Source organism: Podarcis pityusensis (genome assembly GCF_964106645.2).
Source record: "Podarcis pityusensis genome assembly, chromosome: 16".
NCBI classification, from domain to species: domain Eukaryota; kingdom Metazoa; phylum Chordata; class Lepidosauria; order Squamata; family Lacertidae; genus Podarcis; species Podarcis pityusensis.
This window is the reverse complement of record NC_138041.1, coordinates 41,736,881-42,018,785: the sequence shown is the minus strand read 5'-3', so window position 1 is coordinate 42,018,785 and position 281,905 is coordinate 41,736,881. Positions and strand designations below refer to the sequence as shown.

Genomic DNA, 281,905 nt, shown 5'->3' with positions numbered 1-281,905 from the left:
AAAGGAGGGAGAAAGAACAGGGTGAGAGACTGTTTGATCACCCTCCGAACAAAAGAGGAGAGAGACAAAATCCTGAGCCTGCATTTCCAGAAGACCTTGGAAATACATCAGTCAAAAGTGGAGATATTTAAGGATATTCCGAAACATCTTTTGGACCTTAGGTCCAATTATAAAGATTTGGTTACCCTGTTGAGAAGCAACGAAATCATTTTTAGGTGGGAATTTCCCCAAGGCCTATCCTTTAGCTATAAAGGGAAGAAGATAAAAATAAGATCAGAAGACGTCAAAGATAAATTTTGGAGAGACCACGGAGAAGACCTGCAGAAGAAAGTTACAGGAGAGCTAAGAGCACTTGTAAGAGAAACTTTAGACACACCAGATTTACCTCCGGAACTAAAAGACCGCCTGAAGAAGGTGATACCACCGACAGAACAGGAACAGGCACTGGGTGCTGTTGGAGGAGAAGTAAAGTAGTTACATCATGGCTCTGCAACTACTAAGTTAGAATTGTAATGGCTTGAACTCCCCTCAGAAAAGGAGATCTGTGTTTCATTTATTAAAAAAGGAACAATTGGACTTGATTTGTCTACAAGAAACACATATAACAAGGTTACACAGGAAACTATTGATTAATAAAAGACTTGGTCAGGAGTTTATTTCATCGGACAAGGTTAAAAAAAGAGGGGTAGTGATTTATGCAAAGGACAGATTATTACCGAAATTTATCTTTAAAGATGACCAAGGAAGATTTGTGGCAATTGAAATTCAAACACAAGGAGAAAAATTTTTGATAGTAGGAATTTATGCACCAAATGAGGGGAATTCCGATTTTTTTAAGAAGTTGCATGAGACCCTGATGGACTATTTGGATTATAACATGATTTTGATGGGAGACATGAATGGAGTGGTATCTACACATATGGACAAGGCACAAAGACAGGTAGTCACTAAGGATGGTAGACTACCGAAAACTTTTTTTGAGATGACAGACAACTTGGACTTAGTCGATATTTGGAGAACAAGGAACCCCATGGCTAAAGAAGGAACCTTCTTTTCTGAAGCCAATATGACATGGACAAGAATTGACCAAATATGGGTAACTAGAGGAATGGCACCAAAGACAAGAAAAGTGGAAATCTGCCCAAAAACCTGCTCCGACCATAATGCTGTTAAGATGGAAATGAAACTAACACCAACTGGCTCCTTTAGATGGAGGATGAATGACACCTTATTTAGAGATTCTTAAGAAGGCCCAAAAAACCTTGAGAGACTATTTTGAGATAAATATGAGCACCAATGTGGAAAAAAGAGTAATCTGGGACGCAAGTAAAGCGGTTATGAGAGTGTTCTTGATACAACAGAATGCATTAAAGAAGAGAATCCAAAATGCAGAGGATACTGCTCACCTTTGCTTCTAAAAAGCTTCCAACTTATATGATGTCCCTACGAAGCTACCTGACTAATTATAGAATTTTTATCACAAGAGTTTTTATCAACACTAAGATTTGCCCTCTTATTCCCTACTCTCCAGTTAAAAGGAAAGTTAAAAGGGACCAGTTGGTTAAAGGTATACAGGTCAGAGCCAAACAGTACAAATTGAGAGCATTTGCAGATGACTTAGTACTGACGTTACAGGAGCCAGAATCTAGTACCAAAAGGGTTTTAGAACTGATTCAAGAATTTGGTCAAGTTGCAGGGTTTAAATTGAATAAGTTAAAAACTAAGGTTTTAGAGAAAAATTTAACACCAATGGAGAGAGAGAGGTTTCAGAATAAGACAGGTTTAACAGTGGTTAAGAAAGTTAAATACCTGGGGATTAACATGACAGCAAAAAATGGGAACTTCTTTAAAGATAACTATGAAAAATGCTGGGCTGAAGTGAAAAAAGATTTAGAAATTTGGTCAAATTTGAAGTTTTCACTGCTGGGTCGTATTGCTGCGGTAAAAATGAATGTATTGCCTAGAATGTTGTTTTTGTTTCAAACATTGCAAATTGTGGACAAAATGGACTGTTTCAAGAGGTGGCAGAGAGATATTTCTAGATTTGTCTGGCAGGGCAAGAAGCCCAGAATAAAATTTAAAATACTAACAGATGCAAAGGAAAGAGGTGGATTTGCCCTGCCAGACCTCAAACTTTATTATGAATCAGCAGCTTTTTGCTGGTTGAAAGAATGGCTGCTTCTTGAAAACACTGACATTTTGGATCTAGAAGGCTTTAACAATGTATTTGGATGGCATGCATATCTGTGGTATGATAAGGTCAAAGCACATAAAGCATTTAAAAACCATATTGTCAGGAAAGCATTGTTTAATGTTTGGATAAGATATAAGGATTTATTGGAAAATAAAACCCCAAGGTGGCTGTCACCGATGGAAGCGAAAGCTCTGAAAAAGCTCAATATGGAAGCCAATGACCCATCTAGGCCAGTGTCATGGACACGACAGCCCAAAACCAAGAAGGGCAGCCTCAGCTAGAAAGCAGGCAGGCAGCAGCAGATCAGAGAGTATTGCAGAGTTCTCAGACAGCTGGAAATGGGGGGCTGACACCTCCTCCCCACTCTGAAGCTGGCAGAAATGCGGCTTATCAACATAGGGAAGGCGGGCTGGATGGGAGCCAGCTCTCTGAGGGGTTATAGTCCCTCACGGCACAAGGGAGGGAGGGAATTTCATCACTGGAAGAGGAAGTAGCTGACCCCATCAGTCCCAGAACTAGGTGAATGGAGAAAGTCCAAGACAGACGACGAACCCAGAAATGTAAGGCGAGGAGGTTCAGGATATTCTGCAATAGCCGGATGTGTTCTTCAGAATAGTCAACTTGATTGTGATAGATGGTCGCTCAGAGAGAGCAGTCAGAGGCTAATTGCTTGTCTGCAATAAATCTTCAGTAATTACCTCTTGAGTGCTGTTTTCTCAAGCCGGCCAGCTCCTGACAGCCAGCATCCTGTTCTCCCAGTGACCCATCATATGCCTCTTTTGGAAAGCCATCAAAAAGGACCAATCATAAGACCACCCCCTGCATCTACATAGTTTCCAGAAACTGGGATACAGAAGCATTGCTACTTAGAACCATGGAGGCAGAGCATAGCCAGCATGGCTGGTAGCCGTTGGTCACCCTCTCCTGCGCCACAAATTTGTCTAATCCTCTTTTAAAGCCATATAGGTTGGTAAACATCACTTCCTCCTGTGAGAGGGAGTTCCACAGCTTACCTCCCTGCTGCAGTCACACCTCAGGGCAGCAGGCTAGAGTGGGAACAGGGTGCTGGTTGGCCACCACAAAAACACTGGACCATGCGTCCCATTGGCCTGATTCAGCTGAAGGGTCTTCCCGTGTTTCCTTCCTGGCTGTGGGGTTCCAAAGGAGAGCAGCAGTGCTGCTGCTTCCCAGCACCTTCCAGAAGAGCACCAGCCAACGCCAGCCCACTCATGAGGTAAAGTGAGGCAGCTGCCTCTGGTGGCAGGATCCACAGGGGCAGCAGATGTGGCCTCCATGCAATGCATCACCTGCCGCAGCATGCTCCTTGGGAGCTGTCTCTGCCGTCTCCTCCGCAGCCCCTTCCCAATGCTGCTTCCACAGAGCTTCCTGGTGAATAGGAGGTGCCTGTTGATCTCCTCCCACCCTTGTTCCTGATGCAGATCTTCACTCACCCCTTCTTCTCTGGTGGGGACATACCTCAGGTGCATAAATGCCTTGGCCCGGCCCCAGCCATGCCTTCCTGCCAGAAAAAAAACATCTTGACAGGGTGCCCTGTGTTTTTTTGGCTTGTTGGAAGAAACTTGTGTAGGAAAAATGTCATGCTAAATTTTGAGAAGATGAGGAGGAACTGTGGGATCAGATCAACCGAGAGGAGACATGATAACCATCTTCAGATACCTGAAGGGGTTGTGAAATTGAAGATGGAGTAAGCTTGCTTTCTGCTGCTCCAGAGGATTCAAATGACAAAACAGAGATTCCAACTAAACATTAGGAATAACTTTTTGAGGGTAAGAGCTGTTTGACAGTAGAAGGGGGCTCCCTCCGAATAATAGAATCAGGAAGGTGGTGGATTATCCCTTCCTTGGAGGTTTTTAAGCAGAGGTTGATGGCCACCAGCCAGGGGTTGTTTAGCTGTGATTCCTGCATTTCTGGGGGTTGAACTAGATGGACTTTGCAATTTGTGTGAATCTGTGAAATCCCAAGCAAGGGAGGTAGGAGACTATAGACTGGGATCCTTGGGAAAGAACGGAGAAGGATCTCTTCATTGTCATCTTTCTTTGAGGATAAAGGCTGTCTGGGAAGATAAAGTACTGAGACATTCTCATACCCAGTGAGCTTCCCATCTACCCCTTGAGTGATGGATGATCAGCTCCGCTTGATTTCACTCTGCATATTATTTCTAATTTTATGCTGCCAAGAAAGACTCCCATGTCAAAATGCATTCAGCAACGGAGGGGGGTTTTTTTGGACAAGGCATGTTGGCAAAGAGAGAGGGATGCCGGCAGTTTTCTCTGGATGTGCTTGTAAAATGATGAATGTGCTGTTCATTACTACTGCTACACTAGAGCTGGGGGCTAACAATCCGAAGTTGTTTTTGTTTTATTAATATGAAGAAGTTTGCAACAGTTACGTTTGGTGGGTTTTAAAATTTTAAGGAGAATTTTAGACACGTTGTGGCTAGGAATGAACAGACTCCTCCACTGCTGTTTTGTACCCATATGACTGGGTATGACTAGGGAAGCTGTGGGCCTTCAGAGGATGCCTGAGCCCAGTCCAAGGGGAAATTGAGAGCATAAGGATCCAAACAGCAAATAATTGGGATGGAGCAGTTTCACACATGTTCGTAGAAGCCTGCCCTGTTTCTTTAGTAATCTGCAATCTACACAAAACTTTGAATATAAACATATGTTTAAGGTGTTTGCTCTCAAATTTCTTAAACATATTTTATCCTAAAGTGCATCTTTTTAACATGCACTTTGGTATTTATTTCTTGGGACAAGAACTGCACAGCAAAATTCAAATAAATCCCAGGTCAGTTCATCTTGGGATTTGTAAGGAATGGATTTGCTAAACACCACTAATTAATAGTCTTTTGTAGACACACCTCTCTACAGTCCTTTAAAAAAAAACTCTTGTGGCAGTGAGTTTCACATGCTAAAGGGGTTTTGGTCCACAAAGCATTTCAGCCACCATCTGTCCATTTCATTGGGCAACCCTCTAGGCCTAGGATTATAAGAGAGGCAGAAGACACCCCCCCCCCATGCTTTGTTCAGTCTTTTCACATGCTGATTATAATTTTAATGTAACAACTGTAATTAAAATTGATTTAAAGAACTGCTGTGAAAGAGGAATAGTTTCAGAGAAAAATCAGCTCTCCAAAGTTACCTGCAGCAGCAGTGATGAAGAGCGTCTCTTTGCTGCCACAGAGCATAAACCGTTCCAGTTCTGGAGGGGCCCAGCTGGGACCCCCCACAAGTCTTTCTAATTCACTGGCTTGTTACCTGCTGAGACACTTGGAAAGCAATGCTCCTCCTTCCTATCTCTCTGTAAGCCAGCTCTGCTGGAAATTGCAGACTGGTAAAACCTGGGCTGCTGAAGGGAGCAGGAAGTGTGCAAGCCAAGTGTGGGAGGGAGGGAGCTCTCCCTTGGAGAGAAAAAGGACATGCAGATGGATCAGGATGCTTAGTCTTACTTCCTTTCAAGAGCTCCCTTGTGACGAGAGTGATTATGGATACCAATAATAATAAAATGAAATACTGTATTGATTATGCCAAGCTAGCATTAAAGACCCACTGTGAGATGCTGCACAAGGACAAGATGCAACATTTTAAAAAAATGGACACCACAAACTTGCTATTTATAGGGAGTCAGTGGCATTTTGGATTGCAACACGGACTTGCAAATCTACTTCCATCTAAGTTGATTTACTGTGTCTGCTTGCTTTTCAGCCCCAACATATTATTCAGTTAGGCTGGAGGTTTTCAACCTTTTTGGGTCCACGGCTCCCTTGACCAACTGCATTCTTTCTGCGGCACCCCTGTGGGGCTCAGGATCCCAGTTAGGTCACCCCTTGTTTGCAGAGCTGGCAGCCCCTCACCCCTTTTTGAACACCCTCCCTTGTGGCGTGTTCCCTCAGTCCCTTCTCTGCTCTCCTCTTTTTGGGAGTCCTTTGGGCAGCTGCTGATGCCATCCGTGGTGTCTGAGCTGCCACCCCCTGCCTCAAAAGAGAGGGGCCTAGGAAGCACCCCCTAGCCAGCCCCAGAGGCACTATTTGCTTGGGGGGCTTGTAGCCAGAGCTGCTGCAAGAAACAGCCTGGCAACCCTTTGGGAGGCAGAGACGTGAAAGGGCATCAGAGGAGGAAGGGAAGAGGAACAGAGGCCAATGTTGCTCACGGCACCCCTGACCATCCTTCAAGGCACCCCAGGGTGCCATGACACACTGGTTGAAAACCATTGAGTTAGGCTTTCTCTGGGTAACACTGCATAGGATGGCAGCCTTGAGCTAAGAACTAATAGAATCCAAGGGAAATAGTTTCACAGGCTATTTGACCCCAGCATTATTTTTGCACATCACTTTTTGAAACATTTGAAACATTTAAAGTGAATCATCCCATTTAACTTTGCAAAAACCTGCAAAGTTGGCCCCTAAAAGACTGAAAAACTGAGAACTGAGGTGGAAGGTTTGAACTTGGGTCCATCAAACACAGTTCTCAGATGTCAGTTAAGATTGAGAGTCAAATTAGACATGACATGACTTAATTAGGGTTCCCTGAATATGTTGTGTTGCTTGTTAGGGTTCCCTGGGTCTGCTTTGAAGATGGGGAAGTGGCTTTCTGGAAAAGTGTGCAGAACCATTCCCCTTGTGAATTGTCCCCTCCCCTTGAAGATAATGTAGCATCACAGGGAGGGGAGGAGCAAGATAAAGATGCCACACCAGAATTCATGCCTAATAGGATCTTTATGGTTGAGGATCAGGCACATAGAGTAGCCAGGCTTCATGGTACAGATATAGGAATAAAGATAGCAAAGCAACTACTACATCCAGTTTTATGATGGGTTGGCCAATAATCTCTAATCTGATATGAAGATTGTGTTGGGTATTTATTTCTAATGCCTTTCTATAAAGCGAAATGAGGGATGTCTTGAGTAGAACTATAGCAGTCCTGTGAGCATGTCCAATCTGAGCAGCAAGGGACATGTCCTAGTCCTGTTGAGGAGAAAGTTATCTCCCATTTGTTCTGTGGTCATTTTACAAGGAAAAACTCATGTGCTTACATGAGTCGGCTGCTTTGAGGAGGGAGCCAAGTCAGGAAATGGAGCTGGATATTCTGGGACAGAAAAATATTAAATCTAATCAAACAATGACCTAGACGTGCCAGGCCTGATATTAATGATCATGAGCCAAAGGTCTCCTCGAAGATAACAAGGTGAAATAATTGGAATGGGGGGGCAAGGTTATATGGATTCATGCAGGGGAGGCTAAATGGAGCTAAGCAGTAGAGAGGAAAGGCAGCAGGAGAGATCACAAATGTTTGCTACAGCAAAGGTGGAGCAAGCTGCTGACATAAAGGCCTGTCATTATCCTTTCTAATATAATTAAGACCAGTTCCTGATTCATGCCCCTCCATTAGCAGGATTTAAGTCAAGAGTAATCTAAGGTAGGGATAACCAGGGGAGAGAGCAGGTGGACTTTATCCACAACACTAACCTCCATGTAATTCAGGTAACTTTGCTACCACAAGATGTTGTGATGGCAAGCTACTTGGATAATCTTAAAAGGGCTTAAGTGAAGTCAAGGAATATAAGGCTGTCAGTCACTGCTAGACATGATGGCTATGGGCTGTCTCCAAGATTAGCAGTGGCATGCCTTAGCATACTGGTTTCTGGCCTTCACAAACAAGAATCATAAAATAATAGAATTGTAGATGAAGAAGAGGCCCCAAGGGTCATCTAGTCCAAATCCCTGTCATGCAAGAATTACAGCTCAAGAATTCCTGACAGATGGCTAGCATATCAATATCCTCCTTAAACTGTGGTCCCAGAACAGGGCACAGGGCTCCAGGTGTGGTCTCATCAAGGTGGAATAGAGCGGATGACTTCCCTTGATCTGTACAACGCCTGGGTCTGCCCTCATAACCTGGTTCTGGGCTTCTTAGAGACAACTTGTTGGTCACTGTGTGAAACAGGATGCTGGACTGTGCCTGGCATCTCACCACTGGTTCAGCTGCTGCCATGGGGCCACCCAGGCTCTCGCTGTTCTATTTGCAGTTCTTAGAGCAGTGCACCTGCCATTTCCATTCCAAATGTCTTCATTCCCCTTCTAAAGGCCTATCGTTATCCTTTCTAATATAATTAAGACCAATTGAATTGAATAATAAAGAGGAGGTTGTGGAGGCAATCATCTCCCCCAGGGAAATACAGTGGGCTGCATTTATCAAAAGGAAGAATGTGAAGCGATCTTAATTGTTTTAACTTTCAGAAATTACTTTGCATGCCTCATAATGTTATCAGCTTCCGAAATCTTAATGAAGAGATTGAGAGAGAGAAAATATCTTTTTACATAAAACTCTTGCATGGGGCTCCCATTCAGAGCTTAAAGTTATCAGTTTCTGCCATGGGAAAGGTTGCAACTCAGAAATGCCTTGTAGTCTTTTCTTGGTGAAGAGCAATGTATATAAATAATTTAAAGTAAAATAAACAAATAAATGGGACAAACCTTTTCAGGAACCAACTTTGCTCTGTTTAGATTTCTCCCAATACATATTTTCCTAAGGATGTAGTCAGGCTGAAATTCACAAGGCCACTGACAAGTGGGGCTCAAAACTACAGTGTGATGACAAACTAAACTCTCAGAACTTCTGTGCCATTGAAGTGGCATTCAAAGAGGCATAGGAGGGAACTGGAACTTGGGGCAGACTGGCAGCTAAGGCTAATGAATGAATGGGTAGCTGAGGCTGGCAAGGAAGTGGGCAGGTGGCCCAGGCCAGTGAGTGAAGGTTTGCTGAGGTGTAAGAGGAGAGGAAGGGGTGGTTTTGGTGAGCTCTGAGGGGAAGGGGTGGCTTTGGTGATGGAGATGGAGATGGAGATGTAAAAGGAGGTAATGGCTTTGGTGAGGAATAAGGAGAGGAGGTGGCTTTTGTGAGCTAAAAAGGGAGGGAGTGGGTAGCTTTGGCAAGAAGTGAGGGAGACAGAAGGGAAGTACTTTGGAGAGTGTCTCACACCATTCTTTGCACAACTGCCTTCCAGAGTAGGCCAGTTACAGTACTGGTGCATCTTAACTATCTGATAACAGCTGCCACCACTTCCCTCTGAACTCACAGACCTCTCCCAGATGGGAAAAAGTCTGAGTTGCCCAAGGAAATGCTAAGCAGCCTGAGAACTTAGGAACAAGGCACGCTGCATCTTCCAGCAGTTTACACAGGGCATAAAGCCAGCTCACCCAGCCCAGACGCAAAAAGAACTGAAAGACTGAGCTGGACTAGGTGGGCCACTAGCCTGGCCCTGCAGGCCCTCACGCTCTTGTGCTCAGGCCCTGTTTGTGAGTTTCCCAAAGGCATCTGGTTGGCCTCTGTGAGCACAGGATGGGCCATGAGCCTGAACCAGCAGGCTCTTGTGTATCTCAGGGGGAAAGTGTGACCCACCAGCTCTTGCTTCATTCACTCAGGGAATTTGTTGTTGTTGTTTAGTCATTTAGTCGTGTCCGACTCTTCGTGGCCCCATGGACCAGAGCACGACAGGCACTTCTGTCCTCCACTGCCTCCCGCAGTTTGATCAAACTCATGCTGGAAGCTTCAAGAACACCATCCAACCATCTCATCTTCTGTCATCCCCTTCTCCTTGTGCCCTCCATCTTTCCCAACATCAGGGTCTTTTCCAGGGAGTCTTCTCTTCTCATGAGGTCGCCAAAGTATTGGAGACGTTTGATCTTCTTGCAGTCCATGGGACTCTCAAGAGTCTCCTCCAGCACCATAATTCAAAAGCATCAATTCTTCGGCGATCAGCCTTCTTTATGGTCCAGCTCTCACTTCCATACATCACTACTGGGAAAACCATAGCTTTTACTATACGGACCTTTGTTGGCAAGGTGAGGTCTCTACATTTTAAGATGCTGTCTAGGTTTGTCATTGCTTTTCTCTCAAGAAGCAGGCATCTTTTAATTTCGTGACTGCTGTCACCATCTGCAGTGATCATGGAGCCCAAGAAAGTAAAATCTCTTACTGCCTCCATTTCTTCCCCTTCTATTTGCCAGGAGGTGATGGGACCAGTGGCCATGATCTTCGTTTTTTTGATGTTGAGCTTCAGACCATATTTTGCGCTCTCCTCTCTCACCCTCATTAAGAGCTTCTTTAAGTCCTCCTCACTTTCTGCCATCATGATTGTGTCATCAGCATATCTGAGGTTGTTGATATTTCTTCCGGCAATCTTAATTCCGGCTTGGGATTCATCCAGCCCAGCCTTTCGCATGATGAATTCTGCATATAAGTTAAATAAGCAGGGAGACAATATCCAGCCTTATCGTACTCTTTTCCCAATTTTGAACCAATCAGTTGTTCCATATCCAGTTCTAACTGTAGCTTCTTGTCCCACATAGAGATTTCTCAGGAGACAGATGAGGTGATCAGGCACTCCCATTTCTTTAAGAACTTGCCATAGTTTGCTGTGGTCGACACAGTCAAAGGCTTTTGCATAGTCAATGAAGCAGAAGTAGATGTCTTTCTGGAACTCTCTAGCTTTCTCCATAATCCAGCGCATGTTTGCAATTTGGTCTCTGGTTCCTCTGCCTCTTCGAAATCCAGCTTGCACTTCTGGGAGTTCTCGGTCCACATACTGCTTGAGCCTTCCTCGTAGAATTTTAAGCATAACCTTGCTAGCGTGTGAAATGAGTGCAATTGTGCGGTAGTTGGAGCATTCTTTGGCACTGCCCTTCTTTGGGATTGGGATGTAGACTGATCTTCTCCAATCCTTTGACCACTGCTGAGTTTTCCAAACTTGCTGGCATATTGAGTGTAGCACCTTGACAGCATCATCTTTTAAAATTTTAAATAGTTCAGCTGGAATACCATCATTTCCACTGGCCTTGTTATTTGCAGTGCTTTCTAAGGCCCATTTGACTTCACTCTCCAGGAAGTCTGGCTCAAGGTCAGCAACCACACTATCTGGGGTGTACGAGCCATCCATATCTTTCTGGTATAATTCCTCTGTGTATTCTTGCCACCTCTTCTTGATGTCTTCTGCTTCTGTTAGGTCCTTACCACTTTTGTCCTTTATTATGGTAATCTTTGTACGAAATATTCCTTTCATATTTCTGATTTTCTTGAACAGATCTCTGGTTCTTCCCATTCTGTTGTTTTCCTCTATTTCTTTGCATTGCTCGTTTAAGAAGGCCTTCTTGTCTCTCCTTGCTATTCTTTGGAAATCTGCATTCAATTTCCTGTATCTTTCACTATCTCCCTCGCATTTTGCTTGCCTTCTCTCCCCCGCTATTTGTAAGGCCTTGTTGGACAGCCACTTTGCTTTCTTGCATTTCTTTTTCATTGGGATGGTTTTAGTTGCTGCCTCCTGTATAATGTTGCGAGCCTCCACCCATAGTTCTTCAGGCACTCTGTCCAGCAAATCTAAATCCTTAAACCTGTTCCTCACTTCCATTGTAGAATCATAAATCATAGAGTTGGAAGAGACCACAAGGGCCATCGAGTCCAACCCCCTGCCAAGCAGGAAACACCATCAGAGCACTCCTGACATATGGTTGTCAAGCCTCTGCTTAAAGACCTCCAAAGAAGGAGACTCCACCACACTCCTTGGCAGCAAATTCCACTGTCGAACAGCTCTTACTGTCAGGAAGTTCTTCCTAATGTTTAGGTGGAATCTTCTTTCTTGTAGTTTGGATCCATTGCTCCGTGTCTGCTTCACTGGAGCAGCAGAAAACAACCTTTCTCCCTCCTCTATGTGACATCCTTTTATATATTTGAACATGGCTATCATATCACCCCTTAACCTCCTCTTCTCCAGGCTAAACATGCCCAGCTCCCTTAGCCGTTCCTCATAAGGCATCGTTTCCAGGCCTTTGACCATTTTGGTTGCCCTCCTCTGGACACGTTCCAGTTTGTCAGTGTCCTTCTTGAACTGTGGTGCCCAGAACTGGACACAGTACTCCAGGTGAGGTCTGACCAGAGCAGAATACAGTGGCACTATTACTTCCCTTGATCTAGATGCTATACTCCTATTGATGCAGCCCAGAATTGCATTGGCTTTTTTAGCTGCCGCATCACACTGTTGGCTCATGTCAAGTTTGTGGTCAACCAAGACTCCTAGATCTTTTTCACATGTACTGCTCTCAAGCCAGGTGTCCCCCATCTTGTATTTGTGCCTCTCATTTTTTTTGCCCAAGTGCAATACTTTACATTTCTCCCTGTTAAAATTCATCTTGTTTTTTTGGCCCAGTTCTCTAATCTGTCAAGGTCATTTTGAAGTGTGATCCTGTCCTCTGGGGTGTTAGCCACCCCTCCCAGTTTGGTGTCATCTGCAAATTTGATCAGGATGCCCTTGAGTCCATCATCCAAGTCGTTGATAAAGATGTTGAATAAGACCGGGCCCAAGACAGAACCCTGTGGCACCCCACTAGTCACTCTTCTCCAGGATGAAGAGGAACCATTGATGACCACCCTTTGGGTTCGGTCAGTCAGCCAGTTACAAATCCACTGAGTGGTAGCATAGTCAAGACCGCATTTTACCAGCTTCTTTACAAGAATCTCATGGGGCACCTTGTCAAATGCCTTGCTGAAATCAAGGTAGGCTACATCCACTGCATTCCCTTCATCTACCAGGCTTGTAATTCTGTCAAAAAACGAGATCAGGTTAGTCTGGCATGACTTATTTTTCAGAAATCCATGCTGACTATTGGTGATCACAGCATTCCTTTCTTGCCAGTTGTTCCTTGTATATTCATAAGGGATTTGGTTTAGATTGTATCTTACCGGCCCAGTGGTTTTTCCTACTTTCTTCAGTTTAAGCTTGAATTTTGCTATAAGAAGCTGATGATCTGAGCCACAGTCAGCTCCAGGTCTTGTTTTTGCTGACTGTATAGAGCTTCTCCATCTTTGGCTGCAGAGAATATAATCAATCTGATTTCGATGCTGCCCATCTGGTTGTGTCCATGTGTAGAGTCATCTCTTGTGTTGTTGGAAAAGCGTGTTTGTGATGACCAGCTTGTTTTCTTGACAGAACTCTATTAGCCTTTGCCCTGCTTCGTTTTGATCTCCAAGGCCAAACTTGCCAGTTGTTCCTTTTATCTCTTGATTCCCTACTTTAGCATTCCAATCCCCTATAATGAGAAGAACATCCTTCTTTGGTGTCACTTCTATAAGGTGTTGTAAGTCTTCATAGAATTGCTCAATTTCAGTTTCTTCAGCACCAGTAGTTGGTGCATAAACTTGGATTACTGTGATGTTAAAAGGTCTGCCTTGGATTCGTATAGAGATCATTCTATCATTTTTGAGATTGCATCCCAGTACAGCTTTCACCACTCTTTTGTTGACTATGAGGGCCACTCCATTTCTTTTACGGGTTCCTTGCCCACAGTAGTAGATATGATAGTCATCCGAACTGAATTCGCCCATTCCTGTCCATTTTAGTTCACTGATGCCCAGGATGTCAATATTTATTCTTGCCATCTCATTTTTGACCACATCCAACTTACCAAGGTTCATGGTTCTTACATTCCAGGTTCCTATGCAATATTTTTCTTTACAGCATTGGACTTTCCTTTTGCTTCCATGCATATCCGCAACTGAGCGATCTTCCGGCTTTGGCCCAGCCGCTTCATCAGCTCTGGATCTACTTGTACTCTTCTCCGCTCAGGGAATAGTGCAGAACAAAGCACAACTGAGGATGGATCAGAGAATTGCCATCACTGTCCTCCAGTTGAGCAAAAATTAGCTCTTCCAGCTCTCTGAAAGGGCCACTGCCTAATCTGGCATCCAAAAAGCATGCCACTTTCCATAAGAAATCAGAGTGGAAGGCTTTGGACTTTCTGGCTATTTACCTCCTCAGCCTGGGTATTTGGAAACCCTGTAATTTGGCGGGAAGCAAACACATTTCCTTCCCTTGAATTTTCCTTGATGTGTTACTTTAAACCATGGGTCAGCAAACTAAGGCCCATGGGCCGGATCAGGCCCAATTGCCTTCTGGATCCAGCCCACAGACTGTCCGGGAATCGCCACATGGATCGGCGTAGATCTGATTCTGATCGTTCAGGCTGAGCCCCCTCCCTCACACACACCCCGGCAACACCTCCTCCCTCCCTCCCTGCTCCTGGCTTCACCCCGCCCTGGCTTTGATTGGTGCCAGCAGCATTGCTTCCCTCTCATTGGGGCCAGCAGCTTTCTTTCCTCCTCCCTCCCTCCTCCAACGCTGCTGCCGCACTCCCTTGCTCGCAAGCGCTGTCCCGCAAATAAAGTCTGGCGCATGCAGGCAGCTCCGAGCTGGTCCCTGAGGCAGAACGCTCATCTCGCCAGGGAGCCGTGCCTGGCCTGGGAGCCCTGGCAGCAGTGTGAGGCCAGAGGAGGCAGCGACGACCCAAGCTCTCCCATGTGCCTCTTGCCCGATCGGCCGCCAGCTTCCCCAGTGCCTGCTCCCCGTGCACCCAGGGCGCCGTTGGTTGCAACTGCTCTAGCTTGACGAGGTACAAAGGAGCCCCAGGAGCAGCGAGGCTGTTGTGGACTGAACCCCGAGGTTTTCTCTCACTTCATACTCCTTTCTTCCCACCGCCTCGCTAAGCAGCCTCTTTTCCCTGGTTCACTTGGCTCTTCCCGCCCTCCCCCCTTTGCTTCCTGGCAGTTTCAACCGAAAAGCTGCTCCTCTCGCTTCCCTTTCTTTCCCCGGTTTCCTTTCCTTCGTCTTCCTTGTGCAAAGGCAGTTTCTTACTCAACTATTCCCTCGACATTCATTTGGCTTCAAGCGCCACATTTTGCTTTTCATCCTCCGTTCCCCGTCATCTGTATACACTTCTACCCACCCAGCCCGCCTCCCTCCCTTTTGCTTCGCTTCATCCTTCACAACTTCAGATTTCTGGTAACTCGGATTCTTGGTAACTCCAAAGCGGCTTTAATGCTGCTGTCGGCTGCTGCTTGCAAGCGCTGGGTCCCTGGACCCTCAAACGGAGGACGTAAATTGTCTTTAAGGACTTTTGGGCAGGTGAGACTTTAAAGGGCTTTGGTCTGGGCCACCTGTGCATGTTGTTCATCCTTAAATCTCTCTTAGCTCCACGGGCAATTTTGGGCACTGTAGTTCCCCCCCCTCAAAAAAATATAGTCCAGCCCCCCACAAGGTCTGAGGGACAGTGGACCAGCCCCCTCCTGAAAAAGTTTGCCGACCCCTACCCTAGGCCAACCCCAACTTCTCTTACCACCAAAGGAACACAAGCGAATAGAAAAGAGAACCTGCACAAGCAGGTTCTAACACAAAACCCCACACATACATTAAGTCAGGGGTTGGTGGTGGGTGGGGGAGTAGGGGGGTTAGAATTAGATTTGGGTTAAAGAGTGGGGAGAGATTGTAGAAAGTATCTTATATGTAGTCATGTAGGTGTTCGTTTGGGGTATCTTGGGCCATCTGGCGTTTAGCTGGTTGGTCCTAGGTCTCAGCTGGTGTGGATGGCCTTGTTCAGGGACAGGCTTTCCTCTATGTCATTTGCGATAGGGGGTGTTCAGTGAGACAGTGTTAAGCGTCTTTGTGACGCCAATGTTGGGTATAGGGTTCATAAGTAATGTTGCCAAGGTTATTAGCAACATCATTGGTATGTTGGGGTGGGGATGTGGGTGTCAGATTTTAGCCTGTTTGTGGGTTGTTTTATTGAGGTTGGAGGAGTTATTTTACTTAGTATGGAGTAGGGGGATGCTGAAAGTGTGGGTTGTGGGTTGTTGGGTGATGGGGAATGTGATTTGAAATTGTCTGGACTGGTGCTGGGATGGGGATCTCTGTGGAGGTGTGGGGCTGGGGGGGATATTGGTGGTGTTAGCTATATTTATGGCCTAGCAGGAGAGAAAAGGGGGGGGGGTTCACCAGTCCATCAGTTTGAGGTCTTTTCCGGTTGCTTTGTTCAGTTGTGGTTGTTGTTACCGCGTTGTCCATCCATGATGTGTTGGATTGGTGGATCCTGTTGAGGACATAAGGACATCAAGGCACAAGTCTGGTGTCTTGTGGTATGTGTTCGGTGTGACTATTCTTTGTGTGGTGCTTGACTGTGCTGCTTTGCATTGTCAGGTAGCTTCTGTGATTTGTTTTTCCTCTTTACTGTTGTCCAGTCGCTTGTTGTTGTTTCTTCATGGTCATGGCTGTCGGTTGCCATTCCGGTGGAGGGTCGAGTTCGAGGTTCTTCAGTAGTTGCAGGGCTTCAGGTATGTTGGTAGCCATGTGTTGTGTTGTGTTGTGTTGTGTTGGTTGTTACAATGAGGCAGAAGGGGAAGCCCCATCGGTACTTGATCCCTGCTTGTTGGAGACGCTGGATGCATGGACATAGGCTTTTCCTCCAATTTAGGGGGTCCTGAGATAGATCCTGTAAGGCCAATATGGGGTTGTCTCCGTATCAAAGGCTGGTTGAGTTTTGGAGGTTGTTCCATACCTCTTCTTTCTTTTTGTAGCGAGTGAAGCACACGGTGATGTCTCTTGGGGGGGGTGCTGGGTTTCGGCATGGGTTTTAGGGCTCTATGAGCCCTCTCCAGGTTGTCTACCTTGAGTGTCAGGTTTGGGATTGTATTTTTCAGCCAGCGTACAATTAGGTCTGCTAGGCTTTTCTCCTCCACTTTTTCAGGAAAGTTGTGGAAACGAATGTTGCAGCATCTACTTCGATCTTCAAGGTCTGCTTGTTTGATTTTCCTTTCTGTTTTTTTCTGTTTCTATTCTTTCCAGGTGGCTTTCCAGTTCAGCCAATTTATTATTCACACATGTGTTTTCTTCTCGGTACTGCTCTATTATTTTTTCTTGTATTTGGTTCTTGTTCTTTAGAGTTTCCACTTTGGAGGTCAGGTCATTGTACGCTTTCAGTAGTTCTGTTGTATCGTTTTCATTTTATTATTGAATTCAGGTCACAGGTCACAGGCTCACCCTATTCATATCTTAACTGTGCCCTTGAGACAGGATTTGTGAGCAAAGAGAAAATGGAGAGGCTCCCCATTTCCTTTGACCTTGCAGAGAAATATTTGAGGTCAATTTGGAACAGACAAATGGTTTCAGGACTTTTTCTGTGGGTTTCAGACATGTGGTCTATACATTTATGTGTGTGTTTGCTTGGTACATTTATGAACATTTACTTTATATATATAAGACCTTAAAATTCTTATAACAGTGTGTATGTATGTGTTCTCTTTAAAGAGAATAAGAAAGGGGGGGAAAGGAGAGGGGGGAAGGAGAGAAGGAGGGGATGAAGAAAGAGAGAAGGGGGGAAAGGGGGGAGGAAGGGAAAGGTATCAATAGCAATAGCAATGATATGGAGAAATGTTTTGTTTTAAAGGTGGATGGTGATAGTAGTGGGATGGTGGGGGAGGGAGGAAGGATTGCCCTGACTGATCCAAGCTTTACCAACTGAAATTCATCCTGCACTCGGGGAGTTTATCATTGTAGTCTTGTCACGTAGAAGCTAAAGGGATATATATGTTTAAAAGTAATGTAGCTAAATATATTCTATTCCAGAAGCTAAAGGTCCAGTCTAGAGGGCTGCTCCAAAAGACCATTTAAGCAGTAAAATGTCCTGTCTGTCCCCGACTCCATTTGTCTCCAAAGATCCCGCCAAAATATTAAATTTCTTGCATCAAAGCACATGCTGAGATTTTTGATAGAGGCAGAGAAAAAAACAAGCCAGGAGCTCAGAACGAAAAGCCAGCTGAGCGGAAACACAGAGAACAGGGAGTTCTTGGAACTGCTAAGGCTGCTTTATGCAAGAGAAACTTCTGACACCCACAACATCACTCCTGTGCAGGAAACTGTGGGCACCCTGGGCCCCTGCACAAGTCATCCATACATGATGAGATACATTTAATTGCAAGATTCCCTGACCCCAAACACACCCTCTCAACTGCTTGTGATTTGAGGAACTGGCTCTGTTACAGGTGCCACATAATACTTGTTCCACATTGGTAAGAAATTAAACTATTAGTGTATAGAACCATGGATTCCTTAGGATACTTCTGCTGCCGCTTTGCCGTGAGTTTGTGGGGAGGACCGCTCCCCCTGGAAGCCCATTTTCCAGCTTGGGCCTGGGGGCGGGCCCATACTCCACCACAGCATATAAGGCTCCAAGGAGGCCTCGGGACATTGCTGCTGCTGCTTCGCCGTGAGTTTGTGGGGAGGGCTCTTCCCCGTGCAAGCCCACTTCACCAGGCCAGGGGGCGGGGCCCACACTCACCACCGCCACAACTTTAAGGACACTGGTGCTGCTGCAGCAAATGTTTAAAATGTTTTTATATATTTTTAAGTGTTTTAAAAGTGTTTTTACTTTTTACTTTGTTGTAGCACCATAAACGGTGGTTTTTATTCATGTATTTTTATTTTGTTTTGTTTTATTTTGGGTTGGGGTGGGATGGTTGTTGAGTGGGGTGGGAATTGGTTTTGTTTTGGTATAATTATTTTTTGTTTGTTTTGCTTTTATATTTTGTAAATGGAGGCTAGTATGAGGCTTGGGATTCCTACCGTGGGGGGGCGAGGGAGGGATGGCGGTGGGGGCAGATGTCATAGGCAAAGGTGATCGAGATACGGATATGCTCGTACCCCTTCCAATCTGCGCCCCATCCCGAGAGACGAGGGTAGGGTGAGCAAGGATTACTCACCTCCGTCACTGGTGTTGTGCAATGCCAGGTCTATAGGCAACAAAACCGCCACCCTGCGAGATTTCTTCACCTCACAGGGGGTTGACCTGGCTTGTGTGACGGAGACCTGGGTGAGCGAAGGGGAAACTGTTACCTTACGAGAGATGGCGCCCCCGGGTTTCTCCGTCCTCCACCAGTTGCGAACTGTGGGCCAGGGTGTAGGGGTGGCATTATTAATCCGGGAAGATTGTCCTTTCAGGGCTCTACCATCGCCATCGATCCCCGGCATTGAATGTGTTGGCCTAGTGTGGGGCTCCAAGGAGAGCTTGGCTGTCTGGCTGGTGTACCGGCCACCTAGCGCACCAGCAGCCACCCTGTCTGGCCTGCTGGAGCTGGTGGCTGGCTGGGCCTTGGAGTTCCCTAACCTATTGGTATTGGGGGACTTCAACATCCATGCTGATGCCACTCCCTCCTCACAGGCTCTGGATCTGGTGTCTTCCATGGCGACACTAGGGTTCTCCCAGTTTGTTCCGGGCCCCACACATCAAGCAGGCCACACGCTGGATTTGATCTTTGGCGTAGGTATAGATGTGATCATGTCTCCTTCGATGAAGGTGCCATGGTCTGATCACTACGCTCTGAAAGCCAGGATTGACGTTCCACCCCCACCCTGCTTAGGTGGTGAGCCGATTTGGGCTAGCTCGCAGAGGCTGATGGACCCTGATAGATTCCGTCGAGCCTTGCGGGACCTTTCTCCCCCTGGCGACTCATTGACTGAGCTTGTTGAGGGCTGGAATACCCAGCTCCTGGCAGCCATCGATGAGATCGCACCTAAGCGCCCTCTGCGACACCGCAGAAACCGGGCTCCCTGGTTTACCGAGGAGCTCCGGAAAATGAAGCGGGACCTCAGACGGCTAGAGCGAGTATGGCAGGGTGCCCGTGACGGAGCTTCAAGAACATCTTATAGGGTTTTTATGAAAACCTACGAGATGGCAGTGAAGGCCGCTAAGAGGTCCTACTTCTCGGCTTCCATTGCATCCGCTAGCTCTCGCCCGGCGCAATTATTTAGTATAATTCGGTCTTTAACGTCCCTCGAAGGACAGCCGAATTTAAATAACAATTTGACACACAGCTGTGAGGCATTTGCGAGCTTTTTTGCAGAGAAGGTCCTGTTGCTCCGCCATGACCTCCCTGCCAATTTGGATACAATAAAGGAACTGGAGGCCCCTTGACTGTCCTCGGTTCCAGTATTGGACCACTTTGACCAGATATCCCCAGCCGATGTGGACAGACTCCTCCAAGCTGGAAAGCCCACCACTTGTCCTCTCTCTTTTTTTTTTATAAGATATTTATAAAGATTTTTTAAAATATTACAATAAAAGTGGAAAAAATAACAAAAATACAAAATAAAAATGGTTAAAAACACCCAGATTTTCCATTACTTATTTTCCTTTAGCTTGTTTCCCAGACCTCCTCGTACCTCCCTTTTTTGTATTCCATTTCAATCTGTTGGTTCAGCAAATCCTTACCCTCTTTAATTATCCTAATCCTTGATCTTAAAAATAATAGCATTAGATTTTTACCTATTTATAACCCTTTTTTCATATTCCCTTAAAGCATTACAGCTGGAAACCACTTAATTTCTATCCAACATCATTCTAACATTCATTAATTTTACAATATTTCTGTAGATAATCTTTGAATTTCTTCCACTCTTCTTCCACCGACTCTTCTCCCTGGTCTCGGATTCTGCCAGTCATTTCTGCCAGTTCATGTAGTCAATCACCTTCATCTGCCATTCTTCCAGAGTGGGTAGATCTGCGAGATCACATTCATCCGGTGCTATACCAGCTGCACTGGCTCCTGGTGGAGTACAGGATCAGGTTTAAGGTGCTGGTTTTAACCTTCAAAGCCCTATACGGCCTAGGAACTTCATACCTACGGGACCGCCTCTCCTGGTATGCCCCACAGAAGAACTTATGGTCTTCAAATAAAAACATCTTGAAGGTCCCAGGCCACCGAGAGGTTAGGCTGACCTCAACTAGAGCCAGGGCTTTTTCGGCTGCGGCTCCAACCTGGTGGAACGCTCTGTCACAAGAGACTAGGGCCCTGCGGGATTTGACATCTTTCCGCAGGGCCTGCAAGACAGAGCTGTTCCACCAGGCCTTTGGTCAGGGCGCAGCCTGACTCCCTCCTTTGGCAATCTTTACAGAACTTTAGTTTATGGTTGCCATCAATTTTGATTTTAATTAATTTTTATAATGTTTTTAGAATGCTGCACTATTTTAGTGTTGTTAGCCGCCCTGAGCCCGGCTTCGGCTGGGGAGGGCGGGATATAAATAAAATTTATTATTATTATACCAGTTTCTGGACTTCATAAACAAGAATAATAAAATAATAGAATAGTAGAGTTGGAAGGGACCCAAGGGTCATCTGGTCCAACCCCTTCAATGCAGGAATCTCAGCTAAAACATCCATGACAGAGGCACATCCAGCATGTGCTTGAAAAACCATTGGTTTAGGTCCTCTTTTCCAGGCTGAACATACCCAGCTCCCTCAACCCTTCCTCATAAGACTTGGTTGCCCTCCTCTGCACACCTTCCAGCTTACATCCTTAATTTTTTCAAATGTTTAACATAGTTGTTTTTCATTGTTTGTATCAATAATATTATTTTATTCCTTTTTGTAAACTCCTTTGTGGTGTATAGATAATTTATACAGTGGTGTATAAATTTTATGAAATAAATAAGTATGTGAGGAGCTGATGTAATACAGCACAGGGCTTGAGCGAAGAAGGGATGTGTCTGAATCTTGCATAGCCATGGGGCTCCCTGGGCATCTTCAGATCAGTCACTGAAATGGCACCTGCCTACCTCACAGGGCTAAAGTTGAAGGGGTTCTGGGCTGCCCAGATGACAAGACTGCTTTGCTGATGTGGCCCAAGGGAAAGTAGAGCAATGTGTTGGGCACCAGCTTGGCTGCAGGAGTTGCGAGAAGGAAATGTACAAGGCGCCATCCAACTGTCTCAGGGACTCCACTCCGGCTCTGTGTAGGGTTTGTTCCTAAGCCTTTTCTTCCCCCAAAGATATCCCACAAGGCAGCAGAGGTTTAGAATCAGTTTCCCTTCTGCTTGATGGGCTCCTGCCAAGTGCGGGAGTTCCCCTCTCTCTTCTGGAAGCTCACCGATAAGAATTAATGAACATCTGGTAGATTTATAGTCTTTTTATTACAGTATCATGTTGCGAACACAGATTGGCATCTCTCTGCAAGGATAGACGTTGCTCACTCTGACTCCTCCCGCCCCCCACTTCCGAGCAAGAAGCGCACCAACAGGATGTCCCTCCTCCCCTGAATATCTTTTGTTCTCTGACACGCTCATACCTCCGAGTTTGGGGGAGGGAGGGGTTTCACCCAGCTGCTCCCTCCCTTCTGGCTGCTCAGCAACTATCTCAAAGCTGGGTAGCTCTGTGTCTGCCTGTCTCTCTGCTTCTGGAAACGCTGAAAGCAAGGGGGGTGAATAGCTCCCCTTCTCTTCTGTTAGAAGCTGATCTCCCTCCCTTTCCCAGTCCTCATCTTCAGAGTACAGTGGACGCTTGGGTTGTGAACGTGATCCATGCGGGATGCCTGTTCGCAACCCGCAGTGTTTGCAACCTGCAGCGGCGCATCTGCGCACACGCAGGTTGCAATTCGGTGCTTCTGCGCATGCGCAAAGCTCGATTTAGCACTTCTGCGCATGCGTGACTGCCGAATCCCAGAAGTAACCCGTTCCGGTACTTCCAGGGTTCGGCGGGTCCATAACCCAAAAAACCCGCAACCTGAAGCGTCTGTAAACCGAGGTATGACTGTATTCTCTGACAGCTCCCTTCCCACGTGGATGAGCCCCACCTGCCCCTCACTTCTCTTAAAAGCATGGACAGAAACCTCCTTCTAGACCAGGGGTAGGCAACTTAAGGCCCGGGGGCCGGATGTGGCCCAATCATCTTCTCTATCCGGCCCATGGATGGTCCGGGAATCAGTGTGTTTTTACATGAGTAGAATGTGTCCTTTTGTTTAAAATGCATCTCTGGGTTATTTGTGGGGCTTGCCTGGTGTTTTTACATGAGTAGAATGTGTGCTTTTATTTAAAATGCATCTTTGAGTTATTTGTGGGGCATAGGAATTCGTTCATTTCTCCCCACCACATAGTCCAGCCCACCACATGGTCTGAGGGATGGTGGACCGGCTCATTGATGAAAAAGGTTGCTGACCCCTGTTCTAGACTGTTGGACCCACTTTTGTCCCGTCCGCTCCATCCATCAGAGCCTGTCTTCATTTGCAGGGGAAGTCCCTCAATCACTGAGCAGAGGTATAGCTGGCGGGGGGGGGGGACACCGCGAAGAGTGGCATTTGCCAGGGGGCTGCAGCCCGCCCGAGCCACACTTTTCTCCTGGGACTCTTGAAATGGCAGTGTGGGGCTTGCATCTCTCCACCGCCTTCCCCTCAGCCGCCCTACTGCTGAAGGGGAGGCAGCAGGTGGACTCCATGGAGGCTCTGCGCAGCAGGCCCTGCCCTGGCTCGCTCTGCCCCCATGGGCAGCTCACCCTGCCCAAACGACTAGCTACGCTGCTGTCACTGAGGGTTTGAGACTCCCCTCCCCTGGTTTAGCCAGCCAGTCAAAGCCGTTCCCAGTGTTATAGGAAAAAATTGCTCCTATATCCCTTATGGGGTATAGAGTCCATTTAGAGTCCTTACATAGGTTCCCTATTGGTAGGAGAAAATAACAGAGGCCAACCAGAGAATATTGAGAAGCAAAGCAGCTAGTAAGCCTGATCTTTATTAAACTGTTGCAACAGGGTGCTCACTCACCACAAGCAGAAGGGAGGAGGAACCCAGAACAATGGTGCGTAAACCCTTATATAGATTTTTGAAACTGTCCACCCTGTAGCTCGTGACCACCCTCCAAAACGTCATACATACATCACAGAAGGAGGTGGGCTACAGCAGAAATACATCACAGGAGGGGGCAGTCTACAACAGAAATCCTGCCTGATGACTGATAATGGTCACTTGATTGCTTTACCTGGGGGCCTGGCCATTCCTTTTGAGATGCTAAATATTTAGTTCTCGAATCCAGTTCACAGGCTCACCCTATTCATGCACAAATACACCCTTAAGACAGAATTTGTGAGCAAAGAGACAATGGGGAGGCTTTTCCCATTTTCTTCCTCACTGCAGAGAATTATTTGAGGTCACTGGAAGAGTCAAAATGGCTTCAGGATTGCTCTCTTGTACTATTTAAGACATATGGTTTATATACTTATGTATGTATTTGCCTTGTAGATTTATGAACATATGATTTATATATATGTGAGATCTTAGAATTCCTAAAGCACCAGGATTGTGGCTGCTGTTGCATGCTGACAGCTTCTAGGAGCCACAGGTGGCAGCTAGAATCATAGAATAGAATCATAGAATCCTAGAGTTGGAAGAGACCACAAGGGCCATCGAGTCCAACCCCTGCCAAGCAGGAAACACCATCAGAGCACTCCTGACATATGGTTGTCAAGCCTCTGCTTAAAGACCTCCAAAGAAGGAGACTCCACCACACTCCTTGGCAGCAAATTCCACTGTCGAACAGCTCTTACTGTCAGGAAGTTCTTCCTAATGTTTAGGTGGAATCTTCTTTCTTGTAGTTTGGATCCATTGCTCCGTGTCCGCTTCTCTGGAGCAGCAGAAAACAACCTTTCTCCCTCCTCTATGTGACATCCTTTTATATATTTGAACATGGCTATCATATCACCCCTTAACCTCCTCTTCTCCAGGCTAAACATGCCCAGCTCCCTTAGCCGTTCCTCATAAGGCATCGTTTCCAGGCCTTTGACCATTTTGGTTGCCCTCCTCTGGACACGTTCCAGTTTGTCAGTGTCCTTCTTGAACCGTGGTGCCCAGAACTGGACACAGTACTCCAGGTGAGGTCTGACCAGAGCAGAATACAGTGGCACTATTACTTCCCTTGATCTAGATGCTATACTCCTATTGATGCAGCCCAGAATTGCATTGGCTTTTTTAGCTGCCGCGTCACACTGTTGGCTCATGTCAAGTTTGTGGTCAACCAAGACTCCTAGATCCTTTTCACATGTACTGCTCTCAAGCCAGGTGTCCCCCATCTTGTATTTGTGCCTCTCATTTTTTTTGCCCAAGTGCAATACTTTACATTTCTCCCTGTTAAAATTCATCTTGTTTGTTTTGGCCCAGTTCTCTAATCTGTCAAGGTCATTTTGAAGTGTGATCCTGTCCTCTGGGGTGTTAGCCACCCCTCCCAGTTTGGTGTCATCTGCAAATTTGATCAGGATGCCCTTGAGTCCATCATCCAAGTCGTTGATAAAGATGTTGAATAAGACCGGGCCCAAGACAGAACCCTGTGGCACCCCACTAGTCACTCTTCTCCAGGATGAAGAGGAACCATTGATGAGCACCCTTCGGGTTCGGTCAGTCAGCCAGTTACAAATCCACTGAGTGGTAGCATAGTCAAGACCGCATTTTACCAGCTTCTTTACAAGAATATCATGGGGCACCTTGTCAAATGCCTTGCTGAAATCAAGGTAGGCTACATCCACTGTGTTCCCTTCATCTACCAGGCTTGTAATTCTGTCAAAAAACGAGATCAGGTTAGTCTGGCATGACTTATTTTTCAGAAATCCATGCTGACTATTGGTGATCACAGCATTCCTTTCTAGGTGCTCACAGACTGTTTGCTTAATGATCTGCTCCAGAATCTTCCCTGGTATTGATGTCAGACTGACTGGGCGGTAATTATTTGGGTCCTCTCTTTCCCCCTTTTTGAAAATAGGGACAACATTTGCCCTCCTCCAGTCTGCCGGGACTTTGCCTGTTCTCCAGGAATTCTCAAAGATGACTGCCAGTGGTTCTGAGATCACATCTGCCTGTTCTTTTAATACTCTTGGATGCAGTTCATCTGGCCCTGGAGACTTGAATACATCTAAACTAGCCAAGTATTCTTGTACTATCTCCTTAGTTATTCTGGGCTGTGTTTCCTCTGCTGAATCATTTGCTCCAAATTCTTCAGGTCAGGCATTGTTTTCTTTATCGGAGAAGACTGAGGCAAAGAAGGCATTGAGGAGTTCAGCCCTTTCTGTGTCCCCTGTTTGCATTTCACCATCTTCTCCTCTGAGTGACCCCACTATTTCTTTGTTCTTCCTTTTGCTACGAACATACCCATAAAAGCCTTTTTTGTTGCTTTTAACCTCTCTAGCAAGCCTGAGTTCATTCTGTGCTTTAGCTTTTCTGACTTTGTGTCTACACGTGCTGGCTATTTGTTTGAATTCCTCTTTGGTGGTTTCCCCCCTTTTCCATTTTTTGTACACATCCTTTTTTAATCTTAACTCAGTTAAAAGTTCTTTAGATAGCCACCCTGGCTTCTTTAGGCACCTTCCATGTTTCCGTCTCATTGGTATTGCCTGACGTTGTGCTTTTAGTATCTCCCTCTTAACAAACTCCCAGCCATCATGAACTCCCTTTCCTTTTAGTATTACTGTCCATGGGATCTCACCCAGCACTTCCCTAAGTTTTATGAAGTCGGCTTTCTTAAAGTCAAGAAATTGAGTCCTGGTATGCTTGGCTGCTCCTTTCCGCTGTATAGTAAACTTCAGAAGAGCTGAGTGCAGAGTGGGGTGCAAAGGCGGGCAAACAATCCCAGAAGGAGTATGGCATGTCCCCCCTGTTATTTACTGAAGTTCTCACCCTGGGCCAGCAGGGGGATACTGTAGATAGTTTTCACTCAGGTCCACATATGCAAATAAGGGATTGAAAGTGATGAATCCGTGACCAGGGAGAAGAGGCGGTCGAGGAAGATTGGAAGAAATTCAAAGACTATCTTCAGAAACATTGTAAAATCAAAGAATGTTAGAGTGATGTTGGACTGAAAATAAGCGGTTTCCAGCTGTACAGGTTAAAGTTAATGATAGATTAAGATTAAGATTAGGATTAAAGATGTTTAAAGAAATGGAAATCTGACAATTAAGAGGGAAAATTTTAATGTTATATTATATTAAGATTAAAGATCAGGTTTAAAGAAATTGAAGACATATATTACAATATTATATTGAAGTTAAAGATTGGGATTAAAAAAGTTGAAAAGAAATTGCTGGACAAACAATTTGGATTGGAATACAAAAAAGGGAGGTATGAGGAAGTCCAGAAAATAAGCAAACTAAAAAAAACGGAAATGGAAAAGAGATATTGTTTTTAATTGTTATGTTTTTTGTCTTTTATTGTTGAATTGTGTTCTTTTTTGTGTGTTCTTGTTACTTTTTTTTTCTTTTTTTGAGATATGTATTGTGTATGTTTTTCTTTTCTTTTTTGTTGTTTAAAACTTAAATAAAAATTATTCAAAAAAAAAAATGAAAGTGATGTTCAGTGATTGGATAGTTACAGAAAGTGGTTACTGTTGTATTGTAGTGGAGCTCTATATAAGCAGGCTGGCTGAACCCTTCATTTCAGTTCTGTTCTGGCCTGTGAATAAACAAGAGCTGTTTGAAGAATCACTGTGTCGTCTGATATGTTCACCCACAACTTAACTCCCGCCCAAGTATTGCCTCTCCCCTAACGCCCTGAACACCGTATGTATGTCTGTATGTATGTATGTATGTATGTATACACAAAAAATAGTGTGTTATTTGAGTTTTTAAAAGTTGTTTTCATGTTGAATCACATATGGGGAGGACACCACCATCTTTTCAGTGCTTAGAACCTCTAAAGTTCTTAATTTATCCTTGGTTGCAGTTCAACCTCATCCTGGAGGGCACCAAGATGGGGAAGGCTGGGCAGGGGAAATGAGAGAGAGAGAGAGAGAGAGAGAGAGAGAGAGAGAAGAGCACTTTTCAGAAACTGTTAGTTTGTAAACAAAACAAAAATCCCCAGTCAATAAGATATCTTAAAGACTTCTTTGTTTTAAATTGAATGTCTGCTAATCTGCTCTGCTATTAATTTGGCTGCTGTTGTCTGCTTTCCTTGCTGCTTTTAGAATTACTGTTCATTGTTGTCCATCTAAGTCTTCATTCTGCATTTCAACTTCTGTGTGTTTGTTAAATAGACAATGTAAACAAGAAACCCAGGGAGAAAGCAGCAGATGCATTTTGAAGACTGTGAGCCCAGAGGATGATCTGATCTTAGCTGGGGTCTCATTAGTGCCTGGACGGGAGATAGATGTCCTCTTCAAGGCTCTGTCAACAGCTAAATGGAACATCCATGCTCAGAAGTAGTATATCTTCAAGTGACATCTGATGGGACAAAGCAGTAGCAGTGGGAGGGAGGTTCTCTCTCTTTCTTTCATATTTATTTTAAGAGGCATTTGACTGGCTCCAGTTGAAAACTCAGGGCTAGTGTAGGTATGATCCAACAAGGATAATACTCTACTATTAGATTCCTAATTGCAGGGCTGCGGGTTCAATCCACGTTGGGCTAAAAGATTCCTGCATTGCAGAGGGTTGGACTAGATGATCCCTTCCACCTCTACAATTCTATGATTTTAAGGCAGTTCTAGTTTTTGTTTATCCTTCCTTAACCTGGTCCTTCCCTCTTTCTCAATTTTATCCTCACCCTAACTAAGGTTGCCACATATTCTCTTTTTCATAGGTAGAGTCGTCCTAGTGATCCATAGTTAAAAGTAGTAGGGGACAGGCACTTTGGTTTCCACCTGGAAATGTCCACTTGCTTCCAACTACTTGCTTCCAGATGATCTCTGTGTTGTCTTTGAGTGCTAGAAACTTAGATTCCCAGGAAGTGAAATTCTATGCCCAGAATCCAAATGTAGAAATCCCAGAGACTGAGGTCAGTCTTCCCTGAATTTAATCTCCATGAAGACTTGTGCTTTAGTGGGTCCCTTGAAACCTATGAGGGGTACAAAGCCAAACTCTGCTGTGGTGCTTACAAACTGGTTTTTGCTCAGTCTGAATACAGTGGGAAGATAACATAGTTAAAAGATAACATATTTTCTGACCATGTCTTTCCTCTCGAGGCTTGGAGTCTGTCTCGCCAGCAGAGAAAGAAGCCTCCCTTGATTAATCTCCAAAAGATACAAGGCTGAAGCCATAGAGTTGCTTTCAAGAGATAACTGACAAGGTTAAAGCCAATATTCAATGTTGCTACAACCACAAGCAGGGTCCAGCATAATCATCTCAGTGCATGATAAATGTACAGTGTTTTGTCAGGGGAAACAGTGGAAGAAAACTGATCAGAGGCAGTAGCTAGAATTTGAGGGGTGTTTACAAGTTCTCAGCAGTAGCCCTGCAGCCAGTCCAAGACATTTTGCATCCTGAGAGGACAGCCTTTCCCCGCTCCATGGAAGGGACCCAGCTGTGTGGCTGCTGTGACCATATGAGGCAGGTGGGATGAAATAAATACATGGAGAAAATGTCTGCTGACCACTGCTGACCATTCAGTGGCTTTATCACTCTGAAGACCATTCACTGAAGAACACGAGGAAGAGATGGCCTCTGAAGGAAAGAAGAAACAGGGTCAGGTCTTCTGTTTTGCCCACCAAGGATGTTGGTGGTGGAGTTGATGAGTCTGGTGCTGATGTTTCTTTCTCCTTCCCCAGGAGCCATTTTATGCCAGCTCAGGTTGTTGGTGCTCAGTATAACCTATGGCAGTGGCTCTCCAGGTTCCCAGGCAGAGCAGGGCCTTTCCCAATCCTGCTTTCCAGTTTTCCTTTTTCACTTGGTGGCATTGTGGAGCAGGGGTGAAGCACCACGACTTATTTCATAGCGGGGCAACCCTGTTCTGCCAGGGTGCTCTTCGCCAGTCCTTGGCATGCCAGATGAAGAAGCTTTCCCTAGAGGGAAATGCCCCAAACAAGCCGAGAAGATTAAAGGTTCCACTGCCGGCTCAGGCCTGAGCTGCCACTTTTATTTTGGGGAAATGCCGAAATCTCTACCAGAAAGTCACGTGATGGGGAGCAAACATTTGAGTGCACCAGAATTCTTCATCTGGCTGGATGTTAAACATCTAGATTGAAGCTGAAGTCATATGTCTGTATTGGCCAAAAGTGCCTCCCTGCGGTGTAATCTTCAAAGGGGTGAGGCTACAGGGGGTTGTCATGGAGAGTGCCTGAACTTCAGAATTTTCCATACTGCTTTTCATTGGGGATGCAAAAAATGGAGCCCAGGAACATCTGCAGCAAAGCCTGAGCTCTGTGTGCCTGTTCCACATCCTAACAGGAAACAATGACATCTCAAGGCCCACCCTGCCACAGACACACAAATATTTATCCCAGATTTACACCAATGCAAAGTGCTCTCTTTCCTCCCGTCAGGAGATAAGTCAGGTAAGTCAGACAGCTGAATCAACAGTGCAACCTGCAGAGATAATCACACCCAGGGGCAAAATCTGAAGCTGGGGGAGATCTATCTGCAGTCCGCAACAGTCCCAACCTAGAGACAGCGCATTATGTGCGCTAATGACTGGGAAAGCAGGGTCACCTTGGGGAATCATTAGGTGCTTTAAAAATTACTCTGCGAGGCTGCTAAGAGACAGTGAGGAAGTTTTTCATCACAAAATGCCCTTGAGGAACCAAGGAGTCGAGCAGTTGCGATATTGGTGTCACTGTTAAAAGACAACAACAACACAAGCCCCAAATGAGTAAAGAAAGACAAAATAAGACTCTGGAAGATTTCGGGATGTTAATGCAAGAGCTGAACCACCTTAATGAGCATTTGCCACACTACCCTGCAGAATTAGCTCTCTGTAAAACATGAAAATATAATCTGCCTTATACCGAGTGAGACCATTGGTGCTATGTACACCAACTGGCAGTGACTTTCCTTTTTAAAAAATAATTAAACCTTTATTTGACATTCAACAATTACTATAACAATCAACAATAACTAACACAAAAATTCACCATTCACTACAGTTAACCATCCTTAACAATGCATAGTATTACAAAATGTTACATTGACTAGATCAACATTCCATTTTTTTTTAATCTGTATCTGGTTGCATAACAAAGAAAAGAAAAAAGAAAAATAAGAAGAAAGAAAGAAAATAGAAAAGAAGGGGGGGAATCGAGAGAAAAATAAATTTGACTTCCGATTAGACTCATTGTACTGTTGTTCCTATTATTGTTTTATGCACAGTTTCAAATTACCATGTTATTTTCTTTGTTCTTATCAAGAAAAGAGTTGTTATCTGTACTATTTATTTTACAAGAGTCATTTGAGTTCTGCCAGAAGATTTTTGTTGTTACAATAATTTTTCAAATACTCCTTAAAAAATTTCCATTCTTGATTTTGGACTTCCGGTTTTTACCGTGACCAGGACGGGCATGCTCCATGGGCTCTCCAGAGAAGGAGCGGTTGTTGAAGGGGGTTTGGGAGCGACACGGAGGCTACGCGACCCAAGATAAAGCTCAGGGGGTGACTCTGAGTTGAAGCAGTTCCAGCAGCGTCAAAGGGATTTCCCTTTCTCTGTCGTTAAGTGATGGGGGGGGGAGCCCAAACACAAGGAGAGGACCTCCCCCACAACAAGAGGCCTCAGACCCGAAATGGCACAGAGTGTGGTAAAAAATTCCAGACTCTACTTTACAACTGTAACTAATTGGCGATTGAAACACAGCCCAGAATAACTAAGGAGATAGTACAAGAATACTTGGCTAGTTTAGATGTATTCAAGTCTCCAGGGCCAGATGAACTGCATCCAAGAGTATTAAAAGAACAGGCAGATGTGATCTCAGAACCACTGGCAGTCATCTTTGAGAATTCCTGGAGAACAGGCGAAGTCCCGGCAGACTGGAGGAGGGCAAATGTTGTCCCTATTTTCAAAAAGGGGAAAAGAGAGGACCCAAATAATTACCGCCCAGTCAGTCTGACATCAATACCAGGGAAGATTCTGGAGCAGATCATTAAGCAAACAGTCTGTGAGCACCTAGAAAGGAATGCTGTGATCACCAATAGTCAGCATGGATTTCTGAAAAATAAGTCATGCCAGACTAACCTGATCTCGTTTTTTGACAGAATTACAAGCCTGGTAGATGAAGGGAACGCAGTGGATGTAGCCTACCTTGATTTCAGCAAGGCATTTGACAAGGTGCCCCATGATGTTCTTGTAAAGAAGCTGGTAAAATGCGGTCTTGACTATGCTACCACTCAGTGGATTTGTAACTGGCTGACTGACCGAACCCAAAGGGTGCTCATCAGTGGTTCCTCTTCATCCTGGAGAAGAGTGACTAGTGGGGTGCCACAGGGTTCTGTCTTGGGCCCGGTCTTATTCAACATCTTTATCAACGACTTGGATGATGGACTCAAGGGCATCCTGATCAAATTTGCAGATGACACCAAACTGGGAGGGGTGGCTAACACCCCAGAGGACAGGATCACACTTCAAAATGACCTTGACAGATTAGAGAACTGGGCCAAAACAAACAAGATGAATTTTAACAGGGAGAAATGTAAAGTATTGCACTTGGGCAAAAAAAATGAGAGGCACAAATACAAGATGGGGGACACCTGGCTTGAGAGCAGTACATGTGAAAAGGATCTAGGAGTCTTGGTTGACCACAAACTTGACATGAGCCAACAGTGTGACGCGGCAGCTAAAAAAGCCAATGCAATTCTGGGCTGCATCAATAGGAGTATAGCATCTAGATCAAGGGAAGTAATAGTGCCACTGTATTCTGCTCTGGTCAGACCTCACCTGGAGTACTGTGTCCAGTTCTGGGCACCACGGTTCAAGAAGGACACTGACAAACTGGAACGTGTCCAGAGGAGGGCAACCAAAATGGTCAAAGGCCTGGAAACGATGCCTTATGAGGAACGGCTAAGGGAGCTGGGCATGTTTAGCCTGGAGAAGAGGAGGTTAAGGGGTGATATGATAGCCATGTTCAAATATATAAAAGGATGTCACATAGAGGAGGGAGAAAGGTTGTTTTCTGCTGCTCCAGAGAAGCGGACACGGAGCAATGGATCCAAACTACAAGAAAGAAGATTCCACCTAAACATTAGGAAGAACTTCCTGACAGTAAGAGCTGTTTGACAGTGGAATTTGCTGCCAAGGAGTGTGGTGGAGTCTCCTTCTTTGGAGGTCTTTAAGCAGAGGCTTGACAACCATATGTCAGGAGTGCTCTGATGGTGTTTCCTGCTTGGCAGGGGGTTGGACTCGATGGCCCTTGTGGTCTCTTCCAACTCTATGCTTCTATGATTCTAACCCCCTGCAGTGCAGGAATCTCAGTTAAAGCATCCATTGTGCTTGCCCACTTTTGTCTCTTTGTCTGGTAAGCAGGCAGGTGGCAGCCATGAGGTGGAGGAGGAGATAATGGCAGAGAGCTGGTAGTAGGTTTGCCGGGTCACGACTATCCCAGACCCTGAGATTTCAGCATCCAAACCTGAGACAGAGTGGTAGGCCCCAGTGATTCTTCCTCTGTGCTCCCTCCCATCACTGAGCCCTGGAGATGGATGTTAATTGGGAGATGGGAGGAGGAAACAGAGGAGGGGGGAAGCCTCTCCAGTTGTACATGCAACAATTTGCAGCCAGCTCCTGCCAGGCTGAAGCCTGCAGCTGCACACAGTCATCTCCTCCTCCTCCTCCTCTTCTTAAAGGCACTCTCGCCCACCTAGAGATTCAAGCCCTTCCGCTGCCACCTGAAGGGGTCCAGGCAAACCTGGAGACTTCCAGTCAGGCCTGGAGGTCTGGCAACCCTAGCTGGTATGCCCTCATATAGGGGGTCTTGCCTTGGGCCTTCTCAAACCCCGAGGTGGCAAAACTAAAGCTTAGCCACATGCTTGCTGTTCTATAACTATATAACATGGTGAATAGGCTGTGGAATGAGGAATAGGGGAAGGGCAGAATTTGCAGCCCACAAATATTTGCACACTTCCATGGCCCCCCCACCTCCCGAGTCTATTTTTGTGCCTCACTTATCTATGTCCCTCCTGGGTGGGCTACAGTAGTCTTCCTGCTCCATTTCTTCCATTTCTTCATGGTGTATTTATTGACTAACTCCTTTACCTCACTCCCTGCCCATGGTTTGCCCTTCCTCTGTATGCACACATTCACTGAACTTCCTCTGCTTATAAATCTTGCCCCACCTCAGCTTAAGATCACCCCTTCACCTGAATTGCAGTCAGACACACGGCGAGAGAGGCTCCCAGCACATTAGAGAGGCAAGCCTTTTTGCCTCCTAATGTGGATCTCTGCAGGCAACTGTGCAAGTTGAATACAAATTGAGGTGGGGAAGGCTGAATTAAGAGGAAGAGAAACAAGTGTGTTGCTTGGGGACAGATAGAAGGAAGGAGTCGGAGGAGGATGCGCCAAATTTAGGCAGGGCAGCCTGATGGAGGAGCACTGCAAGCCCTGTGGCAGGACTGAAGAACAGCTGCGTCATTCTAATGTTGGAACATGTGGACATCCAAGGAAGCTGAAGGGCAGAGAAAAGAAAGCACTTTTTCAAGCAGCACATTTAAAAAACTAAAACTAATTTTTATTGGTTTTTAAACAAATACAAATACAAATACAAATATAAGAACCATTAAACACTTATCCAGCAGTACATCTAATGGTGTTTATTCTATCTATTGACTCTAGACATAAACTTACACATTCAGTGTTCAAACATATTACTTAATGTAACCTTTCCACAGAGAATATTGAATGGTTGGTTTAACAAGGTCATGATTTTTGTCATTAACATAGTTAACAAAAGGGGTCCACGTTTCCTGGAAGGTATCTCTATTTGTTACGCTTTTAATTGCCCTCCTGTGTCTGGTGTTTCCTACTTGGCAGGGGGTTGGACTCGATGGCCCTTGTGCTCTCTTCCAACTCTATGATTCTATGATTCTAAGATGCTCAGATATTGCTGTATCCCAGAAATTATTTTCCCATATGTTATGGGGTATTTCAGTCTGGTTCTTCCACTGTTGAGCTATTGCTAATTGTAGGGATGTGGTTGGCACTGTGATCTAAACCACTGAGCCTCTTGGGCTTGCTGATCAGATGATTGGCAGTTCAAATCCATGCAAGAGGGTGAGCACCCCTTGCTCTTTCCCAGCTCCTGCCAATCTAGCAGTTCGAAAGCATGCCAGTGCAAGTAGAGAAATAGGTACTGCTGTGGCAGGAAGGTAAATGGTGTTTCTGTGCACCCTGGTACTCAGATGTCCTGTGCGGCAGAAGCAGTTTAGTCATGCTGGCCAATGACCCGGAAAGCTGTCTGTGCACAAACCAGCTTGGAGCAGAAGGGCTTCCAGGTGCAGCATTCCACCTTCAGTTTGCCATTGTCCTCAGAAACCCTCTTCTCTCTGTAAACAGACTCACCAAAGGCTCCATGTTATGTGTGACCAGTGCATCTTCCTTTCCCTGGCAGATGAAGACACCGTCATGTCTGTGGGGCTCTACTATAGCCTTTCCCCCCTCTTTTGAAGCCCCCTCCTCCTTGGCCTCGGAAGCCTCCTGTCATGAATGAGCCAGCCCAGCCAGCTTCCAGTGAAGGAAGTAGTCAGGAAGAGATAGGATTAACTACCAGAAAAGAGGAGCCTAGCCCAGAGCCAACTTCTCCGCCGAGCAGGAAGAAGTTGGAGGGGATCCAATGAGCCCATGGAGTTGCCGCTGGGGGAGGGTGTATGATAGGAGGTGGAAGGGTGTATGATAGGAGAAAAGGCAGTCTACAACAGAAATTTGAATGTTGTTTTCCCTGTCTGTCAGGTTATCTGATTGCCTTTCCTGGTAGTCTGCCCATTCCTTTGAGATGGTGATTACCCAATTCCTGAGACAATGGGAAGGTTCCCTCACCCCCTCCCTCCTTGCAGAGAAACACTTGGTCAGCTTGGGAGTCAAAATGGTTTTAGGACGGTGTTCCTGTGCTGCTCCAGACATGTGGTCCACATATCTATGTTCTGCGTCTCAGTTGCTTTGTGTCTGCAGTGAGGTTAATACCTAAGTACTTAAATCTTCCATGTGCTATGGCACATGGAGAGTTAACTAGTAACCAGTCTCTTGTAGTGTCATCTAAATTGATAGGAAGAAGCACGGATTTAGAATAGCTGATTTGCAATCCTGCTACCCTGTGATACATTTCCAACTGCTGCTTAGGTGGCTCGAGGACTGTTATTGGATTTTGTAAAAATAAGAGGATGTCATCTGCAAACATATTCACTTTGTGTACCTCATCCCGCACGGTGACCCCTGCTTTAAAAAAAAAAAATCCTAATCCTAATCAGCTTCACACACTCATACTTTCCAACACCATCTTTCCAGACTAGCTGAAAAGATGTGATGTGTCTCTCAAAGCCTTCTACCTTGACACACATATTAAAATCTAACGAGTCCTTTGTGTGCCTCTGGTGTGTTTACAGAGCCTGTTGGATTTAACCTTGCAAGTTGTTTTCTTTATTTAAACGTTGTTTTAAAGGCCCTGTTCAGGGTATAGATCAGATAAGCTTGTTCTGAAGCAGCTCCAGATTACTGAAAAGGGTTCCTTACTGAAAATGAACTACCGACAGACTTGTGCTATTTCAGCCTCCCTCAAGCTTGGCAAGTACACAATGGAATTGGTTGCGGCATGCACCCCCTGGGTTCTTGTGCAATGAATACAACACAGGGACTCCCTTAGAAAAGTTTTGGGGTTTGCCACCTGTCCTGTATAATACAGGATTGTCCCATATTTCAATGTAAAATGCACCGTCCTGTACTCTAGATTCAGGTAGGTAGCCGTGTTGGTCTGACATAGTCAAAATAAATAAATAAAAATTGTCCAGTAGCACCTTAGAGACCAACTAAGTTTGTTCTGGGTATAAGCTTTCATGTGCATGCACATGAAAGCTTATACCCAGAACAAACTTAGTTGGTCTCTAAGGTGCTACTGGACAATTTTTTTTATTTATTCCGTCCTGTATGGATACATTTTTGTTCTCTAGTGAAGGAGAGTCCCCCACCTTCAGAGGGAGTCTGTTCCACTGCCCAATGACTGTTGCCCTCAGAAAATTCTTCCCAGGGTTTAGTCAGAATCACCTTTCTTGCCATTGGAATCCATTGATTTGGGTCCTACCCTCTGTAGCCAAATAATGTTGGAAAATTCAGGAGACAAAACGAAGGACTTTGACACATAGCACAAATTGTGGCATTCACTCCCATAAGACAACGGTGGTTGTTGTTGTTGTTGTTGTTGTTGTTGTTATTCACTCTTCACTGTAAGGTCCCAGGGCAGGTAACAACACAAAGCCCAATATTAAAAGCAGTTTGAAATAATCTCAGAAATAAGGTGGGTCTTGAAAACACACATCTTGAGAGGGTTGAGGGAAAGAGGTGCACTTTCAGCATTCCCTGTACAATGAGACTTCCAGATGTAACTTTCTAGGAAAGGATTTCCCAAGCTTGGGGGCCACCACAGAGAAGGCCCTCTTATTCCCTTGAGCCCCCAAGCTTCTGAGGGTGGTGGAACTACCAAGAAGGCCTCCTCTGCCAATCTCAGAAAGTTTGCCAGGAGGCAGGTGGTTTCTTAAAGGGATGTAGCAATTGTCACAGCAAATAAGGCTCCCAGCAGCTCCCTGCCACAAGTTCCTGTCCTGCTTGGGAGCTTCCCATCAGCTGCTGGGCTAGCTGTGCCTTGGACCCAGCAGGACTTCTTAAGGGTTACAGGGAGAGATTGAGGGCTGTCGCTTTCATGCCCTGCCGGTGGGCTTGTGGGGGGTCTCCGGCTGGGGAAGGCTAGCGAGGTAGGAGGCAACCAGCCTGGGGGAAGGGAATGCTAAGCAAGCTGGGCCTGTGGGCTGGGCTCGTGGCCTGGGGGGCCTAGGGAGATGGGGGAGTCCTTCTTGGCTGCCTCACCTCAGGCAGCAAAACGCCGAGGCCCCTGCTTGGATCCTCATGGAGTTGAGGTGGGGGGGTGGCAAATGGGGGAGCCACTCTTTCTGGCTTCAATATGAACCAACTTCATCCCGCAGAGTCAACCAACAAGAGTGTCTTTAGGAAATTAAGGAGTTTGAATGGATCTCATTATGGGCTCGTGGTGCTACATTTTTCATTTCATGCCTTGTTGAAGAGGCGGCTCATTCCAGTGCTTTCTAGCAAAGGATCTAATGAGAAATTAGTCATATTATTTTTAATGGCAACAACCATTTTAAATAACAATCTTGGGAAGCGTTTTTACCTCCACTGAGTGGGTAGGTGGGGGGAACACACTGCTTTTCAGAAATAAATTTTAATCCCCCTTCCTTTCTCATAAATTAGTTCATTAAAGGATTTTGAAAATGAATTTAATGCACATAGCAAACAAACCTCGCAGGCTGAGGTAAGCAAAGGGGGAGAAAAAGTTTCTTTCTTTATTGTGTTATTCTATCTCCTTCCAACACTTTGGTGCACTTCAGTGCTGCACAATTAGTGTTAATGCACTCAGAGTGAATGGCAGTAGGTACAGAAACAGTGGTTGTGTTGGGATGCAACTCGGTTTGCCCTGTAGCTTGATGTGTCTGCATGGATGGGTATAGCTAGAGAGAGGAACTGCTGCTGACCTCATTTCCTCGCCTTCCTCCTCCTTGCTCACCTTGGGAGAGAAGACATATTTGCCCCCCCCCCCAATGTTCGATCAATTTTATTTAAAAAATTCAGCATAAAATTTAATAAAAGCAAACCTAATCTAAATTTAAAAAGAGCAAAACTAAAAAGAAAAGAGAAAATAGAAAGGAAGAAAAGTGAAAGAAAATACAAAGCCCTCTATCAAAATTGTATCTTAACCCTTGTTCCACACAAAGGAGGGTGAACCCTCCCAGCCCTCCCCTGGGAACTTCCCCCTCTTCCCCCAACCTCCCACCCTAAGAGATCCAGGAGAGGAGATGCCTTTCTGTGTCTCTCCTGCTGAGAATAAAGAGCAGGCCTAGGCTCTACCGTGGCTGGACTGTAATAAGATCTTTCCTATCAAGCATGTACGGTATTTCCTTTAACAAACTTAGCTTTATTGTTTTCCAAGCTCAGAGTCTTGGTGTAATTACATCCTGGGTACAGTGTGCTCCTCCACCAGTGCCCTATTTATTTATTTCAATATTTTTACACCACTGTGTCTATATGGGGGAAAGGGGTTATAGCAATAAAAACATGACACCAGTTAACCATTGTGGAAGGATGTGCTCTTAATTTCCTGTGTAGGCCTGGGGGAATAGAAAGGTTTTCAGCAGACATTTAAAAGTTGGCATAGAAGGTGCACACTGAATCTCCAGTGGGAAAGAGTTCCACAGGATTGGGCCGATGACACTTCAGGCTCAGTTTCTGATAGTTATCGAGTGAGCCTCACCAACTCAGGGAACAACCAGCAATGCTCCTGCGGCTGATCTTAGTGATCAAGCTGGGATGCATGCAAGGGTTCAGGTGATCCCTGAGGTACCTGGGACCTAGGTTGTTCAGGGCTTTGTAAATTAATACCGGAACCCTGGACCTGGCTCATGAGTAACCTGACTTGGCTAAGCTTCCAAGTTGCATGTTAACTCCAAATATTGAGGTGATTATTTAATGCAGCCTTTGCAAACCTGGTGCCCTACAGATACTTTGGATAGCCCCAGCATGACCACGCTCACCTCAAAAGCAAGGCGTCCCTGCAGACTGTCAGACAGAAGATGGAGCAGACTTCTTGGTCACTCCAGAGAGCAGGACTAGGACAACTTGGCAGAAATGGCGGCAAAGCAATTCTGATGAAAGATTCAGAGAAACATCCTAAGGGTAAGGACTGTTTGGCTGCGGAACAGACTGCCTCAGGACCAGAGGGAGTGAAGGACTCCCCTCTGCTGGATTTGCTGGAGAAATGTAGTCTGGCTCTGTCCTTGCAAGATTCCTCCATGACAGACCCTGCACAGAGGTGGGAGATGGACACAGAATCAAGGTTTCTTTGCTCTCAGCACTGCACCTGCACTTCTGAGTTACTGTGGCGCATGATGTAAGGATGGCCCCCAACACAGATGGCTTTAAAATGTGATTAGGCCAATCTGAGGAGGAGGCTATCAGTTCCTATCAGTCATGATGACTCTGTATTGGGTGGTATCCAATGCTAATTTGACCCAGAGGCTGAGCCATTGAAATAAATGGACCAAAGGTGCCCATTCCTTTCAATGGGTCTGCTCTGAGGAAGACCAGGACTAGTGGCCTCAGCCTTTTGCTCGTGATGTTGGTGACAAGCTTTGCATCATTGGCTACTGTGAGAACAGAATTGTGGACTAGATAGGCCCCCTTTGGCCTGATCCAGCCATTGTACCCCAAGAGGAGGGAATCCGGTCCATCTGGAAAGTAGTAGGGAGGACTTTTTTGGCATGGGGTGAGGAGGTGGCTTCTCCCAACTCCCTCTAGCTTCCCCTCCTGCTAGACCCAGAGCTGCCATCTCCCATCATCAGTTTTGGTTGAATGCAGCAGGAGCTGCCTATTTCTTTGGCTGAGCCATTTACTGAAAGAAAACTAGTGAAAGGAGCCATTTATTTCCCTTAACAGCTTCTTGAATTCCTAGGAAATAGCTCAATTTCAGGGTAATGGGTTTCCAGAGCTCATTCCTCACAGTGCTCCTGAGTGGAGCAGAGCCATCTAGAAAATCCAAGAGGATCAACAGCAGCAAAAGACTGCCTCTCCATCCCTCGCTGTGATGGGCTCCTTACCCATTACCCAGTCATTAGGAATGACACACACACCAGTGGGCATTTCTCTGTTCTTGCCACTGAAATTCTGCCTATCAGGTTGGAAATTGCACGGGCACCATGTTCTACACCACCACAGCTGATCTCAGGAATGCCTCTGAATGCCAGCTGTTGGAAACCTCAGGAGGAAAGATGTCTCTTGTGCCCAGGTCCTGCTTGTGGGATTCCTACAAGCATCTGGGTGACCGCTGTGAAAACAGGATGAGCCATTGGCCTAATTCAGGCAATTTTTTTCAAAGAAGAAGAGTTCACATAAGCATCTGGACACATTTTGTGTATATAGACATTTCAGTTTTCCTTAATGTAATTCATTTCTGTGCATTATTTTCACCAGAACACTTTCCTCTTACACAGGCATATTTGTCTGCATCCTTTGGATCGACAAGGCATTTGGGCGGTTTGGAGACCCACAACAGAAACAGGCATTTCTGTTTACCTATTTATTCGGGAAGTACAAATTTGTCAAATGAATTTATCCCCCACCTCAAATTGTGGGTATGCTAGAATGAGCAGGATTAGCAATTGCAAAGCTCCTAGTCACTTCTGCTGGCCACAGAAATGTCTCCATTTTTGCAAATTTCAGAGAGATAATGTATCCCCCTTCCACCAGATTTTGGCAATTCTCTGCATGTTCGTTAATGCACCACAAATCCTTCAGCTTACTGCCTTGCAGGGAATCTGCCAATTCCATCAGCATTTCCTGCCTTCCTGATTATCACTCCCATCCTTGCCTGGTGTTTATGTAATTAATTGCAACAAGATTATGATTTAGTTCTTAAGACTAATGAGATAAAGCCACTTTTATCAAAGAAATGGCAACCTCTTCCTTCTGTTTCCAGCGGGGAGAGCTTGAGCACCTGCAGCTTTGGAAAAGGTCCAGACCACACAGGCGCTGAGGTTTTCATACTCAGCCAAGAAATGCGTCTACTGCCTGCCAGTGACACCAACACCCAGCAAGATCTGATGCTCGAGTCCCCTACATCCTGGGTACTCAACAATTCCTTGCTGCTTTCTCAGGGCAACACCAAATGTTCTCTGGCCATCAATTATTTTACAGTGAGAATAAATTCTATTCAAAACATCAAACAAAAAAGCACCAATCAATGAACTGACACAATGTATGGATTTCACAGGTTTCCAACGTGGGTTTCAATAACTTATTACATTCAGGAAACTTCCCAAATCCATTGATTGCTGGCCAAGGATGGCAAGGAGAAACCAAAGGTGGTTCTGGCACAGACACTCTACTTACTCCAGCCGGTGACCACCAGCCCAAATGGTCCTCGCCCTTGCCATAACACAGCTCTGAAGGCAAGTTAGAAGAGAAGGAGCAGCAGCATCTGCTTGGTTCTTGTTTGAGGGCCTGACAAGAGACTGACATTTATTTAATGTCATCTCCTTACCATAAAATCCATTTGGCCAAAGTGTATGTGTGTGGGGGGGGGGGGGACAGGACAGTGAAATTTCTCCACAAGCTCCAGAGGATGGGGTGTTTTACTGGGGGTGGGGGGGTGCCATGCCTCACCAAAACTGATCATCACTACCCAGCAAACCCTGCAATGTATGTTTTATCCTTTCTTAAAGTTTAATCACCAAGTCTGCAGCAATGAAAGTACATTTGCCTTTCAGTGTGCTGTCCTGAGTTTAGGCCTAGAGAGCATTAACTAATTTGATTAAACAATTCAACTGATTTACTTAAGAAATTAAGAGCCTGCAGCCCAATATCTGGTGGAGTTGATATTTTAAAAAAGAAATCGGGGGGGGGGGGTGGAGAAAGATGCTTGTTCCCACCAAACCGGAGCACAGACAGCTCAAAGCCACAAGGTGGGGAGTGTCATTTTGAAGGCAGCCTTTTGCTGCCTTGCATGCTCATTCATCTCCCCCCTGTTCTGCCTCCTTTCAAAGATAAAGGAACGTGATAAGGTGAAGGAGGCACAGGAGTCTGAAAGGGTTCAAAAGGAAAGTTTCTTTATTTGCGCACATTCAAGTTACCTTGTTTTTTCCATTTTAACCAGCTCAGAAATTATTTCATCAAGTGGGTTCCTGCAGTCGCTTTCCCTTGAGAGCATTGCTCGGTTAGGGGGATTCCACTTGGATGCACCCCCTGGCAACATTAGCGTGGGCTTTCTGACGTGGTGCGTAGGTTGGTGCAGGCACCCAGCATGGAGATTGCTCTTGGAACCCAGGAGCCCATTCAGAACTGCAAAAATGCCAGCAGCCCCATCACCCACGCACACTTCCCCGACCTTCCAGAGTTTCCTTAGCGCTGAAAGAGAGCTATGGCAGCAAGGCAGCAGAATGCCACTTTTCTCATCAGCCTGCCATTGTCACTGCTGCTCTTTATTATTGGCTTCCTCTCTGTACTGAGGGCAGGGCAGCTAAGAGGGGCACTGGGCTATCTTCCCACCCACTGTGCTCCACAGAGGTGACTTCTAAAGCCTCTTTTATGGAAAACAATTTGCCATAGCAGCTCAAGCAAAAGCATTAAAACTGTAGAGGAAGAGCACAAACAACCATTTAGCCATTCTGGTCTGATGGCACGAACATGGGAAGAGTGCTAAACCCACTCTGGCCAAATCTCACTCAATTTAAGATTTTCTGTGAAAGCAAGTGGGCTTCTTTGCTTTGGGTTGAGGTGAAACGAGAGGCTTGAAATGCAGGAGGGGATTTGTCGTATCTGTGGATTGGTGTGTGCATGTGGTGGTTCTGTATTTGCTTTTTGAAGGTGGCACTTCTCCTCAACCCCAAGTGAAACCACAGGTTAAGGGGCTTTTTTTAAGACAGCAAATAAATTACCCATTAGTATGCCAGACATGGAAAATCTCTGACTGAGCAAAGATGATGATTATTATTATTTTATTTATTCCCCAGACACTCTGGGTGGCTACCAACAGAGGACTAAAACAGAATAAAACTTCAAACATTAAAAACTTCCCTAAACAGGGCTGCCTTCAGATGTCTTTCCTGGGACCAGTTCCAAGCAGACAGCCATTGACTAAGAGGCAATGACACCTTGCGGCCATTTAGTCCTGTTTAGGATCATTGCATCACTACAGCAAGTCCTGCACGGCCAGTTTCCTGATCAGGTGCTGATGCTGGATGGCAAAGTTTTCCTGACCCAAGAGGATACTGCGCTTTCCTACCAAGCACATAAATTATTATTATTTTCACATTGAAATAAATGCCCACTATCTGTATACAGACAAAGAGCTTTTAAAGAGCTCTGGGTTTTGATGCAAGCACCTGAGATTTGACATAGCTTACTGGTAGTTTCCAAGTCAACTGTCTTGCTTAACTTGAGTAGGTTCAGCATGTGGGGCTACATTCAGATCTTGAGTGAAAGCCATTGCCCACCATCTTTTGGAGGCATTAGAGTAGCCTTTTCTCTCCGAATGTTTTGGCCTGCAGTTGCCACCAGCCCCAACCAACCCAGGCAGAGGATGTTAGGGCTGATGAGAGTTGTGCTCTTAAAACAGCTGCAGGGCCCAGGCTGGCAAAGCTACATTGAAGCTGGGAATGCTACAGATGCCAAGAGGTCTGGAAGCAGAGGCTTGACAACCATATGTCAGGAGTGCTCTGATGGTGTTTCCTGCTTGGCAGGGGGTTGGACTCGATGGCCCTTGTGGTCTCTTCCAACTCTATGATTCTATGATTCTATGGAAGAAAGCCACCTTTACCTGGGGAGGAAAGACTCTGTTATTCCTGCATTGCAGAGGGCTAGACTGGTTGACCCTTGGGGTCCCTTCCAACTCTACTAGTCTATGATCCTATGAGATGAGCAAAGTGTTCCTGGCCTCTGCCAAGACCCCAAGGGGCAACTAGTCCAACCCCCTTCAATGCAAATGTACCTAATGCATGCCAGAGCTTTTAAGTCTCTTTCTCTGGACCTTCTGTTACAGGCATAAACTCTGGATTGGAGAGGGACTCTTTGAAGGCATCCCCACACCACTCGGATGAGTTCACCAACAACACACTGCTAAGAGAGAACATGGAGTCAAGATACCCTACCCCTGAGAGTCTCATTCTGTCAACAGAGGACATCTTTACTTTCCCAGTGAATAAGATGGGTGAGTCCCCAAAACTGACAGCTCCCCCTTACACCAACACGAGACACATCCAACCTTCCAAGAAGAAGCCATCCTCTTCCAAGCAAGGAAACACAGCCAGGAAACATCAGAAACTCAGAACCACCATAGCTGCTGCCCAGCCCAGCCTGCCAACATCGAGGGCATCCCTTTCCAGAGACCACTTGCACACTTGGGGGGACAACAATGACATGATGGCTACAGTTCACAAGGAGAAGCCCACAACGCCAGAGCAGACCTCATGGGGCAGCAGGAAAGGAAGCCGTGAGGTGACCAGTCACTCCCTGTTTCAAATCTCACCATTTACAATGCAGCCGACAATCCCACAGACCTTCTCTCACGGCCCCAAAGCCACAGAGTCGCTTGTGGCTGCCTTTCCAGAGGGCGAAGCCCAGATTCCGGTCAAGAGCCCAGAGGATGAAACAAAGAGGGGGCCTTTTTCCAAGGAGGGCCGAGACACAACCACACCCACCATCATCACCCCCACTGTGATCACCACTGAGCAAACTCCAAGTAAGACATCTTACTTCTGCAATGATGTCATTGTGACAGAAATGCTGGGTTTGCACACAAGAAGTCAGCAGGGAGGGAAAGTGGTGTTAGCCAAAGTCATTCCAGGGGCTGCCTGTGCCCCCTGGGGACTTCCCCTCGTTACCAAATTCCTCTGCCTTCCCATACTCTGAGGCAGGGGTCGCCCACAGGGTTCCCTCCAGAGGATGCTGGACTCCAAATCCCATCAGTGAAGAAGGGTCAGAGATGATAGAACTTGGAGGCCAACAACCTCTAGTGGGCACCATGTTACCCGCTCCTCTTCTGAGAGTTGGGGTGGTCACAGCTGCTGCTTTATCACAAATTTGCAGGGCAGTGGGAGACAGCTGACTTGCCAGATGGTCAGTGCATTTGCTAAACGGCCGTTTGTCTTTGGGACAGCAGATGGGGAGGGCAAAGGCAAAAGGGTAGAGGCATGAAGAGAGGAACCATGTGCATTTGACAGAGGCCACAGAGCATCAGCAGAATAATTGCTTTGCTTGCAGAAAGCAAATGGGAGCAGCTTTGCATAGGTCTGGGAAAGACCCTCTGCCTGAGACCCTTGAGGGCCACTGCCAGTCAGCGTCAGCCAGGAATGGGGAATCTGTGGACCTTCAGATGTTGGTTTCTGTTCTGGCCTGGGCTGTAGTCTGTCCCACAACATGGAAGGGTCCCAAGCAAACCACTGCCTCTTTCTCCTTCTCAGCCCTGCCATCCCAAATGGACTCCTCCCCACCACTAAACACTCCTTTACTTTTGGCATTTAACTGTCCCAACCCACTCCCAGAACTGGGTAGAGTGGTATGGCTCTTAGATGGGAGGGGAATAACAAGGCCGCCAACCCATTTTTTCCCCAAAGCACATTATGCTTTTACTTAATTTTTTAGTAAGCATTGTAAAGTTTATATGGAGGGCATTAGCCCTGACAACAATTGACAACAAACAAATGAATCTTTTAAGGGGAATTAGTGCCTGGTTGGTTATAGCCTAGACTTTAGTGGACATTTGGTTATGGATTTTATGGGGTAGGTCAGTCTATGATTAACATGGAGTTTCCTTCCAGTTCTCTGCGGCGTGAATTTTTACGAGCCAGAAGGATACATAGACTCAACCGACTACCCACCTCTGCTGTGGAACCGTTTCCTGGAATGCACCTACAATGTGACTGTCTACACTGGATATGGGGTGGAACTGCAGGTAGGCATGCAAGAGGGAGGCAGCCCAGCCCTAGCCTACATCAGGGGGTGGGTGTGAGTGTGCGACCCCCCACCTGCCTAGGCTAACCTGGACCCAAATGTCAAAGCTGATCGGCGCTCAGTTTGAGCTGGAGCCCTCAAGTCTTGCTTTCTGTGTAAGCTCTGAACCATGCAAAGCAGCAATGCTTAAGCAGAGTGCCTCTGATCATGTGCAAAGTGCCTTTCCTTTATCACCACCATTGTTGAAATTAATTTTATTTGGAAAACTAACATGTAATATATATCTAAACAGTGTACATACGTCATAAAAAATATCCATTGTGCCTGGTTAGTAGGGGCAGTTGGAGCAGATGCACAGAAAAAATGCAGAGGGGAGGGAGGAATAGCCGAGTGGTACAGCACCTGCTTAGAGTGCAGAAGGTCCCAGATTCAATCCCCAGCATCTTCAGGTACAATTAGGGATGCAGTTCTGCCAGACTGAAACCCTGGAGAGCAGCTGCTAGTCAGTGTGGGCAATACTGAGCTACATGGAACGTAGGACGCTGCCATCTACTGAGTGTGACCCTCGGTGCATCTCGCTCTGTCTCGTCCTCGTGGACTGGCAGGGTCTCTCCAGGGTCAGGCAGAGAGTGTCTCCCAGTGTTCTCTGGAGATGCTGCTGCCATTGGGGATTGGACTTGTTTTATTTATTTCATTTTTATTTCATAAAAATTATACACTGCTGGATTGCTTAAAAAAGCAGTTTACTAAAAAGATAGTAATAAAATGATTCCTAAGAAGAATTAATAACAACAATGTAAGACTTTTGAAAAATTAAAATAACAATAAACTAAAACATATTAAAACAGAGAGCTAGTGTGGTGTAGTGGTTAAGAGCGGTAGATTCGTAATCTGGTGAACCGGGTTCGATTCCCCGCTCCTCCACATGCAGCTGCTGGGTGACCTTGGGCTAGTCACACTTCTCTGAAGTCTCTCAGCCCCACTCACCTCACAGAGTGTTTGTTGTGAGGGAGGAAGGGAAAGGAGAATGTTAGCCGCTTTGAGCCTCCTTTGGGTAGTGATAAAGCGGGATATCAAAACCAAACCCTTCTTGTGTCAGCGTTCTAAACATGTGGGTAGGCTTGTCTAAACAAACATGCTCTTAGCAGGCATTGAAAGAGTGCCGTGAATGATCAGACATGTCCAAAGGAAAGTTGTTGCCACACTAAAATATTAAATTCTTACAAATGTAAAACGGGGATTATGCAGCCACTTCTGCTGTTTGAAGCATTCAAACAGGCATCGTATATGGGGTGAGGTGATCTCGCAGGTAAACTGGTCCCAAGTTCTTAAGGGCATTGTACCGTATTTTTCGCTCTATAACACGCTCCCAACCATAACAAGTACATAGTTTTTAGAGGAGGAAAACAAGAAAAAAAATATTCTAAACGAAACAGTGGATGTATGATTTTTGTGGTTCATGCTGTGGCCACAGACATGTGATCTGACGGTGAGTTTGGGGTAGCCCAATGCAAAAATCCTGAGGATCTATGTGGATCCGTGCTTTGTAACCACGTTTTTGCACAACTGCGGCCCCAGGCAACAGTGGGTGCGTGATTTTTTTGGTGCAAGCTGTAGCCATGGACATGCTATGTGATCTGATGGTGAACTTGGGGTGACCCAGTGCAAAAAGGATCCATGTAGATCCATGCTTTGTAACCACGTGAATGAAGGAACTGTCAGTAATGTATGGTATCTCCAATACAGTGATGAAGGTCCTCACACTTGTCCTAGGCAAAGCAGCCAACTCCTATAGGCCTAGGTGCCTTCACCCCCCCCCCATTAAATATTTGAGGGAGTCATCCCCCACCCTCCATTATGGTATGTGAGTGGGGCTTACCTGGCTGTCCCCCCAATATTTTTTGAAGTTGGAAGAGGGAGGGAGGGAGGGAGGGAAGGAAGAGAGAGGGGGAACTCACATTTGTGCAGCTGCCTTGCCTCGAACCGGAGCAAAAAGAGGAGGAGGAGGAGACTCAGGGACACGAGCCTTGTAAGCCGCTTTGTTTGAATTTACCGGTGAGGTGCTGGGGGAGGGACGGAAGGGGATGCCCTCTTTGTCCCTCCTTCCAGCTCATTGTAAAGAAAGCAGAGTAAGAGCCGCTTACATTTGTGTAAGGGAGAGCCATAGAGCAGGCAGACACTGAGAAAGAGAGGCTGTCTCCCTTTCCCCACCTTGGCTTTTACACGCTGCGTGCAGCTCTTGCCGGCTTCCGAGCTGCCTCCCTTCTCCCACCTCGCCAAAAAGCCATAGAGCAGGCAGACAGGAGGAAGAGAGGCTGTCTCCCGACACTCAGCTGTTGCTCAGCTGTTGCCGGCTTCTCAGCAAGCCAAGCGGAGGAAGAGAGGCTGCCGAACAGCCAGCAAGAGTGGCTCCTCCTGCCTGCATTCGCTCCATAACGCGCAGACACATTTCCCTTTACCTTTTAGGGGGGGGGGGGGACTGAGTGTTATGGTGCGAAAAGTACGGTATATTAATGGCAGGGACGCGGGTGGCGCTGTGGGTTAAACCACAGAGCCTAGGGCTTGCCGATCAGAAGGTTGGAGGTTTGAATCCCCACGACGGGGTGAGCTCCTGTTGCTTGGTCCCTGCTCCTGCCAACCTAGCAGCTCGAAAGCACGTCAAAGTGCAGGTAGATAAATAGGTACCGCTCTGGCGGGAAGGTAAATGGCATTTCTGTGTGCTGCTCTGGTTCGCCAGAAGCGGCTTAGTCATGCTGGCCACATGACCCGGAAACTGTCTGTGGACAAACGCCAGCTCCCTCGGCCTATAGAGCGAGATGAGGGTGCAACCCCAGAGTTGGTCACGACTGGACCTAATGCTCAGGGGTCCCTTTACCTTTATATTAAGGGCAGACTCTCCAAGTGTCCCTGTTTTCCAGGGACAGTCCCAGATTTACAGAAGCCGTCCCAGTTTCTGATTTGATCCTGGAGGCATCTGAAGGCAGCCCTGTATAGTTTTATTATGTTTTTATATATATGTTATTATATATATATAATATAATTATATATATAATATAATTATATATATATATATATATATATATATATATATATATATATATAATTACAGACTAGGACAGCCCTATTTTCATCAGACAAATGTTGGAGGACATGTAATGGTAACACCCTGAACTTGGCCTGGCAGCAGATGGGCAACCAGCACAGATCTCTGAACACAGAGGTTCTGTGATTCCGTTACTCTACAAAGGGGGTCTGAAAATACGCCAGTCCTCTTTAGCCAAATAAAGACAGCAGAGTTCATATTTATTGCAGGCTGCAGCAAAAATAACCGATCCAGAGGAATTCTCCAAATTCTAGATCTTGAATTCAAATTTCAAGACACTTTTATAATATTTACATGTGTGATCACCTTGTGCACAATCCTTTTCAGCAATATGATTGGATAACAGAATGCATGGACAGCTTGTGGAGCCCTAAAACAAATTTCATTGGTCAGAACAGCCTGCCCCTAATTACTATGGCTACAGGTATCTTTAAGCAAAGTTTATACAAAATATTGCTTTTCTGCTATCTGCTATATGAATACTTGTCTGGGGGAGGAGAATCTACTGTTTCTCACCATTGAAGATTTCCCAGTATTTCTTCTCCTCAAGGTTAGCTTGCTCTTCTCTGCTTTGGAAGCTGAAAGGAAGGCCTACAATGGGTGCAATGCCAGCAAAATACAGATACCTTGTGGCTGTGGCTGTGGCTGTGGCTGTGAGAACGTGTTTATGCAGACTCAGCACTTAGCAGGCAGAGGTCAATCGTGTATCAGGAATGTACTCTGGGACAGAGGTGTGAACATTGGTGTGCATGTCGTAGGCCATGACATCCACCTGGGTCCCAGGTCATGACATCCACGTATCAATTCCACAAACTTCCAGCGTGCCCTCAGCACTGGCAGATGAGGGCATCTATGGAAGGCAGCTGGAAGGACTTCTGCAACAACCTCAGGGGTGGACTCTGTGTCAGCATTTGCTCTGGGAGAGGGACACCAGAGCTGGAGATGGAGACAGGAGCCCCAGCGAATGAGGCTGGGGTGGTGCAGTGGATTGCGCAGCCAGAGCAGAGCAACATCCGATGGAGTTTAGTGGTGAGAATTTCCCAGCGATTACAGGGGTCACCCTTATCGTATCCCTCCAGCTTAAAGGATAAAAAGAAAGGAAGGGAAGGGAAGCACTAAGCTGATCCTAGCAGAGGCGGGCAAGATAAATTTGCTTCCATGAGGTAGGCAGGTGGCCGCTATCAGAGGGAGGCAGGGCCGTGGCTCTCTCAAAAGGGCCCCCACCTGACCCCGACCCCACATCTCTCTTGCTTTGGCAGAAGCAAACACTCAAGGCAAGAGGCATCTGCAAAATGCAAACCGGGTTTCTTTGATTTCTTTCACACCGTTGTGAGTGACAGCATCACAAAGAGTATCCCTTGGGCTGAGCTAGACCGACCACTAGGAAAGGGATGGAAAATAAAATGCCAATAAAATCATGCCATTATACAAATCTATGGTGTGATTCTGGCTGCCAATCTCAAAAGGGATTTTGCAGAGTTGGAAAAGGCTCAGAAGAGAAAGGGGGACCAAAGCGATCCAGGGTGCTCAGTGACTGCCCTATGAGGAATGCTTGCGCTTTCCTTTTAGAGACGTTTAGGGACTTCCTTTTAGGGACTTTTAGAGAAAAGGGGAGATAGAGACATGAGAGATATTTATAAAATTGTGCATGGCACAGAGAAAGTGAATAGAGAAAATATTTTCTCTCTCTCTCCTGACACCAGAACTCATGGAAAGCCAGGGAAGTGGAATGTTGGAAGATTCAGGGGGAAGGACTTCCTCACACAGCACCCAGTTAAACTATGGAACCAGTAATGGTTCCCTAGGCAGTAATGGACACCAGTCCAAATGACTTCAGAAGATGACAAAGAGGAGTACTATTATGTTGGGAGGGGGGCAGGAAAATGCAGTCTGACTTATTTACTCTGATTCTTTGTAGTAAATCAGCAGCAGGTGGTTGGGGCTAGATGACCTTTGAGGTTCCATCTAAGTTTGTGACTTGTAGGATGTGAATAGTTTTGCAAGCCAGGTGGTGAAGCCAGAACTGGAGGAGGAAGTTGTGCAGGAGACCTTCCTGGTGGGTTGTGTCTGTCCCTCTTGGGTATTATTACTCAAACATTTTCAAGGCCCTGTGCTTTGCAGCCTCCTCTCCCAAATCCCCATGCTATCTCCAAATGGCCATGTTGCAAAACAATTTGAGCTGGGAAAGTATCAGCCGCACATTTTTGTAAGCCACTTCCATGCTTTAGAATAACTCTATTTCATTGGGAGATGAGTTTCCTGTCTGGAGCAGCCAATTATTGCAAGCAAAAAGGGATTTCAAGCAGGCTGGCTGACCCCTCCTCTCACTTCTCTATTACAAAAGGGAGGCTCCACCACCTCAGGGGAGTTAAAATTGCTGTACATTCTGCCTTTTATCTTCTTAGTTACAGAGTAACCCGAAACAGAATTTTCTTTAAACACTCTGAGCTTCAGAGAGACCCTTCAGAGGGATGAGGAGCTGGGCTCTCACCAGTATTAAACTGTGTGTGTTGATGGGGCAAGAAAGTGCCATCTCTCAGGGATGCCGGGGAGCTCACCTCCGTTACAATGCTCATAATGGATAGTTCAGCAAAGATGTCAGCCCAGTTGTGGAAAAGGGGGTTCCAGGCCAAGGGGCAGTTAGGAGAGCGACGGAGAGCAGAAGGAGACGATGCAAAGCTCCAGGGAAGCAGCATTTGAAGTATACTCACCTCGCCTCCAAAGGCATATTGGAGGAATCCACATTTTGCAACATTATGCTATGAGAGGGCAAAGTGGATTCAGAAATGGTTCAGAAAAAGGCCTCCCAAATTATTAAGGGGGTGGAGCAAGTTCCCTATGAGGAAGGGCTGGCCACTGCGAGGACAGGATGCTGGATGTGACGGGCCTTTGATCCAGAAGAGCTTTTCTTAGGTTCTCATGGGGAAACGCTCAGCCGACAGGCGGGAGGCAACTCTCATCCCCGGGTTTTAAAATATGTTAGTGTACTGACAGACCAGCAGGGTGGGTAACCCACCTCTCTGCTGGGAAGATTAAGGAATCCCAGAAACACCTACAACAATAAAATAGAGGTTGGCACACACACATAAACTTATCAGCCTGCAAGATTGCCATGCCTCATAAAAGCCTCTCGACTTCTCAGATAGGCGGAACTGGCATGGTTTTCAGGGGCCACATAGTACCTGGTCTGCAACTGCAAGAATCAATTATGAATGTGGCAACACCCATACTTGGGAACTCCCTGCCTCTTGAGACCAGGCAGGCTCCTTCACTGTGTTCTTTCCAGCACCTGCTATGAACATGTTTGTTTCAACAAGCCTACCCAGCTATCTAGGATGCTGGTGTGTGGATCCTTAGTATATAGCTGGTTTGAATTTTTTGAATGTTTCAGTCCTTCAGCAAACCTCTAGGCAACCTAAGGCTCGGGGCCCAGATGCAGCCCAATTGCCTTCTCAATCCAGCCCACGGATGGTCCAGGAATCAGCGTGTTTTTACATGAGTAGAATGTGTCCTTTTATTTAAAATGCACCTCTGGGTTATTTGTGGGGCATAGGAATTCGTTCATTCCCCCCCCCCCTCAAAATATAGTCCAGCCCACCACATGGTCTTAGGGACAGTGGACCAGCCCATGGCTGGAAAAGGTTGCTGACCTCTGCTCTAGGGGGCTTATTGACTCCAGTGCAATTCAGAGGCAGCTCAGTGCAGTTCCCCTTGGTCACCGAAGGGTTACTGCAAAGCTTCTTGTCCATCCCCAGTCCTGTTTCAATAGAGACCCTTCCCTGCTTTAGAAGTCAGCACAGGCAAGACATTTCAGCAGCTTCAAGCACAGGCAATGGTGGGAGGGGGGGTCTTGGATAGTGAGGGTTGGTGGGGAAATGGGAGTGTTCCAGTTGTAAAAGGAAGTCTCCGTTTTCTTTTCCCAAGAGCTGGAGGAGCCAGGCAATGTGTCACAAAGGACATTCTGCCTTCTTTTGCTCCAAACCAAACTGTCACTGTTTTGTTTTCTTTCTGTTCTGCTCCATCGCTGCCCCTTCCCTTTAAAAAAAAAAAAATCCCCTGCAGCTTCCAGGAGGCTTAAGAAGAGAGGTCCAAATTGAGCAACCTGCATTTCTGCAGGGCTGCTCAGCTGCTAACAAATGGCTCTGCTTTGACATCACCTCTCAAATTGTCTGGGGAAAGCTGTCAGTTTCTGTGAAATATACTCAGAGTCGCAAAGTGATTTCATGCTCTTTATTCAGCTCATAGTGGTGAGGAGGAATGAATGAAAGTCCCCTCAAAGTATCTGCTTTATATACATTATTTACACAATGGGCTGCACATGATTGGCTAATTCTGGAATTCTACTGTAAGCCAATCAGGTTGTGTATTCACTTATATCTGGAGCATGATTGGGTGGTTCCTGCCAGCCAATCATACTGCTGCATTGTTCTAGGACCAATCAGACTGCTGCATTCTGAATCCTATTGTTCTAGGACCAATCAGACTGCTGCAATTTGGATCCTATTGTTCTAGGACCAATCAGACTGCTGCAGTTTGGATCCTATTCAACTCAGTACATAACATTCTGGCTTGCTTCCTGGCAGAAGGATGGCTTTGAGCTGACTTCACAGTCGCCTTGGATTTGCTGCAGGCTGACATGGCAGCCTCTTCTCCTGGCCTTGCTCATGTCAAATCTCATCACCTGGCAACCAGGAGACACACACATGCACAAACACACTGGTGACAAGCTGGTGACAAAGCAGCATAAAGGATGTCCAATGCACGCCCAGTCCTGGTGGTTCTCTCCCCCTCTTTTCCTCTTTTCAGGTTTCTGTTGAACATCTCTTCCTAACATGATGCTTGGCTTGGTTCTTTCCTAGTGGGGAGTCCCCAGTACTGCTTGGGATTTTTTAGAAAACAACAAATAGGGTGACTTTTAATGGATAATGTAATTTGTGAGTTTAGTCCCATCACACCAAAAAGCAGGTGAAATCATGCCAAAGTCATGTTTCAACTTGCCATTTCAAATCAGAACGGTGCTCGGCATCCAAACATCCTGAACCCCATCCTGAGTTGGTTGAGGGTATCTTGAGAGATGAGCAAATCTCTGCCAAAAAAGGGCAAAGTCTTGTTTCAGTCTCGATTCAAAATGGCAATTGGCATCTAAACATCAGCAACAACTGCCACCCTCACCTCAGGAATCCTTGCGAGGCAGCTGAGCCTGTAGAGGACAGATGGAAAGACGCCCTTTCCAAAATATAGAGAAGGTTTTAGAAATTCCTATAAACTGCTCTTCATCCACAAATAGATTTTCAGGGTGGTATACAAATGAACTTCAAAATTCCAAAAACCAACTATACAATGAAATTAAAAGCAATTAGACACATTCAATAAGCTAAAACAATACCATAATTACAACTGCCCAGGCAAATAAAAAGGCGCCGTGTTGATGAAGGGGCTGGACTAATTGACCCTTTGCCAATGTCCCTTGGAGGGCATCCATCCCAAAGCTGGGAATGTCACTGCAAAAAAGATCCCCTCACTCTTTTGTACATAAAATCAGAGAGCTGGAAGGGACCCTGAGGATCATCTAGTCCAACCCCCTGCAATGCAGGAATATGGAGCTGCCCTTTACGGGAATTGAACCTGCAACCTCAGCATTCTCAGCACCACTCTCTAAACAACTGAACTATGCAGCTGATGTGCTTTTCCCCAAGGAGAAACACAAAGAAGGAGCCATGACTATTGTAGTGAACAGGCAGATTGATTCAGGAAGAGGGTGTTAATTCATGTATTTGGGCCCTGGGCTGTTACTTGTTTAGCACTTTAAAATGTAATCATCAGCACTTTGAACTGTGCTTGGAAGTGAACCAGGAGCCCCTGTAGCTCCTTAGAACGGAAGTCACATGGGACACTTTGGGGAATCCTACTAAAATTCTGGCAAATGGGTTTTGTAGCAGTTGAAGCTTCTGGACTGTTCTCAACAGCAGCTTCATACAGAATGCATCATAACCATGGTTCCCAAACTTTCTCAGAACACCACCCCCTTGGTTCCATGAACCCATCCCAGGGCCCTCCACCCTGCCCTATAAAAATACTATTCAGAACAAAAGTTTGCATGAGCCACTAAGAAAGGTCAGAACAAAATAACATTCAAAACAATTGAACATTTGTTCATAATCCAATTAAAACTATTTAGTTTAATTAATTCAATGAAAACAATGAACTTGTTCTGATGATACCAGCACACATGGGGAGGAGGAACTGGGGGTAAAAACATGTGCCTTAGTGAAACCTCATATTAAAGAAAATTGCTTTGTGTATACCTTGTGTATACAAATGTGTATACTAAAGGAAATGCACACACAAATACCTATGAATTGTCAGGTGGAGAAACTGAGAGGAACAAATTCATCCATCCCCGGTTATTAAGCTATTTGTTTGAAAGGTTTATAGCCTATTATTCAATGATACCGTTACTTAAAAGTGGATGTTGTAAAAACAGCTAAATCAATAAAAACAGACAGCAAACCCATCAAGATATAAACAGAGATGGCACGGAAGGCTTCAAAACAATTAAAACCATTTTTTAAATTACTTAAAAAGGTAAAGGTAAAGGACCCCTGACAGTTAAGTCCAGTTGCAAATGACTCTGGGGTTGCGGTGCTCATCTCGCTTTACTGGCCGAGGGAGCCGACGTTTGTCCACAGACAGTTTTTCCGGGTCATGTGGCCAGCATGACTAAGCAGTGCACGGAAACGCTGTTTACCTTCCCGCCAGAGCGCTACCTATTTATCTACTTGCACTTTGATGTGCTTTCAAACTGCTAGGTTGGCAGGAGTTGGGACCGAGCAACGGGAGCTCACCCTGTCATGGAGATTTGAACCACTGACCTTCCGATCAGCAAGCCCTAGGCTCAGTGGTTTAGACCACAGTGCCACCCGCGTCCCTACACAATTCAAATATGAAGGACAACTTTTCTAAAGTTTAGCATCCATTTAGTGAACCCATCATAGTAAAGGAATGAGATTGGCAGCTGTCGTCTCCTCATGGATTCCTTTGGGAAAACATTCTAAGAGAATATGTTTATGAAGGACAATTGTATGGAATTAAAAGTCATCAATGTTTTTTAATACTGTACTCCTGCTGCCTCCTCTCTCCTCATGTCTGTCTATTCCATTCCTTTCCCTTTCTTGCTTTGATCTCCTCCCTTTCTCTTTCTTATTTATTGTTGCTGCTTTTTGTGCATTAGAAAATTAAAATTAGAACAAAATTACAAAAAAATACATCAGTGCCCAATTGTCATTGGGTCTTGACTTGGTGCCATATGAGAGCAATGTCACTGCCTGTTGTGCGTGAGGGGGAGCATTCTGCAGGTTGGGAGATACCCAAGGGATGAACCTTCCCTTGATCCTGGGCATCTCATGGCGCTCTTTCTCCTTCCCTGGGACACAGGTGAAAAGCGTCAACCTCTCCGAGGGGGAAGTGCTGTCTATCCGAGGCATGGATGATGACCAGCTGATAGTCCTGGCCAATCAGACACTCCTGGTGGAGGGCCAAGTCATACGCAGCCCCACCAATACCATCTCAGTCTTCTTCCGCACCTTCCAAGACGACGTGATTGGGACTTTCCAGCTGCATTATCAAGGTACAGGGGCTTTTTGTTAGGGGCAGAACATCTTCCCTGTCCCAGGGGGGCTGCCAAGGTGAGGAGGAAGCCCTGGATTATGCAGCTACTGTGCATTTGGCGGGGGGGGGTCACCAACCTTTTTGAACTATTGGGGCACATTTCACATTTTGAGAGGATGCTGAGGGCACCAGTCACGAAAATCTGCCATGAGGGGGATGTTGCATAAAATCAGTCTGCTGATTTTCCTCCCTTGGCTTACAAGGGGAAGTCAGATCTCTCCTACTGATCCCGATTGTGGAGATGCAGTTGTCAAACACACAAGAAGAGCCATGTTTTCACCAATGCCAACCCTAAAGCAAATTGTGGGCTGCCACCCTGTGCCTCCCCTTCATGGATCACTGCCTTGCTGTGGCGAAGGGGCTTGAATAACTCAGAGAAGCTATGAGCTATGCCATGCAGGGCCACCCAAGATGGACAGGTCATAGTGGAGAGTTTTGACCAAATGTGATCCACCTGGAGCAGGAACCGGCAAGCCACTCCAGTATCCCTGCCAAGAAAACCCCATGGACAAAGACAACAGGCATATAAAAGTTATGACGCTGGAAGATGAGCCCCTCAGGTCGGAAGGCGTCCAACATGCTGTTGAGGAAGAGTGGAGGACAAGTACAAGTAGATTCAGAGCTGATGAAGCGTCTGGGCCAAAGCCGAAAGGACGCTCAGTTGCGGATATGCCTGGAAGCGAAAGGAAAGTCCAATGCTGTAAAGAGATATGAAAGGAACATTTCATACAAAGATTACGATAATAAAAAACAAAAGTGGAAAGGACCTAACAGAAGCAGAAGACATCAAGAAGAGGTGGCAAGGAGGAGTTATGCCTGAAAGATATGAATGTCTCTTATACCCCAGGTAGTGTGGCTGCTGACCTTGAGCCAGACATCATGGAGAGTGAAGTCAAATGTGCCTTAGAAAGCACTGCTAATAACAAGGCCTGTGGAAGTGATGATATTCCAGCTGAACTATTTAAAATTTTAAACGATGATGCTGTTAAGGTGCTACACTCAATATGCCAGCAAATTTGGAAAACTCAGCAGTGGCCAGAGGATTGGAGAAGATCAGTCTACATCCCAATCCCAAAGAAGGGCAGTGCCAAAGAATGCTCCAACTACCGCACAATTGCACTCCAACTACTGCACTCATTTCACACGCTTAAAATTCTACAAGGCAGGCTTAAGCAGTATGTGGACCGAGAACTCCCAGAAGTGCAAGCTGGATTTCGAAGGGGCAGGGAACCAGAGACCAAATTGCAAACATGCGCTGGATTATGGAGAAAGCTAGAGAGTTCCAGAAAGACATCTACTTCTGCTTCATTGACTATGCAAAAGCCTTTGACTGTGTCGACCACAGCAAACTATGGCAAATTTTTAAAGAATTGGGAGTGCCTGATCACCTCATCTGTCTCCTGAGAAATCTCTATGTGGGACAAGAAGCTACAGTTAGAACTGGATATGGAACAACTGATTGGTTCAAAATTGGGAAAGGAGTACGGCAAGGCTGGATATTGTCTCCCTGCTTATTTAACTTATATGCAGAATTCATCATGCGAAAGGCTGGGCTGGATGAATCCCAAGCCGGAATTAAGATTGCTGGAAGAAATATCAACAACCTCAGATATGCAGATGACACAACCCTGATGGCAGAAAGTGAGGACGAATTAAAGAACCTTTTCATGAGGGTGAAAGAGGAGAGCGCAAAATATGGTTTGAAGCTCAACATCAAAAAAACGAAGATCATGGCTACTGGTCCCATCACCTCCTGGCAAATAGAAGGGGAAGAAATGGAGGCAGTGAGAGATTTTACTTTCTTGGGCTCCATGATCACTGTAGATGGTGACAGCAGTCACGAAATTAAAAGACGCCTGCTTCTTGGGAGAAAGGCGATGGCAAGCCTAGACAGCATCTTAAAAAGTAGAGACATCACCTTGTCAACAAAGGTCTGTATAGTTAAAGCCATGGTTTTCCCAGTAGTGATGTATGGAAGTGAGAGCTGGACCATAAAGAAGGCTGATTGCCAAAGAATTGATGCTTTTGAATTATGGTGCTGGAGGAGACTCTTGAGAGTCCCATGGACTGCAAGAAGATCAAACGCATCCATTCTTAAGGAAATTAGCCCTGAGTGCTCACTGGAAGGACAGATCGTGAAGCTGAGGCTCCAATACTTTGGACACCTCATGAGAAGAGAAGACTCCCTGGAAAAGACCCTGATGTTGGGAAAGATTGAGGGCACAAGGAGAAGGGGACGACAGAGGACGAGATGGTTGGACAGTGTTCTCGAAGCTACAAACATGAGTCTGACCAAACTGCGGGAGGCAGTGGAAGACAGGCGTGCCTGGCGTGCTCTGGTCCATGGGGTCACGAAGAGTCGGACATGACTAAACGAATAAACAACAACAACACCCTGTGCCTACTTACCTGGGAATAAGCCCCGTTAAACACAAAGAGACTTCCTTCTGATATAGACAGATAATTATTATAATAATAAAAATTTTATTACAAGCAAGAAAAACAGCAAAAACAGGGAAGGTGCACTAAACAGAAACTCTTTGGGATCCCAGGGATTCATACAGCCTGATGACTTCATGGAAAACACTGCCAGGTTATAGCAGTCTGGCTGGCTCATTTCACAGAAAGTTGCCTGCACATTTTGTTTCATAACTTTTTTTCTATGGTGTCTAGAGAAACACTGGCATAGTGTGGAGGGCTGGGTGTGTGTGTTGCCCCAGGCCCATTTTTGGGAGGGGGTGCGACAAGGCACACCACAACAAGCCAAGCTCCTATCAGAGCCCGCCTCCAGTGTGCACCCAGCACCAGCACTGCTCCCAGGTCAGGTCTGACCCGGGGGTTGTGTGGGAATGTTCAGGGATGCAGGAGAGGGTATATTGTTTGATTATATCCTTTTCCAACTTGTGTTAACAAGTGCCACAATTTCAGCAAAGTAACATTCCCCTTTTTAAACTTGCAGCAGATGCGTTTGCTTAGGCTCGCTAAAGCCTCTATAATAACTGTTCTGGGATTTTCCCCTTATTCCCTCATAAAAGATAAGACACGACACAGTCTTCTATAAAAGTATAAAAAGGTTTACTCACACAACATTCTGTTCACAATAGGATCCCAGAAGGCAGACTTAGCTTAGAAAAGTAACATATACCTAGAAACTATCTCATAAGAAGACAGTCCCTTTGGGCATCATTGGCAAAGCAGATGTTGCTTCTTCGATGCATGTAGTAAAAAAAAGAGAGAGATGGCTGCCCTGCCCTGTGCTTTTGTCGTTACCTGCACAGGTGAGGCCACACCCACCTCTTAGTCACATGCAGAGGAAGTCTGTCCCAGCCCAGAAGGAAACAGGAAGCTTACCTGCTGGCTGGACAAACATTCCCCCCAAGTGCAAACATGTTCACTCTAGGAATGTTGTACTTGACTGCTCTTGTGTTTCACATCCCACAAGGCGGAGTGGAGGAGAGTTAGCAGCAGAGCTGCTACCCCTCTCCTTGGCTGCACTGCATGAGAGAGAGAGCTGCATTAGCAGCTCCTTTATTCCTGGCTGCAGCTCCACTCCCGGATCAGACCTGACCCAGAGGCAGAGTAGAGAGTCATGCAAGGACTAGGCAGCTTCCTCGCGCCCAGCTGCAGCTCTGTTCCCAGGTCAGGTTGGACCTGGGAGCAGATTGGAGGAGAGTCGGTGAGCAGCAGTGGGCTCCCTCCACCCCTGCCCCCCCCCGGGTGTGCCCGCCACTGTAGAGACATATTTTAAAAGCAGGTAGTGGAGAGAAAGAATGAAAGCTCAGAGTCCTGGGCACCTGCAGTTACTATGATGTAACCCATAATATGATGAGCAGCATAACTAATCTAATGGCTTTCTGAAAAGCGTGGTCTTCACCATCGGAGAGCTAGCCTGCTGGAATCCAACAGACCCTTCTCTGAATCAGTTCAACTCTTCTTCATCAGCCCCCAAAGCATCTCAGATTGAAGTAATCTTTAATTGATTTATTCTCCCACATTAATACCCTCCCCAATAACCCATATCAACCCCCAGTTTTCCCCAAATTCCCCCAGAAATATTTAGGGCATTCAGAAAAAGGGGGGCTTTTAATTAGGATTTTAATGCCTAACACCTGATAAGCAAGGAATCCCAGAAGTTCTTTATGGAGGAACCTAAGAAGATAGCTTACACCAGTCAGGCCAGTAGTTCCTCTAATTTGATCTCGTCCACTGAATAGCAGCAGCTCCAAAAATCTCTTTAAGGAGTGAATTTATTGCTGCTTCTGGCCCCTTAGAGCAGAGCTCCATCCACCTGCCTTTCTTATTTCCCTCCCTGGCTCAAGAAGCAGAGAGCAGCTTCTGGCTTTTAGAAACAGGAGAGAGACATGTGGAGGCCAAGCACTAATATTTGTGGGCCTGGGAGTTGAAACTGATCATATGCAACTTGCTCATAAAAGTGATCTAGGAAGGGCTGGACAATGGGCTCCATAGGATGGTGAATGCTTCTCTCTGTGAGGGAGCCTTCGCAGACCTGCTGAAAGAGGTGGTTATTAAAGCGCTTATTAGAAAAACCATCTTTGGACCTGGCCAATATGGCCAATTATTGCCCAGTCTCAAATCTTCCATTCTTGGGCAAGGTAATTGAGTGGGTGGTTGCTGAACAACTCCAAGCATGCCTGGAGGATACAGAACATTTGGATTCCTTCCAATTGGGGTGCTGGTCTGATCCAGAAGGCTCTGCTTATGTTCTTATGTTCTCTCTTGCCATTGACCAGATGATATTCATGAGACAGGATCTCAACAACCACGGTCTTGCAAAACCCAGCAGCCTAGATATGCTACATCCCTTAGGGACATGGTAGGTGCTCCTCCAGGGCCTGATTGTAATCCCATCTGTTCACTTCCATTGCAGTATTTATGCTGAGCTGCAGCTTCCCACGGAGACCAGATTCTGGGGAAGTCACCGTCATGGGCCTGCATCCTGGTGGCACAGCACACTTCCACTGTCACCTGGGCTATGAGCTGGAAGGTCCAGAAATTCTGACCTGCATTAATGCTTCCAAGCCGCACTGGAGCAGCCCAGAGCCCATCTGCTCAGGTATACAGAGCTGGGAGTGCAAGGATGTGGGCGCCTGGTGCAAGATGTCACTGTCTGATGATCACACACACACACACACCCGTCTCTCTCCCCCCCCCCCACCTGCATCTCTAGCACCCTGTGGAGGAACAGTGCACAACGCCATCATCGGACGCATCTTGGCCCCGACTCATTGGAGGAATCACACTGAGAGCATGCTGTGCACCTGGACCATCAGCACCCAGGGGGACCAGAAGCTTCACCTGCATTTTGAGAGGCTCCTGCTGGGAGACAAGCAAAGGTGAGGTCTCCTTACAGCTGCTGCTCCAGCTCAGTGAGTGCAGAGGTCTCTGAGTTGTGGCCCAGCTGGCATCTGCTGGGGAAGGAGGGGAAACTCCTAAGATGTGCAAATCCACTGGGCCCCAATCCAGATCTGTCTGCAAAATTCTGCCCCCTCCCAATAATTCTGATGGATGAGTTATTCAGGGAAATTACCTTAACTGTTTATTTATTGACAACAAAAAAGGTGCAAACATAGCAAAGAAAAGAAATCAAAGAATCAGCAATTGAACCACCAACCTTCTGGTTAACAGCCAGACATACTGAATGATTACGCCACAGGTCTGGGATGAGAAGAGAAAAGTAGGTTGGATTGTATTGGTGAAAATGTCTGACGAACAAACATGGCCTTCAAAATTGCCCCTGTGACAGAACGGAAGGGAAGGCCATTCACTCTCTTCCTTACATGACTGCCAGTCCTGGTAGCCTGGAAGCCGCATGTCCAGAGCGCAGTTCTCCTCCCAACCCCAGAACAATCCTGCTGGAACCCCCAAGCCTCAAGGAGCAGCACCAGTCGACAGAAGGCCTCCTGCAACACACAAGGCTGTTTAAGGAACTGACGCTTGTGTTTAAAGGAGCATTAGAAAATGCAGTCTGGTAATGGGCAATAAAGCAACTTTATGAGCTGTAGTGAAATCCAAGAGTAAAACATCTGTTTATGACTGCAGTAAACACATAGGTGGAGAGAGAGTTTCAGCTTGTATAATCCTTCTAAAATAATGGCTTCATGCAGGAGCAGGGGCAAGAGGAATGAGCAGGGTGGGACAATTCACCAAGAGGAAAATTATGGGATGGAGAGAGTCGCAAAAGGGCTCACAGAGAGTTGTTAATGGTAATCCCCTGCTCTTAGTTGTTGTTTTTTAAAAAAATGGAGGTGTGGAGGTGGGAGCTGAACCAAATGTGAACAGGAGAAACAGAGAGAGCATTGGACTGAACAGAGGAGGCTGTTGTATACCAAGCCTGTCTATCAGGCCCACAAGCCCAAAATTGTCAACAGTGGCAGGCAGCAGCACCCCAGGGTTTCGGGAAGGGCTCTCGCACAACCGCTCCTAGAGATGGCCAGGGATTGAGCTGGGGACCCTCTGCTTGCAAGGCAGACACTCTGCCACTGAGCTATGACGCTTCCCCACACACGACAAGAGTACACATTGCTGCTTACTCTGCAACCCCCAGACTCCCTCCATTGGCTTTTGAAGATATATACACACAAGGTTAACCACAATCCATATCTATCCTGTAGTTTCTTGAAAAATGCAGCTGTTTGATGGGTTTCCCTTCAAATGAGCTCCCATCCAAATGGAAAACTTCACAGTTCAACGAGGTGTTTCCATTTGAGACAGCTGTTGCACATGCTCAGATGATTGCTTCATTAATAGGAGGGGGTTGGGGGGTGCAGGGCCAGGGAAACCAAACAGGTAATGTGTACTGGTTGAAGACATCCCTGCCTCCTCTTTGATGTGTCTGTGCAGGGATGCTATAGCTCTGCTGGATCTCATTGCTTTCATGTCTGCTGTCCCAGCACTTTGATCTTTCCTTTCATCATAATGTTATTATTGAGGGCACATGGTGCTGGGGGGAGGGGAGATTTTTAAAGGCGAGTCTAGGAAATATTCTTAGAGTTGCACCTAGGAGACTCCTTCTTCCCAAAGGCAAAAGAGGGACAATTCCCAGAAAGCAAGCAATTGCCTTAGGCAAGCCGGGACAGGTGGCAGCAGAGGATTCTGGGAGGGAGCCCTTGGACCTTCCGCCTGGCCTTCCTGACCCTGTGCCTGTCCCGTTCCATCCCCCACACCCGCAGCATACTGGTCTACAACGGAGACAGCAACCAGTCGGCCGTGCTCTACAACTCCCACCAGAGCGACAGCGTCCCCTTTGAGGGGGTGATCAGCGAGGGCACCACCTTACGCATCGACTTTGCCTCGGAGGACCCCAGCGCCATCCCTACGTTCAACATCCGCTTCGAAGGTGATTCCCTCCCCACTTGCAGTTCTGATGATGATGGAAATGCAGCAGGGAGTCCCTTTGCAGTCCTGCTGATCACAATAGATTAAGGCAATTAATCCAGGCATTGATTGTAATGTCCCGGGCAAGAGCAGAGAGAGTTGGCCTCATTGGGCATCAGCAATTTTCACTGCAACACTTGCCAGGCGCCGGGGAAACTGCTGGTTCGCATGTCCAGTTATAAAGGGGACAAGGCTCAGTTGGTCTGCAAGTAAGGAAGGCCCTGCAGGGGTGAAGCCTGGGCCCCCACAAAATCTGGCTGAAACAACAACAGCCCACCACCCCAAAGCTGTCTTGTGGGCAGTTCCAGTGATCCTAGCTCAACAAGGATGCTATTGGGCTGGGTGGAAGAGGGCAACCAGCAGGACCAGAGGGCAGAGGCACTTTCCCTACCAGGAAAGAGGAGGAATGGACACCTGTGCTCTCCAGATGGGATTGGACGACAACTCCCTGCAGCCCGAACCAACATGGCCGGCAGGCACAAGCCGGAGGAGTTGGAGTCCAACCACATCTGGAAGGCCAGCTGTACTCCATGCCTGCACGAGAGCACTTGGGGTGGGAGGTGGTGGCAAGTGAAGGTATGTGTGTGTTGAAGGGGGAGGCACATAGTGATGCTCTAGAACTCGCTCCCCCAGGAGGCAGGGATGGCTTCCAGCTTGGATGGCTTTAAAAGAGAATTATACTGCTGAATGGAGACGGTGATCAGGGACTGCTAGCCAGGAGGGCTCTGCTCTGCCTCCACAGTCAGGCAGAAATGCTTCTGCATCGTGATTGCTGAAAACCACAGGAGGGGAGGGGCTCTTGTCCCTGGGTGCTGCTTTGGGGCATCCCATGGGTGACCAGGATGCTGGACTAGATGGGCCATTGGCCTGATCCAACAGGCTCTTCTTACATTCTTAGAGGCTAAGGCGGCTGTCTGTCAGGGAGAGCTGTAGTTGCGGATCCTACATTGAGCCAGAGAGGTGGGCTAGATAACCCCCAAAGTCCCACTTTTCTGTTGAAGTGTTGAGCATTTTGGACCATCAACCCTCTCGTTCCTGTAACATCAACCTGGAATGCATATGCAATATAAATACAGCTGGGTAGATGCAGGGGTGCAGAGACACAAGTTGGACATGGAAACCTCAGGAGATTGCCATGAAATGTGGTGTGAGTCAGGAAGAGGGGGGCATCATCCACTCTCGTAGTGGCAGCTCCTAATCTAGAATGTAGGGAACAACAGTTCTCTCTCCCCCCCCCCCAAGTATTCTGTGTGCAAAACTGAATGCAAAGAGTGGATCCCGTTGCAAGCTTGAAAAGCCAAATAAGATTATAAAAGACAAGTGCATTATCCAAAGCAGCTACATAGGCTGCTGTATCTCTTTGTCTCCAGTCACATTGGTGGTGTCAGGGATTATTTTGAAATGGCCCTCCAGGCAGAGAAATCTCCTTGATTCCAGCTCCTCACCAGGGAATGAAGAGCAGATGGAGATCTGGCTGCTGGATCAGCCCAAAGCCATGGTCCCGGCAGTGGCCAAACAGGTGCCCCCGGAGAAGCCCACAACAAGACCTGAGGCAGGGCGGTGTTTCTGGGCAATGTACAAGGAACTTTCGGGGGTGGGGAATCTGTGCTGGCTTTGCGTCAGGAGGGATTTTTTAAAGAAAAAAGACTCAGGGTTGCAGTCACGACTCTCTTTGCATCTTTGTCAGGCAATCCGCAGCCCGTGGCATGAAAATGTGTTCTTCTGCATTTGCGGATCTGTCTTGCTACACTCCACTGTCTTTGCACAATCTCCGTATCATCCCAGCTCAGTCCTTATTAATACACCACTTGCCAACACAGCGTGTGATGTTACCGCTTGTTCTCCAGCAGGTATTTTGCAACCTGGAGCTGAAATACTCAAGGCAGATCAAACACTGCTGGATGCAAATGCTTTAGAAGGGAGAAAATATTCTGGAGCTGCAAGGAAGGAGGCTTCGCTCAGAAACAGGGAACAAGTGAGATATAGAAACTGACCAGTAGAGCAGATTTAAGTCATCTTTTTTAAAAAAAAATCATTTGTTTTGGTAGAGGATGATGCTTTGTTCTTTGCTATCCTGTTCAGTTATGATTAAGATTGCATTTAGTCCTCTCATTATTCCTCCCTGCTCACACAAAAGGCATCCTGACAAAGCAAAGCCCTAAATCAATTAGAGTGACATGGATTCTCACATGCAAGCACCAGAAATGTGACATATCCCTCAAGTATGAAAGGACAAATATTGTTTTAAACCTTTAGTGACAGCCAAATTCCCTTGCTTCATGCCAATCAGAGATAGCTGACAGAAAGAAGAGTTCTCAGAAAGGTGGTCTACGTTCATCCTTTGTTATTTGAACAAGCTGGACCTGCACATGGGTGTAGCCAAAGGGGGAGGGGGCGGGCAGCTGCCCCCCCATCAAGTAAATAAATAAAAATACTTAACTGACCAATCATACTGCAGAAAGCTTGTTTCTGCTCCCCTAACAAAAGTCCTGTCCCCAAACAAAAATCCTGGTCATGCCCCTGGACCTGCAGTAAGTGCAGATGTTCAGGATTCTCCGCCGCCCCGCCCCCCCCCCGCCCCTGCTCTGGCTTTCTGCCCCTTCCCTGGATCAGCCTCCTGTGGACACTAATATGCACAGTCCTCACTGGGCTGTTTTGAAACCTTACCCTCCCCTGCCCCCACCAAACCTGCTGTCTTACTCTCAAATCTTTTTTTTTTTTACCTATGCAAACCTTGGGGCTGGTTCCAATTCCACTGATAGTTCCTTCTCATGTATGGATGGTGCAAAAAGTCATGGCGCTCTAAGACTGAAATTGGAAATACAGGGAATGGTGATAGCAAGCTACAAATCTAGGGACCAGGAAGTGACACCAGATTCCTCCAGTTTTTAACAGTCCAAAGCTGCCCCTCTTGCTAGGATGTGCCTTTCCAAGAAGGGGGGAATGCATGTGCTACTCTAAAACTAAATGTACACATTGGAGAATCTGTATGAGAGGGGAGACAGCAAAGCATCATGCCATACACAAGGACAGAGCACCCCAGGGAAGGCCTTTCAAGATTCTACATTGCGGCTGCTTGGGGGGAGGTCTGGGGCTTTAATTCTTGATCTTCCTAAGAAGGTGAGGAAGAAACAGGCTTCCTTCCTTAACTGGGGACCTAAATCCTTTGCACAGTTGCAGTTCAAACCCTTTCTTCTGTTTTCTGCATCAGTCCCACCCAGCTCCCTTGATGAAAGCAACAAGGGAGACGTAGCTCTGAGGGATGGATGCTGTCTGTGGTCCCAGCGCTCACTCTTGACCAGGCAGGCCTCTGGCTGAGCATCCCAGCTCTTCATTTTAATTAGGATGGAACAGAAAAAATAGCTCATTCCCCAGGGAAGTAAAGATGGATCAGCCTCTTTCTGGGGAGATTTAAAGGGGAAGCAGTTTTCTCCAGCCCCCTCCGCCGCCAACACTTGCAAGGACTTCTGCTCTTTCAATCTGGCATGTCAAAATGCAGCCTAGCTGCTCATTACATGATCTCAAAAGAGAAACAGAAAGAAAGAAACCAGAGGGGCAAGAAGGAGCAAAGAGGGCAAAACAGCAATGAAAAGCAGGTGGATGGGCAGTGGAGAAGACAGGCTCCAGAAACTTACCTCTTCTGGTAAACTGAGAACCACCTGCCAAGCCCCTCTCCTTCACCCTCAGGCACTGGCTCCATGTCACCCCCGCAAGAGGTGATAGGATAGAAGCCGATAAAATTATGCCTGGCCTGGAGAAGGTGGGCTGAGGAAAGTTTTTCTCCCTCTCAGATAACACTGGAACTCAGAGGATGCTTCTGAATGCCAGTTGATGGAAGTTTCATGAGGGAAGAGTGGCAGCTGTGCCCAGCTCCTGCTTTGGGGCTACCCATAAAGGGCATCTGGTTGGCCCCTGTGAGAACAGGATGCTGGACTAGGTGGGCCCTTGGGCTGATCCACCAGGCTCTTCTCATGTTCTTACAAGTTCCTAGTCCTTCTTTGTTGTGCTTCCTGCCTCTCTGCCTCTCATTATTCCTCTTTTCCTCTTTCTCTCTGTCTAGAATACAGAAGGGAAGGCCTGATACAATCAGAGGAGGGCCCAGTCTGGCAGAGGGAGGAGGTGGGGGGGTTGTGCATGCAAACAATGGCTGTCCTTCTGTTCCCCTTCAAGCTTTTGAGAAAGGTCACTGCTATGAGCCGTACATCCAGAATGGGAACTTCACCGCCTCTGATCCCACCTACAACCTTGGGACCATTGTGGAGTTCACCTGTGAACCTGGCCACTCTCTGGAGCAAGGACCAGCCATCATTGAGTGCATCAACATCAGGGAGCCCTACTGGAACGACACTGAGCCACTGTGCAGAGGTGAGAGGAAGGAGCGGGAAGACCTCTGTACCGCAGGGCTTCAACTCACCTGTTCTTGGGGGATGTTTTTTCACAAACGCATGCGCACACACAAGTCCTCTTTCTTTCTTTCTTTCTTTCTTTCTTTCTTTCTTTCTTTCTTTCTTTCTTTCTTTCTTTCTTTCTGTTGTTTTGTACCAGGATGAAAATGGGCATAACAGTGGTTGCAGGGGGCCATTCACACAGGGGGTCCTTGCCTTTGTCATTTCTGCATGTTTGCTAGGCATATTTATAGCCTAGTCTTCATCACAGTAGATCTCAGGGTAGGGTACAATAATGCACATGTGATAAACTAAAAATGGCATAAAGTCAACTGAACAGCCAACATGGGTCAGCTAGCCGCCACTCTTGGGCCCCTTTCCCACCCACCAGAGCAGAAGGACCAACCACCAGGGTGGGCAGCTGCTGTGCAATATGTGTGTCATGTATAGATTCACCCTTCTCCTTACAATTTGCATAATAATAATAATGTACAAAACTACAGGGATTGGAGAGTTGGTGATATTATTTGTACCCTAGCCAATGTATCCATGGTTTTCCTTCTTCCCATTTTATCCTCATAACAACTCTATGAGGTAGGTAAGGCTGAGACTGGCTGAGAGGGCACTAGTACTCTGGTCTCCCAGGTCTCAGTCCAGCACCACCTCTGCTTCTTGCGCTGCTCTCAGATGGCCTTTCTGTCCTTTGCCCAGAGCAAGCCACCCTCTGCTTCACTCACCTCACAGCAGCCTCCTGCCAAGGCCTGCCACTACCTTTTGGTTCCCCAGGAGCAGATCTCATCCTCAGCAGAGGCTGAGCAGACTCCATGTGCAACTCCTTAGCAAACGACAGCAGAGGCGGCTCAGATCTGGCCTTCCCAAGTGGCTCTGAGCTGCATCCTGGCCATTTAACGCTGGCCTCTCTTGATGTTACAGCAATGTGCGGAGGGGAGCTCTCCACCGGGGCAGGGGTGATCCTTTCCCCCAACTGGCCGGAGCCCTATGCCGAGGGCGAGGACTGTGTCTGGAGGGTGCACGTCGGAGAGGAGAAGCGCATTTTCCTGGACATCCAGTTGTGAGTAGTTTTCCTACTTGTTGGACTGAGTGCCTCTCTCAGCTGTGTGCATTGCTCCATTGAGGGGACTCATCATACAGGCTGACACACACACACAATATTTTGAAAAGTTGCTTGTTCACTATGCATTTGAACACTTCTTAAGAGATCATGACCAGATTTTGCTTGGTGGCTCTCAAGATCAAGGAGCAGGTTTGCATGTCTGTTTGGATATAACTGGATATAATTTTGAGTCAAAATGGCAGCATGGACCTTTCAAAGCTGTACTGATTTTAACCACTGCCCTTATCTTTTGAATATTTTTAAATACTTGCTTTTGACATGTTGATATTTTATATTATATTTTTGTAAACCACTTAGAGGCTTTTCCTACAGTTGAGCAATATATAAATATTGTTTAGTAAATAATAAAGTAAATTATCTCTAGCCAGTTCCTTGGTGAAAGTGCAGTTGGACTAGATAACCCCCGGGATCCCTTCTGACTTACAGTTCTATATGATAAAGGCAAGCAGGCAAGGAAAGGAAAGGGATAAAGACTTTTTAATAACTAAGCAGACATTCTCTGTGATGCAGCAAAACCTGCTGCTCAGACCCTATAGAGCATCCTCCACACAATGGATGGGGATGCTCAGGCCCAGGCTACCTGACAGATGGCTTTGCCATATGCTGAGATCCTCAGGTGAGCACCTTCTCTCTCTGGTCCCATTCAAACCAGAGGCACAGCTGGGAATGACCCAGGGGAGCCCTTTCAGTGGCTGCTCCTGAATTGTGGATGGCCAGAGTCCAATTGTCAGTCAAGCAGGACATTCATTTAGGTGTTGCAAGGCCAGTGTAACACAACCTCAGCCAGCAAGGAGTTGAGATGTGGCAACACAAATATAGCAAAGGCACAAACATGTATACACTTACAAGCAAAGGGAAGCAAAGCGGCAGTTCTATGGCAGGACTTCCATCTTCCAGCTTATACTGGTTTAATCACAAGACATCACAACTTTCTTATCTTTCCCTCCTTCCTTTGCCCTCAACAGTCATAGCAACAGCTCCTGCATGTGTCTCAGTCTGTCCTTCTCAGAAGCTTCTCCCACAATCACAATCTTCACTTTCCAACCTTCACTTGTTCAGCCTTTCTAACACACATTTCAAATTTTAATTCTATTTTTTCTATAATTTCTATGACACTAAAAACATTTAAAACCAGCTGAAAACATTTCAAAGCATCTCAAGCATCTAAGCACATTTAATGTTGAATGCTCACATGCTGTACATGCCACTGTCAGGATGCTGTCAACGATAAAGACAAGGAAAAGTTCCTTGCAGTCCTTTTTTATTTTAATCTTTACACAGAGAGGCTATGGACCCCAGCCTCTTGGATAATGGCGTTGTCCCAAGTGAATCTCCACCCCTCCTTCTTTCCCACTTCCTCATTGGTCATCGTCTCCTCTACAGGTGCTGCTATGTGCCCTCTGTCTCTGAGCTCTTTGCTCTCCTACTTTTAAGGCTCACAGGGTTCTTGGTGATGGAGGGTCTGGAGTGCTTTCTAATGACAGCGTGTCAGAAGGATGTGCATGCTCAGAGAGCCAGTGTGGTGTAGTGGTTAAGAGCGGTAGACTCGTAATGTGGTGAACTGGGTTTGCGTCTCCGCTCCTCCACATGCAGCTGCTGGGTGACCTTGGGCTAATCACACTTCTTTGAAGTCTCTCAGCCCCACTCACCTCACAGAGTGTTTGTTGTGGGGGAGGAAGGGAAAGGAGAATGTTAGCCGCTTTGAGACTCCTTAGGGTAGTGATAAAGCGGGATATCAAATCCAAACTCTTCTTCTTCTTCTCTGTCTCTCCCGTGATTTCCCAGTTTTTCCCCTCATCTGCCTCTGAGCTTCTACCTCCTTCAAACCCCTGTTGTAAATCTACACTGTCCTCCTCTTCCTCTCCCCTGAAAGAGTCAGGATGGGGAGGCGGCCTCCACCACTCCTCCTCTGCCCAGTCCCTGACACAAACTGGCTCTCTATTAAATAAGATCAGCTGATGGGCAGGAGACCAGCCTGCAGGCTCAAGCCGAGATGTCTGGGACAGAGCTGTTGTCTCCCCTGCCCCCTCTTGCCAGGACCCCACTAATGAGTGAGTCCCCTAAGGCATCTGATTCTTCCCCTCCACATATGAAAGCCTCCCTCCACACGTTGAGGGTGGAGAGACAGGGAGATGTCTGGCAATGGAGGATAAAGCAAGGGAGCAAGTCAGGGGAACAGAGAGATGGTTGTGATTAGCCAGTGAAGATCCAGGTGTAGATATCCTCTCAAGCCAGGAAACTGGGAGGCCTTGAGCAAATCTCTGGCTCTCAGTATAGACTTCCCTACAGATGATGATTAAAAAAGGAATTATATGCATGCTGCCGTGATCTTTTGTGGGGGGTGGCATAGGGGGAAGGGAGGGACAGGAAGATGAGGCAGCGGACAGCTTTGTTATACACTAGAAACTGATGGAGAAAACAAATGTCTCTGAGCATGCACAAAATGCTGCCGAGTAGCTACAGCAGGCAAATCACATCTGATAATAGGGCAGACAGCATAGATTCCTACGGAGCAGCTCCTTTAGCATCAGTCGCCCTCCTCCCTCTGACTTGCTTGAAGGGATCAGAGAGAAATTCCCTTGGCAAAAGCCGCTTTGCGGTTTAGGCAAGAGCTAGTTCCACAACTTTATTTACCACTTGAGCTCACTGAAGGCTTTGTAAATGCCCGCCTTCCATTTATTTAAGCCTGATGGGTCTTTGTCTTGCAATAAATCCACATGCCTCCCATCTAACACCAAGCTGAGATTTCTGACTGCAGCATGGAGGCAAACAGACGGCCTCTGCACCAGGGCGGGGCTGGCAGACCAATGCTGGCACAGCTGCCTCCCTGGCCCAGAAGCAGACTCAGGGCATGGCGGGCAGCTCCCCCCCCCCAGGGCACTGAGCAGAAGAGGAGCATCATCATCCCTATATTGATACGAGTATCTACTGAGAAGATCCATAAAAAGCAACTGCACCAAAAGGAATTATTGTGAAAATAAGAAATATTTAGTGGGTGGTGCCCAACGTTGTCCTTGCTCAGGGTCAGTGGCGTAGCGTGGGGGGTGCAGGGGGGGCCGACCGCACCGGGCGCAACATCTGGGGGGGGCGCGCTCGCACTCACAGCTCTCTGCCCCTACCTGGCTCACTCACTCTCTCTCACTGCAGTGCTGGCTGTGCGAATCCGATCTGAGCCGCTGGGTCGCCGCCCACTGTGGAGGGGGTGGGTGCCAGGCGTGCGGTGCGGAGAGAGAGCGAGGGACTATTGGGGGAGGGACAGTGCAGCGGCCGCCCAGCGCAGCGCTGAGCGCGGGAGAGAACCACACCAGACCAGACCAGGCAGCAGCAAGAAGAAGCTGGCAGCGGCGGCAGGTTAGGGGTTAGGGGGCGCAAATTACTTGCCTTGCCCCGGGTGCTGACAACCCACGCTACGCTGCTGCTCAGGGTACCATATTACCAGAGTCTGGCCCTGCCTGGCCAGTCATTCCTCTTCCTCTGTCTAGGTACAGAGACAGACAAGCAGATATTTTCCAATGCCCTCCTAACATTCAACAGAGAGGTAAATGGGTGAGGAAAGGCCCCAACCCCAGCCATGAAGCTCAACCCCTCTCTCTTGGTCTGGCCTACACTGCAGGCTTATTGGGAGGAAGAAATGGGGAAACAATTATGGACACTGCCCTGAAATTCATAGAGGAAGGATGGGATCTAACTATGAGTCGAATGTTAAGAAATTAAACATGTAGCAGGAGACCTAATTTATTTGTGTATTTCTGAGCGAAGCTGCCAATTGGGAATATTCATTGGACGACTGCCTTTTATCCTTGGGAATTAGTTGCCAGGGGCCAAAGAGCAGCTGAAGATGAAGGCACCCCAGAGTTGGGAGGACTCCAGATGGGGGCTTAGCATCACAAACAGGTCACATAGATAATTGCAAAAGAGCTGCCAGCAACTGCATGGGTTGTCTGTCTGTCTGTCTGTCTGTCTGTCTGTTTGTTTGTTTGTTTGTTTGTTTGTTTGTTTGTTTGTTTGTTTGTTTTAAATTATGCATTGGATTTGTCATGGATAGGGAAAATCTGGATTAAGGGATTGGGGGTAGGGAATACAGGCTATCCTTTTTATACCAGTGATGTCATGTGGACACTGCGGAAAAGTTGCAAGTGTGAGCTGCAGGCTTTCCACCTCTGGAAGCAGCACCTGAAGATTTCAAGGGGACCAAAGGGGCTTCCCAGTTCAAGACTGCAGAGCTTATGCTTATTTAACATGCAATATAGGGCCCATCCTCTGAACCAGCTGCTGCTTCTGAAGAGTCTGCAACTGCTACAACAGCCTGGCAACCACATCTAAATGGTGGCTGCCAGCTCCAGTCAGAGGACAGCAGGTCCCCTCGCCCCACCCCTGCAAGGGTGCCCTCTTGCGTTGCACTTCGGGCCAATGACATGCCAGTTGCTGGCTTTGGGGTTTTGGATTTCACAGCTCTGCAGGTCACAAACAGTAGTGGTTGGCAGGTGTGTGGGTAGCAGTAGCACGACCCTTTCTGGCTGACCTGTGATTTGAGAATAAGAAGAGGGCAATTTACATCCACCCTTGAAGGAAGCTTGAAGGAAGATCCCACCCACCCTTCCCTCTCCAAATCTTTGGTCAGCCTTCTAATCCAGGGTAGGTCCTTTTCCAGTCTGCAGTGTCTGTTCGTCGTATTTGGAGCAGTCCTCAGAATCAGAAGGTTTTTGCTCTCTGTGTGAACCCATTAAAGTTGTGCTCTCCTCAGCTCTTAGGAGAAAAGAAGGGACTGTGTGTTACCAGGCATAAATGTCACCAGGAAAACAGTCTTTTGACAGGAAGCCACAATTTACTATAAAATGTCAGCTTTCCAGTGGGATTATCCAAGTGGCTTCCAAGAAGAACTTTAATCAAATTCCCAGCTAAGCTGGCGCACAGCCAAGGATGAGGAGGGAGCCTCAGCAGCTGTATGGGCTGAGGCAAGGAGTGGGGGCAGATCTGAGCAAGGCAGAATTCCATGCAAGCGAGACAGAATCATAGACTTGTAGAGTTGGAAGGTACCCCAAATGTCATCTAGTTCAGCCCCCTGAAATTCAGGAATCACAGCTAAAGAGTCTCTGACAGATGCCCACCCAATGAGGAAGCTTCCAAGGGAGCCTGTTCCACAGTCGAGCACCTCTTACCACCAGAATGTTATTCCTAATGTTGCATCAGAACCTCCTTTCTTATCATATGAATCCATTGGTTCCAGTTTTCCCTTCTGGAACAGCAGAAAACAGGCTTGCTCCATCTTCCATGTGGCAGCCCTTGGGATATTTTGAGATCTTCACAACAGGTGACTTCCAAGTGCTCTCTCTCCTGTTGTGGACCAGCACGGTTTGGTGCAATTTACATCTTAGACCAAGGGTAGCCAACATGGTGCTCTCCAAATGTTCTTGGGATTCCTATTCTTATCAGCCCAGTGGCACCAGGGATTATGGGAGTTGTAATCCAGCAACATCTGGAGGGCACCCCTTTGCCTACCCATGTCTTAGATGGTGCTCTGCTAGCCCTTCCCATTGCTCCCTCCAGGGGACTTTTTATTGCAGCTTCTGCATCTCTCCTTCACCCATCTCCTGCCACCAGCATCAGGACCTTAAAATTATTAAACAGAACTGAGAACCCCGTGGTGTTCTGGAAGTCACAATTTAGTGTGCAGACATTAGCAGATGGTGATAACTGTGAATGCTTTGGGCTGCTGCTGATTCCTACTGATAAAGACACAAGAACATGGCGGAGCTCTTTTCTGGCTGGCTGGCAGACTGGTGTTTCTCCTTGAAACTCTGAGTTGAAGGGGAAAGTTTGAATTTACTGAAGAGCAGCACCCTCTGCTGGCCAATAGAAGCTCTGCTACTGTGTTGAATTTAGAAGTGAGACCAGTGAGGAGTTACCAGTTTCTGATATTGTCCCCTGTCTGCTTGCCATGCAGAGATTCACTGATCTTCATGCCATGAGCTTTGACTGCCGCTCCTGTTCTTTCTTCTTCTTTTTTGCTGTTCTTTTTTATTGGTTTCTTTAGACATACGTTCATCATACGTTTCCTGGTGTTTCCTGCTTGGCAGGGGGTTGGACTCGATGGCCCTTGTGGTCTCTTCCAGCTCTATGATTCTATGATTCATACCACATTGTAACAACTTGATTTTCCTGTAAATTAAATATATGTTTTTAAAACATTTGTTGTTTAGTCGTTTAGTCATGTCCAACTCTTCGTGACCCCATGGACCAGAGCACACCAGGCACTTCTGTCTTCCACTGCCTTCCGCAGTTTAGTCAAACTCATGCTGATAGCTTCGAGAACACCATCCAACCATCTCGTCCTCTGTTGTCCCCTTCTCCTCGTGCCCTCAATCTTTCCCAACATCAGGGTCTTTTCCAGGGAGTCTTCTCATCTCATGAGGTGGCCAAAGTATTGGAGCCTCAGCTTCATGATCTGTCCTTCCAGTGAGCACTCAGGGCTGATTTCCTTAAGAATGGATACGTTTGATCTTCTTGCAGTCCATGGGACTCTCAAGAGTCTCCTCCAGCACCATAATTCAAAAGCATCAATTCGTCAACGATCAGCCTTCTTTATGGTCCAGCTCTCACTTCCATACATCACTACTGGGAAAACCATAGCTTTTGCTATACGGACCTTTGTTGGCAAGGTGATGTCTCTACTTTTTAAGATGCTGTCTAGGTTTGTCATTGCTTTTCTCCCCAGAAGCAGGCGTCTTTTCATTTCGTGGCTGCTGTCACCATCTGCAGTGATCATGGAGCCCAAGAAAGTAAAATCTCTCACTGCCTCCATTTCTTCCCCTTCTGTTTGCCAGGAGGTGATGGGACCAGTGGCCATGATCTTCGTTTTTTTTATGTTGAGCTTCAGACCATATTTTGCGCTCTCCTCTCTCACCCTCATTAAGAGCTTCTTTAAGTCCTCCTCACTTTCTGCCATCATGATTGTGTCATCAGCATATCTGAGGTTGTTGATATTTCTTCCGGCAATCTTAATTCCAGCTTGGGATTCATCCAGCCCAGCCTTTCGCATGATGAATTCTGCATATAAGTTAAATAAGCAGGGAGACAATATCCAGCCTTATCGTACTCTTTTCCCAATTTTGAACCAATCAGTTGTTCCATATCCAGTTCTAACTGTAGCTTCTTGTCCCACATAGAGATTTCTCAGGAGACAGATGAGGTGATCAGGCACTCCCATTTCTTTAAGAACTTGCCATAGTTTGCTGTGGTCGACACAGTCAAAGGCTTTTGCATAGTCAATGAAGCAGAAGTAGATGTCTTTCTGGAACTCTCTAGCTTTCTCCATAATCCAGCGCATGTTTGCAATTTGGTCTCTGGTTCCTCTGCCTCTTCTAAATCCAGCTTGCACTTCTGGGAATTCTCGGTCCACATACTGCTTGAGCCTTCCTTCTAGAATTTTAAGCATAACCTTGCTAGCGTGTAAAATGAGTGCAATTGTGCGGTAGTTGGAGCATTCTTTGGCAGTGCCCTTCTTTGGGATTGGGATGTAGACTGATCTTCTCCAATCCTCTGGCCACTGCTGAGTTTTCCAAACTTGTTGGCATATTGAGTGTAGCACCTTAACAACCTCATCTTTTAAAATTTTAAATAGTTCATCTGGAATACCATCACTTCCACTGGCCTTGTTATTTGCAGTGTTTTCTAAGGCCCATTTGACTTCACTCTCCAGGATGTCTGGCTCAAGGTCAGCAACCACACTACCTGGGGTGTACGAGCCATCCATATCTTTCTGGTATAATTCCTCTGTGTATTCTTGCCACCTCTTCTTGATGTCTTCTGCTTCTGTTAGGTCCTTTCCACTTTTGTCTTTTATTATGGTAATCTTTGTACGAAATGTTCCTTTCATATTTCTGATTTTCTTGAACAGATCTCTGGTTCTTCCCATTCTGTTGTTTTCCTCTATTTCTTTGCATTGCTCGTTTAAGAAGGCCTTCTTGTCTCTCCTTGCTATTCTTTGGAAATCTGCATTCAATTTCCTGTATCTTTCACTATCTCCCTCGCATTTTGCTTGCCTTCTCTCCCCCGCTATTTGTAAGGCCTCGTTGGACAGCCACTTTGCTTTCTTGCATTTCCTTTTCATTGGGATGGTTTTCGTTGCTGCCTCCTGTATAATATTGCGAGCCTCCATCCATAGTTCTTCAGGCACTCTGTCCAGCAAATCTAAATCCTTGAACCTGTTCCTCACTTCCACTATGTATTCATAAGGGATTTGATTTAGATTGTATCTTACCTGCCCAGTGGTTTTTCCTACTTTCTTCAGTTTAAGCTTGAATTTTGCTATAAGAAGCTGATGATCTGAGCCACAGTCAGCTCCAGGTCTTGTTTTTGCTGACTGTATAGAGCTTCTCCATCTTTGGCTGCAGAGAATATAATCAATCTGATTTCGATGCTGCCCATCTGGTGATGTCCATGTGTAGAGTCATCTCTTGTGTTGTTGGAAAAGCGTGTTTGTGATGACCAGCTTGTTCTCTTGACAGAACTCTATTAGCCTTTGCCCTGCTTCATTTTGATCTCCAAGGCCAAACTTGCCAGTTGTTCCTTTTATCTCTTGGTTCCCTACTTTAGCATTCCAATCCCCTATAATGAGAAGAACATCCTTCTTTGGTGTCACTTCTATAAGGTGTTGTAAGTCTTCATAGAATTGCTCAATTTCAGTTTCTTCAGCACCAGTAGTTGGTGCATAAACTTGGATTACTGTGACGTTAAAAGGTCTGCCTTGGATTCATATCAAGATCATTCTATCATTTTTGAGATTGCATCCCAGTACAGTTTTCGCCACTCTTTTGTTGACTATGAAGGCCACTCCATTTCTTTTATGGGTTCCTTGCCCACAGTAGTAGATATGATGGTCATCCGAACTGAATTCGCCCATTCCCGTCCATTTTAGTTCACTGATGCCCAGGATGTCAATATTTATTCTTGCCATCTCATTTTTGACCACATCCAACTTACCAAGGTTCATGGTTCTTACATTCCGGGTTCCTATGCAATATTTTCCTTTACAGCATTGGACTTTCCTTTCGCTTCCAGGCATATCCGCAACTGAGCGTCCTTTCGTCTTTGGCCCAGACGCTTCATCAGCTCTGAATCTACTTGTACTTGTCCTCCACTCTTCCTCAGTAGCATGTTGGACGCCTTCTGACCTGAGGGGCTCATCTTCCAGCGTCATAACTTTTTGGTGCCTGTTGTCTTTGTCCATGGAGTTTTCTTGGCAGGGATACTGGAGTGGCTTGCTGGTTCCTCCTCCAGGTGGATCACGATTGGTCAAAACTCTCCACTATGACCTGTTCATCTTGGGTGCCCTGCTCGGCATAGTTCATAGCTACTCTGAGCTATTCAAGCCCCTTTGCCATGGCAAGGCAGTGATCCATGAAGGGGATGGATCCATGAAGTTTAAAACATAGTACAAGAATAAAACAACAGAATACATACTTATTTATTTGATATTTGTAATCCATTTGCATTTGACTTCTTTTAAAGGCACAGGAACATCCGAGTTTTATTTTCCCATGCCCTTGGGGAACGGTCTTGCTTTGCATTTTGGATTTCATCACTTTGCAAGTCATGCCTACTTGGCTTGGTTCTTCCCTGCTTGTCTACCACTAAGGCAAACTAGCTCAGGGGGCCAAGGCGGCTCGTAAAAGCAACTTCTCCTAGTGATCTGGATGTGCATCCCACTTCTGCCTCTGATCAAAACAGGTCTGGGCAAACTTTTGAGTTGTTCTGGGAAACTGCAGCACTTGATTTCCAGGCTTCATGTACAGCAGGGCTCAACCTTGACATCTGCTTTCCAGTGTCAACATACAAAGTACTGGCAGTTTCTAGCATTGCCCAGGAACTCTAAGAAAACCAAAATTTTAAAAACAGTGCAGTTTTAAAATATTCCGTCCACCACCTTGGTTGAGAATGGCATCCAGACACAAACAGCAGCCTGCTAAGAGCAGCAGAAGAGCCTGTTGGATCAGGCCGAGGGCCCATCTCGATCATCATCTTCCCAACCAGTTCCCCACAGGAATCCTGCAAGAAGGACCCCAGAGCAACAGCAGAGCTCCCCCCACCCCACGCTACTTGCACATTCAGAGGCACATTCTGAACCGTTAAGGCAGAACATAGCTATTGTGACTAGTAGCCATTGACAGCCTTAGGCACATTAATTTCTCTAATCCTCCTTTAAAGCCATCCAAGTTGGTGGCCTTCACTACTGCTTGTGGGACCCAGCTGCCCCAAGTCCACACTCAGGGCAATCCAAAAAGGAATTCCATAGTAAAAACAGAGGGGCAACTCAAGAAGCAAAGTCCAGAAACAGTCTAAGGTCAAGACAGAGAAAACCCCTGTTCTGACAAGTTTGTTTCACCATCCTGGGTCCAAATTTGATTACAGTATCTTAAGATGTCTAAATCATAGAACTGTAGAGTTGTAAGGGACCACAAGAGTCATCTCGTCGAACCCCCTGCAATGCAGGAATCTTTTTGCCCAGCTTGGGGCTTGAACCTGCATCCCTGGGATGGTGGTGGTGGTGGTTGTTTTTATTAATTTCTATTATTTATAAGCCACCCATCTGATAGGGTTGCCCCAGCCACTCTTGGCAGCTCCCAACAAAAAATAGTAAAAACACAGTTACAACATCAAACACTAAAAACTTTAAGAGTCTCATGCTCTACCAACCGAGCTACGCAGATCAAGCAAGCACACAGACAACAAGATTAGATTTCTTCTCCACCTCTCTATTTTGAGGTCCCTGAGTGGGTATCAACAACTCAAAAATACAATATTAAAACTAGTTAAGACCAATTATGATCAAAAGAATAGGGCATGTTCCAAAATATACCTCTAGATGAGCCTTTGGTCTGATCCAGAAGGGCTGAGTAACAGCAAAGGAGAGCTGCTTCCTTCATGCTCAGCCTGTGCACTTCCTGAAAGCATTGGACTGGCCTATGTGGGAAGCAGGATGCTGGGCCAGAGAGGCTTTGAGCCTGATCCTGCACGGCTCCTTTGGTGTTATTGCTGTTGCTGAGACACATCCACCGCAGGGACGTCTAGCAGCCACTCCTCCTGCTCCTTCCTATGGCAGCAGATCATGGAGTTTCCAAGTTCAGAGGCAATATACCATTGAATATTGGTTTATCAGAGGCAAATGCTTGATGTCCTGCTTTGTGGGTAGCCTGGAGGAAGCTTCTTGGCCACTGTGGGAAGGAGGTTGGAGCCCAGACCAGATGATCCAGAAGGACTCCTCTCACGGTGACCCTTTCTTTCTCTGCCTGCCCATTCCCCGTCCCCCGGCACAGTCTGAACCTGAGCAACAGCGATATCCTCACTGTCTATGATGGAGACGATGTCAGCACCCACATCTTGGGACACTACCTGGGCAGCAGTGGGCCTCAGAAACTCTACTCCTCCACGCCAGACTTGACCATCCAGTTCCACTCGGACCCGGCTGGGCTCATCTTTGGAAAAGGGCAGGGATTTATCATGAACTACATTGGTGGGTGCCTGGAAGGGTGCCCAGAGGCCTCGCCACCTCCTGGCCTGGAAAGGGCAAAGCTGGGGGAGGGGCTGACTGTGCAAGATGCAGAGGCTCACTGGAGATGGGTGAGGAGCCCATGACCCGCCAGGCTTTCTTGGAGTTAAACTCCCATCAGCCTTAGCAGCCAGAGAGGGAGCTGGGAGTTGCATTTCGGCAACATTGGTAGGGCGACAGCTCCCTGCTCCCCACTCTGTAACCTTTAAGAACCAGCAGTTTAACTTGTTCAAGCTCCAGCCAAGAGGGACTTGAAATGTGTTTGGGGGCAGCTCCCTCCATTTGTCCTTTAACTGGGGAGGAGAGAGAGAACCCCATCTGCATTTCCCACTTGGCAGCCTCAAGACGTTGACAGCATAGAGCCCTTTCTATCAGCAACAGCGCTGATTTCTTCCTCCTCTGACTTTGCCCCTCCCTCTCACCAGGGAGGGTGTTGCAAGCCACAGGAGCCAACTCCTAAGAGCCATTGTCCCTTTGGGGGGCCCCCTAAAATATTTGAGGGGGCCAGGGGCTGCCAGAGTTGATGGGCATTGCCATTCAAGTGGTGTGTGGGTGTGTGCCGCATCTTGTGATGGATTATGTGGGGTGGGGCCTACTTGCCCCCCCCCCATATTTTATTCAAGTTGGCATCCCTGCTGCAAGCTCTCTGTGATGTCACAGAATGCTCTAAGCAGGGCGCATCCCATCACCGGGGCAGCTCTTCTGGAGACGGGGCCATCCAAGCTGTGTGCACAAGCTCCTTAAAGGAGGCAAAATGTTCTGTTAGAGAAGCCCAGGTTGAGGCAGCCCAGATTTTGAGAGTTCCACCTCCAGCTTCTCTAGAACTTGATGTTTCCTGCAGCTGTCAAATAGCTGCCAAGAGGGTATTTGAGGGGCTTGAGGGGCAGGGTCCAACTGTGTACCCAGCTGCTTCTTAACTGCAAGTTCTCTTTCCGGGTACAGAAGTGTCGCGGAATGACTCCTGTTCAGACTTGCCTGAAATCCAGAACGGCTGGAAGACCACATCTCACACAGAACTTGTTCGTGAGTCCAAGATCACCTACCAGTGTGACCCAGGCTACGACATTGTCGGGAGTGACACCCTCACCTGCCAGTGGGACCTCAGCTGGAGCAGCGACCCGCCCTTCTGTGAGAAAAGTATGGGCTTCGCAATGTAGGCAAGGGTGGCATGACCTGTGCTGACTCCGCGTCTGCCCTGCTCCTGACTCTTAACACGTCTTTCCTCGTGGTTTGAGGAACCCTCCCTGCATCTGCCATGTAAGAGAGAGCCTTCCACCTTGCAGAGCAGAGCTGAGGGGGCTCCCCCAGTTTACACAGTACGATCTCATCTTACACAGAGGTATGCCCAAGTCCTTTGGAGCTGCCCAGCAAGTCGGGGGAGAGCTTAAAAGCTCTTTTTGCAGCAGGTAACTCAAGAGGAACCAGCACAAAGGGAGCTTTTAAGGCCTCTGCCTTGCTTGGAGGTTAAGGCCAGCGTGTCAGAATAGGACCTGGGAGGCCAGGGTTTGAATCCCCACTCAGCCATATGGAACTCGCTGGTTGACCTTGGGTGCTGGTCCCTGCCTCTCAGCCTAGCCTACCTTGCAGGGTTGCTGTGAGGATTAAATGAGGAGTGGGGAGAAGTGTGTGTGCCACCTGGAACTCCTTGGAGAGAAAATGTGGGGTGCAGTAAATAACTATCAAGGGCCTCTTAGCACACCAGGTCCAGAAGCCCAGTGATCTTCGCAGGAGATCTCACGGGAACTCCAACAGTCTCGTCTTGAGCTCTCCGCCTTGCTTGGATTCAACTTGTGCCATTTCAAGCAGCTGGTCTTCAGCCCCATGTAGCTGAGATCACACCAGTTCAATGTGCATAAAATGTGACCGCCCTGAGCAGCCTCTGCTGGGGATGCCCAGGACCCGCTTTGGATTGCTGTGCAGGTGCAAGAAGGGGTTGAGTGAACAAAGATGCCTTGCCATTTGGCAGCTAGAAGCCCCAGCTCAGCCAGCTGTGGTTTCTGCTATGCGTGTTATTATTGTCATTCTGATCTGCTTTCCTCAAAAAGTGACCCCCAGAAAAACATACAAAAACACTGTCTGAAACCAAGCATAGCAACCCAACCAATAAAAACCTGAAAATACAGCTCTACAGATAAATGGCAATTCTTACACATCCCAGTACATTAAATGAGGCACTCCTGGAAGAAGCGGACCATTTGGATCCCTTCCAGTTGGGATTCAGGCCTCATCATGGGACTGAAACTGCCTTGGTTGCACTGGTCAACGATCTCCGGCAGGCTAGGGACAAAGGTGAGAGCTGTTTCCTAGTTCTGCTGGATCTCTCAGCGGCCTTTGATACCATCGACCATAACATCCTTCTAGACCGTCTAGAGGAGCTGAGAGCTGGGGGCACTGTTACACAGTGGTTCCGCTCCTTCCTCCTGGGCTATGTTCTGAAAGTGGAGGGTGAGTGTTCAGACCCCTAGGCCCTCACTTGTGGGGTGCTTCAGGGTTCTGAGCTCTCCCCATGCTTTTTAACATCTACATGAAGCTGCTGGGAGAGATCACCAGGGTGTTTGGGCTGGGTGTCCATCAATATGCGGAAGATACCCAGCTCTATCTCTCTTTCAAATCAGAACCAGTGAAGGCGGTGAAGGTCCTGTGTGAGTGTCTGGAGGTGGTTGGAGGATGGATGGTGGCTAACAGATTGAGGTTGAATCCTGACAAAATAGAAGTACTGTTTTGGGGGACAGGAGGCGGGCAGGTGTGGAGGACTCCCTGGTCCTGAATGGGGTAACTGTGCCCCTGAAGGACCAGGTGCGCAGCCTGGAAATCATTTTGGACTCACAGTTATCCATGGAGGCGCAGGTCAATTCTGTGTCCAGAGCAGCTGTCTACCAGCTCCATCTGGTACGCAAGCTGAGACCCTACCTGCCCGCGGACTGTCTTGCCAGAGTGGTGCATGCTCTGGTTATCTCTCACTTGGACTACTGCAGTGCGCTCTACGTGGGGCTACCTTTGAAGGTGACCCGGAAACTACAACTAATCCAGAATGCAGCAGCTAGACTGGTGACTGGGAGTGGCCGCCAAGACCACAATAACACCAGTCTTGAAAGACCTACATTGGCTCCCAGTACGTTTCCGAGCACAATTCAAAGTGTTGGTGCTGACTTTTAAAGCCCTAAACAGCCTCGGTCCAGTATACCTGAAGGAGCATCTCCTACCCCACCATTCTAGACTGAGGTCCAGTGCCGAGGACCTTCTGGCGGTTCCCTCCCTGCAAGAAGTGAGGTTACAAAGAACCAGGCAGAGGGCCTTCTCGGTAGTGGCACCTGCCCTGTGGAACGCCCTCCCACCAGATGTTAAAGAGAATAACAACTACCAGACTTTTAGAACACATCTGAAGGCAGACCTATTTAGGGAAGCTTTTAATGTTTGATGAATTACTGTATTTTAATATTTTGTTGAAAGCCGCCCAGAGTGGCTGGGGAAGCCCAACCAGATGGGTGGGGTATAAATAAATTATTATAATTATAATTATATTGAAACCTTTCAAACTGAAGGGTGAAAAGGCATCAGATTACAAAGCTTTCATGGGGACTAGAAGCATTTCAAACCGGAAATCCTCCACATCCTACAATACTGCAAGCTAGAGAGACCAACTCTTGCCATGGATGCCCCCAGTTCTCATCTAACTCTGTTCCTTTCTCTCCTCTAGTTATGTACTGCACAGACCCTGGGGAGGTGGAGCACTCAGCCCGTTTGATTTCTGACCCCGTGCTCTTGGTCGGGACCACAATCCAGTACACCTGCAATCCGGGCTTCGTTCTTGAAGGAAGTTCTCTCCTGACTTGTTACAGCCGCGAGACAGGGACACCCATCTGGACCTCAAGGCTGCCCCACTGTGTTTGTACGTTGGGCTCTTTACCCCTCTGAATGCAAAACTCACACACTTCCTGGAAACGAGAAGCCACGGTTGAGTTGTGGGGGACTGCAACCCCTGTGGGTTGGCATTTGAATATAAATACAAGAATACCATATGAAGCTGCCTTCAACAGGTCCAGGTCCTTGATAGATTTGGGCTCAAAAAGATCTCTTTTAACCAGCAGGAGCTCCCTTCAAGGCCTCGGATGGAGAGGGCTCTTCCATATCATCTAGAATCGTAGAATTGAAGAGTTTGAGGTGACTGGGGGTCATCTAGTCCAACCCCCAGCAATGCAGGAATCTCAGCTAAAGCATCCCTGACAGATGGCCATATGACCTCTGCGTAAAAATTTCTGTTTTTGTCATTTGAATCCATTGGTTTTAGGCCCTACCCTCAAGCTTGCTCCGTCTTCTGTGTGACAGCCCTTCATATATTTGAAGATGGTGATCTGCAAATATGGTGCCAGAAATCTTTTTTCCCTGGATATGCCAGGAACTGAGCCAAATTATAGCATCAAATCAATATTTGTTGCCAGCAAGTGGTTGGATGAGCCCTCCAAAAGACAGGTGGAGAAGCACTTGGCTCACACCTGCAAACAGCTGCCAAAAGGTGCTCCAAGCCCACAGGTTAATTTGTGGCCTTTGCTGTGAGAAAACCCTTGTTCTTCACAGGGAAGGTTGCAAGGCAATGTTTCTAACACATTTGTGGGGCAGGAGAGGCAGAGCAGCACTGCTTATGTGGAGCCAGTCTTGCTTGAGCCGCTGGGAAAAAACACTCTCTGTCTCTTTTTTTTTTTTTTTTAATGATTTTTATTAAGGTTTCAATAAAAAGTTAGACAGAAAAACATAAAAAAGAAATACACAAATACACAATACATAATTCAAAAAAAGAAGAAAAACACAAAAAACAAAGAACAGAAAAAAGAAACAGAGCAATTAAAAACAATATCACTTTTTCATTTCCGTTTTTAAATTTACTTATTTTCTGGACTTCCTCATACCTCCCTCTTTTGTGTTCCAGTCCAAATTGTTTGTCCAGCAATTTCTTTTCCACTTTTTTAATCCCAATCTTTAATCTTAATGTAATATAACATCAAAATTTTACCTCTTAAGTACCAAATTTCCATTTCCTTAGACTTCTTTAATCCTAATCTTTAATCTTAATCTATCTATAACTTTATCCTGTACAGCTGGAAACCACTTATTTTCAATCCAACATCACTCTAACATTCATTAATTTTACAGTGTTTCTGTAGATAATCTTTGAATTTCTTCCAATCTTCCTCCACCGACTCTTCTCCCTGGTCACGGATTCTGCCAGTCATTTCCGCCAGTTCCATATAGTCCATCAGTTTCATCTGCCATTCCTCCAGCGTGGGAAGTTCTTGTGTCTTCCAATACTTTGCGATAAGTATTCTTGCTGCTGTTGTTGCATACATAAAGAAAGTTCTATCCTTTTTTAACACCATTTGGCCGACTATGCCCAGGAGAAAGGCCTCTGGTTTCTTAGGGAAGGTATATTTAAATACCTTTTTTAAATCATTATATATCATTTCCCAGAAAGCCTTAATCTTTGGGCACGTCCACCAAAGGTGAAAAAATGTACCTTCAGTTTCTTTACATTTCCAACATTTGTTATCGGGCAAATGATAGATTTTTGCAAGTTTGACTGGGGTTATGTACCACCTGTATATCATTTTCATAATATTCTTTCTTAAGGCATTACATGCCGTAAATTTCATACCTGTGGTCCACAACTGTTCCCAGTCAGCAAACATAATGTTATGTCCAACATCTTGTGCCCATTTAATCATAGCCGATTTTACCGTTTCATCCTGAGTGTTCCGTTTCAGCAGCAAGTTATACATTCTTGACAAATTCTTAGTTTTGGGTTCTAACAATTCAGTTTCTAATTTTGATCTTTCCACCTGGAAGCCAATTTTCTTGTCCAATTTAAATGCCTCCATTATCTGAAAATAATGAAGCCAGTCTCGCACTTTATTTTTTAATTTTTCAGAACTCTGCAATTTCAGTCTATCTCCATCTTGTTCCAAAATTTCCCAATATTTCGGCCATTTGACCTCCATATTGACCTTTTTCAAGGCTTTTGCTTCCATTGGTGACAGCCACCTTGGGGTTTTGTTTTCTAATAAGTCCTTATATCTTATCCAAACATTAAACAGCGCTTTCCTGACAATGTGGTTTTTGAATGCTTTATGTGCTTTGACCTTATCATACCATCCTTATGGTATGCCATCCTTATGGTATGGCATCCTTATGCATGCCATCCAAATACATTGTTAAAACCTTCTAAGTCCAAAATGTCAGTGTTTTCAAGAAGTAGCCATTCTTTCAACCAGCAAAAAGCTGCTGATTCATAGTAAAGTTTAAGGTCTGGCAGGGCAAATCCACCTCTTTCCTTTGCATCCGTTAGTATTTTAAATTTTATTCTGGGCTTCTTGCCCTGCCAGACAAATTTAGAAATATCTTTCTGCCACCTCTTGAAACAATCCATTTTGTCCACGATTTGCAAAGTTTGAAACAAAAACAACATTCTAGGCAATACATTCATTTTTATCGCAGCAATACGGCCCAGCAGTGAAAGCTTCAAATTTGACCAAATTTCTAAATCTTTTTTCACTTCAGACCAACATTTTTCATAGTTATCTTTAAATAAGTTCCCATTTTTTGCTGTCATGTTAATCCCCAGGTATTTAACTTTCTTAACCACTGTTAAACCTGTCTCATTCTGAAACCTCTCTCTTTCAATCGGTGTTAAATTTTTCTCTAAAACCTTGGTTTTTGACTTGTTCAATTTAAATCCTGCCACTTGACCAAATTCTTGAATCAGTTCTAAAACCCTTTTAGTACTAGATTCTGGCTCCTGTAACGTCAGTACTAAGTCATCTGTGAATGCTCTCAATTTGTACTGTTTAGTTCCGACCTGTATACCTTTAACCAACTGGTCCCTTCTAATCATATTCAGCAGAACCTCCAGGACTGAAATAAAAAGAAGTGGGGAAATTGGGCAACCTTGTCGTGTCCCTTTTTCAATTTTAAGTTCTTCCGTCACAACATTATTTACAATTAGTTTAGCCTTTTGTTCTGAATAAATTGCACTTATACCATTCTCAAAACCTTGGCCTACCCCCATACCCTGTAGATTCTTCTTCATAAAATTCCAAGAAATGTTGTCAAAGGCTTTCTCCGCGTCTACAAATATCAAAACTGCTTTAGTGTTTATGTTCACTTCTAATTTTTCCAAAATATCAATTATATTCCTCAAATTGTCAGACAAATGTCTTCCTGGGAGAAAGCCCGCTTGGTCTTTGTGAATCTCTTCCATCAACACTTTTTTAAATCTCTTAGCCAAAATATCTGCAAAAATTTTGTAATCCACATTAAGTAATGTTATAGGGCGGTAGTTCTTAAGCTGTGTCTTTTCAGTCTCTGTTTTCGGTACAAGTGTAATATATGCTTCTTTCCACAACTCTGGTGCTCTTTTCCCCTCCATTATTTCGTTGCAGACCTCTTTCAAAGGTTGAATTAACCATTCTTTTAAAGATCTGTAGTATCTAGAAGTCAAGCCGTCTGGTCCTGGAGATTTACCCAATTGCATATTCTGAATGGCACCTTCTATTTCCTGTTCAGTTATTTTATGATTCAAAATTAATTTATTTTCTTGAGATATTTTTTGTAATCTATTTGTTTTCAAAAATTGGTCTAAGTCTGTTTCTTTCAATGGCCCTTGAGTGTATAATCGTTTAAAATACCTCTGGAAACAACTTCTGATCTCTGCAGGGTTCTGCATGTTTCTTCCTTCCACTTCTAAGTTCGTAATTGTATTTAGTTTTTGTCTCTTTTTCATTTGCCATGCCAACAGTTTACCACATTTATTGGCTGACTCAAAAGTCTTTTGTCTCATTTGTTTAATTTTCCATTCTATTTCCTGATTCATCATTTTCATATATTGTACTTGATATAACTTTAACTCTCTCAGAATCTCTTGAGATTTTGGATTTACTCTCAGTCTTTTTTCACTTTCCTTTATTTTGTCCATTATCTTATCCTTCTTCTCATTTTGAATTCTTTTCTTTACTGCATTCTGTTGTATTAAGAACCCTCTCATAACCGCTTTACTTGCGTCCCAGATTACTCTTTTCTCCACGTTGGTACTGAGGTTTATCTCGAAATAATCTCTCAGGGGTTTTTGGGCCTTCTTAAGTACTTCTTTATCTCTAAATAAGGTGTCATTCATCTTCCATCTGAAGGAGCCAGTTGGTGTTAGTCTCATTTCCATCTTAACAGCATTATGGTCGGAGCAAGTTTCCACCTTTCTTGTCTTTGGTGCCATTCCTCTAGTTATCCAAATTTGGTCAATTCTTGTCCATGTCATTTTGGCTTCGGAAAAGAAAGTTCCCTCTTTAGCCATGGGGTTTCTTATTCTCCAAATGTCAACTAAATCCAAGTTGTCTGTCATGTCAAAAAAAGTTTTCGGTAGTCTACCATCCTTGGTGACTACCTGTCTTTGTGCCTTGTCCATGTATGTGGATACCACTCCATTCATATCTCCCATCAAAATCATGTTGTAATCCATATGGTCCATCAGGGTCTCATGCAACTTCTTAAAAAATTCAGATTTCCCGTCATTTGGTGCGTAGATTCCTACTATCAAAAAATTTTCTCCTTGTGTTTGAATTTCAATTGCCACAAATCTTCCTTGGTCATCTTTAAAAACAAATTTCGGTGATAATCTGTCCTTTGCATAAATCACAACCCCTCTTTTTTTAACTTTGTCCGATGAAATAAACTCCTGACCAAGTCTTTTATTTATCAACAATTTCCTGTGTAATCTTGTTATATGTGTTTCTTGTAAACAAATTAAGTCCAATTGTTCCTTTTTTAATATATGAAATACTGATTTCCTTTTCTGAGGGGAATTCAAACCATGACAGTTCCAAGTTAGTAGTTGCAGGGCCATGATGTTATTGTTTTAGTTCTCCTCCTACTGCACCTAGTGCCTGTTCCTCTTCCGTCGGTGGTATCGCTTTTTTCGAACGGTCTTTTGGTTCCGGAGATAGTCCTTTTTGTAGGTCTTCTCCGTGGTCTCTCCAGAATTTGTCTTTGTCGTCTTCCGATCTTATTTTCCTCTTCTTTCCTTTGTAGCTAAAAGATAGGCCTTGAGGAAATTCCCACCTAAAGTTAATACTGTTTCTTCTCAGCAAAATAACCAAATCTTTGTAGTTTGATCTGAGATCCAGAAGGTGTTTCGGAATGTCTTTAAATATCTCAACTCTTGTCTGATGTATTTCCAGTGTTTTCTGGAAATGCAAACCCAGGATCTTATCCCTCTCTTCTTTTGTTCGAAGAGTGATCAAACAGTCTCTCACCTTCTTCTCTCCTCTTTTTCCAAGTCTGAAAGCGTTTACTATTTTAAAGCTGTCTTTTACCAATTCTGGATTCCAAAAGTCAGAAAATTCCTGCATGAGAAATTCAGCTAGATTGTCCTTCTCCACTTCAGGTACCGATCTGACCCGTAAATTCACTTGTTTTTCCTTCAACTCAATCATAGACAGGGTCAATTTATGGTCTTCCAATTGTTTATGTAATGATGGTATTTTCTCTTGAACCTCTTTAACCTCTGTGACAGATGTTGTAGCAATTTCTTTGGCCTCCTCGGCAATCTGGCGTACTGAAGCCGATTCCTCTAGTAATTTCTGAATAGTCTCTGTATTAGTATTTACTTTCTGGCCCAAATTATTTAAACTTGCTGTATTCTGATTAATACTTATTGTATTTTGATCAATCTTATCAGATGCCTCTGCTACTTGTTGACTTATTCTATTCAGAGATTCATTAACTTTAGCCAAAACTTGAGCAAAGGTATCATCACTTGCCATACCTTTAACTCTAGGTTGTGCCGGTGGGGCTGCTGTTGGAATCCCAGAGGCGCCAGAGGTCGAAGGTCTCCTTTGTAGTCCACCTTCTGTTCGCAAAACTCTGCCTGACCTTGTTGCCTGTAACGCTTCTAGTTTCTCTTTTCCATCTGCCATACCCCTTTAGATAAAGCTCAAGGTCAGTCACACAATTAAATTCAAACTTGTTTTGAAGTGGAAAGTTCCAACAGAGCCGTGTGAGAAAATCCTCAGACCAGTTGAAATTATATATTTTAATATTTTATTAAACTAAAGATTGGGTTTAAAAAAGTGGAATAGAAACTGCTGGACAAATAATGTAGATTGGAATACAAAATAGGGAGGTATGAGGAAGTCCAGAAAATAAGTAATTTAAAATTGGGAATGGAAAAGAGAGTTGGTTTTTAATTGTTATGTTTTGTGTTTTTATTGTTAAATTTTGTTTTGTTTTTTCATGTGTGTTGTTTTTCTTTTTTCTTTGTTTAAAACTTTAATAAAAATTATTTAAAAAAAAAAAAAGAGAAAATCCTCAGACCAGCTACGGTTTCAATTGTAACTAATTGTAACAATTCCAAGTTCCACTAGGGGGACACTGTAACAGTCAGAAAAGTTCTTAAGTACTTTACTTCTTTTTTTAAATCCCCCCAGTTTGTCAGGAAGATAACAATCTATCTAAAACAGTTACTTTAAGACCAGGAGATGTTTATCCACAATATTGTATCAAAATTGTATTTCCTGTGCAGGACTAGCTGTCAAAATATATTTAAAGACAGTGCCTCTTCTCCATTTTTAGATTGCCTCTGGGAATCCGTTCCCAAGGAATTGAGCGATGGTTTTATCTCCTTTATTTTTCACTTCTTCATAAAGAAATAACATTCCAAAGTTCCCCCCCTTTTCCCTCAAATTAAGGGGGGAAAAGTCCAGGTTAGATGATTGGATTAAAGTCCGTTAATGCGTCTTTTTCTAAGCTTCCGCTTTCAAGTTCAATGCTTTGTTCTATCTACAATAGAGAGAGGCAGACTTCCTTTTTATACCTCTCCGCTTTCGGCCGAATTCTCAATTTGTACAGTTCCAGTTGCATTAAATCCTACTCACGGATCGTTGATTTTCAAGCCGAATTTCCAAGGAAAAAAGGCAGCGCTCTCCGGTCACAGCTCGCGGCTTCACTCCACAAAAGAAGCAGACAGCCCACAGCACAGCGCTCCTTCCCCCGCTCCGATTCCGAACCCGTTGCCGGGCTCTTTACCGGGTTGGGGGGCGCCAAATGTGCCCGCTGGGTCCCAAGTTCACAGGCTTCCCCCGCCTGTGATTTCCAGGGTCCCCCGCTGCGCCAAAGCGGGATCCGACCCTATTTTTCGCAGAGCGATTTCCTCCGATCGAGGAAATCCGCCATTAACCGCTGGCGCCACCTCCGGAAGTCTCTGTCTCATGCAGTGTGGCATGAGGACCTGGGAGACCAGAGTTCAAATCCCGGATTTGGCCGTGAGCCTTGGGCCAGCCATTGCCCCTCCCAGCCTAACCTGCCTCACAGGTGGGAGCTAAGTGCAAGAAATAAATCCATGCACCCTGAACCAAAGAAGCTTCATGCAGACCAGATTTGGAGGGGGAAAGAATGTTCAAAGGCTTCCTCCTCTGTGTGTTTCCTCCTAGCTGAAGAATCCCTCGCCTGTGAGAACCCAGGCCTACCAGAAAACGGATACCAGATCCTCTACAAGCGCCTTTACCTGCCTGGGGAGTCCCTGACATTCATGTGCTATGAGGGTTTTGAGCTCATCGGAGAAGTCACCATCAAGTGTATTCTGGGACAGCCCTCCCGCTGGAGTGGGCCACTCCCTGTCTGCAAAGGTACTGTCCCCTGGAAAGAGAGAGGGGCCAGGATGCAGCCGCTTGCTTGCTTGCTTGCTTGCTTGCTTGCCTGCCTGCCTCGTTTCCCTCATCTTCTCTGGGGCAGCCTCTGGATCCAGCAGCCCCAAGCTAACCTACCTGCCTTTCTCTTTCAGTGAATCAAGACAGCTTTGAGCATGCCTTAGAAGGTGAGCAGAATATTTTCATGGGCTCCCCGAGTTCCAGAGTCAACAGGACCCAGATTAGTTTTCCTTTGGAGTTTCTGTCATGTGTGCTTTATTGGCAAATCCATTAGGAAACAAAAAGTTTATTAAGATGCAAAAAAGAAAAAAGTAAGATCTTTTAAGAAAAAGATATTCCTAAGAAAAAATTACAGGAAATCAGCAAATTCCCCAACAGAGCAAGAGAGCAAAGATTAAATGCAGTCCTCTGCTCCTTCTTCTAAGCCCATTCCCCAAAGATTCCCACTTCCCTAAAGATGGCTCTCAATGGCTACCAGCCGCAGTGACTGTGCTCTGCCTCAACAGGTGGGGAGAGCGCTCTTGTGCTTGGAGCTGCATGTAGGCTTACCTCTGGCGGGCCACTGTAAGAACAGGGTACTGGACTAGATCAGCCACCTGTTCTTATAGCATCTCCTTGTCCATCAAATGCTCCCCGCAGAGGCCCCAGGAGCAAGGAATTAGGGAGCTTTCAATTTGCCTCTCCTCTGAGATATGCATGCCTTATATCCTGCCATGGATAGCAGTTGTGGATTCCAGACCCAGGGCAATTGCTAGGTTTCCCAAGTAACTATTTAATTCCCAATGAACAAACACAGAAAATATGCATTCCATGTAATATGCGTACAAGATCCCATTCCTTCACAGCCTGCCTACATTGGGATGGGTGACAGCTGACATTCTCCCAGCCACGGCCCAGTAAGCAGGAGTCAGGGAGATGGCAAGCAACCTGTGTGGGCAGGCAAAAAAGATCTTTGCTCTTGGAAATTACCACCAGGGTTTTCTCCGTCTTCCTGCCCGACAGAACTGTATCCTTGAGCTTGTGGATTCAGGAACTGGCTTGGAGTGCAGACCTACTTTGCTCTGGCTAAATGGAGGGCAAGAGAGCTGGGCTCTTCTCTGCAGGGGAAAGCTCTGTTGCTTTAACAGACAGTCAGTGTTTCCTCAGCGCGAGCTAATTGTGGGAAAGATTGTCTTCTGATATCTGAAGATCTGTCTTGAGTGTTAGCCATCCATCTCCCTAAGCCATGAAAGACCAGGGTGGGTGGACCTGCAGAAACTCTCACACTCGCTCAGGTGCCTATTTGGCAGCTGCCCTTTGCCCAGTCCTAGAAGGGCAGAGTTGGGAGGCAGCCTTTCCCCTCAACTTGCTTGCATTCCCCCCTGGGATGAGGCTGCTCCCAGAGGGCTCCCAGAGGGCTCCCAAAGGACACTTTGCACGGAACATGGACACCCATTTGTTTCCTGTGCCTGTTCAAAGCCTCTTAAGCACCTAGCGGTGCCCTTGGAGGGAAATCCATTTCAAGGCTAATCTCTAGTCTGCAGCTTCCATTAGGTGCTTTGGGGTGTCAGTCTTGGGTGCCCTGTAAGAGAGAATCCCATGGGGTGCTTACCTGTCCAGGATCTCACCCCGGCACTTCTCTCTTCAGTAGCTGAAGCTGCCGCAGAAACGTCCTTGGAAGGGGGGAACATGGCGCTGGCCATCTTCATCCCAGTGCTTGTGGTCTCTTTGCTGCTGGGGGGAGCATACGTCTACATCACCAGGTAGGAAGGCAGGGTGGTGGCAGGTGCCCTCTCTGGTTCGGGAGGCGTTTGGGGCGTTTGGAGGGAGGGCTCAGCTTCTGAGCCAGCTTGGCTGCTTCTGCCAGCCCACCTGTAGCTCTTGGCTTCTCAGGGACCTTTCCTCAGCACCCTTGCTCTGTCTTTGTGGCACTGTGCTCTGGGAGGTACATGTCAATCTGTGGCAAACTAATGGAGTGGGAGGAGGGGCCCTGGGGCAGCTGGCGTTCAGCCCCCTTCCAATGATCCCAAAGTCCTGGGCCATCAATGCATCATCTCCCTCAAAAGCACCCACCACAAGTGCTGCTGGAAGGGCTTGGAAAGTGTTGCTCAGTGGATCCCTTTGGACTCTGCTCTCTTGACTCTTCTCTCCGGTGTCTCTCTCTCCCCAACTCACAGGTGCCGCTACTACTCCAGCCTGCGCCTGCCCCTCATGTACTCTCACCCATATAGCCAGATCACAGTGGAGACAGAGTTTGACAACCCAATTTATGAGACAGGGGTGAGTTGACGGATTCCTGGATTGAAAGCAGCATCTTGATTTGGCTCCACGTGGAACACACAAGTCCCTGTGGAGGCAATTGTGAGGCAGACAGAGGCAGTAAATTGTCTCAGGACAGTCCTGAATGTTGCCCTCATTCAACTGCCTCGAAGAACCACAATGATGCTCCCTTGTCTTGCCCCATGTGCCATCACAGTAATTTCTGGGCCTCTCCATAGTGGCCACATGGTAAGCAGAGTCACTGGATGAAATGAGCTGCCCTTTCCAAGGTTACAGCTTGGGTTTATTTGCTCAAGAGACTTGCCGTTGGTAGTCTGAGAACAAGGCATGACATCCAGCCTCACTGCATGCTTCCAGTCTGTGGTCCTACTAGTGGCAGCAGCAGCAGTCCACAACCATCTTCCTCTCTTTCGGCCTTCAGTGAGGAGTCCCCATCCCTCATCCTGATTGCCAGCATTCTGTCAAAGATGACAGGCAGTTTTCTCTCAGTGCTTAGCATGTCTGTGAATGTACCGTGACATCAGAGCGGGCCAACCAATGGAGGAGCTGCCATACCCTAAAGGGGTTGCCTTTTATGGAGAGTGAAGCTGTGTGACTCCTTCCTCCTGCCCCAAACTTTTAAAAGTTAACATGAATTTAAATCCTCAAGAATGTAAAATCTCAACAACAACAAAACATTGGTTTTTAAAAACCCTGAGAAGTATTCAGAGTGCAGAGGCCTCCTGAAATAAAATAGTTCTGACCAGGTGTCTGAAGCTCTAAGCAATTTCCCCTGCTGAAAAGACATAGCTGGCACCCTTTTTGGAGCAAAGGCAGCCGTTGACCAGAGTCTGTTTTCTTTCCCCAGGAAACACGAGAATATGAAGTATCCATATAAAGTTGACCTCGTGGAACTCTCCAGACACAGCCTTGATTTCTTCTCCCAGAACTTCCTCAAGTGATAAATGTCCAGTGGAGTTTGGCTGAGAGCTTGACCATGTTGCTCCTTCTCCTTTTGCCACCTTCCTCTCCATCTTGAAGTCTTCTCCAGTTATGTTCCCAGTAGTATCACGGTTGGGTGCTGCACTCAAGATTTGCAGGCTCTGGAGCTAATCCCTGCTCACCAAGGCAACCTCCTGTATGACTGCATAAAAAATAACACTGTGGTGCATTCGTTGTGTATTGTGAGTTGGGGTTTTCCTTACTGTCGCTTAAAAAGGAAGCTGCTTCTGGTCCCTGAGTGAGCTGGGCAACGCCAGGTCCAGTGGGCAGAGGGATCTCTTCTCATGGCAGCCACTGCGCTCCCCCCCCCCCCCCCCCCGGAACTTGGTGCTGTGTTTTCCTCTGTTTGAGCTGCTGGAAGAGAAAGTGGGGCCAACTTGTAGAGGAGCTTGGAAAGCCACTGGTGACTACCTGAAGAGCAACAGTGACAAAATGATGAAAATCGTGTGTTGAAATCTCGTCCCATTTTTGTCTTGAATCATGGATGTAAAGCAGTGTAAAATGGCCAGCTAGGGGGTGGTTTGGCTAGGGAAGGCAGAGAAAAATGTCTCTGGAAGCTGGACAGCAGATTGGTGAATTACTCGCAGCTGGTCTTACCTGCCTTCAAAGAATTCTGTGGCTGCTGCTTAAGTCTGCTGTCTGCCAACTTTTACTGTACCTCAGGGCAAAAATGGTAGTTCCAGGCTCTTTGGTTCATGTTGTAGTGTTTCTGCTGCACACATTGGAGCCAGCAACATAAGAAAACAGTGGATCTTTGGCTCCCTGAAAGGCATGTGAAGGAATGGTGTGTGGGTGTGCATTGGATTAGTGGCTTCTGAACATGGAGGAGGGAAATGCTGCATCCAGTCTTTTTTGTCTGGAATATGACAGGAAGCAGGCAGGTGACCATACTGGCAACTGTTTGGTCCCCCATCTTCAGTTCCCAAAACAGGGTATAGCAAATGCCCCATCATTCACACAAGGTTCCTGTTCAATACATCATGTTTGTGCGTGAGAAACATTGGAATTCTGAATCATCGGGATTTTGCACTGTTGGACCTTTTTTTTTGAAAAAGCCACCTGGAACAACTGCTTTAGATGAGCTAGATCAGGAGAAAGGAGTGGTCTGCAAAACACCACTTGCCTTGGGGCATGGGACAAATGCACCCGATTCCCCTTCCCACCAACTCCCTGCCTGCTTTCACACCGGAAGGCCCTGCAGTGTGGACTGTCTTTGCTCCTGGACGATTGTGCAAAGAAAGCAAACTCAAACCTGCAGCCTTTCCATAGGAACATGAAGATGGGAAGAGCACTATTTGGACTGCAGAGAAACTCTGCCCCTTTTGCCGCCCCTTCCTGCCTCCATCCAGCCTGTCCCTCTCTCAAACCATCCCTATTATTAATGGGTAACTGGAGGGGCAGCTGATGCCCCTCTTGGCATTGGCATCTTTGTAAAAATGGTGAAATTGTAACCATGGCAATGTTTTTTAAACGTCTGTTTTAGTTTAGAAACCTGGTTTGTGCGTCTCTGCAGTTGTCAAGAGTAAGGCGTAGGGGCTATTTAGTAATTTACTTTTTCCTCCCCCCCCAAAAAAAAAATATTACAGGAAAAAAGAAGAATGTGTATTTGTAATTTGCAGTGGTAAGAGGAGGGAGGGGGAAAGTGCCAAAAAAGAAAATTGTACCCAGATTTCTGTTTCCGTTCTTACCGGTCTCTTTTTATAAAATTGTTGGGATTAAATATTTTTAAGCTAAAACTTCCATGGGAGGTGGCAGAACTTAGTGTAAGTTACCTTAATAGAAATTGCACTGCTCTGTTTTTTAATGGTGAAGGCAACAAGTTGTCGGAGTTTGGGAGTGTAGCCTTTCTAGGCCTTTTTCAAGGGTAGGAAGAGCATTGCGCGGGGGGGGGGAGGAAGGAGCCAATACAGACACCGAGGGATTAATTCAGAGAAAGAGCTTTATTCTGCCATCCGGGGTAGCAGAAGGAACCTGCGTGATAATTCACAGCAAACACACCTGAAACCATTTTTACAAGCAGTTTATATCCATCTTCCAGATCCCCCTTTCCCACTCCCAATCTTATGAGTTTGCACACAATGTTGGCAGAAACAATCTCTATTCATGATGAAAAAAATTGTTTCTCTCTCTGGCTCTCCTGGCGCTGTTCCCGGAAGAAAGTTGCAATTGGTAAGACAAGCTGGATGCGCTGCTGGCAAGGCCACTGAAGGCCTGGGAAACAAAAAGCATTGTTTTCTCAGCCTTTTTTGTTACAGCAAAGCTAATGCTAGCTAATGCTTTGTTAGCTACTGAATCCTCAGAGAAAGTAATTTGAAAGTCTTGAGGCCTGGTTGGGGGGGGGGTGACTACACAGGTTTTTGGGTAACCTAACCTGTCCCCTTCAGGAGCACAGAGGATGCTGCTGCCACATGGCCTGGGTGGCAGCGCCATGGGCTCCCGGATGGATTTCTGACTGGCAGATGCCAACGGCAGCCAAGGTCTCCCTACACACACCTGAGGCATAGTTAACCCAGCACTGTAGTTCCTTACTGCATGGGATCCAAATTGTGTGGACTTCTTTCTGTGTAGTTGGCTACCTGGCATTGGGAATATGACAAAATCTGCCTGCTCAGTTCATCCACACATCCAGACTGGATTTCTGCCCATTTTTTGACAAAGGCCCCGTTTCCATAGTCTCCAAGTGCCCTGAAAATGTCGAGACCATAAGGAAAACCCCCAAGGCATCATTAGGCTTCTCATTTTGTCATGCAGTCCTGGATTCCCATCTTTGTAGAGGTATGCTAACCGGAAATAGCTTCACGCTGGGGGAAGCGGGGGGGGGGGGTTTCAACCCAGGCTGCTTCCTTCTCCTCCTCCTCCTTTGCTTCGGCTCCTGGGAATCAGAGAAGGCAGGGTGGGGGGAAGAGGGAAGAGTGTTGTCCTGGGTCTGAGGGGGAGACCCAGGCAGGCAAGGCGGCTGGAGGAGCAGCAGCAGTAGTGGAGGGGGGGAGGCTGTGACTCTCCAGCCTGTTGGCCCCCAGCCATCCATCTAGCTGGAGGAAGTGATCCCCGGCCTGAAGAGATCATGAGAAAAAGTAATAAACATCTTCACATGAAGAAAAGCCCCTGTCCCCCTGGCAGTGATGCTGATGTAGAAGAGAACGTTCCTATTTTCATCTGAGGAAGGTTGAAGGGCAGGTAGTTCCTGTCCTCGCAGGAGGCTGCATTCCATCATTGCAGGGACTTATTAAAAGGCTATGCAATAATTTCTTGCTTGGCCTAGTGACTAATGAAGAATGGGACGATGCTCATAGCTGCTGTCTCCCCTCTCCCCTTTCCATGCAAGGCATTGTCTGGGGATCACAAGGACATAAGAACTGCCTTGCTGACTTAGCAGAAGGTTCACCCAGTTTTCAACAGCAGCCAAGCAAGCACAATTCACAAGCAGAGCCTCTCTGTCCTGTTTGTGTCCCCTGACACCTGAGTAGGCTCCCTCTAAAGAGGGAGGCTCCATTCTTAGCTGCCATGCATAATGGCTACACGTAGTCCAATCTTTCCTCTTTCTAAATGGGGTGAGGAGGTGGGCTGTCAATTTCCACAAGCAAGAGCCACAGGAGGCATTTAAGGCTTCTTCCCAAGCTGTTTATCTTGGGATGCCCTGTGCAACTTAAGTTGGAGAACCAGGGGCAAGTGGGAATGGGGCTGCAGACCAGGGGTCACAGACTTGCTGTATTTCAGGTCATTGGGCTCAAATCAGACTTCTGGATCCCTCTCAAGAGAGGATTCAAAACTATTTCATCTCTTTGACAAATTGTTTGTGTTTTCCCCAAAATGTGCCTATCCAATCCTCTGAAATCCTGCTAGACTTCTCTGAGCTTTGCCCATCCTGGCAGGGGAAGTTAGTTCATTTCACTGCAATCCACTTCAGTTTTCTTATGACTTGCCTCACACACTTTGTCTGCACCCAAAATGCCCCACAAACAGGATGGTTTTTCTTTTTCCGCTTGTGCACCCACAGTCACATCATAGCAACGGTAGTGCACTGTGCTAGGTGCTGCATGGTTTTTAATGGCAGTTTTACAGGTACACCACAGGCCACCTGAATAAAGCTTGCAGACCACTGGTGGTCAGCTTATGGCCAGAAGTGTAATAGTAAATTTGGAAGTGCAGGGTCTCATCATGGCACACACATCAACCACACCCCCAGAAGAGACTGAACACATGACTGCCTTCCTCCTGTGCACAGTGACCAGAGAGCTCCGTCAAACTCAGTGATGCTGACCTGACCTTTGGCTGCAGAAAAACACCCTGAGCTATTGCAAAAGGCAGCCTTCAGCCAACCAAAATGCAAAATTCAGCTTTTAAGTAAACAACCTAGCAAAATAAGTACTATTATTAATAAGAATAAACACTCTTTTCCACCTCTTTTATATGCCAGAACAAGGAGGAGCCATCAGCTGCCCTGGCTGGTGCTCTGGCAGAGGACATATTTGCTCCTGCTCTTAAAAAAAGAATCCCTGGAGCTGCAGTCTGCTGCCACTGCCCTTAGGGCAGAGGAGATACCTCTGGGAACTCCAGGGGCTGCTGAAACGTTGCAAGTCTTGCCATCTCTGTGGCAGCAGCTCCCTGCCCTTCAGTTGCTCTGTGCCGGAACATAGAATCATATGTCATCTTTTTCAGAATCCAAATTCTGTGTCTAGGAAAATAATAACAACCCCCGTTTACTCAAATAAACCACAGTTTTTCACTTAGTTAGACCTAATTAATTCAGAATTAATTCATTTGATCATGGACTTTCCTTCCCTGGTGATTTTTAAACTGAGGTTGGGTGGTCAGCTGCCATGGATGCCTTAGCTGAGATTCCTGCATTGCAGGAGGTTGGTCTAGATGACTCTTATAGTCCCTTCTAGCTCTACAATTCTGGGCTTCTATTATCTGTCACTTCCTGCAGGACTCTGCAGGGAGGATCACTGGCTGTGGTACTGAAATCTGTTTGACTCATCTTCTTTTTGGCCTGAAATCTGGGGGCTGCTGACCACCCCATTGCTTGGGCCATCACCTCCCTGCCATGGAGAGCAACCCCCATGGACCAGGGGTTGTGTACTGGAGCACGTCTCCACTGGTGCAGTTGTGCCTGATGTGCTGGGGAGGCGGGGGGGGCTAGATGCTGCCTTGCCATCAAACTCAGCCAAAGAGGCCATAAACCTCCAAGGCTGTACCACATTCACAGGCTAAAAGGCTCCTTTCTCAATTGCCACACATCCCTTTAGCCCAGCTAGCATGGAAGCAGAGGTTCTGTGTGGCTGTGTTACCTAGAGACATCCTTCCCCATGGCCAAGATCCTTCTATAATGTCTACGCACAAGTAAGTTCCATTCAACCAAGTTTCCTCCCTGGCAATTTCAAATAAATGTTTATGACTCCCCCCCCCCCCCCACTGATGCCACCAGGGGGATTTAGTGAGTATTCATCCTGTGAATACCCTCCCTCAATCATGAAAAGGTAAGGCAAGCTTGCAGGCTCAGGCCAGTGGCCCCGTGTGGTCCTGAATCCTCAGCCTGGCCAGCCAGATGCCTCCATGGGAAGCCTGCAAGCAGGATCAGGGCCTAAGAGCCTTCTCCCCGCCAGCGTTTTCCAGCAACTGCTATTCAGAGGCTGCTCCTATGATGGCAGGTATAATAATGATGTTGTTGTTGTTGTTGTTGTTGTTGTTGTTGTTGTTGTTGTTGTTGTTTTAAATATCAAATTATATTTCACTCCTTTACCCCCAAATCTAGATTGTAAGGGGTGAGATATTCTTGGTGGCTGCACCCCTCCACAGCCACCAGATGGCATCAGGCACTCGGTTTTGGAGCATGTCAATTGCAGCCTGAGGGGGGTCCCAATCCCCATGCTGTCACCGCAGCCCAGCACACCCCCACCCCCCGGAAGTGGACATAGTCAGAGCTCTTGCCCCAGTTGTGATAAACTAAGACAGCACAGGTTGCCAGCATGCCACAATTAATCCACTTGACCCTTTGAGTGTGAGTGGAGGACTCTTATCAGGAGCTGTGGAGAAAATTTAGAAGATCCCTTTTCTCTGGACACCAACTTGTCTCATCTTCAGCCAGGGCATCTTCTTGCTGGGTAGGGAATCCCGACTGGTGGAAGCTGTTGCTTCCCTTCTTTCCCTAGCATCAGACTCCTCTGATTTTGCTGGAGGGGGGAGAGAGATTTGCTACACCTAATGAATTTCTGCCTGTCGCACAGTTGCCAACAGTCAGGGCTGCCTGAATAGTAGAAGTACACCAACAGTCCCAGAGAGAGCTTCTCTTAGCATGTGCAGAAAGACCCTTCCCACCTACCACTGAATAACTATATACAACCTCTACAGACCTAGGAGCAGGAAATGTGGCAGATGACACCACTCCCCAGTGGGCTTCAGGCCCCACACCCATCTCCCCCACTAGAAGCTTCCCCACCTTGGGGAAGGCAAAGGCATCTGGAGGCTGTGTGGCTTTTTTGCCGGGATTCAATGTTGCCGGAGGGAAAGAAAAAGGCCTTCCCAAGGACTTCCGGGTTTGCGCCATCAGCGATGGCGGATTTCCTCTGAATCAGAGGAATCTGCTCCGTGGAAATTGAGTCTGGCCGCGGCGGCGAAGGCGGGGACCCTTCAAAAATCACAGGCGGGTGAAGCCTGTGAACGTGGGATTTGGCGGGCACCATCAGCGCCTCCCCTACTCGCGGGGAAACCCGTTTTCGGGGATCCGGAGCGAAGTGGGGTGAGTGGCGCGGTGCTTTGAATCGACTGCTACCTCCACGGAGTGAAGCCGCACAGCCATTGCCGGAGAGCGCTGACTTTTTCCTGTTGACAATTGGATCTAAAAGTAATTACCCGTGAGTAAAGCAAAGTATTGGAGTTTCAAAAGTCGAATTTGGCAACGAACGGGGGGAGGTTTAAAACAGGAAGTCCGCCTCCCTTCTTTGTAAATAGTCAGAAGCAAATAGGCTTAAGCTAAAGCCTTGGAAAGTTTACTTTAAACGTCTAAATTACCAGCACTAAAAATAGCAAACCCCCCTTTGGAAGCAGGAGAAGAGGGGGGGAGTTTTTGGACAATATTTGCCTGCTAAAAGAGAGGGAAAGAAGCTAAATTTCCATCGCTCAGAACCTGGGAACGGGATACCATTAAGACTGTTGTATTTTGGAGTTCTGCATAGACTGTGAATAGACTGCTCACTGACAGCCAGTGAAACAAGAGTGATACATTGTTTCAACTACCCTCTTCTGACTCAAAAGGGACTAAAAGGAGTAAAAGAAACTGAGTAATAATAGCTGAGATTTGATACTAAATATACTGGTGCAACTGTGGTCTGGAAAAAAAGTGACATTTTGGACTAACATAATATAAATAGTAACTATTTCCCTCTAGAGGAGGACTTTGAAATTGCTACAAGGTTTGGAATTTTCCAACTCCAAAGATAAGACTCTGGGACTGTGAAATTGACCTTGAAAGGCTTAAGTGTTATGGCAGATGGAAAGGAAAAAATAGACCCACCAATCCAAGACAAAACAACAAGGTCTGGGAAGATTTGGCGAAGAGCTTCTACATCCGGCCCTCCTGCTTCTTCTGTGGCCGTATTAACTAAACCAAAAGGAATGACTTCAGAAGAGGCCCTGGCACTTGCCTTGAGCAAAATAAATGAATCACTGGAACAAATGAACAAAAAATTGGATCAGAATACACAAAGTATAAATAGTTTGGGACAAAAAGTTAATTCAAATACAGAAGCTATTGAGAAACTGATCCAGGAGTCTAATTCAACTCGACAGATCGCAGAGGAAGTTAAGGAAAAGGTTGTTGCTGTGGAAGCGAAGGTAACCCAGCTGGAAACAGAGAGAGTCCCAGACCTTCAGAAACAACTTGAGGACCATAGGTTGGCGCTTTCTATGATTGAGCTTAAGGAAAAACAGACAAACCTGAGGATTAGAGCCGTACCTGAACTGGAAAAAGATTCTCTGATAGACTATCTTACGGAGGAATTTGCAGATCATTGGGACTTGGATTTGGAAAAAGAGGAATTTAGAATTGTGAGGGCCTTTAGACTGGGAAGAGGAGGGAAGAAGGAGAAGAACAGAATAAGAGATTGTTTGATTACCCTCCGATCTAAAGAAGAGAGAGATAAAATTTTGGGCTGGCATTACGAGAAGACTTTGGTAATACATCAAGCAAGAGTGGAAATTTTCAAAGATATCCGAAAACATCTTCTGGACCTTAGGTCCAACTTTGGAGATTTGGTTGCCCTGTTGAGAAGGAACAAAATCATTTTTAGGTGGGAATTTCCTCAAGGCCTATCCTTCAGTTTCAAAGGAAGGAAAATAAAAATAAGATCAGTAGAAGACAAAATAAAGTTTCTGTTTAAATATGAAGAAGACCTACAGAAGGGAACTGGAAAAGAGCCAGCAGCATTGGACAGAAGATCACCAGATAGAGGATCAGAGCAAAGAGCATTGGAGAAAAGATCACCAAACAGGGAAACATTGGACATAACGACATTATCTTTTGGATTGGACCCCCCAGCGAATGTGCCAACACTACCACCAACAGAAGAGGAGCAAGTTTTGGGGGCAGTCGGGGGGGTACCAAAGTAACCACATGATGGCGTTGCAGGTCTTGAGTTGGAATGTGAATGGACTGAACAGCCCTGAAAAAAGGCGGAGAGTATTTCATTTATTGAAAAAAGAGCATTTGGACTTGATTTGTCTACAAGAAACACATGTGACAAGGTTACACAGGAAGTTATTGAATAATAAAAGATTAGGCCAAGAATTTATCTCATCGGATAAAGAAAAAAAAAGAGGAGTGGTCCTCTATGCAAAGGAGAGTTTATCACCAAAATTTATATTTAAAGATGATCAAGGAAGATTTGTAGCAATTGAAATTCAAACGCAAGGAGAAAAATTCTTGATAATAGGTATTTATGCACCAAATGAAGGAAAATCGGAATTTTTTAAGAAGTTACATGAGACTCTGATGGACTATATGGATTACAATATGATTTTGATGGGAGATATGAATGGCGTTGTAGTAAAGTTAGTATCGTTTAGAAGCTGTTCCTTGGTCAAGCAATGAGAGTGAGGCCTTGTGGGTAACCAACAAGCCACAAGGACTATGGGAAATAAGTTTTGTCCCTTTAACCCCAGACTAACAGGCACCCAGGGTGTGAAAGTTTTATTATGGGAAAGGAAACCCCTGATTTAATGGAAGGCCTGACACCTGGGTCCAAGTTCTGTGCATTCCCTTAGTGATGTTATCTGGCCTTGATTGCCTGGGAATGTGCATTTGCAGAGGCTCCACGGAAGGGAGGAAAACCCTTTGATTTAGGCTCTGGGTTCCTAATTGGCCCAGCTGCCAGAAGTTAGATTGATTAGCCCGCAAGCCGGTCATTGGAGAATTTAAAAATAATCAAGAGTTATGATTGGTTTTGGGGGTTCCAACGCCACGTGTGAATCAGGGATAAAAGATCTGGGAAATGGCTGAGAAAGTGCGCTCTGCAATCCGCAAATCGCCCGGCTGCTGATGTTCCATCTAAGTAGCTGTCCTTACATCCTTTGTGATGGAGATCTGCGAAAGCCTCTGAATTGCGGAACTTGAAAGGACTCTAACTATCCTATTTGTGCTTTAGTTGTGAGTATGTAAGCCAGTTAGATTTCACAATGTTTTTATTTTTCTTGTCTGTATCTTACTAAAGAAGTGCCTGCTATTTTAGCATGTTTTCTTATGTTCTTTTAAAATAAATTTTAAATAAGAAACTGTTTTGGTTTGTGTGCCTTTCCGGGGGAAAAGCTAATTCCTAGCCTTACGCTTAGTTACGCTCTACCGTAGAATTTCTGTCTGCAAGTCTGTGGATTCAACTTGTAGAGTGGGGATAACCAGTAATAACAGGGCACAGCCTTCTCCCTGGGTTGTGACTCTGGGTTCCCCGGAACAGAGGGAGTGGTGGCAGCTTTACCGGTGTGATTTTGTCCTGTTTCTGTATAACGTAACTTTGCCTGCCAGCCCTGTTCAAGGAACCTGATCTGGCCGGAGAGCAAAGACAGGTGAGGGAGGAGCGAGCGGCTGGGGGCGAAGTTTACTACAAGCGTTGTTCTACAAATATGGACAAGGCACAAAGGCAGATAGTAACTAAGGATGGAAGACTACCAAAAACTTTCTTTGATATGACTGAAAATATGGACTTAGTTGATATCTGGAGAACGAAGAACCCTCTGGGAAGAGAGGGAACTTTCTTCTCCGAGGCTAAAATGACATGGACAAGAATTGACCAAATTTGGGTAATCAGAGGACTGGCCCTGAAGACTAGTAAAGCTGAAATTTGCCCCAAGACCTGCTCCCATCATAATGCTGTGAAGATGGAAATGAAATTGATGCCAGTTGGTTCCTTTAGATGGAGGATGAATGATACTTTGTTTAGGAATGAAGAATTTATTATGAAGGCCCAAAAAACTTTGAGAGATTATTTTGAGATAAATATGAGCAGTACTGTGGGAAAGAGTAATCTGGGACGCAAGTAAAGCTGTCATGAGAGGATTTTTGATACAACAGAATGCAATTAAGAAGAGAATGCAAAATGAGAAAAAAGACAAAATCTGGGAAAAAATAAAGGAAGGGGAGAAGAAATTGAGGGTGAAACCAAAGTCCCAGGAGATTTTGAAAGAGATAAAGTTATATCAAGTACAATACATGAAAATGATGAATCAGGAAATAGAATGGAAGATTAAACAGATGAGACAAAAGACATTTGAATCGGCAAATAAGTGTGGTAAATTGTTGGCTTGGCAAATGAAAAAAAGACAAAAACTTAATACCATTACGAACTTGGAAGTAGAAGGAAAGAACATACAGAATCCAGTGGAAATTAGAAAGTGCTTCCAGAGGTATTTTAAACAACTTTATACACAGGAGAAGCAGAAAGAAATGGATGTTGACAAATTTTTGAAAATGAATGGACTACAAAAAATTTCTCAAGAAAATAAATTAATGCTGAACTACAAAATAACGGAACAGGAAGTAGAAGGGGCCATTCAGAATATGCAACTAGGTAAATCTCCAGGACCGGACGGACTGACTTCAAGATATTACAGATCTTTGAAAGAATGGTTAATACAAGCTTTAAAGGAAGTTTGCAATGAAATACTGGAAGGAAAAAGGGCACCAGAGTCGTGGAAGGAAGCTTACATCACACTTATACCGAAAACAGAGACTGAAAAGACACAACTCAAGAACTACCGCCCCATATCATTGCTTAATGTGGATTATAAAAGTTTTGCAGATATTTTGGCTAAAAGATTAAAAAAGGTGCTAACAGAAGAAATTCATAAAGATCAAGCGGGCTTTCTCCCGGGCAGACACTTGTCTGACAATACGAGGAATATAATTAATATTTTAGAAAAATTACAAGTGAAGATTAATACCAAAGCAGTTTTGATATTTGTGGACGCGGAGAAAGCCTTTGACAATATTTCCTGGAGTTTTATGAAGAAGAATTTATTGGGGATGGGGGTGGGTCAAGGTTTTGGAAATGGTATAGGTGCAATTTATTCAGAACAGAAGGCCAAATTAATTGTGAACAATGTAGTGACAGAAGAATTCAAGATTGAGAAAGGAACACGACAAGGTTGCCCAATCTCTCCATTGCTTTTTATATCGGTCTTGGAGGTTTTGTTAAATATGATTAGAAGGGACCAATTGGTAAAAGGTATACAAGTGGGAGCCAAACAGTACAAATTGGAAGCATTTGCTGATGATTTAGTATTGACTTTACAGGAGCCAGAATCCAGCACTAAAAGAGTATTAGAACTAATTCAAGAATTTGGTCAGGTAGCAGGTTTTAAGTTGAATAAGACGAAAACTAAGGTATTAGAGAAGAATCTAACAGAGATTGAGAGAGATAAGTTTCAGAAGGAGACAGGACTGACACTGGCTAAGAAAGTGAATTTATTTAAGGATAACTATGAAAAATGTTGGACTGAAGTGAAAAAGGATTTAGAAATATGGTCAAATTTGAAGCTATCGTTGTTAGGCCGAATTGCTGTGATAAAAATGAATGTATTGCCAAGAATGCTGTTTTTGTTTCAAACACTGCAAATTTTGGACAAAATGGACTGTTTCAAGAAGTGGCAGAGAGATATCTCCAGATTTGTCTGGCAGGGCAAGAAGCCTCGTATAAAATTTAAGATATTAACTGATGCTAAAGAAAGAGGTGGATTTGCCCTGCCAGACTTAAAACTTTACTATGAATCAGCCGCTTTTTGTTGGCTGAGAGAATGGATGCTTCTTGAAAACACGGATGTTTTGGATTTGGAAGGTTTCAATAATGTATTTGGTTGGCATGCATATTTGTGGTATGATAAGGTTAAAGCACACAAAGCGTTCAAAAACCATATTGTAAGAAAAGCACTCGGTCCAGTATACCTGAAGGAGCGTCTCCACCTCCATCGTTCTACCCGGACACTGAGGTCCAGCACCGAGGGCCTTCTGGCGGTTCCCTCACTGCGAGAAGCCAAGTTACAGGGAACCAGGCAGAGGGCCTTCTCGGTAGTGGCGCCCTCCCTGTGGAACGCCCTCCCACCAGATGTCAAAGAGAACAACAACTACCAGACTTTTAGAAGACATCTGAAGGCAGCCCTGTTTAGGGAAGCTTTTAATGTTTGATGTATCATAGTATTTTAATATTCTTTTGGAAGCCGCCCAGAGTGGCTGGGGAAACCCAGCCAGATGGGCGGGGTATAAATAATAAATTATTATTATTATTATTATTATTTAATGTCTGGATAAGATATAAGGATTTGTTAGAAAATAAAACCCCAAGATGGTTGTCACCAATGGAAGCAAAGGCTCAGAAAAAACTCAATATGGAGGCCAAATGGCCAAAGCATTGGGAAATTTTGGAACAAGAGGGTGACAGATTAAAACTGCAGAGCTTTGAAAAATTAAAAAACAGAGTACGAGATTGGCTCCATTATTATCAAATAATGGAGGCATATAATTTGGATAAAAAACTAGGCTTCCAGGTGGAAAAATCAAAGTTGGAAACAGAATTGTTAGACCCTAAAGTTAAGAATTTGTCAAGAATGTATAACTTGCTGTTGAAATGGAATACTCAAGATGAAATGGTGAAATCTGCTATGATTAAATGGGCACAAGATGTTGGACATAATATTATGATTGCCGACTGGGAACAGTTATGGACCAGTGGTATGAAGTTTACGGCATGTAATGCCTTAAAAGAGAATTTAATGAAGATGATTTATAGGTGGTACATAACACCAGTCAAGCTTGCAAAAATCTATCATCTGCCCGATAACAAATGTTGGAAATGTAATGAAACTGAAGGTACATTCTTTCACCTTTGGTGGACATGCCCAAAGATTAAGGCATTCTGGGAGATGATCTATAACGAAATGAAAAAGGTATTTAAATATACCTTCCTGAAGAAACCAGAGGCCTTTCTCCTGGGCATGGTCGGCCAGTTGGTGCCAAAGAAGGATAGAACTTTCTTTATGTACGCTACAACAGCAGCAAGAATACTTATTGCAAAGCATTGGAAGACACAAGAGCTACCCACCAGGGAAGAATGGCAGATGAAGCTGATGGACTACATGGAACTGGCGGAAATGACTGGCAGAATCCGAGACCAGGAAGAAGATTGGAAAAAATTCAAATTATACTTACAGAAACATTGTAAAATTAATGAGTGTTAGAAGGATGCTGGAATGAAGTTATATGGTTATAGTAGAAATGCAACAAAGAATTAAGTAAAAGCTGATTGATAACGGGTTAAAATGAAAAAAATTAAGGTTAGATCGTTAAGATAAATTATAGGAAAAAAATTGAGAAAGATGGGAAGAATTTGCTGAAATAGTGACTTGAACTAGAATACAAAAAAAGGGAGGTGTGAGGTAGATGAAACAAGTAAAGGAAAGGTAAAGACATGGAATATTGGATGTGTGTTTTAGGTTTTTTTTCTTTGTTTCTTTTTGTTGTATTGTTGTATTGCTTTTCTATGTTTTTTTTCTTTTTTATTGTTATCTTTTTTCTTTTTTCTGTAATTTTTAAACTTTTAATAAATATCATTTTTTTTAAAAAAAGAAAAAGGCCTTTCCAAACAAGTCCCTTTTCTAATTACTCTTAATCCTCTTCCTACCTCCCAGGGGATAAGAGGAAATAAATTGCATTTTTCCTCTCTGTCTCTCTCTTTCCCTGCCCCCACCACCCAGAAGCATAGGGAGCTGTGCCTGGCAGGTTGAAATCTCTCTCTCTTGCTGTCTTGAGCGCATGCACACCCCCTCTGCTGCCCATGACGTGGGCATCCAAGGAAGCAGACTGCTGGAAGATTCGGACACGGAAAGCAAAGTCCCTCTTCATGCGGTGCAGAGTCAAATCAGGAAACGCGCTGAGGAGGCAGCGATGCCCACCAACTGGGATGGCTTTAAAAGAGGACTGGGGAAATCTATGATTGTAGGCTAAGGCTATCAATAGCTCTTGGCCACGAGGGCCATGCTCTGCCTCTGCAGTCAGAGGCAATGACGCTTCTGAATCCCAATTGCTGGAAAGCGCTGGGCGGGAGAAGGCTCTCGAATCCTGCTTGCAGGTTTCCCACAATGATCACCTGGTTGGCCACTGTGAGAGCAGGAGGCTGGACTAGATGGGCCACTCTTCTCATGTTCTTAATGACAAGTGTCTCAGAACTCAAGTGATTTAGGCTGAGGCTCCATTGGGTCCAGTCTTTCAAATCCCCCTACCAGGACACCAGAGGCAGCAGCCATTACCCGCTGTTTGTCCCACCCCTGCCCAGACCCACAAGAAATCTGGGGCTCAAAGGCATCTTGCCCCTGCATGTTGGGCCCAGCATTTTCTCTGTGGCTATTTCTCTGTGGCCTGTGGTCATACCCTGAATTCATCTGGTTATTGGATCTGCCTTCTGGGCCACAGAAAACGGCTCACAGTCCGCTGGACGCTGCTGTGAGGGGCTGGCAAGCAAAGCCCAAAGGCAGGTGGCTGGTGCAGTACTGTGTCTCCTACATCTAGAACCCGGTGTCCCAGCCTTCCCCCGCTGGGATGCGGGTCTGTGCTGGGTTGTAGTGCAAAAGATCTGGAGGCCACCTGGGTTGGGAGAGGGCTCTCATTTAGCTACAGCAAGATCTCTCAACTATGGATTTGTCTCCCCTCTTTCCAGAAGCCACCTGAGGGCATGAGACCTCAGCTTATAGGCCTCAACAGCTGGGGACCCAAAGACCTGAAGAAGGAGCATCTCTTGCTCCTTCAGGCATTCAGTAGAAGCTCCCATGCTCTGCTGGCAAGGAGGTGGAAGGGGACCCCTCTTTAGCTGTAACCACTGGACCCTTCCTGGGCATCTTCAGGGCACCAGGCATTTTAAACTGTTTGTGCTGGTCAGTTTACGTTCTGTGGCTTTGGCTGCCTCTTCGTTTCCTTTGATGATGGTTTTGTTTGATTGTGCTTGGTTGTGCTGTGATTTGCTGTGGCAGCCCCCAAACAGTTTCATTTTTCCTTATGGGTTATCCAAGAGCCCGTATAGAGTCCTTAAGTAGATTCCCTATCCGTAGGAGAAAATAACAGAGGCCAACAATAACAGAGGAGGGAGAAAGGTTGTTTTCTGCTGCTCCAGAGAAGCGGACACAGAGCAATGGATCCAAACTACAAGAAAGAAGATTCCACCTAAACATTAGGAAGAACTTCCTGACAGTAAGAGCTGTTCGACAGTGGAATTTGCTGCCAAGGAGTGTGGTGGAGTCTCCTTCTTTGGAGGTCTTTAAGCAGAGGCTTGACAACCATATGTCAGGAGTGCTCTGATGGTGTTTCCTGCTTGGCAGGGGGTTGGACTCGATGGCCCTTGTGGTCTCTTCCAACTCTATGATTCTATGATTCTAACTCTGTTGCAAAAGGGTCCCCCACTCCCCCCACACAGGGAGGGAGGAGAGAAACCCCGAACAATGGTGTGCAAGCCCTTATATAGAATTTTGAAATTGCCCACCCTGTAGCTCAAGACCACCTCCCAAAACATCATACATACATCACAGAAAGAGGTGGTCCCCCGCAGAAATCCTGTTTGTCAGGATACCTTATAATGGCCACTGATTGTTCTACCTGGGCAGCCTGGCCATTCTTTTGTGATGGTAAATACTCAGTTCCTGAGTCCAGGTCATAGATTCACCCTATTCATGCACAAATAACCCCTTAAGACAGGGTTTGTGAGCAAAGAGACAATGGGGAGGTTTCCCCCATTTGCCTCCCTTACTGCTGAGGAATAACTGAGGTCACTAGGGAAGTCAAAATGGCTTCAGGATTGTTCTCCTGTACTGTTTTAGACACATGGTTTATATACTTATGTATGTGTTTGCCTTGTACATTTATGAACATTTATTTTATATTTGGCACCTTAGAATTCTTATAACAGTTTCAGCAAAATACGTAAACAATGGCAGTGAATTTGATGGTGGCATCACAGGAGACCCTTGCTTTTCTTCCCTGGCACACACACAGGAACACATCCAGGCACATATGGCAACCCCGTGGTCCTGAAGTGAGGCTTCCACTGGGAAGTTCTCCTGGACTGGAGTTGGGGAAGAGCTGCAGCTCAGGGGAAGAGCATCCGCTTGGCCTGCAGAAGGTGCCAGTCCCTGGCAGCATCTCCGGGGAGGGCTGGGGGAGAGAGACTCCGGCCAGAAATCCCAAAGAGCCATTGCTACCAGTCATTGTAGGCAATACTGACAAATGCTGGTCTGACTAAGTCCTCAGGTATAAATGCCCAGCCCCTTTCCTACCCACTGCCCCCTTACCCAAGGCTTCCTCTGCTTTCAGCTCAGCACTTGCGGGGGGGGCAGTCTGAACAGGAGCTTGCAGTAGATAAGGCTGCTTCTCCAGTATTCCTGGGGCAGAAGGAAGGCTCCAGATTCTCTTCCTATCTTATCTTAGGAAAACTGTTCTTCCTTTAAGATCATTTCTCTAGGAACTTGCACTCTTTAGTCTAAGGAAGTAAACTCTCACTCAAACTAGCTTCAAGATCTGCTAAAAGGGTTCTGTATAAAGTTGCGTACTTTTATTTTCCTCTTCCTTAGTACATGATAGGAGCATTGATTGTGGTCTCTTCCCCAGTTGTGCCTGTGTACATAAGTATGTGTGTGTCTCTCTGGTAGTACAAATCTTGCTATGAACCCTGTATTTTAGGGTTGGACTAGATGACCCCAGGGTCCCTTTCAACTTTCCCAATTTGTGGCTGTGTGGAGGGCCATGTGTCTGCAAGCATGTGATGAGTTGAAATTCAACCCAGATTTGCTCTTTGTTTTTTTTAAAGGTGAGAGGTGAAAGCCGTGATGTTTTGAAGCAGAACTGGTGAGGTCAGGCATTTGAGTGATTACAGTGTTTATCATTTTGTATATTATTTACAAAAATCAGACTTAAAAGTCTACTCAAAGATCTTATGAATTATGACTCTGGCCATTTTTTCCCATATATAAGGGCGCGGCAGATTCCGCGAATGACCAGACTGATGTTAGCCCTTTCCTGTACATAAAGGAAGCACTCCCTTTGCTTGGGCTGCAATTGCTAGCTTTGGTGAATACTCGAATTGCTGAGGGTTTTTTTTGTTTTAAAATCTAACCCTATTTTTTAAATCTACTCCTTACCCTTCCCTTCCTTTATTCTAATTTAGCCAAAAGATTTAATATTTCAATGGTGTAAAAGGTTTGCTGAAATATGAACTCTGCACATGCACAGAGGTTAGGTCAGCTTAAAAAAGAAAAAGAATATAAAAAAAGAAGAAAGAGAGAGAGGAAGGAGGGGGGAGAGAGGAGGTTTGGAGAGCGTAAGCTGCAGGGAGAACTCATCCAAATTCCCTTATGTAAAACTTGGAACCATTGAGGGAAATCACCCTTAATTTTGTCCTTTGCTCCAGGGGCTACGTAAGACAAAAGGGTTAAGTACTGGACCATCTGTGAGCACCTAGAAAGGTGAGCACCTAGAAAGGAATGCTGTGATCACCAATAGTCAGCATGGATTTCTGAAAAATAAGTCATGTCAGACTAACCTGATCTCGTTTTTTGACAGAATTACAAGCCTGGTAGATGAAGGGAACGCAGTGGATGTAGCCTACCTTGACTTCAGCAAGGCATTTGACAAGGTGCCTCATGATATTCTTGTAAAGAAGCTGGTAAAATGCGGTCTGGACTATGCTACCACTCAGTGGATTTGTAACTGGCTGACTGACCGAACCCAAAGGGTGCTCATCAATGGTTCCTCTTCATCCTGGAGAAGAGTGACTAGTGGGGTGCCACAGGGTTCTGTCTTGGGCCCGGTCTTATTCAACATCTTTATCAACGACTTGGATGATGGACTCAAGGGCATCCTGATCAAATTTGCAGATGACACCAAACTGGGAGGGGTGGCTAACACCCCAGAGGACAGGATCACACTTCAAAACGACCTTGACAGATTAGAGAACTGGGCCAAAACAAACAAGATGAATTTTAACAGGGAGAAATGTAAAGTCTTGCACTTGGGCAAAAAAAAATGAGAGGCACAAAAACAAGATGGGTGACACCTGGCTTGAGAGCAGTACCTGTGAAAAGGATCTAGGAGTCTTGGTTGACCACAAACTTGACGTGAGCCAACAGTGTGACGCGGCAGCTAAAAAAGCCAATGCAATTCTGGGCTGCATCAATAGGAGTATAGCATCTAGATCAAGGGAAGTAATAGTGCCACTGTATTCTGCTCTGGTCAGACCTCACCTGGAGTACTGTGTCCAGTTCTGGGCACCACAGTTCAAGAAGGACACTGACAAACTGGAACGTGTCCAGAGGAGGGCAACCAAAATGGTCAAAGGCCTGGAAACGATGCCTTATGAGGAACGGCTAAGGGAGCTGGGCATGTTTAGCCTGGAGAAGAGGAGGTTAAGGGGTGATATGATAGCCATGTTCAAATATATAAAAGGATGTCACATAGAGGAGGGAGAAAGGTTGTTTTCTGCTGCTCCAGAGAAGCGGACACGGAGCAATGGATCCAAACTACAAGAAAGAAGATTCCACCTAAACATTAGGAAGAACTTCCTGACAGTAAGAGCTGTTCGACAGTGGAATTTGCTGCCAAGGAGTGTGGTGGAGTCTCCTTCTTTGGAGGTCTTTAAGCAGAGGCTTGACAACCATATGTCAGGAGTGCTCTGATGGTGTTTCCTGCTTGGCAGGGGGTTGGACTCGATGGCCCTTGTGGTCTCTTCCAACTCTATGATTCTATGATTCTATGATCTAAAGTCAAGAGGTTTCCAAGTTTCAAATCTTAACATGCCAAATTCTTTTCACAGGTAAATATTAAAGCACTCCCACTGTGAGTTCCTCTCTTGAGTAGTTTCCCCAATCTAACATGCAAAATTCTTTTCACAGTTTTCCCACTGAGTTTGTCTTTTATTTTTATTTTTTTTAATAATATTTATTACTTTTCCGACAATTCAAACACACAAAAAATAAGAAGAAAAAGGAACAACACAACACAATACAAAAACACTACACAACACACTAAACTAACAGAACAAAAACAATTTAAAAAAAAAATCGAACAATTTCCGTATCTTATCTTTCATTCACTTATTTCAGTGACCTCCTCACACCTCCCTTTTTGTATTCCACTTCTGTTAATTGTTTCAGCAATTCCTTTCCATCTTCCTCTGCTTTCTATCTTTTAATTATCTTAACAGGTTCTAACCTTATTTTTCCCTTTAATACTCTATTAATCTATTTATACTTAATTCCTTATAATATTTCTACTAAAGCCATATAACTTCATTCCAACATTTTCCTAACATTCATTAATTTTACAGTATTTCTGTAAGTAGTCTTTAAACTTTTTCCAGTCTTCTTCCACTGACTCTTCTCCCTGGTCCTGAGTTTGTCTTTTATCTGGTTTTGTTTTGTGAGTACTATATACCTATGCATTATAGGAACAGCATTCCTGACAGAGATTTTCACAGGAAATAAAAATTTCCCTTTCAAATAGGATACGTGAAGAGAATTCGGACCCACATAAGCAAAATGTTTAATAACTTGCCAATTGTGTTCAAATTAACAAAGGTTTTGTCCCTTCGTTTCTTCCACAGCCAAACTAAGTGAAGGAAATTAAATGTAAATGATTATAATATTTAAATAGATAAAAGGCTTAACTATGAGTTTGTATTTACAGCTTCCCAAGAAAGAAAATTTTAGAATATTCTCTCCCTTCTTGACTATTATCTTCCTCCTTAAAAAACTAAAAAACAAAAGAAAAAAACAACAACTAATTATGTCTTCAGATCCCAACCCCCCCCCCCCCTTGCAGGCCTATTTTCAAAGGATTTTTTGCAGGAGACCAAATATTAAGACCATCTCCTCACCAGCTAAGCAGCCTGCCAATGCCTCACAGTGGCCACAACAATTTCTTCCCATAAAAGACTTGAGAAACTGACTATTTGAATTTTGAAGGACATTTTATCTTTTGACTACAACCCAAGAAGGAAAGGACCTAGAAAGCTAAAACATTTCAGCGATGTTTGGAAGGGCTGCTAACTTCCTCCCATTGACTCAAAGGCAGGCAAGAAATGCCCTTGTGCCCAAGTTTGGAAATACATGTAAAAGCAGCAAGAATTGTCTCAAGATCACATTATTGCCTCAAGATATGGTGTAGAATTAATAATTTGTATGTTTTGTGTATTATGTGTTATTATGTAGGAATGCTGAAATGTGCCTGATAGTGTGTTACCACCACAAAGGGGGGACAAAATTTCTGTGTGTAATTGTTGCTGTATAATGTAGGGTGCATAACTATGAACAACAGAAGGATATGGCTTACACCCCAAGTTTTTTCATGGAGGATTCTCATATATTACATGCTTTCCGATAGATCAGGCTGTATTTAGATTAAGTCAACGGAGGATCATATTTACTTGTCCCACCTGGCACTCTGCAGTGTGCCAATCTCCTCTCCCCATTTATTTATTTATTTATTTATTTTTATTTTGTCACAAAAAATAATTTTATTATTCAGAAGAGCCAAATAGTGATTTGTTTTCCTATACACGAAGTTCCCAGAAAGAAATTACCTTTTACTATTTCTTTCTTTCTGTTCCAGAAAACTATTTTGAATCTCTTCTATGACTTCTCTGTATCTCTTGCAGATTCAGTACTGTCTTTAAGTAGCAATTGTTCTGTATTTATTTATTAATCTTGGTTTTCCCGTATAGCTGTGAAATTAATCTAACCACAACCAAGTATTATTCTTGGAACCATATTTTACCAGGTAGTTTTGAAGCAACACTTGATTATTATTTGAGATGTTTTGATTAGAATGCCAAATGAAAATGGGTGTAGATCATGTCCCAAATTTTATTTATTTATTTGAGGACACGAGTACCATACGTGGAATAAGGTTCCTTCACTTTCTTTACATCTCCAACATATTATTATTATTGATAACAGGAAAAGTGTATATGCCTTGATTTAGCAGGAATGATCCTTTATAGAGTTAAATTGACTTATTTGGACAAGTGCCCTTTTAAGAATGATTTTGTTTTAAGAGATTGGTTTGAAACGTTGAGAACCATGGGGCAAGATAAATTCAAATTGGACTCTGTTTGAATTGGGCAAGTGTATCCAGGCTGCAATTAGCTTTTGGTCCTTTAAGAGCAAGTGAGCAACTTTCCATGAGTGCAAGACCAGAGCCTACAATAATAAAACCCCATAGAAAGGACAAGGCAAAGATCTCTCTCATGATATGTCCAAACCTGTGCCAGCTATGGTGAGTGCCAGGCGACATGGTTAAATGAAAGCCCTGAGGGGATTCAACAGGATGTGTTGCTGTATCACTATGTCGCTGTGAGACCACAGAAGAGCTAGCTTCGCACTTGAGAACACAAAAACGGTGGAGCTAAAAAAAACAAAACCAAACTGCATTTTTTTCAGTCAGTAGTGGACCTTCCTGCTAAATGTAAAGCATAGACCACTATTGAACAAAATACAACAGGTGTTCTTTTATGTGATATCCTATATCCAGCTATCTGCACTACTATACTTGCAAATGACCTTAAGAGGCATGGCTTGCAAGTCCCCTTCAGGTTTACACAAACCCACACATCTGGTACGGTGGATACCAAGTTATTATTTAGGGCATATCTATATAACATACACGTACATTGTATTGGTCCGTGTTGCTCCCTCCTTTGCTGCCCTGCTCAACCCACCTCCTTTTCCATTAGGGCCTATTCCCACTCACAGGGCACCCCTACCTTCACCGAGATTTAGGGTGCGGAGAAAAGATTTGCAAGTTCTTACAGAACTTTAATGCAAATCTATCTCCGAATGGGGGACTGATACGGAGGGGGGGGCATGTCTTCTTCACCTTCTTCTTCTTCGCTACAATATATCCATTTATTTCCAATTGTCAATGTCAAAAGGGACTAAAATCTATAAAATTCATAGAAAACCAACGTGCCAATTTGCTCAATTTCTCTAGGACTCCATGACACCTCCCCTGTCCTCCATAATTCCTCAAGCAAGGTGTCAAGACCCTAATCCTGTCAAATCACTCTGCCAAGCCTTTCCTCCGGGCAATGCCAGGTGGCAGACTATGCATACATGGACCATTGTCTTCTCATCACCAGTACTCAGGATGTGCTTACCTGCGCATATCTCCAGCTCTGCATATTCCCCCCTCCCTCCTCCATATGTTAATCCTGTGTGACCCAACCTCTTCTTAATGTATTCATGATGTAATCTGTGTAACCCAACCTCTTCTTAATGTACTCATGATGTAACTGGGATATATTTTGCACTGTATTCTGGGACATGGAGAGAAGTTTCAAAAGTTCATGTCACCCCTTTCTCGCTGTTCAATCTCGCCTTGAACCTGTTGCGCAATAAACTTGGATCTTCTGCAGCTTGCTCCTGTCTTCGGCTGAGCTCATTTTCCTCCGCAGGGACCCGCGGACTTAGTCTGATGAGCTGGGTGGCAGGGCAGCCTCGCACCCAGATTTTACCGTAACAGTGACTTGCCCAACAAGGGAAGCCAGATCCAGACCCTTTGCTAAGGGAGAACCGCATCCTGCAAAGAGCCCAGCTCCAGAAACCCAGCAATTCACCAAAGCTTAGGTGATCAATGGCAATTCAGAGCTTAATGCCAACCCCAGGACAAACCCTGTAGAGCCTTACCAAAGGGGGGTTTCCTGACTCAGGAACCGCACAAAGTGGAGTCCCCCACTTCATTCATTCTGTTAGTCAGTCAGTCAGTCAGTCAGTAAGTACCCCACTTTTTCCCCTGATGGGACTCCAGACAGCTTACAGCTAAAAACACAGAAAGAACAATAATTAAAAAGCAATTAAACATTGATAAGATTAAAACAATATACACATATAAAATCTGTTAAAACCATACCAATATTTATAATAAAAACAGCCCAAAGCGATAGATTTCTACTATCTGAAGAGAAACCAGTTAAAAGATAACATACGAAACATAGTAAATATAATTGAATATTTAGAAACAAAAATAAATAAACAAGCTGTATTAATCTTTATAGACACGGAAAAGGCGTTTGATAAGGTGTCCTGATTTTTTATGAAAAATAATTTAGAAATGATGGGTCTGGGGACAAAGTTTTTAAGAAGTATAGATGTAATTTATAAAGACCAGAATGTGAAACTTATAATATATAATAATAATAATAATAATAATTTTTATTTATACCCCGTCCTCCCCAGCCAAGGCCGGGCTCAGGGCGGCTAACAAGCAATAATAAAAACAAGTTGAATGATTACAACTTAAAAACAAAATTAAAATACAACATTAAAATACTGAAACTTTAAAATATTAAAATGTAGCCTCATCGCAGGAGGAGAAAGGAAAAGAAAAAAGAAAGAGAGGGAGGGAATCAAATTGGCTCCAAGTCAAAGGCCAGGTGGAACAACTCTGTCTTACAGGCCCTGCGGAAAGAAATCAGATCCTGCAGGGCCCTGGTCTCATGAGGCAGAGCGTTCCACCAGGCTGGAGCCAGGGTTGAAAAGGCCCTGGCTCTGGTTGAGGCTAATCTAACTTCCTTAGGGCCCGGGACCACTAGGGTGTTGCTATTTATGGACCTTGAGGCTCTCCGTGGGGCAGACCGGGAGAGGCGGTCCTGTAGGTACGAGGGTCCCAGGCCGTGAAGGGCTTTAAAGGTCAAAAGCAGCACCTTAAATCTGACCCTGTACTTCACCGGGAACCAGTGCAGCTGGAAAAGCACTGGGTGAATATGCTCCCATGGCAGAGACCCCGTGAGGAGTCTCGCTGCAGCATTCTGTACCCGCTGGAGTTTCTGGGACAGCTTCAAGGGCAGCCCCGCGTAGAACGAATTACAGTGGTTAAACCACAGAGCCTAGGACTTGCCGATCAGAAGGTCGGCAGTTCGGATGCCCGCGACGGGGTGAGCTCCCGTTGCTCGGTCCCTGCTCCTGCCAACCTAGCAGTTCAAAAGCACGTCAAAAGTGCAAGTAGATAAATACCGTATTTTTCGCTCTATAAGACACACCAAACCATAAGACGCACCTAGTTTTTGGAGGAGGAAAACAAGAAAAAAAATATTCTGAATTCCAGAAGCCAGGACAGCAAGAGGGATCGCAGCTCAGCCATCCCGCTTGCTGTCCTAGCTTATGGGATAGCCGCATACAGCCTCTCCCTGGCAGCGGCATGAATTCTCCCCCTGCCCAGGAGAGACTGCGCACAGCTAAGGCTCCCCCAAGAGCCGCACTCCCTTTAAAGAGTGTGTGGAGCGTGTGTGCAGCTCTTGGGGCCCCCAAGAGCCACACACATGCTCCACACAGCTCTTTAAAGGGAGTGCTGAGCAGAGCCTGCATTCGCTCCATAAGATGCACGCACATTTCCCCTTACTTTTTAGGAGGGGAAAGGTGCGTCTTATAGAGCAAAAAATACGGTAGGTGCCGCTCTGGCAGGAAGGTAAACGGCGTTTCCATGCGCTGTTCTGGTTCCCCAGAAGCAGCTTAGTCATGCCGGCCACATGACCCGGAAGCTGTACGCCGGCTCCCTTGGCCAATAAAGTGAGATGAGCGTCGCAACCCCAGAGTCTGTCACGACTGGACCTAATGCTCAGGGGTCCCTTTACCTTTACCTATCCCAATTGTAACTGGACAAGGCCTATTCAACGAGTGGCAAAAAACGATTTTGAGGTTTGTATGGCAGAGCTAGATGCCTAGAATAAAATTCAAACTTTTGACGGATAAAAAGGAAAGAGGAGGCTTATCACTAACGGATCTTAAGATATATTATGAAGCTGCATGTATAACATGGTTAAAAGAATGGTTCAGCTTGGAAAATACGGATATATTAGATCTGGAAGGGTTCAGAAATAGATACGGGTGGCATGCATACCTTTGGTATGACAAGGTTGAAGTACATAAGGACTTTTAAAATCACGTCATAAAAAGACCACTTTATGTAGTTTGGATAAGATATAAAGAGTGGTTTGAAAGGAAGACTCCATGGCGGCTGTCACCCCAAGAGGCATTTTCAGATTATGGTAGACTCATAATCTGGGGAACCGGGTTCGCGTCTCTGCTCCTCCACATGCAGCTGCTGGGTGACCTTGGGCCAGTCACACTTCTCTGAAGTCTCTCAGCCCCACTCACCCCACAGAGTGTTTGTTGTGGGGGAGGAAGGGAAAGGAGAATGTTAGCCGCTTTGAGACTCCTGAAGGGGAGTGATAAAGCGGGATATCAAATGCAAAACTCTTCTCTCTTCTTCATTGAAAAGATTAAACATGAAAGGAAAATGGTTGTCTTACAGAAACATGTTGTCAGAAGAGAATAATGTAATTAATGTAATTATTTTATCAAGTTGGATGGAATACCATCAAATGAATGACATCTTTTCAAAGGATAAAAAAGTAAGAGGGTTTGAACAAACAAAATCAATAATAGAAACTGCAGTAGTACAAAATAACAAAAAATACTGTCCAATGCCTATGAGTGTTTACTAGAACGGCACACAAAAGTTGAAGAAATCAAAAGTGTCACGATTAAATGGGAAATTGAATATGAAAAGTGGATAAAATTATGGAACACTGAGCTAAAGTTCACAGCGTGTACATTGTTAAAAGAAAATTTGTTTAAAATGATGTGCAGATGGTACCTCACGCCAATTAAATTGTCAAAAATGTATAAAACAGGAAATAAGAATTGTTGGAAGTGTGGGGTGAAAGAAGGCAGTTTCTTTTGACGCGCAGCATAAATTAATAATGCACAGTTTTAAAGAGTAAAAGCTTTACTGAGTTAAAATAAACTTCTTCATAAACAACATGGTTCCAAACAGTTTGACTGAGATTACATACTGATTCTGTTCACAGCTGAGGCAGACTGACTCTCACTGACATCTTACAGAGAACACAAAAGAGAAACTGGCTACTAAGTCACATGTCAGAATGACTCAGCAGTTAGCAGTTAGGCCTGGATAACGTTAGTAGGCCCAAATGATTGTGCAGTCCCAGCACTTCCCAGCCTGCTTTGCTGCTTCTGCTCTCATGTGTCTTTGTCACATGACATCTTTCACACGTGGTGGACATGTGACAAAGTGAAAACGTATAACAATAATAATTTATTATTTATAACCCGCCCATCTGGCTGGGCTTCCCCAGCCACTCTGGGCGGCTTCCAAAAAAATATTAAAATACTATAATACATCAAACATTAAAAGCTTCTCTTAACTTATTGAGAAAACATGTATAATGAACTAAAGAAGATCTTTAGGTACCGTATTTTTCGCTCCATAGGACGCACTTTTTCCCCTCCAAAAATGAAGGGGAAATGTGTGTGCGTCCTATGGGGCGAATGCAGGCTTTCGCTGAAGCCTGGAGAGCGAGAGGCATCGGTGCGCACCGACCCCTCTCGCTCTCCAGGCTTCAGGAAGCTATCCGCAAGCCTTGCAAGCCCGGTGGGAGTTCCCGCGGGCTCACAAGGCAGCCTGCAGCCCCGGCGAGTGTCCGCAAGCCTTGCGTGCCCGGCAGGAGGTCCCGCCGAGCGCGAGAGGCTTGGGGCGGCAGCCTGTTGCCCGAAGCACGGGGAGCCCTCCGGAGGGCTCCCCGTGCTTCGGGCGAGTGTCTGCAAGCCTTGCGCGCCCGGCAGGAGGTCCCGCCGAGCGCGCGAGGCTTGGGGCGGCAGCCTGTGGCCTGAAGCACGGGGAGCCCTCCGGAGGGCTCCCCGTGCTTCGGGCGAGTGTCTGCAAGCCTTGCGCGCCCGGCAGGAGGTCCCACCGAGCACGCAAGGCTTGGGGCGGCAGCCTGTCGCCCGAAGCACGGGGAGCCCTCCGGAGGGCTCCCCGTGCTTTGGGCGAGTGTCTGCAAGCCTCGCGCGCCCGGTGGGAGGTCCGAGCGCACCTCCGGAGGGTGCCCCGTGCTTCTTGCAGGTGTGCACAAGGCTTGGGGCGGCAGCCGCGGCGGGGGGGGAAATAATTTTTTTTATTCATTTCCCCCCCAAAAGAACGAGGTGCGTCCTATGGGCCGGTGCGCCCTATAGAACGAAAAATACGGTATACGTTTTTGAAAAAAACAGTCATTCCTGTTGGGAATGGTGGGAAAGGATATTGATAAGAATAACCAGAAACTGTTTTTATACGCAACAACAGTGGTGAGGCTTTTGCTGGCCCAGGTGTGGAAACAGCAACAAATGCCAACAGTAGAAAAGTGGCATTATAAGTGAAGATCTGCAAAAGGGAGAGGGGGGGGCTTAGCTAGCCTAATAAGGTAATAAAGTGTATCTCTGCCTGTTGATTGGGGAGCAACTGGGGGCCAAGCTTGCAGCTTCAGTATAAGAATGCTCGGAAGACAATAGGGGTGCGGCCAGTCTTTGGAAGCTATTCCACTGGTTGACTCTGCGCAGATTTTGCAATAAACCTTTTTCTCTGTGAAACCCACCCTGGTGTTTGCTTGACTCCTTCATGCTAACGGCAAGGGCACGAGGTGACTGGATCCGGACCCCTTAGGTTCAGATATCCTAACATATCTGGTGCATTGGCCGGGAACCCACCTCTCCTGCTCGTTGAGCTTGAAGGCCAGGCTCGACTGGACGAACAGCTTGGATCGGCGTAGACGGCTCCAGCGCGCACCCGCCAGTTGCGGGAGGAACCAATCACTCCGTTCCTGAGTGGAGACGTCCGGTCGTGGGAGAAAAAGGATCGGCCGAGGGAGGACACAGGGTGTGTCTCAGGACATAGAGGTAAGCTCTTGGGGAAAGAGAAGAGCTTGAGATCTGATCAATCTCACCTGGGTGTGGCAATAACGTGACCCCAGGAAGGGTTGGCCGGGACAGTGGGGTCCTGCTGCCAGGGTGTGGAAAGGAAAAGGGTGGTGGGTGTGGAGGTGGACTGTGTGTGGTATGGCCAAATACTCCAGTGAAAGGATGAATGTGTGAGAGGTCGGGGCTTAGCGTCTCCGTGGCCAAGCGTGTCTAGGGCTGTGTGGTTCTTGGCAGCGCGAGCTCGTCCAAGCCACAGTCTGTAGCGTGTGAAGTGGGCAAGGTGCTGATTTTGGCTAGGAGCGGAGTATTCTGGTAAACATGGGTTCAGGAAGCAGTAAATGTACCCCTTTGGAATGCTTCCTGAACAACTGGAAATTGGCCATCAAGGATGATGATTGGGGGTTCAAGTTGAAGAAGCAGCGGCTTAGGACCCTTTGTGAAGTGGACTGGCCGACGCAGGGCACTGGCTGGCCGTCCCAGGGCAGTTTTGATGGACGGTTGATCAATCCCTTGTGGCAGAGAGTAATTGCAAACCATCCAGACCAAATTCCCCATATTTCCACGTGGAAAACCAATGTGGATAAAAACCCCCCTTGGCTGCAGGCTTGCCGAACTGCTCCATCACGGGCAAGGATCTGTGCCGTCCGGCAGCAGAAATTGCCTCTTGTTGTCCAAGACACAGAGGAAGATGAGTTAATTGTGAGGCCACCTCCTTATACCCCCCCAGCACCGGCCCCACTACCACCACAGAATGATCCACCCCCGCAGAATAATCCCCAGGATAACCCCCCGAACCCAGTTGGTGGCAGCCTTATCAACCCAACCCCTGAGGATAAAGACCCCACCAAATCAGAGACAGATAAGGAGGACGAAAGTGACGATGATGAGGGGGATGAGGAAACACTGTTAAAGATGTTGGAAGAGAAGGTACAGAAGGGGGAGAAGTGGAGTAAGAAGCAAGACAAATGGATAAAGGACTATGTAGACCCCTATAAAGACCAAGTGGATGTTAGTCCCCACCTTTTAGAAGTGGCACGTTGTGAGGATGGGCGCTGGAAGAAGAAACAAAAGAGGTGGCTGGAGGCAGCACGTAGAGCCACCACCCACCATGAGAGAGAGAGAGGGAAGAAAGATCAGGCTACAGCCTTGATGCCCCTCCGGGTAGTTTATGACCCCCCGGGACCGCCAGGGGAGAATGGGGCAGCAGCACCACGCACCTACACAATCCAACATGTGCCTTTTTCAACTGCTGATATTTGCAATTGGCGCAATCAAAACCCCTCCTTTGAGGAGAACCCAGCCAAAATCATCAAACTTTTTGAAGGGATCTTTAAAACTTATGACCCTACCTATGATGATGTTCAATATCTTTTGGACTCTCTGTTAACAACGGAAGAAGTCCGGAGGGTCCATAGTGAGGCAAGGGCGCATCTGAGGCAGTTACAATTAAATGATAACCAAATGAATGATGCCTACCCCCGAGCCACTCCTAATTGGGACTATCAGGATCAGAATGCTCGGACCGCCCTGGCAACATACAGGAACCATGTACTGGCGGGAATGAGGAGGGCGGCTAGGAAGCCCACTAATTTGGCTAAGGTGGCTGAAGTGGTCCAGAAATCATATGAGTCGCCAGGGGTTTATTTGGAGCGCCTGAAGGAAGCCTACCGGCAGTTTACCCCTCTGGACCCGGACGATCCTGCCAATGTTCCGGTCGTTAAGGGAGGCCTGGCCCACCAAGACTGAGCGGTCATCTGAGGTTGCTAGGTGTCTGCTCCGGGAAATCATTCCCCGCTATGGCTTGCCCCGCTCCATAGGGTCGGACAATGGTCCAGCTTTTGTGCACAAAGTATTGCAGGAGATAGCTAAGCTCTTGCAGATAAATTGGAAGTTACATAGTGCATACCGACCCCAGAGTTCTGGAAAAGTAGAGAGGATAAACAGGACTTTGAAAAATCAACTGTCCAAATTGACACAAGAGACAGGGTCCAATTGGGTAGCGATGTTGCCCCTCGCCCTGCTCCGGGTTCGAAGTCTCCCATCCAAGCGAACCCATCTCTCTCCCTTTGAACTGATGTTTGGGAGACCTGTTCCCTATGTACGCATGATTTCCCCCACCCCGGTCCAGGATGTTGAAACAGATCATTATGTGCAGTCACTCTCCCGCACTCTTCTTTCTCTCAACAGGTGGACCCAGGCTCGTACCCCGTGTGTGCTGGTCGAGCCCCTACACCGTTTCGAGCCAGGCATGATGTGTGGGTGAAAGACTGGGCCCAAACTCCGCTACAGCCTTGCTGGAAGGGACCCTATACTGTGCTTCTCTCTACACCCACTGCTGTCAAGGTTGCTGGCATCGCCCCTTGGGTCCACCATACTTGTGTGAAGGCGGCATCATCAGACTGGACTGTGTCTCCTAACCCGCAAGATCCTCTTCGGCTGACCATCTCCAGGCGCCCGACGGACGACTGCCCTGCTGCTGTCACTCCAGGAAGCTGATAGCTCTACGCACGGCTGAAGAGAGAGGATGGGAGGGGTACCCAACGCCAGTACCCCCAACGTTCCTGATAGCCAAGCCCTTCCCCACGCCCCTATCATGCCTGATATGTGGTGGGAGGAGCCCTGGACTCCCGGGGCTTGGTGGGCTTGGGTTCTGTGTATGCCCCTGATTTTCTTGATGCTTTTGTATTTCTGCTGGCACGAACGCCCCCGGGATGGATGGGGAGGATATTTACTATGGTTGCAGGCCCCTTGGTGCTTTTAGTGCTTCTTTGCTTCTGTATTCCCTGCTTGATGCAATGCATGCAGAATATGATGGAGAAAATGATGTCTCGCATGATGGGCCCCCGTGTGATAGCTTACCTGAGGGAGTATCGCCCTGTCCCTGTTGATGCACCTGACGGTGATCAAGAAGAAGAGGAGGGAGTGAAGGGAGAGGAGAGAAGAGGGGGGAGGTAAAACTCCATCGTGTTTTAGCTAGCTCCAGCTAACAATTGCTTTGAGCTATGCAGGTTCAGCTCTGCAGGCCGGTAGTGGTTTTCCTGTCTGACTTCTCACCTCAGCTGTGCAAAGATGCAAACATTTATAACGCGAAGCAAATAATATTTGCAAAGATCTGCAAAAGGGAGAGGGGGGGGGCTTAGCTAGCCTAATAAGGTAATAAAGTGTATCTCTGCCTGTTGATTGGGGAGCAACTGGGGGCCAAGCTTGCAGCTTCAGTATAAGAATGCTCGGAAGACAATAGGGGCGCGGCCAGTCTTTGGAAGCTATTCCACTGGCTGACTCTGCGCAGATTTTGCAATAAACCTTTTTCTCTGTGAAACCCACCCTGGTGTTTGCTTGACTCCTTCATGCTAACGGCAAGGGCACGAGGTGACTGGATCCGGACCCCTTAGGTTCAGATATCCTAACATAAGGAGTATGCAGAAATAGCCAAACTAACAGCAAAATTCAACATCAGGGTGATGAAACATATCAAAAAGAATGGGGGGAAATTATGTTATATATAGAGAAGATGATGTGAAATAGAACTGAAATAAACCTCATAATGGGAAAATACAAAGAAATTTATTGGACAATAATATCAAAATGAATTAAAAATGTATACTATGACCAAGGCTGAACAGTATTTGTAAATGAATATAGACCGACAACAAGAACTGTATATATAGAAAGATTTATTTGTTTATGGACATTTCATGGACAAAAATTGAAGAAGAAGAACTACCGTATATACAATGCAAGACAATGCAAAAAGACGACACAAAAAAGCCAGAAGAAGGAAGGAGGGAAGTCAGCTCTTGAGAGCAAGAATAAATGTAAAATGTAACATAATATGTATATGTATAGTATGTAATTATAAAAAAAAATAAAGATCAGCTTAAAAACCCAAAAAAAAACAGCATTGCCCCACCCCTTTCGTTCAAAGCGATCAGTTCCAAAAGCCTTGGAGCACTGAAGGAAGAAGCCAGTCCAGCTTCTCTCAGGAGGGAGTGCCAAAGCTGCCTGGCAGCCGCCACCACTGAAAAGGCCCTCTCCTTTGTCGTCCCCCCCAAGCCTGCCCGTGTCTCCCCCACAGATCTCAGAGCCCAGGCAGCTTTGTACGGGGGAACGCGGTCTTTCAGACGGCCTGGACCGAGGGCTTTATAAGTCATAACCAGCCCTCTGAATTGTGCCTGGAAGCAGACCAGCAGCCAAGGGAGTCATCTGCTCCTAAAACCACCCCAGTCCACAGTCTGGCCGCAGCTCTTTGGGCTAGATGGGGTTTCTAACCTGTTATGTACTGAAGTTCTCACCCTGGGCCAGCAGGGGGATACTGTAGATAGTTCAGGTCCACATATGCAAATAAGGGATCGAAAGTGACGTTCAGTGATTGGATAGTTACAGAAAGTTGTTACAGTTACATTGTACTGGAGCTCTATATAAGCAGGCTGGCTGAACCCTTCAGTTCAGTTCTGTTCTGGCCTCTGAATAAACAAGAGCTGTTTGAAGAATCGCTGTGTCGTCTGATATGTTCACCCACAACTTAACACAAGCACTTTTTGATATGCTTCGCAGAAGAGGGTGCTTCACAGCCATGCCAGTCATTCTATGGCTGGTTGCTTCCTCATAAGCCCCATTTCTCAATCCCCGGAGGTAGACCTGCTCCTCCAAAGGGCAGCTGCTGTTTCCTCTCCCTGATCTCCCACACATACATCTCTTCCCCCGCCGCTAAAACGATGCCAGGAAGCTGAATCATGCCACAAGATAACCCTCCTTCTAGAGCTATTGAAGGGCAACCGCTGCATGTGTCTCTTGATGATCATGTGCAATTGGTGCTCGCATAGACCTCGGTTCCAGTGCATTTCCCAGGAGCTGCAGTGGCCTCTTAAGACCTCATAACTTGGAGTTCATAGTTTATTCATTTTATTGCATTTCTATGCCACCTTTTTCCTCTGCAGGGTGCAGGAAGCTGCTTGACAGTGGAACAGTCTTCCTCGGAAGGTGTTAGACTCTCCTTTACCCTCCGGGTCCCTTCCAACTCTACAGTTCTCTGATTTTCTGGCCATAGTTAAACAACCATCCTATGCCTATCCAACTAACATTACTGAGATCTGGTCCAAAATCAGAACAAGCAGGTAAACGTGTGCCTCAGATGGAAACAAACCCAAGCAACTCTTTGTGTGCAGAAGGGTATTCCACATTCCCATCACTTACTTCCATGAATCTTGCACCTAGAGACAGTTGTTATATGACAGAAATACTCACTGTTTCATCTGCTAAAACTGAGAATCTCAGGAAATAGCAGGCCTTCACAACAATAGTCTCTCTCAAAATCATGCCACACAACTTTATTCCTCCGCGTTCTTGCATCCCCTGCAAAATGTCTATTCTGTTGCCTGTGGCCCTGGTCTTACCACAAAGAGCAAGGTCCTGTGACTCATAACACCCACTGTTACATATTGCAGCTTCTGTTCATTCATTCCATCATTTACTGGATTTCTATCCCACCTTCTTCTCCGAAGAGCTCAAGGTGGCGAACACGGTTCTTCCCCTCCCCACAATAACCCTGTGTTGAGAGGCAGTGACTGGCATTCAAGGTTCATGGCCGACTGGGGATTTGAACCCTGGTCTCCTGGGTCCTAGTCCAACACTGTAACCACTACACCACACTTTCCCCTAGTACCTCTTGCATATGACATTAAGCAGCATTTAGCAAGGCATGGTAGTCCTTTGCAGGGAAGGCAGGTAGCAGCTCAAAGCCAAAGTCCTTTTAATAAATATTAGGAAAGGGAGGTGGGGGCAGAGCTGATCTCACGCACACATTTGGGAGGAATCAGGTATCTTTGGGGAGGCCTGACTCAACTTGCAAGGAGGAGAGCTCACAACTAGCAGAGCTAACAGTAGCCAAGAAGGTTCTTATTCCTGCTGCATTTCAGCTGCCTGACCCACTTTGGCTGCAAATAAAACAAAAGCAGCAGGAAGTTTAATCTCCTAGAGGGCTTAACTCATTGCTCACCAGACTGGAGCCAAAAGCCTTTGGGATGCCAAGGTGGCTGACCCCAGAAGAGCAGGCAGCCCTGGAAACATGCAGAAGGAGGAGCCAGGCTTACAGTGGGGTTCCCCATTACAGGGCAAGCATGCCAGAAGCATGAAGTTGGCAGCTACTGTACCTTGGAAGCAGCTCAGAGCATCCCATGAAAGAGTAACTCCATCTTCATACTCTGTAGAGTCTTGGAAGAGACCGAAGGTGGCTCGTGCCAGTGGGGATGGAGTTCAGTCTGCTCTCCTGGAAATGTTTGTCCGCTTTGCCTGAGAATTGTAGAGTTGGAAGGGACCCAAGGGTCATCTGGTCCAACCCCAAGCAATGCAGAAACCACACCAGAAGAATCCATGAGAGGTGGCTATGTGAAATCTTGCTTAAAAATCTCCCGTAAGGAAGGGTCAATCACCTTCTGAGAGAGTCCATTCCACTGTCGAACAGTAGGCCTGTGATCCCCAGGACCTATTCTGAGCCCACTGACTTCAGTGATTAGTCCTGAGTGTGACTTGATTGTACGAAATTGTTCTAAGCAAATTAGAGTTGGCTCCTATGACCCGCTCACGCTGGCCGGACACTGAGGTCCACCTGGAGGGTCTTATGGTGGCTGTGTCCTGGGAGGAGTGAGGCTGCAGGGAACCAGGCACAGGGCCTTCTCCGTGATGGCCCCGCCCTGTGCAATGACTTTGCACAGGCTTCTGAAGAAGGCAGCCCTGTAGCGGGAAGCTTTTAAAGTTTAATCCTCTTTTTGTAGATGCTGGAAGCCGCGCAGAGCGGCTGGGGCAACCCATACAGATGGCTGGGGTACAAATCATAAAAGTAGGATGACATGATGGTGAAGATGATCCTTTCGCAAAGCAAAGGAAGCCGCCCCGCCTGCGGTGCTTTTAGCCGCGCCGCTCTCCGCCCGCAGCCCTCTGCACATGCCCCGGGCCCCGCGCGGCGGCGGCGGGCGGAGAGCGGCGCGGTCCTCCCGCCGGGGCGGGCGCTGGCTCGGCGGCCCCTCCCGCGCGGCGCCGACGTCGGGCTGCTGGGAGTTGTGGTCCGCGCTGCCGAGCCGCCGCCGCCGCCGCCGGAGAGCCTCGCCGTGCCGGGAGCGCCGAGGGCGGCCGGGAGCGTCGGCGGGAAGCGCGGGCAGCGGCAGCAGCAGGTAGGTGGGCCGCTGGGCAGGTGGGCGCCGGAGAGCAGGCGCGTCTCCCTCCGTGGCCGCCTCGGCCGCGCCGGAGCCGGGCGCTCGGTCCGGGCGGCGGGCGCAGCCAGCAAGTGCGTCGCCTGCCGCCTCCGCGAAGAGCGCGTGGCCCCGATCCCGCCCGCCGGGGGACGCGAGGGCGGCGCTCTGCACATGCTCGAAGGCGGGCCCTTTCGCGCCATCTCGGGCTGGCTGGGCCTCGGCAGGCGAGCGGCCGACCCGGCGGCTCTGCAAGCCAGAGAGCCCCGCGGAGCCAGTGCGGGGGGGACTCCCGGGCCGAGCCCTTGGCGCCCGAAGGAGCTGGGACGCCGGGTGCGCCGGGCAGGCTGCGGGGGCGTCTGGCTCGGCCGTGCGACTCACAGCCGAGCCCCTCCGGAGCACCTCTCCTTCAGGACTACACCGGCAGGGCAGGAAAGTACTCTGCACATGCTCCGGAGGCCCTTTTTAAACGTGTTCTGGGCTGGTCAGCCGTTGCAACTGAACCTGAACTTCCAGAGAATATGAACAGGGACTGGGGGAGGTCCTCGGAGTTGCTGCTCTCAAACCCCTCTGCTCATGCTCAGGAGTACTTCCTGGCATTCCAAGGCTCCACAGGACAAGAGAAGTGGGGAGGAGGACGGACCTCCAGGCGCCCCATCGCCTGCCCCCAAGTGCTCCAGGCAGCCCAGGCCCCCTGACTGGGATCCTCGGGCAATTGCTTTGGCTTGGGTGCTCCCCCAGGCGATGGCTTTGGCTGCTCTCCAATGCTCTAGGAACCATCTGCTTCACCCAGGCTTATCATCCTGGGAGGTTTCCCTCCTTGCCTGCCAGGAGATTCCTTGAGAGCAGGGGAGGGCTCTCCCCCACCCCCAATATTCTTGCTTCAGAACAGTGTTGGCACACACACACACACACACACACCCTTACACCTCCTGTGCGTGACACTTCCTGCTGCTTCTGCACCTCAGTCCTTACATAACAGCTTTTCCTGCCTAGGAGTTTCTCCACTTGCCACTTTGGAGTGTGCAGTACAAGTGCAGTTTGGAAATGGATCCTCTCCCCTCCTCTCTCCCCACCCTTTCCTGTTGCCCCCAATTCCAAAGTGACAAGGCTGTTCATGCAAACACGCTGGAAGCAGCCTGAGCAGGTCCTGGGCACGTCCAGACCGGAGGAAGGAAATCCAGGCGGTGTTTGCTTCCTGCATGGGAAATGCCATCATAAACTGCTTTGCTGCTGTGTCACAGTATTTGCTGCCTGCCCACCAATCCACTTCCATTTGCCATGTGGCAGTGCTGGCCCCTGGTTGGTGTCCACGTCTCCCAGAACCTTTCAGCACCAGTACCAGGCCTGGGCTCCAAGGTGGGCCAGCCGGAGGCAGGAAGGAAAGGGCTCTGGGTCTTGCCAGAGGACCCAACACTCAGGAGGCTGCAGAGATCTCAGCCTGAGCAGAAGGTGAGCCCAGCTCTGGCTCACTTTCCTTTGGGGCATCAGGGTTTGTTGTAGCATGGAGATGGAGACCAAGTTAATTAAATTTGGGGGGGGGGGTGTCTCCCAGCAACGAGGAAGCTTTTTATTGCCGGCTTGGTTGGATTGGGTGAGTTACCTTATTTCCTTGGGGTTCTTTTTGCAGCGCCCATGGGGTGCTGTGGGGCTCATTCTGGAACTTCACCAAGTGCCTGGAGCCTGGGTGTCCAGAACACAGTCAGGCAAGTAGTCTTTGGGGGTTCTCCCAAGTCTGAGGACCATCGTTTGGGGCTTGAGTTGAAGAAATGCTGTGGCGGTGGACTCTCACGTCCTGCATTTTGCTCTCATTGAGGCTGCTCCGAAAGCCCCCTGTTTAAATGGGGCAGTGGAAGGGTAGCAGCAGAACAAGGGCCGGGTCTCTCCATAAGGTGGTCTCTGCCAGCTGTGCCCTCTGCTCAGGACAGGGTCCTGAGTTGGGGGAGTCCTGGCCCAACTCCCTTTCTGGGGACTAAGGGACCACTGGACATTGCCTCTGGTCCTGGCTGGTTTGGAATTGAGAAGTTCTCTCCCAAAGTCTGTCTCTGCTTGTTTGCAGCACAAAACACTAGGGATCTTTCTGCCATCTCAGGTAAGCAGGAGCCGCCTTGCGAATCTGGTGGCCCTGAGCCTGAATGCTCTTTGAGGGGAGTCCAGCTTTGGGTAAGGAAAGCTCTGCTGCGCAAGGCAGCCCCTTTCTGCTGACGTTTCCCTGGCACCTGTACAGGCTGGATGGGTCCTCAGTTGGACCCAGCAAGGTAGTTCCACCAGGGGAGCAGGCCTTCCTTGCAGAGCAGAGTAAATGGAACCACTCTGGGAGGTGATGCTGTTTGCAGCAGCACTCCAGAAGGGGCACTACCTGCCAGCTGGCAGGCGGGTGACTCAGGTGCCAATTGCCACGTTTGTGGTGAGTGGGTGGGACGCATTGTCAAGGGTGATTGACATGTGCGTGCGTGGGGGGGAGTGGGGAAGGTGCCTCCTGCCCCTGCTGAGAGGGTGGGAGGGCTGAGTCTGGCGCTGCTGATTCAAATCTAGAGAGATGGAGCACAGGGCAGGCAAGCAAAGCTGGCAGGACTGCTGGACTCCAGAACCATCTCTGGGAGCTGCACAGAGGGAGGGAGGGAGGGAGGGAGGGAGGGAGGGAGAGGAAAGCCAGCCTGCAGGTCTGCCCTGTCCTGTTCCACCACCACCCCCGCCCCGTTCCTGGACCAGCTTGAGGCATCCAGTGATTGGGAGCAGTGCAGCTAGAGCACTCTGCTCACCTAGAGAGCCAGCGTGGTCTAGTGGTTAGAGTGTCAGGCTAGGGCCTGGGAGACCAGTGTTCAAATCCCCACTTGGCCAAGAAGCTCACTGGGTGACCTTGAGTCTCGCTCAGCCTAGCCCAGCCCACAGGGTAGTTGTGAGGAGGAGTAGAACCCTGTGCACCACCTGGAGCTCCGTGGAGAGAAAGGTGGGATGCAGTAAATTTTAAAAAATAAATATATCAGCGGTAGCCCAACCCTGGTGGCAAAATGACATGGGAGATGTGAGGGTGGGTTGTTGTTATTTTAACTGAGTGATGGGGAAGAGGGGTATTGCTGCTTCTGGCGCCACATGGGAGCTCATCTCAGCTTTGTCTACGTGCCAGAAGGTGATGGCAGATCAGAAGAAAGGTGTGTCCATGCAGTGCAGTTGGCCTCCCTTGAAGACTCTGGCCTGCGTCCCACTTGAGGGGGGGTCACAATTCTGCACAAGGGCCAAGGTGGGAAGCCTCCAGGGGCCATCCAGACATTCCTGCCCTCCAACAGCCATCTTCCCCCAGAGTCACTGGCCATGCCAGCTGCTGGAAGTTGGAGCCTCACAGGGTCTGCAGAGCCCCGGACAGCCATCCTCCCTGCTTTTGGGAGTCCTCTACAACCTCCACACAACAGGCTGGACAGGCAACGGGGCTCAGATGCAAGAGGGACCCGTTTTCTCAAGGCTCCTTCCTGTTTTCTTGCAGATCCTTCAATGGGAACAGAAACTGGGACCTGGACCGGGTGCTTGTGGAGGGAGCATGCGCCCCTTGTGCATCCGTTTAACCTGGGCAACAAATGAAGGAGGCCCCAGAGACCAGAGGACTCTGTTGCGGGTGACAGCAGCTTTGCAGGAGTGAAGTTGTTCCACAGATCCCGGATCTCATGGGGCTCCATGGCGCTCATTGGCTTGGAAGCGATGTGGGAGCATCTGTGGAAAGGCAGTGCCTGAGCTGAGCAGCTTCTCCACTGTGCCCCTGGCGGCTTGAATTCTGGAACCTGCCTTTCAGGATGGCTGCCCCTGAAGCTTTCCCAGGTCTACGGCCCTGACGCAGGAGCTGGCGAGCCGCCACAGATGCAGCCTGTCCCCCTCCGGGACCCCCTGGCACTGCTTGCCCATGACTGGCCTCTCCCCACTTGCCCCTGTCAGCCTGCGTGGTGCGGGTGCCTGTGGAGATCTTGAGAACTGACTCTCCCTTGCACGCGCTAGAACCCGGCGCCCGTTACGCAGCCCCAAGATGTCTCTGGAATGGCTGGCAGGATGGAGCGGGTCTCTGGACCGGCTGAGGGACTTGATCGCCGGTGGGATCCAGTCTGTGCGGGACTGCGACACCACCGCCCTGGGCACCGTGGCCTTCCTGCTGGCCATGTTTGTGTGGTACTGCTACCACGTTGGGCGGGAGCAGCCCCGGACGTACGCTCTGGGGAACTCTCTCCTGCAGGGGGTGGACACCAACGGCCTGCAGAATGGCTACACCCACTGCCACTCCCCGGAGTGCGTCCGCTGCGCCCACAACGACGGCCTGAACCAGAAACTCTACCACAACCTGCAGGAGTACGCCAAGCGCTACTCGTGGTCTGGGATGGGCCGCATCCGCAAGGGCATCCGCGAGCAGGGCCGCTACCTCAGCAGCCGCCCCTCCATCCAGAAGCCAGAGGTCTTCTTCCTGCCCGACCTGCCCACCATGCCCTACTTCCCCCGCGATGCCCAGAAGCACGACGTGGAGCTGCTGGAGCGCAACTTCCAGACCATCGCCTGCGAGTTTGAGGCCCTGTACAAGGCCTTCTCCAACTGCAGCTTGCCCCAGGGCTGGAAGGCCAACAGCACACCCAGTGGCGAGTGGCTGACCTTCTACCTGGTCAACCAGGGCACCTGCGTGCCCCGGAACTGCCGCAAGTGCCCCCGGACCTATCGCCTGCTGGGCAGCCTGCGCACCTGCATTGGCAACAACGTTTTTGGGAATGCCTGCATCTCCGTCCTGACGCCGGGTGCCGTTATCGCGGAGCACTACGGACCAACCAACATCCGCATCCGCTGCCACCTGGGTAGGCACCTTCGGTTTACCTTCAGTTCTGGCCTCCTCCCTTTCAGGAGAGCCTCCCTTGACTGTGCCCTTAGCAGTCAGGGGCTCTGGGCACAGACAGAGCAACCGTCCTGGACGGAAGCACAGCAGCTTGGAGGGCAGCTCAGCCCCCTTACCTGCTGGGTGGCAAAGCTTCTGGTGGGCAGCTCTGGGGAGCATCATGAAAGCGAGGCTGACCTGTGGCCCTCCATCTGTTGCTGGACTCCAGCTCCCAGCGGCCAGCCTGCCCAATGGTCAGGGAGGGCAGGAGTTGGGGTCTGCATCTGGAGAGGCCCCACAGCTACCCCATCCCTGCCTTGCTGTGGACTTTGCAGAAGTTGAGGCCTGAAAAGGAAGCTTTGCTACTTCTCCAGGGGAAATTTTCCCTTGAGGTTTGTGAGCCCTACACCTTACAGGTGCAAAGAGCACACACACCCCACTCCATACTTTGTAGGGTGGTGTGGTCCATGGATCTGTTCCTTAAAGGAGGGAGAAATTCTATAGGTCCTTTAAAACTGACGTGGGTTTCTTCCAGACGTCATGGCCCTCTGCAAATTGTTCAGGGTGCAGAGTTCCTTTTCAAGTCCTCTGTTTCCCAAGCAATTGATGGGCAGCCCCCTAAGAGTTAGAACAGCGGATTATGAAATGAGGAAACGCTGGGAATGCAAAGGGGGCCAAAAATCCACAGTAGTCTTGGGAATGGGCTCCCTCCGAAGGTGCTGGAGTCTCCTGCGCTGGAGATGGTGGCAAAGAGGTTGTGGGTGGCCATCTGCCAAGGAGTCTTTAGCTGCAATTCCTTCATTGGACCAGATGCCCCTTGGAGTCTACTACATCTCTACAATGTCAGGATTCTGTGCTTTCCTTTCCTTTTTTCCATGCAAAAGTCTGCACCCGACTGCATTTCCTGCCTTGCTTTCAAGTAGATAGCAAACGCAGCTCTCATTGTTTGCTGGGTGCAACTCGTGCTGCCAGGCTGGGCTGCTGCCATAGCAACCCCTGAGGCGGTCTTGCGTGCTTCCAGCCTGCCAGCCGGCCAATCTGAGACTGAAGCCTGGCGGATGCCTCCCTGCCTCCCATTAAAAGTGCCACAACGGCTGGTCTCGTTCAGCCAGGTAGGGCTGGCGTTAAGCGGGGTCAGTCTTGCAGGGAGCTTGGCCTGGCGACTGCAAAGTATTTGGGTCATGAGCTTTTTTGAAAAAAGGATTGGACATGTTTGTGAAGGACAGCTCTAGGGCTGTTGCCGTGCCAGCCTATTCAAAGCCTCCCTGTCCCGATGCCATCCCAGGTGCCAGAGAGGCAGAGCGGTGTAGTGGTTGGAGAGCTGGACTAGGTCCTGGGGGACACCAGGGTTTGAGACCCCCGTCAGCCACGAAACTCACTGGGTGACCTTAGGCCAGTCTAGCCTTCCTCACTGGGTTGTTGTGAGGATTAAATGAGCTGGAGAGCGCCATATAGGCCACATGAGCTCCTTGGAAGAAAAAAGGTGGCTAATAATAATAATAGCATAGGGGGATGATCATCTCCTTGGTGCCCCTCAAGACCTCTTCCTAGCGGAAAGAGTACGCTGGACCTGGTGAGCTCTGGATCCACCCTGGCAAAGCAGCCCCTCTGCAGCAAGCCCAGGACTGCAAAAGGTAGAGGGCAAGATTGTAAAATCCACCCGCCTTCAGGGAACAAGGAAACGCAGGTGCTTTGGCTGGCTGGTGTTGGGCTGCTCCCATTGCCGTTCCTCCTTGGCTCTGCCCATCATGCATCTTCTTTCTTCCTGCAGGACTGAAGACCCCCAGCAATTGTGAACTTGTTGTGGGAGGGGAGCCCCAGTGCTGGGCGGAAGGGCGCTGCCTGCTCTTTGACGACTCTTTCCTGCACACGGCATTCCACGGTGGTAAGTCTGAAGCCCTGACACACCCAGAGGCTGGAGTGTGCCCTGAGGTGTTTTCCCAAGGGGCTGATGGGGGAGGGGAGGGCTTTGCTGGAAACAGGTGTGTGTGTCCCCCTAGCTCCACGTGATTCCCAAGCGCTGAGAAGGAAGACCCTCTCTCTGCCTGACTCCTTGCAAAGCTGCCTCAGTATGTCCCATGCAACTTCTGACCCTTGCAGTCAGCTTCTGCAGGTCTAAATGACATTTCAGGTTGTTGGAAAAGGTACTTGTGTGCATGAGCATGGGAGAAATATGGAGGAGGGCAGGGAGAGACACTTTCAAGTGTTTCTTCCCACCGCCTTGAGGGCTAGCAGCTTGATTTTTTTAAAGAATAAAGATAACACCAGGCCTGAGTGCATGGTCCTGTGAAGCGCTCCCTAGTCCTGTTCCCTCTTGCATGCTGATTAACCATGGGATGCACAGAATACTGGGGACTCTTTTCAGCAGAGCACAAAGGGGGCGCATCCTAACAGTGTTCTGACCAGAGCTGGGGAGGGGCTTTATCCTGCAAGACACAGAAAACACATTATGGTTCCAGCCGGCCTTAGTGGGGCTGCTGCTCCTGCCCCTCCACTGAGATACAGAGGGAGCATTCAATCATACATTCACAGCCATAGGAGACCTCATTAAACTGATACGGCTGGGAACTGTAGTTTGTGAAGGGGCTGAGAGTTGTCAAGAGGCCCTGCCAGAACCGTTTATGGTGGCATCGTAGTACCCTAAAGGTATGGTAGTAAGAGAGATGGGACCTGGCGACCAAACTCACCCGCTGAACTGCTTGCCCTTCCTTTTCTTCCTCCAGGTGCCCCCGAGGAAGGACCCCGGGCCGTATTCATGGTGGACCTCTGGCACCCAAATGTCGCTGCTGCCGAGCGCCAAGCCCTTGACTTCATCTTTGCTCCCGGACGATGACGCAGCTTCCTTGGGCACAGCAGGCTGGAGGGCAGGCAGAGGGTGCCATGCGGGGTGGCCTTGAGCCTGGAGCCCCCTCCCCAGTTGGCCTGCCTGTGCGAGGGTCTCACACACACAAACAAACTCCATGTGTAGCTCCTTTGCACCAGGTTTTTGGTCGTGGAAACTTCCACCTTGCAGTTTTCTCTTTCCTATTCTTTGCTTTGGGGAGGGGTGGAGGAGAGGCTCCCCAAGTCCTCCTTCCCACTCCCCACCTGCCCCCCTTTCTACTCTGTGGTTGGGCACCATGCCACTGTAGTGTGTTAACGTTGCTGTGTTTTGCAATGTCCTGACTTTAGAAGCTAACAACCCTGATGTTATTGATGAATGTAGCCATGTCAGTGTCACCTTGTCATCTTTAAAGACAAAAGCACTCCCCATTGGTCTAACTCAGAGGTGGGGGGGGGGGAAAGGGGGCTCTTCCTGCTGTAGCTTTTCATGGGGGCTTGGATGGCCTGGGGTCCATTCTTCCCCCTACCTGTAAGAAAACAGACCCCCTCCAACATCTCTATGTGCAACAGGTGAGAGCAGAAGTAGGGGGGGCAAACTCTGTCCTCCCCCTAGCATAGAGCAGTGGTGTGGGACCCCCAGCCCCCCCTCTCTCAAGCTTTGCATCAGCTTGCTTTGTGCCTTCTCCTTCCTTTTGGCCCCTGCTGCTTTCTGTCCTGGCCTTGAGCACTTGCTGCACATTCCTGCAAGGAAGAGGCGGATGCAGAGGTTGAGGGGGGTGGGTTGACCTCCTGGTAACTCCCTCCCCCCCCCAGCTGCCAAGGGGAGGCTGAGCAGCCTGTCATGTATCTGGGAGGTGCAGAGTGGGGGCAGAAGAGGATTTATTTGATGCTCCCCTCCCAATCAGAGTGGCTGGAGGGAGACTTAAAGCACAGTGTGTTACAGCTGGGGATATTTGTGCCGGCAAAAACCACAAAGGCTATCCAATAAAAAGAAGTTTTGCTTAAAGATGCAGTTGGTTTGTGGGAGGAGGCTGTGGAGCCCCTCCTAGCTGGAGTGGGCACAGAGGGTAAGCTGCCTTACGGTCTCCACCTCTCTTGCCCTTGGGGGCTGGGCTGTGCCTGGCACGACTCTCTTTTGTAGTTGCAGGAACCCTGGGAAGGAGGGGATCTGAATGGCAGCAGCCTCAAACACCTCCAAAAAGTGGTTGGGGGCACACGTGTGCCCCTTCAGAGGGAGGCAGGGAGTAAACAGCCCCCCCCAAGCCCGTCTGTGCCCTTGGTCTGCCTTTGCCAGATGTGTTGGACTGCAGCTAATAGCTGGGTTCTTGCATTGCAGGCCCTTGGGATTCCTTCCAACGCTTTATCTCCATAAGAACTTACTGTCAGGAGGGAGGGCAGGACTGTGAATTCAGTCTCAGAAGTGGTGCATTTGAGCAAGTGTAGGGTGAACATGTGGGTCCAGGGTGGAGCATGACCCAAGGCTCCCTCTGCAAAGTGCTCCTTCCAGTCTCTCTCTCTCGGTGTGTGTGGGCAGCCTTCCCCACCCGCTGCCAGCATACGGCGCTCACAGATGGCAGCAAGTGGCCCTTCTCTGCAGGCAGCAGCGCAGAAGCTGTTTTGGTTCCCTGCCTTTGTTTCTCTTGCAAACACCCCTTCCTGGCGCAAGACCAAGCCACCCACAGCCCTGCTGCCTTCCCAGGGCCTGCGCTCTCGCGACTCGCCTTCTGGCAGGCGAGGGGGGCTGGGGTGCCAGTGGGGCAGGAACAAGAGGGGCTTTTCTGGGCGGCAACTTTATTGCTGTGCTGGGGGACTTACAGAGCAGAGGGTAGGAGCTCCAACCTTCTCAACACGCCCCCTCAAGGAAGGCAGCCAGTCACTTTTCCTTCGCAAACATCTGCGACACGATCCAGGCACTTGATGCAAAGTGGAACTGGCTGAGAGCTGTGCACCTGTTCCCACTTGCCCTGAAGCAGTACAAAGGTGCCACCACCTCAGAAGGCAGGGGGAGAGGAATGCATGGGCCCACCGGTCCCCATCAGCACCATGTCCCTGTCTCCTCAAGCCCTGTCAGCCGTGACGAGGGTGGGCCAGCATCACAAGGGGAGTGTGCGCTGCCATTGGCAGCAGGCCATCTTTGGCAGAGGAGTCGATGTGCCCGTGCGCAAGAGCCAGGCAGGCCCCAGGGAGGAGGCTGAAAGGCAGCCACTGAGCATCCGGCAGGTGGGGGGGTGCACATGGCAGGAGGCTATGTCTGGTCAGTTGCCGGGGGAGAAGCTCCAGGCCTCCCCCCACAGTTTCAGAGCTCATCTAAAGCATCAAACAGCATTCAATAGAAAGCAAAGACAGAAACATCTGGAGGGCATCAAATTTGGAGAGGGGACGGTGGCCTGGTTTAGAAAAAGCCCTCCAATAAAAAGGGTTTTGAAGCTACACCCCACTAAGCTCCACAGGAAAAATGAGCAGGGCAAGGAGCAAAAGATCTTTCTAGGGAAGCTAGCTCTCCAAAGGCAGGCAAAAGTCCATAGACGACGAGTGTCCAATGATGCGCTTTTGGGAGGGACGTGTTCCCTCAGAGGAGCTCTCCGGGGAAGCAGGGGAGCTATGATCTTGCCCCTTGGAGTGGGTAGCTGGGGGTGGGCATCCATGTGCTCTCCCAGCTGGAACTGAGCCGAGGGGGGGCTTCTTCCACCCATACGGTGGGGCTCTGAAGTCCTGACAGCCCTCAACCCATTTCATGGAACCTAAACAACAAAGACTCTGGTAACACTGTAAGAAGCCCCGGAGGATCGCAGGCCATGCAAGGAGGAGCCTCCTGTGTCTCAGAGAAGGTTCACTCCATGCTTGAGCAGCTTCTGCTTTGCCTTGCTGGCCAGGCCAAAGGCGCTGTCGTGAGGGTTGGGCATTCCTGAGTTGCGCAGAGGGGAGGCCACCTGCTGGAAGTAGGTCTCCTGGACGGCACTCCGACACGCGTACACAGCAGTAGAGGCGTTCCTGTGGGGTGAGAAAGCCATGTTTCACAGGTGTGACCAGAAGGCAGGAGAGACGCAAGCTTGACCCCGTGCCGGTGCTTCTGCTGCTGCGAACAGGGATCAAGTCTAGAGAAGAGCCTGCTGGATCAGGCCAATGCCCGCCCCCCAGCCCAGCATCCCCATAGCAGCCAGCCAGATGCCTCTTTCTTGCAACAAGGATTCAAGCCCAGAGCCCTCTTCCCCAGCAATTGGGAGGCAGAGCAGAGCCACAGTGGCGAGGAGCCATTGGCTGCCCTTTCCTCCACGAGAGAAACTTCTCTGTGAGGAAAGCCCAAATCTGCTGGGCCTTTTTAGTTTACAGGTGGTGGGAAGAGAGAGGAGATGTAGGTTCATGAGATCACATATGGTGTAGAGAAAGGGCAAGGAGGAAACTGGAAGCCAACAAGGTCATCTCTATTTTCTGGAACACACTTAAAGGACACTATTCAATTATAAGCAGATTTTCAGGGGAAACACAAAAGAGAACAGCTGTTTTTTGGTCAGCATTCTTTCAGGCAAGGAAGTTACACCTTGTCTGCTTCACTTGGGATCCCCACAGAAGCACTTTTATGCAGATTGTGTGAAGTAACTCTGCAGAGATAGACATGCGCCTGCATATGGAGACTGCTCAGTAAATGGCGGTTTTCTAGGGATCCCCCCGGCAAGGTGGAAGCTCAGTCCAAGGACAAGCAGCCGGCATCAGCCTTTCCCAACCTGGTGCTCTGCAGGGGATGCCAGCATGGCCAATGGTCAGGGGGAGCCCCACAACAGCCGGAAGGCAAAAGGCCTCTAAGTCTCATGAATTTCTCTGGCGATTTCCAAGAGAGCCTCAGCTGGCCTTCTTGAAAGCCAACGCAGGGTGTCGGGAGTGGCAGAGGCAAGCCTGGCCATGGCTTGGGCACATTAACAGCTGTGCTGAATGCAAGAGGAGGAGGGGCAGGGGGGTCCTCTTCAACAAGCAAATGAAAACCCCACTTTTTGCTGAAAATACACAAACATAATGAACTGGAGCCTCAAGGAGAACTGAAAAAAGCGAGCAACTTGCTTGGTCAACGCAAGTGACGAACAAGCAGGGATTGGGCTGGTTAATGGGCATGGCTAATCTTTCAAAGCTTGCAGTCTTTCCTTTCAGCATAAATGTATTTGTCCTAGTTAGACCAGGGTGTGGCTTTGGTGTGCTGTTATCATGCCTTCAGTTGAGAGGAAAGGGGGGGGTGAGCACATGTGCAGAGCAGCAGGTGATGAGGAATGGAAATAAGCGGCCAATGCAGCCTTGGCCCCTCGAGCCAGGAGGGAAGCTGCCTCGCTCTGCCTGCTGGAACGCCACCATCTGCTTGCCAGCATCACGGCTTGCTTCCGCCTGAGTGATCAGGGCCCAACAGCAAAACCTCCTTCCTCCCTGGCCAATTATAAGCCCTGCTGGCACTCAGCCAACCAGCGGCTCTCACAGCCCCTGAGCAGCCACCAGAGAAAGACGCTGCTTCTAAACCTTCCAAGAGCTGCTCCTTACTCTGAGGCCCAGATCCCATTCTGGCTCCAGAGACAACTGGCAGCTCCCTCTGCATGCCCACCTGCACCCCGGGCTTATTCCTGCCCTGCGTGCTTATGAGGCTTGCAGGCAGGAGGAAAAGCCAGGTGGGAGCTTTTTCAAAGGGAGCACTGTCTGTCATCTGCACGCGCACAGGGGCCTCCCCACCTTACCTGACCATTATTTCTGAAGCCGTGGGCAGCTGGTGGAAATTGGCATGGATCAGGCTGGCTGCCCTCAGGAAGGAACGGTCTGCGGGGCTATTAGCAGGCAGGAAGTTGGCTGCAACATGAAGGAAGGAGGAGCCAGGGGTTAGAATCTCAGGACGGCAGAGCTGGAAATCCAACCCTCGCCAATAATAATAATAATTTTTATTTATACCCCGCCCTCCCCGGCCAGAGCCGGGCTCAGGGCGGCTAACACCAGTAAAATTACAGTAAAAACATAATTCGGAATCAATTTAAAATACAGGTTAAAATGCAATTTAAAATGCAGCCGCGTTTTGAAAGTAGCCCATAGATAAAAACCATAAGGGGAGGGAAACATAAGGGTCAGACTTGAGTCCAAACCAAAGGCCAAGCGGAACAGCTCTGTCTTGCAGGCCCTGAGGAAAGATGTCAAGTCCCGCAGGGCCCTAGTTTCTTGTGACAGAGCGTTCCACCAAGTCAGGGCCAGTACTGAAAAGGCCGTGGGCCCTAGTTGAGACCATTTTTGGACCTCCAAAATGTTGTCATTTGTGGACCTTAAGGTCCTCCACGGGGCATACTAGGAGAGGCGGTCCCGTAGGTACGAGGGTCCTAGGCCGCATAGGGCTCGGTGGATCACGATGCAATGTAGACCAGAAATGGGCTGAATAACAGCTTCCAGCATTCAGAGGTCTGCTGCCCTTGTCCCTTCCATACTGCCACGATAGCTGGAAGCCAAGAAGGACCTAAGAGTCCCTAAGAGCAGTTCGACAGCTCCTGGCCGCTGACTCCCACAGAGCAGGCTCTCTCTGAGGCTCCCCTGCCCCCTCAGCACTTACTGGCCAGAACCTTCTGCACGGCGTCATAGTGCGCAAAGCCGTAGGTGACCTTGGCTGCAGAGAGGCTGTCCTTTGGGAGGGTCTCCTTCAGGTGGACCTCCAGGCCGTTCAGGGAGGCCAGGCTGCTGTGATACTGCAGGCCAAGGGAGAAAATTAGCTCACTGTGCCTGGAGAAGGCGCCTGCCCTGCGCACCACAGTGCCACACCAGGCCAGGGCCAGCTCACACGGGACAGCGCTTGCTGAGCCGTGGCAGGGCCACACGGTTCCCCAGCCACGTGCCCATTGGCCTCGTCTCCCCAAAACATCCTCCTGCACACCCTTGGGATCAAGGCACAGCTTGTGGCTGCCAGGACCCTGCAGAGCCCTCCTAAGAAGGCTGACCTGGGAATCCCAGAGCAGAGCGCACCCGACTGCACTTGGGCGTCTGGGGGCCAACGCTCAGTGACAGAAAGTCCCTGGGCTCCATCCCTTCTGGCCGCTCTACAGCATCGCAGGGGTAGTGAAAGCACCTCTTCTAACCACGCTCTTTCCATTTGAGCACAGCGATAAGAAAGCCATTTCAGGGGGAAGGGAAGCTCCTACTCTGGCTAAGGACTGCAGCTCAGAACATCCCCCGGCATGCAAAAGCTCCCAGGGTCAATCCCTGGCAGCACCTCTGGGGCACGGCTGGGAATGTCCTGGCCTGAAATCCTGGCAAGCAGCTGACAGAGCAGTTGATACTGAGCTAGATGGCCCAGTGGTCTGACTAGGTGCAAGGCAGGTCCCCCGTTTCCTCCCTCTCCAGCTCCACACTATCAGCCCTGATGGGCTCCTCCCATCAGCCCTGCCAGAGAGCCATGGAAAATGGGACTTGCAATCCCTTGGCTTCTCCACCTCTTCCTCCCCAGGGATCCTGCAAGAGACAAGGGACCCCTGCTGGCAGGAAGGCCATGGTGCAGGCTGCCACTCCCCAGAGGCCGAGCCACTTTGCTTGGTAGCAGCCAAGGCTCAAGGGGGGGACGGGGGTCCTTTGGCAGTAAGATGAACAAAGGAGTCTCTTACCACATCCTCAACAGAGGTTTTGGTGTGTGCAAAGTGCTCTTCAGCCAGGAGGGAGAGCACCAAGCCTCGAACATGGTGGACATACAAGACCATCCTTACCAAAGTGGTGCCACCTGACCCACCAGTTGCTCCAGCAGAAATCGGGCCATCTTTGCAGCTGCCTGGGCCTCCCTGGGACCTGAGAGAAAGAGAAAGAGGGAGACTTCTCTTTCTCTCCTGTAATTCTCTAACTAAGGATCCCCCAGTAAAAGTGGCTTGCAGAAGATTTGGGGACAGACCAAAGGAAGCCCTTCTTCACACATGGACAGGGAAAGCCCCCTTCTACTCCCTCTGCTCCTTCGCCAGATCCAAGGACTCCAGAGTGATTCCAGAGTCACCTACATGCTCCATTTGTAAAGGAATGGATGTGGAACAGCCCCACTCAGGGCTTCATCAGAGAGACAGGGTCTTCCTCCTCTGAATCTCTTTTCAATAGGGAAGCCCTCCAAGGGAGCTGAGGATGTGTGTGTTTGCTTTGTGCTATTTAGAGGTTTACTTACAATCAAGCAGTATAAACATTTTCTTAAATAAATAAGTTAGGACCTGCAGGGCAGCCCTAGTTTAGCAAGGAAAACTTAACTTGCAAAAAATACCCTGCCTTTACTCACAGCCCCAGTGATTGATACTGTTGGGGTTCAGGGGATTTGCAAAAAAAGATGGAAGTGTGTTAAACACCAATGCTTCCCTGTCGGCTTCCCTGTCTGACAGATCACACATAGCAGATCCAGGGTGCAAAGGAGGAACATATGCAGAGTCTGAAAGGAGGAACCAAAGCCAGGGCTGGCGAGAGGCCCTTGGCGGGGCTGCTGCTCCTGTCTTACCTGATCATCCACTCCACAGGGAAGTCCCGGAGGGCAGCTGCTTCATCATCCAAAAGGTAAACGGGGGTGATCCGGACCCCTGGAGGTAAAGGGGGCTCTGCAAAAGGGGTCAGAGCGCTTCTTAGGGAAAGGAAGAACGAGTCTTGGGTAGACTGTTTGGACCTATAAAGCGCAGCCCCAGTGCAAAGGGTACCTTCTGATAACCATGTGGTTGGAGCATCGAAGGGCTTGCACACAATTACATACTGAAAAAATGGATTCAATGGTGAAATCAGGCAGATTCTATGGTAAGGTGGGTCAAAAGAGAGGGCGGGTTTATGGGAAAGCAGTTCTAGGGAATTATATCCTTGAATGCAGGTTATACGACAATATTAGGGGCTATTATTTTGATCCTCTTTTAAAGAAAATGAAATTAGGGTGCTAAAAGGAAGCTGGGTTTCCTGCTCAGGCCACTGTTGTCTCCTTGGCAGGAAAGGCTGTTCTGCATAGCAGGAAGGCATGTAGCCGCCACTGCCGCAAACTGCCCTGGAGAGCGGAAAACATGAGAGACGCATATTAAAAGAGTAAAGTGTATTATGAGACAAATGTTTTTAATACATTTTATGCTTTACTATGAATCTGTTTCAAATTTATTACTCCTAATCACTAATTTTACTAATTACTAATTTTAAGTAGTGAGCACTATTTTCTTTCTTTTTCAATATAAGTTTATTTAAATTTTGTTTTCTGGCTTAAATTTTGTCACCTTCCTTTGTGCTGCTATGGTCCAAAGATTACTGCAATAAAAGTTATTCTGTTCTACAAAGTGATCATTTTGTCTGTCTCCAATATGAACCAGCCCAGACCCTGCACTCCTCTTCATCAGAGAAGCCTCGCCAGGCAAGTGAAGGGTGACCAGGGCCTTTTCAGTGGTGGCCCCATTTATGAAATGGTCTCTTCCCAGGGAAACCTGCTTGGCGCCATCATCACCATCAGGCTTTAGGTGCCAGGCTAAGATGAGACCATTTTTTTTACTCAGGCCTTCGGTAATTCAGTCGCCCCGTGAGGCACTGCTCATCTTTTAGCAGAGCTGGGTAGCTGGTAACCCAATTAATATGTTACTGGGTGCACATTTAATGCATTTTCGCATTTATTGTTTTAAATTTTCTGAATTTAATTGTTTTATGCATGGTATTTTATCTTGTTGAGTCACTTTATTAATATTTATTTATATACATATTTATAGACTATTTCATAAAATAACACTGTAAAAGCATACAAAAAGTTAAAAATGAACATCAAGTAGCCGTTGTGGAAATATGTGTTAATTGCTGGCATAAGCTTACCAGAATAGAAAAGTTTTCAGCAGGTGTTTAAAAGTGGCACCAAAGGTGCCTGCTGAAATTCTAGTGGCAGAGAGTCTGGGCCAATGGCACTAAAGGATCCGTTTCTGGTTGCGATCCAGTGAGCCTTGCCAACTGGGGGAACAATCAACAATGCTCCTGCAGATGAGATACTTTCTTTTTTAAGCAGATCCCACAAAGAGTAGCAAGCTGTTCTCTCAGGGGCTGGAGAGCAATGCTTCCTTGCTATTCCATAGGATCATTTACCCGCATAATGCAAAACAGCCTGCCAGGGAATGGAGTTGAGCTCACCTGAAATTCCTTTCTTGGGATCACTACCCTACGTTAAACAGCCTCCAGACTGTGTGAACAAGGCAGGGCCTTGTGAACCACAAACTCTGGGGAGAGGGGAGGGTGAGCAGCATGGAGGTCTAGGAGCCAGTCATGTGTCAAGACCTCCATGGAAGCGGAGGGGTGAGAATGCAAAGGTCTCCAGGACTGGGAAGAACTGGGATGAGGGAAGCTCTCTGAGTAGCGCCAAGGAATCTGCAAGATGGGAGGAGGCGCAATGCCTGCTGCCTAAAGATGCAGCCCTCTCCGACCGCCCCCCCCCACCTGAGCACCCTTTGGATGTAGGCCAGCCTCGGCAGGAGTCTGTTCTGCCTCTGAGCATATGCGGGGCCCATTTCCCCCTTGCTGTGTTGTACCTCCAGCTTCTACACTCCTACACAGGCGGCAGGGCAGAGGAAAGGGCATGAAGGCCCAGCACCCAGAGACGCAAGAGGGCTCCGTGCGGTCTCTCATGCAAGCAGTCCCTGGCAGACCCACCAAGGCAGTCTCCCCCTCTGCCAGCCCAGCACGCCTCTCCCCTCCCTCCCGACACTTACCCTGAGTCTGCAGCACAGCCCCATTTCCCGCCTCGCCCTGAAAGGGAAGGCAGAGAGTGGCACTGGGTGAGCTTGATAATAAAACAGCCAAGGCAGATGCCGGCAAGGGTTCCAGACTGGAGATAAGGACAGAAGAAAAGCCTGCTGGATCAGGCCAAAGGAGGCCCGTCTAGTTCTCAGAGTGGCCAGCCAGATGCCTGTGGCAAGCCACAAACCAGGAAGCAGGACCTGAGCACAAGAGCAACTCTACCCTCCTGCGGCTTCCAGCAAATGGAATTCACCTCCAACTGTGCAGGCTGAGCACTGTGGCTGGGAGCCATTGATAGCCCTTTCCTCCTCCTCCTCCTCCTCCATGAACTTGTCTGATTCTCTTTTAAAGCCATCCCAGTTGGTGGCCATTCCTGCCTCCTGATGGAGCAAATTCCACAGTCCTGTATCTTCCAACATTCAGCTTCACTGAACATCCACAAGTTCTAGTGCTATGAGAGAAAGAGGAGTTGACTTCATCCACTTTCTCCATACTAGGCATCATTTTATAAACTTCTGTCAGGTCACCTCTTCCTCGCCTTTTCTCTAAACGAAAAAGTCCCAAACGTGGCAACCTTTCCTCAGTGGGGGTTCCTTCACCACCCTTTTCTGAACCTCCTCCAACTCCACAATATTGTTTTTGAGGGGAGGCGATCAAAACTGCACAGTCCTTCAAATGTGGCTGCACCATAGATTGGGGTGATGGCATTACACTGGCAGTTTTATTCTCAATTCCTTTTGTAAGATTTTTACTTAGAAAGTGTCTTCTGCTTCTGGGAAGAGTTTGGAGCTGTGGTTGCCTCGAGAGAAAACCTGGACATTTGAGGCAGGTGGTGGGTAAGGAGTGGCCATGAGAGGTTAGAAAGATCTAGTGAAGCCTTTTAAGACTTTCTTCAGCAATCATGAGAACCAGAAACCTGACTTTTAACATTAGCTTTCAGATTCCACCCTTGTACAGTAAGGAACCCATGCAACATGTTTTTCTCAGGTGCTGCGCCAGCACCGAACTACCCTTCTCCCTCCCTTGGCTGAGCTGAAGCTCACCTCTGAGGCTACGTCCACCTCCTGCAGCAGAACTCGGGCAGTGAGGTCTGGCGGCAGCTGAGTGCTGACAACCCTGGGCGGGGATGGGGAAAGGAGAGATGGCAAGTATTAACACGAATGTCCCACTGGTTTCCTGAGGTTGGATCCTGTGTTCCCTCCTGGCTCTCAGCTGAGCACGGTGACCTAGGGAGAGCTGCAAATGCTGCTCAGAAACATTCAGACAGTCGTGGCTTGATTTACCCCGAGTGGGCTGTGTGGCCCAATCCTTCCCAGGGTCTAGCCACAAGACAGATCCCTGCATGCAGGGCAAGTCCTTTGGTCACCCTGTCAATCTCACCATCTGGGAGGCCCAAGGGGTGAGTCTGTAGAAGCAGACATAGGAAATAGTGGGTGAAAATGTGGATTATGGCCTCTGTGGACAAATGTGAGGACAGTGCAGAGCAAGTAGCAGGGCTGAACGACATGTGCACCAAACACACTTGCTCTGGAGTGCAGGAGGCTGCCTTAGACAAAGTCAGACTATTTGTGTTCACCTTCCTCAGTACTGTCTACACTGGCTGGCAGTGGCTCTCAAGGGTTCTAGGCAAGGGGGGTCTCTCTCTCAGCAGGTGCTATTGGGGATGCAGAGCAGCTGCTCCAGCACTGAGCTACAGTCCTTCTCTTAAAAGCCAAGCTTCCAGTCCTCAGCTTTCTGAAAGGGCTCATTTAACCTGGAACAAGTCAGGTCCGTAGTCCATTCAGCTGTGCACTGTCTTTTCCAGCCCACCTTGGAGATGCCAATAGGGACTGAACTGGGGACCTTCTACATGCAGAGCAGGTGCTCCAGCACTGAGCTACACCAGCCTTTCTCCAATGGGGAGAGTGCAGGAGAGTCCACACAACAAGTCATGATACTCACAGCCCCTGATAAGAAATGCATCCCGCCCGGACATGGAGGGTGCGCTGGCAGGTCTGCAGGATGAGAGCCGCTTTCAGCAGGAGCAAAGGCTCCACCTGGAGAGAGGAGCACAAAGGAGGCTGTCAGGGCTTCCTGACACCCTGTGGGGGGGGAAGGGGAGAAGCCCCAGAGAAGCAGCAAGGTCTGCAGGGAGTTACTTTGGTTTTGTCCAAGGCCCAGAGGGAGTTGAAGATCCGGTGTAGGTCAGTGGTGTTTTGCTGCAGGTGCTCCACGTAGCGATCCCATGCCTGGTCCAGCTCCTCCTGGGCACGTTCCTGGGAAAGGACACAAGAGGCCATGTCAGCGGAGAGTTTATCCCTGGTGGGCGAGTTACAGGCTGCTTGTGGGCTGCAGGAAACTGTCCAACAGAAGCCAGGGCAGCAAAACGGAAGAGAAGAGGTCCCTAAGATTCCAGAGGACTCGAGATTTCAGTCCGGGAAGCAGATCTGCACATCAGGACTCCGTTCTGGAGGACAAATAAAAGGAGCAGTCAAGGTGGAAATGTGCCCAGGCCCTTGCAAAGGGCTTTCCCCCCACGGCCATCCTCTGAGCATCTTGGATTTGGGGGGTAGGAAGGAGAGGTGGGTCTGGATTGCCTTGAGAGACCCACATAACTTTCAAGTCACACAAAAGCCTTTGCTTAGAGAAGCCCACCTGTGAGGGAGGGGGCAGCAGGCTGCAGAAGCCCCTCTGCAGGGCAAGGAGGCTGCAGAGAGCAGGCCAGCCTGAAGGTCAGCCAAGGCAAGACTGAGAGGTGTGGCTCAAGGCTGATGTGAGGGTCAGAACACAACAGGAAACAGGAGGGAAATGGCTGGGAGTCAAGGCAGCATCTGCTCAGCAAGGCCCTGCTGCCCCCTTGGACCAGCAATCACCATGTAAGCCTGGCGAACAGGCCCATTGTAGAAGCAGAAGAGTCCCATCAGCTGCTCCAGGAACCGCCTGCAGCTGATGTCAGGGAGGTCAGTAGTGCAGCCCAGCACCTGCAGCAGAGAGGAGGGAGGGAGACTCTTGGTGAGTCCCATGGAACCAAGCCAAGCCAGGCCTATCTAATCAGGGCACTCAGATCCCCCATGACAGCCAAGTACATCCCTCTGAGAAGCCCACAAGCAAGGTGGGAGGGCAATCGGTGGCCCTCAGGAGGAAGGCTGCCTCTGAACATGGGCCTTCCATTCAGCTATCAGAGCAAAGTTCTCCCAATGTTATATAGAGGAGCACAAGAACAGAGCTGGAGAATCACCTGGATGAACATGTTGCTTACATCCCAGAAGCTCCAAGAAGCCCAGAAGCACGGATGGCAGGCCAGTGCCCTCTCCCATGTCTGCTCCTGGCAACTGGCACTCCAGGCTAGGCTGCCTCTGTTCCATTCAGCTAGCATGGCTAGCAGCTTCTTCCCATATAAACGGTTGCCATCATGCAGCCTGCCTGCACACCCACCCACACCCATCTTTGAAGATTTCACCAACGCCAGCTTTATTCCTTCCTCGGGCTTTATTCCCGCGCCCAGAAGAGCAACAACAACCTGTGTCGCCTTGCACTGACTCACCCAGATGTAGCTTCCATCCACTTTCACAGAGAGCTTGAGCTTCCTCAACCGTATGAGGCCAGGTGGAGAGCCCGAAATCTCCTCCATGCAGCGAACCACGCCAGCTATCTGCCCACACAGAAGCTCTTGATGGTCCAGAGGAGTCTGAGAGATGTGGGGAATGAAGAGCCACAAAATGGTTATGCTATGGATTACCCTTGTCACATCCCAGGCTATGGAGATCTGCCGAGCTTGGAGCATGAACGGCCAAAACCACCACAGAGTGACAAAAGATTGCATCAGAACAGAGCTCTACCCCTGATATTACTAGGTCCCTGCCCCAAGGAGCAAATAGTACAATGTTTGCCAGCACAGAGGGATGGAGGAGAGGGCTACGGGGCCAACTGAGAACAAATAAAATTCTCCGCATGCAGATTTTGTGGGGAAATAAGCTAGCCCTACCTGACGGGGGTTGAAATAGCAGATCCCAGCCTGCGTAGGATCTCCTTCTTCCTTCACCTTTGAGCCGTCATAGAGGAAAAAGCAGTTCCACCTGGAAAACATCAGTGCCATGGTGTTCAGGATGCATCACCTCATGGGAGCAGTCAATATTCTCCAGAGGGCTAGTTTTTCCCCAGGCAAGGGGGATCCGTATATGGTGATGTGGGGAAGCTATACAGTGGTACCTTGGGCTAAGTACTTAATTTGTTCCGGAGGTCCGTTCTTAACCTGAAACTGTTCTTAACCTGAAGCACCACTTTAGCTAATGGGGCCTCCTGCTGCCGCCGTGCTGCCGGAGCACAATTTCTGTTCTCATCCTGACGCAAAGTTCTTAACCTGAAGCACTATTTCTGGGTTAGCGAAGTCTGTAACCTGAAGCGTAACAGAAGCGTATGTAACCCGAGGTACCACTGTACTCTGTAATTCTTGAAGGCATGTTTAGAAGGGAAGAGATTCAAAGTACAGCTACTGACTTTCCAGGTGACCTTGACGCTTCTTAAGAGAAAGGTTTCAAGTGTGTCAGAGACTCTTCACTTCCCTGCTCCTTGCATCTCAAAGGAACACACAGGGGCTGAAGAAGGCTAAAAGAAGCTGCCACAGAAACTAAGGAAGGGCACTGCCCCAGTACAAAGCAAATGAAACCAACCAGCCCACCCTTATTTAAATAAGAAGAACATAACCCAAGAGCCATGCAGTCCAGCATCCTGTTTCTTACAGTGGCTGGCCAAATGCCCCTGGGAAACCCACAAGAAGGACAGGAGAGCAGTAGAGTCATCTCCTGCTGCCATTCCCTGCCGACATGTATTCAGGGGTATGTTCCCTCTGCTGTCAGAGATAACAAAGAATCACTGCAGTAAGTAGCTGCAAATAGCCTTCTCCTCCATGAATTTGATATTGGAGGCCATCACATCTTGTGGTAGCACACTCCACAGTTTAAGGATGCACTGTGTAAAGAAACACAGGAATTGTGTCCTTCTTGAAACTCTCACTCTCATTTACTCAACGTTGGAGTTTCAATTGTTTATTTGTTTGTTTTTTAAAGAGAAAGATTGTAGGAAGCAGCCCCTAGGATGCTGTAATGGTACTTACCAGGCCCTGGAGGTTGGATCAGACTGCACACAGTCCGCCATTTAACTCAGATTCTCTTCACCACATCTCATTATCTTCACAAAGAGCTTCTCATCAGAAAAAGGTAGAAGAGGACTAGATTCATATTCCAGACAGTGGTTGATTGCTCCAAGAACCCATCACATACTTAGGTCCTGAGTGGGTTCTGAATAGGGATGGCCAAATCCCCCCAATGGGTGGCTGGGGGGGGCTTTCTTACAGATGCTGATGCCAACAGGTCCCCCTCAGCCTCATTTTCATGCCAAGCACATTCACCAAATATGGATGCTCAGTCAGACAGGACAAGAGAAACAACAGAGACCTTATTTAGCATCTCAGCAGCCATTTGGATGCCAGTTTGGGGACTGAAGAACGTTTTAGCTGAAGCTTCCAAACCAAGATTCTTTGAAGCTCTCTCTCTCTCTCTGTGTGTGTGATGTCTTGTGATTCCTGCTCCAGGCGTGGCTTCCTTCACTCTAAAATTAAGAACTGGATTAACGTATGAAGTCTGCTGCCCAAGTCATGTGACCCACAGCAGCTGATAAGTGCCCAGCATCCAATTTTAACAAGAGAGCCAGGATGGTGCAGTGCTGAAGGGGGTCAGAGTAGGACTTAGGCAAGGGTGGCTTAAAGATCCGACGAGGATAGCCTACCTCTCAGGTTTGTTGTGAGGTCCTGCCCCTTGAACACGGCACTGTGTCTTGAAGGAAGGGCAAGATTTTGAAAAGGAAACGAGAAGAAACCCAGCCAAGAAACTGCTTGCGTGTAGTGGCCGCGCCCCAATTCCACTGGTGAGCCCAGGGAGCCCAACTGCCTCTGCAGCCTGACCCGAGGTGGGGAAAAGGACAGGAACGAGGCTCCCCAGGCCGTGGGGGGGAGAGCGAGGCCCCTCTGCTCTCGGGCTCCCTCTCCGGGCCGACCCCTCGGGCTAAAGTCCGGCGAGGAGAGGGCGGCGTGTGAGGCGGCAGAACGCAGAAGCCCCCCCACCCCGCGGGGAAAGAGGCGCTCTGTCCATGCTCAGAGGCCAGGCCTGCCCACTTCCCGAACCTGAGAGACAGAGAGAAGCCGCCAAGGAGCCCCGGCCTCTTCCGGGTTCCACCGCCACGCGCTCAACGGTCACATGACCGGCCCGACCCGCACGTGACGCGCAGAGAAGGGGGCGGACCGAGGCCTAGGGCGAAATGCGCAATAAACACATCCGGTTTGCGATCGAACCGGATCGGAGGAGAAAGGGAATGAACGGGCCAAAGAGAAGCGCCGTCGGAGACACTCCAAGGGCTGCCTCTGCCCGGGCTCCAACTCTGAGCCCTCCCAGCCCCATATTGTGCACCGTTTGTTGCGGAGTCGCGGTCGTAGCGTCGCTACTGCCCCGCATATGGCGGCTGCCGAGTGGGTGAGGGTAACGGAAGTGGTGTGTCTGCCACGCGCCTTTCCTCTATGGTCTCTACGGGTGCCGCGGAGGGCCTCTCCTGGTGGAATCGCGCTCGCCCCTGGCTTTGCATGGAGCGCTGCCGAGCGGGCGAAGGCTGGGACGCCCCGGGAGGGAGCAGGAGGCGGCGGCGGCGCCAGCGGCGGAGAGAGGAGCGGGGCGGCGGAGAGGCCGAGAGCCGCGAGGACGCGGGAGAAAGGCAGAGGCGGCGGCTGCGGGAGGCGTGGTGAGGGGCCGTGGATCCTCCCGGGGCAGCTGCGGGGGGCAAATCCCGCGCGGGCCGCCGGGAGGCTTCCGGGGGAAACCCTTCTCGGGGGAGCAGGGGGGCGCGCTGCGTCGTGGGCGAGCTTTCGGGGGCCACATGCCAGGAGCGGGCGGGGCCAGTGGGCGTGACTTGGGACTTCCGAGACGGCACTCCAGCCAGAGTCGGAGAGCCCAGCAGGAGGGCAATGGGGGCATTTTCGCCCGCGGGGGAGGGGGCGGCCCCGGCTTGCCAAGAGGGCCCCATGCAGCTTCAGGGCGGGCCTGAGGTTCCCCCTGGGCAGGGCAGACTACCTCTGAATGCCCAGCTGCTGCAGGGCAAATCCCAAGGAAAATGGGCCGCATTCCTGCTCTGCTTCTAAGCTTCCCAAAGGCTCATTGCTGTGAAGGGGTCTCCTTGAAGTATCTGACTGGCTGCTGTTGGAAATGACGCCTTGGTCTGTCGGTCTTCGTGGAGCTGGTTCCCTCAGACGTTTTGGACTACAATTCACATTATCCTCAGCCAGCATTACTGTCTTTCCATCACCCGCAGCATCACAGCTGTGATAGCTGCAGCTGATGGGAACTGTAGTCCAAACTAGCTGCAGAACTGGTCTGTAAACGGTTCTAATTTGCAGTAGAAATATATATATATAAATAAAAATTTGTCCAGTAGCAACTTAACACTTCTAAGTTACGTGTGGGTTGGCAATTTGGCAGCAGTTGACCAACAGGGAACTCTGTTTATGCTCAAGGATGCTGCTCCCTTATTACTTCACATATCCACTTGCATTTAAATCAGGTTCTGGGATTAAATCCTGACAAGTCTCTGCTAGTATCCTCAAAACCATCATAAAGAGGTTTACTGGATCAGACCAAGGATCCAGCTAGTCCAGCCTGCTGATCCCACAAGATCCTTCCAGCCCTAAATCCCACCTTCTGTAACATAACTTCTTCCTCTTCTCCCTGCCTTTCTGTGACAGTTCAGAACTGCAGAGCTCAGAATTCTGGGATTCAAGCCTCGGTAAGTCTTGCATCTCAAGAGAGACCTTGGATTTTTATTTTGTAGCTACAGCCTTGGATTTGTGCCTGTTTGTAAGCAAATCTATCCAGGGGTGAAGGTGATGGGGAGGCAAGATGCAGTCATGGCTGAAGTGGCATTAGTCTATATTGCACCCTCTTTCATTGCTCAGGAACCATCTTAAAATCCCTCCCCAAACACCCAGCAGCAGGGAAGGGGGTAACCAGACCTTCCGTGGAGAAAGCCCTCTCTGCCTTTGAGAAGCTGCAGCTCACACCACCAGCTGAGTCAGTTCTTGAGCCCAGCTCCCAGCTGCAGGAGGAGCCCAGCCGCAGCAGAGCCCAGGACTTGCAGTGTGTGTGTTATGGCATTGGGAACTTCTCCTCTTGCATTCAAGCGCAATACCAGCTGGCCTTCCTCCTGCTGCTGCTTGAGGAGCTGAAGGTGAGGGTCACAGCTGTGGCGGACTTGGGAGCAAAGCTCGCCAGAAGCACACAGGCAACATTCCCTCTCTCCCCTTGCAGATCCCTGAAGATCTGTGTTACATATTTGACCCTGTCTTTTCCACGCTGGAAATCAAAGTCCTTGCCGATCTTGGGCTCACAGTGCTCCTGGAGAATGAGGTGAGCTCCAGGAAGAGAGGAGCACAAACTCAGGGAGAAACATGCCCAGGGATCAAAACACACAGCTGAGGACTGTGGCCTTTCTCAAAATGATTGATACCAAAAGTTCACAGCTGTTTAACTCCTTTAGCTCTTGTGGGGTGGGGGTTGGTTGCAGTTCTTGCAGGATAACACCCCTCTTCCTTGCATCCAGGAGGGAAAACGCTGCATCCACAATCCTACCATCTTCTACATGGTCCACTGCGGAAAAGCTCTCTATAACAACCTGCTCTGGAGCAACTGGTCTATAGAGGCACTTTCCAAAACGGTCATCATAGGGAACAGCTTCAAGGGCATTGAAGACAGGTAGGGAGCCCTTCTGCATCACCCAGCCCAAGAGCAGGCAGGGCTGGGCCTCTTGGCTGCTGCTGCTGCTGCCGCCGCCGCCACCCAGTGTCTATACAAGAACAAAATTGGCATTTTCCACTTGTCTTCCCACGAAAATCTGGGTTTTGAAAATTCAACTCCTTTTTGCAGTGATTTCCTAAGAATTTTTGCAAGTATGGTAGTCTCTGAAGGCATTTAATCACACACAGAATGGGGAAGGCTTTGCTCTGCCTCCGCAGTTGGAGGGAGGGCTGCTTCTCCCCACAAGAGGGAGAGCGCTCTTATGCTCAACTGGCTTGCAAGTTTCCCACAGACATGTGGCTGGTCCCTGTGGGAACAGGATGCTGGATTAGATGAGCTGTTGGCCAGACCCACAAACCCTTTGGATGTTCTTAGTTTAGCAGCACCCTCTGCTTAGTAGGCCGTGGTGTTGCCTTTGTTGCAACTGCCAATGATTTCTAATGCCCTTTGCTCCTAGGGTGCTGAGCAGGATATTCCAAAAGGACTACAGTTACATTGCAAAGGTACGGCTTTGTTGCTTGAATAACAGCGACTGTTCACCATCCAGCAGAAGCCCTTAATGCATCAGCTCCTAACGGGGGGATGGGATCCACGCTTACCAACTCTTCTCCCTTATTCCCGCTTGGCTGTGTTCTAAGCAGCTTTGCTTTTGCTGGGCTTATAAAAGTGTTCCAAGAGCTGAGCACCCAGCTTCAAAGGCAACTCTCTTTACAAGCTAACTCCCTCATAAAACAAGCTGACTGAGGCTGCCCTTCTATCAAGCCCCACTCAGTGGAAAACAGGCATCTGGTGGGTCAGGGCGCAGCCGAGCTCTTACACAAAGAGGGGAGCTGCTCTGCACCCAGCAGACACAGAACCTGCTGGATTGCCTTTGATGTGAGCTGGCTTTGGAATCTGCACATCCATTTTAGTCTTATTGGGCACTGTAAAACTTGAAAGCGTGCCACACAAATACTGAGATCAGTGGTTAAGATAGGTAATGGAAAAGCTAAGGACCTGTCACCCCTCAGACTGGATTTCCAATTTCCATCCTGGAGGGATATGTCAGGTGATTACAACAGAGGACCACAGGTTCCCCAGCCATAGGGGATGAATTCTGAGGAGTCAAAATATCTGCTGCAGGGGCTTTCATAAATGTGGCACGTGGCTAGCTGTGGATCTGAGCCTGTTGCTCTCCTCCTTTCTCAAGGGCCAGTTCAGCAGCCAAGTCGCCCCCATTAACTGCCTCTTTGCTGTGCTTGACCATTTCTAGGTTTTAATAGCAACAGATGAAGAAGCCCTTCCTTCTCACCCTCAATACTTGGACATATTTAACGACACCTCTGTCCACTGCTTTCCTCTGGAGAAACTGAGGGACCTTCCCCCAGAGATCTGGAAGCTTCAGGAGGAGCCAGTTTACCCAGATGAGGATCAGCCTGAGATCATCAGAAACAAGAAATGAATTTCAATTCCAGAGGCTATGGACTGGAGGTGCAGGGCTGGGCTTGGGTTTCCTTCTTTGGAGAGGGGCTTGAATTACTTCTGGTGTTGCAAAGAGTTCATGTTCATGTCACACACACACCCCACCCTAAAGCAGATGACTAGCCACACTGTCTGTTTGTGTGTTGCTCTATGGCATCTCCATGGGACAAATGAGGCATGCGCAGCATGCACAAGATGCCAAAGCTCTCCTTGTCTCTCTCTCGCTTGTTCACTGAGCGGCAGAGCTTGGGAGGATCAATGGGGCAAACCCAAGCATCACCACCATCTCTGTTCAACTCTGGTCTGGTACCTCCTATGAGAGTTCCCTCATGGGATGGGAAAAGGGGCAGAGATCTGGTGGTGCTAGGCAAGCTGCCCAGTAGGACTGGGCTCCCTCATTAAGGGGGAGAGCCATTCACACTCCCAGCTGCTGCTTCACAATTAAGGCAGCAACTTCTCAGAAAACCAAATTTCTCCACAAACCTTGTATTTCTAATAATGTTTTTAATTAAAAGCAACACACATTGAACTTTTGTGGTCATTTCTTATTGCCAGTTACCTCCTCCCCTGTTCAACATTGCGAGCAAGCCCTTACTCCTGCCAGGTCAAACTGCACCAACAGTGCTGTGATCTCACACTTGGAACTACTGTCTCACTCTAGCTGCTGCATCTCAAAACAGAGCTCAAAAAAAAAAAAAAAAAATTGACATTTTTATTCAGGGCGTCAGCATTTTCTAGATGCACTGATTGGAAGCTCAGGTGGACTAAGGCTGAGCAAAGGGTGGAGGTGCTTCCAATCAGATTTAGTGGTTATGGTACTTGGCCCCCAGCCCTAGATACAGGGGGCTAGACACCTCGCAACATTAGATGCACTTGGTTTGCACTGGCCTTTCTGCAGCCTGGCAGGAGAGTTTCAGCATAGCCCTCGACCCACACGCACTGGGGCAGCTCCCGCTCAGGGACTGCCTTCCTGCACCTCCCGGTCCCCAGTGAATGAGGCAAGGCAGCCTGCATGGCAGTGCTGTGCCCCCTGAGTCCCAGCACCTTGTCCTCACTTTGCCATGTCAATGAGGCTCTGCAGGGAGGTGGGGACCCAGGTCTTCTCCCCCTGCACAAAGACCACACCCCGGTCAATGTAGATGACGATGCGGCCAAAAGTGTAGAGCTGCTTCCCTTCATGCCGTTTTCCAATGACTGGCATGAAGACGATGTTGTGCTCCTCCGCCTTGGTCTGGATGAGGTCCTTGAAATTCATGGGCACAGAGCCTGCGGCCATGCCGATCCCGCGCTGCGCCATGTTCTCAGCCTCCCGGCGCTCCTGCATCGCCTCATACTGGAAGTCCTTCCGGCGCTCTGTGTGTGTGAGGTAGGCAATGTTCTCGCGGGCCCCAGGCTGCATGTAGCCACCTGGAAGAGGAGCAAAGGGAGAGAGATGAGATGGCAGCTGGCAAATTTTTGCAGCCTGTGCTCTGCACAGGCCCTCCTAGCACACAGCCAGAGCCCAAGGGAAGAGGACACAGGGGGTCACACAGCCTGCAAGGCTGCCCAATGAGCTGGAAAGGTGGAGCGAGGGGACAAAAAGCAGAAGAGGAGCCCTCAACTGGATCAGGCCCAAGTGGGCCCATCTGGTCCAGCATCCTGTGTTCTCGGTGGCCAACCAGATGCCCCAGCGGGAAACCCGCAAGCAGAACCCGTGCACAAGAGCCCTCTCCCTCCTGTGGCTTCTAGCAACTGGTATTCAGAAGCATCACTGACTCTGACAGGGGAAACTGAGCACAGACATCCTGGCTGGTAGCCTTTGATAGCCCTTTCCTCCTCCATGAACCTGCCTAATCCTCCTTGAAAGCCATCCAAGTTGGGGGCCTCCTGGGGGACCAAGTTCCATAGTTTAATAAACTATACGCTGTCAGTGCAGTCCCTGTTTCTTCTCCCACTGTGCTGATTTTGACGAGGTAAGGAATAGCAGACCTTCTGAAATTGGGGCAAAGAAGAAGAGGAGAACCAACTGCTCTGGAGAGCTGGAAAGGACTATAAGAAACATGGGAGCTCATAGTGCAATTCTGTGTGTGTCTCTTCAGAAGGATGACCCCTTGGATTCAGTGGGATTTACTCACGAGTAAGTGTGCAAAGCAAGGGTAGCCCAAATGGTGATCTCCAAATGTAGACTACCACCCTCCCCAATGGTCGCTTGAGGCTGGTGAAAATCGTGGCCCTTCTACAGGGCTCTGCAGCCTCAGTCTCTTCCATTTTCCTCCTCTATGAAAAGGGACACTATTGTTTTGAGCGACTGTTTCCAATGATGATCCTTGAATTACTTCACTGCCCAGCCAATGCAACGTGTGTTGGCAACCATCACTCACGCACCGACACTGGAAGAGACGGCTCTGTTCATGATGTCCAGAGCCTCGTTGAATTTTTCCTTGATGGAGGGGTGGGCCAGCACCTGGTCGGAGAACATCGACTTCCAGCCCAGGTACCACTTGGTGATCTCTTCGTAATTGGGGTTGTTGCTGAGCCAGGAGCACAACACCTGCAGGAGGAGGAGGGTCAGCAGCAGGGAGACCACAAGCAACCCACCCCACCCCCCAAGGCAGAGCTCACAGATCAGGGACTCAAGGCTTTACTTGGGCTGCGGACGGGACAGGCTCACGAGGAAGCAGCGTCTGATGCATTTCTGATCCAGGGACAAGTATTTCAAGGGAAAACCAGAAGCCACCCAACTTCCAAAGGAGAGGGCCAGCAAAGCCCCTTCTGAAGTCTGGCAGCTCACATGGAACTGTAAAGGGGGGCACTGGTCAAAAGGAAAAAAACAAGTTCCAGCAACACCAATCCACCCCTGCTAGCAGAGAAGCCAGAAAACCAATCAGGTCCAGAGAGATCAGATGAGCAGGAAGGGAAAGGGAGGAAAGATGGCACACAAGACGTTTCTTCTCAACTGTCCCTCGAAAGAGATAATTATGTGGTGATTAATGATAACTGAATTGTAAATCTTGGTTATCACATCTCTCTGGTCCTCTACTCTGGACTGTGTGTACACGAAGGTGATGGCTGGCTGGTGAAAGACCCTGTGTGAGAGGCAAGGAAAGGAAGAGCTCCCAGGGTGGGAGGCTGGGAGAGGAAAGGGAAGCTCCCAGGTGAGAGCTGAGGGGGCACCCCCTTCTGTATGAGACATGGGTGAAGATCTGCCTTTGAGAGAGGACTTTGCACTTTTGTTGTTGTTGTTGTTCTAAAAACAGTCATAATAAAAGTTTTGTGGCAAACAGATAAATCAGGTGAGCCTGCCAAGCTGCAGGGCTCCAGTCCATTTCAGCAGGGGTACCGGGGGCAGGGTGGGGATTCCTTACTGCCTCTTCCCTGGAGCCACCCTTAAGCAAAAGCTGAACTGAATGTGAGTTCACAAAACCCAACACTGCTGTTTGTGGCAACCTCAGATGTCCCTAAGGAAAAGTGTGGCTGAACCCAGCCGGACACTGCTGGAGTCACACACCTGCAACCACTTGGGGAAGAAGTGCTTCTCCAGGATCCCCACAAGGCTAGAGACAGAGATCATCCCTTCCCAGTCCATCACCCAGAAGAAGGAGTCCATGTGCTGCTGGTGGGGGTTGATCATCAGCTCGTTCAGACACAAGCCTGTGGAGGAATGTGGAGACGACAGCAAGCTTGAACCAGCTCAGCCTAGAGAGCAGAGGGACTTCTTTGCACGTGCACCCCCCCCCCAAATTGTTGGTGTTCTCCCCTCAGGGAAACCAGCAAAGCTGCAACCAAGATAAACTTTGTAGGGATGATCGCTGGGTCCGGAGCACACTCCCCACCCGCAGCCTCAGCCTGCCTGCACGCGTGACCTTGGGGTGCGGAGCACACTCCCCCTCACAGACAAAGCCACAGCTGTCTGAACATCATGCCCTCTGTCTAACCTTTTGTGATCTCAGTAGTCTGCGGTGTCCTGTCTGTGACCTTTGTCTCCTTCGTCATACACTGTGCAAGGGGAAAATGACGCGGTGGAAACAGGTGCCAAAATAACTTTGTACCACACCACGAGCTTGGGACTGGAAGAAGTATAAAGGTCACAGCCCAAAATGTATCTGCCTGGGTTTGCATATTTGTGTCAATAAAGGAGCCTCCACAGAGGTGGCCGGCAGCTTGCATGCAGCTCACCTGCGCGCACCTCACCTGCATTATCAACTCCTGCCTCAGGTCCTTCACTTCAGAAACAACTTTCTCTAGTGAGGATCCCAAAAGCTCTTTCAAGCTGTAAGAGAGCAACTGCTGAACTCCCTGTTCCTTCCTCACTTGGATACACTTCCCCCTGAGCTCTGCCATGGATCATCAGCTGGACCAGCCTTCACCAGCCAAGCACTTTCAATCTGCCCCACTAATGTACAATCGTAGTGACTGAGGACAATGGGAAGTGCCAGATTGGAGGTGGCTGCCCTAGATTCCTACACTGGAGAAAACATTGCGCTGACTCCAACCCCAAACATTTTCTGCCCCCAAGAGCAGCCCAAATAGGGAGAATGGGATGGAGTATAGCTGACAGCTGCAAAGCATCAACCCTGTACTTCCTACCCCATATCAGTTTCACGTAACTCAGCAATAGAAACAAATTTTAAAAATTCCTTCCAGTAGCACCTTAGAGACCAACTAAGTTTGTTATTGGTATGAGCTTTTGTGTGCATGCACGCTTCTTCAGATACACTGAAACAGAAGTCACCAGACCCTTATATATAGTGAGAGGGTGGGGAGGGGTATTACTCAGAAGGGTGGTGGGAATGGGTGAACCCTCCCCACCCTCTCACTATATATAAGGGTCTGGTGACTTCTGTTTCAGTGTATCTGAAGAAGTGTGCATGCACACGAAAGCTCATACCAATAACAAACTTAGTTGGTCTCTAAGGTGCTACTGGAAGGAATTTTTTTAATTTGTAACTCAGCAAGACAGCAAGCCAATAGGAAAAGTGTTCCAGAGCCAAAATCAGTTCCGGAGGCTGCTACCTGCCTGACCCCACTATCCACCCTGCCTCAAACCGACACCCTACCTACCTAGCAAACTAACAAACCCAAATCATTGGATCAGCAAGAATTAAAGGAGTTTAAGGCACGTGCAAATTCTGCATGCCCACGCTTTGGTCTCTGCTCCTCTTGCATGTGCTTCTGTGGGAAAGTCCTGCTTCCTTAACCCCAGAAGGGTTTCTTGAGAGGCAGGGCACCCATTCTGCATGCAAGAAGGTCCAGGTTCAACCCGTGTCACTGTCTCCATGCAGGACAGGGAACGTGCCTTGCCAGAAATCCCGGAGAGCCAGTCACTGTGTGTGTAGGCAATGCGGAGCTAAATGGGACCTGTGGTCTGTTTTAGAAGAAGGCTGCTTCCCGCAAGGCCTCCAACCCGTCGCCCGCCTCCTGGTCTGCTGCAAAGGCAGCCCTGGGGGGACTGACTCACCCAGCTTGGGCACAATGTTCTTGATCATGAAGGCCTCCCAGGACCCCGGGGTGAAGACCTCCTTCCAGGGCTGCAGGATCAGCTTGGCCGAGGAGTCGCTGGGGTGCCATTTCTGGAGGGCGTTGGACAGCTTGTTGCGGATGGGCGAGTAGAGTGGTTCGAGCCGGGTGTGCATTAAGGGCAGCCAGGGGTGGATCCACGAGTGGATGGGGACCGTGTCCGTCAGGGGATTCCAGCTTTCCACCTTGAAGCAAGAGCAGCAGTAAGCCTTATGGGACACCCAGAGGCATTAACTTACTGCTTTTCTATCACACCTTTTTCTCCAAGGAGCTCAAGGTGGCATATGTAGTTCTTTCCTCCCTCATTTAATCCCTCACACCAATCCTGTGAGGTAGGCAGACTGAGAGGCAGTGACTGGTACAAGGTCACCCAGTGAGCTTTGCAGCCATATAGGGATTGGAACCCTGGTCTCGCAGGCTCTAGTCTGTTCCTCTAACCCAAGGGTAGGCAACCTAAGGCCCGGGGGCCAGATGCGGCCCAATCGCCTTCTCAATCCGGCCCCCGGACGGTCTGGGAATCAGCATGTTTTTACATGAGTAGAGTGTGTCCTTTTATTTAAAATGCATCTCTGGGTTATTTGTGGGGCATAGGAATTCGTTCATATTTTTTTCCCCAAAATATAGTCCGGCCCACCACATGGTCTGAGGGACAGCCCATGGCTGAAAAAGGTTGCCAAAGAAGGACAGAACCTTTTTTATGTATGCAACAACAGCAGCAAGAATACTCATTGCAAAGTATTGGAAGACACAAGATCTACCCACTTTGGAAGAATGGCAGATGAAGGTGATTGAATACATGGAATTGGCGGAAATGACTGGCAGAATCCGAGACCAGGGAGAAGAGTCGGTGAAAGAAGACTGGAATAAATTTAAAGGCTATTTACAGAAATATTGCAAAATTAAGGAATCTTAGAAGGATGTTGGATAGAAACTAAGAGGTTTTTAGCTGTAATGCTTTAAGAGATATGAAAAAAGGTTAACAATTGGGTAAAAGTTTAATGGTAAGGATTTGCTGAACTAACAAACTGAACTGGAATACAAAAAAGGGAGGTATGAGGAGGTCCGGGGAAATAAGTGTAGGGAAGATAGGTTTGGAAAATCAATGTTTTTTTAACTGTTTTATTTTGTATGTTTCCTTTTTATTCTTTATTTTTTTGTTATATTTTAAAAACGTTATTCTTTTTTTTTTGTACTCTGTATTTTTTTTTTGTATTTCTTGAAACTTTAATAAATATCTTTAAAAAAAAAGAAAAAGGTTGCTGACCCCTGCTCTAACCTCTACACCACGCTGCCTTCGCAACAAGGGCTTTCTGGTTAAGCCTCCTGCCCCGCGCAACGAGCCCTGCTGAAACTTCAACGCCCAGTGGGCCTGAGAGGAGCCCCAAGAGCCCCTCCTCTACCTCTTTCTGCAACTTGGGGCAGATCAGCTGGTCCAGAATGTTGTCTAGTATCCAAACAGGAATGATGTGCCCCCAGCTGTCAAGGAAGTCCACCATCGGGATGCAGTTCCGGGGCTGCCACTGTGCTACCACGTTCCGTACGTACGGCATCCAAGTCTCCCACATCAACCTGAAGGATTAAAAATCTCAATTGAGCGGGGCCAGGGGCAGATCCAAACCACACTTTGCTTCTTCAGTAGGAACTAGGGGTGCTTTAAGAGATTTCCTTCTGATGGACAATGCAAATGCAGCTACTGTGTCTTCAAAACCTCCTTTCCCAGCTTCTCTCTTGGGCTTAGGGCAAGTCTGAAATCTCTCTCTCGTGAGGTACACATGCCTGAGCAAGTTTGATGGACTCAAGGGTATATAGGCAGCAAAATGCTTTTCCATGTCATCAGCTTTTGCATTTCAAGCCTACGTGTTACTACAATATAACCAGAGAAAGGAGGTGCATGGGCTGCTCCAAAGCTTTTGCTGGACTCCCGGCTCCCATCAGACCCAGCCTGCAAGGCTGACGTCAGGGATGAAGCAGGTTGTTGCCTATGCTATGGTCACCTTCCGGTTAGATTGCTGCAATGCATGATGTGTGGAGCTGCCTTTGAAGACAATTTGGAAACTGCAGCTGGTGCAGAAGTCAACAGCCAGCTTACTGACCAGCACAGTAAAGATTTAGTAAAAATTGGAATTATTAAGGAGATGCAGGGGGAGAAACTATAATATAAGGGTCCACAAAAGGGGGGGAAGGGAAGTCCAAGGGGATAAGTTTATTGTTTTGCTTTTCTTTTTAACTGATGCTTATAAAATTTGAAAAATAAAATTTTATTGACCCAATGCAGGGGTAGTCTGAACCACATAATACCACTTCTGGCACAACTGGCTTGCAATTCACTTCTGGGCTCAATTCAAGGTGCTGGCTTTGACCTATGAAACCTTTCGTGGCTCAGGACCCCAATAACTCAAGCACCACCTCCCCCCCCCCCCCCCCGCATGAACCAACCTGGAGCCTGGGTTAGTCACCCGAGGCCCTTCTCCATGTGTTCCCTCTGAGGGAAGCATGAAGGGTACCATTCTCAGTGGTAGCTCCCCATTTACGGAATTGTCTCCCCAGTTGCATGGGGGTTGTGTTCCGGGTCATTGTGTGCTTGTATGAAACTGTAATTGAAGCACCTGTTCCGCCACCGCAGCCCTCCACCCTGCCCTGTTAGTGACATCTTTTATGACATTTTTGGGTCACTTCCAGGTTTGGCACTGGACAACATAGTGGGAGTTGCCTATATCTACAGTATTTTTAAGTGCCAGGCAAAAACACTTTTTTTCCATCAGGCCTTCAGCCTTTGATTTGGAGGGTTTTGATATATGTGGCCTGCTTCAATGCCTTTTTATAATTATGAATGCGTGTTGGCTTAAATTTATGTGCTCCCCTTTTTTGTAAAGCACTTTCAGTTACTTTTGTATCTATAAAAAAGCAACTAATAAGTGCAATATATAATTATTATTAAGAAAATCCTCCCCGCAGCATTAAGGAAGGAATTGGATTAGCCAGGCCTGTTTGACCAGCACAGGGCTGCTCCTCCCTTGGAGAGAAACTTCCCTGCCAAACCTGCACAGACGCTATGTTCACCTGTGAAAAGCATCCGAGGCAAGGTCCTGCCCACCGTGCGACAGCAACTGGTCGTTTTCCAGCAAGCTCTTCCACTTGGCTAGGATATCAGTGCCATACATGTGATCCTGGAGAGGAGAGGAGAGGCAGTGTGTTAGGTGTACAAGGCAATTGAGAGTCAAACGAAAAAAAGGGAGCTCCTATTTGGAGAAAGGGGACAGCTCTTTCCCCAAGGCTGGCATGGCGTATTGGGTTTATTTGGAAGGCTTTCTATTTGGTAAGGTGTTCCTCACCCTGGACGCTTTTGGGGTGCGATGGCCAGAGTGTAGGACTCTTGGCTAGGGAGATGCACCTACAAAGTTCACAGGGTGACCATGCGCCAGTCACTCTCTCTCAGCCTGGCCTACCTCACAGGGTTGTTGTGAGCAGCGGCAGAGGTGCCCGGTGCGGAGCGTGCATCCTGCAGCTGGGGGCGGGGTGAGCCACCCATGGGAGCAGGGCATGTTGTGTGGAGCCTCTCCGCAGCCTCCCCTTCAGCTGTAGGGAGGCTGAGGGAGAGGCAGTGGGCAGACGCAAGCCTCACGCTGCCATTTCAGGCAGCGCCAAGCCTACAGGCGCTCAAGCCACCACCTCATTCCCAGGAAATACACGTGGCTCAGGCACGCTGCAGGCCCCGTAGTAATGCCGGCCCCTGCAGTGTGGCACCCAGTGTCAGCCGCATTTCTTTACATTTGTTGACTGAAGTAAAAGCTTTAGTGAGCCCTATTTTAATTTATTTATTTTATATATATATAAAAAAACTCGTATTTTTGTCATTTTGTGTGTGTGTCCCCCCACCTCAGTGATGACACCCGGGGTGGCCCGCACCCACTACACACCCCTTCCTCCGCCACTGGTTGTGAGGATAAAAAGAATAAAATGTTTGCACTCCCCTGCTAAACTCATTGGAGGGAGAGCGAGAAAAAAAGTAATTAAGAAACCCTTTATAGGCAGAAGGACGATTGGGGTTTGGGAAGCTGAGCTTGGCCAGCAAATGTGGGTGTTTGGCCCCCCAATTGGCATGGCCCTTTTGCTGCTCCTGGTCTCTGAACCCACCCACCTTCAGAGGGTCCCAGTTTTTGAAGTAGTCCTTGACGAGAGGGAAGACAATGGCCACAGCCAGGTCCACGCGGTCAGACATCCGGTACTCTTCATAGTATTTGTCCTGGAGGGTCTCAAAGATCCTGGCGCACTCAGGCAGTGTCAGGGGGTCCTTGCAGTTGGGCTGCATCCGCCTCTCACACTCCTCCACCAGCTCCAGGACCTCGCTGAGGTTGCGCGTGTCTGCCTCCTCCCGCTCCAGGACCTCCGCCATCTTGTCGATCTCATGGGTCAGGTTGACCACCATGTCCCTCTCGTACTGCAGCTGCCGGTCATTCTGGATGATCTCCTGCTCCGTCAGGTCAATGAGGAGCTGCAGGTTGTGCTCCAGTTCAGGCAGACTGAAGGCCTGTGCCTTGGAGTCCTTGCCCAGCGGTGGAGGCAGCTGGGGGTTGTCGTCAGGGATGTTGTGCTTCTGGCTGATCTGGCTGTAGCTGTAATAGACTTTCTGCTCCCGGCCAGTCATGTCAATCACCTTCCAAACAAGCAAACAAACAGAAAACCCCCAACAAGTTACAAGACCACTTTCAACCAACAGCAGGTACTGCTTCATGGTGTCCTGGTGAGCAGAATCTATACAAAGAGGGTAAAACAATACTTTTCAGAGGGCCAATTTGGGCTGCTGGAGTAGTAGGCAACCTTTCAAAGTCCAGTCAATTCAAATTCCAAAGCTTGTGTATTCCAGATGCAAACCTAAGTTTGGTACACTGCAGAATTACATTGCATCTTCTAACGAGCCCAGCACAGCCCAACACTTTTTGCCATTTGCAGTGATGGGACCGTCTGCAAGCTCCAAGGGAATGGTTCACAAGGGTCAGGGCATGTCTCTCCACTCCCACTTACCCCAGTGTGACCTTGGGTCCACCCCTGCCCTCTTCTCCTGGGAAACCCAAGGGCTGACTACCATTTATTTCAGAGGACAGGGCAGGACTTAGCCCTAGGGCTCATGAGCCAATAATGAAATTAACCACAGACACCCAATGCCAACCAGCCATTTTTAAGAGCTGTACTTCTGTATGTCAAGGATTTGGGCTTCTAGGGAGCACGTGGGCTATTGACTTCCCTTTCCAGTTTAAATCAAGCCAGGCAATTGTTCCAGAATTCAGCAGAGCTCTCTGTTGCTTTTCAAGCATTACATACAGAGGCAGGTTTGGACTTGCCAGCATGAAAGGGCACAAGAGCTAACAGGTCAGAATAGGTCATGCCAGTCATCTGCTTACAACCTCAATCATGGAGGAATATTAAGGAAAAAGAAAGACAGCTAACTCTTGAACCTGGGAGAAAAGCTTTCTTGGTTCATCGTGGAGGTAGTCATCATCTTCTGTATTTCCCTCAGCAGAGGGACCTGTTACAAGCCAGTCAAAGCTCCCCCTCGCTGAGGACAAAGGTCAGAGAATGAGCCAGGAGGAGAGCGCTCTGAGTAGTTACTAGCCAGGACGGCTCTGCTGTGTCTCCACTGTTGAAGGCAGCAATGCTCCCAAAGACCAGTTTCTGGAAACCGCAGGAGCGAGCGCTCTCATGCTTGGACCTTGCTTGTGGATTTCCCACATGCAGCTGGTTGGCCACTGTCAGAAGATGATGAACTACATGGGGCCTCCTTGGCCTTATCCAGCAGGCTCTTTCTAAGTTTTTCTGAAACCTGCCCCATCTTGCTTTGGACAATCAGCCTCACCTTCACTTGTGCCAGCTCCTTCTGAGGTGCCGACAGTTGCTTCCCGGCCCGGCCTTTGGCTTTCAGTTCCTCCACAGTCTTGTAGGTGTACTTTGGCTTCTTCTTGCCCCCACCTGGGTCCTTCCGCCACTGGCTGAGCTCCTTCTGGAACTCCTGGGATGAAAGAAGAGATGGGAGAAGTGCAAGATGGAGGAGGAAACACTCCACTGGGGACTGCAGAGCACCAAACCCTTTCCTTGGTCTGGGGCTGAGCAGGGAATATTGCCAGTGGACTATGTCCAGGGGAGGGGAGGGGGGTTCACTCTTTTAAAGGTCTGCGCCAACAGGCACCAACCAACCCTAGCTCTGGTCCACAATATGGTCTTCTACAGGACATGCCTGAAAGCAAAAAGCAAGGCTTTAACTCTCTCAGTCCTACCAGCTGCCAACATAAGCTGTTATGTGTACAGAAATGAACTGCCAACCCAGGTTCCAAGAACTGCTTTGTACCCCGTTTAAACGTTTGCCAAGGGAAGAAAGAATCACAGAATTGTAGAGTTGGAAGGGACCCAAAGCATCATCTAGTACAACCCTCTGCAGTGCAGGGATCACAGCTGCTCTCACGCACAGAGCCAGATACAACAGTCAAATGCAGAAGGCAGTTTTTGTTAGGATGTAAACACCATTGTAAGAAATCACTACATTTCTTCCACACAGGTCCCCAAATGCGGCAATGAGGAGAGTTGGGGGAGGGGGAGAAATGAGGAGAAGGAAAGGGGGGGCGGGAATACCTCCTCTGCCTCTTCGTCTGAGTCAACAACAGGGAAGTCCTGCAAGGACTGTGTGGTTCGCTCAGAGCCATACGCCCCTATGGCTGCCTTGCCTTTCCTCTGCTTAGCTTCAATAGGGTTGATGATACCTAAGAAAATTCACAGGTGTTAGTGAAGTGAATATAAGAACACAGAACGATCAGAGCTGCCTGGAAAGGGAGGCAAAATAGCCCAGCAGCAGCTCTACTATTCCCTGCGCTTGAGCCCTGGTTGGCTCTTCTATTTTCAGAAAGCCTGCCCCCCATATATTTCCCCACCCACATCAAAAAGAGCTGATGGGGTTGCATCTCTTGGTCTTAAAGGGCCAGGCAGTTAATTAGCCCTGTGGCACTCTGGGAAAGGAGTGCTGCTGCTTCCCCTACTGTTCATCCTGGATGAAGTGCAATTTTCCTATCTGGACATTTCATGTTAACCAGAATCTTTGCAAGTAGCCACTGTTTAACGCCTTCCCCAACCTGGTGCCTTCCAGATGTGTTAACTACAAGTCCCATCAGCCTCTGCCAGCACAGCTGACGGTCAGGTTGGCCAAGGCTGGTTTACAATTTCTGTGCCAATTTTACATACAGATCAAAATTAACTGATAGGCTGATTCTGCTTGAAGGAGAAAGAAAGGCAGATACCAACTTGGTTTTTGTTTTCCTGGGGTCTTCTTAAAAGCCTGTACAACAGATCAAGTGGGGTGCTGGGCCATACCTTGAGCATTCTTTCCAAGGCCCCTTCCAGGCACATAGCCCATTTTTTGAAGAAGTTTCTGCCCAATTCCTTTTGTATGCCTCTCCCAGCTACCAAAGTCCATAAAAGATTTGGTTCCTCCTATGAAGCCCTTCTGGCTCGGTTTGAAATTGCCACCCTGTTAAAACACACACAAAAAGATGAATTAAATATCATAGTTCATGGGTAGGCAAACTAAGGCCCAGGGGCTGGATCTGGCCCAATCGCCTTCTAAATCCGGCCGGCGGACGGTCGAAGAATCAGCGTGTTTTTACATGAGTAGAATGTGTCCTTTTATTTAAAATGCATCTCTGGGTTATTTGTGGGGCCTGCATGGTGTTTTTACATGAGTAGAATGTGTCCTTTTATTTAAAATGCATCTCTGGGTTATTTGTGGGGCCTGCCTGGTGTTTTTACATGAGTAGAATGTGTGTTTTTATTTAAAATGCATCTCTGGGTTATTTGTGGGGCATAGGAATTCATTCATATTTCCCCCCCAAAAAAATAAATCTGCCCCCCACAAGGTCTGAGGGACAGTGGACCAGCCCCCTGCTGAAAAAGTTTGCTGACCCCTGTCCTAGTTCATTCAGTGCCTGGCTCTACTGACAGCTCTATTACTAAAGCACTGGTGTGTCTCAGTCCAGACATTTACTTGGGGTGTTTATAGTTGAGACTGTGCACATTCCACACCAACAAAATCCAGATTGTGTGGTTCTTCCTGTTGTGGTTAGTGCTTCCTGAGGTTCTTTAAGACACTCCAGAACCACAATTAAAATGCAGTGATTTATGGCCCAATTAACTAAGAACTCACTGTCTTTAACTTCTTTGGCACAAACTCTTTGGGGATTTCTTCCTGCTTCAGAGGCTTCTCATCCTCATCAGAATCTTCATCTGTTATCTCATCAGCTGCTGGCTTCTTTAGCCCAGCGCTGATAAAGTTAACAGGCGCCGAGTAATCTTTAGACCTGGGTTAAGAAAAAATACATTTATTCAGAGATGTTTCTGTAGTCTACAGATATGCATTTAGACATGAGATAGCTTTTTCCTGATTAAATTCACTGTTGAGAGACATCTATGCTACTTGTCAAGTTAATATCGCAAAATCAGAAGCTAACATATACAATCAAGGGATGTATTAATCAAGGGTTTGGAAACAGGGGTGCAGAACCTTCAAGAACAGCCTCACAAATCACAACATTCCCGATCACTTCCTCGGGGGGCCAGTACCGTTTGCCCCCAAAGCTGGGCCTCTCATCATCAGAATCGTGCTCAGCCCACATGCCATAGGTGGCCTCCTCCTTGGTCTGCCAGTGGCGCTGCCGGTTGGGATTGAACTCATTCTGAAGGTCCCAGTCGGTGATCTCAAATTTCTCCATCTCCACATCGTCATCAGCAGCAGCGTCATTTTTGCCGTACAAATGGGACAGCGACATGATGCCTTGTTGGAGTAAGAAACTGGCATAGGTATGGGGAGAGGAAGCAGAAGATGAAGAAATAACCCAGGAAGCTCCCTGTGCACACTCCCCAACCCTTCAACCTGCTCCCTGACCTAGCTCTTTCCCTCTGACCATTCCTTTCCCCACTCCGTGTCTATATGTGAGCCCCTGCCTGCCCCTCATCTCCCAAAATACTGTCTTCTGGCACACACACAAGCCACCTTGCCTCTACTCCTAAACCTGGCCCCAGGTTCCTCTACAATCTTAACCTTTGCTGCTGCCCACTCTCCCTCCTGGTTATTCCTACAATTACCCCAATATAAAATGATTCAGGGTATGTGTGCCTCCCCGATTTTGGGACTTTTTAATTAAGAGAAAAGGTGAGCAAGAGGTATGACAAGATAGGAGTAAGTGAATAGAGGCTCTTCTCCCTCTCATAGCACATGACATTGGTGTTAAGAGTGTCAGATGAGGGCCTGGGAGATCAGGGTTTGAATTCCCCAACTAGCCATAAAGCTCACTGGGTGACCTTGGGGGAGTCACTGCCTCAGCTTACCTCACAGGGCTGTTGTGGGGACCCAGGAGGGGGAGAATCAGCTTGAGCTCTTGAAAGAAAAGGTGGTGCCTAAATGCAACAAAGAAATATAATAATGATGACAAGTGAGGTGTGCATTGGAAGATTCAGGACAGACCCAAGGAAGCACATTGTTAAGTGACGGAACTCCCTCCCGCAGGAGGCAGCGGTGGCTATTAACTCGCAGGGCCTCCGGAGAGGACTGGGCAAACTCACAGAGGGTGGTAAGGCTAGCGATGGCGACCAGGCAGGTTCTTTTTATCATATGTGCTGTCTTGTAGTAAGGTTGAAGCTTACTGGGATACAATATATAATGAACTGAAAAAGATGTTTAAAATGACAAACTTGTAAAAAAAACCCAGAAGCCTTCCTTTTGGGAATTATAGGGACAGAACTACCCAAACCCAAACTGTATAGAAATTTATCCATGTATGAGACTACAGCGGCAAGAATGTTGCTTGCCCAAAAATGGAAAGTCCCAGCAAAAGAAGAATGGATACAAAAACTTATGGAATATGCAGAAATAGAGAAACTTACCAGAAAAATAAATCAAAATAACAAACTTTTTATAAAACAATAGAAATGGTTTATTGAATATTTATTAAATATTTACAAACAAACTAAACAGATAAGAACATTGGCAGGATTACTGTAATAACCCGCAGTTTTAAGAGAGTATGTATTTAAAGTAGATGAATAAATGAGTAAATTAATTTGGAATATGCAGAAAACATTAAAAATAAACTTAAGGAAAATCAAGAGGGGGAAGGAAGTCGAGTTTTGAAATGTTAAAATGATTGCAAAATTATTGAAGTGTATAAAACTGAAAATCAATAAAAGGGGATGGCGACCAGGCAGAGTGGCTCTGGCCGGGCTCGAGGGGCCTCATCCGGCTGCCTCCCGGAGCCGGGGCCGCAGCTGAGCCTCCCTCCGCAGCACCACCGGGCGGCGCTCCTCGCGGAGCCTCCAGGCCCAGCGGCAGTCTGCCCGGGACTCCTCGGGAGGCGCCGCGCCTGCTGGGCCCCTCCCGCTCCGGGCCCCCCGCCTCACTCACCGCCTCGCCCGCCCGTCGCCCGAGGCAAAGGAGATGCGCATGCGCAACCGGTCGCTTCCGCCGGAACCAGGAACCATAGAGGCGGAAGGAAGGGCGCCGGAGGGAAAAAGGCCCCTCCTTCCCTCGGACTCGGTGGTCCCGGCGGAGGGCGGAGCCCTCTCGGAAGGAAGGTGGGGGGAGAGGATGCCCTGACCATGGGCAGAGTGCCCTTCCTTCCAGACTGTGTGTGCCCCGCCCGCTCCCCAATTCGGAGCCCGCTTTTGTTTGGCTCTTGGCGGCGAGACTTTTGCAGCCCGCATTCACACGTGGCGTGGGCAACACGCGGGTTCCAGAGGCGTGTCCGGGAGGGAAGTCTTTGCCAAAGCAGCCACGGCTCCAGTTGGAGGAGCAGGCAAGCGGCCGCCGACCCCTACACGGAGCCCCTTGTGGGCTTTTGATGCTTCTTACTTGCCCGGCTTGTGGATTTAGAATAATTTATAAATGAGCCAGTAGATTTTGGTTTAATTGGCCAGGTTTATAATCCTCCTTTCAACAACACTTTGTAGATTTTTCTTTTTACAATCAAGAGGTATATAAATTTTATGAAATAAACACCAGAAAGTTTCCTAGCTAATAATTGCTGCCAAATGTGTTCATAGAATTATATAATTGTAGAGTTGGAAGTGTTCCCAAGGGTCATTTAGTCCATCCCCTTGCATAGTTAAGAGAGTCCCTGACAGATGACCCTCCAGCCTCTGCCTAAAAATGTTCCTTGAGGGAGAGTCCACCCCTTCCAGCTTGACTATGTACTCAGGAAGAGCAACTGCTCTTCCTGAAGATCTAGACAGGTTCTAGGTTGCACACACATTTTTCTTCTATTATGCTATCTTCACACAGGGATATTGTCTTTGGGAATCCACACTATGGAAAATGGGGTGGGGGGTGGGGAGAGAGGCAGGCAGGCAGGGCAGTGATTTGACAAATTGTCTCCAATAGATTTCCACTTCTCAGTGGATGTGTTACTGGAAACTGGTGGGGGAAAACAAACAGCCTGCATTGCTTCAAGAGCATTGCCGGCCAAAAGACATCAGAGTGGCCACTGCCATTTCTTTCCATAAAGGACTTGGACTAATGGGGGGGCTGACAAATAGGGGAAAGTTGTATTGTAAGGACATTTTCTCTCTTTTTGACCTCCAGCCCTTGTGCTTAAAAGTTAAAGATATGTGTAAAAGAAGCAAGAATAGTCTCAAAATTACATGATTGCCTCGAGATATCCAACTAATATAGGACTGGTAAATAGTATCTTCTATGTATTTTGTGTTATAAAGTAGGAATGTTGAATAACTATGTCTGCTAATTATGTATTACTCCCACAGAGGGGGGACCCAATTTTGTGTATAATTGTTATTATGTTTAATGTATAGTGCATACCTATGAACAGTAGAAGTGGGACATTGGTGGCGCTGTGGTCTCAACCACCGAGCCTCTTGGGCTTGCCGATTGGAAGGTCAGCAGTTCGAATCCCCGTGATGGAGTGAGCTCCCATTGCTCTGTCCCAGCCGCTGCCAACCTAGCAGTTCGAAAGCAAGCCAGTGCAGGTAGATAAATAGGTACCGCTCTGGCGGGAAGGTTAATGGCGTTTCTGTGCGTTCCTCTGGTTCGCCAGAAGTGGTTTTGTCATGCTGGCTACATGACCTGGAAAAAACTGTCTGTGGACAAACATCAGCTCCCTCGGCCTATAGAGATGAGCGCGCAACCCCAGTCATCCGCGACTGGACCTAACGGTCAGGGGTCCTTTAGCTTTGCCTTTTTATGAACAGTAGAAGGGTTTGGCTTACACCCCAATGGCATGGAGGATTCTCATGCACTTTATGCTTTCTAATAGATCAGGCTATTGTGTAGTTCAATATTTAGATTAGATCAATTTATGACCACATTTCCTCATCCCACCTCTTCAGTGTGCAAACCTCCTCTACCCATTTTTAAATTGTTTTAATTTGTTTTACCATGGAGAAGCTTCAGGATCCAGGAAAGACCAGATAACAGGAAGGGTATATGTTTTGATTTAGCAGGAATGATCCCATATAGAGTTAAATTGACTAATTTAGACAACTGCACTTTTTAGAATGGTTTTTAACAGGTTGGTTTGAAGGGTTGAGAACCATGGGGCTAGGGGGCTCTGCTAGGGGCGCCACGTAAGATGGCCAACAATACCATCTCTCCAGCTCCCACGAGGTAATTTAGAGGCTGAGATGGGAGTAATCAGCCTCCCAAATACTTCCCGGTGGAAGGGAAGATGCAGTCTCATCCGCAGCTGCCCACAAACCACCCCCGAGTTCGTAAAGAAGGAGGGGGTGGGAGCACTGGATGGAAAGCCCTCGAGGGAGTTCGGATCTCCTGGACGCTGTCTCTATGAGCGCTTCAAGTTTCATTTCTTAAGATAAAGATTGGATTTAAGAATTTTGGACATGCTTCGGGCGAAGAAAGGGTAGTTAATCTGCCAACTACAGCCACTGAGGTGTCAAGAATGACGGGAGGAAGAAAGATAACATCAAAGAATAACATCTAAACCGGTATGTTGCAACGGAACGGAAAGGGGGGGGATAAAACTTTTTCTTTTTCTACTATGATAATACCTAACAAGCCCCTCCCCCCGAAGAACCGTCTACATTTACTTATAGCAAGTGAGATCGGAAAATATAAACTGTGTGGAAATAATAATATTAACTAAAGCCTTTGTTCTTTGAAATACTTGGAAGAAGATAAAAGACTCTTCTGTGACGCACCTTTAATCAGGATCCGCCATTATGAGACAGACTGAGTTGCAGAGATTAATAGTCATAGGGAGAGGCGAGCTCTTACTTTGTTATTATATCTGTATTTCAAGTCCGATTTGGCAAACCTCCTCTGGAAAGACTAATGTTTGGTGCAACCTGTCTGAGAAAATTAATGAGCAAACGCCTAGATTTTATTTCATCGGAATTGAGAGAAGATGGCGTCTGCCACCAGAGAAGGACTTTTGGATTGATTCGACATAAACACCAGCATGTGAGGGCATACAGTGGTGCCTCACAAGACGAAATTAATTCGTTCCGCGAGTTTTTTCGTCTAGCGAATTTTTCGTCTTGCGAAGCACGAAATCCCATAGGAATGCATTGAAATTCAATTAATGCGTTCCTATGGTCAAAAAAAGTCCAAACAAAGCCAAATTTGGTACAACAAGAGTTTATTAAGTGCTCTTTAAAATCACACATACTGTAAAGAGCATTTCAAAAATTGAAGGAACAATAAATTAAGTTTCTAAACATGACAGAAAAACATTTAAAAATCAACAAAGTGTACAGTACATTTTCTAAGACTCTGGGGGACAACTCGAAGAAGGTTCCTCTTCCACTCTTTGCTTCTTGCTGAAGAACCTGTCCATGGTCTGCTGCTTCATCTGCCTTTTCAGCACCTCCCTGAAAGGCGACATGACCCTCGTATCAAAAGTGTTCGTAAGGTCATGTGCCATGTGCTTGTCAGGGTGGTGCCGCTGTGCAAAAGCCTGCACATCCTTCCACTTCAGGCAAATGTCCCTCAGTTCTTTGGAGGACAGCCGTTCCTCAGTTGCTTCCTCCTCTTCCAGCGAGGCCTGCTCCTGCGCAGCCTCTGCCTGCAGTTTGACCAGCTCCTGGGTGGTCAGCTCGTGGTCGTGCTCCTCCACCAGCTCGCTGATGTCCTCCTCTGTGACCTCCAGGCCCATGGTCCTCCCCAAGGCAACAATGTCCTGCACCACTGTTGACTCTGGTGCATCAGAGTCACTTGGTGCCACACAGTCCGGCCACAGGCTGCGCCAAGCGCAATTCAAATTTCTCTGGCTGATCCCGTTCCAGGCCGTGGTGATCATCTTCAAGTAGGTGACGATGTAGAAGTGGTCCTTCCAGAATTCCCTCAGGGTGATGGTGGTGCAATCAGTCACCTCGAAGCATCGCCTGAAAAGCTCCTTGGTGTAGAGTTTTTTGAAATTGGCGATGACCTGCTGATCCATCGGCTGGAGCAGTGGCGTGGTGTTAGGCGGCAGGAACATGATGCTGATGAAGCTGAACTCCTCCAACAAGTCCTCCTCAAGGCCTTTAGGATGAGCAGGAGCATTGTCCATCAGAAGCAAAGCCTTCAGCGGCAGGTCATTGTCCAGCAGGTACTGTTTGACAGCAGGGCCAAAAGCAAGATTGACCCAGTCCACAAACAGCACACGTGTGACCCAAGCCTTACTGTTGGATCGCCACATGACACTCAGCTGCTCCTTGTCAACCTTGTGTTTCTTGAAGGCCCGTGGGTTCTCTGAGTGGTACACCAGCAGGGGCTTGATCTTCAGGTCGCCGCTTGCGTTGGCACAAAAGAGCAGGGTCAGACGGTCCTTCATGGGCTTGTGGGCAACTTGGCCTCCTCCTGTGTGATGAAAGTCCTTTTGGGCATCCTCTTCCAAAACAGCCCAGTCTCCTCGCAGTTGAAGACCTGCTGTGGAACGTAGCCCTCCATCTTCACAACCTCCAGGAACTCCGCTGCAAAGTCTTCAGCCGCAGAAACATCAGAACTGGCAGCCTCTCCATGCCTGACCACGCTGTGGATTCCAGATCTTGTCTTGAACCGGTCAAACCAGCCTCTGCTTGCCTTGAAGACTTCTGGCTCGCCTGAGGTTCCTGGCTGTTCCCGGACGAGGTCTGCGTGCAAGGCCTTGGCCTTCTCACAAATGACGGCCTCAGTCACTGTGTCCCCTGCACGCTGCTTCTCTTCTAACCAGATGAGCAGCAACTTCTCCACCTTCTCCAGAACAGCTGGGCGGTTCTTCACGATCCTGGTGACTCCCTTGGCTGCATCAGTCGCAAGGATCTTCTCCCTCATCTTCAGGATGGTCCCGATGGTCGATGGATTCCTCCCGTACTCCCTGGCGAGGTCTGTCACACGCATTCCACCGTCGTGCTTCCGGATGATCTCCTTCTTCATTTCCAGCGTAACTTTCTCCTTCTTCCCCTCGCCGGCCTCTGCAGCAGCAGTCTTCTTGGGTCCCATGGCAGCACAGCTCCTACCTGCTCAAACCAAAAAAAAAAAAAAATCAGTGCTTCACATCCAAAAAATTCAAAAGCACCCAGCCACCCACCACACAGAAATTCAAACCCAGAATTTTTTTTAAAAAAAACAACAGAGTGGCCCAATGGTCACAAAAATTCAGAAAAAAGCAGGAAAAAAAAACCACACAAGCTTCCAGATTCTTGCAAACCCCTCCCCAACACCAAGTCCTTGAATTCCAAACACCCCAACCCAAAATCCAAAAACCCCCAAAAAAGTTTTAAAAGTTTAACTTACCAAATGGCTGCAAAAGAAGTTTTGGAAAAGCTTCAAAAATCACCAAAGTCTTCAAAAACCTCAAAAAAGGCTACCACACCGCGTGCTATGAGTTGCTCCTCGAAGTCAAGTCACAACTGCACCTCTTCAAGCAATGCACCCTGGGTATTAACGGTTTTATGAAAAAGGAAACAAACTTGCAAGACGTTTTCGACTTGCGAAGCAAGCCCATAGGGAAATTCGTCTTGCGAAGCACCTCAAAAAACGAAAAACCCTTTCGTCTAGCGAGTTTTTCGTCTTGCGAGGCATTCGTCTTGCGGGGCACCACTGTACTGCAAATAAAAGACTTACCAGCTGAAGGGGAAAAAAGGAGAGTCACACAGAGTTCACACAGAAGCATATTATTGCTCATTTCAGCTCGCCTGTGGAAACAACTCAGAGGCTATGAAAGAAAGGAGGATAACAGCAGGAACATTTAAAGAAGGAACTATTGGACACTCAAAGCAGTAGAAACATAAGATGATTGGACCCCGCTGAACTTGAAGCATGGGAAGCCCCAACAAAAATTTATAATTTAGCAAAATATTTGGACTTTATGATTTGTATTTGCATAATTTGGAATATTTAATGTGATTTGATTGGATTGTTAAAATGGAAAACTTAATAAAAATTATTATTAAAAAAAAAGAGAACCATGGGGCTATATAAATTCTAACTGGGCTCAGTTCTAATTGGACAAATGTATCCCAAGTGCAATTAGCTTTCTTTGGTTCCTTTAATAGCAATTGTGCAACACACCGCTTGAGCCCAGGACCAAAGCCAAAGTATAACCCCATGGATGGTCCAGATGGGGCATTTCTCTCCAGGGAATGTTGCCACCTTGCTACATGAGATACTCCTTAAGGTCCATCACTGCAAGCCCTAACCAGGGATGCATTATGACGGGTTGTTGCTGTGAGTATGCTGAACGTACAAGGGCCAGGAGGCTAACTTTGACATCTGAGAACACAAAAAAGGCAGAAACAAAACAAACTGCATTTTCCAATCATTTTTGGACCTTCCTGCTGAGTGAAAAGAATAGAACACTACTGAGAAAATGTTTCACCCAAGTAATTGAGTAAAAGAACGCAATGTGTTTTGTGTTTTGAATGTAATATCCCATGTCCACCTATGCGCACTGCTTCACTTGTAAATAGCCTTAAGAGGTCTGACATGCAAGTTTCTTCAGGTTAACACAAAAGCATCCATTTACAAAACATGGTTATTATTTGTGGGGCAATTTTTTTTAGTACAAATTATACCCCCGGGGGGGGGGGTTGTTATAGGAATTCAAAGGTCTCACATATATATAAATGAAATGTTTATAAATGTACAAGGCAAACGGATGCGTAAGTATATAAACCATGTTTTTGAAATACTACAGGAGAGCAATCCTGAAGCCATTTTGACTCTTCCAGTGACCTCAAATATTCTCTGCAGTGAGGAAGGAAATGGGAAAAATCTTCCCATTGTCTCTTTGCTCACAAATCCTGTCTTAAGAGTATATTGTGCATGAATAGGGTGTATTGTGCATGAATAGGGTGAGCCTGTGGCATGGATTCAGGAACTAAGTATTTAGCATCTCAAAAGGAATGGCCAGGCTGCCCAGATAAACCAATCAAGTGACCATTATCAGTATCCTGCTAGACAGGATTTCTGCTGTAGACCACCCTTTCTGTGATGTATGTATGATGTTTGGGGGGGGGGTCTTGAGCTACAGGGTAAAATGGTAAAGGTACCCCTGCCCGTACGGGCCAGTCGTGTCCGACTCTAGGGTTGTGCGCTCATCTCACTTAAGAGGCCGGGAGCCAGCGCTGTCCGAAGACACTTCCGGGTCAATGGCCAGCGTGACGAAGCTGCTCTGGCGAGCCAGCACCAGCGCAGCACACGGAAACGCCGTTTACCTTCCCGCTATAAAGCGGTCCCTATTTATCTACTTGCACTTAGGGGTGCTTTCGAACTGCTAGGTGGGCAGGAGCTGGGACCGAAAGACGGGAGCTCACCCCGCCGCAGGGATTCGAACCGCCGACCATACGATCGGCAAGTCCTAAGCACTGAGGTTTTACCCACAGCGCCACCCCTACAGGGTAGGCAATTGCAAAAGTCTATATAAGAGCTGACCTTGAGCCAGACATCCTGGAGAGTGAAATCAAATGGGCCTTAGAAAGCACTGCTAATAACAAGGCCAGTGGAAGTGATGGTATTCCAGCTGAACTATTTAAAATTTTAAACGATGATGCTGTTAAGGTGCTACACTCAATATGCCAGCAAGTTTGGAAAACTCAGCAGTGGCCAGAGGATTGGAGAAGATCAGTCTACATCCCAATCCCAAAGAAGGGCAGTGCCAAAGAATGCTCCAACTACCGCACAATTGCACTCATTTCACACGCTAGAAAGGTTATGCTTAAAATTCTAGAAGGAAGGCTCAAGCAGTATGTGGACCGAGAACTCCCAGAAGTGCAAGCTGGATTTAGAAGAGGCAGAGGAACCAGAGACCAAATTGCAAACATGCGCTGGATTATGGAGAAAGCTAGAGAGTTCCAGAAAGAAATCTACTTCTGCTTCATTGACTATGCAAAAGCCTTTGACTGTGTCAACCACAGCAAACTATGGCAAGTTCTTAAAGAAATGGGAGTGCCTGATCACCTCATCTGTCTCCTGAGAAATCTCTATGTGGGACAAGAAGCTACAGTTAGAACTGGATATGGAACAACTGATTGGTTCAAAATTGGGAAAAGAGTACGACAACGCTGTATATTGTCTCCCTGCTTATTTAACTTATATGCCAGAAGAAATAGCAACAACCTCAGATATGCAGATGACACAACCTTGATGGCAGAAAGTGAGGAGGAATTAAAGAACCTTTTATTGAGGGAGCGCAAAATATGGTCTGAAGCTCAACATCAAAAAACGAAGGTCATGGCCACTGGGCCCATCACCTCCTAGCAAATAGAAGGGGAAGAAATGGAGGCAGTGAGAGATTTTACTTTCTTGGACTCCATGATCACTGCAGATGGTGACAGCAGCCACGAAATTAAAAGACGCCTGCTTCTGGGGAGAAAAGCAATGACAAACCTAGACAGCATCTTAAAAAGTAGAGACATCACCTTGCCAACAAAGGTCCGTATAGTAAAAGCTATGGTTTTCCCAGTAGTGATGTATGGAAGTGAGAGCTGGACCATAAAGAAGGCTGATCGCCGAAGAATTGATGCTTTTGAATTATGGTGCTGGAGGAGACTCTTGAGAGTCCCATGGACTGCAAGAAGATCAAACGTATCCATTCTTAAGGAAATCAGCCCTGACTGCTCACTGGAAGGACAGATTGTGAAGCTGAGGCTCCAATACTTTGGCCACCTCATGAGAAGAGAAGACTCCCTGGAAAAGACCCTGATGTTGGGAAAGATGAAGGGCGCAAGGAGAAGGGGACGACGGAGGACGAGATGGCTGGACAGTGTTCTCGAAGCTACCAGCATGAGTTTGACCAAACTTCGGGAGGCAGTGGAAGACAGAAGTGCCTGGCGTGCTCTGGTCCATGGGGTCATGAAGAGTTGGACACGACTAAACAACTAAACAATAACAATATAAGAGCTTGTGCACCATTGTTCTGGGTTCCTCTCCTTCCTCCCTGTGGGGGGGGGGGATGGAGGACCCTGTTGCAACAGTTTAATAAAGGTCATGTTCACTAACTGCTTTGCTTCTCAATATTCTCGTACCAATAGAGAACCTACATAAGGACTCTCTCTGTATGGGCTCTTGGATACCCCATAAGGGATAAAGGAGCAGAAATTTTCTTATAACAAGAGGGACAACATTTCCCCAGCCCTACCCAAAATGAAGAGTTGCTGATGACCCCCTTGGAGGGAACCACTCCTGGAGCCCCCGTCTGAGCCAAGACTAGAGCCTCCTCCGTGAGAAAGTGGGACCCCCACTCAAATACCTCTGCCCAGCCAGACCCTCTGGCTCACAGTCCCCCCCCCCGCCCCCCTGCACAGCAGCCTCCCTCTCAATGCTCCGCTGGGCCTCCGTGCCAATAACCAAGCCGGCTCCAAATGGCTTCTGGTAGCTTTTGAGCATGATCAAATATTAATCTCACAAAATGGAGGGGGGAAGAACAGGGGGAACACGACGGCAGAGCCATCAAGGATTCATGCGCCCACTGCCAGCACATGGCAGCACATCCATTACGGCAGCCAGGCGCTCACCTCGGTCTGGGAAGTTCATTTTGTGGCTGGCTGGCTTGCTAGCTGCTCCTTGCTCTCCCAAAACACCCAGGCGGGAGAGAGATTCTCTGTGGTGGGGAGGGAGGGAGGGAAGAAGGACAAGGTCAGTCAGATGCTGAGCAGGGAGGTGGGGGGGCTTGGAGCCACAAGGAGCAAGAGATTCCCCTTCTCAGCAGCATGAGTGCTGTTTCTCAGCAGCAGTCAGCTGGGCTCCTCCTCCACCCACCCCAAGACACGCAGTTATGACACAAGCCCACACAAAAGCGGGTTGCATCTGCAACACCAATCCGAGTGGGCAATGCTGGCTCCAGAGCACCTTGAGTGGACCTCTTAACCTGGAAGAGGCAGGACATACAAATGGATCATTATCTTTGGCAGCACCTGAGCTTCTTCTGTGCAAAGTAGAAAGGGCAGCACTCTCAGGGCAAGGGGCCCTCGGCTGCTTTGGGCCCCTAACAAATGGCCCTCCTGACCACCCTAGTCTGGAGCCCTCTCCCTCCCTCTCTCTCTGCCCCACTCTCCTTGTGTCTGCAAGTAAGAAGAGTTCAAAGTAACCAGGAAAGTCACCAAGTCCTGCTATAGCTTTATAGACATGTCCCTGCCTATCATTCAGTTCTGTGCCGCACTTGTGCCTACAGAGACAGTCACACATTTTCTCTTTTCTACAAACATGGGGGGGGGGTTAATTTCAATATGATGACAACAGGAACAGTCTTCTATGTAAAGAGTGGCTTTGTGGTTACAGCACTTGAATACTGTATCTGAACCATTCTTAGCTCAGGTGAAATAAAGGAAGGCAACATGTGAAGGAGACAGCCTCATATATTTATTAAAGAATTAATAAATAAATCTATTTTATTTTTGTAAATTACAAATGAGATAATTAAAAGGAGGCAAATTTGAGATTGTTGCCTATAAGACAAAAGCGCTGTAACGAGGTTATATTAATGGAGCTATCTGAGGTCTGCAAATTAGAGAACAAAAATTACAAGACACTTTTAAAAGGTCCCCAGTAGACCACTATAAAATCTTCTCCAATATAATTTGTGGTTCTCTTTTATTTCCACAGATTTCACCCTTTTACCACAGGGAGTGTTCAAACAAGGGAGTCAGAATTGTCCAAACCTGGCAAATAAATGCACACACACATACATACACACACAAAAAGTGTTTCACAGAGAGCACTTGATTTGGCAATATCAGTAGCAAGCAATATGCTTGGATAACGGAGCTCCACTGTTGCTGGTTGCAAATTTTCTCCTCCTCAGAGCAACGGGAAGCAATTTGCATCTAAAGAAGGCAAAGAGGAAGGCAGAAAAAAGTTACTCCTGGAACTCAGTGCCAAACTATTGATATTTATTATATTAATGCCAGTGCTGCCACCCAAAATATATAAGTTTAGGATTACAAGGCAAAGCTTTCAGACATATCCCCCCACTCCTAATTTTTATAAACTAAGGGAAGCTGAGAATTGAGAGAAATAAGTTCTACTACCCTGGCAAGAAGATCTGCTCACCTTCTCAAATACGTACCTGGAAATCACTAGCTTTGTCAGTGAAAAGCAGTAGTATTTTGTGCACCCTGCAAAAAGACACAAGACAGAAAAAATGGCATATTATTTGTGCTCTTTTTACACTGGGAACTCTGCCTTTCTAAACTTGGCCAAGGAGGAGCAAAGTTAGTCTGCCAAAATATTAAATCAACCCTCTATATATCATGTGCTGCAGAATTGATATCTCAATTAGAAAAAGTCAAAGCTGCCTAAAAATGTGTAGAATTATACATTTCACCATGATGGAGCTTTTTTTCTTTTCTGTTTACAAATATGTGTAATTAGAAGAGAATGAAGGGAGAATCTCCATGGGAAGAACATTTCAGAATGCCAGATGATCTCCTAAACATGGCTGCAATTCAGTTCCAAAGTGCAGAACCGCGAGATCAAGGCAAGGGGAAGAGGACATTTGCAGTTTCTCTTCAGTAGCTGGCCTGGGAGGGAGGGAGGGAGGGAGGGTCCAAAACATTCCTGGGTCTTGGGGGGGGACACAAGCATAGAGGCAACAGAGAATAGAGCGGAAGAGATGAAGAAAGGTGACTGGGAAAGGGGAACTCACCTGGAGGTGTCCTTTCAGATTGGCAGGCGTTTTAAAATCCCCATTAAGAACCTGTGCAAAGAGCAAAAGGTCAGGTGAGGCCCCTGCCCGCCTAATATTTCCACACCTCTGATTTCACATTCAACTCTCACGGAGTCCACCTCCACTCTGAATGCTGCTCTTTGGCCACGGCATGAGTGATTACTGCTGCAGAATATCTCTGCGCAGTTGGGAAGCTGGCTATCCTCAATAATGCTGGCCCATTCTGGATTCTAGTCAATATTATGCAATGCAATGACTGACTGCAATTAGGACAATAAAGGCTGCAAATCACAGAATGGAAAGGAAGTGAACTGGAGAAATGGGGAAAGTGGGAAGAGGCTCTTCTTGACCTCTAGGAAGACACCTTTGGCTGCTCAGAGGAACACAGAAGAGCTCAGATAGAGAACAATATCTTCTAGCTTTGAGAAATGGGGGCCCTTCGGCCACTAGGATGCTAGGAATGAGAGACAAGCACTTCCCAATTCTGCCCAACTTAACACAACTGGAATGTTTAAAATATCAAGGCTACCAGATCAGCTTGTATTGCAGGGAGCTTAAACCCCACACCCCACAACTCTTTAATGTACTTTCGGGGGGGGGGGGAGAGTGCTCCATTCTTGGTAGCCATGGGGATTAACCCTTTCCCTGATCTAGACTGTCTCTGAAAGTACAGTGGTGCCTCGCAAGACGAAATTAATCCGTTCCGCGAGTCTCTTCGTCTTGCGGTTTTTTCGTCTTGCGAAGCACGGCTATTAGCGGCTTAGCGGCTATTAACGGCTTAGCGGCTTTAAGAAAAAGGAAACAAACTCGCAAGAAGCAAGCCCATAGGGAAATTCGTCTTGCGGAACGACTCAAAAAACGCAAAACCCTTTCGTCTAGCGAGTTTTTCGTCTTGCGAGTTTTTCGTCTTGCGGGGCACCACTGTACTGGCATGCGTTTTTACCACTGCAGGGGCTCTTTGGATCCTTCTGGGGTATGAATCAGATCAGCGTAGCTGCTCTGATCACATTCAGAAAACCTTTCCCTGCTGCAGCAACTGCATAATTACTTATTTATTTAAACAGGAGATCTGATCACAAATCTTCACCAGTACATTATCTTACAGCCCTGAGGAGAGTAAGAACTTTTGCTGCCTTTCTTGATATTGTACTAGTTGTTTCCCTTTCCTTGAACAATGAAGGCTTCGTGCTATTTTTTTAAAAAAAATCACGTTCTCAAGCAGAATGCATTGTCACTGAACTGCTGCACCATAAACACAAACTTTAGTAATGCTAAAAGCCAGACAAGTTGATCTGCTACAGGATCTTTTATCACATGGCATAGATCTGGTGGAAACCACACAACCCAGCTACCGTCACCTGAAGGATGACAGGCTTAGTGGCACTCACCCTGTGTGTGTTGTTGATCACCAGAGCGTCTGGATGCCCATAGTTGGGTGGATTTGCATAGGGGTCATAGCCCAGCCTGGCCAGCATGGGAGCAATCTGAGCCATGTCCTGCAGCACATCTGCCGGGATGTGCCCCAGCCACTTCGTCAAGGCCTCCGTGTTCACGGGCTTGATCACCTGGTCCGTGGATCGCTCAATCCTGCACAATAGCAAGAAAACAGTAAGAACCGGCTAGAGCAGAGAGGCAAGGGGTGGCACCTGCTCATGTTCTCTCTTGATTTCTTCAACCTTCCACAGTCCCTAGTTTTCGCTGTGAGGCCCTTAATTGGCTTCTCTTTACTGTAGCCATTGCTAAATGACCGTAGAAGGCCACAGCAATTGAGCCAGGACAAAATTCAGTGTACAAACAGAAGTTTAAGCCTAGTGCTCAGTTTAAGCTTTAAATGCAGTTCATCGCTTCAATTTAAAAGTTTTTAGCATAGGTTTGTTCTTGTTTAGTCGTGTCCAACTCTTCGTGACCCCATGGACCAAAGAACACCAGGCACTTCTGTCTTCCAGCATAGGTTTAGGCAAGAGCTAATTTTAACAAACCAGGACGAGGGTGGCACTGTGGGACAGAGCCTAGGGCTTGCCGATCAGAAGGTTGGCGGTTCGAATCCCCGCGACGGGGTGAGCTCCCGTTGCTCTGTCCCAGCTCCTGCCAACCTAGCAGTTCGAAAGCACATCAAAGTGCAAGTAGATAAATAGGTACCGCTCCGGCAGGAAGGTAAACGGCGTTTCCGTGCGCTGCTCTGGTTCACCAGAAGCGGCTTAGTCATGCTGGCCACATGACCCGGAAGCTGTACGCCAGCTCCCTCGGCCAATAAAGCGAAATGAGCGCTGCAACCCCAGAGTCGTACGCAATTGGACCTAATTTTACCGTTACCTAATTTTAACAAGCTTGCATTCATAGGAGGTGCTTAACTATCCAAACCCTCCTGTCATCACCACTGTCTCTGGTCCACAGCTGAACCACGTGCCCTTGTTGCAACAAGGCTCTCAATCCCCACGGCTATATAAGTTTAAAGGCAGTTTGCAAGGAAGCCCAGCTCTACAAAGCAAGAGGCTGTCCCAGGCAGGGAAGCACCCAGGAAAACACTAACAATGGCCAGGTGAATTAAGCACTTGTGTGAGTTTAGCAACAGACGAGGAGGTCAGATCAGAAACTCCACACTGAGCCTGGAGGGAGGGGAAACAGCTATGAAGCTAGAAAAGCAGCAGGGCTGGAGGAAAAGTAGGATATAAATTAAGCAAGTCAATACAGGGAGGCTTTGAGGGGGACTTTGCCTCCCACAGCTCCTTGTGTGCGAGTTTTAAGAAATGAGTTTCCCCTATGACTTTCCTTGCAAGTCTCCAGAGCTAAATTTGCAGCCCTCTCCTGCAGCTGTAGCAAAGCAGCTTCCCTGGGCCCTACCTGGAAGACAGATGGAGCTCTTCGTCCCTCCCATGCCAGATTCTCAATGGACAGGAGAGCCCTCCAATCACGTTTTAATGATCCCTTGCAAAATCTAACGCAGTGCTGTCTCTGCTGGCTGGCGGTGGCTCTCCAGGGTTCCACATGGGGGACTTTCTCTGCCCTCTCTGGAGATGCCATCAGCAGAGACGGAACCTAGGGTCTTCTGCACCCAAGGAGATGCTCTTAAGACTCAGCTGCACCCTATCCCATATTGTGTGTGAACTAAGGCGTGACAATTCCAGAGATGACGGCCAATGTGCTAGGAATGCACACATCTCAAGCACTGCAGCGAGGCTGCAGAACAGACACTCACTTGGAAAGGGAGACTCCGCCTGGCTTCCCAATCAGCTCCTCATGGTGCAGGACGGCATCGCTCCAGGCGATGTCCAGGAATTCCATGATGGCCTGCATCGTTTTTTGGGGGTGCAGGACAAGCTGCTCATAGTAGATGGGGAGGCATCGCGAGAGCCCAATCTCCAAGCACTGGGAGTGCATCACCTCAATAGCTTTGTTCCACTTGATCAAGCAGTCCCGGTAGCTGCGGAGGTCAAAGCCTGCAATGGTGACTTTCCTGGTGATCATGGAGTGGACAGAAGCCCGGCCGTCACGCACCATCAGCAGAAACTTGGAGTTTGGGAAGATGCGGGAGAGGTACAGGGAGGACTTGAGCGTGAAGGGGTCTTTGTTGCAGAGGTACCTGGCTGGCTCTCCGTGCTTGGCAATCACCTCCAGGATGAAGGCCTGCATGGCGGCATCCAAGACTTGGTCAGTCACCCCAGCCTCGTCCAAGCGCATCTTCTCCCGGCCAGATTTGGACCAGGCTTGGCGCATGGCTAGCACACGCGGGATGATGCGCGTCTCCTCCCCACAGCGTACTTCCGGGTGAGCATCCAGCATGGCACGCATCAGTGTAGTCCCGCTCCGGGGGACGCCACCGATGAAGATCAGAGGCATCTCCTTGCTGTAACGGTATTCCACCCGGTTGGAGTCCAACATCACCAGCTCCTCGTTCTCCGGGCGCATCAGTCCCCGGTTGGCGCCTTGGCCCAGTATGTGCTGGCATTGCAGCATCTGTTGGCCCAGGTGGGCAGAGACCATCAGGGCAATGGCAAAGCCCACCCCCATAAGAACCCGCCTCATGGTCACCCGCATCCTCTCCCCATCCACATGGGCCCAGGATCCGGAGGTGCTCTCCCCACTTTCAGCATTCGGAGGATGGAAGACCAAGCCACAGACTCCCTGGAAAGGACAGAAGCCAACCATTCAAGACAGGGATGGATACTTGTTCTTTGGGCATTTAGCTTAATATTTTCATTGCATTCTATTCCTTTATGGGGAGAACAAGGGAGCCAAACTGCTTAGTAGCCGTCCATCTACTTTAGTTTTGTCTACACTGACTGGCAATGGCCATCCAAATTTTCAGAAGAGCATTTTCCTCCAGTACTACCAGAAGATGCCAGAATTGAACCTGGGACGTTTTGCATGCAAAGCAGGTGCTCAACCACTTTGAACATTCTGGACCTTCTCTTCATCCAGTTCTAACACTCCCCCAAGGCTGACTGCCGATAGACCCCTTGAACTCTTGGAGGGAACCACTCCTGGAGCCCCCGTCTGAGCCAAGACTAGAGCCTCCCCCATGAGAAAGTGGGACCCCCACTCAAATACCTCTGCCCAACCAGACCCTCTGGCTCACAGTCCCCCCCCCCCCGCCCCCCGGCACAGCAGCCTCCCTCTCAATGCTCCGCTGGGCCTCCGTGCCAATAACCAAGCCGGCTCCAAATGGCTTCTGGTAGCTTTTGAGCGTGATCAAATATTAATCTCACAAAATGGGGGGGTAGAACAGGGGGAACATGCCGGCAGAGCCATCAAGGATTCATGCGCCCACTGCCAGCACATGGCAGCACATCCATTACGGCAGCCAGGTGCTCACCTCGGTCTGGGAAGTTCATTTTGTGGCTGGCTGGCTTGCTAGCTGTTCCTTGCTCTCCAAAAACACCCAGGCGGGAGAGAGATTCTCTGTGGTGGGGAGGGAGGGAGGGAAGAAGGACAAGGTCAGTCAGATGCCAAGCAGGGAGGCGGGGGGGGGCTTGGAGCCACAAGGAGCAAGAGATTCCCCTTCTCGGCAGCATGGGTGCTGTTTCTCAGCAGCGGTCAGCTGGGCTCCTCCTCCACTCACCCCAAGACACGCAGTTATGACACAAGCCCACACAAAAGCGGGTTGCATCTGCAACACCAAACCGAGCGCTGGGTGTGCAAACAAGCAGCCGTGTTGTTGAACCATTTATACGTAGCTTAACACTGTAATTCAGGGATGGAGGACGTCAAAGGTTGCAGGACTGCAGCTCCCAACATCCTGAGAGCTACAGAGGTTCCACATCCCAGTTCCACAAAATTATGCATCCAGTTGAACAGATATAAATACCCTGCTGCTGTTTATGTGATCATTTCCATCCCAAGCTGGAAGAAGGACACATAATAAGAGCCCTCATCTCGCTAGAGGTCATTCTGAAGGCCAGATTTTCCATGATGCCCTCGGTCGCTTGGCAATGTTACCACATGCTAGACAGCCAGCCAAGGAGTAGCAATGTGTGGAAAATGTAGCAAAAAGTGTATTTATCCTACAAGAGGCAATTTTTTAAAAAACACATAAAATTTCCACTTGAGTTAGAACAGGAGGCAAATAACTATTGTCTAAATGGCTCATCATTGGGGCTTCTTTACAAATACAGATTCACTCCAAATGGCCCAAGACAATCTAAATGTTTTTGGTGGAAGCTACCCCAGGTTAAAGTGTGGTGTCGGCAGGCACTGACTTGTCCCCATCTTAAAAAAGGGACCCTTCAAATGCGCAGCCCACAGAATAAGCCTGTCACCATGGCAACCTGGGGCAGCCATGTTGTACAAAGTGAAGCAAAGCAGGGGACATAAACATCCCTTAAAGGGCTTCAGCCATGAGCAGCCTTCCCTCCTCTTATTTATAGATTCGCACACGCACAAATATGTATAATATGACTTAAGGGGGGAAAGGCCTATCAGCAGTTCAAAGAAGAAACTTCCTCTTTGCAATCTCAGAGAAATCTGCTCTCATCCACTTAGCCATTGTGTTTAGAACAGCACAAAGCAGCTACATTCAGTGTTGTTTGTTTTGCTAAATGTTGGGAATACATGTGGAATATCATCAAAAGTGGGTTTTTTATTGTAATTTTATGTTGTGAATCACCCTGAGATCTAAGGGTATGGGGTGTACACAAATTTAATAAATAAAAATAAAATAATCAAAAGCGGAATGCTCAACAGAGGTTTAATATTAATTTCCTAAAGGTACATTGAACCAACTAGTAAGTGTCTGGAGGGCACCATTTTGGCGAAGGCCAGACTCGCACCCTGTTGGCCTGTCTGGCAATCATCAAGGCAGCATCAGCATCTTGATGATAACAAACTCTCTCTGAAGCACAGGAGGTCGTCCCAATGCTACAGCAACTGAGCATGTGTTTAGCTCAGAAGGAGGGAAGCTTTGGCTAACAGCCTCGCTCACAAGGTACCTGCACAGGCTCCGCAGACAAAGATAGCAAGAACCACAATGCATAGAACAGCACAAAGGGCACAGGTGGAAAGTGGTGGGAGCCACCCGGAAGATCGGGGGGGGGGTTGCCCAAAAGTTTCATAAACACATCTTTGCACACCTTCTGTCGTGTCCCCCTCTATCCCCTACTCCCAATTCCCCATCACTTGCTGCTTCCTTGCTCCTCCCTTTAACTGGAGATGCGACTGGGGTGTTGTTGTTGTTATTTCTATACTGCCCTTCATCCGAGGATCACAGGGTGGTTTAAAATATAAAAACACAAAACTGGTGCCCATGGGAGCTTTCTTCCCAATACAAACAGCGGTGTCAGGGGAGCGATTTAAACCTGCATTCTGCAAAGAAACATTTGACACGGAACCTAGTTTGGACCTAAGGCATTATTTGGGGTGAGTTCACGCACTCACTTACACCTAAACACACATATACATATATGGCCGCAATATCAAACAGGACTTGTGTATTTGCAACAGCCATCACTGATCAAATGCTACACAGGGAGCAGTGTTCAGCACTGCACCACCACTGGAAGAAACTTAAGAAAAGTTAAAAAGCAGAAGACATGTCAATTTATTTACTATGCATTTCATTTCCTCCCAGAAACTCAGATCACAATGCTTTTCTAAGGGGATAGTTCACGTGTTTAGTTGATGCACACTCATGAGTGATTCAACTTTACTTTCTTGGTTACACACAGAGAGAAACAAAAATAAACTGAGGCTGCAGTCTTAAAGTTACTAACCAAATGAACCTGAGAACTTTTGCCCCTGAGCTATGTTCCCAACTCAGGGGAGACTCAGAGGGTAGAAAGGGAGAGGTGTGTCACCTTACATCCTGCCACCAATTCTCCCCCATAATTGCTGTTTCTGAGTCCCTCATGCCCTGCAAGCGGGCCTTGGTTCTGATCACGGAGCTTGGCTGGGGAGAATGGCAGGTGGGCATGTTCCTTGGGAGAAGATGCAGACTAGGGAAAGCGGGAAAGCATAAGCTCGCTCTTGCTGAATCTCTCCTGCAATCGCACCCCCCCCCCCCCCCAGAAAGAGAGAACATTAACGCAAGATCCGTCCCAACTTGTAAACTAGGCTCCTTTACCAAGAGCTGGAGGAGCAGAAGGGCTGACTGTGCAGTCCAGCAAGTCTCCAAATCTATCTGCTTAAACCCTGGTGTCCTACTTGCAAACAAGGTAGTAAAGGCAAAACAAAAAAATTCCTTCCAGTAGCACCTTAAAGACCAACTAAGTTAGTTCTTGGTATGAGCTTTCGTGTGCAAGCACACTTCTTCAGATACACTGAAACAGAAGTTGCCAGACCCTTCTATATAGTGAGAAGGTGGGCAGGGGTATTACTCAGAAGGGTGGTGGGAATGGGTGATTGGCAGATAGCTGAGATGAGCCTGTTGACGACTCTTAACGACTGCAATAGGTCTTACAGGAAAAAGCAAGGGGTGAGAAGGTGAGAAATGGCTTTGTCATGTATAATGAGATAAGAATCCAATGTCTTTGTTCAGGCCAGGTCTCTCCATGGTTTTAAGTTTGGTAATGAGTTGTAATTCAGCAGCTTCTCTTTCCAGTCTATTTCTGAAATTCCTTTGTAGTAAAGCAGCTACCCCTCCCCACCTTCTCACTATATAGAAGGGTCTGGCAACTTCTGTTTCAGTGTATCTGAAGAAGTGTGCTTGCACACGAAAGCTCATACCAAGAACTAACTTAGTTGGTCTTTAAGGTGCTACTGGAAGGAATTTTTTTGTTTTGACTATGGGCAGACCAACACGGCTACCTATCTGTAAAAGGTAGTAAAGGGTTATGTTCTTGTGGCCACGTGTTCTTGTGGCCTTACAGACTTTTCAAAAAGTAGTTCAAATGGATGGAGATACTCTAGAACCGTCACATGTGCTTGTTGCTAAGGAAATTCTGAGCCGTGCTGCTCACTGCCAAGAGAGATATTCATAGGAGAGGACCCTTTGGACGTTCTCCATGCACTCCTACAAAGCGCCTCACCAGGGATGGCAGAACAAACGCCAGCTTCTTCTTCAGCAAGGTTTAAATAAAATCAGCAATGATTCAACAGATGCTGCTGAGTGCAAATGCACTCAGTTGTGGACTGCCTTGGGGAGTTTTTGTGATCGGAAGGGCATTTCATTATCCGGCTTAAACTCCAGGGCATTTTGGAAGTAATAAATTGGTGCAAGGCTTTTTCCCTTTAATAAAAAGTCTCCTGCTCCAGAAGGAGCGAGTGAGATGGTGGGGAGGGAAACGACAGCAGGAAGCTTGTCTTCGATTGCAGGTGTTCTGCACACCACCAATCCTGCCAAGGTAGAATATGCCACTTGCTCTGCCACCCATGAGACGAGGCCAGGCACTCTGGGATTGCTGAGGGAAGGCAGAGATCCCACAAGCAGGAAAGGGCCAATGGCCCCCACTGCCTTATAACCAATTGTGCCCTGGAGTTGCCTAGCTCCATATTGTCTACAAGGACAGAGGCCGGGGCCCCAGTGTTTCAGACGGGAGACGTTTCCAGCCCTGCCTGGAGATCAAGATTGGAACTTTTTGTGGGCACAGCTTTCCCTCTGAGTTCCAGGCTGCCCTGCCTTTGTAACCTTCTGCTTCAAGGCAGCACCCTCCATCCAACAACATGCAAGGCAGTCCAAACTACTGACAGCAGTAGAAGATGGGCAGCAACCCAGATCATCTGCTGATGAGAAATTGCTCTCTGCCCACAGGAGAACCATCCACGATGCAGGCAAGGTGTCTGCCACGCAAGGTCCAAGTTAAGGCCTCTTGGCTTACAAAGTGAGAGGACAGTTAAAGAGTCTAATCCAAGCCCACCAGAGCGCCCCCCCCCCCGCATATTCCAAGTGTCCTCCTTCACAGAGCAGAAACCAAACAGTGAGAGTTACCTACCCCCAAAGAGGGTAGGGGAAAAACAGGTGGCAATGAACTCCCATTGTGGACACCCCCATGGGAATTGGCCTACACATGGGCTGAGCAATTGTGGCTCTCCAGATCTTGAGGGGCTACAACACTCATCATCCTCTACCCTGGCCCTGTGGACTGGGGCTGATGGGAGTTAAAAGTCTCACAGAATATGGAGGGCCAACGTCTTCTCCATCTCTGGGCTACCTGGTGAGCTCCTCATTCAGTTCACCATTTCCTGCATGGTCCGCACTTTGAAGTTTTGTGTCCCAGTGCTCTCTCGCTTTTGCCTTGGAGCCTTCCCCTCAAAAACCTACTGTCTGAAGCTGAAGCACAACAAAGAGCAATTCAAGTTTTCCAAAGATTGCCATTTCCTCCATTTCTGTGTTTTTCATGCCAAAGGTTGCAGGCAGCTTTACCTGCAGCAATTGCATGTTGATTGCCCTCTTAGAAGACAAAGTCCAGCAACTGGAGGAACGTGTAGCTGCGCTCCAAAGAATTAGAGAGCTGGAGCTCTTCTTGGAAGCAACAGAGCACACGGTCTCCACCAAGGAGGAGACAGGGGACTCCCCTGAGAAGGAGGCTAGTTCACCAACACAGGAGCCAGATATATGGAGAAACGTGACTCAAAGAAGTAGGAGGCCCAGGGTTCACTCTGATTGTTTAGAAATACACAATCGCTTTGAGGTCCTCTCCCCTAGCATGGAAGACGAAGAGCAGACTCCATTTGAGGATCTCTCCCTCATTACAGTCGATCAGGTATATGAAGACGAGCAGCAAAGTCAGTCCTCAGGGAATGTGCAGGCGACCTTGGAACGGACAGCTCACGGAAGAACCCCGACCAAACCTAAGAGGAGGCGTGTAGTGGTGATAGGGGATTCCCTACTGAGGGGAACTGAAGCAGTGATCTGTGGGCCTGACAAGATGTCTCGGGAAGTGTGCTGTCTCCCCGGGGCTAAGATCCAAGATGTAATTGAACGACTGCAAGGAATCATAAAACCCACTGACAAATACACCTTCCTCTTGGTTCATGTGGGAACCAATGACACTGCAAGCAATAGCCTCCAGAAGATCAAAAGAGACTACGAGGCTCTGGGCAGGAAATTGAAGCAATTAAGAGGTAGATACTAAAAGCACAACGTCAGGCAATACCAATGAGATGGAAACATGGAAAGTGCCTAAAGAAGCCAGGGTGGCTATCTAAAGAACTTTTAACTGAGTTAAGATTAAAAAAGGATGTGTACAAAAAATGGAAAAGGGGGGAAACCACCAAAGAGGAATTCAAACAAATAGCCAGCATGTGTAGACACAAAGTCAGAAAAGCTAAAGCACAGAATGAACTCAGGCTTGCTAGAGAGGTTAAAAGCAACAAAAAAGGCTTTTATGGGTATGTTCGTAGCAAAAGGAAGAACAAAGAAACAGTGGGGTCACTCAGAGGAGAAGATGGTGAAATGCAAACAGGGGACACAGAAAGGGCTGAACTCCTCAATGCCTTCTTTGCCTCAGTCTTCTCCGATAAAGAAAACAATGCCCGACCTGAAGAATTTGGAGCAAATGATTCAGCAGAGGAAACACAGCCCAGAATAACTAAGGAGATAGTACAAGAATACTTGGCTAGTTTAGATGTATTCAAGTCTCCAGGGTCAGATGAACTGCATCCAAGAGTATTAAAAGAACTGGCAGATGTGATCTCAAAACCACTGGCAGTCATCTTTGAGAATTCCTGGAGAACAGGCGAAGTCCAGGCAGACTGGAGGAGGGCAAATGTTGTCCCTATTTTCAAAAAGGGGAAAAGAGAGGACCCAAATAATTACCGCCCAGTCAGTCTGACATCAATACCAGGGAAGATTCTGGAGCAGATCATTAAGCAAACAGTCTGTGAGCACCTAGAAAGGAATGCTGTGATCACCAATAGTCAGCATGGATTTCTGAAAAATAAGTCATGTCAGACTAACCTGATCTCGTTTTTTGGCAGAATTACAAGCCTGGTAGATGAAGGGAACACAGTGGATGTAGCCTACCTTGATTTCAGCAAGGCATTTGACAAGGTGCCCCATGATATTCTTCTAAAGAAGCTGGTAAAATGCGGTCTTGACTATGCTACCACTCAGTGGATTTGTAACTGGCTGACTGACCGAACCCAAAGGGTGCTCATCAATGGTTCCTCTTCATCCTGGAGAAGAGTGACTAGTGGGGTGCCACAGGGTTCTGTCTTGGGCCCGGTCTTATTCAACATCTTTATCAACGACTTGGATGATGGACTCAAGGGCATCCTGATCAAATTTGCAGATGACACCAAACTGGGAGGGGTGGCTAACACCCCAGAGGACAGGATCACACTTCAAAACGACCTTGACAGATTAGAGAACTGGGCAAAAACAAACAAGATGAATTTGAACAGGGAGAAATGTAAAGTCTTGCACTTGGGCAAAAAAATGAGAGGCACAAATACAAGATGGGGGACACCTGGCTTGAGAGCAGTACATGTGAAAAGGATCTAGGAGTCTTGGTTGACCACAAACTTGACATGAGCCAACAGTGTGACGCGGCAGCTAAAAAAGCCAATGCAATTCTGGGCTGCATCAATAGGAGTATAGCATCTAGATCAAGGGAAGTAATAGTGCCACTGTATTCTGCTCTGGTCAGACCTCACCTGGAGTACTGTGTCCAGTTCTGGGCACCACAGTTCAAGAAGGACACTGACAAACTGGAACGTGTCCAGAGGAGGGCAACCAAAATGGTCAAAGGCCTGGAAACGATGCCTTATGAGGAACGGCTAAGGGAGCTGGGCATGTTTAGCCTGGAGAAGAGGAGGTTAAGGGGTGATATGATAGCCATGTTCAAATATATAAAAGGATGTCACATAGAGGAGGGAGAAAGGTTGTTTTCTGCTGCTCCAGAGAAGCAGACACGGAGCAATGGATCCAAACTACAAGAAAGAAGATTCCACCTAAACATTAGGAAGAACTTCCTGACAGTAAGAGCTGTTCGACAGTGGAATTTGCTGCCAAGGAGTGTGGTGGAGTCTCCTTCTTTGGAGGTCTTTAAGCAGAGGCTTGACAACCATATGTCAGGAGTGCTCTGATGGTGTTTCCTGCTTGGCAGGGGGTTGGACTCGATGGCCCTTGTGGTCTCTTCCAGCTCTATGATTCTATGATTCTATGATTCTATGAAATGCACAAATTGTCATCTCATCTGTCCTCCCAGTTGAACGACGTGGCCCAGGGAGAGAGGGGAAAATAGTGGAAGTGAACAGCTGGCTTTGCAAATGGTGTAAACAGGAACGGTTTGGATTCTTAGATCATGGACTGCAGTTTCTTGAAGATGGACTTCTGGCAAGCGATGGGCTGCACCTCACAACGGTTCGGAGGAATGTTTTTGCCAAAAATTTGAGAAACCTCATCAGGAGGGCATTAAACGGACAAATGTGGGGGAGGGAGACAGTGCTCCTGAAGGTAGGAGTCTATCAATTGATGAAGATGATCATCCAAATGTCATAGACCAAATGGAGCAAACAGCACGCAGACCTAGTGGTGGGAGGGAAAAATCCTTAAATAAGAGACACGGGGGAATGATTAATGGACTTCAATGTCTGTACACTAATGCGCAAAGCATGGGAAATAAACAAGATGAGCTTGAGCTCTTGGTACAGCAAACTAAATATGACATAATACGCATCACTGAAACCTGGTGGGATAAGTCCCACGATTGGAATGTAATAATGGAGGGATACAATCTATTTCAGAGAAACAGACCAGACAAGAAAGGAGGAGGAATGGCGTTATATGTCAAGGATGTGTATACCTGTGAAGAGATCCAAGATTTAGAACCTCAAAGCCAAAGTGAGAGCATTTGGGTCAAAATTAAGGGAGAGAAGAATAACAGTGACCTCATTGTGGGAGTTTACTATAGATCCCCAAGCCAAACGGAGGACATGGGTAGTAATGGGGGACTTCAATTACCCGGATATTTGTTGGATGTCAAACTCAGCCAAGAGCATAAGGTCAAACAGATTCCTCACTGGCCTTGCAGACAACTTCATTGTCCAGAAAGTGGGAGAAGCAACAAGAGGAACAGCCATTTTAGATCTGGTCCTAACCAATGCTGATGACCTGGTTAGTGGGGTAGAAGTGGAAGGATCATTAGGCGAGAGTGATCATGCTCTTCTGAAGTTTACTATACAGCGGAAAGGAGCAGCCAAGCATACTAGGACTCAATCTCTTGACTTTAAGAAAGCCGACTTCATAAAACTTAGGGAAGTGCTGGGTGAGATCCCATGGACAGTAATACTAAAAGGAAAGGGAGTTCATGATGGCTGGGAGTTTGTTAAGAGGGAGATAGTAAAAGCACAACTTCAGGCAATACCAATGAGACGGAAACATGGAAGGTGCCTAAAGAAGCCAGGGTGGCTATCTAAAGAACTTTTAACTGAGTTAAGATTAAAAAAGGATGTGTACAAAAAATGGAAAAGGGGGGAAACCACCAAAGAGGAATTCAAACAAATAGCCAGCACGTGTAGACACAAAGTCAGAAAAGCTAAAGCACAGAATGAACTCAGGCTTGCTAGAGAGGTTAAAAGCAACAAAAAAGGCTTTTATGGGTATGTTTGTAGCAAAAGGAAGAACAAAGAAACAGTGGGGTCACTCAGAGAAGATGGTGAAATGCAAACAGGGGACACAGAAAGGGCTGAACTCCTCAATGCCTTCTTTGCCTCAGTCTTCTCCAATAAAGAAAACAATGCCCGACCTGAAGAATTTGGAGCAAATGATTCAGCAAAGGAAACACAGCCCAGAATAACTAAGGAGATAGTACAAGAATACTTGGCTAGTTTAGATGTATTCAAGTCTCCAGGGTCAGATGAACTGCATCCAAGAGTATTAAAAGAACTGGCAGATGTGATCTCAAAACCACTGGCAGTCATCTTTGAGAATTCCTGGAGAACAGGCGAACTCCCAGCAGATTGGAGGAGGGCAAATGTTGTCCCTATTTTCAAAAAGGGGGAAAGAGAGGACCCAAATAATTACCGCCCAGTCAGTCTGACATCAATACCAGGGAAGATTCTGGAGCAGATCATTAAGCAAACAGTCTGTGAACACCTAGAAAGGAATGCTGTGATCACCAATAGTCAGCATGGATTTCTGAAAAATAAGTCATGTCAGACTAACCTGATCTCGTTTTTTGACAGAATTACAAGACTGGTAGATGAAGGGAACGCAGTGGATGTAGCCTACCTTGATTTCAGCAAGGCATTTGACAAGGTGCCCCATGATATTCTTCTAAAGAAGCTGGTAAAATGCGGTCTTGACTATGCTACCACTCAGTGGATTTGTAACTGGCTGACTGACCGAACCCAAAGGGTGCTCATCAATGGTTCCTCTTCATCCTGGAGAAGAGTGACTAGTGGGGTGCCACAGGGTTCTGTCTTGGGCCCGGTCTTATTCAACATCTTTATCAACGACTTGGATGATGGACTCAAGGGCATCCTGATCAAATTTGCAGATGACACCAAACTGGGAGGGGTGGCTAAAACCCCAAAGGACAGGATCACACTTCAAAACGACCTTGACAGATTAGAGAACTGGGCCAAAACAAACAAGATGAATTTGAACAGGGAGAAATGTAAAGTATTGCACTTGGGCAAAAAAAATGAGAGGTACAAATACAAGATGGGTGACACCTGGTTTGAGAGCAGTACATGTGAAAAGGATCTAGGAGTCTTGGTTGACCACAAACTTGACATGAGCCAACAGTGTGACGCGGCAGCTAAAAAAGCCAATGCAATTCTGGGCTGCATCAATAGGAGTATAGCATCTAGATCAAGGGAAGTAATAGTGCCACTGTATTCTGCTCTGGTCAGACCTCACCTGGAGTACTGTGTCCAGTTCTGGGCACCACAGTTCAAGAAGGACACTGACAAACTGGAACGTGTCCAGAGGAGGGCAACCAAAATGGTCAAAGGCCTGGAAACGATGCCTTATGAGGAACGGCTAAGGGAGCTGGGCATGTTTAGCCTGGAGAAGAGGAGGTTAAGGGGTGATATGATAGCCATGTTCAAATATATAAAAGGATGTCACATAGAGGAGGGAGAAAGGTTGTTTTCTGCTGCTCCAGAGAAGCGGACACGAAGCAATGGATCCAAACTACAAGAAAGAAGATCCACCTAAACATTAGGAAGAACTTCCTGACAGTAAGAGCTGTTCGACAGTGGAATTTGCTGCCAAGGAGTGGAGTCTCCTTCTTTGGAGGTGTTTAAGCAGAGGCTTGACAACCATATGTCAGGAGTGCTCTGATGGTGTTTCCTGCTTGGCAGGGTGTTGGACTCGATGGCCCTTGTGGTCTCTTCCAACTCTATGATTCTATGATTCTATGTGGAAAGCTCTGGGGCAAAAAAAAACACTCAGACCTGGAGCCTCAAAGCATGGGCTGTGCCTGGAAAGTGTGGAGGAAAGGTAAATGTGGAGAAGCCCTCAGTATCTGCTAATTTTCAGGGCTGCAACCCGTGGATGGGGCAGGCTATGCCGTGACCTGTTGAGCAGCCCTTTCTTTGATGCCTCCATCCCTGCTACTGCCAGACAGAGACAGAGAGTGCAGCAATACCTGCTGCTTCCCTCCTTGACTCTAAATTAGGGAACACCAGGAGGAAGCATGAGGGTGAAGGGATGCCAACACAGCTGCAGTGGAACTGGGACAACCAGCTATCGTGGCACTTTGCTAGTGATGGAGTTGGCCAGAGGATGGGCATGAACCCAATCTGACATAGAAACAGGAGACGTGGACCAGGAAAGGGGCTGGGTTTGGCCCCCAGCACAATTTTATGTGGCACCTGCTGGCGTCCTCAAAAATATTTTCAGGTTTTGTTTGTAAGTCTGTGTGAGAGAGTCCACGCTTGCAAGTATTGCAGCTCTCTCTTGGTCTGGGTTTGCCATAAGTTGATGCACATCTTCAAGCCAGTGTGGTGTAGTGGTTAAGAGCGGTAGTCTCATAATCTGGTGAACCGGGTTCGCGTCTCCGCTCCTCCACATGCAGCTGCTGGGTGACCTTGGGCCAGTCACACTTCTGTGAAGTCTCTCAGCCCCACTCACCTCACAGAGTGTTTGTTGGGGGGGAGGAAGGGAAAGGAGAATGTTAGCCGCTTTGAGACTCCTGAAGGGGAGTGAAAGGCGGGATATCAAATCCAAACTCAAATACACATGCTCCATATTTACGAAGCATTCACTGATGGATTGCTCTGATTTCATTATGGAGGCGTCCCAACCTCCAACAAAACAGGTCAGGTGAACAATACCAAGATTGGCCATCACTATCCCAGGCAATTAAAACACTGGCGCATGGCTATCAGTGACTTCCCAAGAGACATCAGAAAGTGTTCATGAGTGCGTGCCCATGTTTCAAAATATCCACCTGCAAATAAGCTACATTATTTAAAAAATAAATACACAAGCTGAAAGTCCTGCTTGCTGTGTGCAGATCATTCCCTGTTTTCTTATTGTTTGGCAAAGAAGTCTTCCTGTCCAGCAGCCAAGAGTCTCCGCTGGAACCCATGTCTCTTCCACTGCAAAATGACCAAAAATCACACAAGCTCAGGAGATAACCTGCTGATGCAGCAGCATTTAATCCACCCACAGTACAGTGGTTATTCCAAATCCCTTGTGAACTAAGAGTTGCTTTCCAAAGCTCACAGTGTTTCATTGATGGTACAGTTCGGATTTGGTGCAACTGCTGATTATGAAGGTTTGGGAAAATGTAACACAGCATACAAAGACACCCCACCTCCTCAGGCCCATATCCATCTATGACGGGGGCAAACAAACAAAAATCAGGCTTTGAAATCACTAGAGCAAATTGCAGAAATGCAAACAGAGGCTCAGTTGAATTTAAATCCCCCATTATCAAGAGAGTTGGGGCAATATAAATCTACATCAGTTGGAAATGGTTGTGTTGAGTTTGCTATTGGAATTTCCATGACGCCTGGCCTCACAAAAGAGCGATAGAAATGTTGCAAGCTGAACCGCTGTTATCAAGTGTGCCAGCCCAGCAATGCATCACCTGACTGCTCACCTGGGCACACAAGTGACAACGTGGAACCGCTTGAGATGATGCCAGGGAGGCCCCGGGCACATCTGCTGTGTAAGTGGCTTGCCCCACCACAGCCCCCTGGCAGCCAGCTGCTCACTCACTCTCCACAAGCCCCCTGGCTTCATGGAGCTCACTCCATCCAAGACACCGCTTTTGCTAAATGGCCTCCTGCAGAAGCAGCAGCAAGGCAGCCGCTGCACACTCAGCTTCAGAGAGGCTTCCTCTGGAGGCCAGCCAAGCCCAAACAGCATATCCGCAAGGCAGAGGAAGTGCAGCATCGTGAAGCTAAAGCATCAGCTCCTCCCCCATCACTACCCCTTTTTGCACGGCAAGCAGTCAAAATCCTGCGAGGAAGCTTCTGGGTTGCACAGGGCTGTTTCCCAAAGGATGCAAGTTTCAGAGCAGCAATTAAAACGAAAGTGATGGGTGTCCTGCACGCTGTAGGGCTGAGGTCACAGTCTCATCTTCTTTGAAAGACAAAAGGAGCAGAAGGCTTTGGGAGCTACCAGGGCAAACAGTGTCTCCATCAGAAATGGCTGATACCCGAGACCCTGTAAGCTGTATTGGCTGGCTAGGCCAAGAGCATGGCCTGGAACAAGGCAGCCACAGAATTGGGGAACAGCATCACGGCAAAGTGGGAGGGGGAGCACGTGATGTGAAGACAGGAGGAGAGGCGAAGGTCCCAGGCATCTTTCATCAGGAAAGTACAGTCCCGGCACAGGATTTGCTTCCTCTCCACTTATCTATACTGTACCCCATTTTCTCCCACCAGCACCCTCACCTCACCAACAGCAGCCTGTCAGGCACTTATTTTCACCACCACAGCCACTTGGGTAGCCCTGAACCCATGAGGACTAGGATCATGACTCTTAAGTTGAAAAAATAATAATCATTGGAGGGAAGTAAGATTCAACCTGCTCTTGTTTAATGGGATTGTCCCAAACAATGAAAATCATTTGGAGATACGGAATAAAAAGGAAAATGTTTTTCTCCTTCAAATTCTCATAGTGCACATTGTTAATTGTAAGCATACTGGCTATGAAATCAGATCCTCCCATATACAGTATGTTATGGAAAATAGTTTTAAGAAACGGGGGGGGGGGGATAGAGAGAGAGAGAGAGAGAGAGAGAGAGAGAGAGAATCCCAGAGTCTAACAGAGGATGTTGCAAAGGTGGAAGAAACATTGAAAGAGTTCCTTGCCTTCAAGGGAAAGCAAAAGAATTTGGGGCTTCTTAGCAAAGAAAAAGATGGTGTTGCCTGTAGTGCAGCTATGGAGAGAGAGAGAGAGAGAGAGAGAGAGAGAGAGAGTTTATCTCCCTCTCACAATACTATGGAGTCATCCTAAGAAACGGATGGCAAATTCAAGACAGAGGAGAGCCACTTTCATGCCATACATTTGAAGCACTAGGATACCACTACAAAAACGCTACTTAAAGCACTATGTTGCCATCTAAAATTCCCTATGAAGAGGGAGAGGCTGTTAAACTACCGTATTTTTCGCTCTATAAGACGCACCAGACCACAAGACACACCTAGTTTTTGGAAAAGGAAAACAAGAAAAAAAATATTCTGAATCTCAGAAGCCAGAACAGCAAGAGGGATCGCTACGCAGTGAAAGCAGCAACCCCTCTTGCTGTTCTGGCTTCAGGGATAGCTGCACAGCCTGCATTCGCTCCATAAGACGCACACACATTTCCCCTTACTTTTTAGGAGGGAAAAAGTGAGTCTTATAGAGCAAAAAAATACAGTACTCTGCAAATTGTAGCTCTGGGAGGGGAATGGGGGTCTCCTCACAACTCTCAGCACCCTGCTTAAAAATGTATCCTAGCCCTTGAAACATGCGCCCCTACACAGAATTACCTAACAGAGCCTCCCTGTCACTTGATGTGTTGGTGGCTCTGCCTTGGGTGGCTTCTGAAAAGGAGAGGTCTATCCACGCCTGCCACCCACAATGGTTGCATGGAACCTCAGGGGTCAGAAGCAGCCTACCTGGGAAGAGCAGGTGCTGGGGGACCAGCAGGTGGGGCAGCCCTCTTGGTGGGCTTCTCCCTGGGGCACCTGGCTGGCCATGGTGGGTTACAGGAACCTTTGCTCCAGCCACAGCTCCTCCTTTAGCCCCAGGCCATTGTCCTGTGACTTTCCTCACCCTCTGCTGATCAGTTAGTGGGGAGACAGGAGCATGCAGTGGCCTCGGGGTCATGCGCACAAGCAACCTTCGCTCCCTCGGCGCATTGGTGACCACCTTCAGCTGTCACACCACAAGGGACTTGAGCCTCTTGCTCTCACACAGGAAGGCGGATGTCCCATTCAGGCTGCACAGCAGCACACCCTGTTCCTGCCCAATTGCAGGGGAAGAGAGAGGAAGTCGCCTACATAAGGCCACACAAGTTCCTAGCCCACAACTTGTGTAGCCCGAGAAAAACCCTTTTCTTCAAGCTGGACAATCCTTTATTGACAAGGCCCAGAAAAGACTCCCCAGGATGAGAGCAGGGCCTGAAAGCTGCCCAAGCCACCCCCCTGGCCCCACAAGCCACTCTCCTCAAGGCTGGTGGGCTCAGCAGGAAGCCAAAGGCCAGACCGGAGAGAGGGAAGGTGTCCAGGCTGGGGGCACCCGTGGGGTGGGGAGGGGGGCCTGGGTGGCTGAGTACCAGGTACCAGGGTTCTCCCTCGCATCCCCACCAGTGCAGAAACCAACAGCCTGGAGGGTAGGAGCAGCTCAAGCGCAGCCCAGTCCCCCCCCCCCGCGCCCCAGGTCGGAGATGCCAAACGGCCTAAGATTGGGGGGGGGGGGCGCGCTTTGGCCGGCCTGAGCAGCAAAAGGCCTCTGCTCTCGCCTCAACTTCTCCCGCAGCTTTTTCCAAAGGGCAGCGCATCTCTCCGCGCACAAGGCTGGACAGTTCCCCCATCAGGGCCGCCATGTGCCTGGCGAACAGACGGAGCTCGCGGGACGGGGGAGTCCTGTCTCACCGGTGCCCCCCCCCCGCCATGTTCCGATCCTGCGGGGCCCGAAGCCGCGGGCCGGGGGGGGCCGGGAGGGGGCGGGCTGGCGACCCCTCCCCATCTCCCTTCTGCGGGACCCCCGAGCACTCACCGCCTGGATGGGGCGCCGCCGGGCAGCCGAGAGAGGAGCGCGGGCGGCGGCGGCGGGCGGCGGGCGGCTTCGGCGGCGCCTCCTTCGCTCCTCCCGCTGCCCGCCCCGAGACCACGTCACGCGCAACCGGGAGCAGGAACGCGCCCGCCGCCCCCGCCTGCCGCGTGGGGCCCCCGGGCCTCTTCTTGCCGAAAGGAGGAGTCGGCAAAGGGCTCCTCTTTTTCGCTCTTCGACAGATGGCAACCCGCCTTCCTCCCAGCAGCTCAGCGGGATTAGGGCGGGGCGGTACCTGGTTTTCAACATTGCGATATATCACCGCTAAATATCCCGATATATATCTGCCGCGGAGGAGGACCTTGTCACGCCTCCCCATGGCGGCAGAGGGTCCCACCATATTTCGCCGCAGTGGTGGAGGGCCTTAAAATGTAAGGAAGTAGTAGATTTAATAAAAAAATCTTAAATAAACTTCTATTTATATATTTTCAACTTATTTCAGTGATTTACTAGTAAAGTTGCATCTGCTTCCACACTCAGAGGTCTAAGTGGAATCTGTGCATGCATAAGCCCCACTGAGTTCTACTAAACTTACTTCTACTTTCCTGAGAGTAAGCTTCATTGAATTCAGTAGGGCTTGCTTGTGAGCAGACACACATTTGCTTGCATTGCTCACTGAAAAACGCCCTCCCCACCACTCTCACACGGTACCCAGCCTTCCAGTTAAGCATAAGGCTGCCAGCCAAATCTTCTCCCCTCCATTCCCCCCCACCCAAGACTTCATTCCATCAATCTCTCCCTTTTTATCAAAGGGTATGAGGGAGGGATGGGACGTGAGTGGCGCTGTGGGTTAAACCACTGAGCCTCTTGGGCTTGCCAATCAGAAGGTCGGCGGTTCAAATCCCTGTGACAGGGTTCCTGCTCCTGCAAACCTAGCAGTTCGAAAGCACTTCAAAGTGCAAGTAGATAAATAAGTACTGCTCCAGCGGGAAGGTAAACAGTGTTTCTGGGCGCTGCTCTGGTTCGCCAGTCATGCTGGCCACATGACCCAGAAGCTGTACGCCGGCTCCCTCGGCCAATAAAGCGAGATGAGCGCCGCAACCTCAGAGTCGTCCGCAACTGGACCTAATGGTCAGGGGTCCCTTTACCTTTACCTTTATGAGGGAGGGAGGGCAAGCAAGCAAAGACTTAGGCTTCTTTAAATAAATAAAAAAACCCCACCATTCCTTATTAATATGGAGGAAAGCTACTTAGGGGAACCAACAACATAAACACCACCAGAAAATGAAAATAAAAACTCTTCCTCCTTTTTTTTTCCAGCAGTGTGTGTGAGTGTGATGAAGGAAAGAAGAGCTTTCCAGTTCTTTGTTTACACTGCCTGCAAAGTATCTGCAAAGCATTGTTCAGCTGGGAAGCTATTAATTCTCCACCTCCTTTTGTTTACTGGCGTATTGCCTTGTTGAAACACTTATCACATGTTATTTCATTTTTTTTAAAAAAATAATATTTATTGATAATTTCAGGATTACAAGAAAAATAAAAAATAAAAAACAACACTACAATACAAAAAAAGGAAAAAAGAGAGAAAAGCACAAAATATAAAAACCAATACGACAATACAGCAAAAGAAAGTAAAAAAGAAGAAAAAAGAAAAAAACACAAATCCCAAGTTACATATCCATAATTTCCATTTGCTTGTTTCATTGACCTCCTCACACCTCCCTTTTTGTATTCTAGTTTAATAATTATTTCAGCAAATTCTTTCCATCTTTCTCAATTTTCGTTATAAAATTTATCTTAACAATTTAACCTAATAATTAACTCAACAAATCCTTTCCATCTTTCCCCATATTCTGTTATTCAAATTACCTTAATTTATTTAACCTTATCTTACCCCTAAGTACCTTAAGACTTAAGTCTTAGTTTTCAAATATACATAGCTCCTGATATCATTTCTGCTAGAGTCGTATAGTTTCATTCCCACATTTTCCCTAATATTCATTAAGCTGATTCTAAAATAAAAAATTTCCATTATAAATTCTCTTCCAATCATCATCCAGCGTCTCTTCTTCCTGGTCTCGGATCGTGTCAGTCCTTACGGGTCCATTCCATCTAGTCCATCAACCTGGAAGCCTTATGTCCGAGGCCCTTAAGTCTCTTCCATGTCCCTTCTGCAATTCTTCTTCATCTTGTTTGTGCTTGCCCTTTTCCTTGTCTTTTGTTGGTCTCTGTCTTAGTTTCTTTCCTTTCTCATTGAGGAGTAGGTCTCTGGGGGATTCCAACCCAAAATTGTCTCCATCTCCCTTCATCCAGCTCACCCATTCCCCACAGTCCCACTCCCCACAGTCCTCGATATAATCCAAAATGTATTTAGAATCAAATTTCAAGATCTCTCCAAAGCTAGGAACCTCCTCATCTCCAAACTCCCCTTGGCCCACTCCAACTTCAGTCTTCAATAACAGCGGCTTATGCTCCTGTAGGGCCTCTGGTCTCTCCATTTGTACTATTTGAGGTGCAGCCGCATCCTCCTCCATTATCATCTGCACTTGCCCAGTCAGTACAAATTCATAGGTTGGTTCCTGAATGATTTCTGTATCAATGTTCCCTGTTTGTCCACAGTTATTAACCACAACAGTCAAATCCATTTTCTCATTCATCAAGTCCATCTTCTCATGCATCTGTTCCAGCAAGGCATTTGTCTTGCATAAAGCAAGCACCCAGTCTTCCTCCCAGCTCATCTTTGTTCAAGGTCAGAAAAGACTGTTCCCACGATCTTAATCTCACAGATGTTGGGTCTCAAGTATACTACAGCAACAATTTAGCAAGCTCCCTCTAGAGGAGACAATCTATTTGTATCCATTTTTTTTTTTTAAGACAAAGGAAAGTTACTTTCATTTTTCAGATATTTCAGATGTTTTTCAGGTATTTTGTTTCTTTAAAATGCAAAAGGCAACATTAGAATCAACTTGTTTCTCTTCATTAGCTATCTGTCAAAGTATTCCATTCACAGTCAATGAACCTCTCCAACAGTTTCTGTCTCTGACACCCCGTTCCCAGGTTAGAGATGGTGGAAACTTATCCTTCTTCACTCCCTCTCCTGCTAGGGTTAAACAGAGCCGCCCCCCTTTTCTCCTGCTTCCAAGGGGGGTTTCAGTGATTCTGAATGAAGGAAATTTAGTCTTTTTTGACAGCTTCCTGGCTTTAGCTTGCAAAATTTTTGCTTTAGTCTATATACAAAAAGCGAAAGGCAGACTTCCTGTTTGCACCTTCCCACTTCGATACCAAATTGAGCAATTTCTTGATCCAATTTTCCGTTTCTACTCACGGGTACTTGTTTTAAGTCCAATTGTCCACAGGAAAAAGTCAGCGCTCTCTGGCAATGGCTGTGCGGCTTCACTCCGTGAAAGTAGCAGTCAGTTCGTAGCACTGCGCTTCTCGCCCCACTTCGCTCCGGAGCCCCTAGATGGGATTGCCCGCGAGTAGGGGGGGCGCTTCTGGTGCCCTGCCGAACCCCACGTTCCCAGGCTTCCTCCGCCTGGGATTTCTAGCGGGTCCCCACCTTCGCCGCAGCGGGAAGACCCAGTTTCCACGGAGCCCGTTCCTCCGGTCGGAGGAACTCCGCCATTCACTAATGGCGCTGACCCGGAAGTCCTATCACATGTTATTTCAATACCAGTCTTCAACTATTTATTGCACAGCCCTAAGCAGGGTGCTTGTAGAAGTTCTCCTGGGCCTTGTTTTATCCCCACCACAGCAATCCTGTGGGGCAAGTTAGGTGCTGCCTGCCAGCTTCCTCTGCCTTCCCTCTCAGTGTTGCCTTAATAGCACAAAAGTTAGAAGGACTTGATTGCTTGATTGATTGATTGATTGATTGCATTTATACCCCATATTTTTTCTCCATGGAGCTCAAGGTGGTGTGTATGGTCCTCCTTGCATGGAACATCTGCCTGGGAGTTCATGCTTCAGAAGCCCTCTTTTCCTTCCCAGAGCTGTGACTTGCTTGGATGAGGAAGGACTGTAGCTTGGTGTGGGTGTCAAACCCGGGAGCTTCTGTGGGAGGCTGCAGCCCAGCCCAGCCCCATTTGAATTGCCTTCAGGCTGCTGCAGAGGACCCACTGGCACCCACAGCCTTGCAGACATAGCCCTTCCAGTCCCAAGCCTTCTTCAGCTACGCAGAGTTAACAGAAAGTATGCTGTGCCCAACAGAGTTTAATTTCTCTTTTCAAAAGGACACAGGAGGCTAAAAGTCTAGCTGGGGGCATACCCTTGAACTTGGAGGCCTTGATTCTGTGTGTGAGAGAGAAAAGAGACTCACTGGGTTGTTCGCTGAGACACAAGTTTGTGGATTAAGGGCCCAAAAACACTTCTGCTGGGCCTAGAAAGCAGCTGTACGAGTGGTTTTTGGCTTGCCTGGTGCTTCCTAGGCACGGATCAGAGCAGTTTCCCCCTTGCCCCACGCCTTTCTCAGCGAAAACCTACTCTTTAGCTCTGAACTGGAACAAATAGCAATCTGCAGAAAACCAATATTGCTGTTTGCTTCACTTGAGCTTTAAAAAGCAGGTTTTCACAGGGAAAGCTCTGGAGCAAGAGAAAAAGAGGGAGCAGGGTGCTTGGAAACGGAGCTTTAAGACACAGACTTGTGGCTGGAAAGAGCAGGGCAAAAAGTCAGTGTAGATGAGCCCTGAGTTGTAGCATCACAATCTGACCTGAAGGGTAAATACATAAGTAAGTAAGTAAATAAATAAATAAATAAATAAATAAATAAATGGTTTGCATCTCAGGCTGATCCCCAAGGACTTTAAATGATCAGGTACTGTACTCTCTTTTCCTTGAAGGAGGGTGAAAGGCCGTTGATCTCAATGCTGGACAAAGAAGAAAAGTGGTCTTCAGAGGGGCCCCCCAAGGCAACTGGTATTCAGGGTCTGACTGCCTCCTGTACTGCGAAGAGTGCACAGCCTTGTGGTGATTGCCATTCACCAGCATCTATTCCATGGATTGGTCTATTTCTCTTATGAACCCATTTACGCTGGTGGGCATCACCACAGCTTGCCTGAACCTGACCCTATCTTTGCAGGGGGTGAAGATGAGGGGAGATTTCAGGTAATCCCCGCCTTGCATAACCGACCACATGATGCGGTGTGCACACAGCACTCAAATGGCAATGCCCATCAAGGGGGGGGGGCTCAAATATTTTATTATGGGGGCCAAAGACCCCTCAGCCCCCAGGAGTTGACTCCATTGGGCAGTTCACAGCCCTATCAGTTATGGTCCCTGGGCTTTTCAAGAGGCCCCTGCAATGAACAAGAGCCAGAGGAGAGCAGGCGCTGGCGACACCCACAGATGCAAGAACGCTTGAGAATGCTTAAAAGTCAAAAAGGCCTCATTCCAGGTAAAGAAACAGCTTGAAAAAGCAGCAGAGCAACAACAACAACGAATAAATATTTCTCCACATCTATGTGGAACATCTGCAAAGAATAACTAAGGGCATACTACTAATCTTTCAAGCTCCTAGAGATGGAGGCTTTTTCACCCCAAAACATGCCAGAGCCTGTTCTCCTTGTCTTCTTCCCAGTCTCCTGGGTGAGGTTTGCCAGGGTTTCACTCTGCTTTCCACGTTTTCCTGTGCTCCCTCTTGCTTTCCTTTGCACACAAACAAAGGGGCAGGGATAAAGCAAACAAGTTGTAGGCATCTTTCCACTCTGTGCTTTTCTGTATTGTTTTAAATTGAGAAATTGCATGGGAAGAAGAAGAAGAAGAAGAAGAAGAAGAAGAAGAAGAAGAAGAAGAAGAAGAAATAATAAAAAATAAACTTCCTTTTAGCTCCTGAGCCAAATTCAAGCTTTGTTTGTGGACATTTAAATCCCTAAACAACTGGAGACCCAGATCTCAGGCATGGCTCAGCCGCGGAATCATCATCAGAGGCTCATCCCTCTGAGGGCGTAGAGCCAGCACCTTGCGATGAACCCAAGGAGGAGCCACTTTGCACCCAGGGTGAATTGGGAGGTGAGAGTGATCTGGCTGTGACATCTGTCACCCCATAGATTGCCAGGGTTGATTGGGCTGGGCTGGTTGGCTAGGCGGGTGCCCCCTCCCTCCCCGCTTCATGTGCATCCCTCCTGAAGCTGTGTGTTGTTCGATGGAAGAGGACAACCATTCCAGTCAGAAGGAGAGTCTTTAGTCAAGGCTTTACGATCACTGCACTCCCCTGCTAAAAGTTCCCAGGGTTTCTGACACTGAGGTTGGACAGGCAGCACCTTAAACACCTGATGCAAACCTGGCCCACATAGAGAAATGCTTGACTCCTCAAGCAAGGACTCCTCAGGAATCAAGGTCTTCTTGGGCTCCAGCTCAGGCACCTGCAGTTGGAAAAGCTGCTGGAATGGGCCAGCTTAGAAAAGCTGCTGGAAAAGCTGGCCTGGAAAAGCTGCTGGAATGGGCCAGCTTAGCCTAGCGGTTACTTCGACTTTACAGTTGCAGAATCACTAATTGCTTAACAGCAGTTCGATACTCTGCGGGCGCTGTCTGGCTTTTTTTTAAAAAGGGGGGGGGGAGGAGAGAAAAAAAGAAAAGCTGCTGGAACAAGGTCTCTGTTGCAGCTCTGCACTCTGCATGCCTTGGATGGCCTCTCTCGGCCATGCCTGACCAGGGACTCCTCTAATCCTGCCTCTCACCTGGCCCTTTGCTTGGACTCTAGTGCCTGCAGGTGAGGGCAAGGCAATGCCCAGCAGACCACCTCCCCTGGTGCAGAGACCCCACCAGATCTTCCAAAGAGACCCGGGAGACTTAGCTGGGCCTTCCACAATTGTCACGAAAGCAGGCCTTCTCCAAGACAGCACACCCCCCCACTGGGATGCCCTCCTCCCTCTGGCCATTCACAAGGAGGAGACAGACACGGCTCTTAAGAACTTATGTGCTCCTAGATTCACGACACTTTGATTTTTAATTTTAATTCTGTAGACTACTTGTTTTCATTTGTGATATACAGTTGTGTTTTTATCTTCTTGTAACTCATTTGTTAGGTATTGGTTATTGAATTTGTTTGCAATTTTAATTGCTATTGTATTTTTATTGCAAGCCACACACGCACACAAAGTAAGTGCACAGATAAAGTTATGGTATTTCTCCATCAAAAAAACCTACCCGTCTCCACGCACCCCAATAAACACCCACCCACAGGAATCTCATGGAACCGGTGGTGGACCTACATGGTAGAGGCCCTGAAGCTTGAACTGTCATGGGAGCCCCTTCACAACCAGCAAGGTCTGGGTAACCCCTGTCATCATCTTCAAGGGGGTTGTTCTACGACACATCAGCACTTTTTAATACGGTATATATTGTCATGAACACATCTGCCCCAAGTAGAGAGGCACAGCTTGAGTTAGGAAGCAGCCAGCAGCAGGAAAGCTTGCCTTCCTCTCAGACACCTGGGAGCAGTCGGCTGTCTACTCCCCCTGACACTGAAAGGAATGCAGATAAGAGGCTAGCAGAGGGCGGGATGGAGAGAAGCCAACTCGCTGAAGAAGCACAGGCAGGCTCAGAAAGGCAGGGGAGCATTTCCTCACCGGAAGAGGAGGCAATTAATCCTATGAGCCCAAGGAGTAGACATATGGGAAAGGTATATGACAGGAAACAAACCCAGAAACGTAAGAGCCATAGGTTCAGGATATTCTGTAGAAGCAGGAAGAACTCCTCAGAAGGGTCAACTGAATTGTAGGGTACGGAAGCTCCGATATTCAAGCTAATTATGACTTGTGTGCTGTGTTACCAAGACGGCAACCTGGGCTCCTGACATTACACACACACACACACACACACACACACACACACTACTACTGCATTACAGATTTTGATTAAAATGGTATGGTATATAAATTAATTAATTAAATAATATGGGGGGTGAAAATCAGGGAAATGTTATATACAGTGGTACCTCTGGTTACGTACTTAATTTGTTCCGGAGGTCCGTTCTTAACCTGAAACTGTTCTTAACCTGAAGCACCACTTTAGCTAATGGGGCCTCCTGCTGCTGCCGTGCCACCACCGCGTGATTTCTGTTCTGAAGCAAAGTTCTTAACCCGAGGTACTATTTCTGGGTTAGCGGAGTCTGTAACCTGAAGCGTATATAACCTGAAGCATGTGTAACCTGAGGTACCATTGTACATGCGTGATGCACTTTTTAAAGCAATTTTTAAAGCAAAGTGAACTCCAGTCTTTTGGGTCCCCTCCAGGATGGGGGCTCTGAAGCTGAAGCTTCATTCGTTTCATAGAAGATTCGCCCCTGTGGGGAACCATCACAATCCCAGAGCTAAATCCCAATGGGACATGGTAGAAACACACACACACAATTTTTAATCCTCTTCTTGACTATATTTTAGTTTGGATAACTACACAAATTTTGTCCACCAAAGTGCAATGTACAAGGAGAAGGTTCGGTGAACACAAAAGGGGAGCGCTGCTCTTGCTTGTAGCAGGTCCCTCGGGGGGAGGCAGCGTCTTCTCCTCCACCTGCTCCACCAAACTTCTCAGGTTCTCTGCCGGCTGCCTGAGGGGCTCACTCAGTTTGAGGGGCTCCTGGCTGGAAGGAAGCAGCCTTGGGGGGCCCACAGCATGTCACGGATGCGCCGGATGGACTGGATCTGCGGCTGGGAGGCGGCCCACTCATTCCAGTGTGCAAAGTCTCCTCTCTCAAAGAGATACTGGTAACCCCGATAGCCAGGGTACTGGTAGCCCACCCAGCTGTGGGGGGAACAAAGAGAAGGCTGACATCAGTAAACACAGGGAGGAGAAGGTGCCCAGCTATCTCTCGCCCAGGGCTCAGCTGCCCAAAGCCAAAGCCACAGGGCAGCCAAGGTAGGGCGGCCTGGCTTTCATAAAAGCCAGTGGTTAAAAAAATCATCCCAAAGCAACACGGATCATAGGGATCCAGTGCAGTTATGGGAGGCTGCGGTCTTCAGGAAGAACTTTCTGAGGGTAAGAACTGTCTGACTGCAGAACAGAGAGCTTTGGAAGGCTGTGGACTCTCCTTCCTTGGGAGTTTTTAATCAGAGGTTGGATGGCCGTCTGTCATGGATGCTTTAGATGAGATTCCTGCCTTGCAGGGGGTTGGACTAGAGGACCCTTGGGGTCCCTTCCAACTCTACCATTCTCTGATTCTGTGATTCAGACTTTTCAAAACAGAGAACCAGCTTCAGCCCAAACATGCATTTGGGAGGATCCACTTCTTAGTTTTGTGCTGCCTATTTGTGTGGTGGTGGGGATGCTAGTGCTGCTGTTTTACCCACAAGGAAAGCCCTGCAAGAGAATCAGGCCAAAAGGCAACATCCTGCTTCCTGCAACTGCCAGCCAGATGCCCCTGGGAAGCCCAGAAGTCAAAGCTCTCCCCTGCTTGTACCCAGGAACTGATATTCAGAAATAAACTGCCTCTGCACATGGAGGCTCCATCTCACCATCATGATGACTAAGACTAACTGACATAAGGACTCCCCCTTCTCTTTTCCCAAGTCCCCATTATATAGCTACTTCAGCTATTGACAATCCCTCTTATCTTGCAGTTCCAAAAATTAATGTTGTGTGGGAAGGATTTCCATGGTCTCGCCCAAATCTCCTGCCCATCAATTTCACTGGATGATACCAAAGTCCTAGCATGATGAGAGAGGGAGGAAAAATCCCACTTTGTGGGAGCAACAGAGGCAGATTCCTCTCCTTAGGGAAATACGCCACCCAAAGCTCATTTGAACACCAGTAATGTAGGATAGGGACGCGGGTGGCGCTGTGGGTAAAACCTCAGCGCCTAGGACTTGCCGATCGTATGGTCGGCGGTTCGAATCCCCACGGCGGGGTGAGCTCCTGTCGTTCGGTCCCAGATTCTGCTCACCTAGCAGTTCGAAAGCACTCTTAAGTGCAAGTAGATAAATAGGTACCGCTTTATAGCGGGAAGGTAAACGGCGTTTCCGTGTGCTGCGCTGGTGCTGGCTCGCCAGAGCAGCTTCGTCACACTGGCCACGTGACCCAGAAGTGTCTCCGGACAGCGCTGGCCCCCGGCCTCTTAAATGAGATGGGCGCACAACCCTAGAGTCGGACACGACTGGCCCGTACGGGCAGGGGTACCTTTACCTTTAATGTAGGATAACCAGCTTCATATAACAAACATGCTTATCCTAATTAATGCATGAAGGGGTTAATGCCATAGAGTAAGCTGTCTTGCCAGGCTTAGCTAGGTCACTCCCCCTCACCTTGGGGAAAAGGTAATCAAGCCTATTGTTCACCCTCAGTCTACCTGAGACGCTCAGCATGTAAAGAGATCTGAGCGGCTTGCTCCAAACTCAGACCTCATGGCTCTTACACACCACTCCTCAATTCCTATACCGATAATTATTTAGGAACTTTCACCACTGTAACTAAACCAAGTTTTACTGCCTCTGCAACTTTTCCTGAATGCTATATGGAAAAGCACATAAATCTGACCATTGGAGAGTTGGTAAGTAAACTGTTTTTACTTACAAACTGTTTTAAACTTACCAAGTATGTGGTCTTTTTCTATGTTGAGGTAAGAGGGGGCTATTTGGGAACTTGCAAGGGTATTTTTTAAAGGTCTAACAGCCTATATTTGCACTGCATATATTGTGATTTTAAATCTCTGCTGGGGTTCTCTCACCAAAGAGTACTTGTCCCAATCCTGGATCTTGGCACCCAGGAAATTCTTTTTATATCTGTTTTTTCCTTGCCACTAAGAAGTGGAGTGCTTAGCATTCGGAACTCACCATTCCCTGACAGGATCTGCGGTTCATGCCAGGGGCTGCAGCCCAAACCCTTTCTTCTCCAGGAGGAATATACGAAGCTATCTTAGACCAAGTCAGAGCATTGGTCCATCGAGCTCAGTATGGCCTACACTGACTGGCAGAGGCCCCCCACAGAGGAAGTCTCTCCCAGCCCTGCCTGGAGATGCTGCCAGGAATTGAACCTGGGGTCTTCTGCACGAGCTACGGAGCTTTCCCAAAGCGAAATGGCACCCATTGATTCAGAGGGAAGCAGTCAGATCCAGGCTCTGACTTACATTCCACTGGGCACCTTCACGCTGCCCAGACGCCCACAGAAACCGTGGGCCCAGAGGGTTGGCACGTCGTCTTCCTGGATCTCCATCTTGTTTCCCCTGAAGTTGGCACTTTCAAAGAGGAGGATCTTCTGCTCTTGGGCCTCCTGCTGCGAGAGAGAGGGGGGGCATCAACTGCTCCTCTTCCTCACCCCCACAGGTTCCCAGGCCACAGCAAGAGGTGGCAGAATGAGATTGCGAGGGAGGAAGAGGTCTGGGAGGGAGTGGGGGCCCTCAGCAGATGCCCAAAGGCACTACCCTGGCTAGGCCTGGACTCACCATTCTCACGGGGCGCAGGGAGTGGAAGCAGTCGCTGCGGCAGCTGCTGGACCAGGTGTCCCATCGCGGGTACTCGCCCTTCTCCAGGATGAACATTTCGCCACGCAGGTTGCACTGCTCAAAGGCCACCCAGCTGAGGGCAGTGTGCAAAGGAAGGTGTGTCCAGAGGACGGAGGACATTGGCAGCCACAAGACAGAAAGATGGAGGGTGACTGGATGCAGCAGAGCACCTGTGACTTGGCAGTCAACATTTCAAGACAGCAAGGTCCCACATGTAGAACCCAGCTGGAGTGGCAGCTAAATCTTCCTTCAGCACTCCAGAGGGCAAGGGCTCTGCTTGGGAGGCAGAGGGCAGCACTGTCTTCCAAGGCTTTAGATCACCCCCCCCCCCCGATTTGCGACCTGATGGCGAAGATCATCAACTTTGGGTGGGCCTAGCCCCCTCAGATATTTTATGGGGGGGGGCCAAAGACCCCTTGGCCCCTGGGAGTTGATTCCTGTGGGGGAGAGTACTGCTGCTATTGCCCTTGTGTCCTGCTTGTGGGTTTCCCAGAAGAGGGTTCTGGCTGGGTACTATAAGAGCAAGATGGTGGGCTAGATCCCCTCCCCCGGCCTCATCCAGCTAGAGGGCTCTTCTTAGGTGCTTGAGTTGAGATTCCTGCATTGCAGGGGGTTGGACTAGATGACTCTTGGGGTCCCTTCCAACTGCATTTCTATGATTAGATGCTGATGGGGACCACAAGTGGGTGGTGGGACAACTTTGTGGCATGTGCCACACACCAGCAGGAATACCACCGTCTGTCCCTCCTATTAGCGGATTTAACTTCCATTTCAGTTAACCCTCTCCAGATTTAAAGGTCCATTTCTTCTGCTCTGGAGTCCATCTTCCTGATGTTACATTTGCTGTGACTCATTTTAGCTTTGCTGGGATTCCTTAAGCATTACCGGCAAAAGTAATAATAATTTGTAATAATAATACAGTAGTACCTCGGGTTAAGTACTTAATTCGTTCTGGAGGTCTGTACTTAACAGGAAACTGTTCTTAACCTGAAGCACCACTTTAGCTAATGGGGCCTCCTGCTGCTGCCGCGCCACTGGAGCACGATTTCTGTTCTCATCCTGAAGCAAAGTTCTTAACCTGAAGCACTATTTCTGGGTTAGCGGAGTGTGTAACCTGAAGCGTCTGTAACCTGAAGCGTATGTAACCTGAGGTACCACTGTAATTTATTACTTATACCCCACCCACCTGGGCAGGCCTCCCCAGCCACTCTGGACGACTAGTAAACAGTTGAAAGTCAAGGCTGCTGGCTGAAAGCAAAGCATTTTTGCAAATCAGCTCAGCTCAAAACGTGACTAGATTTACTGCAAGCAGAACTACTTGTCAGGTCATAGCTCCCATTCCTTGAACTGTGATATGCCTAAGGAAGCAGAGTAGCCTAGATTAGAATGAGAATGTGTTCTTATAGTTACAGGTAGGTAGCCGTGTTGGTCTGCCGTAGTCGTAACAAAATTTAAAAATTCCTTCCAGTAGCACCTTAGAGACCAACTAAGTTTGTTATTGGTATGAGCTTTTGTGTATCTGAAGAAGTGTGCATGCACACAAAAGCTCATACCAATAACAAACTTAGTTGGTCTCTAAGGTGCTACTGGAAGGAATTTTTTTTAATTTTGTTTCATATATTATGTTAGAAGCTTCCCAGTGTGGCTGGGGCAACCCAGTCAGATGGTCAGGGTATAAGTAAATAATAATAATAATAATAATAATAATAATAATAATAATAATAATGCCTTTAAAGCATGGCGAAGTGGAGCATCCTCACTCCCACCAGAGGAAGCGATGGCCAGCAACTCTGATGTCTTGGAAAGAGTACTGGAGAGATGGATGGAGGAGAGAGCTGTCAAGGGCTTCTGAGCCCCAGGGCTCAGTCTGTTGGAGGCAGTAACACTTCTGAATATCACCAGTCACTGGAAACTGTTGGAAGGAGACTGGTCTTGCACTTGGGCTCTGCTTGTGGGCTTCCCATAATAAGCATCTGGCTTGCTACTATGAAAACAGGATGTTGGACCAGATGGGCCATGGGCCTGATCCAGCAGGCTCTTCTTCGGGGCTTATGTTTGGAGGTATAAAATGGCTGTAAAAGGGGATTTAGTGCTTGCTTTGGGGGCACCAATTTTTGCTTGCTTTAACCAAAGGCATTCATTTTGTTCTCACTTTCACTCCCACCTGTAGATTAGCATGCCTCCAAGGCTTCATCCAATTTTGCATGATTACTGTGTATTTAGATGCATAATTCCCAATTGCATTCGAGTGAGTTTACTTCAAGGTTAGTGTGCACAATGGACCCTCTCACCATGAGCTCTTCTCTGCCACTTCCTCACAAAAAAAGCCTAGGTTGCTGCAATCTGGCACCCACTTACCTGGGAGTAAGCCCTATAAACCACAAAGAGACTTACTTTTGAGCAAACATGTCTACTGAGTAGTAGAATCTGCAGAAAATAGCTTACATGGAGTACTTTATCTCAAGCTGAGATTTCAAGGAGACCCTAACAAGAAAGGGAAGGGGGGGGTGTATCCAAAGAGCTCATTTGTCAACCCCAACTCTGATTTCATTCATTGACTAGAAACACGAAAACATAGCAGCCTGCCTGGCTCATCTCACATAAAATAGGGGAGAGGTCTTATGTTGCTTCCTTGTTTTCTTTCTAGGAGGGTAGAGATTTACTTTTTTAAAAAGAAGGAAGAAAGCGAATCACCTGGGACTCCTATTGGCTATGGAGCCTAGCACATCCCCATCTCCAGCACCTGCCTCTCGATAACCCTGTTTGGCTGAGATCACTTACGGTCCAGAGGTTGCCAGGACACTGCGCACCCGGTCAAATCCATGGTCCCCCAGGTTCAGGCATGCACTGGTGAACTCCATCTGCTTGCCCTGGAAGTTCTCCTGGTCAAACACAATGATCTGAAAGAAGCAATATGAAACGTCTCCTGGGGGCGTTGGGGGAGAAGCACAAGCAGCAGTTATTAGAGGATTTGTTTCTTTATTTGCTATGGACATTTATAGTCTCTCATTCCCTGAAAGGTCCCAGGGCAGGCAGCACATATAGATTAAAGCCCCAGTTTGGCAATGTAACACCAGAACAAAATGCATCAACAGCACAGATGCGATTACAAGAAGATCCAGCCAGAATAGGTCATTTTGCTGCCCCAAATCAAAATATGAACCCTGAGAAGTCTGTACCACGTCAGACGGGGCCAGCTGCCAGAGGGCTACTTACTGCTTCATTGATATCTTAAGGAATGAGCGCTCAGGGAGGGTGGCTTGAATGTCCAGGGATGCGGCAGAGGTGAGCTCTGGAGCCACATGTACCAGATTCAAATCCTTCAGCAGGGATTAAGGAACAGCATAAATCCAATTTTCATACTTTGTAGCTCACAAACTCCCTGCTGGGTTAATACAAGAACACATGCGTGTTTGCACACATGCATGCACACCCAAACACATATGTCCCTGGTGTGCTTGGTGAGGAAATGGCCATGTAGTGAGCTTTCTCTGCCACCCTCTGTTCTTCCTGTGTTTCCGCCACCCAGCTGCCTTAGCTTCTTTTATTCCTGTCAGTTGCCAGAGCCCCCTTTCAATTTTCCATTTAATTCAGATTCTGGTAAGATGTTTCAGGGCGCCATGTCCAGGGTTGGTGCCTTTGCCTTACGGAGGAAAGACTAGTGTGGTGAAGCTATTTTGTAAGGTTTCTATACAGAAAAAGCAAGCAGAGCATACGGGGAGGTGAATGCCAACCCCTCTGATAAGACAGCAGACCCTGGAGAAAGATGCAGCTCTTTATGATTTTTTCTCCACGGACCTCAAGATAGCTTGCATTCCCCCCATATACACCTTGATCCTCACAAGAACCTAGTGGGCCGGGCCAGGCTGAGAGCCAAACCCCCTCCTGGCAGGCATTGGGTAGGGGGAAGACGTTCTGGGCACAGAAGCAGAGCCTTAGCAGTGGGTTGATTCTGCCCTGGTTTGTTCTGTGATGCCAGCCCACTGTTTCTGTCTGAGGGGGGATAAAAGATGACAAGAGCGAGGCAAAGCCAACCAGTATCTTTGTGGTACAAGAAGTTACAGGATTTCAGCAGGAATTGTGGGCTAGGCACTGACTGAAAGTGAAGCAGTGTGACCAGCCCAAATCTTGTGAGGGTGCAAACAGAATTGGAAATGGGATTGCCCATGGCTCCCCCTGAGCATTGTGCTGGTGAATACAAATCACCCTGCATGCCCCATAGGACGGATATCTAGAGGGGTCCCCAGGGGTGGAACCTGGGTCCCCCGTGGCCTCCCCAGTCCGAGGGGGACATGTCATGGGCTCTTCCCCACGGCCGCCTGCTGTTTCTTTCAAGAGGTCAGGTGTGTTTGTCTGGGTGGAGAGAGTGAGCAGCCCTGCATAGGGAGGCTTTTTAAGGTTTCATGTTTCACGATGTTTTGATATATGCTGGAAGCTGCCCGGAGTGGCTGGGGCAGCCCAGTCGGATGGGAGTACAAATCAATGGTTGTTGTTGTTATCACTTTCCTGAAGCTCTGGTGGCCATTCTATTGCAGCAGAGAGAAAGAGAGCTGCAAGTGTCTCCTCACCATTCTTTCCAGTTCTGGTCTACCAGCCACTGACCTAACCAAAGGATAGGGACTGGGCTTCCAACAGGGCTCTCTTCCCTTCCCCTCCCAAGACAGGCCCAGACTGGATGCAGCACCGAAGGGACAACCATGCGCTCTAAGGGATCAGGGCCTCCTCCCCATGTCCTGCCTCTCTGCTCAGAACTGGCACCTTCTCCCAACTCACCCGGAAAGGTTCTGCAGAGGACTCTTCACCCTGACTGCTGGAATCGGGGGATGAGTTGGTGGATGGGGTGGGACTGTCTTTTCCCTTCCTGTCCATGTCATGGCTGGGAGGGGTGGTTCTTGTGCTTTCGGACATGGCCGTGTCTGGGTAAGACCTGAAATTGTAACACCTGTTCAGTTAGAAAGCACCTTTTCAGGTGCCTACCTTACATATCTGGAGCAGTCTCATGCCACCTCCTGCCCTTTCCTGCTGACTCCCTCTGGTTTCTCAAAAGAAAAGCACTTTTTGCATACTTTTCCACACAACTAATCATAAGCTGCAAATTAAAATATGACTTCTATCGTCCTGGGACACACTTCCTTACTGCAGGAGCATTCTGGTGAAATATGCTGTTACTTCTCCTTCCAATATCTAACTTGTGGGGCAGAGTTTGTCGCTTCCCAAAATTCATCTTGCCCTTTTGGTACTATTCTGTTTTCCACCCCTGCCTTTTGCTGCCAGTTCCTTTCTGCCCTTTCTTCAGGGCAGTGTGTGCTTTTCATCAATGCTCAGAGGAAAGAACCTAGGAAGGGCCTGCTGGATCAGGGCAATGGGGGACCACCTCACACAGCCTCCTGTTCTCGCAGTGGCCAACCAGAGGCGTCATTGGGAAACCCACAAGCAATGGAGTCCCAGAGCCCTCTGCCCTCCTGTGGTTTCTAGCAACTGGCATAGCTGTCTGCAGCTGGGGACACAGCCATGATGGATGCAGCCATCGATAGCCTTCCCCGCCTCCATGAATCTGCCCGGCACTCTTTCAAAGCCATCGAGGTTGGTGGCCATCACTGCCTCATGCGGGAAGAACGACTTTCTGCTCCCTGTCCTGATAACATTTCTTTGATCTGGTCCATCTTCCTGCTGCTCAGATCCTGAGCCATCTTTCCCGCTGCTTGAGGGACTGACGAGAAGGTTTCCATGGTGAAGGAAGTGAGCAAGAAAAGGGCTCTCCCCGGGAAATGAAGGTAGATCTCGTGCCTTGATGGGGTGGGACACACACACACACACACACACACACGTAGTAGCCAGAAGCCCCCAGATATCTCCAGGATGCAGGGCACCTTCCCTCCACCTCTTACCTGGGTTGCTGGTGCTTCGTGGTGGAGTGATTGGGCTGGTGTCGTGACTCCCCTGCATTTTATACACTCTCGTTTTATGCCCTAGCCAGGGCAAAGCCCAGGAGGACACAATGGAGATGCTTGGTCATCGGAGTCCTCCTCAAAGGCCACAGTCATCACATCTTGCAATGAGGGCACTCAGCTGGAAAACCACCAGATATCCACCCCAGCCCTGCCCTCTGCTCCACAATACCCGCCACCCCCACCCCCACCCCCCGCCGCCGCCACCACCAGACTGGTCCTCCCTCCCAAGCAGAGCAGTTGCTGATGAAGCAGCTTCCATTGTGGAGCTTGTGAAAAGGCCTTCCTGGGCTGAGGAATATTTTGCAACTCAGTCTGTATGCCAGGCTATAAATAGCATCCCAAGCAGGGCACGCAGCCCCAAGACCACCTACCCAACCTCCAGGCCTCCTGGACCAGCCAAGAGAGCCACGCAGTGAGGGAGACCCAGGTTCAAACCTTCATTGGCACCCTGGGTGGTTCTGAGTAGATCCCCATCCCAGTCTCCCCTTTGTCCCACTCCACAGGGTTGTTGTGGCTTGTCAGTGCCATGAGGGAGGCATCCACAGAAGAACATAGGAAGAGTCCTGCTGGATCAGGCCAAAGGCCCATCTAGTCCACAATCCGCTCCTGCCTACGGTCAGTCAGACACCCACAAGGCGGGGGCTGATGGCAACTGGCATTGGAAAAGGTGCCCTGCCGCCAACAGTGGAGGCAGGACAAGCCATCGTGGCTGGTAGCCATTGATAGCCATTTCCTCCATGAATTTGTCTTGCCTCCTTCATAAGAGTTGGTGGCCGTTGCTACTTCCTGTGGGAAGGAGACCCAAAGTTTAACCAGGCGCTACTCCGTCTTGCACCTTCCAACATTCAGCTTCACCAGACCGCCCTGCTGGCTTCTAGCATGATATAGGTGGCTTTCTCTCTATCCTCTTCCCCCACCTCGCACACCATTTCGTAGGCATTCTGCTTATGCTCTGAGGCACTCCTCATTCCCTTGCTTCTGGGTCAAGCTTAGCATCCGGGAAATAGAAGTTCTGCACACAGGGGCTGCTCTGAACCCCACCATGTGCCCAGTGACCTTTTCCCTGTCTCCAGTTCCTGCGCTGAGAGGAAGAGAGGGAGAGTGACTGTGAGGGGTCGGTCTCTGGATGAGGCCAGCTTGATCCTCTGGGAGACAGACTTTTGTTCCAGCCTGTGCTGAGTCAGGGCATTTGGGGATGCACAGCGGATATAAAAATCCCTCTGGAGAAGAGCTGATGGGGAGAGTCTGGCTGGAGCTCACCAGGTAAGTGCCGCTGGAAGTCCCATGGGGGGCAGGCAGGCATGGCTCCGTTCGCTTCAACCCTAGAACAGGTTCAGGCAGACTTGGGTACAATCCTGGAACTAGCAACCCCAGGCAATGGGTGTGAACTATTGACTCGAGGAAGGATTGGATGTCATTTTCCGAGGGCAACGTGCCCTGATAGGTGTCTTAGTGGCAAGAAAGGGGAACCATACTCTGCACATGCTCTGTGGCAAACTCATCCGTAAGTGCTGTCTAGTGGTGAAAGAATCTGTCAATGTCGGTTCTCTTAGTTCCTCATTTTTTCCAACCTTAAATTTGGTTTTTCACATTTCTATAACAATTTGAAGGTTGTCCTTTTTTAAATCTTCATGTGTATTCTTAAGCATTTTAGTGCAAATTTCTTCTGCTAAAGATATTTATGTGAACAATTTTGACCAACGTACACATTTTGCAAGCAGTTTGCTCTAATAGAATACAACTGTGTATGCTATTTTCACAAATATATCCATTTTTAATGCACATTTCACCCTAATATTTGAATGTTTGAAAACTTTGGTTGGTTGGAAAACTTCATTGCAAAAATTCATATATGTGCAGTTTCAAAGGGTAGGTCTGCGTTTGGTTCTCATCTTGTTAAGGAAAGTGTAAATGTGATAAAATGTGGTTTAAATGCGTCCTGAATTGAGTGTCTTCCCTGCCCTAGTCCTGGCTGAAGGCAGGTCCCTTGAGTAATCGCTACTCTTGCCCTTTCCACATGTTTCTCCTTTATCCCAGCTTTTCCGTATTGGAAGGATGAGTGGTGTGGCCTGGAAAAGAGGTTTCCAGCATTAACCTTAGCTCCCCAAGATGTCCTGTAACACCTTTGGTCCTGCGCTTTTCTCCCCTACAGGGAAGCAGAGTCTACCATGAGTCATCACAGCGGAAAAGTCTCTGGACTTTGGAAGGTATGGAGCGATGTGTCATGTGTATAGCAGGGTTGTGGAGGAGTCCCAGGGAACAAACTTTTTTGCAAGGGGGGGGGGCGGTATCAAGAAACTGTGAAGGCAGAGAACAGAAATTTGGGGCAGGTTGCTTGAAACCAATTAACAGAAGCAAATCATGTTATTTATCTTACACTTCCGATCTGCCAGGTGCTTCACTGCATTCATTGTGCTCTCCCCCCAAGTACCCTGCCAGTTAGGCTTGCAGCTGTCCCATTTTGCAGATGGAGAGCTGAGGCTTAGAGTGAGTGAATTCTTCAAGGCTAAACAAGGAGTCCAGGACAGGGAAGGACTTGAGCTCAGATGTTTCTGCACTAAGGAGGGATCATATGGTGTAGTGATTTGGGAGCACTTGGCTCAGGCCTGCGTTCAAATCCCCTCAAAATCTCCCTTCCCCTCCCTCCTACTTCACTGGCTCTTCTGGGGATAAGATGAGGTCATTTGCATTCATGTGCTTCCTCGTGTTTGCTCACGCAGGCAGGTGCTTCTCCCCAGAGGTGCTGCTTGTGGGGTTGAATGCGGACGCATGCCTTCATATACGACTGTGGCGGGCATTGAGTGTGTGGCTTCTTCCACTCACCCCTGCACTCTGGAAAAGGGGGTCAGGGTCACTTCTGGCTGCTCCTGACCCTTCTCTCGACCAAGCCTTCAACCCTCCAGTGAGGAATGAGAGACCCTCACCCACCAGTGCCCCTTCAATCCTGCCAGTCTGAGGGCAGATCTCTGAGCAGCGACAGCAGGTTCTCTGGTGGGCTTTCCTCCCTGCTCCCCCCTCCCCAGGACCCTGAGCCCCCACCCTCATCTCTTCTCAGATTGTGGCCTGGGATGAGCCCGCCTTCCAGGGCCGGAAGCATGAGTTCACCTCTGAGTGCTACGACATCACATTGTGTGGCTTCGACAATGTCTGCTCAGCTCGCGTTGAGAGCGGCACGTGAGTTGGCTCCCTACTGCTTCCCAGAACTCTTGCCCACTTTCTTGCTTTTCCTGGGACCCCTTCACCCCACTGCCCCTGCCTCGTCCTCACCTTCGCTCTGGTGGTGAATGCCTCACTCACACGTCGTGAGTGGACCTTGCTGAGCTTCAGAGCCTGACTCCTTTCCTCAGAGTTCCTAGTAGGTAAATCCCTGAGGCTTGCAACCCTAGACCTGCTCAGATGGGGAGTGTTGTGCAGTGGTTAGTGCTGAGCTGGGACGTTGGGAGACCAGGGTTCAAGTCTCTGCTCAGCCACAAGGCTCTGCTGGGTGACCATGGGTCCATCACAGTCTCTCAGCCTAACCTACCTCACAGGGTTGTTGTGAGGATGGTATGGGGAGCGCTTTGGAGGAAAGAAGGAGGGATATAAATGTAGTGAATCAATAAAATAGCTCCAGCTGCCTTGGAGAGTGAATGTGCACAGGACTATGCTGTGTGCAGCGGGGAGAGAGTGCGCCTGGCCTGTCTTGTGCGTTCACGCCAATGTCTGCACACAAACATTCTGGCACCATGCAGGGCACAGCCGGATGATGCTTTTCTAGCCTGCTGGGGCCGAGCTTTGTTTGCAGAATGTTCCTTCCCCCCTCATCCCCCAAGCTAAGCCTGCACCTTCCTGGCTACAGAGGCCCACCTCCTTTCTCCCCACAGGTGGGTCGGCTTTGAGCACCCCGGTTTCCAGGGGCAGCAGTTTGTGCTGGAGCAAGGCGACTACCCCTGCTGGGAAGCCTGGAGCGGAAGCAACGCCTACCATGCCCACCGGCTGAGCTCCTTCCGGCCCGTCTCCTGTGCGGTGAGCAACTGGGGTGGGCCAGCAGGAGGCTGCCTGGAGGGAGTTGTAGCCCAGGCTGCCTGAGGGTGGCAGGGTGCCGGCCTTGCATGCAGACGGTCCCAGGCTCAGTACCTGGAAGCATCTCTAGGGAGGGCCAGCGAAAGACCCTGCCTGAAACCTGCAGAGCCTCTGCCTGCCTGCGCACGCAATACGGAGCAGGCGGACCAAGGTTTAGACTCCAAATTATGTTCCTCGGTGAGAGTAGGGTTGCTCTGCTGAGGAATCATAGAAATGTAGAGTTGGAAGGGGCCCCAAGGGCCATCTAGTCCAACCCCCTGGAATGCAGGAATCTCAGCTAAAGCCTCCATGACAGGTGGCCATACATCCTTTGCTTAGAAACCGCAAAGAAAGGAGAGTCCACCACCTTCCCAGGGAGACTGTTCCACTGTCAACCAGCTCTTACAGTCAAACAGTTATTCCTGGTGTTTAGTCAGAATCTCCTTTCTTGGAACCTGAAGCCAGGGGTCCAAGTCCTCCCCTCTGACTTGCTAAGCTCAGCTTTTTTATTTTGCTAACAAACTTAAGATGAGCCAGGCGGAATCAGACTCAGGTGGGTCCATCTAGCTGAGCATCCTACATCCCGCAGTGGCTGAGCCAAGGAGCCTACCCAGCAGCCCTGAAGGTAGCATCCTCCTCATCTTGTTTAGTCCCAGCAGCTGTTACTCAGAGATAGACTGCTTCTAAACCTGGGGGTTAAGAATGTTGCTTCTCCGTGAATTTCCCTCATTCCCTTTGAAAGCCTTCTGGACCAGCAGGCATCACCATGTCTCAGACAGGAGCTAATGGTTGAAGTAAATCACTGAGAAGTCCCTCCTGTGGTCTGCCCTGGGTCTACTGCCAAAGAACTTCATAGCTTTGTGCCAGCAAGCCCACTGGAACCCAGCTGTCAGCCACACTGCCTTAGAGGTCACAGGGAAAGTCAAAACCGACCAAGTTTGTCTGGTGGCTTTAGAAACCAAGCCCTGCACTACTGACATCTGGAGAGGCAGGAGGTAGCTCAGCCAAGCCTCTCATCCCTCCAGGAGAAGCGTCAGTAGGAGGAAGCAGCCAGCATCTCCTTGACACAGGAACGCAGCCCTTGGGGTGTCAGTGGGCTGCCGGGCTTTCGTCATTCCTGACTAAGGGCCACACTGGCCTGGCGGGAATTGTTCACATCCAGCATCTGAAGGACTGTAGGTTGCTCACCTGCGCCTTAACAGATTTGGCTCCTTGGCTGTAGAGGTCCAAGAGCTGCAGGACAGACATGGTGGCTGGTATTATTATTGACATTGTTGTTATTTGCATTTATTAATAATGAGGAGTCCAGGCCAGTGCATAAGATGATGTTTTTGCCCTGCACAGAATCACCGGGAGAGCAAGATGACCATATTTGAGCAGGAAAATTTTATGGGACGCAAAGGGGAGCTGAGTGATGACTACCCATCTCTCAAGGCGATGGGCTGGGGCAGCAATGAGGTGGGGTCCCTCCATGCGAGTTCTGGAGCGTAAGTAGTTTTTTGGGGCCCTGCCAAGTACTCCTCTTCCATTTGTTTCTCAGGGCTGGAACTGAGGGTCACATTTCTCAGGGCGAGTTTCAAAGGAGAGCTGAGCTAGCATATTGCAACGTTTTCATGTCCCTGGACTTGTCTTTGGTAGAGAAAGGGCTTTCTCCTCCTTTCTGCAAGGGATTGATTGATAGCAATAGGATGGAGCCAATACGACTTTGCACAACAAGGCCTGGTGGCCTGGCCTGTGACATTACCTTCTGGTGTTTCTGTGGGCCCTCTGGTCTGAAGAAGGTAGCTCCCTGAACCCAGCAGAGTGGAGGCCTTGCCATTCTTAGGGGCCTCTGCTTCCTAAGAATAAACAGCAGCAGGGAATTCTATGCGGATGAGGATGGTGTGTGGCCTTGCAAAATCAGAGTTTTCTCGCAGCCTCCAAACACCCCCTGCCCTCTGAGCACTTTGAGGGAGTCCTGAGCCCCTGGCTGCCCTGCTCTGTGCTGGCTTGATCTCCCCACATCTCAGCTGATTTCTCCCCCCTCCTTTCTGTCTCCTCAGATGGGTATGCTTCCAGTTCCCTGGGTACCGGGGCTTCCAGTACGTCGTGGAGAGCGATTGCCATGGGGGCGAATACAAGCATGTCCGGGAACTGGGATCTCATGCTCAGACCTCCCAGGTGCAATCCATTCGCCGAGTGCAGCACTGAGCAAGCCCCATGCAGCGCCTGCCACCTGCCTGGCCCCTGGGTGGGTCTGCCAAGCCGAGGGTTACTTCATCCTGTGCTCCCCTTGCCATGTGCTGGCACAGTGGAATAATTAACTGCCAGGCCACAGCAAGGATTTCCTCCGATGGTGTGTTGTCAAGTGCATTTGTTTAAACTCTTCTGAATATCTGGCTGTCACAGGCAGAGAGAAAAAGCCAAGGATCTCTACCCATCTAATGTTGTAACCCAAGGCATCTGGAAGGCTCTCAGAAGGCATTGCCTACTCCCACCTCCCCCAAACCCATGAGCACCACAACTCTCAGGAGGCTGCAGTCTCCCTTTCATGCCAGTGGTGTGGCATCTTCCCTAGGGAGCACTTCTCCCTCCCTTCCCACCCCTATTCCATCACCAGGCCAAGGAAAGTTTCACATATAAGCCAGAGAGATGCCAGCCAGCAATGGCTCTGAAGCAATTATAGGGCTGCTCCCTCAACTCAGACAACTGTCAAATATTCGCAAAGGGGTGGTAGAAGCATTGTGCTGATAAGAGTTTCACTCTTTGGGGTGGCGTGGGGAGTAGGAAAGGGGTGCGTGGGAGAGAAATTTTGCACAGTGAAATTGCTTGGTTTGTGCATGAACTTCACTGCTTTAAGGTCGGATTCCACTGCAGTAATCAGGAGACATTTCCTTACAAGAGAGATTGGGGTGGGAGTTGGAGATGATCCCTGGGGAATGGCTGAGGGAACTCCATCAGGAAATGAGTGTTGGCTGAAACTGCTAATAAAGTCACCATATTAACGACTGTCTCAATACATTGACCTCAAACTTATTGCTGCCACAAGCATGGATGGATTTGAATGGGGTGCTTGTACAAGAGAAGGGAGGGTCCTGAGCGTGAGGCCTGAATGTGTTCAGAGGCAGTCTACCTGTGAAGAACAGCATGGGCGTACTACACACCATACCTGCTTGGGAGGGGACACAGCAGGAAATAGGATCTCCCATTGTCTTGATCCAGCTGCGGGACTTTTTTTATTATAACATTTTTATTAAATTTTCAAGAAAAATAACAAAAACAAAAAACACACAATAACAAATACAATAACAACCAAAATATATACAAAACAATATCAAATCGATAAAATGGGCTTCTCCGAATCCCGTGACTCCCCTCTCCCCCCACCCACTGCATATCATTTCTACTCCAAATTATTATTATTTACCTCAGATTTTCTGTACTATTTCTAAAATTACAAGTGTTTTTAAAATCCTGCCAATGTATTAACCTGTTTACAATACTTTTGCAAAAGCATAATAAACATTTCCCATTCTTTTTAAAATTTCTTGTCATCTTGATTTCTGAGCTTTCCAGTTAGTCTCTAGTCCAGTGACTTGGTTTGCCAATCTTCTTTGGTTGGGACTGCTTCCTCTTTCCATCTTTGGGCTAACAGTATCCGGGCAGCCGTCGTAGCATACAGAAACTTTTTTTTCTGGTCTTTTGGAATCTCTGCTCCTACAATACCTAATAAAAAGACTTCTGGTTTTTTTTAACAAAGGTTACTCTAAACATTTATTTCATTTCATTATAAATCATTTCCCAAAAGTTTTTAACCTTCCTACATTCCCACCACATATATAACGTACCCTCTGTTTCTTTACATTAACAACACTTATTAGATCTTTTTGCTAATTTAACCGGGGTTAGATACCACCGATACATAATTTTCATATAATTCTCTTTCAGCAGAGTACATGCAGTAAATTTCATATCTGTCTTCCAAAGCCTTTCCCAATCCGCCATTAATATATTATGTCCCACATCTTTCGCCCATTTTATCATAACACATTTGACCTGCTCCTCTTTGGTGTCCAACTCCTACGAGCAGATTGTAGATTTTTGACAGCACTTTTGTACTACCTTCTACTATTTCTCTTTGAAGTCTTTGACACTTCATAACTAAATTCTTTCTTTTTATCATTTTAAAGTGTTTCATTTAATTTAAAATATTGTAACCATCTGTTACTTTTTCTCTAACATCTTCAAAATCTTTTAATTTTAATTGGTTGTCCTCATATTCACTTTTTTTCATAGATATTACTTCTAATGGGGAAAGCCACCAAGGTGTTTTCTGTTCTAATAGATCTTTGTATTTCTCCCAGACTTAAAGAATTGTTTATTATTATACGATTATAAAAACTTTTGTGGCCTTATGATACCATAGATACGCATGACAACCAAATCTATTATCATGACCTTCCAAATCTAAGAAATCAGCATTTGTTAAATTTATCCAACCCAGGATCCAGCAAATGCAAGATGCTTCATAATATAATCTTAAATCCAGTAGAGAGAAACCTCCTCTATCTTTAACATCTATTAATAATTTGTGTTTAATTCTTGGTTTTCCCTCTCTCCAGATAACTCTTGATATGTCTTTTTGCCATTCTTTGAAGCAGCTCACACTGCTTACCACCAGGATTGATTGAAACAAAAACAATGTTTTTGGCAATATGTTCCTCTTTATCACTGAAATTCTACAAACTCAGCTGTGGAACTCTTCTTAGGATTCCCATTGGGAAGGCCTTTTGTGTCCACTGATATAAACAAAACAAAACAAAACAAAACAAAACAAAACAAAACAAAACAAAACAAAACAACAAACAATCCAAATCCCACCTCTCCTCCCCTTTCATAGCCCCACCTCTATGCCTATCCTTCTCCTCCACTAAGACCTCCTCCTTATGACCCATACTGATCAATGGCAGTTGGTGCCTTTTAAGCCAGCAGCAAGAGATTTCACAAAGGCTGCTGGGGAGTTCTGTTGCCACCCATCTTGAGTCTGGGCCCCTCCAGCCACTCCCGAGTTGAGGTGCTTCTTCAGACCTTGGAGGCACCTGATCTTCCACCTGCCAGCTTGCAGAGTGTGGGCAGCCCAGTCAGAAAACAGGTCCATTTAGCTTAGTGTTGCTGACACTGGCCGGCAACAATGGCTCTCCAGGGTTTCAGGGAAGAGTCTCTCCTTGTTCTACCTGGAGCTGCTGCTGGGGACCAACCTTAGGAACTTTGCTTTCTTCCCAGGTGGCAAACGCTTCCATCTGCTAGCCTTTGTGGGCTGTCGAGCTTCCCAATGATATAGCTGCTGGTCCCCTCTGATAAGGGCAAGGCCAACATGCCTACCCCCATCAAATAACCACACCGGCCGATTTCCAGCTGGATTGTGACTATACTTGGCCATGAGGCCAGAGGGGGCTGAAGACTTGGGAGTCTGCTGCCGACAGCTCCCTGCACAGTGCAAGTTGCTAGTCACCCTGACCTCTGGTGGGAGTGGATTCCACGGTTCATTGATGCCGTGTGTGAAGAAGTCCTTCTTCTTGCCTGTCCTGAATTGTCCCAGATTCTGCTCCACTGGATGACTCCTTGGGGTTCTAGCATTACAAGTAAGTGGAGAAAGGTTTTTCTCTGCTCATATTCTCCACTCTGTGCATCATTTTACACCTCTGTCATGCCCACAATTTACTTTTTCTAAACTAAAAGGGCCAAATGTTGTAACCTTGCCATACAAGGGATCTGCTCTAGTTCCTCGAGCATATCAGCTACCCTTTTCTGAACCTTTTCCAGCTCTACAATACATTTTTTGAGGGTAACACACCCATGTGCTATTATACATTTTAAAGCACTGTCCCTCCAGTAAGCCTGACGTTTGGTTTCTTTTTAAATCATCAAGCTTTATGCCCTCAAGTGCACATGTGTGGTCCAGTGCTGGAGGGCTTTGATGTTCCAAGGTTCTCTGTCATCCTTTTCTCTTTGGGGGGTGTTGGGTAAGGTTTAAAGGGGGGGTGGAGAGCTCTTACCAACAGTGTGCTGCTCACTTCTAGCTTGGCTCAACGCTTGCGATGCAGACATCAGCTATAGGCACAGAAACTATTATGGCGACTTCAGAACTATGGTTTTTGCCCATACATACAAATTTGATTTGATTGCTTGATTAGTCCAGCTCATGGGATTAATCAGCTAAGGATTCTTTCATCATGCAATTGTCTTACTTCTAGCTTTCCACAAGTGATTTTGGGGACAAAAGTTGTGGGAGGCAAAAGAGTTGCAGGGTGGGGAGAGAATGGTGGAAGAATATCTACAGATGCAAATGAATGACATGATTTTGACCCAACCCATTAATTAATAGCTCATTAGGAGCCCAAATTTGTGATAGATCAGCAGTGGACTTGGCACACTGGCTTAATTTAATGATTTCTTGCATTACTTTGCTAATCATCTTTAGTCTGATTCAATTCATCTCAATGTGACTATGCTAATTTCTAATTAGGGCTGAAATGCCAATGCTGCATATGAACTGCAGGCAACCGTCTTAAGGCAACGGCCGAGGATCCTCTTTTGCCGGCCAAGTTCCTCTGTGGCAAGGTGTATTTGCATGCTGATGGTGCAAGCAGCTCCCTCTGGCCGCTTCCTTCCTTTCGCTCCTTGCTTGCCGCTTGTCTTGGGAGGGGGGGAAATGTGCAAATGGGTCTCAGCTGCTGAGCTTCTCAGGGAAGGCAGGAAACTTTGCGAGAAAAGTACGCCTGCTAATTCAAAACATGTATGTTAGCCGATATAAATTTATTTAGTGCCATAAATTACATAATTGAATTTTTATTTCCTTCATATATTTGAGTGAAATAACTAGTATTTTGAGTCGGCTTGGCCTGCAGATGTCTTTCACAGATGTCTTTCCTGTGTTACCGGAAAAATCCGAGGGCTCCCTTGGACAAAATAAAGACACCAACCAGGATAACTTGGAGCAAAACAGCAGCCTGTAGGCTTGGCCTTTATTGAACTGTTGCAACAGGGTGTTCCCCTCACTTGCGAGAGAGAGGAAAGACCCAGAAAGATGGTGTGCAAGACCTTATAAAAACTTTTGAAATTCCCATCCTCTAGGTCAAGCCCACCCCCAGAAACATCATGCATACATTACAGAAAGGAGGGGTTGAGGGAGGAGTTGTGGTGGTAACCTGAGTGTCCTGTCACCTGGCTGGTTCCTCCTTTCCCCCTCCCCATGAGTCACTTCCAGGAGACAAAGGGGAGTTGGCAGTTTCCTGCCCCCAGAGGGAAGATCTGATCATTGTCCTTTGTTTCAGTCCATGCTGAATCCACTCCCATATGCAAGTTCTTTGTGATCTTGATGGTCTTCTGTCTAGGACCATCAGGGTTGGCATAGCAACTGGGCAGGGCTCCTGTGGATGTGCTGGGATGGTGAAGGGATTATGGCTGACCAGAACCAAGCCACCCCCCTTTGATAGTCCTTGTCATATGGAGTAAAATAAAAATGGAACAGTGCAAATCTGATGTATGGTTGATTTTTCTATGAATTTATAGCAGAAGTGTGGCATATGTAGTGTGTGAGTGTGAAGTTTGTACAAACTGAATGATTGGGGTGGGGGGTTCCTGCTACACCTGTAATATTATGACTGTATAAAGCTGACATTTAAACGGTTTAATAAATGAGCAGTTGTTTGACTTGTTTCAGATTCAATACATTCTGGAATATTAATAAAATATGTTTCATATGGCAGCTCAATAGACCATCGCCATACAAAGAACATGATTTATTAGTGATACTTTTGCTATTAGGGAGGGACAGATACTCAAAATGTCATTAAGGTTAAAATAATAATCAATCACACTAATTAGACCCTATTTTTCATATGCAAATATAATTAAGCATACACTTCCCAATAACTTTAAAGAGAATTATTGGAGTGGCGGAAAGGGTGCTAGAGAGAGGGAAAGAGAGAGGGGTCCCCTTTTGCACCAATGGAGCAACCGTTTCCCCACTTGAACATGCAAACAAAACCACTTTGTGTTTTTCCCATAACTCAAAAAAATTCAGGCAGCATCAGGGAATAACGAGGCCTTCAGGGGGAAGCTGCTTTGAGGAAGCAGAGGTAAATTCTGAAGTGCAGGAGCCATAATGAGAGGCCCCCACAGCAGCCACAGAACCATGGAGAATGCAAAAATGCAGCCAGCTGCTCCGATCATGTGTATAACACCCGCACACCCTAAACAGCAGCAACACCATAACATCCCAAGATCACAACCCTACACATTGTTTCCGGGGAGGAAGCTCAACAGACCTCGGATACATTGACTTCTGACTGCTAAAGTGCAGCTTGTAAAGCACATTGAGCTTTAGCAAAAGATCTTCAGCTGGCTGAAATGTAACCTTTAGCTTTTAATTAGAAGTGCAAACAACCCAGCGAACATGTGTTAATCATTAAAACTGCAAGCATGAAGTAGGAACCCCTTCAAAGAAGAGGGGTCCAGCCTCTATCTGACTGTCTTCCTCATCCTCCTTCCATGCTAATCAGTCATAAACAATAGTAAAGCTTAAAAGCCTCATCAAGACCTGATTCACAGAGCCAGGAGGGTCTGCGAGGCAGCATGGCACTCCAGCAGATGACACCATTACCCCCGCGCTGAAAAAAATCCCAGACCTGCTCTCCTGCTCTGCACAACAACATGACAGAGGTGGCTAAAAATCAACAGGGAGAGATAGAGGACCGCAGAGGAGGAAGCTGCAAGTGATTTATTTGCCCAACAAATAAACCAATCCACGTTACTGTTCTTCAGGGGCAAAATGGTTTATTTGCCAGTTATGTAAAAAAATGCTGTTTTAATGGAGGTCCTGCCTCTGAGGACTGCTAAAGGCAGGAGAGCAACTCTCTGCCACTGTTGTGAGCTTGGGTAGTTGGAATGTAGGACAACTGATGAAAGCCTTCCTTGTATTGTTTTGAAATACATTCATATGTTAGCAACATAACTACCCTTCTACCTCTTCTGTGCTGTCCAAAACTGTCTCACTGCCACATGCGCCAGAGCAGCCTGTGCTACTTTGGACCGTATCCCTATTTGAATTCCCCTGCGAGGAAAGAGGAGTGGCCCTCATAGTCAACAAAAGAGTGGCGAAAGCTGTACTAGGATGCAATCTTAAAAATGATAGAATGATCTCGATACGAATCCAAGGCAGACCTTTTAACATCACAGTAATCCAAGTTTATGCACCAACTACTGGTGCTGAAGAAACTGAAATTGACCAATTCTATGAAGACTTACAACACCTTATAGAAATGACACCAAAGAAGGATGTTCTTCTCATTATAGGGGATTGGAATGCTAAAGTAGGGAATCAAGAGATAAAAGGAACAACTGGCAAGTTTGGAGTTCAAAACGAAGCAGGGCAAAGGCTAATTGAGTTCTGCCAAGAGAACAAGCTGGTCATCACACTCTTTTCCAACAACACAAGAGACGACTCTACACATGGACATCACCAGATGGGCAGCATCGAAATCAGATTGATTATATTCTCTGCAGCCAAAAATGGAGAAGCTCTATACAGCCAGCAAAAACAAGACTTGGAGCTGACTGTGGCTCAGATCATCAGCTTCTTACAGCAAAATTCAAGCTTAAACTGAAGAAAGTAGGAAAAATCACTGTGCCGGTAAGATACAATCTAAGTTACATCCCTTATGAATACACAGTGGAAGTGAGGAAAAGGTTTAAGGATTTAGATTTGGTGAACAGAGTGCCTGAAGAACTATGGATGGAGGCTCGCAACATTATACAGGAGGCAGCAACGAAAACCATCCCAATGAAAAGGAAATGCAAGAAAGCAAAGTGGCTGTCCATCGAGGCCTTACAAATAGCAGGGGAGAGAAGGCAAGCAAAATGCGAGGGAGATAGTGAAAGATACAGGAAATTGAATGCAGATTTCCAAAAAATAGCAAGAAGAGACAAGAAGGCCTTCTTAAACGAGCAATGCAAAGAAATAGAGGAAAACAAGAGAATGGGAAGAACAAGAGAAAATTGGAGATATGAAAGGAACATTTCGTACAAAGATTACCATAATAAAGGGCAAAAGTGGTAAGGACCTAACAGAAGCAGAAGACATCAAGAAGAGGTGACAAAAATACAAAGAGGAATTATACCAGAAAGATATGGATGCCTCATACACCCCAGGTAGTGTGGTTGCTGACCTTGAGCCAGACATCCTGGAGAGTGAAGTCAAATGGGCCTTAGAAAGCACTGCTAATAACAGGGCTAGTGGAAGTGATGGTATTCCAGCTGAACTATTTAAAATTTTAAACGATGATGCTGTTAAGGTGCTACACTCAATATGCCAGCAAGTTTGGAAAACTCAGCAGTGGCCAGAGGATTGGAGAAGATCAGTCTACATCCCAATCCCAAAGAAGGGCAGTTCCAAAGAATGTTCCAACTACCGCACAATTGCACTCATTTCACACACAAGCAAGGTTATGCTTAAAATTCTACAAGGCAGGCTTAAGAAGTATGTGGACCGAGAACTCCCAGAAGTGCAAGCTGGATTTCAAAGGGGCAGAGGAACCAGAGACCAAATTGCAAACATACGCTGGAATATGGAGAAAGCTACAGAGTTCCAGAAAGACGTCTACTTCTGTTTCATTGACTATGCAAAAGCCTTTGACTGTGTCGACCACAGCAAACTATGGCAAGTTCTTAAAGAAATGGGAGTGCCTGATCACAACATCTGTCTCCTGAGAAATCTCTATGTGGGACAAGAAGCTACAGTTAGAACTGGATATGGAACAACTGATTGATTCAAAATTGGGAAAGGAGTATGACAAGGCTGTATATTGTCTCCCTGCTTATTTAACTTATATGCAGAATTCATCATGCGAAAGGCTGGGCTGGATGAATCCCAAGCTGGAATTAAGATTGCCGGAAGAAATATCAACAACCTCAGATATGCTGATGACACAATCATGATGGCAGAAAGTGAGGAGGAGTTAAAGAAGCTCTTAATGAGGGTGAGAGAGGAGAGCGCAAAATATGGTCTGAAGCTCAACATCAAAAAAATGAAGATCATGGCCACTGGGCCCGTCACCTACTGGCAAATAGAAGGGGAAGAAACGGAGGCAGTGAGAGATTTTACTTTCTTGGGCTCCATGATCACGGCAGATGGTGACAGCAGTCACGAAATTAAAAGACGCCTGCTCCTTGAGAGAAAGGTGATGGCAAACTTAGACAGTTTGCCAACATCACCTTGCCAACAAAGGTCCGTATAGTTAAAGCCATGGTTTTCCCAGTAGTGATGTATGGAAGTGAGAGCTGGACCATAAAGAAGGCTGATCGCCGAAGAATTGATGCTTTTGAATTATGGTGCTGGAGGAGACTCTTGAGAGTCCCATGGACTGCAAGAAGATCAAACCGATCCATTGTTAAGGAAATCAGCCCTGAGTGCTCACTGGAAGGACAGATTGTGAAGCTGAGGCTCCAATACTTTGGCCACCTCATGAGAGGAGAAGACTCCCTGGAAAAGACCCTGATGTTGGGAAAGATTGAGGGCACAAGGAGAAGGGGAGGAAGGAAGACAGGGGAAACCCCACCCACAGGCAGCTTTGTGGGGGTGTTGGTGTGTAGGCAGGTGGGCAGAATGGGGACACTATCCCCTTTGTGGCGTGACAGGCAGGAACGTGAGTCAATCGGCTGCCCTTTGCTTCTGCTCCCTAGAAAGGGGAGTGGGCTTGACTTGCTGCAGTTTTACAGATCCTTTGGAAGGCTGTCACAGTTGGATTCACCTTTTCTCTAGGATGGTGATTCCCAACTGCTGGCAAAACATTTTTACTACCAAAAGCATACTGAGCAACTCTGGTGAGCCCCAGTGATATTTCAAGGTTATGGGAATGGCTTGTTCTCTCCAATATGTTTTCATTTAATGTGAAAAATCCTGCTCTCCATATTGTTAGAGACACTGTCAATTCACTCAGAAGCACTTTCCACAACAACCGCTGCATTATATATATATATATATATATATATATATGCTAATGAGCCCTTTCAAGAACAGCATTAAAAAGTGCTGGAACCAGAGTCAGCCGTGGCTTCATGTCAAACCAAGATGAAGGGCGCAAGGAGAAGGGGACGACGGAGGACGAGATGGCTGGACATTGTTCTCGAAGCTACCAGCATGAGTTCGACCAAACTGCGGGAGGCAGTGGAAGACAGGAGTGCCTGGTGTGCTCTGGTCCAGGGGGTCACGAAGAGTCGGACACGACTAAACAGCAACAAGCGAGGAAGGAGGACTCTGCATTTCTCAGTCCAAATCCCACAGATCAGTATTCTGCGGGTAATCAGAGAGCCCTGTTTAGTTATGCTATAAAAATGTGGGTTTGTTCTTTGGGCCTATATATTCTCCGTGGGTGTATATATTCCATATATTCTCCGTGAGTGCCCTATATATTCCCGGTGTGTCGCTTGTTTCTGGGGCGATGCTCAGCGCCCTTTGGCTTGGCAAAGGTCTTTATGAAGCGTCTCTGAAGGGACTCGCGGCATAGAAGCAAAGAACGGTAGAGCGGGAAGGGACCCCAAGTAGCTTCTAGTCCGACCTCCTGCAGTGCAGGAATAGGCAGCCGTCCCAGGCGGGGAGTCGACCGACAACCGGCGTGTTCTCCGCTTTAGCCAGCAGAGGTGTCCAGGCAGGAGGCCAAGGCAGCAAAGCCTCGGAAGCGCCAAAGCTGCTTCGTGTAAATCACAGAAACCATTACGACTACTACTAATTATTATTCTTATTATTATGATTTCCATCCGCGGTCCCGTTCTCCGCCCACCGCCGGGACGCCTCTCCCCCCAGAGCCGCCTCCCGCCGGAGGCCTCCGCCCGCTGGGAGGAAGCGAGGGCGGGGAGGGGCTCAGCGCCGCCCGGGCCTCCAGCCGCCTCCTCCCCGGCGCCCCGGCAGGGCTGGCCCGGACGCGCCAGAAGCGGCCTCCGCAGACGGGGCCCGGAAGCCGCTACGTTGGGCGGCCGGATGTCCGCCTCGGCTTGCTGCGAGTCACTTCCGGCCGCGCTCCGCTCCCCGCCCGGCCTCCGGGCGCCGGGTGGCGCTGGTTGGTTAGAACCGGGGCGCCCTTGTCATTGGCTGGAGACTACGGCCCGTCCGCTCGCGCGCTCCGCCAATGAGCGAATGCGTCGGGACGCTGTGGGGCGGGCGGACGCTCCCGGCCGTCGTGCCTTCCCAAGTCCCGCTCCTATTGGTGGGTCAGCTCGGCAAGGTCACGACCACGATTGGCTGCTCTCTTCGTTCGGGGCGGGGAGCAGCTCCCGGAAGGTGCGCGGTGCGCTATGGGCAGGAGGCGCCGGTCGCGCCTGCGCGTTGGCCTCCTGTCTGCGGGGGAAGATGGTGCTCATCAAGGAATTGTGAGTGGCCGGAGCGGGGAGGGGGAGGGGAGGGGTCCTTCCTCCGGCCTCGCCCCCCAGCGCCGCCCCCGCCCGACTCCCCCCGACGAAGCCCCGAGGCGCTCAGGGGAGCCAGGCGGAGGGGCGGAGGGAGGCGGCGGCCGGCCCTGGGGCGCCTCCTGCGCTTCTCGGTGGCTTCTGCGCGGTTGGGGGGGGGGGGAGCGCTAGTCTTGAAGTCCAGGCCGGGCCGGCTTGTATTTTGCTAGCTGGCCGGGTTTCGTGTGGGCTTCTCCGTGAGAGAGAGAGAAGGTCGAGCAGAAGGGGAAGATCGCTGGGAAGGCAAGTCGCCTCCACTCCTGGCGAGCCCAGGGGCCGCACCTGCGGGGATGGGTTGATGCCAGTTCCCCTAAGAAAAGCAACAGCTTCAATTCCAGACAATGTCAGATGGTATTTAACTAGAAGAAACGCGAACTTTCTGTCTGGAGGCAGGAATATTTTCCTATCCATGTGGAGCTTTGCTCACTCATAAGGAACTTGGGGAGGGCGTTTAAGACCCATTTTGAAACGTATGTTGAGTGGGATACATAAAGTTAAGCAGAATTTAGATCCTTCTGAGCCTTGCTGGACACATTATCCTGTAGAGTGAGCTGCTTTGGGTTGTTCCTATTTTATTTCAGGGAATACGGGATCCAGTGAGCATCTTGTGCTATTGACTGGGCAGCACTTGCGTTATAGAATTCCTGTAATGTACCTGAATGTTTCGTATTGGAGCCAAACTTCATTACAGGGTTGCAGTCACAAACACTTTTGTGGAAAGGTTTATCCACAGGGATGATAGTTGATTCCAAACCCCAGTGGTGAAATGTGAAGTTATCATCTAGGTTTCTCCAGACAATTTTGGCTCCTGGTAAATAAAAGAAGTAAAAGATACCCTTTGACTATTATTCCTGCCCCGGTTTGGGAATCCTACTTAAAAAACTACTTTGCCACAACTGACTGTATTGCTAACACAAGAGATGAATTTCAAGATCAGCTTCCCCTCTGGCCCCCCACCGACCCGGAAGACATCCATGACTTGATCGTTAAACTCAAAACAGGGAAAGCGCCTGGGCCAGACCTGATCCCGGCAGAAGCTATAAAATACCACGCGGACTGGTGGGCTAAAGTTCTGGCGACCATCTTCGATGCCGTTAACAACTCTGGAAAGATCCCGGAAGTATGGAAGGACGCTGTTATCGTTCCAATCCACAAAAAGGGCTCACCAGATGACCCGGGGAATTACAGAAATATCAGTCTGCTCTCAATAGTGGGGAAACTGTATGCCCGCTTCTTGCTGAACAGACTTAACCAATGTGCCGAAGAGAAAAAATTAATTGGGCCCGAACAAGCTGGATTCCGCCCAAAACAGTCAACAATTAATCATATTCTAATTTTACAGCATCTTGCCTGGAAATATTCCACCCCAAAGGGTGGCCAACTCTGTGTGGCATTCATTGACCTAAAGGCAGCATTCGATAGTATCCCCAGGAGCATCCTCTGGGAAAAACTCTCCCGCTGGGGCATCGACAGAAGGCTTCTCTGGCTAATAATCAAACTCCATGAGAACTCAGCGGCTAGAGTGAGACTCACCCTGGAGGGTGACCTCACCAATCCAATTCCCATTAACAGAGGTGTCCGACAGGGTTGTATATTGGCTCCATTCCTGTTCAACTTGTTCATAAGCGATATGAGGACTCCCCTAATAGAGGCTCAAGAAAGGATTCATGCACCCCGCCTAGCACTTTATCGCTGCCCTTTGTTACTGTATGCGGATGACGCAGTCATCCTTTCCTTTTCTAGAGTAGGTCTCAGGAGGGCCTTAAAAATTTTTGGATCGTACTGTAACGCAAATTCCCTTACAATTAATTATGGAAAATCTAAGATCCTAATTTTCTCAAAGAGCCGGAAACTCCATAATTGGAGAATTGATGGGAGAGTCATCGAACAAGTCTATAGATTCCAATACTTGGGAGTTTGGTTACAACATAACCTTAGATGGAAGGCCCATGTAGCCTATGTTACAAATAGAGCCAAAGCTATCTCCTTGGCGATCTTGCGATTCTTCTTCACCGATGGGGCCCTTCATATCCCATCGGCGTTGAAAGTCTTCAAGGCCAAGGTGATCCCGACAATTGCCTATGCCATCTCAATTTGGGGGACTTTTGTCAATCTATCTCACCTAGAGGTTATTCAAAATCAGTTTTTAAGAGGGATATTGAAACTGCCCAACTGTGTAAGTAATATAGCGTTACGCATGGAACTTAATACTGTATCCCTGGAAAACGCTCTGTGGAAGCACATACTTTGTCACTGGTTATCTCTATGGCACAATCTCCCAAACTTGTACTTGATACAATGTATGTGGAGAGATGATTTCCAGAGCCCATGGGTAAAAAATTTACAGCTGAAAATAACGGCAATGGGAATCTCCCCATCCAAATTACTAGAGCAGGACATAGTTCCAGCTAAAAGAACAGTAACCTGTAAACTAGAGGAGATGGACTTGCAGCAGAAAATGGTCTTGGGCAATGGTACCTGCTCACCTCTAAACCTTGGTTTATCACCCCTCTTAAGGCTCCCAAACTATTTGAATTCCTTAACTTCTTCGGCTCATAGATATGCCTTTGTAAAGGCAAGATTCAACACCTTCCCATCGAACATGCTGAGAAATAGATTCTCCAATGGACAGATATCGCTCTTATGTGATTGTAATTGTGGGGCACCGGAATCGTTGCATCACATAATTTTTGACTGTGCTTTTCACTCATCGGCCAGGAGCAAGTTTCTTGCCCAATATCTAAAGGGAATTGCCGATGATACGAATGAAGCCAAACTGAGATATCTATTAAATGATGATGACCCCCTAAGATCACTCACGGTTGCCAGATTCTTGATCAGTGTCCTATCCCTAAAGAAGAGAAACGGACTCCTGTGTGGCTCGGAAAATCCCTTTAAACCATGATCTATGTTTTAGGATGTAACTAGGTGAATCACCATTGATGTCTTTTATTGATTTGTGAGCAGATGGTGATGGTTATGTTACAAATTTATTGCAACGTATGATGTTGGTCTTTTGTTTTTGTTCTGCTTTGGTTCTTGTCTGTTTTTTGTAAGTTTTGACGGTTTTAAATTTGGAGGTTCAAGTACATTATGTTGGTATGGGAAACTGTCGTGTGACGGGCCAATGGCCGTAATAAAGATCAATCCAATCCAATCATCTAGGTTTAATCAGTGATACTGAAGAAATGAGCCCTTAGGCATGCTTCACTAAGTTCATTGATGCAATCCAGTGTCTGGATCTGTGCAGGAGAGAGCTTTGCGTCCTGCTGAACCTATTACTTTAGCTAGGAGTTGTCTTTTTTAGTCTCTGCTGTTCAATGATGCGTGGGGGAAGGGGGAAAGAGGTGGAGGGGGAATGGGGGTTGGGGTTGGGTGGCAATGCTTCTACAGTCATACCTCAGGTTGAAGTAGCTTCAGGTTGAGCTTTTTCGGGTTGCGCTCCGCGGCGACCCAGAAGTAACGGAATGCGCTACTTCCGGGTTTCGCCGCTTGCACATGCACAGACACTCAAAATGACGTCATGCGCGGAAGCAGCGAATTGCGACCCAAGCAGACGCGGGCTGCATTCGCTTCAGGATGCGAACGGGGCTCCGGAACGGATCGCATTCGTATCCAGAGGTACCACTGTATTCTACTTAGTGAACGTGGGGGTTTTGTGTCAGCATCAGCTGTGTGGGTTCTCTTTACTATTCGCTTGTGGTGAGAGAGTTTAGGGGTGGCCCAGGGTGTGGTTGTCTTTGATTGACTGTAGTGAAATCTGTTTTTGTTTGTGAGTGGGGTGTGTGTGTGTGGTTTTGGATCAGGTTAGCCAGATTGATTTGTATGCTGTTGGTGGGTTCTTGCTGTTATCTTGTTGTGTATGTGATAAAGGGTAACTATGCCGGGGTGAAGACGTCTTCTTTGATTTTTCCCCATGGCAGTTTCAGTTTGTTGGTTAGTTTTTCTAATAAGACTGTTTTGCATACTATTTGATACCATTACTCCTGACAGGTCTCTCCAGTGTCAGGGTTTGATGCGTCTGGCTGCTGAGAGTAGGTGGGTTATGAGCTCCTTGTGATGTGAGTGGGCATTGTCTTGGAAGATGTTTAGTAGGGCCAGTTCTGGGGTGACTTGTAATACTTGCTTAGTTATTTTGCATATTTCTTGTATGATTGATGTCCATAAGAGTTGGATTTTAGGATGTTCCCATCACATGTGGAGGTATGTGCCTGTGGAGGTGCATCCTCTCCAGCATTTTGGTGAGGCTCTGGGGCGTATTAGTGTTCGTGGTTTTAGGTACCACCTGTAAGTGAGTTTCAGAGTGAGTTCTTTTCTTTTCACTGATACAGATTTAAAGGGAGGTTTAGACCACATTCTGGTCCATTGGGTGGGGTTAATCTCAAAGCCTATGTCATCCCCCCATTGTTTTTTTATTACATTTAGGGGTTTTGTGGGATTTTGGAGTAGTATTTTGTATATTGCGGATACCATCCCTTTGCCATGTTTTCGAAGGTTGTCAGGAGCCTAGTTGCTGCTGACTTTACTACTGGATTGTTTAAGAGGGCATGTAATTGGTGGTGTGTTAGCCAGGCCATTTGGGTGTCCCCTAGTTTGTCTTGTGTTTCTTGTGTTGATATGGGTTTGTTATTTTTGTAGAAATCTGTTAGGTGGTATAAGCTTTGGTTTGCCAGGTTTTTATCTGGAGGTTTTGTGCTGCATGGTGGAATAGCAAGTGGTGTGCCAGGGGAATTAGTGGGGATGGGGTTGGGGATAGTTTACCTATTTCTTTCCATTCTTTAAGCATGGTCTGTGTGAACCTGTTTAGTGTTGTGGGGATTTCCCTTAGTTTGTTTGGGTATGCTGTGGTGTGGGTATTTTCAGTTGTATTCCTCTCCAGGTGTACCCATTGTTTTGTCTCGTCTTACAGGATGTAAGGGATTATGTGGTGAACTTGGTTGGCAATGTAATACGCTTCTATGTTTGGGGTTACCCATCTTTCTTCTGAGGAGGGGAGGTGCAGGTATTTGGGGCTTATTCTTGTTTTTTTGTGAGAGAAGATAAATGAGTGTAATTTTCTCTGCCATTTGCAAAGTTGGGCTGGAGGAATCCAGACTGGGAGGGTTTGGAATAGGTATGTTAATTTTGGGAGGGTGATAATTTTGATCATGGCTATTTTGTGTGAGAGAGTGAAGCTGGTGTTGTTCCACCTCTTCAGGGCTTTGTTGATTTGTCACCACAAGGGGTTGTAGTTGTGGAGGTATAATTTGTTGAGTTTTCTGGTTATTTCTACCCCTAGGTATCTGAACTTGGTGCGGCAAAGTTTTATGTTGGTAATGCTGGTGAATTCTTTTTGGGTATGGGGCAGCGGCGTTGAAGCACATAGCCTCAGACTTTGCAAAATTTACCTGTAGGCCTGACACCTTTGCAAATGTGTTGAGTTCAACACACATCAACATTCTACATGTCTGGATAGGTTTGCCTAAACAAAAATGTTTTAGCAGGTGCTGAAAAAGAGTACAGTGAAGGCACCTGCCTGATATCAGTAGGCAGGGATCCATTTCAATCTAGGTTCAGGTGTGGTATTTAGAGATGAGAAGGCCTGGAGAAAACCTGGAAAAATGAGGGGGAACCAGTCCCCCCCCTTTTCCCCAATAGATGGATATAAAGGACAAAGGAGGCTTTTCCCCACCCGATCTGAAATTATACTATGAGGCAGCCTGCTTCACATGGCTGAAAGACTGGTGCATGCTGCAGGACCCAGAGCTCCTAGATTTGGAGGGCTTCAATAATCGATGGGGACGGCACGCTTACCTGATATACAGGAAAGCCAAAGTCCATAAGTTCACAAATCATATAATAATTTTGCAGTCTAGGAGAAATATAAAGACCTGTTGGAGCCCAAAGTCCCGTGGTGGACTTCCCCAATAGAAACCTCTGCGGTGAAAAGGAAAAATACCCAGGAAATTTGGCCAACATACAAAACACCAGATAACCAACTAAAACTAAAAAGTTTTGAGGAAATAAGAGAGTTCATTGCAGATTGCTTCCAATACTATTAGGTATATGAAAAATTCAAATCTGATAAACAAAAGGGTTTTGCAATAGAAACTTCTCGACTCGAATCTGAGCTAGTAAATTCTAAAACAAAAAACCCCTTTCAAAAGTATACCAACTCCCCCTTGACTGGGAAGTCAAGGAGGGGGAGGTTACAACGACCATGGTTAAGTGATTACAAGACTTTGGGCACTCAGTAACTATGTCCCAATGGGAAAACAATTGGAAATTTACAAATTGTTATTCCTTAAGAGAGAATTTCTTAAAAATGCATCACCGATGATACTTAACACCCTGAAAACTCTCGAAGATGTATAAAGGTGTCCCAAGCTAATGGGTGGGAAAAGGGCACCAGAGTCGTGGAAAGAAGCGTATATTACACTTGTACCGAAAATAGAGACTGAAAAGACCCAGCTTAAGAACTACCGCCCCATATCACTGCTCAATGTGGATTACAAAATCTTTGCAGACATTTTGGCTAAAAGACTAAAAAGAGTCCTAATGGAAGAGATACATAAAGATCAAGCAGGCTTTCTCCCGGGTAGACATTTGTCTGACAACGTGAGAAACATAATCAATATTTTAGAAAAACTACAAGTGAATATAAATACCAAGGCAGTTTTGATATTTGTGGACGCGGAGAAAGCCTTTGACAATATTTCTTGGAGTTTCATGAAGAACCACCTACAGGGGATGGGGGTAGGCCAAGGCTTTGAAAACGGTATAAGTGCAATTTATTCAGAACAAAAGGCTAAATTAATTGTAAATAACGTGGTGACGGAGGAATTTAAGATAGAAAAAGGGACATGACAAGGTTGCCCAATCTCCCCATTGCTATTTATATCGGTCCTGGAGGTCCTGCTGAATATGATTAGAAGGGACCAATTGGTTAAAGGTATACAAGTCGGAGCTAAACAGTACAAATTGAGAGCATTTGCAGATGACTTAGTATTGACATTGCAGGAGCCAGAATCTAGTACTAAAAGGGTTTTGGAACTGATTCAAGAATTTGGTCCGGTTGCAGGATTTAAATTGAATAAGTTAAAAACAAAGGTCTTAGAGAAAAACTTAACTGTGATTGAGAAAGAGAGGTTTCAGAATGAGACAGGTTTAACAGTGGTTAAGAAAGTGAAATACCTGGGGATTAACATGACAGCAAAAAATGGGAATCTATTTAAAGACAATTATGAAAAATGCTGGGCTGAAGTGAAAAAAGACTTAGAAATTTGGTCAAATTTGAAGCTTTCACTGCTAGGCCGTATTGCTGCGATAAAAATGAATGTATTGCCTAGAATGTTATTTCTCTTTCAAACATTGCAAATTTTGGACAAAATGGATTGCTTCAAGAGGTGGCAGAGAGATATCTCTAGATTTGTCTGGCAGGGCAAGAAGCCTAGAATAAAATTTAAAATATTAACGGATGCAAAGGAAAGAGGTGGATTTGCCCTGCCAGACCTTAAACTTTATTATGAATCAGCAGCTTTCTGCTGGCTGAAAGAATGGCTGCTTCTTGAAAACACAGACATTTTGGACTTAGAAGGTTTTAATAATGTATTTGGATGGCATGCATATTTGTGGTATGATAAGATCAAAGCACACAGAGCATTTAAAAATCATATTGTCAGGAAAGCATTGTTTAATGTCTGGATAAGATATAAGAACCTACTGGAAAACAAAACCCCAAGGTGGCTGTCACCGATGGAAGCAAAAGCTCTGAAAAAGCTCAATATGGAGGTCAAATGGCCGAAATATTGGGAAATTCTGGAACAAGAGGGAGATAGACTGAAATTGCAGAGCTTTGAGAAACTAAAAAACAAAGTGCGAGATTGGCTTCATTATTATCAGATAATGGAGGCATACAGTTTGGATAAGAAAATAGGTTTCCAGGTGGAAAAATCAAAATTAGAAACAGAACTGTTAGAACCCAAAACTAAGACTTTGTCAAAGATGTATAACTTGCTGTTGAAATGGAATACTCAGGATGAAACGGTTAAATCTGCTATGATTAAGTGGGCACAAGATGTTGGACATAACATAATGATGGCTGACTGGGAACAGTTATGGACCACAGGTATGAAGTTTACGGCATGTAATGCCTTAAGAGAGAATATTATGAAAATGATATACAGGTGGTACATGACACCAGTCAAGCTTGCAAAAATCTATCACTTGCCCGATAATAAATGTTGGAAATGTAAAGAGACTGAAGGTACATTCTTTCACCTTTGGTGGACATGCCCAAGGCTTTCTGGGAGATGATCTGTAATGAAATGAAAAAGGTATATAAATATACCTTCCTGAAGAAACCAGAGGCCTTTCTCCTGGGCATGGTCGGCCAATTGGTGCCAAAGAAGGACAGAACTTTCTTTATGTATGCCACAACAGCAGCAAGAATACTTATTGCAAAGTATTGGAAGACACAAGATTTACCCACTCTGGAAGAATGGCAGATGAAGGTGATGGACTATATGGAACTGGCGGAAATGACTGGCAGAATCCGAGACCAGGGAGAAGAGTTGGTGGAAGAAGACTGGAAGAAATTTAAAGACTATTTACAGAAATATTGCAAAATTAATGAATGTTAGAATGATGTCAGAATGAAATTAAGTGGTCTTAGCAGCAATGTCATAAAGGTGTATGTACAAACGGATTGTTAACAGATGAGAATCTAAAGTTATAATATGTTAAGTTAAAGGATTATGACAAAAACAAAGAGGGAAAGGAATTGCTGAATTAACTAATAGAACTGGAATACAAAAAAGGGAGGTGTGAGGAAGTCAGGGAAGTAAGGAAATGAAATGTAAGTTATGGAAAGAACGATGTGTTTTTGTTTTTTTAAGTGTTTTCTATTTTGTTTTTTTTTTGTTTTTTATTTCTTTTTATTTTGCTTTCTTTTTTTTCCTTTTTATATATGTAATTTTTTCTTTGAAACTTTAATAAATATCATTTAAAAAAAAAATAAAGGTGTCCCAAGCAATTGTTGGAGATGCGGAGATAAATCAGGTACTCTCCATCCCATGTGGCGGCTATGTAAGAAAATCCCGGTATTTTGGGAGAGCATCCATTCAGAATTACAAAAAATGCTAAAGATCTCCTTTAACAGAAAACCAGAACCCTATCTTCTGGGAGTTACAGATTTGGATATCCTCCCCAAAATGAAGGGTGTTTTTTTATATGCTATGGTTGCAGCAAGAGTTCTTATTGCTGCAAAATGGAAGAGTGATAAAATCCCCTCTATTCATGAATGGACTCAAAAATTGACAGAATATGCAGAGTTAGATAGTCTATCAGAAAAATAAAGAATAAACCAAAACAGGAATTTGTCTCAAAATGGGAGGTGGTCTTTAAAGTATATTTGAAAAATAATTACAGCAGTTTAAACTCTGTTGCTTTAAGAAAGACATGAGATCTTAGACAAACTAAGGATTAGTTAAATTATGATAAAAGTGTGTATTGGTAACAAGTAATATATAATTGAAGTAAGGAATAGACGGGAGGTCGGGTCTATAGTTCAAAGGCCAAATCTTGCTTTATTGTTTTGTAAATAATTTTGTGTTCGTTATTATTTTCATTTGTATTTTTAGTTTTCTTCCTTTTTTTCCTCAGTGTGTCAACAAAAAAGCAAATAAAAATTTAAAAAGAAAAAAACGGCTTTGGGAGAAAAACGGGGGGAAACTGGTTTCCCCTCCCATATTTTCCGGTTTCCCCCCAGGCCTTCCCATCTCTAGGTATCCTAAACTGGATCGGTTGAGTGGGCATGGTTTATAGTGTTTCCACTCCTACCTCCAGATATTTAGTGGCACATTTTCACAAGCCCACCATTAAAGTGCCACTAAATAGCTGCAGAAAAAATAACCTGGTGCCCAGGCAATCAGATCCAGTGTTGCCTCTGGTGGAGGGGAAGGGAGAAAAACCCAGGAAAGAAGATCACCCATATCCTTGCAGTTCTCTGAAGGGGTGTCTGCCTTTGGTGCTTCCCCTTATGAGGACCTGGCATTAGTGACAAGCCCAGTCAAAATCCCTGGAAGTCAGAGGGTGGGGGGGACTGAAGTGGCAGATTAAGCTGAAAAGGGCTGAAGGGAAAAGGAGCCATGGGAGTCTTTCCCCACAACCCTGCTGCTTATCTCTTTCTCGGACATGTGAGAAAAGCAGCACCCCCATAAAATTGCATATTTACTTATATGTATATATCTGTATATATAATTAACTATATTGGGACGTGGGTGGCACTGTGGGTTAAACCACAGAGCCTAGGACTTGCCAATCAGAAGGTTGACGGTTCGAATCCCCATGACGGGGTGAACCCCCGTTGCTCGGTCCCTGCCGATCTAGCAGTTTGAAAGCACACAGTGCAAGTAGATAAATAGGTGCTGCTCCGGCAGGAAGGTAAACGGTGTTTCCATGTGCTGCTCTGGTTCGCCAGAAGCGGCTTAGCCATTGCTGGCCACATGACCCAGAAGCTGTCTGTGGACAAACGCCGGCTCCCTCGGCCAGTAAAGCGAGATGAGCGCCGCAACCCCAGAGTCCGCAACTGGACCTAACAGTCATGGGTCCCTTTACCTTTAATTAACTATATTAATAGTATATATTAAATATATTGAACACTTTAATTTACAGTATGAAAATTTAATTCAGTATATGGCCCACAGGTTCTGTGTCCAAGTCCTCTTGCAGCCCACTTGGTATGAAAAGTTGGATAGCCCTTTTCTAGAACAAAAAACACTGCAAAGCTTATTAGCCAATTCTTGTTTGTTTTCAGGGCAGGATTTGAGCTTTCTTGTAGTTGAGTGAAACTGTTCCACCCCTTGCACCAAGAAACTGTTTTACCTGCAAACATAAATCCTTAGCCAGCCTTGTACTGTTGTGGGCTCTTCCTCTTGCCAGCCCTCTTTCGAAGTTGTCTTACATGCATGGCCTCTTCTCTTTTGTCTTTCAGCCGTGTGGTCCTGCCCTGCTCTGTCCAAGAGGTACGTGTCTCCCTGCCCCGTTCCCCTGGTGATCAAATTTTTATTTGGATTGAATCAAGTTAGAAGCTGCCTGCTGCTTTTCCTGGCAACAGTTGCCCCATCCTTCCGAAAATGGATCGGCTGTCACCGCCCAGAGAAGTGTCACCAATCCTTTGCTGCTCACAAGGGCCTGGCAGCTGCTTCCTTGTTATTTGGGATTATGTGACTCTGGTTACTGGTGAAGATATGAGTTTCCAGCCAGCTCTCGACTCCCCTTCAGCCCAGGAAGATGAGGGTGTGAAAAGGGGCTGGGGTTCCCCCTGGCCCTGTGCTTGGATGGGCAAGGCAGTTCGGCAGGCAAACATTTATCTGCCTTTGAAGATGGTTCAGCTGCCTGGATGTTTGTGTTCAGAGGACATGAAACTGGTTCTGTGTCAGATACTTTGGCTACCTGCTTTCTTCTGTGATAAATTGACCCTTAAAGCTGCAAGCCAGGAGTGCCAGTCCTGCAGCCTGTGGGCCAGATTTAGCCAACCATATCATAGGAAGTGGCTGGCAAATGCCAGCTTTATACTCAGAGTAGAAATAGCCCTCTGTCTGCTTGTTAATAGTGAAATGCAGTATTGCTAGCCACCTCATCTCTTAAGTGGGTGTGTGGAGAAAGGCTTCTTTTTAATTTGCACAGAATGATTTACAAAACAAAAGGCAGTGTTTCCAGACATACCCAAGTGCTGGATTGGGGTGGGCTAGAAGTGCTCGGTGGGGTTGGGAGTGGGTGCTTTGCTCCTGCATGACTGGTGAGTTTATATATTTGTGTGTGTGTATGGATTTATATTGGCTGTGTCTGCCACTGGGGTGTGGCCCTTTAAAAAATGACTGGCTGTCAGTGCCACCCTTGGGCCCCCATTCCTCCCTGAATGCCTTGGGGCCAGAGTGCTTAAGGCTCACCTGCCCAGGTGCCAAGCACCATCACAGGGGCTCTGCTACTACGTCGGTTACCATTGGTGGATACAAAAGACAGAGTCCTTTTCAGTGGAGGCTACAGATCTGTGCATGTCCCTCCCTCCCAGAAGGAGGTCTGTCTCTGACTTCTTCCCTGACTGCTTCTAAGTGGGCTTTAAACATGATATTTTAACCTGCCTTTAGCTGAAGCTTTAAACTAACATGTTCATTGATCTTTATTGGGAATTGTTTTGCTTTTTTAAAAATTAGACATGTTGTAAAATGTTCTTAAGAACGAGTGTAAGCCGTCTTGGGAAACAGTTTTCTCTTGAGCCTTAGCAGAGATCTCTTGGTGAATGGTAGTTCTGTATGTGGGGTGCCAGGAGAACCTCTGGCTGTATTGGAGCATGGGGTTTTATTGGCCAAAGAACAGAGCATTGTGGGGACAACAGCAAGGGGAACTCTTGTGGGGTTTCCCTTATGCTGGGCTTTCCCAGCCATCCCATAAATATCACAGTTATGTGTGGTGGGCTGCTGAAAGATACGAGGCACTTTACAAAAAAAGAATCTTAACATTCCTTTCTCCCCCCCCCCCCTTTAGTATCAAGTTGGACAACTTTATTCTGTGGCTGAAGCCAGTAAAAATGAAACTGGTGGTGGTGAAGGGATCCAAGTCTTAACCAACGAGCCTTATGAGAAGGATGGCGAAAAAGGACAGTATACGCACAAGATTTACCACCTGAAGAGGTAAGAGAAGGGGCTGCTTGCAGAGAGGTGTGCCTGAAAGAGTGGGGTGACTCAGCCTTAATCCCTGATAGGCAGCCTGGGGGCTATAGGAGCTTCCCTTTCTGAGTGCCCCCCTCAGCTTCCACTCTTGAGGGCACGACAGATATCAGCAGCTGGGGTGGGCTGGAGAGACATCCTCCTTCAGACTTGATGACCTTTCCTTGTCCACCATACCTCCCTCCCTCCGACCTTGTTGGCAATGCGACACTCTTGGAAAGAGGCAGAGCTGAGCCCCTGACTTTAGTACAACTGTATTTGCCATTGCTGAGGCTGTGCATGCCATAGAATGTGTTTGTGTAAGGGATGCCTCTTGGAGCAGGTGCCTGGACCATACTTCACTTGGCAAGGCTCACATCTGACATCCCACTTTGGTTTGTTGCAGCAAAGTTCCTGGGTTTGTGCGGATGTTTGCTCCAGAAGGTTCGTTGGTATTCCATGAAAAGGCCTGGAATGCCTATCCTTACTGCAGGACGAGTGAGTCTCCTTTCCCCATTCTTTGGCTATGTGGTTTCAAAGGTATTCAAGCAAAACACCACTGTGGGGCCGGGCCAGGCAGGAAAATAATCTGCCACTTCAGTCCCCCACCTCCACCCTCTGACTTCCAGGGATTTTGACTGGGCTTGTCACTAATGCCAGGTCCTCATAAGGGGAAGCACCAAAGGCCTGAACCCTTCATAGAACTGCAAGGATATGGGCGATCTCAAACTCTTCAGAGTTGTCTGCAACTGGGATTGCTTTCATTGGAGTTGTGGCTCAGTTCTGACCTGTCTGAAGTTATAAAGAGCTGCTTTCTCAGGCGGGGGGCGGGTTGCTTGTGACCGTGGCTCATGCAGTGTGTGCCTTAGCCTGGACCTGGACCTTAGCAGGAGCCACATGTGTCTGTGAGAGATCACACCAAGCACCAATCAAACAAGGGTTTCTTAAGCTGTGATGTCCAGAGGGGCTTTTTTGCAGTTTGCAGTGCTTTGTTTTATTTGTTTTTAGCTCATATCTTTTCATGATGCCTGCTTTGATGCTGTTTGTATTTTAGTATTTCACAAGTAACCTTGAATATGGTTTGTTAGAGTGGCCAACCTGCCTTTTCACAATGCAGCCACCAGAATTGAACACAGTATTCCAAGTTCACCATACGTTTGGATAACAGCATTATGATGTGGTGGTGGTTGTTTTTTAAGTTAAATCACTCTCATTTATTAAGTTAAAAAGCACCAACATTTCATTGAGGCCTAAGCTCTTCCTCCATCACAAACTCAAATCTGGCTGCAATTTTTGAAAAGGATCTTGACTTCTAAAAAAGGATTCAGCATTTAGGGAATTCCAAGATGCAGGATAGAGACACGTTCAGAGCAGGCTAACAACCTCAAGGGATCCCTCTCTGACGTTTTGGGAGATCTCTCCTCTCCCAGGGTTCTCTTCTTGCAAGCCTAAGAGGGGGAATGAGCAGCAGGGGTGGCTGCCCCAGCGATGGGAGAGAGGGTGCACGTGGGGATGGACTGGGGGTGTCAAGGGCCATGGCAATCCAGCTGAGGGTGAGGAGGGAACCACCATAAGGTGCTGCCTTGGTCAGGACCAGGTCCCCTGTCACTGTGTAGTAATACAGGGTGCCGGAGAACATGCCCAGGGATAGGAGGCTGCCAGCCATCAAGGGATAGCGGCTGTGGGGCACAGCCAGGAGACCAGGCTGTGGAGGAAGTGATATTTGTTGGCTGTCTCATAGAGCTCTTTTAAGTAGACATCCTGGTCACTCTGAGGGAAACCATGAGCCCTGTAGGTGGCTGCCCTGACTGCCGCAGTCCCACTCAGTGCTCCAAGCCATCGGAAAAAACCCCCAGCACCTGCAGCCATTCTTATCCCCAAGTGAAAATGTATCCACTGCATTATGATGTTGACGTTATTTTAGATCTCTATCACATCAAGTTTTATTTATTTAGGTTGTATACTGCCCTATACCCGTAGAGCGCAGGGTGGTTCACAACATAAAATTGCAATACCAAAAAAAAAAAAAGACATAATAAAAACAAAGACAACCTAATAACCCCCCTAGTACTTTCTAGCCCTCAGGTACAGAAGCTGTTCTTAGGCAAAAGTTATTTATATTTGTTGTGAGACCAGCAATTTCACCCTTGAGTTCTGTAAATAAGAATGTTGAGATACATTCATACCTGTTTGTCTCCCTTTTCTTTTTCTTTCCATGTCTTGGTGGGCTTCAGTTGTAACGGTGAGTACTATGTTTCTCTTGGCTTGTGAATAGGCTGAACTGTTGGCACCTTTGAAGCTTTTTAGCTCTTCTCGGTTGAATGTAGGCACCTGGGTCCTCAATGTGAGGTCCCTCTATGAGGGGTTCAATCTTTCAGGTGCAGTCCTGCTTCTATGATAGTACTCAACAGTAGAGTTACCACCCCTCCCCATGACAGCCATTTTGTGCTGGTGCCCACAATGTTTTTATCAAGGTATGAGTACAGGCACCTCATTTTTTTTTTAAAAAAAAACAGCACTCTTACCTTTCTCTGAAAATGGTTTCCCTCCTTCACAGCCTTCAATCAGCAACACATGCCACATTCTGCTCTGTGAGAGCTAAACTGGGGGTGGTGGGTCAGACAAAAGTTTTAGTCTGTGGTGTGTTTAACACTTCCCCACTTGCCATCACAATACAGCTAAAATAATAAAGTGGGGTGACGTTCTGGAGCTTGCCTGTTTGGGCATTGCTGCGGTGTCCCCTCCCCAACACGGATGTGGTAGCTGTGGCCAGGATCCTACAAGGATGGGCTGGAGGGGAGTCTTCTCTAGTTCATGTGGGTTGCTTAGTGGAGGGTAAGTGTGTAAGGCAGGGTGCAGAGACTGCTGCTCGGGGCGGGGGGCGGGGGGAGTCATTCATGATGGAGTTCCATGTTTATTTTATGTAGGTATTGCCCAATAGTTAGGCAGCTTACAGTAACAATAATATAAAATGATAAACAATAAAATAAAAAGCAGGGAATTTAATTAGGCCAACCTCAAAACAAAACACCCCATTGGTGGTCTGCCTACAAATGTTTGCCTGCCCTGTTACGCAGGAGGGTTAGGGAGGGTGGAGAAAGGTGCTTTGCCCTACCTGCTCTGGGCAGTGCTCTCCTCTGAATCTGCTGTTGTGGGGTATAGGGAGGGGACATTTGCAGGAAAGAATCTGGTTGGTTGGAAGCTTTAAGCATTCTCCTGCTTCCTGACAGTTCTCTTCCTCCACCACACATGTACTTGCCTTTGAGTTGGGGGTGGGAATCAGGTTTGCCTCCCCCCATCCCTGATTGTCTCTCTAAAGACCAGATGGATATATTGCAAAAGACTGGAAGAGGATTTACAAATGAACCACATTAGTTACTGCCTTATTTATCTTTTATCTTTGATAGAATGAATATATGAAAGACGACTTCTTCATCAAAATTGAGACTTGGCATAAATCAGATTTGGGAACATCTAACAATGTAAGTTGGAGAGCCACATTTTGCCACCACCTTGTTTGGGCAAGGCCTTTACTGCTGCTGCTTCTTTGCCAGACAGCAGACTCCAGAGCTTGACAGCCACTAAGCAACGCTAGGGGTGGGGGGCACGGGGGTTCATACCAAAGCAAATGTTTCTCCCCTACCCTGAGTGCTCAGACTGTACTTCAGCCTCTGGCTCCATCCAACTCTGGTACAGTGGTACCTCAGGTTAAATACTTAATTCGTTCCAGAGGTCCGTACTTAACCTGAAACTGTTCTTAACCTGAAGCACCACTTTAGCTAATGGGGCCTCCTGCTGCTGCCGCGCCACCGGAGCACGATTTCTGTTCTCATCCTGAAGCAAAGTTCTTAACCTGAAGCACTATTTCTGGGTTAGCGGAGTCTGTAACCTGAAGCGTATGTAACCTGAGGCCCCACTGTATTTTAAACATGTATGTATACTGACGTTTAGCAGTTAGTTCAAGGTAGTTAAGAAATTTCTAAAACAGCACATCAACAATAAATACATGCAGAAAACCCAGCAGATAAATGCTCATTCAGTTTAAAATACTAAAGTTAATTTTTAAAATGTTTTTAAATGCTCAGGTGAAAGAAAGTTACATTAAATGTGAAACTAACTCCCTTTAAAATGAGACACGCATGTTCCTCTCAAAATGGTCTCACGCCCTCCTTTTGCCTTGTTGTGTTTGCAGCCGGTGGTCCATATTGGGTGGGTGAGCTGCAGCCTGACAGTGGCCCCAGTCAGAGGGAAATGGATTCACATTGACTCTACCCTCAAGGCCACATTGTAGGATCTCTTCCTCCTTTGAGCCAGGAGGGCATTATTGGGGAAACTCTTAGTCGCTGCCCAGGTTGACCCCATTTCCTCTCCTCCCTGCAGGTGCACGACTTAGATCCAAATACGTGGAAGAATGTGGAAGTTGTCCACATTGACATTGCTGACAGGAGCCAAGTCGAGCCTGGAGTAAGTGGTCACACAACTCAGGGTGCTGCAGACACTTCTGGTGGGGTTAATCACATGGGCCTGTGGAAGGCTTTTTTTTCCTGGATCAGTGCCTTCATTGAAACTTTTTGCTGTTTTTGTGCTAGTCCACCTGCCCTGCTTGGCTTGGCATCTGCTGTATTTGAAGGGCAGAAGCACCTCTAGCCTAGTTTCTGTCCCTTCCTCCCCCAGGCCTCACAGAGACCAGCAGTGGGGTGGGGGTGGAGATTCTCCAGCATTTTCCCTCCACGTCCTTGCACTGTGTTGGGGGGGGGGAATGCATTCAGGTGCCTTCTTAGCTTGCAAATGTGCCTCTTCCCTCCCCCCCCCCATGCCCATTGTAATATGGGCTGAGGGAAGGGGAAGGAGTGTTCCTTTCTGAGTGCCAAGGACAATGTCACCACAGCAGACGAAGAAGAGAGGCCATTAAAGGCGAGGTAAATGGAGGCAGAAGCAGCCAGGTTTTTTGGGGGGGGGGCTGCTGGGACACCCACAGCACCAAAGGTGGGAACACCTCTGCAGAACAGATTTTTTAAAAAATTTAATTGTTGAAATGTTGGGAGTGCACAAGAGCTCTTCGGCGATGGGATCCAGGCTGCAGGTTAGCTGCTTCAGCTGTAGAGTGAGTGAATGATCCATGTGCAGAACAACGTAGTACAGTTGTACCTTGGTTTTTGAACAGCTTAGTTCACAAACCACTTGGAATTCAAACACCGCAAACCTGGAAGTAGGTGTTCCGGTTTGCAAACTTTGCCTTGGAAGCCGAACGTCCGGCGTGGCTTCCAATTGGCTGCAGGACGTTCCTGCACCCAATCGGAAGCCGCACTTTGGTTTCCGAACATTTCGGAAGTCAAACGGACTTCAGGAATGCATTCTTTTTGAAAACCAAGGTTCGACTGTACTGTAATCCTGAACAGCTCTCCCCACTCCTCCTCCTCGCTCTGTGTTGCATTTAACACAGTTAACTCCTTTCTGAACGCTCCAAATGAATTATAGGAACCGCTCGCAAAAGTGAGGAATGATGACAGCCCCCATTTTCCCTCTGCAATTTGTCCCTACTTGGTAGTTGGAGGACTCGTGCATCCCAGTTGTGCTGTCCTAGCTCTACTTCAAGGTCTGGAAGCGTTTGACCTTGGAAGGGCTTGCAGTTCCTGCACAGAATTGGGCCATCACACCCCACTGCTCAGACCTCCCTTTGCTGGGCTTCTCTCTCCTCTTTTCATCAGGCTTAACCTTTGAAGCGACTTTTTTGTTCTTTTTGTTTCAGCACGGTCCGTGGAATGTTTTGCAACACTTGTCATATTTTGCCTTTCAAGTTCCTATGTTGGTTTGGAAAGGGGATCTCTCAGCAGTAAAGGCCCTTCCTGTTGCTTCCCCCCATCCCCGGCCCCGGAGTGTTTTTGTAGTAGAAAGAGCTCTTTGCTATCCTCTCGGAATCAGGCCGCAGCCTGGCTATTCTTGGTGCTGCAGACTTGGCTGAAAAGTGGGCAGATAACCCTGTGAGGGGAGCACAGGGATTTTTTTTGCTCTCCAGCTGCTCATGTGCTGCTCATGTTATGCTTAGCATTCGGCCTTCGACTTGAGTGAACCTTGGCCAAACCATCTTTGCAAGGCGGTGCCTTTTGTTCCAAGGCTCTAATCAATGAGCAGCTGGCCCCAAGCTCTGTGTGCTCTTGAAGGTCCTAATGAAACTCAGATGCCAGCTCTTTGCCTCTCCAAATGTATACAAATGGTTCATTTGACATCTGCTGCTTTCTTAAGGTATAAATGGAAAGCTGGCCCCTTCTAATCATCTCCAGAGGTTTGTCTAAGCAGTTTTACGTGATTTGTATACAAAAGTCACTTCCCAAGAGAGGAGGAATCTTTTAAAGTGTAAGCAGAAGGAGACACACAATTAACTACAGAAAGGCCTCTGCTTTTGGAAGTGATTTGGAAGAAAATGAGCAGAGTGAAAACCCAGAAATTGAAATCAGCTTCTTGCCTTTCCTCTGTGCCCAGGGGCTGGGGGTTCTCTTGCTTGCCCCCTCTTCTGCCCAGGCCCAGGCCAGCTTCCTGGCACCATCTCCTTGGCTTTCCGTCTGGCAAGGGACCTGGGCCACAAGTTCAGGCCCATCCATGATGGTTCAGTCACTTGCATCACCTCCCTGTCAGTGTCTTGGCTTCCCTTGCCATCCTAGGGCTGCCATCCTGATTGGATGGAGGAGGACCTCCAAGGAAGCTCTGCCCTCAGGGCACTGTCATCTTAGCTAGCCTATTTATCTGGACCACCCCTTTGGGTCTTCATTCAGCAAGCCAGCCTCATTGCGTCTTGCATGTGAACCATGAGCTACTGCTGCAGCTTCCAGGGTGTGGGGGTTGAAATGCACAAAGTGGGGAGCGTCTTCCAACAGTTTCCTTCCCTTGGCAACAGGCTTGTGGAGAGGAAGAAGGAGCAGCAGCAGCAGCACCCCCAGACACCAGAGCACGAACCACTGCCTGCCTTTCCTGAACTCCCTCCTGGGCAGTTGGCTAAAGGGCTAGCAAGGATCACCTTGATCCCTGCAGGGCTCCTTCCTTGGTGGTCTCTACAGCTCATGGGAACCCCCTTGGCAGGACGGTCAAGAGCCCTGGCTGTTGTTCCACCTCCACGTGCTGCCCCTGCTGTTTTCCCCACGCAGACACACGCTGTGACAGGATCCTCCATCTGCCTCCCTCCACGCTGACTTGCATATTGAGTGAATCTTTTGAATGTGCTTCCTCTTGTTTTAACATTCCTGCTAATTTAGTTTTAATACATGAAATTAGGTTAAGAGAAGTGAGGAGCTGCAATCTTGCTGGAGGCGCCTGCTGTGGTTTGACATGAAGCCACGGCTGACTCTGGTTCCAGCACTTTTTAATGCTGTTCTTGAAAGGGCTCATTAGCATATATATATATATATATATATATATATATATATATATATATATATATATATAAAATGCAGCGGTTGTTGTGGAAAGTGCTTCTGAGTGAATTGACAGTCTCTCTAACAATATGGAGAGCAGGATTTTTCACATTAAATGAAAACATATTGGAGAGAACAAGCCATTCCCATAACCTTGAAATATCACTGGGGCTCACCAGAGTTGCTCAGTATGCTTTTGGTAGTAAAAATGTTTTGCCAGCAGTTGGGAATCACCATCCTAGAGAAAAGGTGAATCCAACTGTGACAGCCTTCCAAAGGATCTGTAAAACTGCAGCAAGTCAAGCCCACTCCCCTTTCTAGGGAGCAGAAGCAAAGGGCAGCCGATTGACTCACGTTCCTGCCTGTCACGCCACAAAGGGGATAGTGTCCCCATTCTGCCCACCTGCCTACACACCAACACCCCCACAAAGCTGCCTGTGGGTGGGGTTTCCCCTGTCTTCCTTGCTCCCCTTCTCCTTGTGCCCTCAATCTTTCCCAACATCAGGGTCTTTTCCAGGGAGTCTTCTCCTCTCATGAGGTGGCCAAAGTATTGGAGCCTCAGCTTCACAATCTGTCCTTCCAGTGAGCACTCAGGGCTGATTTCCTTAACAATGGATCGGTTTGATCTTCTTGCAGTCCATGGGACTCTCAAGAGTCTCCTCCAGCACCATAATTCAAAAGCATCAATTCTTCGGCGATCAGCCTTCTTTATGGTCCAGCTCTCACTTCCATACATCACTACTGGGAAAACCATGGCTTTAACTATACGGACCTTTGTTGGCAAGGTGATGTTGGCAAACTGTCTAAGTTTGCCATCGCCTTTCTCTCAAGGAGCAGGCGTCTTTTAATTTCGTGACTGCTGTCACCATCTGCCGTGATCATGGAGCCCAAGAAAGTAAAATCTCTCACTACCTCCATTTCTTTCCCTTCTATTTGCCAGGAGGTGATGGGACCAGTGGCCATGATCTTCATTTTTTTGATGTTGAGCTTCAAACCATATTTTGTGCTCTCCTCTTTCACCCTTAATAAAAGGTTCTTTAATTCCTCCTCACTTTCTGCCATCAAGGTTGTGTCATCTGCATATCTGAGGTTGTTGATATTTCTTCCGGCAATCTTAATTCCAGCTTGGGATTCATCCAGCCCAGCCTTTCGCATGATGAATTCTGCATATACGTTAAATAAGCAGGGAGACAATATACAGCCTTGCCGTACTCCTTTCCCAATTTTGAACCAATCAGTTGTTCCATATCCAGTTCTAACTAGCTTCTTGTCCCACATAGAGATTTCTCAGGAGACAGATGAGGTGATCCGGCCCTCCCATTTCTTTAAGAACTTGCCATAGTTTGCTGTGGTCGACACAGTCAAAGACTTTTGCATAGTCAATGAAGCAGAAGTAGATGTCTTTCTGGAACTCTCTAGCTTTCTCCATATTCCAGCGTATGTTTGCAATTTGGTCTCTGGTTCCTCTGCCCCTTCGAAATCCAGCTTGCACTTCTGGGAGTTCTCGGTCCACATACTGCTTGAGCCTGCCTTGTAGAATTTTAAGCGTAACCTTTCTAGCGTGTGAAATGAGTGCAGTTGTGCGGTAGTTGGAGCATTCTTTGGCAGTGCCCTTCTTTGGGATTGGGATGTAGACTGATCTTCTCCAATCCTCTGGCCACTGCTGAGTTTTCCAAACTTGTTGGCATATTGAGTGTAGCACCTTAACAGCATCATCGTTTAAAATTTTAAATAGTTCAGCTGGAATATCATCACTTCCACTAGCCCTGTTATTAGCAGTGCTTTCTAAGGCCCATTTGACTTCACTCTCCAGGATGTCTGGCTCAAGGTCAGCAACCACACTACCTGGGGTGTACGAGACATCCATTTTTTTCTGGTATAATTCCTCTGTGTATTCTTGCCACCTCTTCTTGATGTCTTCTGCTTCTGTTAGGTCCTTTCCACTTTTGTCTTTTATTATGGTAATCTTTGTACGAAATGTTCCTTTCATATTTCCAATTTTCTTGAACAGATCTCTGGTTTTTCCCTTTCTATTGTTTTCCTCTATTTCTTTGCATTGCTCGTTTAAGAAGGCCTTCTTGTCTCTTCTTGCTATTCTTTGGAAATCTGCATTCAGTTTCCTGTATCTTTCACTATCTCCCTTGCACTTTGCTTGCCTTCTCTCCCCCACTATTTGTAAGGCCTTGTTGGACAGCCACTTTGCTTTCTTGCATTTCCTTTTCATAGAATCATAGAATCATAGAGTTGGAAGAGACCACAAGGGCCATCGAGTCCAACCCCCTGCCAAGCAGGAAACACCATCAGAGCACTCCTGACATATGGTTGTCAAGCCTCTGCTTAAAGACCTCCAAAGAAGGAGACTCCACCACCACACTCCTTGGCAGCAAATTCCACTGTCGAACAGCTCTTACTGTCAGGAAGTTCTTCCTAATGTTTAGGTGGAATCTTCTTTCTTGTAGTTTGGATCCATTGCTCCGTGTCCGCTTCTCTGGAGCAGCAGAAAACAACCTTTCTCCCTCCTCTATGTGACATCCTTTTATATATTTGAACATGGCTATCATATCACCCCTTAACCTCCTCTTCTCCAGGCTAAACATGCCCAGCTCCCTTAGCCGTTCCTCATAAGGCATCGTTTCCAGGCCTTTGACCATTTTGGTTGCCCTCCTCTGGACACGTTCCAGTTTGTCCTTCTTGAACTGTGGTGCCCAGAACTGGACACAGTACTCCAGGTGAGGTCTGACCAGAGCAGAATACAGTGGCACTATTACTTCCCTTGATCTAGATGCTATACTCCTATTGATGCAGCCCAGAATTGCATTGGCCTTTTTAGCTGCCGCGTCACACTGTTGGCTCATGTCAAGTTTGTGGTCAACCAAGACTCCTAGATCCTTTTCACATGTACTGCTCTCAAGCCAGGTGTCCCCCATCTTGTATTTGTGCCTCTCATTTTTTTTGCCCAAGTGCAATACTTTACATTTCTCCCTGTTCAAATTCATCTTGTTTGTTTTGGCCCAGTTCTCTAATCTGTCAAGGTCGTTTTGAAGTGTGATCCTGTCCTCTGGGGTGTTAGCCACCCCTCCCAGTTTGGTGTCATCTGCAAATTTGATCAGGATGCCCTTGAGTCCATCATCCAAGTCGTTGATAAAGATGTTGAATAAGACCGGGCCCAAGACAGAACCCTGTGGCACCCCACTAGTCACTCTTCTCCAGGATGAAGAGGAACCATTGATGAGCACCCTTTGGGTTCGGTCAGTCAGCCAGTTACAAATCCACTGAGTGGTAGCATAGTCAAGACCGCATTTTACCAGCTTCTTTAGAAGAATATCATGGGGCACCTTGTCAAATGCCTTGCTGAAATCAAGGTAGGCTACATCCACTGTGTTCCCTTCATCTACCAGGCTTGTAATTCTGCCAAAAAACGAGATCAGGTTAGTCTGACATGACTTATTTTTCAGAAATCCATGCTGACTATTGGTGATCACAGCATTCCTTTCTAGGTGCTCACAGACTGTTTGCTTAATGATCTGCTCCAGAATCTTCCCTGGTATTGATGTCAGACTGACCTTCTTTGGTGTCATTTCTATAAGGTGTTGTAAGTCTTCATAGAATTGGTCAATTTCAGTTTCTTCAGCACCAGTGGTTGGTGCATAAACTTGGATTACTGTGATGTTAAAAGGTCTGCCTTGGATTCATATCAAGATCATTCTATCATTTTTGAGATTGCATCCCAGTACAGCTTTTGCCACTCTTTTGTTGACTATGAGGGCCACTCCATTTCTTTTACGGGTTTCTTGCCCACAGTAGTAGATATGATGGTCATCCGAACTGAATTCGCCCATTCCCATCCATTTTAGTTCACTGATGCCCAGGATGTCAATATTTATTCTTGCCATCTCATTTTTGACCACATCCAACTTACCCAGGTTCATGGTTCTTACATTCCAGGTTTCTATGCAATATTTTTCTTTACAGCATTGGACTTTCCTTTCGCTTCCAGGCATATCCGCAACTGAGCATCCTTTCGGCTTTGGCCCAGCCGCTTCATCAGCTCTGAATCTACTTGTCCTCCGCTCTTCCTCAGTAGCATGTTGGACGCCTTCCGACCTGAGGGGCTCATCTTCCAGTGTCATAACTTTTATATGCCTGTTGCCTTTGTCCATGGAGTTTTCTTGGCAGGGATACTGGAGTGGCTTGCCGGTTCCTACTCCAGGTGGATCACATTTGGTCAAAACTCTCCACTGTGACCTGTCCATCTTGGGTGGCCCTGCACGGCGTAGCTCATAGCTTCTCTGAGTTATTCAAGCCCCTTCGCCACGGCAAGGCAGTGATCCATGAAGGGGACAACAACAGTTAAAGGCCTTTTTTTGCCACAAAAATGGCCTTCAAAATAGCTGCAATACAAATCAGAATTGTAGAGTTGGAGGGGACCCCAAGGGTCATCTAGTCCAACCCCCTGCGATGCAGGAATCTCAACTAAAGCATCCATGACAGACGACCCTCCAACCTCTGATTAAAAACTTCCAAGGAAGGAGAGTCCACCACCTCTTGTGGACGTCCGTTCCACTGTCAAACAGATCTTAGTTTCAGAATGTTTTTCCTGATGTTTAGTGAGAATCTCCTTTCTTGTACCTTGAAGGCATTGGTTCGAGTCCTCCCCTCTAGAGCAGGAGAAAACAAGCTTGCTCCCTCTTCCATGTGACAGCCCTTGACATATTTGAAGATGACTATCATGTTTCCTCAGTTTCCTCTTTACCAGGCTAAATATACCCAATTCCCTCAAGTGTTCCTCATAAAACTTGGTTTCCAGACCCTTGATCATCTTGGTCACCCTCCTCTGCACACCTTCCGGCTTTTTAAATTGTGGTTCCCAGAACTGGACACAGTCCTCCAGGTGTGGTCTGACTAAGGCAGAATAGAGTCAAACTATTAGTTCTCTTCATTTGGACACTATACTTCTGCTGATACACCAAAGAATGACATTAGATTTTTCCACTGTTGCATCACACTGTTGGCTCATGTTAATCTTGTGGTCCACCAAAACCCCTAGATTCTTTCCACAATCCAGGTGTCCCCCATCTTATATTTGTGCAGATAGTTCTTCCCGCCTCAGTGTAAAACCTTACATTTGTTTCTATTGGAATTAATTTTGTTAGTTTGGGCCCAGTTCTCCCAGTTTAATCTGTTAAAGTCATATTAAATCCAGATTCTGCTTTCTGCGACATTAGCTAACCCTCCCAACTTGGTGTCATCTGCACATTTGATGTGCGTTCCCTGAATTCCTTTCTCCAAGTTGTTGAACAACAAAGGGCCCAGAATTGAACCCTGTGTCACCCCACCTGTCCCTTTTTTCCAGGATGATGAGGAACCATTAGTGAACACTCCTTAGGTTTGGTCAGCCAACCAGATACAAACTGAGGTATCATGGGGGACTTGTCAGAAGCTTTACTAAAATCAAGATGCATTAGGTCCTCAGCATTCCCCTGATCCACCAAGCTTCTACCTCATCAAAAGAAGAAATGAGATTCGCCTGGCATGATTTGTTCTTGAGAAACCCATGTTGGGTCTTAGTAATCACAGGGCTCACAGATCAACTGTTGAATTATCGGTTCTAGGACCTTTTCTGGTATCTGCATCAAGCTGACTGGTTGGTACTTACCTGTGTCTTCCTCCACCACCACCCCCTTTTGAAGATGGGGGCAACATTTACTCGTTTCCAGTCCACAGGGACCTCACCTGTTCTCCAAGAATTCTAAATAATTATAGACAGAAGCTCTGAGATTACATCTGCAAGCTCTTTTAGTACCTGTGGGTGCACCTCATCAGGCCCCGGAGATTTGAGTTCATTTAAAGAAGCCTAGTGTTTCCTTAGCACCTCTTTTCCTATCTTGGGCTGCAGCTCCCTCCTGGCATCGTTTACTCTGTTATCTCCAGGCATAGGTGCCAACTCCTAGGGGCCATTGGAAGTGGCTTAAGTGCTGCTCTGCTGCCCAGGAGGGAGGCCTGCCCACAAGATGGTGCTCTCGTTGCCGGGCAAAGGAGGAGGAATATGAAACAACCAGCCATTGAAGATTTGCCTGGGCTGTACTGGTTTGATAATGAGATGAAGAGTCTGTAGTTGGTGGCAAGGAGAAGGCAACTGCTCAGCCACGTCTCTCTCCCATTCCCCAATAGCCTCCGAGTTGGCTCTGCTGGTCAGTTGCTTCTCTGTAACTCAGAATTAGAGCTGATGTGATGTTTGCTCTGTGCTGTAGTTGTTGGACGCAGAAGGAAAAAATACATACCAAGAGTGATTGTGGCAATTGCACAGGAATCCCTTGGCTTCAACTGACTTAAGGCCAAGGTCCCAACTTGCACCTGGCCAGAGCCTGGCGTGTGCACCTAGAGCTGGGAGCAAATGCCGAGGGAGGGCAGCAGAACTCCCATCTTCCAAAACTGCTAATGGAGCATTTTGCTTTCTCTGGTATCCATGGGATTGATTCTTGCATACCTGTTCATCATCCTGATGGGGGCAGGGTGGGGGGTCCCAGAGGCTGGACAGTCTTCCATTCTGTTGGTCATATGTCTGGACACGGATTTTTAAAGCCTGCTCACCCACTGGCATAAACAAGTCCAAAATGCTCTCCCTCAACAACAGATGTGACCATCTGTGATTCTGCAGTGTCGGGGGTGGGGGGGACAAGACTTTTTTTGGAATGTGTTCACTTGCTGCTATCCTTGCTATCCTTCAGGCATCAAGTGAAGTCCAAACTTTTAAATGGACTTAGGATTCCTTAATGAGGCTTCCTAAATAAATAAAGAACACCTGTGTGTAGAGATATTGATGGAAGACGCATTGGGAAGTCAGCTTAAGGGCGAGTCTTCTGGAAAAGTGGCCAGTATTGTGTTAAATTCCCCTTTTTAGGGAAATTAGCTGCTGCTAAATCAGGGGTCAGCAACCTTTTTCAGCTGTGGACTGAAATGTAGCTAAAGCGGGCCTCTGGAATTGGCCCATTCTGGGGTGGCATCACAGTTATACCAGGAAGGTGTTGATTCCCAGCAGTGTGTGAGGCTTTCTTCTTTTCTTCCCCTTGCAAGTTCATCACAATTTCCCCAGCTGTATTTTTTTATTGTTAGGCAAGGCGGTGCTAATGTTCTAACGAGATTTCACACCTTGGCTGGTAAAGTGGCCAATTAGATGTGGGGGTTGCATGCTTAACCCTACGCCCCAACCAAGTGGGCTCAGTTTTGAAATCATCTTCATGATGTTGTCCAGGGGTCAGCAAACTTTTTCAGCAAGGGGCCGATCCGCTGTCCCTCAGACCTTGTGGGGGGCTGGACTATTTTTTTGGGGGGGGGAGAATGAATTCCGATGCCCCACAAATAACCCAGAGATGCATTTTAAGTAAAAGGACACATTCTACTCATGTAAAAACACCCTGATTCCCCGGACCCGCCTGCGGGCCGGATTGAGAAGGCAGTTGGACCACATCTGGCCCCCGGACCTTAGGTTGCCCACCCCTGTACTAAATGAACAGAACACAGCTATACTCTCCTTTATTCTACAGCTTCTGTGGCTCCTACTTGATTGTTTTTTGGCAATGAAAAATGCTGCCTGAGTGCCCCCCCAAAAAAACCCCATCCTAATTCCTCATTGGGCTTTTGATTTCACAGGACTACAAAGCTGATGAGGACCCAGCCTTGTTCCAGTCAGTCAAGACCAAGAGAGGCCCTTTGGGACCTAACTGGAAGGTAATACTATTTGACTTTTCTGTCCTAATCAACAGAAAAAGTCGACGCGGAATAGCTCTTGAGCAGGGATTGCCAACCCAGCACCCACAAGCGCTGTGGTCCTTTGGTGCCCCCAGGATGAACCATAATTCGTAAATTCCCAGCTTTTGTTTTAAAAAAGTCTCTAGCCTTTTTTAGAACCAGATATATGAAATAAAACATATAGACTATTACTGTTTTGGGGGGTTGAGAATCTAGCCTGCTGTGCCTTTTCAGGGTTTTGCTTTGTGCCCCTCCCTCTGAGTCACCCCCTTTGGCCACGAGTGTGAGAGAGGGAGAGGTGTGCATCTGTTTGGTATGTTTGTGAGAGGACAAGAGCAAGTGTCTGGGTAGTTTGGGGGGGGAGTGGGGGGAGGCATGTCTGAATAGGTGGACTGTGAGAGTGAGGCACAGGTGTACAGGTGAAGCATTTGCCCTTGAGTGAGAGGCATGTTTGCCTGTGGTCTGTGTCTGGGCGAGGGAGGGAGGGAGGGAGGGATTTTTCTCCTGGCTGTGGCTTGAGGCCTGAATTGGGGGGTTGTAGGCATAGATCTCTTAAAGCTCCCTTCTCGTGTGAATGGGTGAGAGTCAAGGCAAAACTGGCATGTTAGTTTTCTATCATAGTCATAGAATCATAGAATCATAGAGTTGGAAGAGACCACAAGGGCCGTCGAGTCCAACCCCCTGCAAAGCAGGAAACACCATCAGAGCACTCCTGACATATGGTTGTCAAGCCTCTGCTTAAAGACCTCCAAAGAAGGAGACTCCACCACACTCCTTGGCAGCAAATTCCACTGTCGAACAGCCATTACTGTCAGGAAGTTCTTCCTAATGTTTAGGTGGAATCTTCTTTCTTGTAGTTTGGATCCATTGCTCCGTGTCCGCTTCTCTGGAGCAGCAGAAAACAACCTTTCTCCCTCCTCTATGTGACATCCTTTTATATATTTGAACATGGCTATCATATCACCCCTTAACCTCCTCTTCTCCAGGCTAAACATGCCCAGCTCCCTTAGCCATTCCTCATAAGGCATCATTTCCAGGCCTTTGACCATTTTGGTTGCCCTCCTCTGGACACGTTCCAGTTTGTCAGTGTCCTTCTTGAACTGTGGTGCCCAGAACTGGACACAGTACTCCAGGTGAGGTCTGACCAGAGCAGAATACAGTGGCACTATTACTTCCCTTGATCTAGATGCTATACTCCTATTGATGAAGCCCAGAATTGCATTGGCTTTTTTAGCTGCCGCGATTTTTGAAGCATTCAGCATCCTAATTAATCCTAACTGCTTCCTATTAATCTGCAACCACAGCAGGTAAACATGCTGGTTGCCTTTAAACTATTTAAACCTTGAATCTTCTTTGCATGTGGAATGTCTGAAGTTTGATGCCCAGGGGCATCTCAAGGCGGGCGGGGGAGAGACTCCCTCCTCGGAAACCCTGGAGAACCATGGCTGCCGTTCCGTGGAGGCAATACTGAGCTAGAAGGGTCTGACTTGGCACAAGGCAGCTTCCTGTGTTCCTATGAGAACAGGGATCCTGTGAATATTAAATCTCTTTTGAGCCTTCTTTTGATATGAAATGGCACACCTGCTCTTGAGCTGAATGTAGCATTGATAAAATATCGGTTCATTTATTCTGGCTCTTTGCTGCCCTCGCCTCTTCCGGGGCACCAGCATTTCTTGCTGTGTGGTAGGATATTGCCCAGCCTCCCCCAGCCTCCCTATCAGCCCTTTTCTCTGAGGAGGGTGACTGGCCTGTGTGTGAAAATGTGCACCAGCTAGAACTGCATTGCACAGCCATGTTGGAAGGAAGACTGCCCACTGGGCCAGAGGCCACCTGGGTGCATCTTAATCAGCCATCGAAAAGCACTGACAGTGAGGGCCCAAAGCAGCCTTGGAGAGGAAGTCCTGTTCCATAGAATTGTGACTTGATTTTTTAGTAGGGATGACTTCAATTCAGTTCCCAGAGTCTGTCTGATGCCTGTCAAACAGAAACACCCCACTCACCTTCTTCTTTTGCTTCTCTGCAAACAGAAGGAGTTGTCTGCTGATGGAGACTGTCCGAAAATGTGTGCTTACAAGCTGGTGACAATCAAGTTTAAGTGGTGGGGACTGCAGAACAAAATAGAGAACTTTATTCAGAAGGTGAGAAGCTGGGAATGTTTGTCAGAGCTTGGAGGAGACAAGCTTCTCGTGTGTTGATTTGAATTGCCTGGTTTGACTTTGGAAGAATTGCCTTCTTGGGGGTAGATCTGCTTCTGGACTGTTCCCTTAGTCCTGTGAGAGAGGCAGCTATGAAGGCTGCAGGAGAAATAGAACAGCAGTTGCTTAGTGAACCTGAGGGACTGTGGCCTCAGCCTGCTTTTTTTTTCTCTCTAAAGCAAGAAAAAAGGATATTTACCAACTTCCATCGCCAGCTCTTCTGCTGGATTGACAGGTGGATTGACCTCACGATGGAGGACATCCGGCGGATGGAGGATGAAACGCAGAGAGAGCTGGAAGCGGTAAGAGTGCTCTTGCAGAGGTTTCTGACTTGGCACAGCTGCCATGTTCTGCTGCATTCAGGCCTTCTGGGAAATGCAGGACTGCACTTTGTTGGAGCATTACTGTGGTGGGAGAGACTGCTCAGCCCTCTGGAGGCTCACTCTTGAAGCAAAAAAGACAAGAGTGGCAAACAGAGCTGCTCACTTGAGCCAGCCCCCCTTTTTAAAAGGGCAAACCACAGATTGATGGGCTAGCTGCCTCTTTGACCAGGACATCCTGGCCAGTCTGCAGGGCTTTCCTTTCCCCTGTATGAAGTTTGGCTATTAAAACTTGCCTTGGCTTTTTGCTGGCTATGTGTGCTTGTTCTGTACGCTTCTGAATTACTGCTAATGCTACTAACGCTACAAGGGACATCTCCCCATAGAGCAGAGTGGCTGAGAAACCTGAGGAAAGAGTCAGAGCAGGAAGGAAGATCCCCAAGAGAGCCCCCTGGTGTCTGCCACATTCTTCTTCTGCTGCTCATTTGTTCAATCCTCCAGCGAACAAGGATTTTACAGTACATGTACATGATGGAGACTGTCCTGTGTTTCCTTTCTGTCCTTCCCTGTCATGTTGTTGCTGCCTGTCTCCTCTTGCGTGTTGCTTTGTGGGGCTCCCTCCATGGAGGTAAATGCAGGTTGCTCTTGGGCTCTGCACTGGGACCTCCAGCAGCCCATCCAGCCCTTGCTGCGGTGCTCCTTGAAGCTGCTGCCCTCTTCACAAGCATCTCTGTGTCTCTGGGCAGCCCAGTTGCACAGATGCTTCCTCATGTGATCAGAGGCACGGGGGTGCTGAGGGGTGCCAAGACTGCCTAGCCTGGAGGGAGGGGGAATGGGCTTTACGGACCTCTTGCCCCCTCAGGACCCGGTTTCTTGCCTTGAGCTCTTTTGGCCTTTCTCCTTCCTTGAAGGTCTCTGGCTGCCTTGGCCCATCTCTTCTTCAGCCAGCTTTTCTGTTTCTTCTTGACATCTTGTTGTGTGTGCTCCTTCTCTGATTCATCTCACCTCCTGCATCCCACCTTCTTTCTGTCCGTTGTGACTAACATCTTGCATCTGGTGGTTGTTTGCCCTTCATAGGAAGCCCCAGCAGGGGAGAGATGTTGCAGGACAGGTGTTTTCAATGGTTTTAGACGCAGGGACCACTTTTAACCCTAACATACATTTGGGGATCCATTTCTTAACCTTTTAATATATATTTGCTTGGTGGTAGTTCCTCCTCTTCTTTTTCCATTTCTCCTCCCCTGGGCAACTCGGAGTTTGCCGTTTGCTTGAACTGTGTGCTGTTGGTTGCAAATGGAGCGCTCTTCCTTCCTCTCACTTGCTTCAGGGCACAAGGCTATTTTATACTGGCTACCAGAGGCTTTTCTCTGACCAGTGTAATCCTTTCCAACTAAATCCTCCTCTGTTAACTGCCTAGTGGCTGACAGTTTTATTTTGCATCTAGATGCGTAAGAAGGGTTCCGTCCGAGGTACGTTGGCTGCCGATGTCTAGAGGAATCTTCTGTAGGGTCAGAGGCCAAATGAAGCTGTGTAAGTGATTTGGGTGCTGAGGATCTCAGGCCTCTCCTGCCAAAGGACATTTCCTGCCAAGGGGAGTTACTGTATCACTCAAATGATGCCACAGTGCTCCTCTAGCCTCCTTTTCCACCTTTCCCAGCTCAGGCGCTGGCACCTCAATGCAGGCATTTCATTTGTTATTTACTTTACTTAAAAGAGTTATAGCCCACCTTTCATGATGATGAGGTACAGCATAATATAAATGATAAAGAACTGATCAGTAAAACAAAAAAATAATTCTTTAAGATGCCAGTAAACAAAAGGTGATGAAAACAGTTGCAGAAAAGAAGAAGCTAAAAACCTAAAAAGCCTTGGTAAGGAGGCGCATTTTCACTTGGGGATCTGGTGTGCCTGTCAGGGGAGGGCATTTCGTCAGCCAACATGGCGACACACTCCAGGGCAAAGGCATCTCCTCAGAGCGACACACTCTGGGTCCTTGCTTCACCCCAACAGTGAGTGGCTTTTCTTGTGAACGTGACAGCTGTGGTTTTATATCAGAATGTTAAAAAACAAACAAACCCCACCCTCACCCCAGTAGCAGAACCTCATACTTTCCTGCCACACCCTAGATATACCCTAGACAGAGCTATCTGGGTCGCTCAGGACTTTGCTCTGAAGTAGGAGAGGCACTAAAAACTTGGTGGTTAAACTGGAAAAGAAGTAACAGGCTGCAGGCCTTTCCTCATTTTGCAAGGTGTATCCGAGCCAGTCACACTCTAGGCTGTTTCTCTCAAGTTAGCTTCCTACTGAATGAACTACAGCCTCTTGAGCCCCAAAGTTTGGCCTTTATACCTAAATGCACAACATCAGGATCTCTTATTCTGAGTGGGACACCCTGCAAATCGCTGAATGCTGCTTCAATTGTAAATTGACATTCACATCAGCTTCACAACATTCCTTTATCTTGGTGGTTTAGCTGCACGATGTAAAGATGGCTTCCCTGGAGAAATGTTCAAGAGCATTTGGCTGTCTGTCTCTCTGTCTGTCTGTCTATCTGTCTATCAGTGAAAACTGGTCACTGACTGACGGACTCTTTTCCCCCCCTCTCCCCCCATACAGTTGCGTAACCAAGGCGAAGTGAGAGGGACAAGTGCTGCCAATGACGAATGAAGACCGATCTGTGCTCAAGTCGCATACATGGCGTGTTGATACAACTGTGTGTGTGTGCATGTGGGTGCATGATTTTTGCACGTGCAATCATGCATGCACACGCACACGCTCACACACACATATGGTGTGCATTTGTACAGAGAGACGGCTGCAGTTTCTCCAAGGTACTGAATCTCTTCCAAAAAAGACAGAAGCTGCTTTCATTATGTATACCCAAAGCAAATAAAGCCACCTAGTGTCATTTAAGAGAGGAAGAGATTGTTGAATTATGCTAATTGGTATGTTTCAAGACTGTTGGTGCTGGACCAATTCTTTCCCTCTTGTTTTATGCCTGTCTTGAGCGTCTCTTCCTGCTAGGACATGCCTTGTCTTTTATGCTTAGGTTTGGATCAGAAGTTAATTCCCCATTTTGTGTTTCCTTCATGATTTTGTAATAGGAACTCTGAATGTATTTATAGCTATTTATTTCTAGATTGTCACTATCTTGGAATCAAATCAGAACTGTTTATTGGCAGTAAGGATCATTTCCCCCTCTATTGAGTGAAAAATACAAACACAACTTTTATCTGTCTGCTGCAAAAGGATCTGTCTTATTGGAGTTTTCTACATTGGAAAATCAAGTGTTTCTTCATTATAATTGGCAAAATAAGAAAATGCTTATAAGTCATAAGCATCAGGAGTAAAGGCATTACTGAAACCTTGTCAGTTCTGTCCTTAAGCATAAATTACCATAAAAGCAAAGCGCCCCAAAAGAGCCAAAGCGGCTGCTTTCTGGAAAGGTTGCCTTTTCCAACAGTTTCGTTCGGAAGCTATGCAGAAGTTCAGGAGTTTTGCACCAAGCACATGATCACATAAAGCTGGCACTCCATAGAAATTTCTTAAAGCTGTTTTCAGTTGAGGAAGGTGAATTGTATCTTGGATATAACTATCACAGTGCTTAGTAGCTCAGCAGCAAATATTCCAGGACCCCAAGCAAGCTTAGAGTTTGGGTTTGGCTTTCTGTTTGAGAGCTAATGGACTTTGGTTTGTTTGGTCAAAAGGCGCTGAGGTCTGATGAGCTCACCCTCTTTTTGAATGAGGCAGGCATGCCACTGGCTTGTGCGGGGGGAGGCACTTAAAGTGCAATAGAAGCTTGCTGCATTTTCATCTGGAGCCTCACCTTTCCAGGACTATGGTGCTTCTTCATCACCCCACCAGATGATTAGCTTTGTAAATATATAAATACTGTTTTTAAGAGACTTGCTCCTCTAGGCTTGTTGCTCATAAAATAATCCAAGGGCTGGCTTTTCCCATGCAAGAGTCTGCTCCCACCAATACAAAGGAGAGCCCCAATACCTGCCCCAAACAGCAAGTTACACAATGCATCAGTTGTGTGGGTTTGGTTGGGGGGGGGGGCGGTTCATAATAAACGAAGAGGGGGAACTTTGTAGCGAATGTAAAACTTAGTTTACTTCTGCAGTTTCTAAACTGTATTAAGAAAATTTAAATAAATTTGCTCAGAAAATACTCCTTGTCTGTTGTGTTCGGCTCTGGTGAAGAAGGGCAGAATTAGAAGCAGTGGAGGGCGTAGAACTGGTTCAGAGGGAGGAGCAGGCAGAGCCTTCAGTCTGGAAGGTCGCTTTGCCTGAAGCCTCACAGAATGGCCATTTTATCAGCCAAAGAGTAGCAGCCGATAGTCCTTTAGGAATTGCCCTCATCTGATGCTCAAAGAAGGCAATATCCACAAGGTTAGAGTCCCTCCCACCCCACCCCACCCCACCCCAATTATGCCACCAAGGCCCTGGGACAGGCAAAACTGAGTATGCAGCTGCTCAATTATGGGAAGATGTTCCTGTGATTGTGAAATTTGGCCATCTTAACTTTGCTATCCATTAGTGTTTATGGCCGGGGCTGGGGGGTTATGTCACTTTATCATATATGAATACATTTTTTGGCCTCTTTCTGAGATTTGGTTCCCCTCTCCCTTCTTCTCTGATTCTTTTCATCCTCTATTGTAGTGAGTGTGGCTCAGTAGTCAGTCTGCGTTGCCTCTTATTTGGGATCAAAAGAGACAGAGGCCACTTAGCAGGTGAAGGGAGCAGGAAAGAGACTGTGCACCAAAGAAGGCAAAGATTGCAAGCCTGCAAGACTTTATTGTATGTGAGCTGCTCTGGGAGCGTTTTGCCTGAATAATAGGTACAAATGCTCTAAATAAATTAATAATGGTGGTGATGAAATAATAGAAGAAGCTGCCTTGGCATGAGCACCAGATCCACAATGGCATCCTGATCTTAGTTGGTTGTGCATCCTTTGATGGAGTCCCTTCAGGAAAGGGCTTGTGTGCCATTTTGAGCCGGATTCCCTGTCATATGAGGGACCCATGAAGGTGCCATTTTGGTGCTCAGTTCCAGAGAACGCTTTGCCAGGCAGTGCATCCCAGTGGATCTGCAGCCTCTCTGGTGACTGAGCTCAAGCAGCCCAGTCGTCCCAAAGGCATCCTGGCTGCCTGCTGGGCCGAGGGTGAGGAAAGCAATGCTTGCCGTCTCGAGCAATGCAGCTTTGTCCTTTTTAATATGTCCAAGTGACAAAGTTGAAAGGTGGGCCTGGGGCGCCAATGAGTTTGAAGTTCTTATGATCTGCCCATTAAGTGTTAGCCTTCACCATCATGTTCATTGTCCCCACAAAGTGAGAGTGTAGGAAGTGCTCTGCAGTGTCTCCTTCCTGGGCCTGGAGGTGATTTAACACTCTTATTTATTGATTCTCTTGATTAAACTCTAATTTTATCTCCTATAAGTGTGGAAGATTTACATGAAGTATGTTCCATGAAGCCTGTGGCACATTAGAATAATTGAGTTCATTCTCTCTAGAGTCCTCATCTGCACTTGGAATGCATTATTTTTATTTTATGTATCCTACTTAGTTTTTTCAGGCTTTGGTTTGCTAGGCCACGATTATTTCTAAAGTATCTTGTGTTCCAGGTATCATTCATCTGTATTGCTTTCTGCTTAACAACAACAACAAAAATCCACTCCAGAACAGACATCACCCCACCCCTAAAGAAGAGTCAAGCAATAGAGGAACTTCAAATTACTGCAATCTATTAACTACAAATTCTAAAGATACTAAATTCTGTCAGCTGCGACTTGAACCAAGACAAAGGACAAGTGTTAAATGGCTTACCAATGCCAATATATTTGTGTTATTGCCAGCTCTGTTGCCAACTGCCACTGTTAATAGCATGTTTGTCACTGTCCATGCCAGTTGGTTGGGGATCACCATCTGATGAAGTCTATGGACCTTCTTCCCAGAAAAGGACATACGCACACACACACAAAGATTTGCATACAACTGATTTTATCACGTTGGAAAAATAAATGTTTGTGCCAAATTAATGGACCCTTGGTTAAGAACCCTTGCTCACTGCATTTCATTTCCCTTTGACCTTAGTATTTATAATTCTACCTGCATCCCAAAAACAACTTATGTGTACTTACATATACCAGCAACTCACAGCAACACTTCATGCATTTGGTGACATAGGCTAGTGTCCATAAAAGCTTATGCTATAATAAATGTGTTAATACTTAAGGTGTCATCAGATGCTAAGTTGCTTCAGACACACGAGTGGCCTTTTCAGTAAGATGCCCAGATACCAAGAACTGATAATTGCCTAGCTATTCTCATACTTGATTTAAGTGGCTGGATTTCAAGTTCTCGTGTGAAGGAAAAAAATCACCTTTCTGTACAACATTCAGAATCATACAAGCCTCCACTATCCTCCCTCTTTCTTAGATGTTGATTTGGGGTTGTGTTATTTACTCAGTGTAAACAAACTTAATGGGCATGATCAACTTAGGCCCATTAATTTCAATGGGTCTACATTGAGGACAACTAGCATTGGCTTACAACCCATTTTTTGTAACCAAAAGCCCCAGACGCCATCAGAACAATTCTCCCAACTCCTTGATCATTTCCTGCAGCTGAGATGGGACAACACGAGCTGAACACTGCACTCCAAAGGTGGCCACACCATGGGTCAAAGCATTTTTATTTTCCTGATGATCCCTAACATGGAATTGGCCATTCACCATAGAGAATGGCTTGGGCTGAGGGACCCCACTGTCTTTGGGCTCTCAGCATTCTGCTGAATCTCCACAGCCTTGGCCGCTTCTCGGGACGTGCCTAACTCCAGATCATTTTTATATTAAATAACACCAGTTGTGTTACAGCTGTGTGGAACTCCACTGCTAACATCCCTTGACTGTAAGGACCATATGTTGCTAATCCTCGCCTTCCTCTTCCTAATTACCAATACATCAGAGGACTTTGCGTTGGCTCCAGGTTTTGGGGGGCCTCTGGGCCCTCTTGCTTCAGGTCTAGCCAACAGAACCTCAGCAGATGCCTGGCTGTGCAAAGGACTGTGTCAGAAGATTTTTAGAATTAAAATGATGCCTGCAGTCTTGCCACCATGCTCAGGGGTTGGCAAGGGTGGCACAAGTTTTCAGGAGGCCCTAAGTGCCCTCACAGCCCAGCGAAAGGATTACCAGGTAACAATGAGTAGCCTTCAGTCTGCAGCAGTGACCGTGAATGGCCAGGATTGAGCAGCTGAACTTGCCATGGTCTGCCCCACTTTAATTTCCTCATGATGCAGTTCCACTGGGCCTGGTATTCTTAAAGCACCAGACGCCTCTCAGTTTTTCTATAGGGGACTCAGATGGCCAGGCATCAACAATAGTGGGCTCTGCTGGGACCCTAGCAATTAAACAAGGATGCTGGTGCCATACAATGAGGCAGGATTTTCCTTTGTACAGAGAATACTGATTTTGTGTGTGTGTGTATGATTCTTCTGTAGCTTTCAATAATTTAATCCCTCAGTGTGTCCTTGTTTCACATGACACTCCATGCTTTCCAAAGACACCAGACTACTGGATGACACAAGCCCATCTGGGCACAGGAGCAAATCACTGTTTATAGAACCATAGAATCGTAGATTTGGAAGGAACCACTAGTCCAACCCCCTGCAATGCAGGAATCCTTTGCCCAGTGTGGGGCTCAAACCTATGACCCTGAGAGTAAGCATCTCATGCTTTCCCGACGGAGCTAGATAACCAACACCTCACAACCAGTTAAGAATTCATTGCATGAAGTCATCCATCTATCAAACAAACAAACAGGCTAAGGGTTAGCGGCTATCTCAGACATAGGAAGCTGTCTGGTCATTGGTCCAAGCAGCTCAGGATTGTGGGCAACGTGAATGTCTTTCTAGAGGTGTTGTCAGGGCAGGACCCTACTGCTGAACTATGCAAGGTAAGTAATAGTTCAAGTGTGGAAGGGAACATGGGTTTTTGGGGCATCTCTCTTTGCTCCTGTCACCTTCCCAGAGTCATTCCTTGGATGGTCTTTCCTCTATCTGTGTGAGAGTCGTGTGTATTTGAGTCCAATGACCAGTAGGTGGTGGTGAAGGATGTGAGAATAGGCCTGACTTCCTCTGGTCGTTGTCCCCCCCCCCCCCCCCCACTGTGCAAGATTACCACTTCTTGTAGGATGGAGGGGCAAGGAAGACTGCTGCTGCATTTACACAAACTACTCAAGCCAGCTACACATATTGAAGGACTTTAACCAAAAGCAGCTGTTCATGGAGTGAAAATGCAGATTGCATGTTTATAAAATGGAAAGCAATTAGATTGTATATAATATCCTAGGACTCTGCTTGCAGAGAGTTGGATGCATGTAGTGCACAGGGAATTGTGATTGCTTCCTCTCCTCACCCCCTTCCTGTACTGAATGATCAGGATTTAAAAGAGACAGGCGGCAATCTCAGAACTATATGCATGGAAGCAGCTGTTTTTGAAAGCTACATTGCCTGTGTTGGCTGTTTGAATCCTTAGTTGTGGTTATATTGAATGTCTGGGAGTCCCCAGTGCCTGGAAGAGCTGCCAAGCTTGGGGTGTGTTTTTGTGTGTGTTGGGGGAGAGCAGTTTTCCCCAAGGGATCCCAGTGACATTGTCCAATTCCCTGCACTACTGGAGTTAACATTTTCTGGATGGCCTCCTGGTTGTTCCCCAGCCTCCTTCCTTTCACATTCTGCTCTAGGAACACTCCCCTCAGCTCAAGAGAATTCAGAAGCTGTAGGTGACCAGTTGGAAGAAAGTTAATCAGTTTCTGAGAGCTCTCCTGGATTTTGCCATTGACACATCATGTGTGCTGAGGGGGCTATGTACTTCTGGCTAACTCTGTCTTGCCCCTCATCAGAGCACACCCAAGAACAAAAGTAAGGAGGGCAATTAGCTCTGCACAGGGAATAATCACCACCTAAAATGTTTGCAAAGCACAATCAAGAGGACTGAGTGAAATGGGGAGAAGAGGGCAAAGGG

At 47.5% G+C, this 281,905-nt stretch overlaps 9 protein-coding genes across 22 annotated transcripts in view; 5 read left to right on the top strand and 4 right to left on the bottom strand.

Annotated features, from left to right (window-relative positions):
• The window catches only part of SEZ6L (seizure related 6 homolog like), a 130,089-nt gene extending 31,965 nt beyond the window's left edge, over positions 1-98,124 (top strand). Inside the window, 16 exon segments of the mRNA XM_080986588.1 lie at positions 44,321-45,019; positions 46,098-46,231; positions 56,768-56,960; positions 61,890-62,075; positions 62,190-62,355; positions 64,192-64,358; positions 68,567-68,761; positions 69,715-69,853; positions 81,232-81,428; positions 82,407-82,601; positions 85,162-85,353; positions 92,933-93,127; positions 93,283-93,315; positions 94,776-94,890; positions 95,305-95,407; positions 96,255-98,124. Of these exon segments, the coding sequence (XP_080842714.1) occupies positions 44,321-45,019; positions 46,098-46,231; positions 56,768-56,960; positions 61,890-62,075; positions 62,190-62,355; positions 64,192-64,358; positions 68,567-68,761; positions 69,715-69,853; positions 81,232-81,428; positions 82,407-82,601; positions 85,162-85,353; positions 92,933-93,127; positions 93,283-93,315; positions 94,776-94,890; positions 95,305-95,407; positions 96,255-96,284 (2,939 nt within the window). The 3' untranslated portion in view covers positions 96,285-98,124.
• Positions 98,125-131,729: 33,605 nt separating this feature from the next.
• On the top strand, positions 131,730-140,507 carry ASPHD2 (aspartate beta-hydroxylase domain containing 2). Of its 4 annotated transcripts, none has more exons than XM_080986616.1 (4): positions 131,730-131,823; positions 135,323-136,661; positions 138,450-138,563; positions 139,402-140,507. In XM_080986616.1, the coding sequence occupies exons 2-4, from the start codon at positions 135,854-135,856 to the stop codon at positions 139,509-139,511; spliced, it is 1,032 nt and encodes a 343-aa protein (XP_080842742.1). In that variant the 5' UTR covers positions 131,730-131,823; positions 135,323-135,853; the 3' UTR covers positions 139,512-140,507. The 4 variants fall into 4 exon arrangements, with proteins under 4 accessions (XP_080842742.1, XP_080842743.1, XP_080842745.1 ...); XM_080986617.1 differs by lacking the exon at positions 131,730-131,823 and adding an exon at positions 132,163-133,293; XM_080986619.1 differs by lacking the exon at positions 131,730-131,823 and adding an exon at positions 133,363-133,435.
• A 768-nt stretch (positions 140,508-141,275) lies between these two features.
• On the bottom strand, positions 141,276-155,434 carry HPS4 (HPS4 biogenesis of lysosomal organelles complex 3 subunit 2). 4 transcript variants are annotated; one of them, XM_080986613.1, is made up of 14 exons: positions 154,964-155,432; positions 154,293-154,786; positions 153,165-153,255; positions 152,724-152,867; positions 152,053-152,160; positions 151,339-151,455; positions 151,142-151,236; positions 150,244-150,316; positions 149,173-149,209; positions 146,964-147,060; positions 146,104-146,281; positions 145,062-145,194; positions 144,211-144,319; positions 141,276-142,492 (listed from the first exon to the last, which is right to left on the bottom strand). In XM_080986613.1, the coding sequence occupies exons 2-14, from the start codon at positions 154,331-154,333 to the stop codon at positions 142,321-142,323; spliced, it is 1,395 nt and encodes a 464-aa protein (XP_080842739.1). In that variant the 5' UTR covers positions 154,334-154,786; positions 154,964-155,432; the 3' UTR covers positions 141,276-142,320. The 4 variants fall into 4 exon arrangements, with proteins under 4 accessions (XP_080842739.1, XP_080842740.1, XP_080842738.1 ...); XM_080986614.1 differs by having other exon boundaries at positions 146,203-146,281; positions 154,293-155,434; XM_080986612.1 differs by having other exon boundaries at positions 154,293-155,432.
• Positions 155,435-155,567: 133 nt separating this feature from the next.
• SRRD (SRR1 domain containing) lies at positions 155,568-160,000 on the top strand. Of its 2 annotated transcripts, none has more exons than XM_080986630.1 (7): positions 155,568-155,965; positions 156,968-157,003; positions 157,173-157,444; positions 157,525-157,623; positions 157,817-157,968; positions 158,468-158,513; positions 159,263-160,000. In XM_080986630.1, exons 1-7 carry the CDS (start codon positions 155,686-155,688, stop codon positions 159,449-159,451), a joined length of 1,074 nt encoding a protein of 357 aa, XP_080842756.1. In that variant the 5' UTR covers positions 155,568-155,685; the 3' UTR covers positions 159,452-160,000. The 2 variants fall into 2 exon arrangements, with proteins under 2 accessions (XP_080842756.1, XP_080842757.1); XM_080986631.1 differs by having other exon boundaries at positions 155,810-155,965; positions 156,963-157,003.
• TFIP11 (tuftelin interacting protein 11) lies at positions 159,956-175,494 on the bottom strand. Of its 3 annotated transcripts, none has more exons than XM_080986589.1 (14): positions 175,403-175,494; positions 174,331-174,399; positions 173,566-173,793; positions 173,150-173,303; positions 172,321-172,477; positions 171,589-171,716; positions 170,819-170,971; positions 169,106-169,621; positions 168,028-168,134; positions 166,368-166,536; positions 164,909-165,152; positions 162,959-163,101; positions 161,836-162,001; positions 159,956-160,878 (listed from the first exon to the last, which is right to left on the bottom strand). In XM_080986589.1, exons 1-14 carry the CDS (start codon positions 175,477-175,479, stop codon positions 160,523-160,525), a joined length of 2,667 nt encoding a protein of 888 aa, XP_080842715.1. In that variant the 5' UTR covers positions 175,480-175,494; the 3' UTR covers positions 159,956-160,522. The 3 variants fall into 3 exon arrangements, with proteins under 3 accessions (XP_080842715.1, XP_080842717.1, XP_080842716.1); XM_080986591.1 differs by having other exon boundaries at positions 173,566-173,776; positions 175,403-175,419; XM_080986590.1 differs by lacking the exon at positions 175,403-175,494 and adding an exon at positions 175,200-175,252.
• Positions 175,495-185,766: 10,272 nt separating this feature from the next.
• TPST2 (tyrosylprotein sulfotransferase 2) lies at positions 185,767-207,870 on the bottom strand. 3 transcript variants are annotated; one of them, XM_080986609.1, is made up of 7 exons: positions 207,637-207,749; positions 191,908-191,993; positions 190,291-191,216; positions 188,483-188,681; positions 187,074-187,124; positions 186,495-186,543; positions 185,767-186,252 (listed from the first exon to the last, which is right to left on the bottom strand). In XM_080986609.1, exons 3-6 carry the CDS (start codon positions 191,127-191,129, stop codon positions 186,514-186,516), a joined length of 1,119 nt encoding a protein of 372 aa, XP_080842735.1. In that variant the 5' UTR covers positions 191,130-191,216; positions 191,908-191,993; positions 207,637-207,749; the 3' UTR covers positions 185,767-186,252; positions 186,495-186,513. The 3 variants fall into 3 exon arrangements, with proteins under 3 accessions (XP_080842735.1, XP_080842736.1, XP_080842734.1); XM_080986610.1 differs by lacking the exon at positions 207,637-207,749 and adding an exon at positions 206,535-207,000; XM_080986608.1 differs by lacking the exon at positions 191,908-191,993 and having other exon boundaries at positions 207,637-207,870.
• Positions 207,871-215,995: 8,125 nt separating this feature from the next.
• CRYBB1 (crystallin beta B1) lies at positions 215,996-225,129 on the bottom strand. 2 transcript variants are annotated; one of them, XM_080986622.1, is made up of 6 exons: positions 224,947-225,129; positions 223,832-223,985; positions 221,840-221,958; positions 218,999-219,131; positions 218,684-218,829; positions 215,996-216,366 (listed from the first exon to the last, which is right to left on the bottom strand). In XM_080986622.1, the coding sequence occupies exons 2-6, from the start codon at positions 223,964-223,966 to the stop codon at positions 216,186-216,188; spliced, it is 714 nt and encodes a 237-aa protein (XP_080842748.1). In that variant the 5' UTR covers positions 223,967-223,985; positions 224,947-225,129; the 3' UTR covers positions 215,996-216,185. The 2 variants fall into 2 exon arrangements, with proteins under 2 accessions (XP_080842748.1, XP_080842749.1); XM_080986623.1 differs by having other exon boundaries at positions 218,684-218,826.
• Positions 218,026-233,852, top strand: CRYBA4 (crystallin beta A4). Of its 2 annotated transcripts, none has more exons than XM_080986629.1 (6): positions 218,026-218,107; positions 227,162-227,216; positions 228,065-228,183; positions 228,873-229,014; positions 230,395-230,537; positions 231,093-233,852. In XM_080986629.1, exons 2-6 carry the CDS (start codon positions 227,178-227,180, stop codon positions 231,238-231,240), a joined length of 591 nt encoding a protein of 196 aa, XP_080842755.1. In that variant the 5' UTR covers positions 218,026-218,107; positions 227,162-227,177; the 3' UTR covers positions 231,241-233,852. The 2 variants fall into 2 exon arrangements, with proteins under 2 accessions (XP_080842755.1, XP_080842754.1); XM_080986628.1 differs by lacking the exon at positions 218,026-218,107 and adding an exon at positions 225,238-226,272.
• Positions 233,853-242,206: 8,354 nt separating this feature from the next.
• On the top strand, positions 242,207-277,058 carry PITPNB (phosphatidylinositol transfer protein beta). Its single transcript, XM_080986632.1, has 11 exons — positions 242,207-242,454; positions 253,502-253,532; positions 255,055-255,200; positions 255,622-255,713; positions 257,450-257,457; positions 258,623-258,697; positions 259,596-259,679; positions 270,272-270,349; positions 272,398-272,508; positions 272,745-272,867; positions 275,502-277,058. The coding sequence occupies exons 1-11, from the start codon at positions 242,222-242,224 to the stop codon at positions 275,550-275,552; spliced, it is 1,032 nt and encodes a 343-aa protein (XP_080842758.1). The 5' UTR covers positions 242,207-242,221; the 3' UTR covers positions 275,553-277,058.
• The last annotated feature ends 4,847 nt before the right edge of the window (positions 277,059-281,905 follow it).

Excerpts from the sequence above, each read along its gene's own strand:
- ASPHD2 (XM_080986616.1), top strand. The coding sequence starts at position 135,854 with ATGTCTCTGGAATGGCTGGCAGGATGGAGCGGGTCTCTGGACCGGCTG. Across the intron at positions 136,662-138,449 it reads CCGCATCCGCTGCCACCTGG|GACTGAAGACCCCCAGCAAT; the intron begins GTAGGCACCTTC and ends TTCTTCCTGCAG. Across the intron at positions 138,564-139,401 it reads GCACACGGCATTCCACGGTG|GTGCCCCCGAGGAAGGACCC; the intron begins GTAAGTCTGAAG and ends TTCTTCCTCCAG.
- HPS4 (XM_080986612.1), bottom strand. The coding sequence starts at position 154,333 with ATGGCGGACTGTGTGCAGTCTGATCCAACCTCCAGGGCCTG. Across the intron at positions 147,061-149,172 it reads GGCTGTGCTGCAGACTCAGG|AGCCCCCTTTACCTCCAGGG; the intron begins GTAAGTGTCGGG and ends CCCCTTTTGCAG. Across the intron at positions 145,195-146,103 it reads AAACCTCTGTTGAGGATGTG|TATCACAGCAGCCTGGCCTC; the intron begins GTAAGAGACTCC and ends CTTGGCCTGCAG.
- SRRD (XM_080986630.1), top strand. The coding sequence starts at position 155,686 with ATGGCGGCTGCCGAGTGGGTGAGGGTAACGGAAGTGGTGTGTCTGCCA. Across the intron at positions 155,966-156,967 it reads CGGCGGCTGCGGGAGGCGTG|AACTGCAGAGCTCAGAATTC; the intron begins GTGAGGGGCCGT and ends GTGACAGTTCAG. Across the intron at positions 157,004-157,172 it reads ATTCTGGGATTCAAGCCTCG|GAACCATCTTAAAATCCCTC; the intron begins GTAAGTCTTGCA and ends TTCATTGCTCAG.
- TFIP11 (XM_080986589.1), bottom strand. The coding sequence starts at position 175,479 with ATGGTTCCTGGTTCCGGCGGAAGCGACCGGTTGCGCATGCGCATCTCC. Across the intron at positions 173,794-174,330 it reads CCCCACAACAGCCCTGTGAG|TTTCTTACTCCAACAAGGCA; the intron begins GTAAGCTGAGGC and ends TACCTATGCCAG. Across the intron at positions 173,304-173,565 it reads CCCAGCTTTGGGGGCAAACG|GTCTAAAGATTACTCGGCGC; the intron begins GTACTGGCCCCC and ends TTCTTAACCCAG.
- TPST2 (XM_080986608.1), bottom strand. The coding sequence starts at position 191,129 with ATGCGGGTGACCATGAGGCGGGTTCTTATGGGGGTGGGCTTTGCCATT. Across the intron at positions 188,682-190,290 it reads GGCGGAGTCTCCCTTTCCAA|GATTGAGCGATCCACGGACC; the intron begins GTGAGTGTCTGT and ends GCTATTGTGCAG. Across the intron at positions 187,125-188,482 it reads TGATCAACAACACACACAGG|GTTCTTAATGGGGATTTTAA; the intron begins GTGAGTGCCACT and ends CTCTTTGCACAG.
- CRYBB1 (XM_080986622.1), bottom strand. The coding sequence starts at position 223,966 with ATGTCCGAAAGCACAAGAACCACCCCTCCCAGCCATGACATGGACAGG. Across the intron at positions 221,959-223,831 it reads CCTCTGCAGAACCTTTCCGG|ATCATTGTGTTTGACCAGGA; the intron begins GTGAGTTGGGAG and ends TGCTTCTTTCAG. Across the intron at positions 216,367-218,683 it reads GTGAAGGTGCCCAGTGGAAT|CTGGGTGGGCTACCAGTACC; the intron begins GTAAGTCAGAGC and ends TTCCCCCCACAG.
- CRYBA4 (XM_080986628.1), top strand. The coding sequence starts at position 226,205 with ATGCACAGCGGATATAAAAATCCCTCTGGAGAAGAGCTGATGGGGAGA. Across the intron at positions 227,217-228,064 it reads AAGTCTCTGGACTTTGGAAG|ATTGTGGCCTGGGATGAGCC; the intron begins GTATGGAGCGAT and ends ATCTCTTCTCAG. Across the intron at positions 229,015-230,394 it reads TCCGGCCCGTCTCCTGTGCG|AATCACCGGGAGAGCAAGAT; the intron begins GTGAGCAACTGG and ends TGCCCTGCACAG.
- PITPNB (XM_080986632.1), top strand. The coding sequence starts at position 242,222 with ATGCGTCGGGACGCTGTGGGGCGGGCGGACGCTCCCGGCCGTCGTGCC. Across the intron at positions 253,533-255,054 it reads TGCCCTGCTCTGTCCAAGAG|TATCAAGTTGGACAACTTTA; the intron begins GTACGTGTCTCC and ends CCCCCCCTTTAG. Across the intron at positions 272,509-272,744 it reads TAGAGAACTTTATTCAGAAG|CAAGAAAAAAGGATATTTAC; the intron begins GTGAGAAGCTGG and ends TTCTCTCTAAAG.